This window comes from Panthera leo, chromosome D3 (assembly GCF_018350215.1).
Source record: "Panthera leo isolate Ple1 chromosome D3, P.leo_Ple1_pat1.1, whole genome shotgun sequence".
Lineage (NCBI taxonomy): Eukaryota > Metazoa > Chordata > Mammalia > Carnivora > Felidae > Panthera > Panthera leo.
The window spans coordinates 45,859,663-46,066,332 of NC_056690.1; the positions used below are offsets into that span (position 1 = coordinate 45,859,663).

At 46.5% G+C, this 206,670-nt stretch overlaps 1 protein-coding gene and 2 long non-coding RNA genes across 9 annotated transcripts; 1 reads left to right on the plus strand and 2 right to left on the minus strand.

Moving 5' to 3' along the window:
* Window positions 1-2,485: 2,485 nt before the first annotated feature.
* Window positions 2,486-27,560, minus strand: LOC122203526. Of its 2 annotated transcripts, XR_006195223.1 has the most exons (5): window positions 27,482-27,550; window positions 21,177-21,307; window positions 13,384-13,448; window positions 12,541-12,682; window positions 2,486-2,759 (listed from the first exon to the last, which is right to left on the minus strand). It is a non-coding gene; the product is annotated as an uncharacterized LOC122203526 (long non-coding RNA). The 2 variants fall into 2 exon arrangements; XR_006195222.1 differs by lacking the exon at window positions 21,177-21,307 and having other exon boundaries at window positions 27,482-27,560.
* A 20,678-nt stretch (window positions 27,561-48,238) lies between these two features.
* On the plus strand, window positions 48,239-177,582 carry CABLES1 (Cdk5 and Abl enzyme substrate 1). 6 transcript variants are annotated; one of them, XM_042910327.1, is made up of 11 exons: window positions 48,508-48,798; window positions 56,071-56,219; window positions 111,199-111,270; window positions 116,782-116,874; window positions 135,518-135,590; window positions 154,366-154,462; window positions 155,752-155,908; window positions 157,050-157,153; window positions 171,480-171,586; window positions 172,796-173,003; window positions 176,225-177,582. In XM_042910327.1, exons 3-11 carry the CDS (start codon window positions 111,255-111,257, stop codon window positions 176,363-176,365), a joined length of 996 nt encoding a protein of 331 aa, XP_042766261.1. In that variant the 5' UTR covers window positions 48,508-48,798; window positions 56,071-56,219; window positions 111,199-111,254; the 3' UTR covers window positions 176,366-177,582. The 6 variants fall into 6 exon arrangements, with proteins under 6 accessions (XP_042766262.1, XP_042766261.1, XP_042766259.1 ...); XM_042910328.1 differs by lacking the exons at window positions 48,508-48,798; window positions 56,071-56,219 and adding an exon at window positions 48,239-48,257; XM_042910325.1 differs by lacking the exons at window positions 48,508-48,798; window positions 56,071-56,219 and adding an exon at window positions 62,678-63,570 and having other exon boundaries at window positions 135,513-135,590.
* LOC122203467 lies at window positions 158,557-166,055 on the minus strand. The gene is made up of 3 exons (XR_006195192.1): window positions 165,610-166,055; window positions 163,953-164,076; window positions 158,557-158,593 (listed from the first exon to the last, which is right to left on the minus strand). It is a non-coding gene; the product is annotated as an uncharacterized LOC122203467 (long non-coding RNA).
* Window positions 177,583-206,670: the final 29,088 nt, after the last annotated feature.

Consider the following 206,670-nt stretch of genomic DNA (forward strand, 5'->3'; position numbering starts at 1 on the left):
AGGCTTTATGCCCAGCACAGAGCCCATCGCAGAGCTTGACCTCAGGACCCTGAGATCAAGACTTGGGTTGATGCTCAACCGACTGAGCCACTCAGGTGCCCCTTGATAGTGACTCTTTTAAAGCCTAAACCGGCCCTATCATAACTTTAAATATGGCTGTTCTTTGAGCAAAAGCCACCTAAGGGCACTTGTCCTCCACTGAAATGGTGCTATGGCACCTCTGTCACCTGAGAAAGCTGGTCTGGCACATAAAAGTCAAATCACAGACATCCTTTTGTGCCTACCTCCCCCCTTTGGAAAATAGCCTCTTTCTCTCACATCTCCTGTTAAAATTAATTTAAAGTAGCAGTGAGCCTATCAGGCCAAGTTGTCCAGTTTCACATGAGAAATTTCTCATCGTTCCCCAACACACAGTCTTTCATGGCTTGTCTCCATGTCTGAATTAGACATGGCTCTGAGGTCACTGAACCTCAAATTGATGAAACCCCTTGAATTGGCTTGGACAAAGAGTCATCCTGTGTATTTGTTAAATAAAATTATGTAGTGTCTTTCAGATTCTTTTACAATGAACTAATTCCCTTGTTTCTTGGGAATTCTTTGATATTCCAAAAGCTTCTGGCACATTTTACATGAGACTTTTTTCTAGGTTCTTCTTCCTTAGAAACAGGAAGTTGACAAAAAGCCCCAAACATTTATTTTAGTTCCCAAAATTGGGATGGATGTCCAGAGGGTTCTAAAAATAGTAAACAGCCCTTCAACATTGAATTTTGTCTTTACCAAAATATTCAATCGATCTAAATTTAGTCTGAAATCTATCCAAGACCCACCTGATTAGGTTTGGAGACATCTTGACACTCACTAATATTCTTGGGTCTGAAAATATTACACCTGGAAAATTGCTTTATTTCCATCCCGTGACAAGATAAATGGTTATAATAACAACAAACATTGTTGGCGAGGACAGCTTCTTTTCATTGAACCATTCATTCTATTCTCTCTTTCATAACAGGAATTGGTGTTTATAATCTAGGGACCACATCTACCTTGTTGCCTGTTTCTTTTTAATAATACATTAGGTGAAATCTTTATAAAATTAGTGTTTTAAAGTGAACTGTTTCAAAGTGAACAATTCAGAGGCATTTGTTCTATTCACAGTGTTGTGCAACCAGCATCTCTATCTGGTTCCCAACATTCCCAGCATTCCAGAGGAAAACCCTGTGCACATTAAGCAATCTCTCCCCGTTCCCTCCTCCCCAACCCCCAGCCCCTGGCAACTACCCGCCTGTGTTCTGTCACTATGGATTTATCTATTTGGGATCTTTCATATAAATAAAACCGTACAATATGTAGATTTTTGTCCGGCCTCTTTCACTTAACATACTGGTTTGGAGGTTCATCCACAGTGTAGTGTATGAGAGTGCTTCATTCCTTTTTGTGGCTGGATAATTGTCTATTGTGTGTGCATATAACGATTTATTTATCCATTGATGGATATTTGGGCTATTATTACCTTTTAGCTATTATGAATTGTCCTGCTATAAACATGTTTGTACATGTACTTGGTCAAGTTCCTGTTTCAATTATTTGGAGTATAGACCTAAAAGTAAAAATTGCTGGGTCATATGGTAATTCTATGTTTAACTTTTTGAAGAACTGGTCAAACTGCCTTCCACAGTGGCTGTACCATTTTACATTCCTACTAGAAATGTATGAGGGTCCAATTTCTCCACATCCTTGCCAACACTTTTTTTTTTCCTTTAAAAAAATTATGGTTATATGAGGCACCTGGCTGGCTCAGTAGGTACAGCATGCAACTCCTGATCTCAGTGTTGTGGGTTCAAGCCCCACACTGGGTGTGGAGATTACTTAAAAATAAAATCTTCTAAAAATAATAAATAAAATTATTATTATAGCTATCCTAGTGTCATTGCCTGTTTTTTTTTAATAAAGTTTTATTGGAACATAGCCATGTCCATTCGTTTACATGTCTGTGGTGCTATAATGGCAGAGACTATATAGACCATAAATCTGAGATATTTACCATGTGGCCCTTTAAGAAAAAGTTTGCTGGGGTACCTGCGTGGCTCAGTTGGTTAAGCGTCCGACTTCAGCTCAGGTCATGATCTCAGGTCGTGATCTTCATGAGTGCAAGCCCCACATCAAGATTTCTACTGTCAGCGCAGAGCCCACTTCAGATCATCTGTCCCCACTCTCTCTCTGCCCCTCCCCCTCTCATCATGCCCCCCCTTTTTCCCCTTCCCTTTCTCAAAATAAATAAACTTAAAAAAAAAAATTGGCCCAACGCATTTAAGAAAAAAAAAAAGGAAAAGGTCGCTGTACTCTATTTTGGAAGATTAGCCCTTTTTAATTTGTCATTTTACTTGACAGCTCCCCAAAATAAGACCAAATAATATTGTGAGCTTAAATGAATTATCTTATTTTTAGTCTTAAATTTCTTTATGTGTAAAAAGATACAGTAGGGCTTTGGAACTTTATAATAATCTGAAAAACTATGATATTTCCAAGATGGCCAATTAGTTTGCAGTTTATACTTAATGTAGTCTGTAACTTCTTCAGCTTTCTTCTGGCTTAAATTAATGGATTCCTCCATAATTCTCTTTGATCTATTCATCATACAAGCATAGAACAGTAGCCAATTCCCAGCTCATGCTGTTCTTTCTCTGCACCAAGTTGCAATGATTTGGTAGGATTGTCTAGGAAGGTAAGAACAAACGAGCAAGTGGGAATTCCTGGCTTCCCTAGAGAGGAGAAAAGAAACCCTGTCAAAACCAAATGGCATCATTAATGGTTCTTGAATACACAGCTGTGCCCAGTTTAAGACTAAGCAGACTTTCTGCTGCTCCTTAACCTGGGGTGGGGAACCAGGAAGGAAATGAAGAGAAAGAGATGGAGTGAGGGAGAGAGAGAACAGACTATTTCATGGTACGTCACTAGAGAAATGCTGACATTGGACAGCCTATCAGTAACCTGTTTATCCCCTTAGAAGGCTGCGAGGATGAGCCAGATACTTAGCAGGATCCTCGATCTGAACAGCTCTGCCAAGAGTTGGGTGTGGATGGGCCCCTAAAAATACTGTAGTCCAGCCCCTCACTTTGAGATGAAATGAAGCTGAAATGAAAGCTGAAAGGGGCTTTGAAATGAAGACAAGTGAGGTGCCTGGCCCATATTCACTGGGGGAATTGGCTGCAGATCATGAATAAGCCCGGATGCTCCCATCCGGGGGAAAGGAGATACCAGCTCAGACAGCAAAGCAGATATTTTGTAACTCATCGGATGAAATGTACATGTAGGGCAGTAAGGAAAGAAGGGGGATGTAAGTAAATGTCACCTGCTGTGGTCAGGAAGGACACACCTGGTCCTTAGGGAGCTTGATGACATACCTGGGCATTTCTCACCCATCTGAGATGGTTGGAATGGAGCCAGGCCATGAACAGAGAGCGCTGTGTTAGGCTTCACCCATCAACAAGCGGGGGTGTAATTGGTGAACAGACTATAAACACTGTGGAGAGGGCTCAGAGGGTGTGTGTCTATCCCTCCACACAAGGAACCAGGTGTTCTCCACCAAGTGCAGCCGATGCCCCAGTTTGTCCTGGTCTGACTCAGTTGAACCGACTTCTGTCATCAGCAAGTCCTGTGCATGTATCCCCTGTGGTCCTGCCAGTGCCAGAGTCGAGGTGGCTGCTACTTGATATGAAGTCTTTTTATTATTGTGGAACAGCTTCTAGTTCTGAAATTGCTCAAAGGTCATTTTCTCCCCAGCTCTACTGAAATATGATTGACAAGAATTGTATATACTTAGGTTGTATAACATGATTTTTTTTTAACTGTGTGTGATGTGGTTTAATAGGTGTGTCCATTGTGAAAGGATTATCACAGTGAAGTTACTGAGCACATCCACACCTCAACTAGTTACCCTTTTTTTTTTTTTCCCCAAACTTCATTTTTTAAATCCAGGACCACCTGCTCCCTGAATCTCTTTCTGGTCCCACCCTGCTTCCTCCCCACACTTTTACACAGGCTGTTTCCTCTGCTGGAAGGTACAGGTTCTATATTTCAGTCAACTTCTACAAATCTCTCAAGACTCAACTTGGATACCACCTCCTCCAGGAAGTCTTCCCTGACCCCATCATTTTCCTATCTCATTTTTACCATTGCATGGATCATACCCTAACATGCTTTCCCGTTTATCTGTCCTCCTTCTCAGTGACTCTGCAAGTCTCTGGAGGACAGGCGCTGGCTCTTCTACTTCTGCCTGCCTTGCATCTAGCTCCCTACCGCTTGCAGCAGGCACTCAAAGGCCGAAGGGATGAAGGGATGAATGATTCCAGCGGCCATCTCTCCCTCTGAGCACCCTCCCTGCTTAGGCTCTGAGACGGGACTTCCCTTATGGGTACTTTTTGGAAGAGAGCAGACTTTTGTCCCCATCCCCATTACCCTGTTGGGTTGTGAGCCAAAGCTCACATGTGTCCTAATGTGACCTTTCCTATCTCCATTAAATGGTCACCACCAGCGCAATCTCTCCACTAGAAACCTGAATATGATTCTTGGCCTGAGTTTTCATACTCGCCTCAATAACTTCTCTTCAATTCTCCCTCTGTCACCCACAGCAGAGGAGACCGGGCCCCTAGAGACAACCTGGGGAGACAGCCTCCTGACTGCACCTCTTCCATAAATCTATCACCTACACTGCAGCATCTTGAACACAACTCCAGAGCCAATCCAGCCACACAGCTCCCCTCCTTAAAGTCTCCCTGGCTCCTGGGCCCTCGGGGTTGTCTGGGCCCCTGAGTGGGGCACACAGGCCCTTCCACAGCTGCCATCCTCCCCAGGCGCCCTATGCTATCTGCCCACCAGAAGTTCCCTGCTCCTTCCTGACCCTGGGCCTGGTATCTGTGGTTGTCTCTATTTTGCCCTTCCTTGAGTCCCTCAGACTCCTCCCCAGCTCAAAAATCGCCTTCTCTGCGGAGCTTTCTCTTGGAGACTGAGCCACGCCCCTCTCCCTCCTGCCTCCCACCAGTCTGGCCCCCCTGGGAGCACCTCCACGTGGCTGTATCCCAGTAGGATGGCCTTCTCCCCAGTTACATGTGAACTCCCCAAGGGAGGGCCTGTCTGCGCTTTTCTCACCTCCCTGACAGCTAACACACTGATTAGCAAGAGAATTGCCATTTACATGAATGTCTAAGCCAACTGGGTCTTTTGGTCTTCACTAAGCAGGGAGGTTAAGGAGCAGAGGGGCAGGACGTGCAGAGGGAGGGGCAGTCAGGCATGTGTTCTTCTTGGCTGGGAGCCAAAGACAAACATACCCGATACCTGCCTTATACCAGCTGAGGGTCAGCTATGTATCTGCTAATTATGCATGCAAAACATCCTCATATCAGGCCCATCCAGTCCTGGCATTGGTCATGTTAGCCGAGAGGGCTGAGTGGGGTGAGCAGGGAGGTTTGGATGATAGTAGCAGCTGGAGGGGAGGGGAGGGCAGCAGCTGGTGATGAAGGGGCACCCTGGCAGCACTTGGTGCTGGCCCTGCTCTGGTGCCCTGCAGCTGTCACCAAACAGGAGACAACTGTCATTCTGGTGGATGTGTTAGTATCCCTTTCCTGGCTAACCTCTGGGGAGCATTATGGTGTAAAGGAAGGGACAGGATTCAGGACTGTGGAGACCTGGGCTCCAATCCCAGGTCAGGCACTGCTAGCTGTGTGATCTCAAGCAAGTTACTTTTTTTTTTGTTTAAATATGAAATTTATTGTCAAACTGGTTTCCATACAACACCCAGTTCAAGCAAGTTACTTAACCTCTCTGATCTTCAGACTCCTCTTCTAAAAAATAGAAATTAAAAAAAAAAAAACAAAACCTTACTTCTCAGGATTATTCATTCCTAGAGAAAATATTTTTTTTTAATTTTTTTTAACGTTTATTTATTTTTGAGACAGAGAGAGACAGAGCATGAACGGGGGAGGGTCAGAGAGAGAGGGAGACACAGAATCTGAAACAGGCTTCGGGCTCCGAGCAGTCAGCACAGAGCCCGACGCGGGGCTCGAACTCAGGGCCGCGAGATCGTGACCTGAGCCGAAGTCGGACGCTTAACCAACTGAGCCACCCAGGCGCCCCGAGAAAATATTTTTTGAGTCCTCATGTGTATCATCTCTTATTTAGTGCATAGGAATACATAATTATTTAAATATTAGTTTCTTTCCTTTCTGCTATTTATTCCCTAGTCAAAGCCCACAATCCTTAGAGAAATCGCCTCCATTCTTTCTCTCCAGTGCACACAATATTTCCTCCAAGGTAAGATCATCTAATAGTAATAGTAACATTTAACATTTGTCAGGTACTTACTGCGTGCTGGGCATTATTTGACGTACTTCGATATATTTACTAATTTAATGCTCATAACACAGTGAGATTGGGGTTTTACAAGTAAGGGAAAGGAGGCATGGAGAGCTAAGGAATTTGTCAAGGTCACTCAGCTTTCAGATGATGAAGCTGGGATTTGAACCTGGGCACCCCAGTTCCAGCCCATAGTCTGAGCCAGTGTGTTAGAGATCACACAGTTCAGCCCCTCTGGATGATACCGTGTCTGCATAGCCGTCTGTCTCCCCAGTCCCTCCTCTTCTCTGCTCAGCTGAAGAAAGTGAAGGTCACTTTGAGCTTTGTGCAGGATTTGGTGACATGCTTAAAGTTATACAACTACTTGTGTCATTTGTCCTGAGTCCCATTCCTGTGCCCTTCCCATGACATTAGGCAACACTACACAATCTATGTGAAGGCAAATGGCTGAAATTAATTACTATTTTGAGGAAATCATTTATGACTTTATCCTGCTAGTTGTAACAATCATTCAAAGGTATCAGATCTGATGGTAAAAAAATATATGTATTTCCATTAGATACCATGATGTTTGTTTTCATTAAGACCAATCTGAAATGCATTCTTTGTTTTTGCTGGTGTTTCAGTTTCTATCCCCATAAATATTTGTGCTGTTGTCTTAGTTTCAGTTAGTTTTTGCTGTTTTCCTTGGACTGGGTTTTTCTGAGGGGATGGGGGTGCAGTATTTACAGTCATCTTCAAAACTTTGCATCCCCAAAGCACAGTAGCCATAGCTCAGAGATGACATCGATGTACAGTCAAAACAAGCCTGGGGGGCTTCGTGAGCTCAGCAGTGCTGTGTCTCAGCTGCGGGGTGACCCTGAATCTCAAGACACCCGGAGGCAGCCTCACCAAGGAACACTGAAAACAAGCCCTCCGTGGAATCTTTGTGAACTTTGCTCCTGAGCTGCCTGAGGTCATCATAATCCAAAACCTAAGTCTAGGAGAGAATGCTTTCTTGTGTCAAAGGGGTCCACAACCCAGGAGATAAGAGGCGGTAGGCGGCATGGAGAAATTGGGGCATGTGTTTGCAGAGGGTGGTGTGGGTGATGAGACATTGTAGGAAGAAAACTACCTGCAGATAAAAGAATTTCCCAGCTCACTGTGTGAGTGGACAAATTCCCCTGAGTTTTGATTTCCTCATCTGTAAAATGGGAATAGTACTTGTCTTGCTTATTCCCCAGGGACCAAATGAGGAAATTAAGTAAATAAGATCAATTTGAAACCTGTAAAGTGCTCTAGAAATGTGATGAATTATATTATTGCTATTCTGTAATGTTTAGTTAAGGTTTTTTAAAAATATTTTTATTTATTTTTGAGAGAGAGAGAGAAAGACAGAGCACGAGTGAGGGAGGCGTAGAAACAGACGGAGACACAGAATCCGAAGCAGGCTCCAGGCTCTGAGCTGTCAGCACAGAGCCTGATGGGGCTCGAACCCACAGACCATGAGATCATGACCCGAGCCGAAGTCGGACGCTTAACTGACCTAACCACCCAGGTGCCCCTCTGTAATGTTTATAACAAAAGAAGTGGAATTTCCCCCAGAACAACATATATAATATAAAACAGTGATTTCCACTAAAATGCACCAGAGAAACAATGATACAATTCATTATGACAAAACATCTATTGCATTTTTAAACCCAGCAAAAGAGAGACAGCTTTGCCAACATACTAACAAAACAACAAAACACGGCAAGCTAGTGCTTGTTTTGTTAGTATGTTTGCCATGGAACTTCCCATGGGCACCAGCCCTAAGTGTTGCAGACACATGGAGGAGGGTGAGGCCAGTGAAATGTGCACCCTGGAAGAGCCAAGTTCTCTATGTCACAAGGGGGGACCAGGCATAGTCACTGGGGCTTTCACCCTAGGGTAAGGGGAGCTCAATGCCAAGGCAAATGTTAAAGCCTTCTATGGACTAAATTTTCTCCCCCAGATGTATATGTTGAAGACCCAACCTGCCATGTGGCAGTATTTCGAAATAAGGCCTTTGGGAGGTAATTAAGGTTAAATGAGGACGTAAGGATGGAGTCCTAATCCACTAGGACTGGCGGCTTTATAAAAGGAGAGCGCTTCCTCTCCTTCCCCTCCCCCTCCCTCAGAGGAAAGGCCACTTGAGGACAAAGCAGCCATCTGCAAACAGGGAAGAGAGCTGTCACTAGAAACCGAACCCTGCTGGAACTTTGATCTGGACTTCCAGCCCCCAGAACTGTACGAAAATAAATCTCACACAGTCTGTGATGTTCTGTTATGGCAGCCCCAGAAGACTAAGGCACTGACAGTGTCTTCATTTTTGTTTTATAACTCAAAAGAAAATCAAGTTTTCTTTCAAATATATTAATCTCAGTGTGCCTGGGTGGCTCAGTTGGTTAAGTGTCCGACTCTTGATTCTGGCTTAGGTCACAATCTCACGGTCATGAGATTGAGCCCCGAGTTGGTCTTCACACTGAGCATGGAGCCTGCTTGGGTCTCTCTCTCTCTCTCTCTCTCTCTGTCTCTCCCCCCCCCCCCACCACTCATACTATCTTTCCCTCTCAAAATAAACTTTAAAACATATATATATTAATCTCTGCAACTTCTACCTATACACCCAATAAAAACAAGAAAGTTACAATTCCAATGGAAAAGTCTTGGGGCACCAGGGTGGCTCAGCTGGCGAAGGCTCCAACTTCAGCTCAGGTCATGATCTCACAGTCCATAGGTTTGAGGCCTGCGTTGGGCTCTATGCTCTGGATTCTGTGTCTCCCTCTCTCTCTGCCCCTCCCCCACTCGCACTTTGTCTCTGTCTCTCTCAAAAATAAAGTAAACATTAAAAAAATTTAAAAAAAAAGAAAAGAAAAGAAAAGAAAAGTCTTACTGGGTACCCTTTCGTCTCAGGGAGGTCGCCTAGAGAAAAAGTGGATTTCATTGTAGTCTGTCTGCCCATTCTCCTTGGAATCAATCTGCTCTTTCAAAAGTTCACAAAATCAGGGGGCGCCTGGGTGGCTCACTCAGTTGGTTAAGTGTCTGACTTCTGCTCAGGTCATGATCTCATGGTTCTCAAGTTCAAGCCCCGCGTCAGGCTCTGTGCTGACAGCTCAGAGCCTGGAGCCTGCTTCGGATTCTGTGTCTCCCTGTCTCTCTGCCTCTTCTCTGCTCATGCTGTCTGTCTGTCTGTCTCTATCTCTCAAAAACAAGTAAACATTTAAAAATTTTAAAAATAAAAGTTCACATAATCAGGAAATGCCAAGGTTGCAGAGGATCTTAAGTGTTACTGGTCGAGTCGTGCACGAAAGTTTCCATTTTATTCCCAGAGTGAACAGACTGAAAACTCTCACATTGGATTTCGACCACTTCAGGTCATATCCTGGCTCTCTATCCCAGTCTTCTCATCTATAAATGGGAATAATAGAATAATAGCATCATCTACCTCGGGCCAGCTGTAGGGAAGAAATGAAATAACGTAGCCCAGAGTAGTGTCCGGCACCCCATACGTGCCCAGTTAACGTTAACTACTACGATCAGTCTTAGAACAGTCAGACAGAATACAAAATACTCCGCAACGGAGCTAAGGCTACAGACCTCCCATTGGCGAGTCAGCGTGTCCTCTACGCCTGCCAATTAGTTATCTATGGATCTGTCAAGCCAATTAACTGAGTATCATAGTAAGCGGAGGAAAAGTATTAGAAGAGACGGACAATAGAATTAATTAAATGAAATCCAATTCAGGAAATCCTTTCGCTCAAGACAAGTGAAGCCATTGTCTACATGACACAGAAAGGTACTCTTTGTACAGATGGCTCACTGCTCCACACGATGAGCCTGGCACCCCTGCTCGATTAGCGTGCAAAGGGATGTCAACAGAGAGGCTTACACAGTGCAGACCCCTTCCCAACATGGAGAATGGGTGGCCCTGGAGGACGCATAGGGCACGTTAAGTCACAGGACAAAAATACGACCCAGCTTCCTGCAGCAAACATCTGCATGAATTTTTAAGACAAAATTTAATACCTTGAAGAACTTTCAGGCATGCCATATTCTGTCTCTGGCTGTGCCTCCAGTTCCGCGGGGAATGCGAACTCTGCTCGGCCAGGGAGCTCTGGGGCAGGGGGAAGAGCCCCAGACTTGGACGAAGCTTCGTGCCTGCCACTTGTACCTGGGCTATCCCAGCAGCCTCCCAGCTGCTTTCTTCTTTCCCACAGAGCGATCTTTGTCAAACTGGACAGGCTCAGCCCATCCTCCCTGAGGAAACACCGTCCACACCTCCCTCTGGCCAGTGGAATGAAGTCCGTGTTTGTTTAACTTGGCACAAGGCCTCACAGCCTAACTCCCCACAACTCTTAATTTAATTTAATTTAGTTTAATTTAATTTAATTTTAAGCTTATTTATTTTGAGAGAGAGCAAGAGAGAGAATCCCAAGCAGGTTCCTCAGTGTCAGCACAGAGCCCAACGTGGGGCTCGAACTCACAAACCGTGAAATCCTGACCTGAGCCCGAAATCAAGAGTGGGATGCTCAAGTAACTGAGCCACCCAGGCGCCCCTCCCCACAGCCTTTTAAGCCTTTGCTATCCCTTGCTGATATCCTGTGGCTGCCCTCACACCTCTCTCCCTCCACACCTCAGCCCCCTGTTCTCTATCAGTCTTTCCCTCTCCTTCCCGGGCTGTCCCATCTGCAAAACCTTGGCTGTCTGAGATTGCATTCGAAATCCCTCCAGTGCAAAGCTCTCCAGCCCCTTACCCCCAAAGCCCTGGTGCCCAGAACCCAAAGCTGAATACCATCAGCACTTCACTACCAGTATTCACTGGCTGTTCAAATTAGTATGTAACTGGTTGTCCGTAGGCGCTGACTACAATTTTGTTCCCATTCGCTTTTCTAGTTTGCAGAGAAAGTTTCCGGACGAAGTTCGAACTGCTCTTTTGAAATGAAATCTCAGCAGATTTCATCTCCAAACAGAATTAAAACAGGAAGTGAAATTCTAAAGTGCGCTCCACTGTGACAAAAGTTACATTACGAAACCCAAGTGTCCTCATCTGTTAGGTGGCTCCAGTGTCCTCAGGGGCAGAAGGACTTTCCGGGGCTCCCATAGTTGAGATTCCCCGGAAATTCACTGAAAGAGGTTCTCACTGCGTTTACTTCGCTCCAAAACGTGTGAGGGTTTTGAATGCCAAGAAAGCCCCTGTGACTCTAAGTCAGATCCTGGGAAGAAGGAGCTGCAGGGAGCCAGGCTGGAGGCCAGCAGCAGCTTAGAAGACACAAAAGTGTTTCCTTTATTTAACAAAAAAATAAATAAAAAACCTTTCGTGGAGGAAGTTTTGTGTCCCCAGGCAAGTTCCGACTTCACTAAGCCAGCTGAGCTTAGCTCTGCCAGCCTCTTCCAGAATGAGGGAGAAGAGAGGTGACTGTGCACATCAGGGCCGAGTGAACCAACAGTGAATTCTGCTCCTTTTATAAATAACGAACCAAGCGCTCCTTACTCTTATCCCAAAGAATCCATCAAAACCAACCTTGCTGTGAGGACATCACCAGTTCTCAAATGCCTCTGGTTTTGTCTGATCATGTTCATGTCTTTATTTTCTTGTTGTTTTGTTCTTCCCACAATGGGAAGTAAACAAGCATCAATAAACAAATGAACAAAGAAAAAGAAAGCAACGGCCATGCTGGGAACACAGGCCCCAGCCGGCAAGCATGGAAAGCTGAGACTGACGGAGGATGCTTTCTTCCGAGTATGCTAATATTTTGTGCCGCCCCAATCTCCGCAACAGCCCCTTCATTTTATTGTTATTGTTTGCTTTGTCATCCATCCATTCATCTAACAATTATTGAGCTTTATTGCATTGAGAGTCACCCATTACCACAACATTAGTGGTTCTTAAACTGTAGTCAGTCACCCCGTGACTTACTAAAATGCAGACACGGGACCAGAATCCCTGACTTGTGTAGCAAGGGGTGGGGCGCTGGAAATTGCATTTCTTAAAAATTTCCAGGGGCTGCAAATGTTACTAACCCTAGGAGCACAGTCTGAGAAGACCTGCATGAATACATTCGCCACCAAATCCCTAAAAGGCCCAGAACTTAGTTGATGCTCAATAATTACCCACTAAACTGAATTGAAGCCACTTTGAAACAATCCTGGATTCTCTGAGATAACAGACCGGTTTGTGCAAATACTTACACGTTTTCCCTGCTGAGGCAGACGCAACTGTGCAAGAACAACTTTACAGAGCACGGTGCCCTCATTTGTACACCAAATATTAGGTTGGGAACCGAGTAATTTGCAGCTGACTTAGTAGTGAGTTGACACGGTTGTAGACATCCTGGGAATTATTAAGAAAAACAGGAAAATTACTTTACCATTTTTAGCACCTGCCCCTGCTGGCACTTCCTTCTTTTCCTTCACTCTTCCTCCTCATCCCCCTTCTCCATCCTCCCCACTTCCACCTTCCCCCTCCTCACCTTCCCCTTTTCATCTTTCTCCCTTCTCTACCCTACCCTCTTCTCCGCTCTCCCCCCTTCTGCATCCTGCTCCCTTTTCTCCACCCTCCTCCCCTTCTCCATCTTCCCCCATTCTCCATCCTCTCTCACTTTTCCACCCTGCCGCCTTCTCCGCCCTCCCCCCTGCTCCTCCATCTCTACAAGGCTATCAGTGAATACTTGTACAAATACTTTGAGTTCTTTGGAAGAGAGAAACTGTATTGTTGCCAAATGAAATAAATAATTTCTCTCTGTTCTTCTTTAAGAAGGTACACAGGGCAATATTATCAACCAAAAAAAGAACCCCCAAAACATGTCTTCTTTATACTATCTTGTATCAAACTTTAGGGTAAACAGCCTCATTTTTTTATGACCTTGAAGTCTGTAGTCAAAGGTGATTTGTGGATTGGGTGTACCAGTTGGCTATTTTATATAATACCTTTAAATTTATAATGATGGCTTGTTTTTTATAGTGCCATATCAAATATCCTCCTGGGTTCTTGAGTTTCTCTCACTATTATCAAATTATTTTATTGCTACTCACCAAGTGGCAAACCTGAAGAACCATAAATTGTGTGGGCTTATAATTCAGCTTTTGTCCCCTCTTGGCTATCTTGCAGAAAGAGAAAGTAACTTTATAATTCTTATAATTTAAAAAATACGCATCAGCTAAAAAGCTATTTGTATCTCAGATTACCATTCCAGGTAAAAATTTAATGTGCATTTCAAATGCTGTGTGTCTTTCATACATCAGTGTGGTTCTTTTTTTAGTGTTTTCACAACTTTTTAAAAAATGTTTATTTATTTTTGAGAGAGAGACAGAAAGAGCACATGCACATGAGCAGGAGAAGGATAGGGAGAGGGGGACAGAGGATCCAAAGTGGGCTCTGTGTCGACAGCAGAGAGCCTGATACAAGGCTCAAACCCACAAACTGTGAGATTACAATCTAAGCTGAAGTTGAATGTTTAACCGACTGAGCCACCCAGGCGCCCCTGTTTTGGTAACTTTTGCAAAGCTTTCTTTTTATTAATTTTTAGAAGATGAACACTATATATAAACATGTTGGGGGGTGGGAGGTGTAAAGGCACCTAATGAAATGTCTAATAGCAAATTTTTATACCTCTGTATGAGAGTCACAAATAACATTTTTAACTACAGGAGCTCTAAATTTTAACCTTATCTTTGGCTATGTATATAAGGAGAGGTTGACACTATAAACTGACCCTGTCCTGCCTCTCGTTAAACAGCACAAATAATCTAGGGGATGACCATCAACCCCTGAGAGGCTTAGTGGAAAAGATGCAGGCTTCCTCTGCTTCCCAATACATAACATCTGAACCCAAATCAGAATGGCACATATGAAAGCCACAGATGTTATCAGCTCCAGGGTCCCTACAGACTTGCATGATAGTGGTGAATGAGAGAAGATTCTAGAAAATTATACGATATCCCAAGCATCTCTGTTGTTTTTAAGGATAAATGCTAAAAGGAGATGATAATTGTATAGATGATAGATATGTAGCATCTATCATTTATTCAGCCCTTATTGAATGATAGGTGCTGGGCCAGTTGCTAAATCTTTTTTTTTTAATGGACATATAATTCACATACCATAAAATTGACCCTCTAAAATTGTACAATTCAGTGGGCTTTAGTATATTCACAAGGTTGTGTGACCATCACCATTATCTAATTCCAGACTATTTTCATCACCCCACTAGATAAAAGTATTATAAAGTAAATTTTCTGTGCAACAAGATAAAGATAATTTTGGTTTCTTAGCAGTGGTTTAAGAATCCCTTACAGGAAGAAGCTTGCTTTTGCTGAGAAGATGCTTTGATAAGGCCAAGCCCAGAGCAAGGGGAATATGACTGCATGGCAGAAGAAGGACTCACTTTGGCCTCCTGAGAGGAGGTTGCTGCAAGGGACCATACTGGAGGAGAGGTTTCATTTTATTCACTGATGTATCCCAAGTGTCTGGAACAGTGCCTGTCACATAGCATGTGCTCATTACATGTAGGTTGACTGGTTTAATTCTGCTTTTATTAGATATCAGGCTCTATTTATATCCATATGTATAAAATCACATGTTATTTTATTTTATCTTGTTTTATTTTTAATATATATTTTTTAAGTAATCTCTACACCCAACGTGGGGCTTGAACGCACAACTCTGAGATCAAGAGTCGCATCCTCCACCAACTGGGGCAGCCAGGTACCCCTAGATCACGTTTTCAAATCACCTTGTTCAAACCTTCGGAATCTTTGTTGATGTTTTGTCACCCGGATCTATCAGTTTCTGAAAGAATGACTTTTACATCTTCCATTCTGATCAAGGCATTTGTCAGTTTCCCCATGTGATTCTGATCCTTTTTCCTTCATCAATTTAAAGGCTGTGTTGCTAGGTACATCTGTCAGGATTCTACACTGCAAACAAAATTGACTTTGGCCCATTTAAGCAGAAAAAGTACCTCCCAGAATTATTGGAAGACCTAAAACAACTGGGCTCAGTGCTACCCAGCCAGGAGCTGCACAGCAAGCCACGGAAGAAGCCACATGAGGAAGTTGCAGATATCACGCTATCTCTGCAAAGCTACACATGCTGTTCCCCAATGCCTTGAGCAGCTCCCAGCAACTGGAATGTGAGCAGCAGAGCCAAAATGCTGCCACAGGAACTCAGTCTTGCTGGAGACCCCAGCCTGCTGGACAAATTCTGTAGTTTCTGCTCTCTTGTGTCACTAGCTCCTAAATGGAGGGAGGCAAATGTTTGTCCATCGCCAGAGCCTTGGTCTCATGACTTGCCTTGGAAGACAAGACACTGGCAAAATGACAGTAGGGTATTTTGAGCTTCTATAGGGGAGGTAGAGAATCCTTCAAAATGAGAAGTGGGTGAGGATGCTTGGCAGGATAAATGTCTATTCCACATACATATACATTCCTGGTTATTATATCTTCTTGATGTGTTTGGTCCTTGACTTACACATTTTGCTGTGGGATCCTGAGCTGTGTTTTCTCATGTGCCCTGCAGGGCTAATATTGTTCAGGGGAAAGATTAGAGCTGGCCTTCACAGAATTGGACAGGAATTCCTATCCTGAAGTCTCTCTCTCCCCCACCTGGATCCCCACTACATCTTGCTTTGTTTCAAGCCCGGTATGGCAGGAGGAAAGACTTTCCTTTAGGGAAGAAGGAAACGTGCTTTTTTCTCTTCCTTCTAGACTTCCCACACCTGGCTGCTGGCAGGCAAATCCAGTCCACCTCCTAGAGGACAGACGCTCCTGACAAAGATTGTGCCAGCTCTTGCTAGAGTCAGTGTTCCTAAAAGGGAAGGAATCTACCTACAGTTCACTCCCTGGGTTCCTTAGGAGCCAAAACTTGGCCTGGGGGGAGCAGGAAGTCCATTTCTGAGAGAAATGAACAGAAAAGGGGAAAGGGGACTTTGGTTTAGCTTTGGGGCTGAAATCTACTTATACCAAGTATAATCCAGGTACATAGACAAAAAACTATCACCTACTTAAGACATATAACAATTTAGAGGAAAATGCAGCAAACACTGTATATCCAGTTTCTAAAGCCTGAGAAATAAAGCAGTCACAACACAGACCCTTTGTAGCCCTCCTGGATTCCACCCGCATCCTACCCCAGAAGTTACTACTATATTACACACACATTTTTTTTTTTATCATTTCCATATGTGTTTTGGTATGGACAATAACATACATATGCATTGTTCTGCAACATGTTCTTCCACCCAATATTGTTTGGGGGACTTATCCATGTTCACACATGTAGCTCTGATTCTTTCATTTTAATGGCTATATAGCACTCCTTTGTATAGACATATCACAATTTTTTAAATTCTATTGATGGCCACTTCAATGGTTTCTAATATTTTGCTATTATAGGCCATGCTGTCAAAATAGTCTTGTGTTTTTTTTTTAATTTATTTATTTGTTTTGAGAGAGAGAGAAAAAGAGAGAGAGTACGAACAAGTAGGAGAGGGGCAGAGAGAGAGAATCCCAATCAGGCTCTGCGTTGTCAGCACAGAGCCTGATGTGGGGCTCGAACTGTGAGATCATGACCAGAGCTGAAATCAAGAGTCAGACGCTTAACCGACTGAGCCACCCAGGTGCCCCAAAATGTTTCTATTTCCTTGCGCACATGTAGAAGAAAATCCCAGGAAATAAATTACTTGGTTTGAGAACATACACATCTTTAATTTTACTAGCAATAACCCCATTGCGTTAGTGGTTGTACCAATTCACACTTTCACGGTATTTTTTTCCCATGGCACTGTGTGGTCCCCAACATTTGTAATTGTCAGTCTGCTTTATTTTGTTCCAATCTAGCAAATGTGAAATGTTATGTCACTGTGGTTTAATTTGCATTTTTCTCACTACTGGTGAGGTTGAGCATATTTGTCACTCTGTTTCTCTTTGTTTCTCTTTCCTGAATTGCCTGTTCATAACATTTGCCCATTTTCTACTGGTATTTTTATGTTTTTTTATTGATTTGTAGAAATTCTTTATATATTTTGGAGAATCTTTTGTTAATTATACGCATCACAAAAAGTTTCTCTTACTCTGGCTTATGTTTTCACTTAATTTATAATGTCTTTTGATAGACCAAAGGTTGTTTTTTGTTTTTTTTTTTTTTTTAAATATAGTCAAATATTTAGGACATTTGGAATAAACATGAAGGATTGCTGGGTGTTCTCCAGGGAAAATTATGCATTGTTTAGAGCTCATTTTTCCAGGTTATTGGATTTTAGCTGCTCATTGTTTTGAGCTATTTTACAAATTTTATATTGCAAATACTGATAGCTATGTAAAATAATTCTTGTCTCTGGACATTAAAATAAAATTCTGTCTGGTGGCAGTTTGACTCAGTCTGCCCATACTCCTTAATCCCCTTCCCCAAGCCTGCCTGTGGAAATTTATTTCAACATGCCTTTATTCCCTATAAATTTGTGGTTCTCTGCTTTCTCATTTTACCAGTTGTAATGTCTGCCTGGTTCCCTCATTAATAATGAAGTGAATAAAATCTTTTTTTTAAGGTTTTATTCTTTTCAAACAACCTCTCCACCCAACATGGGGCTCAAACTCACAACCTGGAGATCAAGAGTTACACGCTCCACCGACTGAGCCAGCCAGGCTCACTGTAAATAAAATCTTTAATATGTGTTAATTTTATGTCTGTATGATTTTACCTTTTCTGAAAATTTCCTTTAACAAACATATTAATCTTTTCCTTTGCTTTATGTTTTTGAGTCTTAAGAAATTACTCCCTCACCCAGGCTTATAAAGATATTCTCACCTATACTCTTTAGGCTATTAAAGTTTTACTCTTGTGGCACCAGGGTGGCTCAGTCAGTTAAACTCTGACCTTGGCTCAGGTCATGATCCCACAGTTGGTGGGTTTGAGCCCCACGTCGGACTCTATGCTGACAGCTTGGAGGCTGGAGCCTGCTTCAGATTCTGTGTCTCCCTCTCTCTACCCCTCCCCTGCTCATGCTGTCTCTCAAAAATAAATAAACGTTAAAGTTTTATTCTTCTTGTTTAAGATCTCTGCAAAAGTTTTTTGCTTATGATGTAGGATGGTGATGTGATTAATTCTTTTTCCCTATGGAGACCCAATTTTCCCAGCACCATTTACTAAACTGTCCACCTTTCCCCCACTAATTGGTAATTCTATCTCGTTTGTGTATAAAGACTCCTTTATGCATAAGTCTGTTTTGGGGTCCCTGTTCTGTTCTTGTAGTGTGCTTTTTCCATTTCTGCACCAGTGTCACACTTCCATAATTCCTGCAATATTGTAAGAAGTCCTAATATCTCCTGCCATTTTCTTTGTGTTTAAAATTACCATGGTTGGGGTACCTGGGTGGATCAGTCAGTTGAGCGTTGACTCTTGATTTTGACTCAGTTCATGATCTCACCATTTGTGAGTTAAAGTCCACGTTGGGCTCTATGTTGACAGCATGGAGACTGCTTGGGATTCTTTCTCTCTCTCCTCTCTGTCTCTCCCCCATGCTCTCTCTCCCTCTCTAGATAGATAGATAGATAGATAGATCTAAATAAAATAAAATGAAATAAAATTACTGTGGTTGCTACTAGCTCTTTACTTATCTGTATTAATTTTAGAATCAGCTTATAGAGATCCACAAAATATCAATCGGGATTTTTCATCTAAATTCTATTGGATTGGGGCACCTGGGTGGCTCAGTTGGTTAAGTGTCCCCTTCTTGATTTCAGCTCAGGTCATGATCTCATGGCTCATGAGTTCGAGCCCCAAGCTGGGCTCCATGCTGGTAATGCAGAACCTGCTTGGGATTCTCTCTGCCCCAACTCCATTCACACTTGCACATGCATGCACTCTCTCTCTCAAAATAAATAAACAAATAACTTTTAAAAATTTTAAATTCTATTGGATTCACAGATTACTTTAGAGAGAATTGACTCTTTAGGATTTTATGTCTTCCCAACCACAAATACAATATATGTTTTCCATTTGCTTAGATTTCTTAAAATATTTTTTTCATAGAGTTTTATAGTTTTCTCCATGCCAAGGCATTTTTTTTTCCTTCTCACTAAGTCTTATACATCATTTGTTAGTTTAACTCCTAGATAAGTTGTGGTTTTGTTGCTGTTATAAATGGTATTTTTCAGGATGTTTATTACCGGCATATAGTAATGCAATTGATTTTTGATATTATGTCCAGCAACCCACATATGTTCCTAAAGTTAGAATGTTAATGTGTGATGTCTCCACCAATTCTTAGTCCTCCTTGGACACAAGGAATTCATTTCAGTTTTCAAACCTTCCTATGGAAGATTTTTCAACTGAGTACTTTGCAGAGTGTCAAGCACATTGCAGACACATTCAATAAATTTTTGTTAAATAAATAATGGCCAAAAGAAGCAATTTCATTTGAAGAATTGTGCATTTCTCTATGATCTGAAAATTCCATATTCAGCTATGTCAGCAGTAAGAACATGATAAATGCATCCCCTCCCTTCCGATTTTATATAGGTAAAATCTGCCTGAAATAAACACTGAGAGCAAGCCTGAAAGAAGGAGGGAGGAATGGAATATCACAAATTGATATCTAGGGGGAGGTGAGGAGAGGGTACTGGTGCTAAACAACCGACTTCATTCCTAGCAGGTGCTGACCCAGTTCTATGAGGGTCTCTTTCCCTCCCTCCTCTTCCTCATCCCCTCCTCTTCTCACCTGATAGAGTCAAGAACATTGCAGATTGAGATTTATTTTCCCTTTTGGAGGAGGCGTGTTGGCATTAAGTTCAGGTTGTGACGTAGTGTTTGTTCTGTGATCGCAGAGTTGGATCGTTGAGATCTGAAAGGAAGCCTAGAGATACAGTGGCCCTGTCTCTGAAACAAATTGTCCCCTGATGAGAAACTCCTAACAGAATGCTGAATCAGATGGAGACTTCAGGGTAGGAATGATGGGCTCTGCTATGGTATTTGAAATGATTGTGGAATAGCCACATGCATACTAAGGAATATGGGACTGGAGGCAGCTGAACTGTCTGAAGCAGAGACCTACACTGACAGATCATCAGTCCAGTGTTAGGGGAGGTTGAAATCAGGGCAGTAGACAGATCATCACAGAGGGTTTGTAGTGTGAGAAGAGAAGAGGCTGGGCACGGAGCTCCCAGTATACCACCTCTCAGAAGAAGGAAGGCATTGCCAGAGGAAGAGATGCCTGTCAAAAATGCCTACAAGGAGGAGCTGGAGGGTTAGGAGGTGAAGGGGGGGAAGTGGGGACAGAAACCATGCAATGTTTTTAAGAGGAAGTGGGAAAGGAGCAGATGCCAAGGAGAAGTCAAGGAAGATCAGCAGAGAGTGGACTTAGTCCAAGGTGGCCACAAGTGACCATGGTGGGTGGATGAGTTTTTTGCTTGTGCTCCTTGCCCTTGAAATGATAAGACCCTGGTCTGGCTAGGTTGGTCAAGCCCCTTACCTTCTACAGCTCTCTGTTTGCTCATCTATCAATTTGACATCATAACAACTTCCTTGAGGACTGTTCTAAGGATTACCAAAAAGATACTCAGTGTCTTGGTGATGTCTCTGCCCTTCACTCCTTCTATCTTTATCCTGTCTCACCCAAATCTCACCCTTGGAGCCCATCTGACAGCTTCATGCCTCCCATTTCATCTGAGCCTCTCTCTGCAAATTCCTTTGTGCTTAAGTTTTCTGTGCAAACCTTATTCTGATGCATGGTGGAGAAGGCTGCACCCTTCCCCCACCCTGTACTCCCCAACCTTCCTGCAGAAACATGATCCCACCCCACCCCAAACCTCAGTTATCCCTTCCAACCCACCTGTATTCTCTGGAAGTTGAGGGAACAAATGAGGCAAGTGTCTCCTTGGAGATACACTGTCCCTTGAGTGATTCTAAATGGAGATGTTCAACTGACCCTTCTGTTTTCTCCACCAAAAAGATGTATGGTTGCTAGGAAACCAACAATAGGTATTAACCACACCTGGCAGGAAAATGTTCCTAACCTGAAGAGGAATTATATTCAGAAGAATTTTTAGCTGCTGTTTCATTATCATCTTTCAGAAACTTAATTTGACAAATCTATATTGAACTTGTACATGCAAGGAACTTGCAAAGCAGAGATGTGATCATGTCATTCCTCAACTCAAAAGAATTCCATGCCCTTCTGTTCATAAAAGGAAGTCAAAACTGCTTATCTGACCTACAAAGCCAGCCTTGCCTACCACACTCCCTACCCCAGCCTCACTTGGCCACTGCTCACTTTCTTCATTCTACTTTTTGGATCTTCCTGAAATCTCATCCTCCTCTTGCCTCCACAATGACTCACCATTCTTCAAAACCTTGCTTAAAAGATACTACTAAGTCTAGACAGAATGAATTCCCTGTTCCTGTTCACTGATAATTTCAGGCATGCATGCATTCATTCAAGTAAGATTTTTCTGGGGCGCCTGCGTGGCTTAGTCGGTTAAGCATCTGACTCTTGATTTGGGCTCAGGTCATGATCTCATGGTTCGTGGGTTCAAGCCCCACATCGGGCTCTGTGCTGACTATGCAAGCCTGCTTGGGATTCTCTGTCTCTCTCTCTCTCTCTCTCTCTCTGCACCTCCCCCACTCATGCTCTCTCTCTCTCTCTCTCTCTCTCTCTCAAAATAAATAAATAAGCCTTTAAAAAAAAAGATTTTTCTCTACTATGTACTGAGCACACCTTATTTGCCTTCTTTCTTTATAGGGCTCAGTTGGTAACTGTTCTATTCTTGCCTCTATCATAAGGATTCCCCATTGGTGACAAAACTATAGCAACTGGTAATTCTTTGATTTCACAAATTATGGTCCTGACTTAATAAATACAGAGTTGAGAATTTTAAAATTTAAAAAGCAGCTAGTAATTATCTCAAAGTGGCTTTTTAAAAATTAAATACGCTCTGTTGCCCAATCATGCTTAGCACAGCCATGGGAGACATTGTCGTGTATTGAGGCTTTGTTCAGTTTTTATTAAATTTGGATGTTCTCAGAAGGCTTCTACTCAAGAGAACAGGTATTGTTTGAAGCTCCATAGCTCATTCCTAAAGAAATAAATGGACTCTCCCTATGATACATAAACAATTCACCAGTTATCAGCCATCAAACCCAGATTGTTAAGATAGCCAACTTTTGTTTTTCTTTCAACACATGCTTAAAATTCTCTCTAAATCTCTTTGCGTAAAGAAACCCCACTTCATGCAGCCCCTGCATTTCGCCTGATACCATTGTGACAAAATATCTGATGGTGCAGTGGGTCTCTGAAATTGTCTTTACTTTGCTTCCCTTATGTATGTTCCCTTGAACTGGGTGCCTTTCCCAACACGATCCTAAATTACAACCAGTTGTATTGCCAGAGTCTAGTGTGAAAAGCAGAAGCCAGTTTGAGTATTTTGGAGGGAATTTAATAGAAGGAATTCAATATATAATTGATGAAAGAGTGGAGAAGCCAAAAAGAGATTAGCAACAGCTGGAAGCTACCAAGGCTGAGAGGGCAGAGAGTTCATGGAAGCCAGGATTCGGCATCACCTGGCAGAAGCTGATACCAAAGAGGAGAAAAAGCTAGAACCAAAGACACCACCCAAGGAAGAGAGAGAGGGAGGAAAGCATCATGGCTTCTCCCTTTCTCCCCACTCCAGTCTTCCAGGAGCTTCCAATGGCTAAATAGAAGCTACATCAAGGCCAGAGGGCAAGGACCTGAGAAATGTTGTTCCCTGAAATAGCAGATAGAGGCAGAACAGAAGCAGGGGGGAGGCAGGGAAGGGGTCCGACAGCAAACAGCAACACAATCACCAATGCTTAACTGACTGAGCCACCCAGGCACCCATAAAAATCCTCTTCTAAGGGAGAAAATAATACCTCTGCATTATAATCATGTCCCATATTTACATTTTAAGTGATTTTCAGGAGTTTATCTCCAATTAATAAATGTCTTTCTTTTCCACACTTAACATTCAAATACCTACTTGTAAAAATGCATCTTACTCCTATTTTTGCCAAATGTATTCGCTAGAGGTTTTTCTCGGTTTGGTTCTATGTTTAGCAGAACTTTCAAGTAGCACATTGAGAGCTTTAGGCAAATTTAAATAATCTCCTTTAAATTAGAAGGAAAGTCTTAGTGCACTGCAGGATCCCTTGAGCTGGGCTGAGCCCCACTCATCTGAAAGCCATTTGCCCAAAACATTCAGCAAGTACTCCTGGGAAATTCTGTACATGCTGGCAAGATCAGAACCATGTAGTGCAAGTAGGAATCTGATAAAAAAGCACCTAGAATAAGGGGAAACAACATAGGAAGATAATATTTCTATTCACAAGTAAATAGGACTATTAAAGCCGCATATTTACTATTGGAAACTATAGTCTTCAGAAACTCTTGTCCACATTTAAACCACAATATTTAACCCTTCTATTATTTTCCTCCATCTTTTTTTATTATTAAAATAATAAATATTCATTATAGAATGTTTAGAAAATAAGAGAAAGTATAATAGCTAAAATTTTTGAAACTTCATAACTTCAAAATCCAAAGTTAACCTCTGTTAACATTTGAATCATGTTGTGTGTGTGTGTGTGTGTGTGTGTGTGTGTGTGTGTAAAACAACCTATGGACATACCACACAAACAGTTACGTATCCTGATTTTATCATTTACCATTTTATTTTGAGGATTTCCTCTGTAATTTTTCTCATTGAAAAATCATTTTAATTGGCTCATAATATTCCATTTTATGACTGTACTATAATTTAAGGTATTTCCCTTTTGTTAGACATTTAGGAACCACATTACCACTTATGCCTTGACAAGCCACTATGAAAAGACTGGTTTTTAGTCTATAAAAAGGAAGTAACATCATCTTAAAAGAAGCTGGCATTTCCTCTTCTCAGGCTCTGATTATCAGTCTCAGCTTTGGTTTCACATTAACTGCTTTCAAAGGCTTCTCTTTCTGTTATATTGAAGAGTAGGAGTGAGAAAAGAGGCCACCGCCTAGAGGAACTTGGACCCAAGGGGTAGCCAGGGATAATTATTCAAGTGACAATTTTGAAGAAGATAAGCCTTGCTCTTGTTTATAAATTGCAAGTCACGGGGCACCTGGGTGGGTCAGTTGGTTGAGTGTCCAACTCTTGATTTCCAAGTTATGATCCCAAGGTCATGGGATCAAGTTCCATGTCGGATTCTTGGGATTCTCTCTCCCTCTCTGTCTTCCTCTCTCTCCACCCCTACCCTGCTCATGCTCTCTCTCTCAAAATAAATAACTTAAAAAACAGATTGTTTCTCTCTCTCTGCCCCTCTCTGGGGCTTGCACTCCCTCTCTCTCAAATAATAAATACATACATACATACATACATACATACATACATACATTGCTGTAGGAGTGTATATACATATTTATTGGCACCTGAGTGGCTCATTCGGTTAAGTGTTGGACTCTTGATTTTAGCCTAAGTCATGATCTCACAGTTTGTGAAATCAAGCCCTGCATCAGGCTCAGTGTGTTAACAGCACAGAGCCTGCTTGGGATTCTCTCTGTCTCTCTCTGCCTCTTCCCTGTTCATATTGCATTCTTTCTCTCTCTCTCTCAAAATAAATAAAAAAATTTTTAAATAATATGTGTATTTAGATTCTTAGAACCTCTGTTAAGTGAGTGATAAATTATGAATGTAAGAGAAAGTTATGGTGAAGCGTTTGATTTGACTTATTTGGGGTGTACATTGGGTTTTCTTGTCCCTTTTGTATTTTTTTTTTAGCAAACAATAATGATTTGGGGTGGGATTGGTCTGAGTAGACTTTATAGCACTTAAAGGAGGAGTAAATGAGATGATGCATAAAGAATTCAGCTTGGGGTGCCTGGGTGGCTCAGTCGGTTAAGCGTCCGACTTCGGCTCAGGTCCTGATCTCACGGCTCGTGACTTCGAGCCCCGCGTCAGGCTCTGTGCTGACAGCTCAGAGCCTGGAGCCTGTTTCAGATTCTGTGTCTCCCTCTCTCTCTCTGACCCTCCCCCGTTCATGCTCTGTCTCTCTCTGTCTCAAAAGTAAATAAACGTTAAAAAAAATTAAAAAAAAAAAAAGAATTCAGCTCAATGACTGACTCACTGAAAATACTTCCCAGATGTCAAATGCCATTAGTATCATCATCAGTATTTTCATTTGAATAGAAGTTCATAGCTTACAAGAACTTTCACATACATGTATACTTTTAGTTGTCACAGCAACTTGGGAAAATAGGCAAGGATGAGGAACCTTCTGGTCTCCAGGTGCTTCCACACTGTAGCTCATGATGATGGCTTACTCATTTGCTGATGGCATTTTTCTGGACTGAATAATGAGAAACTGTGATTTTGGCAAAAGCAGACAGACTGAGTGGACAAGGTTGGCAAAATACTGTCTATTCTAGCAGAGACAGAGACTCCCGACTCCTTGCTAATGAACTGTTTGATTTTAGGCAAGTTACTTAAATCCCTCTCAGTGTTTAGCCAATGCCAATAAAAATGATAGTAATAATACCACTGTACCCTTTGACCTAGGGTTAATGTTAAGCACAAAGGAAGATAAAGCAGTCAAAATTATGTCTTTTTAGGAGTGGAACTTAGAGAAGTATTTTGACAAGACTATTCTAAACAATAGTGCACTCACAAATTCAATATAATAATCTAAGTGTTCTTATAGAGTGTTCGATATGAGCATTTAACATCCCTTTCCTTCTTTTATTTTTTTAAAAGTAGACTCACACCCAGTGCCCATTGCGGGGGCTTGAACTCACGACCCTGAGATCAAGACTGAGCTGAGATCAAGATTCGGATGCTTAACCAACTGAGCCAATCAGGTAACCCAACATCCCCTTCCTTCTGCTCGATCTGCTTGCAGTCCCAGTATACAGTAATCCTTTAAACTGTTAACACAGATCTTTTTAGCACCCAGCTAGAGGCAAGAAGTTGGAGGGGAGCTACATCTGTGGGAAAAAATCCAAGGGGATAGCCACGATTCAGTGAGAGACTGTCTGAAAAGTCGCATTCTAGGTCAAGATAATGACTCCCCACATAAACTGAAGAGTCCAGGGGCTTCAGTGTTAATGGTTTGACACTTAAGATTGCTACAGATTAAGGTTCATCAATTTGTGTTCAAAGAGCTGCCCCCAAAGTCAGCAAGGTTAATCAATTCTAACCACTAAGGAATCAAATAGCCAGCAAATGCATCCCACAAGGGTGTAAAGGAAGAAAGCTGCACACACTAATTGTCCTAATTATTTAAGAACCAGTCATGACAAAGAACCAATCATCCCTATATTCTGTTGAATATCAGCACTCAACCATTAATGGACTCGACTTATATTCTCTTCAATTTTAAACTATTTTATAAACACAACTGAAAAGCAACCTTTTTGCTTTCATTAAATGCTTGTATGAGAATTGAAATGTGAGTACATCAGAAGGACACACATTTTCCAAATTAGCAGGACAGGTAAGGAAAAAAACAGGAGGGCTGGTTAAATCATGGACTCAGAGTTCCCAGCCTGGTCGAGAGCTTTCCAGGAAATACAAAGAGAGGCAGAAATAGAAGTGATATTTGGATGGTGTTAAACTACATTTTGCTTTACCCAAGAGAACATGTGGATGTCAGTTGGCTAATACAGATCACCACGCTAGCACAGATAAAACATACAGCAGTAAGACTTGTCATGATCTCACAGTTCATGGGTTTGAGCCCCACGTTGGGCTCTATGCTGACAGCTCAGAGCCTGGAGCCTGCTTCAGATTCTGTGTCTCCCTCTCTCCCTGCCCCTCCCCTGCTCGCAGTCTGTCTCTCTCTCTCTCTCTCTCTCTCAAAAATAAACATAAAGAAAAAAAAAAAGACTTGTATGATACAAACAGCTGCTAAAAACAGAGCATGTGACAAAGTCTTGACTTGTCCTGGCATTGTCTCAGGAAATAGAGGAAGCAAGCAAGTAGGAATAGTTACAACACAAGATTTATGTTTGGTGAAGCAGAAGGAATGTGGAGGTGATATAGAAGGGTGGGGTCCTGGAGAATTAAGCAAATGTTTCCACCTTAATCCTTGTTGGCTTAAAAAAAAAAATAAAGATACCATAAAGTTTATCAAATAGTTACATACCATGAATGATGTCTGTGATTTGCTTCAAAATTACCTAATCGCAGCGGGGGGGAAGTAGGTGGAGAATCGTAGGTGGCTGTATAGAAAAAAACAGGAATGTCTATGAGGTCCTAATTGTTAAAACGAGGTGATGGATCCATGGGGGTTCCTTATACTACGCTATTTGTGTGTGTTCCACATTTCCCATGATAATAAGTAAAACAAAAGAAAACAAAATAAAATAATGTATGACTCATTCCAAGGCTAAAAAAAAAAAAACTTTAAAAGGAAGAATGACTTTAAAATATGACAAGCCTTCAAAAAAGAAACAGTGTATTGACAGAGGCACAAACAATCCCATTTAGGGAGAAAATGTGTGTTTCTGAAAGATCTAAAGGCAGCTCTCAAGCAGTGTGACTCAACAAGGAGCCACTTGGAAATTTGGGGGGACATTTTTGCTTATTGTAAATCCCTGGCAGTGCTGGTTCTCGGCGATGGAAGGCCAGGATGCTCAAACTCTTTCAGTCCAAGGACCACAGATCTGCTCTCTCAATGCCAGCAGTGCCCCCATTGAACAGCAGTGATGCGAGGAGACCAAAGTGCCAAAGTGGCCACTGAGGCACTCTTCTATTAATCTGATGTTAAAGTCACATGGTCCATGAATAGGAAGGGTAAATGGTAAAGGCTGAATAATAAAGACCCACATGGAATTGCGAGAAGTGGGTCAGGAAAGCCAAAGGTTAAATGGTTAGAGGCTTGATGAGATTCAAGAGTCAACACCATATTCAGGTATAATAAGAATATAACAGGGGAGCCTGGGTGGCTCAGTTGGTGGAGCATCTGACTTCGGCTCAGGTCATGATCTCACAGCTCACAAGTTCGAGCCCCCCGTCAGGCTCATGGCTAACAGCGCAGAGCCTGCTTTGGCTCCTCTGTCCCCCTTTCTCTGCTCCTGCCCTGCTTGCACTCTCTCTCAAAAATAAATAAATGTTAAAACAAATTTTTTTAAAGAATCTAACATTTGCAGGTTTTAGAAAGAGGGGAGATTTCCTCTAATCTAGAAAAGTTAGCACAAACATGGTTAAAGAGAGTTGGAGAGCAAAATGATAAGAGGATAAATAGTGAGAAAGCACTGCCAGGAACTTACGCTCATCCCCAACACGCCTGCAGGAGGGTCACTTACCCTGCGACTCAACACTCGCCTCAGGCTCTGGAATCATCCTGTCCTCATTAAGGAAAAGTCTAATAAACCATAGGCCAGTGGCTCCATCCATCAGTGGTCGAGCAACACTGACTGCTGGAAAAAGCATGACTGGTCTGGCCGTGCACACTATTGATCAGGTCCTAACTTCAAGGAGTTCCTAGTCTGGCTTAGCGAAACAAGACACATTGAAAGAATAATTCTGAACATCAAAAGATACCCTAAGATTAAGTCCTAAATGAGCTGCACAAACGGTTAATAGCATAAGTGAAAGAAAGTCAAAGAATGTGGCTCAGATCAGCAGAGGGTGCTTCATGAAACCAAGGGATGGAATCCTGATGTTAAAAGAGGGCCAGGTTTTGGGGTGTCTGGGTGGCTCAGTCAGTTAAGCAGCCGGCTCTTGATTTCGGCTCAGATCACTATCTCACAGTTCCTGAGTTCAAGCCCCGAATCAGGCTCTGTACTGCTGGCATGGAGCCTGCCTGGGATTCTCTGTCTCCCTCTCTCTCTGCCCCTCCTGCATTCTTGCATGCTCTTTCTCTCTCTCTCTCTCAAAAATAAATAAAAATTAAAAAAAGAGGGGCAGATTTTGAATAACTGTAGAAAGAAAAGAGAGGATGCATTTGTGGAAAGTACAGTATTTGGGGGGAGAAAAGAAAAAGAACTAAGGCCTCATCCATTGGCCATGTCTTGGTTTAGGATGTCAACTCAAACACCTCTCCTGGCTGGCAGGTGGCCTTCCTATTGAGGTAGTCCTGGGCCCTCACCTTCCATGGCACACCTGTCACCAACTCACTGCTGCTGGGGCCCTCAGGCCTCTTTGCTCTCTGGCCTCCCATCTCTCACCTCTCTTGGCCAAACGCCCCAACGCCTTGGCCTCATACAGGGAAGTGTCACTGGCCACCCTTGGACAAACAGCCCAGATACATTCCCAAGAAAGGGAATGAGCACAGTGTCTCACTATGAACCAAATTCATGGCCTCTGGGTGCTTTCATGTAATCAAATCCAAGGGAGAAGTTTGCGTGCAAATGTTCTCTTTTTCTCTCTAAGGATAGATTCCTTTTTATTTACTCACTTTTTGATTTTCTGGAAATGGGTACCAAACCTGACAGAGAGATTCACTTAAATGTATTGTGGGGGCGCCTGGGTGGCTCAGTCGGTTAAGCGTCCGACTTCAGCTCAGGTCACGATCTCGCGGTCTGTGAGTTCAAGCCCTGCGTCGGGCTCTGGGCTAATGGCTCAGAGCCTGGAGCCTGCTTCCGATTCTGTGTCTCCCTCTCTCTCTGCCCCTCCCCCGTTCATGCTCTGTCTCTCTCTGTCTCAAAAATAAATAAACGTTAAAAAAAAATTAAAAAAAAATAAATGTATTGTGAATGATGGGCTGGGATGCTTTCAAATAATATTTACTGAAATGCTGGTAACTGAATCAGTAGCAGTATGGTATCTGGAACCAGCTTGAAAAGCTTTGATCCATCAAACTCTCCACCAAGAGTTGATAAATCTATAAAGAGCTATGAGACAAACTGTGGCCAAAATAAACCTGCTGTGTAATTCACGTATATGTTGGGGTGCTACTACTCATGGTAGCCTAGAATAAATCATCGGGGGGTACTGAGTGGCTCAGTCAGTTAAGCGTTCGACTCTTGATTTTGGTTCAGGTCATGATCTCGTGGTTCAGAAGTTCGAGTCCCACATTGGGCTCTGCGCTAACAGTGCAGAACCTGTTTGGGATTCCGTCTCCCTGTCTCTGCACACACTACCCACCCCTGCCCCACCGCCCCGCCACTGCTCTCTATGTCTCTCTCGAAATACATAAAAATAAACTTAAAATAAAACATAGCAAATCATGTTCCTTCTCGATATGATTGCTTTTTAAGTTTATTTATGTGAAGAGAGAGTGGGCGAGCAAGGGAGGGGCAGAGAGAGAGGGAGACAGAGAATCCCCAGCAGGCTTGCGCTGATGGCGGATCCCCAACACAGGGATGGAACCCACTAACTACGAGATCATGACTTGAGCCGAAATCAAGGGCTGGCCACTTAACCACTGACTGAGCCCCCCAGGGGTGCCCCTTCTCAATGTGATTTTCAAAAACTATCATACATCTTTTGTAACTTGATTAAGTTTCTGACATCCACAGCCTTGTAATTAAGGAAAGATATTTTTTCTTCTAAAAATTAGAAACAGTACTTCCTAGTAAAATGCCCAAATAGACACAAATAGGATGGGGTTGGCTATATAATAAAACGTATCAAGGGGCACCTGGCTGGCTTAGTCCGAAGAGCATGTGACTCTTGATCTTAGGATCATGGGTTTGAGTCCCAAGTTGGGTGTAGAGATTACTTAATAAATAAAACTTTAAAAAAATGCTTTAAAATATAGTCCCCTTGGAGGCAGATGAGGTGAGGGCCAGCAGAACACTGTGTTTCTCTTTATTTGCTAGCTTTGCCAACACCGTGTTTGGGTTCTTGGTTGGTGCTTATCTGAAATCATGTTGACACAGGCATGAATGTTCTGAATTTTTGAAGTGTGTGTGTGTGTGTGTGTGTGTGAGAGAGAGAGAGAGAGAGAGAGAGAGAGAGAGAATGTGGCTGTTGTTGCTTTTGGTATACTTGCTGGAGCACATTTCTCTTAATGAAGAGCTTTTGAGAAGCTGTAAACATTTCACAACATACAGACATTTGATAACAACAGCCTGTGCTCCGTGGGAAACACTGGAGCCTCAAAGCAGTTGATATTGTTCACATACTACTGTTTGGCATAAAACACTCGGGCACGAGGGACTACTACAGAGTTTCTGTGAAGACAGTTTTCTAGACAATTTCTAGGAAGACCATAGGTTGGACACATCACTTTAGTGTATTGGTAACTGAGTTTTTAGAAAGACTGTACTCAGCTCTCTATTCTGAACTTTCAATCTTATTCTGTTCCACATTTTAATAGATTCAAAATTGCTAATACTAATATAAATTGGTGAAGGGATTTCTTCTGAACACTAAACTGAAAGGAGTACTGTTATCTTCCACAGAGCCTGAATAGGGCGTGAGATAATGCCTCTAGCACAGTGCATTGTGCATGAAGTGTTTTCCAAGGAGTCGCTCAAATTTGTCTTGATAGATCGTTAGCAAAAAGCTGATCAAAGACAAATATTAAAATGAACTATGAAGTTCAAGCTTATTCAAACCCCAAGCATGTGGCATGTTACTCATTGAAAGCAAGGGTGTTTCTGCCTAAAAATCTTATTTTGGTCTCTTAAAATTCTTGGGCTATGTTTAGAGAATGTGTTACAGATTCATCTTTGTAAAGTGGACACACTTAGATTCTAAGAAACAAATTGTAAGCACAACGTTAATTTTACATAGCATGAAGTATGTGAAGCGCTTTGAACGTTATGCACATATCATTAATTTATGGCATCGCCTCTTCTGGCCCCGTCTCCCGTGTTGGCTGCAGAAAGCAGGTCAACAGGCCAGGACAGATGTGCGGCCTCCCTGGGCCAGGCTGAGAAAACATTCCTTAAGTGTGTTGTCTCTGGCCCAGCTGTTTGTCCAGCAGCACTAATATAGCCAACAGGTCACTTCTGGACCTCAGCCTGCTGAGTCCTTCCCACTGCGGATGGGCCAGGCACAATACTGCAAATATCAGCTACCTGATACTCAACACTGTGTCTCAGGTAGCTTTCATTTGTCTTAACCAAACAAAACAATACCCCCAAAAACCAAATGAACAAATAATTTTTTTAATGCTTGTTAATTTTTAAGAGAGAGAGAGAGACAGAGTGCAAATGGGGGAGGGTCACAGAGGGACACACAGAATCCAAAGCAAGCTCCAGGTGCTGAGCTGTCAGCACAGAGCCTGACGCAGGGCTCGAACTCATGAACCGTGAAGTCATGACCTGAGCCAAAGTTGGAGGCTTAACTGGCTGAGCCACCTAGGCACCCGAACAAATAAGTTTTTTAAGTTTCTTTATTTATTTTGAGAGAGAGAGAGGCAGAGAGAGAGAGAGAATCCCAAGCAGGCTCCGACCGTGAGATCATGACCTGAGCTGAAATCAAGAGTCAGATGTTTAACCGACTGAGCCACCCAGGCACCCCTAAACAAATAGTTTTATCAAAAAGGCTGCTTAAAACTGTTTTTTAAACAGCTTGTCCAAGAGCGAAAGAAGAACAGAAACACAGCCAAAAGTGTATTAAATGTCCCTCTTCCGTTCCATTCTCACCCTTAGTGCTAATTTTTTCGGTGTTGTGGAATTCTCAGTCCTTAAAAAAGGACACTTGTAACACGTTTTCACTCACACCACTTCTTACACCAGGTGAAGGTTTTTTTTCCCTCCACATCAACCGATTCTCCAACTCTCTGGACACTGACTGGGTGTCATACAGTTCAATTCAGTTCTGACACTCACCACCCAGAATTGGTACAGAGCCTACCGCTTTAAGGGCTCAAACCCACAAGACTGTCACCCATTCAGATGCCAGCCACAAGTCCCAGTTTACTGCTGATACTTCTGACCAGTTGGTTATAAACTCAAGGTTTTCACAATCCCCTCCTCAGGTTTGAAAATTTGCCAGAACTGTTCACAGAACCCAGGAAAACACTTTACCTGCTATTTCTGATTTATTATAAAGGATTCAACTCAGGAACAGCTAAATGGAAGAGACACACAGGGAAAGGCATAGGGGAGGGACTGGGCCTTCAGTGCTCTCTCTGATGTCACTCTCCCAGCTCCCCACATTCACCAGCCCAGCAGCTCTCCAAACCCAGTGTTTAGGGGGGTTTATGGAGCTGTCATTGCACAGGCAGGCATGATCAATTAAGCCATTGGTCGCTGGTGGTTGGACTCAATCTCTAGTCCCTCTCCCTCCCAAGAGGTCCAACTCTCTAATCATGGCTTGATCTATCTGGAGATTAGCCCCCATCTTGCAGTTACCTAGGGGCCAGCCACGAGTAGCCTAATTAGAACAAAAGAAGCTCCTATTATCCAGGATATTACAATGGATTTAGGAGATCTGTGTCAGAAACAGGTGACAAAGACCAAGTATATATTTTTATTGTAATCACACGAGGTTTGTTACTTTTGTTGATTCGGTATGGAAGGGAACAAACCCCATAACTCCCTTCTTTTTGCTTCAATGCCTCTAATTTCACCTGAGAAGCTTGCCAGCAGATGACAGCATTCACAGCCATGAGAAATGGCTTTGTTTTAGGTAGTATTGCTTTCTAGAAGCCTCCTTCAGCTTACCTTCCCTTCTGGCTCTTGTGAGTCAATTATCTATTGATTGGTCAGTGTGCTAAAAATAGATCAGGGGGACCTGGGTGGCTCAGTCAGTTAAGTGCTTGACTCTTGATCTCAGCTCAGGTCATGACTTATGTTTCCTGTTGAGCTCTGTGTTGGCAGCCCAGAACCTGCTTGGGATCCTGTCTCTCCCTCTCTCTGCCCCTCCCTCTCTTACTCTCTCTCTTTCTCTCTTTCAAAAGAAAGTGGAGTTCTGACTCCGATGGGTCCAGCAAAATCAGAAAGGCCTACCCAAGAGGGAGCAAGGGGGAGAAGACCCCATTACCCTTGAACTCTTTCTTTCTTTCTTTCTTTCTTTCTTTCTTTCTTTCTTTCTTTTAAGATTTTAATGTTTATTTATTTTTGAGGGGGAGAGGAGGGGCAGAGAGAGAGGGAGACACCGAATCTGAACCAATCTCCAGGCTCTGAGCTGTCAGCACAGAGCCTGATGTGGGGCTCAAACCCACGACCCATGAGATCATGACCTAAGCTGAAGTCACACACTCAGCTGACTGAGCCACCCAGACACCCCTCCCTCAAACTGTTTCTATAGAAACCCCAAAGTCTCCTTCCTTCCTGCTCTTGCTGTCCTCCACTCCACACTCCCAAATATGTCTCACAGATTCTCATCTAAAGTGGTTGTCATTGAATTTCTTAAAACAGTCACTTTGAGAAGACTATGATCGTATATTTACAAATACATTTTGGGATACCCTTTTCTCAGAGCCTTTGAAATACTTCCATCTGCCAGAGCTTTTGACTCTTCCAGATGTATAACAACTTGAGGTTGTTTTTTTTTTAATGTTTATTAATTTATTTGAAAGAGAGAGAGAGAGCACACGTGTGCATGAGTTGGGGAGGGGCAGAGAGAGAGAGGGAGATAGAGAATCCTAAGCAGCCTCAGAGCTGTCAACACAGAGTTAAATGTGGGGCTTGAACTCAGGAACTGTGACAGCATGATCTGAGCCAAAATCAAGACTCAGATGCTTAACCGACTGAGCCACCCAGGGGCCACTCAGCAACCTGAGTTTTAAGCTTTGGTTATAGGTCCCCCCTGAAGCATCTGTGAGAAGTGGTAGGAGGAACCAGAAGCTAAAGTCCCTGGAACAGATGAGGGCTTTGAACCCCAGCAGGCCTGGGAAACACTCCAAGAGCAGATGTCACAGTTATTCCCCTCAAGACCTCCAAGCAAGCACCATGAGAAATACAGGAACTGTGCAGCCAGTGCGGGCCTCACACTGCTAAAGGGGAGCCACTCACAGGAAAGAGTGAACGACCCCCGTCCCTCCACCCTCCCCAGCTCTGTGCAGAGCAGGCCTCTGAGGACAAGAATGGTGACATTCTCCTGAGACACACACCACAGGGAGCTTCCTGGGAGAAAGGCTATTTCCTGTCCGAGGCCTGGACACCACCCTGAGAGGATGTGGCTATCCATACATATGACGTAATTCTGTTCCTCATCCACCCAAAGCCGTCCCTGAGGGCCTCCCTTTGTACTTTGGGAATGGCCCAAACTTTGGGATGAGGAATTTTGAAGATTGGTTCCACTACGCGGGTGAGTGATGTACTCTAAGTCCTATCTGTTGAGGGAGTAAACTGTGCCTAAATCTTAGCTTTCACACCCAACGGGGAGAATTCTGCCTTTCCTGGTAGATTCTGGGCCTTTTGCTGCAGGGTTAGGGTAAGGGAGGAAAAGAAGAAGGGCCAAGGTAGGCTGATTTGACTTCTACAGAGAAGAACAGAGAGCAAGTATAGGATGAAGGAAAAATCCATTGGGAAAGAATGAGAAAAAGGAGGGAGAGAAACACCAGAGTAGGCTGAGATGGGGGAAATCTGGGGCATGTGTGGAGGAAAAGAAGGACAGAGATTCAGGGGACAGCTGAGGACAGGCAGGACATGTGAACTATGTTTAGAGAGAGAAAGAGAGCTGGGAGGCTTTGTATGGTTATTAGATTGTCCTTTAGCATTTCTAGAGATAATTCCGTTAAACGTACAAATAGTAGGATCAGATAGGTTGTTGAAAACCATTGCCTTCACCAGCTTGTCCGAGAGTAAAATAAGAACAGAAACACACAGAAGCCTATTAAATAAATGTCCCCTCCTTGGCTCTGTGCTCACCGCCAGCTATAAACTCCAGCAGGTCAAGGGCTTGAACATGCCACAATAGCCCTGGTCCCTAGCAAGCATGGTTGCTGGCACAGGGAAGCTGCCAATCAGATGTGTCACTGAATTCATTGTTTTCTGTGGCCCTTCCAAGTTCCAAATCTGGAGAAGGTTGAGAGAGAATTACAGCCTCCTTTACCTTTGCTGTCCTGGGCCAGGGGTCCCATGAGGTGTGATGTGGAGACAGCCGTTCTCTGGGAACCTCTGGGATGAGCCATAAACTTTCTAGAAGCATCTGTGCAAAGCTCATTTATGTCATTCAAAACTTGTTGAATCAAAAAGAAACCTCATAAAGGGGTGCCTGGGTGTTTCAGTCAGTTAAGCGTCCAACTTCGGCTCAGGTCATGATCTCGTGGTTCATAGGTTTGAGCCCCCATCAGGCTCCATGCTGACAGCTCAGAGCCTGAAGCCTGCTTCTGATTCTGTGTCTCCCTTTCTCCCTGCCCTGTGCTCTGACTCTCCTGCTTGTGCTCTGACTCTCTCTTTCAAAAATAAATAAACATTAAAAAAAATTTTTTAAAGAAATCTCATAAAAAGCTAAACCACCAGTGTGTTTTAAGCCATTTCCTATACTTCTGATAGCAATAATAAAATGGGGTGCCTGGGTGGCTCAGTTGGATAAGGGTGCCACTCTTGGTTTCAGCTCAGGTCATGATCTCATGCGATTGTGAGATTGAGCCCCGAGTCAGGTTCCAAGTTGACAGCAGTTGGGATTCTCTCTCTCCCTCTCTCTCTGCCCCTCCCTCAATCACTCACATGCTTTCTCTCTCTCTTTTTCAAGATAGATGGATAAACATTTTTTAAAAATACTAAAAATTAAAAAGCAATAAAATGGAAAAAAATACTTCTCAGGCAAAGGAAATGTTTTTGCTTATATCTATGGGCAGGTGAGTATTCTCCGTTGTGAACTGACAGGTTTTTAATATTTGATGCAGGCATCTGAACAAACGTATTTTTAAAAACTTTCTCCCTTTTTTTGTTCCATAATATTCACTGGTTTTAGTGGTCCCCAAAGTGGCATGGAATAGTTTTATGTAGAATTAAATTTGGAAATAGAGTCAGAGGAATTTATGAAGGCTAAACCATTGGTTTATGTTACTTTTTAGTTTTAGGGACTATTCCCATCAGATTTCTTTGTGTGATTTTTGTGTACCCTCATAAAACTGGGAGCTAAATAAAGGGGAAAATAAGGCAACTTTGTTTCCCTCTTCTGCTCCAATGCTCACACCCATCTCATTTTTACTTTGCTGCAGAAATGTAATTTGCTTAACCTCCACCCCCACGCTCAGTGCAAGAACTAATTCTATCATCCCCTTATTTCTGCGGGGGGAAATAAAGCAAATAAAGCGAATCACTTTTGGGTGAAACCAAAAAGCTCCCGTGGAGTGGCGTTTCAATTCCGAAACCCCTCACTCACAGATCTTTCTGCATGATGGAGACTGAAGGACAGAGAACCTCAACCACATTCTCCAACCCTGGGGAATGCTAAGCACCTATTCCCACAGTCTTCAAGATTTACTGCAGAACCAGCAGCAAGTGCAAACATTCACCCAAATTCCTCCCACCCCAACTCGACCCTCGGGAGAGAACAGGCTGTTGTTGATGTGTGCCCGTGGGGCCTAGAGATGTTTTCAAGGGAAACAGCTAGAACTCGCATTCCCATCTAGATTTCAGGGGCACTTCCACACCACTTACAAGAAATAATGGTATTTTTTTCCCCTGAATAGAAAAGAATGTTTGTGTAGAAAGTTTAAAAACACAAAAAAGAGATCTGAAAAAAGAAAATCTCAGAATCCTAAAATTTTTGGTGGTGAATCCTTCTAGGCTGCTTTTATGCATGTTTATGTTTATGGAATATATATGTAATGAAAAATAAAATGACTCTACATTTGCTAGATAATTTTTTTTTTTTTTTTTTAGTTTATATATTTATTTTGAGAGAGAATGAGAGAGAGAGGGAAAGCAGGGGAGAAGCAGAGAGAGCTGGAGACAGAGGATCCAAAGCAGGACAGAGGATCTCTGACAGCAATGAGCCCAATGTAGGGCCTGAACCCACGAGCCAGAGATCATGACCTGAGCCGAAGTCAGACGCTGAACTGACTGAGCCACACAGGCGCCCCTAAACTGATTTTTTAAATTAACTATAGAACATGGATATGTTCCCTCTTTATTCAATACTATCTCATATCAGCATTTGAAATGGCGATTTGAAATGGTTACATGAAAGGAGTACTATGATTTATTTAACCAATTTAAATTAATCCCCATTGCTGGACATGAATCCCAATTTTCTGCTATTAAAATTAATTCTTCTGAGGCATTTTTGTATAAACCTCAGCAATATGTCCTTTGGCGTAAGTTAGGGGATGTTGAAATTCCAGGTCGCAGAACACGCCCATTTTAAAGGTTTTGGACATACAACTTTATTTATTTAAAAAAATTTTTTTTTACTGTTTGTTTATTTTTGAGAGAGAGAGAGTGGGGGAGGGGCAGAGAGCAAGGGAAACAGAATCCAAAGCAGGCTCCAGGCTCTGAGCTGTCGGCACAGAGCCTGATGCGGAGCTCAAACTCACAGACCATGAGATCATGACCTGAGCCAAAGTCGGATGTATAACCGACTGAGCCACCCAGGCACCCCACTGACATGCAGTTTAAACATCAATTTTCAGTCTTCCTAGTCTTGCCAACATTGCAAGTTATTTTAATAAAAATACTTTGCCAATTTGATAAAAGAAAAACGTGACTTCACTGTGTTTTTACTATGAATTTACATGATTATTAATGACATTGAAGGGCTTTTTTCACTGTGTTTATTAACCATTTATATTTTTATTTTTGTTTTGACTATTTATATGCTTTCTTTAGGGTTTTTTTTTTGTTGCAATACTTGTCTTTTTATTACTGATATAGAAGACCTTTTCAAATATTAAGGATAGTAACCCCCCCCTTTTTTCTATTTTAGAGAGAGAGGGCACAAGAGGTGGGGAGAGGGGCAGAGGGAGAGGGGGAGAGAGAGAGAGAGAGAGAGAGAGAGAGAGAGAGAGAATCTTAACCAGGCTCCAAGCTCAGCCAGGAGCCTGATGCAGGGCTCAATCCCACAACCCTGGGATCATGACCTGAGCCAATATCAAGACTTGGATGCTCAATTAACTGAGTCACCCAGGTGCCCCAGTAACCCTTTGTTAACATATTGGCAAGTTTTCCCTGGCTTGCTGTTTGCCTTAATTGTATTTGTGATTTTTTTTTTTAATGTACAGAAGTGTTTTGTTTTCATGTTTTATGCAGTAGAAACTATATTAATCTTCCCTTTTGTTTTCTGACTTTGGTTGTATAGGCTTAAAAAGCTTTCTCTAAGTCCCACAGACTTTTGTCAATAAATCATAGCCATGTGCTACTGTCTTAATAGCTCCTCCATTATTGTGAAGGCCAGGACCAGCTCTTTTTCTTACTTCCCCCTTAAGTGTCCTGCGTTTAGTCGATTACAGTCCATTCACTAAAAACATGTTTTAGGGGCGCCTGGGTGGCTCAGTTTGTTGAGCGTCCGACTTCAGCTCAGGTCACGATCTCATGGTTCATGAGTTCAAGCCCCGCGTCAGGCTCTGGGCTGATGGCTCAGAGCCTGGAGCCTGCTTCCGATTCTGTGTCTCCCTCTCTCTCTGCCCCTCCCCCATTCATGCTCTGTCTCTGTCTCAAAAATAAACATTAAAAAAATTAAAAAAAAAAATAATAAAAATAAAAACATGTTTTAACTGAGCACCCACTGCATTCCAAATGTAAATGAATCAGACACCTGTATGCAACTGCTTCTTTGTGAATTTTCCCAGCAAATAACTGAATAATTAGCACATGTGACAAGTACAGAGACCAGGGCAGGAAGGGAACTGGAGGAATTTTTAAAACTCCCTGACCCTTGAAAAAAATTTTGTTTAATTTTTTTTTTTTTACGTTTATTTATTTTTGAGACAGAGAGAGACAGAGCATGAATGGGGGAGGGTCAGAGAGAGGGAGACACAGAATCTGAAACAGGCTCCAGGCTCTGAGCGGTCAGCACAGAGCCCGATGCGGGGCTCGAACTCACGGACCACGACATCATGACCTGAGTCAAAGTCAGCCGCTTAACCAACTGAGCCACCCAGGAACACTGAAAATTTAAAGTTCAATACACTCTTGAGGGGATTAAAGAGGCAAGGTTTCAACTTTTTTTTAATTTTTTTTAACACTTATTTATCATTGACAGATAGAGACACAGAGCGTGAGCAGGGAAGGGGTAGAGAGAGAGGAGACACAGAATCTGAAGTAGGCTCCAGGCTCTGAGCTGTCAGCACAGAGCCCAACACAGGGCTCGAACTCACAAACTGTGAGATCATGACCTGAGCTGAAGTCAATCACCTAACCAACTGAGCCACCCAGGCACCCCTCAACTTTTTTTTTAATGTTTATTTATTTTTGAGAGAGAGAAAGTGGGAGAGAAGCAGAGAGAGAGAGGGAGATACAGAATCCGAAGCAGGCTCCAGGCTCTGAGCTGTCAGCACAGAGCCAAACACAGGGCTTGAACCCACGAGTGAGTGGTGAGATCATGACCTGAACCCAAGTCAGATGCTTAACTGACTGAGCCACCCAGGCACCCTTGGAGAGGCAAGATTTATAAGAGACAAGTGAGTAACTGCAGTACAAGGGAGAAAGTAGAAGTAGCCCGTGAGATGGGTAAAAACTCTCATTGCTCACATGATGGGGATCAGGGAGGGCTTGTAGAGAAAATGGCATCTGAAGTGAGCTTTACAGGTAGAAATGAAGGAGAGAACACTCTTCCTCCTGCCCTTAAAGAGAAGAAGAAACAGGCGCGGTTGACCCAATCTCTCCCTGTAGTACTATAAAAAAAGGCTTCCAACCCACAATGCCCAGAGGAGGGGCTCAGTGAAGAGAGTTGGCATGTCTTTATACTGCCTTTTGTATTTACAATTTGCTTCTGGTATTTGGGGGGGGGGGGGTGTAGACAATTTTCTTTGTTACATAGTTAAATCTTTTCAAATGGTGTGGCAGACTGTACTTTCCAAAGATGGCTGCACTAATATATATCCCATCTCACATGCTCTTCTTAGAAGGTGACTGTAACAGGCTTCAATGAGAGGTGGAGTCTCTTTTCCCTGCCATTGAACCTGGGTGGATCTCCATAATTGCCTCAACCAGTAGAATGTGGCAGAAGTGCTGTGGCATGACATCCAAGGCTGAGGCCTAAAAAGCACTCCTGGCTGGCTCTCCTTCTCTTTTTTGGGACACTTGCACTCTGAACACAACCACCATATTGTGAGAAATTCCAGGCCACACAAAGGCCACACAGATTCCTGGTCAATAGCGCCAACCAGATTCCTGGTCAACAGCCAGACAAGTGAACAAGGAAGAGTTGGAGCTTATGATGTCATTTACATCTGAGATGATTATTGTGGCTTCTGGAGACTTGACTGGGGGGAAAGGGACAACAGATCAGGTGTGGAGGTAGGAAGAACAATAGGTTAAAGGCTTTAGCCATAACCCAGGACAGAGATGATGTGGTTTGGGTTAGGGTTATAGCAGTGAAATAGTTAAGAAGTAGTCCTGTTTGGGAAATGCTTTGAATGTAGAGCTTATGGGATTTGCTGATGGACTGGATGGGAGTTGGAAGGGAAAGAGAGGAGTCACTGATAATATCTAGATTGTTAGCCTGAGAAGTTAGGTATTGGGTCAGTGATGGTGTGTCATTTATTGAGATGAAAACACCTAAGGAAAGAGTAGCTTTTCAAGGCAAGATAAGTCATTAATTTGATCCTGGGAATGTTCTATGAGAAGCCTGTTAGATATCCAAGTGGAAAAGTGAAATAAATAGTGGGAAATGTGAGTCTAGAGCCTTGAGAGGCCTTAGCTGGAGATACAAACATGGGAGTCATGGCATATAGATGGTGTTCTAGATACAATAGCTGTGTAATAAATGACCCCAAAACTTAGCTTAAAACAGCTATTTCATTTGCCCACCAATCTATGGGTTAAGAATTTAGGCCAGGGCTGGGGTGCCTGGGTGGCTCAGCCAGTTAAGTGACTGACCATCAGTTTCAGCTCAGGTCGTGATCTCACAGTTCATGAGATCAAGTCCCACATAGGGGTCCATGCTGACTGCACAGAGCCTACTTGGGATTTGCTCTCTCTCTCTCTCTCTCTTTCTGCCTCTCCCTCCTCTCAAAATAAATAAAGAAACTTAAAAAAAATTTTAGGCAGGGCACAACAGGAATGTTTAGTCTCTATGCCACAATGAGGTCTCAGCTTGGAAGACTTTAAGGCTGGAGGCAACACGTAAGGTGGGTTTGGAATCACATGGAAGCATCTTTATTCACAAATCTGCCAATTCAGGCTGGCTAGTTACTGGGACCTGAGCAGAGGTGGTCAACTGGACTACTCATAATGGCTTCTCTATGTGGTTTGGGCTTCCTTACAGCATGGAAGCCTTGGGATGGCTGGACTATGTACATGGCAGCTCAGGGCTCCATAAGTGAGTGTACCAATGAACAAGGCAGAAGCTGCATCACCTTACCTAACTTAGCCTTGAAAGCTATGCAGCACCCTTTCCACTCCATTCTAAGGGCTACAAGACAGTCAGTCACAGCCTGTCTAGATTCAAAGTAGGTGGCGAGGTGAGTAGATATAGATCCTTTCTCTTGATGGAGGAATGTGAAGATTACATTATAGAAGAGCACGTAGGATGGAAATGTTTTTGTGGACAATCCTGGGAAATACAACTTACTACAGATGGTAATTGTTTAGGGCTTTGCAATTTGATGAGATCACTTAAGAAGCAAATGTAGACCAAAGAGGTCCGGGACTGAGCCCTGGGCACCCAACATTTAGAGAATGGGAGGAAGAGGAGCCAGTGGGTAGAAGGAAGCTTAGAGCAAAAGTCATTTTTTGCAGCAACTGCTCCTCCTTCCTTATGAAATTCCTTAGGAAGTGGGGTCAGGGCAGGTTCTTGCATTGGCCAGCAGTTGCTACATGGGGCCACAAACAGCCCTTCCCAGTGGGCACTACCTAGGGGCTCAGCTGAGCCCAACTCCTCAGCCCCACCAAGGTGATCAGTCAGTACCGCTGGTTCCTGCAAGTTCTCAGTCTTCCAAAACACACGCAAGGAGGGGAGGGTAGTGTCCATAGACCCTTCCTGTGGAGATGCGGTTGCCCAAGTCCAGAGAAACCCTTCTTTTAGAAAACCATTTTTGACCCTTCTTCAAGAGCTAAAGAAGCCTCCATTTCGCTCAACTTCAAAGAAAACTTAACATCCAAACAGTAGCATCTGGATTTAGATTTAACTTGACTTCAGTTTCCTTTAAAAGTATTTGGCGAATGTTGTCTCAAGTCTTGGAGAATTTCCTCAACCAAGAGAGTCCAAAGGTAATGATGCTTTCACCTCCAGGAAACTCAACCGCCAGAAGTTCCCTAAATGGCAGGTCCCAGGGAACAACACAAAATAATTAAGTCCCTCTTCTCAAAGACCCTGCTATAATAGTTAAAATAAACAGTCTGTGTGTTAGAGTTGGAAGTTCTGTTATTATATAGCTGTCTTGCTGAAATGGATTCAAACCTCTACAGAGTTATAAAGAATGAGGCGCGTGCTGCTCCTTTAATGTTGTTCTTGCTCATGCAAATGACGCCCTATTACACCCAGCAATGCTTAACTACTAGGTTAAAAACAACCACATAGCAATTTGGACCACTCCAGGGGGTGGAGTAGGTACCCTCACTGCTTTGTGGTTTTATGCAATTCGTATACTGTATACAAGAAGACTTGACCTGGGGCAGGCAGTAAGAAATGTGTAATTAGAAACACTTCCCAAGGAAATTACGATGACAAGTCAAGGCTTGAGGATTTCCGCAGGAGCCTGGAGCCGCAGATATTCATTATAGGTACTTGGAAGGCACAGCCGCCAGGCTGAAAACCGTGTCTAATTGCTGTGCGGCTGGATGCAGGCACCGAGGACCGCCCAGAGCCGCCCAGAGCCAGAAGTGGTGTCTATGGCAACACAACGCTCCATTTTTAAACTTTTCACTGCATAAAAAGAAATTGCTTACATTTTCCTTATTCTCTTTTTCTTCCTACCAATTTCAGAGTTTGTACCAGCGGTGAATCCCCTCTAGGTCTAGCATTTCCTGGTAACTAATGACTTTCTGGGTGAAACGCTTTTGGCTTTACCTCCAACCAGCCATTAATTACTGCCCCAGGAAGCATTTTCCAATCAAATTATTGTTTAACCAAAAATAAAAGAAAATGGACTTTTACTGCTGTGAACAACAATGATCAACTCTCCCTCTGAGTCTAAATGGGAATTGTGGCAGTTTTAAATTTAGGAAGTGTCCCTCTGGGGGCCAGTTAAGAAAGGCTTTCTCTAGATACAGCAAAGTTGCTCTGGGTGCCCTTGAGGACCTTTGGCTGTGGCCCCAGAGGATGCTGACCCACAGGCAGGAAGGCTCAGGAAAGTTACACATGCACACCACCCCACCACCCCTGCTCCTGGGTCCCCAGTCATTCTTTGTCAGTGTCCTTCTAACCTTGCTGTTAAGGCAAATGCCCTAAATGCTTCTTTGGGAGTGTCTGAGGGGGAGGATTGCTTCCATGAGCAGCGGATATGTAAAATCTGCACGCAGAGGGCATCTGGATGGCTCAGTCAGTTAAGTGTCTGACTCTTGATTTCGGTTCAGCTCAGGATGTCATGATTTGTGAGTTCAAGCCCCACATCGCACTCTGTGCTGATAGTGCAGAGACTGCTTGGGGTTCTCTCTCTCCTCCCTCTGTCTCTGCCTCTCTCCCACTGGCTCTCTCTGTCTCTCTCAAAATAAATAAACTTAAAAAAAATCTGCACACATGATAATAATCACACCTCTTGAGTACCGACAACATGCCAGGCAGGTGCTGTGCCCCATGGTTTACACACACCATCTGGAGTGAGCTCCATCAGGCCCCAAAGGGAGAGTACAGTCATTATTCCTGTTTCACAGATAGGGAAACTGAGATTTAGAGAGGGTAACTTGGCCAAGATCCACCATATCCTCCTGAGTAGCAGAGCCAGAACTTGATTCCCAGTCTTTCCATCATAGCCTTAGCTTTTTACTTGTTTTCTTAATTTTGTTATCTATGTTTCCTCTAATTTATTATTATCTACATTATATGTGTGGCAAAATACACATCGCATAAAATTTACCATCTTAAGATTTTTATTTAAAATTTTTGTTTAATGTTTACTTATTTTTGAGAGAGACAGTGCAAGTGGGAGAGGGGCAGAGAGAGAGGGAGACAGAGGATCCGAAGTGGGCTCTCTGCTGTCAGCATGGAGCCTGATGCGGGGCTCAAACCCATGAACCATGAGATCATGCCCTGAGACAAAGTCAGTCGCTTAACCGACTGAGCCACCCAGGGCCACCCATCTTAAGCATTTTAAAGTGTGCATGAAGTACACTCGGTGGCATGAAGTACATTCGCTTTGTTGTGTGGCCATCACCGCCGTCCATCTCCTGAGCTCTTTTCCATCATGCAGAGCTGAAACCTCTGTCCCCATGAAACAACAGCTCCCCATTCCCTCTTCCCCCACATCAGCCCCTGGCAACCACCATTCCAATTTCTGTCTCTCTGAATTTCACTACTCTATGTAGTGGGTTTTTGCGGTATTTTCTAAACTACTTCTTTCGCTTAGCATACTGTCCTTAAGGTCCATCCACATTGTAGCGTGCATCAGAATTTCCTTTTCTAAGGCTGAATAATATTCCATTATCTATATACAACGTGTTTGTTTGCCATTCACCCACGGGGGGACCCCTAGGTTGCTTCTTTTGGCTATTGTGGCTGTTGTGAATAATGCTGCTGTGGTTAACTCTTAACCACTAAGACACATTGAGACTTTGAGTGACTCTTAAAGGGGGGCACACGACCCACGGACTGCCTGACACCACTAACCTGCAGACCAGCCAAGTACCATGCAGTCGGCCCATCAGCCCATTCCAGAAGGTGCCACCTTGCTGGCAGGGGAAAAAGGTGGCTGAGGACAGAACGTCCTCCGGGTTAGCCAACTGGAGCTCCACAGGGCCACGCTGGCACACCCGATGAGGAACTTCGGTGTTCACTTCCAGTCTGGATCCCTGAGACTTACATTCTGGGGAAGACAAGGGCTTTCGAATCCTAACTTCTCAGTCCAGACTTGACTGCAGGATTCTCCAACTGGACCAGAGCCTGTTCTGGGACACCACGGGCTCATCTGCCAGCCCCTTGCTGGCTTCTTCCACCTGGTGGCTCCCAGCGGGGTTGAGTGGTGGGCAGTGTTCCCCTCCCAGGGGGCACTGCCACAGGGGCTTTGTGGGAATGTGAGGGGCATTCCTGGTGGTCATATGGTCTGGTTTGGGTTCACTACTGATATTTAATCTGTGGGGCCAGGGACACAAGCCTCCCTGCCATGTGTGAGGCAGTGGCCCACAACAAAGAACTGTTTTGCATCCTGAATCACTTTCAAACGTCTCATTAAAATGTATCTTGTAAGTGAAAACCTCATTATAATTATCTGAGCCTAAAACCTAATTATGTTTTACAAATGAACACACAGACATTTTGCCTGGTTTTTACATGCACCAGATTTTCCAGGAATGCAACTATTGAGTACATTGAGGGAGACTGTGTTTATTATACTTGGAACTTTACTTAGAGTTGTTCACCATTTTGTAAAATCATGGCAATGCCATTCCTAGTATTTGAGTTAAAAAAAAAGCATGTACGACCTTATCAGTTACATTAAAATTTTTTTTTTAACATTTATTTATTTTTGAGAGACAGAGGCAGAGCATGAATGGGGAGGCACGCGCACACACACACACACACACACCCACACACACACACACACACACAGAATCTGAAACAGGCTCCAGGCTCCAAACTGTCAGCACAGAGCCCGATGCGAGGCTGGAACCCATGGACGAGGAGATCATGACCCGAGCTAAAGTTGGAAGCTTAACCAACTGAGCCACCCAGGCACCCCTGTTGGGTTTTGTTTGTTTGCTTGTTTGTTTGTTTGTTTGTTTTAAGAGACACAGGGAGAGAGAGGGAGAAGAGAGAGAATCCTAAGCAGAGTCCGCACTATCAGCACAGAGCCCGACGCGGGGCTCACACTCACAAACCATGAGATCATGACCTGAGCCCAAATCAAGAGTCAGACGCTTAACCAGCTGAGCCACCCAGGCGCCCCCATCACATACAATTGAATTGCCACATTCAGGAGAGTCCACCTTTAGGGGCAAGCATCCAACTCAGTTTTTAGGTCTTCCAGTGTAGTCCTGCTCTAGCATTTACATATTGAAATAAACATTGTGTTATTAACATTTTCTAGTCTTTTATTTCTTCTTTATTTTACATTCAAGGTACATCACTTTTACTTTTAAACATTATATGAGTCGGTCGATTATATTAGACCACAACTCTTTGTCCAAAACTCCTGGGGCCAGATATGTTTCAGAATTTTCCAGATTTTAGAAAAGTAGTGTGGTGCACATACGATGTATTATATAACCCCTCAGTGAGGTCTGGAACAGCATCCTCTAATCAAGCACACTAATATTTCTCCAGCAAAACATATAAATAGACATTTAGCGTGGGATGAATAAAGTCTATACGAAGCTTCAGATGAGCCGAGGGCAGGTTTTGCTGACAAAATTAAAAAAAAAAACACTGCTTTGGATTTTCAACACTTTTTGCATTCTGGATAAGAGATTACAGGCTTCTATTACAAGTGGCTCTCACTCTGGCCATAAGGAAGGGGAATCATGAGGCGGAGGTGCTGATAAGGCAGCTCTGATAGGCTGAGACCACAGCTCCACCCACCACTCAAAGTCCGTTTCCTGGGGTTGGGGGTCTCCACCTTACCCCTGAGCTTCTCCCCTTCCCAAACCTCCTCTACATTCAAGTGAATGTGGCCTGATTATTTTCTTTCCTGTCTGTCAGTTCCCGGACCTTTGTAAAATAACTTTGTCAGGTAACCGCCACCCCAGGTGATGCCCGAGGTGCCTGGCCACATCTGATTACTGCTCCCAGCGGGGCAGGTGGGAGTCCTGTGTGTTCAGCTCTGCTGGCCTTCCCAGCTAGCCTCCCCCACTTCCACTGTCATCCCAAAGGTAAGCTGTCCTCCGTGCCCGAAATGCCTGCTTTATCCCCCTTGCCTGCTGGGTGAGGATTCCTTTTTAAGCCGATTCATGGGACTTCCCCAAAGCCTCCCAAGGGCGTCTGTCCCTCCCTCAGGTGAGATCCTGTAACTCTTGGTACGTTCATTCATTACATCAACAGTGTCGACTATGTGCCGGGCACTGGGCTGGGCTGAAGAATGTGGGCCCTGTAGAACCTTAGATTTCACAGGATAACGTGTCCCAGGGCCCTGCTTAGGGCGTAAGACACTCATCGGCCTTCTGTTCTTGCCAAGGGAGCGGAGGTCCCGTTCGGTGCTGCCCCAGCAGGAGCAGTTCCGTTCCCACAGAGATAGGAACTCACACTTGTGGCACAGCTACTTTTGTGCCAGACGCTCCACAAAGTTCTCTTCTCTTCAGAAAGGGGACGCTTGCTGGTGTGTGCCCAGGGGACAGAGTCCCAGGGTAAATGTGCTGTCTTTCTAGAATGCTAATTTCACTCAAAGATTTGAGAGGGAAAGTTAATTAGTGTAAGGTAAGTAATTTAAGACATTTTTACATTAAATCAGTCGTGGAGAGATTATGGAGCAGGATACTAAATTAACACATTTTTTCCCCTCAATGTATTATTTGAAGAGGTAATACATGCATGAAACACAATCTGAAAAGTATAAAAAAGAGTTTAGAATGAAAATGTAGCCCTCTGTTCTCCAACCACCTGGCTTTATTCCCAGGAGGCAACCAGTATTCCCAGATTCCTGGGAATCCTCCAAGAGATAATCTAAACATAGTACAAGTAAATACCTATGTATATGGTTGTTTTTTTTTGTTTTGTTTCGTTTTGTAAAAAATGATAGCATAAAATACACACTGCTCTGCAGTGTGCTTTTTTTCAGATAACACTACATCTTGGAGAGCTTCTCGTAACATGTTCATCAAGAATTATGTCATTATTGTAACAGCTGCACAATATCTCATTGTATGGATGTGCCAGAATTTGTAAACCAGCCCTATGATGGTTATTTCCAATATTTTCCTATTATAAACAACACTACAACAAATATGACCGTGAATATTCTTCATTTGTACCTGTGTTAGTGTATCTGTAGGAAGAATTCCTAGACGTGGATCACAGGGTATTCTGTAGGGTCCAGTAGCCCTCGGAAGAGCTCTTCCTGGGGCGCGTGAGTGGCTCAGTCAGTTAAGTGTCTGACTTTGGCTCAGGTCATGATCTCATGGTCCACGAGCCTGAGCTCCGTGTTGGTCTTTGTGCTGACAGCTCAGAGCCTGGAGCCTGCTTCAGATTCTGTGTCTCCTTTTTTCTACTCCTCCCCCGCTCACACCTCTGTCTGTCTCTCTTTCTCTCTCTCTCTCAATCAAAAGTAAATAAACATTAAAAGAAAAAGAAGAGTCTTCCAATCTACACTATATCAGAGCATCTGTTTCCTCCTCCCTTAGCCAATACAATAGACAATGATGTGTTCTCAAGCTTTCTGACCTTGGCCAATCTGATATGTAAAAACATGTATCTTGGTAGAATTTTTTTTTAAGTTTATTTATTTTAAGAGAGCGAGACAGAGAAAGCACTTGAGTGTGCTTGCTAGTCTGAACAGGGTAGGGGCAGAGAGAGAGGGAAAGAGAGGATCCCAAGCAGGGTATGTGCTCTCAGTGTAGAGCCCACCAAGAGGCTCAATCTCATGAACCACGAGATTGTGACTTGAATAGAACCAAGAGTCAGACGCCTAACTGACTGAGCCACCCAGACACCCCTCTCGTTAGAATTTTTACTTGCTTTTCTAAAATTATGGAGACGTTTGAGTATCTATCTTTTTAAGTAATCTCTGTGCCCAGTGTGACACTCGAACTCACAACCCTGAGATCAAGAGTTGCATACTCCACCATCTGAGCCCGCCAGGCACTCCTCTTTTTTTTCTTAATAGTTGAGACTCATTTGTATTTCTCTTTTTAAAAAGATTTTATTTCAGGGTCACCTGGGTGGCTTGATCAGTTAAATGTCTGACTTGATCTCGCTGTTTGTGAGTTTGAGCCCTGCATCGGGCTCTGTGCTGACAGCTCAGAGCCTGGAGCCTGCTTCAGAATCTGTGTCTCCCTCTCTCTCTGCTCCTCCCCTGCTCTCCCTCTCTCTCTCTCTCTCAAAAATAAACACAAAAAAATTTAATGAAAGATTTTATTTCATTTATTTCATTTTTTTTAGTTTTTTAGTAATCTTTACACCCAGTGTGGGACTCAAACTCATGATCCTGAGATTAAGAGTTACACATTCCACCGAAAGAACCAACCAGGTACCCCAAGACCCATTTGTATTTCTTATTCTGGGAACTGTTTTTGTTGTTGTTGTTGTTGTTTCATATCATTTGCCCATTTTTCCATTGGATTGTTGGCTTTTTTCTTATCAATATTTAGGAAAGGTAACTTGTGATTTGAATAACAAATATTTCCCTCCAGTATGTCTGTCTTTTGATTTAGTTTGTCTTTTGGTCCCCTCTTCCCATATAGTCAGTTATAATTTTATTTTTTGGTAGAATTTACCTTTGCATTTACAGCTTCTTGTTGTTGTTTTTAATGTTTATTTATTTTTGAAGGAGAGAGAGAGAGAGACAGAGCATGAGTGGGGGAGGGGCAGAGAGAGAGGGAGACACAGAATCCGAAGCAGGCTCCAGGCTCTGAGCTGTCAGAACAGAGCCTGATGCGGGGCTTGAACCCATGAACTGTGAGATCATGACCTGAGCCGAAGTTGGACCCTTATCCAACTGAGTCACCCAGGCGCCCATATAACTTCTGGGTTTTATTCCATTCTTAAAGAGGCTTCTCCCCTAACTGAGGTGATTAAAAAAAAACTCTCTCATTAATTCATGCCGCCAAAAATGTACTGAGGTCTGACTCTGCCGAGCACTGCTCTAGGTACTAGAGTCACAATGCTCAACTAAACAAACCGTCAGTACATGTTCTGAGTTCTTTTGCTAAGGCGTTTAGTACTTTCTCTAAGTACTTTCATGGTTTCACATTTGCAATGAAATCTTTCTTCTGTTGGGAATTTAATTTGGTATAAACTGTGAGGGGTCTTTTTTTTCCTTCCCAACTAGCAACTGTGTTGTCTCAACATCATTGCCTAAATAATTTCTTTCCTTTACTGATTTGAGATGTCAGTTCTATCATATGCTAAATTACCATAGCTCATGCATTTTTAAACCAAAAAGAGGACCTCAAAGAAATGTCCTGCTTCAAGCTTCACCAACGGGCCCCTCTTTTTTTATTTTTCTTAATGTTTGAGACTCATTTAGGAGCTCTCTCTTCTGTCTGTAGGAGCACTTGGTGGGAAGTTTGAGTATCACTGACATTTTTTAAAGTCTTCTTTGATATTCAAATAAGAACCTCCAAGATAGATAGTGTATCTCCATTTTCCAAGCAAGAAAATTAAGCCTAGAGAAATTAAGAAAGTGCCCCAATAGGCTAGACCCCTACTGTTTTATCTTCCCCTTGCTTCCCTTCTGGGAATTGGCTGCCCACCCCCCCACCCCCCCACCATCCATCGCCTCCAACAGCCGACACCTGTTGGCCAAGCTCAGGGGGCCAGGGCCTGCTCCCACAAGCTTTGCCGATCAGTCTTTCTTCATATGCTTGAAATGGAAACCTAGAGGGGCCAGGCTCTGTGAGTTATACAGGGGGGTATCTACGAGAGGCCGCATTTCTTGCCCATGGAGAGAAGCAGAGGACCCTAATCTGTAGAAGGAGATGGAGCCTGAATCAGGCTCCCAAGAAGGTTGGGCAAGAAAGGGCAAGTGCCCAAGCATTCATGCCCACGGTTCTCTGTGCACCTGGCTGGGCTTTAGCTGCTTCCCTGTTGTGTTCCTCCAGACTCTTCCCAAGATTTTTAGAATACATTCTCCTTAAGCTGCTTTGACAAGGGATCCCAGGAAATGGCTGAACCTGGTCTGATCCCAGAAGGGTTTCTTTCTCAAGCATCAACCAGAGCATATCCCAAACAGGGGCCAGAATGCTGTTTCGGCTTCGAGTTGTGTCTCAGAGGACAAATGGAGTGTGTGATTATGGCCAGCGCAGGGGCTCCAGCGGCCAGCGTTCTCAGCCAGGCACCCTGTGAGCCCATCTGTAACCACTTTGAAGACTGTGCCAGTGCAAACCTAAAGCCTACTTCTTTTTCAGTGTGATAAAGACCAATAAAGTTGTGATTTAGAAAAATATCTTCTTAGCTTTTCCATTAGGCCACTGTGTGGTGTAGGACAGGAACTCATGCCGAAATTTAGCCAGCATTTTACGCTCTCATGTATTCTCTTCTCCCTAGAGTAGTCTTGGTTCTTTCAGGAATTACAGCTGCCCCCCCTCCCCCACCCGGCCGTTGGAAATCTGGAAGCCAGTTTCTCCTTAATGTGTCTTGCATTTGACCCTTCTTTTCCATTCCCTCTGCCAATTCCAAGTTTTACCGCCTGTTGTAACAGTCCTAACGTTATTGCCACTGTGCCTTTGCATGACCCCAAATGTCCCATCTCACTTGTATACTGCAGTCCAAGTTCAAATATCACCTTCTCTGTGGGGCCTCTTTGACCCCTGGGATTCTTCTGTCCCCTGCTGACGCAGGCCTCCACCCTAAGATGTTACAGAAGGAACTATCCAGGGATCAGCTGTGTGACCAGAGGCACGTCACCATGCTTAACTTTTTTGAGCCTATTTCTTCATCCAACAGACAGGATAAATAGCAGGGGTGTGGTGAGAATTTGATAAGCTAGTATGTAGAAATGACCATTTCAGGGCTTGCACATAAAAGGGAACCCACCTTTGTTCCCTTTGCTCTGCTTCCCAATTTTTTCAGCAGGTTGTCAACTCTTTGAGGCCTCTGCTCTTAGTACCTAGCAGAGAGCAGGACATAGAGCAGGAGCCCAATGCATGCTGAATGGACAAACATATAAATGGAAGAATGAATAGAAAACCCTCTCTGTTGCTTCACACTCTCTGTTCAACCCCATATGCACATTTGCCAAATTAATCCTCCATCAATTTGGCTTTCAACATACAATGTTACTTCTTGTTTACAAATCCTCTATGGTTCTCTACTACCTATGGATTAAAATTCCTTATTTCATGTATTTATTTATTTAAAGATTTTATTTTTTATTTTTATTACTTTTTGAGGGGGAGGGGAGAGGAAGAGAGAGAATCTCAAGCGGGCTCCACACCCAGCACGGAGTCCAACGAGGGGCTCAATCTCATGACCCTGGGATCACCACTGAGCCAAAATCAAGAGTCAGATGCTCAACCAACTGAGCCACCCAGATGCCCCTAAGATTTTATTCATAAGTAACCTCTACACCCAACATGGGGTTCAAATTCACAACCCCAAAGTCAAGAGTCACATGCTCTACCCACCGAACCAGCCAGGCGCCTTCAGATTTCTTATTTCAGATGTGGGGGTTCTCATGACCTGGCCTTGTATACTGGTTTCAACCTCATATCCCATTTTTCACCACCACAGCTCTTTTAAAGTAGCTGTTCTGGCAGGTCCACTCATTGCCAGCTGCTTCCAAAAAGCCCTTTCCTCTCTGATCCTTCATTCACACTTGGTCCCCTCACCAAAAGGCATTTCCTTCTCTCTGACTAACCACGTCCTACCCTAGCTTTAGAGAAAGCTAGATGTCACCAAATATCCCTAAAGAAACTGAAAAAAGTCCCCAATAATTCCACCATTTGTTTGGGTACATTTTATTCCAGAACTTATTTCCATGCACTGAAAAATATTTTTTTTGTTAATTGAGAATAAGCAGTTCCTATAATGACCACATGCTTATTTATACTTAGATAAGCAAAAAGAAGCAAATAAAAATCATCATAATCCTGGTAGCCAGTGATTTAACTTCTGGTCACAATGTAGCCTTTAGACACGTCTTAGTATTTAAAACAACAATCCCATTCATTGAGGTTCAATTGAGATATTGTGATCTATCTGGTTTCTATTCTGCTTTATTTGGTTAGCATTGTTTCAAAAAAAATTTTTCATGTCATTAAGAAAGCTTAGTAAAGATAATTTTTTCAAAAATAGAAGCACAATATCCCATTGTTTGAGTAAACCATAATTTACTTAGTATTTCCAATGTTCACATTGAGGGTTTCTTTTTTCAAGTTTTCTTCACTTAAAATAATGCTGCAATGAATATTTTTGTGCATAAATCTTTGACCTTGTTTCTCAATAGCTTCTTAGGATTATTACAATAACTACATTTCTGGGACGCCTGGCTGGCTTAGTCAGTAGGGCATGCAACTCTTCATCTCAGGGTCTTGAGCTAAAGCCCCATGTTGGGCGTGGAGCCTACTTAAAAATATATATATATATGGGTGCCTGGGTAGCTTAGTCAGTTAAGCATCCAACTCTTGATCTCGGCTTAGGTCATGATCTCACAGTTTGTGAGTTCCAGCCCTGCATCAGGCTCTGTGCTGACAGCGTGGATCCTGCTTGGGATTCTCTGTCTCCCTCTCTCTCTGCCCCTCTCTCTGTCAAATAAATAATTTAAAAAAATAAAAAACAACAGCTACATTTCTGGAGTTTACTATGTACCAAGCATTTACTGCATTGTTAGCATATTGAATATTGTAGATATTCCCATTTCACAGATGACAATGTTGAAGCACAAATCAATTACATGCTCTCTATGCTCAAAGCCATGATAGTAGGGCGAAAATTTAACCTAGGCAGTATGACTCCAAAGATCATGCTTTCAATCATGAACTTTTTAAAACTCTTCATACATATTGTTGCCAGACTTTTCAGAAAGGTTGTTCCAATTGATGCGACCAGCAGTATGGGTACCCATCATTCTCAATCATCCCTCTTCCAAGTGATTGCCAGGTATTTGCATCGTGTGCATCATGTGCTGTTGCTTCATGATGTTTGCCCATTTAACAGTCAAGGTTACTGTGCCAGTTCGTCCAGCTGAACTTCCCAGTGGCAGGCAAAGTGACGCCCTGTCCCCCAGAATCTGGCCACATCCATCCCACTCTGATGTGACAATGGCCTGAACAAATGCGAACACTAAAAAATAATGCTTTTATGCCTGGAGACGTAGAGCCCTATAGGCCCACCTGTTTGTTCGGAGTGGACAGGAGCCTTCCTCTGGAGGCCCGTGCATGCAGACCATATGTCAGTTGCATGTTCTGCCCCTGTGATTGCATGAGAAGTGCTTTCTTCTTTGTCCATGGGCTGGCTATACATGCATACTAGTATAATAAAAAATTTATTCTTTTCAGACAATAAAGCTAAGTGTTTGCTATGATTTAAGTATAAAGGTAATACTACAAAGAAAATTCAGTGTGTTTCTTTGAAATGCTAATACTATAAAAACTCCACAGTTGGATGATGGGTGGCATTATGGGCAAGAACAATACCCTTTTGGAAGACTGAGGACATCTCACGGAAGCATCTGAAATGTATTTTCCTAACACAGTCCGATGCCTGGTTTCTACCATGTCCTCCTCTGCCCACTAGCTCAACAGTGTGCTTCTCTGGGGTTCCTTGTATCATGACAACAGCCAGCACTCAACAATCACCCACTATGGGCTGGACACTTGGGAAGTGTTTTACACACGCTCTGATTCCAATCTGCACAATAACCATGCAAGGCAGACAGGATGTGCTTCAGCCTTGAGACGGAGAAGTTGAGGCTCAGGCGTCACAGAGTTAGTGAGAGAGTTGGGATCTGCAAACTCAAGCCTATGTCCTTCCCATGGTGGGCTGGCGGGATAGGCCACTTCACCCTAGACGGTTATCCCTTCTTGTTCACAGTTTGCTGGGCTGTATCCAGTGGAGATTTCTGATGGATCAGAGGAATTTGAAGAGAAAATGCATTTGCACTCTTGTCTTTGGATATCTACTCTAAACATATAGTGGAGATGAGGAAGAGTTACTGAAACACATCTCCCCAGATTAACGAGGTATTTGAATCCATTCTTGGCTTGAACTATTGTCCTTAACAAATTAGTAACACAGGCTTACCTGACTGTCCTTACAGTCCATGGACATGCCCCATCACCTATTTTTCTCAACTTCTCATGCAAATTGTAAGAGCCTGGAGGCCCTACATCATCTTAGGCAGGGACTGCAGTAAAATATTCTCCTTCTTTCTTCCACATAGTGCGAGGGGTCTGGAAGCAAAATGGTCTTATATGGACCTAGGCCTAGGTGTGGACAATGTCAGGGGCTGCCGGTACCAAGCACTGAGGGAAGGGCAGGACCTCAGGCAGGACAAGGAGACTTGGAAGTTGGCCCTATGTCAAGAAGTGGCAGGAACACAGTCTCCCCTGGGCATCTCTTGCATAGGGAGAGGAGGAAGTCTTAGGTGGGTGGTGGTAGGGGCAAAGGTTGAAACAGCCTCAGTTCCAGGAGGTTTGCTGGGGGTTAGTTGAACCCTGTGCATACAGCCCTTTCTTTTAAGTAATCTGATGTATTTTTGGTGACAATATGGATGTGGCTTTCTCTGCCATTAGCTTGAGGGCTCCAGGACAGGATTGTAGCCTGTTCTCCTTGGCACTCACAGAACCTAACCCAGAACCTAGCAGGGGATTGCCATTTAGGAAATACTGGAAGGAGGACTATGAGCAAGTCACAATTTGTAAGCTGCTATCTATGGCTCTATGTTACTCACTGACTTCAATTCTTCATTAAATATCCCTGAGCTTCTAGTCAAGTCTCTCTCTCTCCCTCTTTTACGTATGCTTCACGCCCAGCACAGAGCCCCACGTGGGGCTTGAACACCCTGATATCAAGACCCGAGCTGAGCTCAAGAGTCAGACACCCAACTGACTGAACCACCCAGGTGCCCCTAGTCAAGTCTTATTTAAGTGTTGCATCTGGTCTCAGATGTCTTGGAGAAATTAAGGAAGGAAATTAAAGTATCTATGTCAAATTGTCAAGAGGAAAACAATGATACCCCCATCTCCCTGCCTTTCTCTTTGGCCAACAGAAATGATCAGAAGTCCCCATGGGGAAGGTAAATTTCAGGGAGAAGAGCTGGGGCGCTGAGAACGACCTCTTGGGCATTCTCCATTTCTAGTCTTGATGGTCTAACTTTGATTTGATGGAGGCCAGCAGCAGGTTTCTCACTGGCACCATGCCTGTATTTTAGATCTACTAGTCTGGGTGGGAGTTCTAGCAGTGGGCAGCAGCAGCACTTTTATGGAACATGCAATAAAATAATCTGATCTGAATTGGAGCCCGCATCTGATGTTTCTCATGGTCCTGCAGGCCTGGCAGGATTAGTGAAAACTGCAAAAACCTAGAGGCTAAAATATCCCAGCCTTTGTTGTGTGTACCTTCTATATTTTGCATTTTTCTAATAATAGCTACCTACTTAAGATACTCTGTTAGTTGCATAATTTATATTATCACTAATCCTCACAGCTCTGCAAGGTAAAATATTACTAAACCTACCTTTACAGATGAAGCAACCAATGCAAAAGGTTTGTAATTTTCCTAAGCTGGAGCCCCCAGAGATCACACGTTTGTAAGAACCTAAGCTGGCATCAGACCCCCTTGTTATTTCCACAGCGTCAGATGGTTTTTGTTACGAGTGATATCCACTGTCATCTCTAAGCTAATTTTCAGACTTCTTGTCTGCAAAATTATTTTAAAAAATATTTTTCTAATGTTTATTTAAAAAAAAAATTTTTTTAAACATTTATTCATTTTTTAAGAGACAGAGCACAAGCAGGGGAGGGGCAGAGAGAGGGGGAGACACAGAACCCGAAGCAGGCTCCAGGCTCTGGAGCTGCGATGCGGGGCTCGAATCCTTGAAACGCGAGATCATGACCTGAGCCAGTCAGACGCTTAACCCACTGAGCCACCCAGGCACCCCAATGTTTATTTCCTTTTGAGAGAGAGACAGAGCGTGACCAGGGGAGGAGCAGAGAGGGAGGGAGACAGACTCTGAAGCAGGCTCCAGGCTCTGAGCTGTCAGCACAGGGCCCCACGTGGGGCTCGAACCTATGAACCGTGAGATCATGACCTGAGCCCAAGTTGGTTGCTTGACCACCTGAGCCACCCAGGTGCCCTCTGTGAAAATTATTTTTTTTAAGGGTTAGTGATTACCTGTAGGTTCTTTTTCTTTCCTTCAAAAATTGACTCTTGTGTGTGTCAATCAAAACTGTTGGGTGCAGACAAAAAAAAAAAAAGTTTTTAGAATGGGCACTGTAAAGGGGCAATATTAAAGTAAATGGGAGGGGACCCCAAAACAAAAACCTTTAGCAGACCAATAATTACATTTCAAGTTCTGGTCCTCTGTGCCCACATTCTGCGAGGAATTTGTATGCAGAACTTCCTCTTCCTAAAGTGTTCCCCTCCTTCCCTCCTTAGCATCCAGGTCAGTTGAAATCCAGGATCTTCCCTGAGGCCACCCCCACAGACCTCACCTCAAATAAAAAGGTTCTTTTTCATATTTTGATAACATTCACAGTACCAGTCTGATTGCTCATTTGATCCATCACTTAATTGGAGCCTGCCTTGCATTTTTGTTTAAATGTGTTCTGAGCTTTTTGCTTTCCCATATTTTTGCTATAGACTGCACAAGGGCAAAGAGCCACCGCTTCTTTTTTTGCTTTTGTAGCAAGGAGCTTCCAGGTACATAGAAGTTGCTCAGTAATATTTAAATAGTGATTAAATAGGTGAAAAATAAGTGAATTTGGAATAATTCAGGGAGTAGGTTGATTGGATTGGTACAAATAACAACTGACATTTTAAAAATTTTTTAATTTAAATTTTACTTTTTTAAAGTTTATTTACTTATTTTGAGAGAGAGAGAGAGAGAGAGAGAGAGCGCGCGTGCACACAAGTAGGGGAGGGGCAGAGAGAGAGGGAGAGAGAGAGAATCCTAAGCAGGCTCCACGCTGTCAGCGCAGAGCCCGACCAGGGCTCCATCTCACAAACCAAACCTCAAGATCATGACCTCAGCTGAAACCAAGAGTTGGGGGGCTCAGTCAACTGAGCCACTCAGGAACCCCAACAACAGACATTTTAAAGGGTACTTTAAGATTCATCAAAATGTTTCATGAGCAGTCTCATTTATGAGTATCTCAAAATAAACTGCCGAGAATATTGGGTTGGAGAGGTTAAGAGACTTGCTCTTGAAACTCAGATCCTCTTCCTCCAAATTTTGTACTATTTCAGTACAGTTGACTTTTAAGTACAAATATAAGATTATAAATCTGGAGATGTACTCCCCCATCATACATCCTCACCAGCAGAGGGCGCAGGACCATGTATGGGTCTTATTCTAAGACCGGTTTGTATACTGGCCCAGTATAAGAGCTGGGGGTCATTGGGCAAATTGTTTAATTTTACTGAGCCTCATCTGTAAATATTGGTAATAACACACCACCACCCCAACTTGCAGAGTGCAAAAGATTAGAAATATTCTGTGGCTGGCACACAGTAGGTGAACAGTAAACCATACCTCTCATGATCCCTACAAGAGGATTGAGCACAGGAACAGTGTGTAGGTTAAATAAAATATTGATTCTTGTTTGATGCTTAAATAAGTATTTGAAATTATTTTGCATGTTTGACACTTAAAACAGGCAGAGTTATAGCAAATGGACAAAGAAATGAATATTGATGAAAAAATTGATATTGCTGGCACGAGTGTGAGGAAGCAGACTGGGACAAACTTTCTGGATGGGAAACCTTAAAAACATGATATGCCATTTGCCCCCATATCTATTTAGCCTAAGAAAATATTGGACAGTAAGAAGATTTAGAAAAACACAGGAAGTCATCACCATACTCTTCCTAAAAGCAACACTGGAAACAACCTAAATGTTCAATGTAGGGTACAGTTTCTTTTTATTATTGTTAGTTTTTGAACATCTTATTTATTTAAGTAATCTCTACATTCAACATGGGGCTGGCTTGAACTCACAACCCCAAGATCAATAGACGCTCTTCTGACTGAGCCAGCCAGGTGCCCCTAGGGTACAGATTTAATAACTATAATCTCTCCATCAAATTAAACACTATTAATCATTAAAATGATTCTATAGAAGAATATTCTAAATGAAAAGATGATCTTAACACAGCAAGCAAAAATCACAAGACACAAACTGTGTGCTTTCACTTGGTTAAAAATACAGGATAGAAATAAAAAGTTCAAGTTATTTCTGTAGCAGATGAAACCATTAGTGGTTTTTTTTTATTAAAACTTCTCTTCACTGGAGCACCTGGGTGGCTCAGTTGGTTAAGCCCCTGACTCTTAATTTCAGCTCATGCCCAGAGTGGGGCTCTGTGCCAACAGCTTGGAGCCTGCTTGGGAGTCTCTCTCTCTCTCTCTCTCTCTCTCTCTCTCTCTCTCTGCCCCTCCCACACATGTGCTGTCTCTCTCTCAAAATAAATAAATAAACTTAAAAAAAAACCCAAGCTTCTTTACTTACCTTATTCTCTAAATGTTGTGCAATTAAGATTTATCACGTTTGTAATAAAAAATAGTTCATGGGGTGTCTTTCATTTAACGCTACCTACCAGCACAACCAGGCCAGTGGTCATGCAAATTAAGTTAATGGTAATAAAGCCTCTTGGAAGTTTCAAGGTAGTTAGTTAAACAAAATAATTAAACTAATGAAATTTCACAGAGCTGGTCACCAAGCTTTGACTTAGCTGCTATAAGGCTGCTATAAATGGATCTCACTCTCCACTGTTTCAAAAGGCCTAAAAATGGCATAAAATAAAATATGAGCAATTTTTCATGCGAAGGGCCATGTGCCTGTTTGTCCTAAGCAAATGTAACCTGAAACTCACCCATATCTCATATACTCCAGGTTGGCTGCCCATCTCTGGACAGGCTGTATTTGCTCTCCATTACTCAATTTACTTTCCTGAACTTGAAGTGGAGTGGAATTTCAATGTAGAGTTACCCATTAGTTCCAGGGCTAAATTTAAACCTTTAATTAAATTAATCCCTTGATCTTAAATGCATTGCTTCTCCCTCAGAAAAGTGTATAGAGGTGTCTTAGACATCACAGAGCTTAATAAAGTGTGACAATTGTTCCTTACCGCATAGGGAAACCGGTACACGTTTGTAGAGAGCTCCTGGTGCCCTCTGGCCTCCCACCCCCCTCAGCCAGCACAGGCATTTGTTGGGGCTGGGGCCAAGGTACAGCATTCTGTGTCTCCTCCCAGGTCCAGACTTGCTGTCCAGTCATTGAATCCTTGGGCAGGAACCCATCTTAAAAGAAGACATGGTAGATGCCAAACGAATGTTTATGAACTAAATGACAGAAAGTAACTGTGCATATTGTTCCAGTTTATATGGGATAAAAAGAGATCATAATCCACAACATTTGCAGGGTGACTAGAGGAAAAGGGCGTGAGGCCTTTTTAGCTTATTTTGGTCTTCATAGAGTAAAAATTGATGTTGGCTTTTGCTAAGAAAGAGATGAAAAGTGACAGCACCATCAAGTGGGGATGTATAAATTAGCCCGTACAGAAGATGTTCACCTGTGCCTGGGCTCTGTATGCACCCAGAGGTGCGCAATTATCTCAGGGGCCTGCGAATGAATGAGACATAACCTTAGTCGTTAAGCAACAGCTTTAAGGTGGGACTGACTACGTAAGGGGTTGTGAACCTACTCGTATAACTATTAATAAGGACCTACTTCTCAGGGCCCAACGGCAGCGCGGGGTCCAGTTAACAAGCTCGTGGGCCAGATCTCAGCTTCCCTCCGAGTAACCCTCCTGTAGACCCATAACTCTCCCGGGACCACATCCTCAAGCCGGGACTCCAGGGTTCTGCTTGCACCCCCGCCCGCGATTCCCGATTCCTTGTGCGGGCGCGGCGGCAAAACGTGCTCGCTTCCCTTAACTGGCGCCCGCGCACCCCGGGAGCCAAGAACTCCCCGCAGGAAGCTCGGAGTACCTGGACCCGCCGCAGATAACCCCCGCCCCGTCACCCGCTCGGCTTTCTCTTCCTCCTCCTCCTCTGGCCCTTCGCCTCCCGCCGCCTGCCTCCGCGGCCGCCGCCTGCGGCTTTGTTTTCCTCCCAGGTTTCATTCCCCACACGTGATACTGTGTTATTGCAAAGAGCGCTTCGGAGCGCGAGCGCAGGGCGCGCGCACCTATAAATACGGACACCGGGTCTGGGAAGCCGAAGACCGTAAGGGTGGGGAGGGCCTGGGACTTGGCGATCAGCGACCAGCCAGCCAGCAAGGAAGCAAGCGACCGAGCGAGCTACACAGCCGCGCGCGTGGGCCCGGGCGGCGGCGTCCCCGGCCGCAGCACCAAGGGGCGAGCATGGCCCGCCCGCGGGGGGGCCGGGCCGCCGCGCACGCCGCCTGCGCCCCGCGCCCTGCCCAGCCCGGGTCACCGGCGCTCGCGCTCGCTGCTTAGCACTCGGGCGCCGCTCGCTTCTCCGGGCATCGCGGAAATACCGCCGCAGACGGACACAATGGCGGCGACTGCCGCCACCACGGCCGCCACCGCCGGCACGGCCGCCTGCAGCAGCAACAGCAGCAGCACCGGCACCGACGCCGCGGGCACCAGCAGATTGCAGCAGCCGCCGCAGCAGCCCCAGCCCGCGACCGCCCCGCCGGCCCAGCCACCGCCGCCCGAGCCCCCCAGGAAGCCGCGCATGGACCCGCGGCGCCGCCAGGCTGCCCTCTCCTTCCTCACCAACATCTCGCTAGACGGACGGCCGCCGCTGCAAGACGAGGAGTGGGGCGGCGGCGAGGAGAGTGGCGCGGCCAAGCCCGGCGCCGGCAGCGCCTGCGGCGCGAGGACTCGGCTCAGCCTGCTCGCCGCCGCCGAGCGGGGCGGCTGCAACGCGCTCGCTGCAGCGGGCACGGCGGCGGCGGTAGCAGCTGGATGGGGCCCCTGCCTCCCGCAGCCTTCGCCGCTGCCGCCGCTGGCCCCCGGCGGCCACGCTCCGGGGTCCGGTCCCGGGGCGGCACGGGGCTTCGTGAGCCCTCTGGGCGCTGGCCGGGCGTCGGGGGAGCAGCTACAGCCGCCCCGGTCTGCGCCTTTCGCCTCCTGTGCTTCGCCGCAGCTGCCCGACGGGCCCCGGGACGGCGGGCAGGAGGAGTTGGAGGAGGACGATGCCTTTTCCAGCGTGCAGGTGCCGACGGCCGCCTTCTTGGCCTCCGGGACCCCCGGGAGTGGGAGCGGCAGTCGAGGTCGCCTCAACTCGTTCACTCAGGGAATCCTGCCCATCGCCTTCTCCAGGCAGACCTCGCAGAACTACTGCTCCCTGGAGCAGCCGGGCCAGGGGGCCAGCACCAGCGCCTTGGAACAGCTGCAGAGGTCCCGGTGAGTATCCAGGATGCGACGCGCGCCTCGCCCCCGCGTCCCTCCCAGCCGGCTCTTGGCCGCGGAACACGGATCGCTCCCACCTTCTCGCGCCCTGCCGGAACCCTGAGCTTCTGGCCCAAACTCCAAACCACGAGGGCCCGTAAAGAGAGAGAGGGGCCCCAGGGACTTGTGTTCACAGGTGTGTGCATGAGCCCGGCACTCAAAGAGCAGAAGCATCACGCTCACGCTGAGTCCGGAGTTGGGAGTTGCGGGAGTCCATTAAAAAGCCGCACCCAAACCTCCCATTGTAAGGAGATCACCAACTTTCAGAAACCGGGTTCAGACCCAGAGGCGCTCTCTCCCCACGCCAGGCAAGACTTGGCGGGGCGCAAAGGTTCAGCTGGTGGCTGAGTGGCGCGTGTAAGCCTGAACTTCTTGCAGACTCGCGGTGAATCCCTCCTGAGAAAAGTTCCTGCTTGTGCTCATAGTAGTCCGGTGTCCCGGGAAACCTTGGGGTTTTTCTTTTGCTTTCCTAAGAAACGGAAAATCCTTGCGTTTCCTTGCAATGGGCCTTGGAGGTTGGACACAGAGAGGAAATAGGGCTTGATGATTTTTTTTTTCCATTCCAAGATGAATTTGCTAAAGTTAGTTAGAAGCTTGTTATATTTGCCAGCTTATGTCATCTGCTGGTTTTAGGCATCTTAGCAAAAATATGAAATGTTGGACATTTGCTTATTGTGAAGGAAATAGCTGGAGTTTGTCACCATATGTTCAAAGGACAGGTGGGAGTTAGGTCTGTGTCAGCAGTAAGGCCGGAGTTTGGAAAAGAATCTGAGTGGGGAGCAGTGGAGAAATGCAGGCCTGTTTCCTTCCTGGGAGGGAGTATTCTCCCTTGTTAGTGTAATAAGGCCTCCTGTGAAGTCAGTTATAGCTTGGGCTCTATCTTGGGTCAGTTATTTTAACCTCCTGGGGCCTCAGTTTTCCCCTTCCTAAATGGAAACATTTTGCAGGCCTCAAGATGAGAAGGGAGAACCTTTTCTGTTACAGTCTCTCTCCTGTACTGCTCTTGGGAAAGCTCAGGCTTTTGCTGGCCTAAGTTAAGAAGGTGGCCTACTGGAAAACTTAACTTCCTCCCCCAACAGGCAAATGGGGAAAAACAAGCCAGTCTCATCCAGAAATTTGCCTGAGTCTCCTTCTTCCCAAATGGGTGAAATCATGACCCTGTCTGGTGTGTAGCCTCACGTTGTGAGTGCACAGGGGCTGCGGGGAGGGGTGTGGAACAGAAAAGCAGCCTTGTGATTGCATGGGTGAATTAGCGATGCTGGGCACAGGTGACAGTCTGGCTCTGGCATTTCTTGTCAGAGCATGCATCTCTCCATTAGCGGGCCAGTGCACAGGAGGGGAATCCCTTCCTTTCTGGGTGAGTGGTGCATACTCAGCAGTTTCTGGGCAGCTTGGTGTTACCGCTTGACATCACACTCTGGCTCATAATGACTCTATAGTTTGAGCGTAAGCCCAGCCAGGCCTGAGGGTCATGACAGGAATTGTAATAAACATACATGTTATTCTAAGCCAGTATGCAAGGCTGGCCTGTGTCTCATGTTAGACAGATGTGTTCCTGTGCTAAAAGCAGCTGGAGATCAGATTACCTCACACTTTGTCTCCAAGAATCTCATTTCAGGGGATATGGAGGACCTTCTGTGTTAGCATTTCTTTTTTGTTTAAGATTTTATTTGTAAGTACTCCTTACACCCAACATGGGGGCTCGGACTTAGAACCCCAAGATTGAGAGTCGCACGCTCCACCAGCTGAGCCAGCCAGGCGCCCCTGTGTTAGTATTTCTGATCCAAAGAATAGCCAGAATTTAATTTCCAGTCCCATAAATATGAACCCCTTGGTTGTTTTATTGATCCCCCTACTCCCCAGCACATGCTTTAAGTAAGATGAGTCAGTCAGTATAAGATGCTTCCTGATAGTCCCATTCATCTTCCTACTTAGGAATTATCCATATCTGGCAACCTGATAGATGCATTTTTTTTTTTTTTATTACAGCTGTCAACAGTAACAGCCTGAAATATCATGTACAGAGAGGAGGTAAATGGGTGAAACAGGGATTTAAGAAAGGCCTTAAAAAGCCTAGCTTGGCTATAGCTGTTGCAGTGGTCATGAACTTCAAATATTCTAGGATGCTTTGTTTCTTACACCATCCTGCTTTTGAGAATTTTGTCAGAAGCATGCTGTTTTTATGACCACTAAAGAGTACTTTTCACCTGCCTAGACAGTGTGATGTAGAGTACAAACTCATTTGAATTGGGCCCAAGGCCAACTTAGAAGAATGCTATTGGCTTTCCCTGCTATGCCTCCCTTTAAGAAACCATGCTAGCCAGGGTAGTTCTAGATCCTACTTCATGGATGTTCTCTTGGGATATCCTTTTCAAATCAAATTATACTTGCCTCGGATGTGTCTCTTACTATTTAAGGAATTCCATAGAGCCTTGCTACTCAAAAGTTGGGCTCTGGGACCTGCAGATTTACCAGAGCTCTTAGAAATGCAAACTCTCAGGGGGGGCCTGGGTGGGCTCAGTCGGTTGAGCCTCATGATTTCACAGCTCAGGTCATGATCTCACGGTTCCTGAGTTCAAGCCCTGCATTGGGCTCGCTGCTGTCATTGCAGAGCCCCACTTCGTATCTTCTGTCCGTCGCCTGCCACCCCCCACCCCCCTTCTGTGCTCTCTCAAAAATCTTTAAAAAAATAGGGGCGCCTGGGTGGCTCAGTCGGTTGAGCGTCCGACTTCAGCTCAGGTCACGATCTCGCGGTCCGTTAGTTCGAGCCCTGTGTCAGGCTCTGGGCTGATGGCTCAGAGCCGGGAGCCTGCTTCCGATTCTGTGTCTCCCTCTCTCTCTGCCCCTCCCCCGTTCATGCTCTGTCTCTCTCTATCTCAAAAATGTTAAAAAAAAAAAAAAAAAAAAAAAACTTTAAAAAAGAAATGCAAACTCTCAGGTCCCACTCCAGATTACAGGATCCCCGGATGATTCATGTACATGTGAAAGTTTGGAAAGCATTGCCGTAGTTAATCTGAAATCATCTGCCTTTTATAATCAACTTGAGATATATTGGGTTTGTTATGAATATATAAAAATCAGAATTTCTCAGTCTGAAATCGTGAAATGCTTTCATTTTTGTTATTTCCGTCTGGACACTTGTATAACCAATCACAGTAATTGCTTGGACTTCCAAACTTTGAAATACGACTCGGGGAAAATTCCTCAGCCCAGGCCTAGGCACCATTTCTGGTTGCCTAGGTTGAAGCTTCACAGCCACCCCACGTGTAGATTGACAGACCCAGTTTAGTCCAGATACAAGCCCAGATCTTTGACATCTAAGCCTGGCGTCTTTTCCTCTGCCACTCAACTGTATCATTATGCTTTGCATGTGGTAGGCCCAAGAAGAATTTTGGAGCTATTGAGTGCAAATGTTTGGGATACAGCAGGCTAGTCATACTGATGTGATTCTGTACTTTTTAGTCTCCCCTCCCCTGCCATTTGACCTTTGAGCCCCCAGCTTCTGCTCACATCTCCATTAGAGCACCTAGGAAACCCAGTCCTGTAGGCCTGGGCATCTTCCCAGCCTGGTGGGCAGGGCTCCTCCCCTGGGAAGCCAACACACTGGGGGTTGCTCTCTGGTTAGGTGTCAGAGGTGGGAAGCCAAAAAGATGCCTTCTAGCTTGACACCCTGTCGTGCGCTCTGCTTAGGCAGTGCCAGCCGCACAGGGAAAGTGTTAGTAGGTGGAAAGGAGTGTAAATTTATAAGGTGTGTTTTAAGGCTTACTTCCACTTTAAAAATTTCATCTCTGGCAGCAGCTGGCGGCAGTCCTGGGTTACTCCACTTCCTTGAGCTTCTGAATGGCAGACAGCCGCCCAGAAGCAAAGTCAAGCCCAGGTGAACCAGTGTGTGCCATCAGGCCTGATTGAGGACCCTGCAAGTTGACCAGGGAATTAATTTTTTTTTTTCAGTATATGAAATTTATTGTCAAATTGGTTTCCATACAACACCCAGTGCTCATCATCCCAAAAGGTGCCCTCCTCAATACCCATCACCCACCCTCCCCTCCCTCCCACCCCCCATCAACCCTCAGTTTGTTCTCAGTTTTTAACAGTCTCCTATGCTTTGGCTCTCTCCCACTCTAACCTCTTTTTTTTTTTTTTTTTTTTTTCCCTTCCCCTCCCCCATGGGTTTCTGTTACGTTTCTCAGGATCCACATAAGAGTGAAACCATATGGTATCTGTCTTTCTCTGTATGGCTTATTTCACTTAGCATCACACTCTCCAGTTCCATCCACGTTGCTACAAAAGGCCATATTTCGTTCTTTCTCATTGCCACGTAGTATTCCATTGTGTATATAAACCACAATTTCTTTATCCATTCATCAGTTGATGGACATTTAGGCTCTTTCCATAATTTGGCTATTGTTGAGAGTGCTGCTATAAACCTTGGGGTACAAGTGCCCCTATGCATCAGTACTCCTGTATCCCTTGGGTAAATTCCTAGCAGTGCTATTGCTGGGTCATAGGGTAGGTCTATTTTTAATTTTCTGAGGAACCTCCACACTGCTTTCCAGAGTGGCTGCACCAATTTGCAGGGAATTAATTTTAAAAAGCATGAGGGTTTTGCTTCTTAGAGCACCTGCGTTAGCATTATGCCTTATGGATGGGAGTTAGTTCGTACATGGAAAGAGGACGTATGGTGCAAAAGAATTCCCAAGTCTTGGGTTCAAATCATCATGCCACTGCATGACCCTGGGCAAGTTAATCAGCCTTTCTGGTTCTGTTTCCTCTAGAGAGCCTTGGCCTGTGTCTTGGGCTTTGTCAAGTGTGAATTGGGCTTATATAATTGAGGGCTGACTCTGCGTGGGCATGCCCCAAATGCTAATTTATATCCGGGCTTCTCAAATGTAAATGTCTTTAGAATTCCCTAGGACCTTGGAAAAAGCAAGGATTTTGATCCTGCAGTTCTGGGAGGGCCTCAATTCTGCACAGCTGTGTGGGATGCTAATGGGTAGCCTTTTAAGAAGGAAGGCTTGGCTGGGTACTAGGATTGTTCCAATTGTAAGATTGAGGAAGCGAGGTCTCAGAGATGTTAAGTAACAGTGCTCAAGGTCACTCAGCTTGTTGGGGCAGAGCTCACACTGCTTTGGAACTTCTAAGTACTCCTCCCTCTGTATTGCCCCTATTGGGGTGAATGTCCGGGTTCTGTATCTGTGGCCCCTGTCTTCACTGAAAAGAAAGATGTGGGCTAACTAGGTGATCGACCGCCAGAGTAAGAGAAAGGAGATGGACGTTTTCCCCCAGGTTTTGTCGCTTCCTTGCTTTGTGATTTCAGGCAAGTTCTCACTCCATTTTCCTGTTGTAAGCCACCTGACTTGACTGGATTTTAGAAACCTGTGAAGGACTTTGATCTCCTCCAGCAGTAGGCAAACCCAGGTTACTGTTAAGCCATCTTTCTGGCACCATGAATGACAGAGGCCAAAGCTGCAGTCCCAGGCCGGCCAGGCCCTGGTCAGGACGCTTCCCCAAGACGCGGCGGAGGCCATGCCCTGCCGCGGACTGAGGTCAGTGGCCCGAGGCGCACCTGCTGCCCTCCCCTTTGCACTCACAAAGCCTGTAATATGGGTGAACGCAGAAGGGGAAATAAATCGGAAGCCTGCTCCCCACTGGCGTGTGCCCAGAAAGGGCAGCTAGTTCAAGTGTGACCGTTTGCCCTTTGGAAAGGGGGTGGGGAAGCCTCAGCATGGCTCTGTACCATGTCCCCACACCTGTCCTGGGGAGCCTCGCCTGCATGGACTTTTTCCCATGGGAAGGAGAGCTGTTAAGGGGGGGAGAGGGGTGTAGGGCAGGTGGCCTTTAAAGCACACTGGGAGGGAAAGATAGGTGAGGCCAGGTGAGGTGACATGTTGTGGATCAGGAATGCCAATCGGCACTTGGCAAACCTGGATGCTGGGCCAGCCCCTGCCATGCCCGGTGACCCTGGACAAGTCACTTTACACCCTTGGCCTCAGTTTCCTTATGGATTTAAAGGGCTGGGTTAGGTGAGCTGCCGTTCTTCCTGGTCTAGGGCTCTGGGCAGCTCAGTCCTGGGCCTGCTGCCAAGGCTGGGGCGTGTTTAGCTTGGGATGTGTAGATAACCTAACCTTAGCATCGGATGTAGAAGTGGCATTGAGTTGGTTTCACGTGGCTCCGGTTGGCAGAACACGTAGTGAGGAACGACAGAATGAATGGGTTTCCCCTGGTGTAAGGGAGAACTTTACGAAACACCTTCAGCTATGTTCCCTCTGGCAGTGAAGGTGTCATAACTGGAATGGCCATTTTAGGAAGCCATCCAAGCTGGAAACCACTCCCTCATGAGTTGGTCAGTCCCCAACCAACACCACCCCATTGAGGAAGCGAACTGGAGTTACCACCTCCCTTGCTCACGGGCCTACGGGTTTACAAAGCACTTTGTGGACATCGATTCCAGGCCCCTGACACCATGGAGGGGCAGGAATCCAAGGTCACAGAGTGGGCAAAGGGTGACCTTAGGTGCTTTGTCATCTGTCAGGTATGTAGTAGAGGGAATACTGCCTTGTGTCATTCATTCAACAAACAGTGAACATGATGACTATCGATTATGAGCTGTTGGTATGCTAGTCAGACAAAAAAGGTGGTCCCTGTCTGTCGGGAGACCTGAATCACAGAAACAGGCCAATTTTTCCAGTGATGAGGGCTTGGTTAGAGGTGCACTTGTTTGAGCCCCTACCAAGGCAGGAGCATTAAATGCCCTCCCCTGTGGGACCTGGCTCAGGGCCCTGACACAGTATTTTTATTTACCAAACATGTCCCAGGCACTACATGAGGATTAAGCAAGTTCATATTTATAACTGCCCTGAGATGACAGCACTACTGGATCACACTCATTCTTTTTTTTTTTTTTTTTTAAGTTTATTTATTTATTTATTTTGAGAGAGACAGTGTGAGTGGGGGAGGGGCAGAGAAAGAGGGAGAATCTCAAGCAGGCTCCACACTGTCAGCACAGAGCCCATACTGGGCCCGAACTCACAAAACCGTGAGATGGTGACCTGAGCCGAAAATCAACAGTTGGATGCTTAACCGACAGAGCCACCCAGGTGCCCCTGCGTCACCCCCGTTCTGAAGCAGAGGTTGAATTACTTGCCCACGGTCCCGGAGCCCGTACACGGGGGTCAGGTTCAAACGCAGGCAGTCTGGCTCCGGAGTCCGTGCCCTCACCCGCTCGCTCCACTCTGTGCTGCGGTTTGAGTCAGGCTTGTAAATGCTTGTTCAGTTGGCTCCAGCTGAACTGGGCAGAAGGTGGCCTAAGTGACCCAAGGGCATTTGCTAACCCTGTGGTTTCCTTATTTAGGTGTCTGCCTTTCTGTCATTCAGGGAGGACCTCTGTGGGTGAGGGCCCAGAGGACGGTCCAAGGTGGACAAGGATTCCTGGGACTCCAGTAATCCAGCCTTGCCCAGTGCCTGCCCTGCTTCCAGAACTCTCTTCAGCCACATCTAGATCCTTCTCACTTCTCTTGCTGCTTTTTTTTTTTTTTTTTTTTTTCCTCGCTGCTTTTTATACATCTCGTGCTTTACGAAGTGCCTTCTGTAGTTTACAGAATAGGAGCGGCACAGGAGCGTGAGCCTGGCACTCCTAGAATTGTTTGTGGCCCTGGCCCTGCCCCTTACCTTGTCATGAGGCTCTCATCCATGAAATGGGAGTAATCCTACCTCCTTTCTGGGTGTGTTTCCTTTGTTTGGACCCTCTGAATCTTCTCCCTCCGTACCCTTTCCCCTAACTCAGGGGTCGGTTGACTGTGGCCCACGGGCTGTTTATAAATAACGTTTTCTGGGAAACAGCCACACCCGTTCATTTCTGTATTGTCTTTGGCTGCCCTTGTGCTCCGCGAACAGAATTGAGTAGTTGTGGCGGAGACCACATGGTCCACAAAGCCTAAACTATTTATTCTGAGTCCTCACAGAAGTGTGCAACCCCCCGCCCCAGCCGCACTCTGTACCGCCGAGGTGTGCACTGGCCCCCTGTCCCTCCCTGCCTGCCCTCACTGTCTCTGCCTTTGGAGCCTCCTGGCTTCTGTTTGGGCCTATTCCTTCTCCCCCTGGCTGATAGAGGGAACTTTCAGTTCTTGTCAGTTTTGAATTCTGTATATTTTACGTGTGGCCACCTCTCACAACCACCGCACCGCCCCCCCACCCCCCCCGCCCTGAATGCCACCCCCACCACCCCACCCCATGCTACCCTCCATTTCCATGCTGTGCTGGCTTTCCACGGGGCCGCAGGGTCAGGTACTCACACTCTTCTCCATGGGAAGGGTCCTGGCTCTACTCCCATCAGATGCCCCTTTCCTTTCTGACCCGTCACCCTGCAGAGCCCTCACGTTTGGCACTGAGCACACTCTCCTGGAAGCATAGACTTTCTCCCTTCCCTGTGGGTTTCTGCATACCTGCCAGGCCCCTCCTTCTTTGCCGGCCCCTTAGGGGCTTGCTGGTGATGACCTAGGGCTGGCTCTCAGCAAAATGGAGCAGCTGCCTCTATAGAGCGACCACAGAACCAAACAAAACCCACATTCCGAGCCTGTTAGTAGGGAAATTTGGCAAAACCTCTTAAAACGTTGCCCTCAAAGTCCCCCTGATAATCCTGGTAACCCCCTCCAACCTTTTAGGTCTTGTATTTTCATGCACTGGTCACAGTCTCCCTACCACCTCCTCCTTCCTCAATCTTACAATAAGGAACCTCCCCACTTGAGTGTTTCTGTCCCCGTCGTGGGGGTGAGACAGGTGATCTAAGTTGTAGCCCCATCCCACCCACTGCATCCATGTCTGCCTCTCCCCTTCCCCGGGGAGGGGAGGAACACTTACGGAGTTCTGAGTGCCTCTCAATGACCTGTGTGCTTTACATGCATTGTTTTGTTTCATTTATTCATCAATCCTGAGGAACAGGGATTCTATCCATTTTAGAGCTATGGAGGCTGAGGTTTGGAGGGGTTAAGGACACTTGCCTAAGGCCTAACTGGGATCTAGAGCTGGGATTTGAACTCCGGTTTCTCTGGATTCTAAGCTGGTTTCTGCTAGACCTGGTGTGTGATAGTTGGCTCCTACGGACGTGGCAGAAACAACCAACTGGGGAATCTGAGGTGGTTGATAGTCTGAAATCAGTCCTAATAGGAGTATTTACACTGTGGGAATCAGTCAGCCTTATGATTCAGGGAATCAGGGATTCTTTTTTTTCCCTTTCTTCCAGAGAGCTGGTTTATCCGCACATGTACCAAGGCCACACTACATATCTTCTGGTTCCATTCTCCCTTTGGGAGTGCTGTACAAAATGTCACCATCAGGGGAAAGAGTGTTGAAAACCAGAGGTTTTTATAAGAATCAGTTACTTGACATAATTTTGTGAATTTCCCAAGGGTCACCACCAATTACTTTTCATCTCAAAAAAAAAAAGTTTCAGCCTACGTGCAATTTAAAAAGCAAGCTTTTCACAGACAACCATGGGGCTCAAACACACTGTTTAATATTATGTGTGGGAATCACAAAAGTATTAGCTATTATTCTCTTTTACAAACTATGTGATATTATATTTTTATTTTTGTTTGATTATATGTTCTTGGAGGCTTTTAAAAAACCAGTCGGAGTTTCCTTGTGTTTTTTTCCCCCTTTTTTGTTTGTGTTAGCATTTTGGATAATTGCACGCTAGTTTATATTTAACAGGGTTATCATTAACGTAGTTTGGAGTTTATTGCTGCACGCTTAGTTACAAAGACAAAAGCTTGTAAAGCGGAACATGCAAGTGCTAGAAGTTCAGGACTTGGAATATCGTGATAAAATGTGTATGCATGAAAGAAAGGGCCGGTCTTGTGCTTGATTTAAAGGCCAGGGTGTACTTATGCCTAAGTTCAATTCCATGGTAGATAACAAACCGTTCAAGAAGAAAATACTAAAATCCTGAGAATACCAAAGATTTATATATGCATAGCACATTGATTTTTTTTTTTTTTAATTTTAAAGCATTTTACTCATTAACCCAATGATTTATGAGAACAAAATGTCTACTTTGTCTTAGGAAGAGAAGAATGTCAGTAGCTGGAGGACAAGTAAAGTCTATAGTTCTGCTTAAGGACAAACATTGGCGTGTTAGGGGACAAATGGTTGATCTGCTGTTGAAAGGTAGTTCTCAGTAAGTATTACGTTTAATGAGTTGAATCAGGTTTGCTTTTGGAGGGGGAATAGTGAAGAAGGAAGATAAGATTACAGATGTCCAAAGTAATGTGTGGGTACTTGAGGGACTCGATTTCTCCATCACAAGACAAAACATCTGATGATGGAAGCTCTACATGCTTGTTTGGGGCTTTACATGGTACAGAATATTTTCATATAATTTCATGAAGTCATTTCAAAAAGGCAGTGTGGTAGCCATTTTATAGATTAGCAAATCAAGACCATGAAGAACATGAACTGTGTATATGGCAGAGCAGGAATTTTGTATTTAGTGTGTTAAAGTACGAAAAAATTCTGTGCCACGGTTTTGGCTAGCCAGCGCCTCTCAGCAGGCGTGGATGCTGATTTTCACGTGATAACCTCTGGGGCGGGCCAAAGAAGCCTGGTTGTGGAAAATTTCCCCAGTAACAACATCTTGCTCCAAATAAGTTTGTTGCCTGTTCCTGCTTCTCACTGCTCACTGCTTGGCTTACTTCTCAGCAAATTGGGTGAACAGATTCAAGACTGGAAAGACCAGCTTTGGAGTTAGACAGCTCTCTCATTTAATCCTTCTGAACCTCAGTGTCCTCCTCTGTAGAAGAGGGATAAGAATTCCTGCCTTTTTGGGGTATTGCAAGCACTGAAATGAGAATGTACCGCGAACCACCTTGCAGAGTTTTGACCCTTGGTGGTTTGATCAGTAAAATAGTAGCTGTTAATCCCACTCACAATTGCCTAGTGCCTTATGTGGTCTGTCGAGAAGCAGTTGAGAAACCTGACAAGGTCTGCTAAGATCATCTGGAGTGGAGGTGTTTGCTTTGGTGGAGCTTATGCTGTGGTACACTGAACAGATAATTTGCTGCAGTTTTAACTTCGTAAATAGTAGTAAAGTAAAATCAGAGCAGTGAAGGAAAATAATACCCCTTCCATTAGGCACTGCATTTCGCCTCTATTTACACTGGAGTCTTGACAATTTCCGTTGCCAAAATAAAGGTCTCAGGGACAGAGAATCAAGGAGGGCTGAATTCACATGTTCAGCATTGTCCGCTTGGAACAGCAAAGTGGTGAGGTTAAGGGCAACAGCTGGTCTGGCCCACACGCAGGCATGTGGAAGATGCTGCCCCAGGGCACACGTGGAGGACTGCTACCTCCACAGACAATTCTAGAAGGTGTACCTTTGCTCTCTTCCCTTGAAGATGCTATAGCCCTCACGATCTCTCATTTTTAGAGAGTTCATTTACTTTTTTACACATGCAGAATTTTAGGAAGAGTATTAGGGGGTTCATGGAGGCTTAGAAATTTCTCCCTGTGGGGAGGGAATCTCAGTGATGAAGCTGGTTTAGGGGTCCCAGAGGAAGATGGGGGTCTGAATGCGGAAGCAGTGCCAGGGCCTCTGACCATCACAGACATGGGACCCTAGCTTGTCATCGTAGTGACATGGATTCAGGGCATGGCCCCGGTCTCAGCTTTACCTATAATCTCTGAAGTCCCTTGGGTCACCCACCTGTGCAGCTCTTGAGGTGTGGAGTGGGTTGAATAGTGTCCCCTAACATTCATGTCCTCTTGGAGCCTCAGAAGGTGACCTTATTTGGAAATAGGATCTTTGCAGCTGTAATGAGTTAAGATAAGGCCCTCCTGGAGTAGGGTAGGTCCTAAAGCCAGTGACCGGTGTCCTCAAAAGGCCAAGTGAACGCATGAGAGACAGAGAGACCCAGGGAAGATGGAGACAGAGATAGAAGCCAGAGAATTGCCAGCAAGCATCGGAAGCGGGGGAAAAAGCAAGGAAGGGCTATTCCTTAGAGCTTCCAGGGGAACCCAACCTGGGAACACCAGATTTTGGACATCTAGTCTCCAGAACTGTGAGAGATTAAATTTCTGTGTATTGAAGGTGCCTAGTTTGTGCTAATTTGTTATGGCAGCCCTAGGAAATGGGCATGGTGGGGTCTCAGAGTTAGACTTGGATTTGGCTCTCTGTCCGTATGGACCAGCCTTCTCTCCCTGGCTGTGGGAAAGGACCCAAGTCCCAAAGCACAGCCTGAAGGCATGTCTGTGGGTGGCTGGGGCTCTGTGGGATTTATTTGGCGGTGGGGGGAAACCTTAACTCTGTGGTGAGCAGTTGTGTTTTTGTTCAGTTCTTTGGCTGTAAACCATTTGTTCTCAAATGTGGTCTCTGGACCAGGAGCCCGAGCATCACCTAGGAACTTAGAAATACAGTTTCCCAGGCCACACCTCAGCCGTCCTGAATCAGAAATTCTGGAGGTGGGGCCCAGCAGTCTGTCTCTGAAGGCCGCTGAAGTGCATCTGGGGCCTATGCAAGGTCTGGGAACAGCACTATAGACAAAGTTCTGTGTGTCTCGCGCTCTGTTGTACCTCCTGGAAGATGTAAACAGTGTCTGGTGTTAGGTGAAGCATTTTTATTTTGCTTCACCGCATTTATCCTGGTGCAAATCAGTGGAAGCTCTCTCCTGATGCGGGGCTCTGCCGAAAGTCCAGATAATTCGGGTTTGAGGCTCCACACAACTGCCATAGGCTCATCCCTCCTTTTCTGTACCTTCCCTTCCATCCATCTGGTGAACTTCTAGACGCAGCTCTGAGGGGTCCCTTTCACACTAACTTTCCCTGCCTCTTCTCTCTGGTGATAGTATCTCTTCTCTTTTTTATGTGTCCTAAAGCATTTCCTATTTACCTCTGTTTGAAGGTCTTAGCTGTTTGTCCAAGTATTCCAACAGGTTTGTTGAAAGCATTCTGCCCTGTGCCAAGGCCTGGGGATACTGTGGGGCACCAGCGAGCTGGGGGTCCCTGCCATCAGAGATAGGTCTTAGTCTCTAGTGTGGGAGGTGGGCAAAAAAGGAGCAACCATAAAAAACTACATAAAGCAAATTCTGAAGAATGCTGTGGAGGGAATCATTGAGGTCTGTAAGCATCTCTTAAACATAGTGGCCAAGAAAGATTTTTCTAAGATGAGAAAGCAGTTAGCCACTTAGGGTGGGACATGGGTTTCAGGCACTGGGGTCAATGTGTCCTAGGGCCCTGAGATGGAAACATGGTATGTTTAAGGAAGAAAAAGAAGGCCAGGGTAGTTGGACCTTGGTGAATGGGGGCCCAGAGGGAGCTGAGGCCCCACAACTGGGCAGGGCCACAGCCAGCAAAGCCTCATAGAACATGGTGGGGCGTTCCCACTGTCTTACAACTGCAGTTAGAAGCGGTTGGAGAGTTACAAAGGGGAGCCGTGCTCCCTGGCTTACGCTTTAAGGGCCCACTGATGGCTGTGTGGCAAACAGCTCGAAGGAGGACAGGCATGCATGTGGGCAGAAATCTGTGAGCCTCCTGCTTCCAGGTGAGTATCCTGCCAAGAGACATGGTGGCCTGGCCTAGGGTGGAGATGGTGAGGGGGTGATGGACTGCAAATCGAATAGAATTGACAGAAATTGTAGGTGACTTGGTGGTCCCCATCGTCACGGGGCTTACATCCAGTTGGAGACAGACTTGGATAATCACCCAGCAAGTGTAAGATGGCTGCTTTGGTGTGTTTTGCAGTGGGGAGGTCCTTGGGTCTGTTGGAGGTGGGCATAAGTGCCATGGTGGGTCCGACCCAGGTGTGGTGGGGAAGGCTGGCTTCCAGGGGTTTCCACTGAACTAAGGTCCGAAGGGTGAGCAGGTGTCGGGTGCGTAGTTAGTGGGGCCGGGAGGACTGGGGCAGTCCACAGGACCAGCCTCAGAGCCCTGGAGAAAGCAGACAAAGGGCCGTGACTAGAGCACAGAGAGTGAGGAAAGCAGGTGAAGTCAGGGCTGCACCGAGGATGTTGATTGTCATCATAAGATTGGTTGGGAAGCCATCAGAGGATTTCCATCCGGGTGGAATCAGAATGAGACCTCTGTTTGGAAATGATTGTTCCGTTGCAACATGGAAGAGGATGAGATGCGGGGAGCCGTAGGTGGGAGGGAGGAAACCAGGGTCCACCACCGTGGTCCAGGAAGGAAATGGCTTGGATGAGCCTGGTGGTGATGGGAGTGGGGGGAAGTGGGTGGGTTCCACAGGGATTTAGGGCTCGCAATGTGGTGGAATGGTCTTGGAGATGGATTGGCCGTGGAGGGTGGGAGAGACCAGAGACCGGGGCATCCAGGACACCCCCAGGTTTCTAGTGTGTGGACCGACAGGATGGTAGTGCTAGCCCTGGTATAGGGAGGGGGGCACAGGCATGATCCAATGCCAAGGGGTTAAAGAAACACTAGCTTGAAGACAAATTACAGACCTGAAAACCCGCTTCTCACTGTCTCCATCGCCCACCCCACCCCACCCCACCCCACCAAGCTTATGCTTTTACCCTCCAAATAGCTTGAAGTGCATACATTTTCCTTTTTCTCTCAAAGGGGAGAATGATATTTCTGCATAGACACGATCTCAAGTTAATGCTCATTTCCAAGTTTTTTGGCCTAAAAATTCTAATAATTACCTTTTAAGGTGAATGTTGAGCATCTCGATTTGCAAAAAACCCCATAAATCAGTTTTTATTCATTTAATTTCAGTTAAAGACATACAATTTCTTTTTTAAAGAAAACAAAACCTCCTTGAGATCGTAAGATTTTTCAAACAGTTCCTAATTCTGCTTGCACATAGTTGCAGTTAATTACCAAGTGCTGAAGTCTGGGTGATCTGGAACATGGAGGGTAAAGATACGATCTCCACGAGAAAAAGATGTGCTTGCGAATCTGCACAATGGTCGGCTGCAGGAACTAGACAAGGACGCAGTGTCGGGGTGATTTCATACTTGCTCGGTGATTCTCAGTACGGCCGGGATGCCAGCCACAGTCGCATCTTTTTCTGGTTTTATCGGTGATTTCTCATAATCGCGGCATGCTTACTGAACACTGGCATTCTGAGCGATGGAGCCATACGGAAACCGCTTCACATCCCAGATCTGCCACTTCCCGGGTGTGACCTTAAGCAGATTCCGTAATCCCTGTGGAACCCAGCTCTCCTCTCTAAAGAGGAGGAAATAGCACTTAATAATCAGATACCTCATGCCATGGCTGCCGAGATGAAACCAGATGATTTCTGTAGAGCACTTCGCACAGTGCCTGGCACATAGTGAGTTCTCAGTAAAAATCTGACGTGATTATCGCAGCCCATGTACCCTGCTGGTTCTCTGCAGATTTTGTAGGGACTGACGTCACCCTGTAAGTGAGGGAACTGAACTCTAGGGAGTTTACTTTTCCCGCCAAGTCACGTAGAGCTGGGCAGAGCAGGGATCCCGTCTAACCCGTAAGACCATACTTCTGCCACTGTGCTTTATTGCCTTTGACACGTGCATCGTTTTATCCAAACAAGTTTTGTGACCTTCCCGAGCAAAAGGGGTTTTGTCTGAGGATCCAGGTGGTGTTTTTTGGCGCTTGTACTATTCCAACACTTGTCACTGTCTAAGAATATACGCTGGTGTTTGGTGTCGTTTACCTGCTCAGCCCATGTTTGAGTATGGATGTGTCCATGGGGAGCAGCTATGTGTAAAGAGAGGGACTAAATCGGGTTTTTTTATTCGGCCCTGTTTGCTGCAAATGCAATGCTGCAGTTGAGGCCAGGCTGATTGGAAGAGATGGGAAGGATATATTTCAATCCAGTCGCCCAGGCTGGATACACCCTCTCTGCAAGCTGTATTTCTCAGAGCTGGAAAGAATTTAGCCTGAGGAGCTTATTAAGAGGTGTGACATTCGTTATGTGTGACTCTAGTTCTTTTGGAGCCAGGAAAATAAAAGTCAAGGCTGGAATATAAGGAAATGGATAAGATACGTGCAGGCTGGTGAAATCTGGGCTAAAAATATATATATTTACACGGGAGTTTAGCTTTGATTTTATATTGTCACAAATTGTTACCAGATGCCTGCATTTCAGACTACCGAGCTGATCCGAGAGTGTGAGTTGGAAAACAAATCACTTTGCCATTTGGAATGCTGATTGATATTTTAGAAGTTTCTTTTTTGTTTTCAAAGGGAAAATAATGCATATTCCAGGCCTAGCAAACAGAACTTTTATAAATGGCAATTAACAGAAGATCCCCAAGGGAGGAGGTCTCCTGTTTCTTTTTATAACCCTGGCAAAAGCAGTTGAGGTGACATTTTATTAACATTGGCATCTCCCACTTGCACTGGGAGCTGGCTCAGCCCCATGTAACCATGCCCAGAGCTAGTAGTTTCGTTTCCATTTTCCTTCAAGCTCAGGTCAGAAGAGAAGCACAAGGGGCGCCTGGGTGGCGCAGTCGGTTAAGCGTCCGACTTCAGCCAGGTCACGATCTCGCGGTCCGTGAGTTCGAGCCCCGCGTCGGGCTCTGGGCTGATGGCTCAGAGCCTGGAGCCTGTTTCCGATTCTGTGTCTCCCCCTCTCTCTGCCCCTCCCCCGTTCATGCTCTGTCTCTCTCTGTCCCAAAAATAAATAAAAAACGTTGAAAAAAAAAAATTTAAAAAAAAAAAAAAGAAGAGAAGCACAAGAACACTTCTGTCTGGGATAGCCGGCTTCGTGTGGTCTCCCTGTGGCAGGACCCCGGCTCATGGGATGGCTTGTCCATTTCCCCCTATGGTTTCAAAAACGTGGCCTTTGGTCTTGAGTCTTCCTTCGGTTTGGACTCAACAGTGTTCCCTTCCCCTACAGGCCGTTTTTCTTGCTGGCATTTGAATGACTCATAAAATGAGTTTTGAGTGGCCTGACGCCTCTGCTGTGTTCCCCGAATGCTTTCTAAAAGGTGCTGCTGTGTGAGAGTATGTGCTGATTTTCCCGTTGGAGTTGTTGCAAAGTCGCCTGGATGGCTGGGAGAGCGGAGTCTGAATTCTGGCTCTGTACCTTGGATGCTGTCAGACTTTGGTGAGAATCAGTCTGGAAAACAGGAATATCAGATCTGAGCGGTTGGAGAACTGCAGGAGTAGAGTAGAGTGAGGTCACTCCACAGCCCCCGGATGGGCCTTGGTATTTCTTACAGGGGCCAAGCTGCAGATTTTCAGATGGATGAGAAGGGACCTTCAAGAGGCCCAGAGAAGTGAGGCTGCCATGCCCTCCTGAGCTCCCTGTATGTTGGAACAAAAGGATGAGAGCCCTTGCCCTTGCTCACTGGGGCTAATGTTGGTCAAAGTCTTCTCAGCTGTGGCCAGAGACCTGGAGGGTGCCAAGACTGAGTGATGCAAATACTTTTACATTTCCTCTTTAGCCCATCCCAGTTTTGTCCTCCTCTGTTAGCTGCATCTACTCTGAGGGAATGGATTTTTATTATAACATTTTTGGCTTATCCGGTTGACCCTTGAACAACATGGGTTAAGGGCGCTGACCCCCCCATGTAGTCAGAAATCTGCGTATAACTTCTGACTCCCCCAAATCCTAACTAATAGCTTGCCGTTGACCAGAAGCCTTCCTCATAAGCAGTCAAGAAACACAAAGTTGGTATGTTATATGTAATATATACCAAATTCTTGGGGCACTTGGGTGGCTTAGTCAGTTAAGTGTTGATTTTGGCTCAGGTCATGATCTCCCTGCTGTGAGATCGAGCCCTGTGTCGGGCTCTGCTCTGACTGTGTGGAGCCTGCTTGGAATTCTCTCTGCCTCTCCTCCATGCACATGCACATGAGTGCTCTTTCTCTCTCTTAAAACAAATAAACATTTAAAAAAATCTGCATAGAACTTTTGACTCCCCCAAATCTTGACTAATAGTCTGCTGTTGACTGGAAGCCTTCCTAATAACATAAACAGTATGTTATATGTATTATATACCAAATTCTTAAAGTAAGGAAGAGGAAAGAAAATGTTACTAAGGAAATCATAAGAGAAAAGCGAGTTTAAAGCATAGTACTGTAAAAAAAAAAAAAAAAAAAAAAAAAAAATCCTTGTATAAATAGACCCCCAAAATTCAAACCCACGTTTTTCTGGGGTTACATGTATAGTTATTCTTGTTCCGGCAGTCCTGTTCTGAATTAGCTGAACAGTCTGAAAGTTCTGAAAGTTCAGAAAGTTCTGTTCTGAAAGTCTGAATTAGCTGCAGACACTGAGCACTGAGAGCTCCTAAAAGAGGGACGGAGTTGGGATCCTGTGAGCCTCTGGTCACATTTCATCAACCAGTCAATACATAACCTTGTTTTATGTGTGGTCCTGTGTGAAGATACCTTTTTTAATAGCTATTAAGTCCTTCACATTGAACTTCCAGCCAGCAGTGACTCATGCCTGAACAAAGCTTCTCTCAGACACGTGTTTCTCCATTGGGCAGATTGCAGCCGTCTTGCACAGAACAGCAAATAGCACTTCAGGTTTTTTTTGCCTGGGGGCCATTTTAAACAGCAAAGTCACCAACAAAAATGTGAAAAATGTGACACTGAAAGTCCATCAAAAAAGGACACTTGTTTACAATATGGGAGCTGAGACAGGAGGGCAGAGCCTCGTCTTGTCACCTCAGCTTGCAACAATTTCCTCTGCTCTTCCTATGCACCTGTCCACGAATGACTGTGAAAGCATTGTAAGTATCGATTTGGGAGTTACAGATAAATTTGAGCAAGTAGGTGAATTCACAGGTATAGAATCGGCAAATAATGAGAATCGACTAGACTTTATTCAGGTATTAAGTGCTTGCCGTGTGCTGGAGGCTGTCTTGGAAGGAGTGTGTTTTCTGTTTTACAAAGGCCTGCCTCCATGCCTTCTCGTATTTATTCCTGATACCACCCTTGACAGGGGAAGGGCTGGCTTTATTGTCTTCCCTTTATTGATGAGGAAACCAAGAACTGGAGAGCTGACTTGTCACCGGGTCCCAGTATTTTAATCGAATCTGCGTTTCTGGTTCTGAACACTGTTTTCTTCCCACCATGCTGTGCAGAGAGGTGTAGGTGCAACGTAGGACAAGTGCTTTAAACAATAGAATTTGAAGGCTGACATCATATTTTAATACTGTCCAGAAAGTTATTTTCCTAACAGTTTCTCAGTGATCTCATTAGATAAAGGTGGCATAGCGTTGTGACTAAGAGCATAAATTTAGGCGCCAGACTTACCTTGAATCCTGACTTTGCTACTCACTACCTGTATGACTTTGGGTAATTGATGAGTAAAGTAAAACCTTTGTGACTCTTGATTTCATGGTTTGTAAAATAAAAATAGTAATGACACCCAATGTGTGGGGTTCATGTGAGAATTGTGTGAATTCATATTTAGTGCTTTGATCTGTGCCTGGCACATTGTAACCCTCTGTGTTAGCCGTGATTATCATTTAGCAGGATGGGTACTCAGGAGATTCGTGTTGAGTCCATCAATGATGACTCTAAAAATTAGGCAAATGGTAACGTTTGGTTGTAATTTCACAGCCCAGAGCTAAGAGGAGATTTTGCGATTTTCCAGTCCTTTTGATCCGTTTGGATGACATGGTTCAGACCTGGAAAGTCTGTTTTAGGGATTTATTTATCCAGTTTGACTGTCAGTAATCAGCAGATTAAACAGACTTTTGTCAAGTCTGTGTCATTTTTGGTGAGTGGACAGCTAATCAGATGAGCAAATATGAGTGGGCACCTGCTGGGTTTAATAGTCCCTGCCAGTGAACATTCGAGTGATAGAAGGTAAGAATATGAGATGTCACAAGGCAGAGCATGATTAACACCTATAAAGAGCACCTTTTCATGTCACCTCGAGATCTCCATCTTTACAGCTACTAAGTATTTAAAATTGCCAGAGTTTTCCTTTCCTTCCTTCTGCTAGTCAGCATCTGGTAGCCATGTCAGTAAAAAGGAGTTGTGTGCCCCACAGGGATGGGGAAACCATATCGTGTGGAAGGTCCTCAAACAGAAGCTATCCCTGGACCCATCAGACCTGTATCTTTCTAAGCAGACCTGCGGCAGCCAGCCCATTTCCTTGGTAATACCTTTGGTGTCACGAGCAGAAGACAATTGCAAAGAACGTAAAGATATTTCCAGATCTGTACAATTCTGGTACGGTAGTTATTTGGAAAATCGATTCTTTTTCTTTTCTCTCAAAGCCCTGATTTGGGGCAGTCAGGTTAATTTTCTGCATTTCTCTGTCCCCGCCCCCATGAACCCAGGTCTCACAAAACTCTTTAGAGAAGATGCTTCAGTCTGGAGCGAGGACATAGGGCAGTAGACTAGGAGAGCAACACAGGAGATTCCTATTTGCTCCCTGGAAATAGGGTTTGGAACTTGCCAGCCCTGGAGGATGGTGGTGGAGGCTTTCTGTTATTTGCTTACAGAAAAATGCAGACCTGAAGTCATGATTGTCCTATTATCAAATAGTAGATTTTGCTTTGCCTAACCTGCTTGGATTCATGGTCTAAGCCCATAATAAAGTATAAAGTTGTCTTATTTGAAAACTCCTAGCAAGAGAACAGGGCACCTTTCCTATAAGCAAGTGTTTTGTGACACATCTGAAGTAGACCTTTTACACTAGAATAGTTTTTTCTAGTATACGCTTTTTATCAGTGAACAAGTAATTCTTTCTTCAGAGGCTGCGTTTGCTCAGCCCGAGGCAACGGTGTGAGATAACACTGCTAAATAGATTCCAGTCAGATGATCCTGGCTGTGTGAGTTTATAAAAGACCTCTGTTTAAGTTCAAAAATAAATAATTAAAACACATGCACAGACTAAAGGTTGTTGGTCCTAGTGAGATTAAAATTAGTCTGCTATATTATAGAGGTTCTTTATATTTTTCTCAAAAGAATTCATGGTGGTTTGTTTTTTTTTTTCATCGAAAGGTCTAGGTAGAAAAAAATGATAAAGGTTTTTGAGTTTTGTTTTTTTAAACTCGCTGTCAAGTTAAAACATCCTCACATCGTGCCTGGACTCTTGCGAGTCTCTGGAGAATTATAAGGTAATTCTTATCTATGGCTCCTTTGAAATTGCCTGCGTAAGATAAGATTCTTCCAAGCAAGGACTTTTCGAAAAGATGTGTTGATTTTTAAGTAGGTGTTTTGGTGATGGATTACTAAAGTCTTGAATTGAGAAATGGGAAAAGTTACAGGCAGTCCTCTTCCAGTTTTCTTTTGTAAGCCCTGCGCCCAGGTTTGGGGCCAGGCACACGGTGTGCAGAGTGGATGCCACATGGCCGTGCGCTGTCCTTGCCTTGGCGCGTCTGTCCAGCCGGCCCTTCTTGAAGGGACCTCAGCCCATCTGCTGTTCGAAGTCAGTAGAAGGCCCAATGTCAGGGTGGGAGGTGGTGGTCCCGGGCGTTTCTCCAAATGGTTCCCAGACATGCTTTGCAGGGGCCATACGTTCCTGTCTGGTCTTCATCCTGAGACTCCCTTGTCCGTGAAGGTCCCCTTCTTCTTTTAAGATTTAATTTTTTTAATGTTTTTTAATGTTTATTTTTGAGAGCTAGACAGAGCATGAGTGGGGGAGGGGCAGAGAGAAACGGAGACACAGAATCTGAAGCTGACTCCAGGTTCTGAGCTGTCAGCACAGAGCCCGACATGGGGCTTGAACTCATGAACTGTGAGATCATGACCTGAGCCAAAGTTGGACACTCAGTCAACTGAGCCACCCAAGTGCCCCTAAGATTTTATTTTAAAGTAATCTCTACACCCAGCATGGGCCTTGAGCTGAGAGCCCCTACATCAAGAATTGCATGCGTCACCAGTTGAGCCAGCCAGGTGCTCAGGTGAAGGGCCCTTCTAAACACGAGCCGGCCTGTGGACTGGGATAAAAATCTTGCTTTGAAAAATGAAAACAAACAAACAAAACCCAGAAACCAACACTCGCTTTATCTGTTATGTTTCACCTTCATACTTTCTCATAAAACGGTTTGCTGATACTTTTTGGGAATCTGTGTGTCAGAAAAGTTGTATCTAAATTACAGTTGTGTTAAAAACGAATGACAGAATCTAAGTAAAATCAGCGGTAGCCCCATTACTGCTAACACTGGTGTTACTCCTGGGGTGGGGTTCCATCGTTCTTCCACCCTCTGTCCCCTGTTTCTCGGACCCGTGACCACCGGGACTAGACCAGTCACAGGATGTGGGCATGAACTGTGCTTTCAGAGTTCGAAGATGTGCGTGTGCCTGCATATTGTATTTTGTAAGTGGCATCATGCTTTATGTGTTTTGGATTGCTTTTTTCTTTTTCACTAAGGCAAAAAAAGAACCACATTTGTAAAGTAGCAACATGATTTTTTTTTTATTAAAAAATTTTTAATGTTTATTTTTGTGTGTGAGAGAGAGAAAGAGAGGGAGCAAGAGCGTGAGTGGGAGGAGTGTGAGAGGGAGAGAGAGGGAGACACAGAATCCGAAGCAGGCTCCAGGCTCCCCAACACGGGGCTCCAACTCACAAACTGAGATTATGACCTGAGCTGAAGTCGGATGCTCAACCAACTGAGCTACCCAGATGCCCCCATATCATCTAGACTCTTTAAAAAAAAAAAAAAAAAAAAAATTGTGATAGGGGCACCTGGGTGGCTTAGTCAGTAAAGCATCTGACTTTGGTGTAGGTCATGATCTCATGGTTCATGGGTTTGAGCCCTGCAGGGGGTTCCACACAGACCGTGTGGAGCCTGCTTGGGATTCTCTCTCTCTTTCTGCTCCTACCCCACTCATGCTTTCTCTCTCTCAAAAATAAGTAAATAAATAAAATTGTGATAAATCCTTTGGAAGCATGTTTTTATAATCTAGATAATCACCTCTAATGATTTCTGGGTGTGTTATGTTCTTTTTAAGCAAGAGCAAGATATTGTTAGTTTAGATAACCAGCTACTTAATGTCCTAGTACCCTTAATGTCCTGATGTCCTTCCAGAAACTTAGGCAGCATAGGGGGCATGTACCTGATGTTGGTTTCCATTAGGCTCATTTTTTCAGGAAATGTCTATTGATGATAAACACCATTTGCTGGGCCTGGGCAGAGAGGGTTGAACAAAATGTCATTGGTTCTCACCCTCAGGGAACTTAGAGTTCTGGACGGGATGTAGACAATCAGAGAAGTAAACAAGTAAGTACAAATATGGGTATAAGTTCTGCTAAGTGTCCTGGAAGAAGAGAATGTGGGCTGTGGAAGAGATTAGTGGAGGAGGCATAACGGCTTCCACGGGGTGGAGTCAAGGAAGGCTACCTGAAAGAGGTGTCTTCAGCAGCCGGAAGAGAAGCCACCGGTATGTGAGGAGTGTGTGGAAAAGACATACGGACAGTAGAGGAAACGATGACATGTTCCAAGGCCATGTGGCTAGGAAGATCCTATTTGGGGAAAGAAATGAAAGACGGCCAGTGTGGCTGAGAATTATGGGGTCAGCGGGGGAGATACGGACACTTTTCGTGCTGTGTGGGCTTCTTTAAAGGGTTTGTAGTTTCTTCTTCATGCAGTGGGAGACATTCAGTGGGTTTGAAGCCCAGGGCAACAAGGTCCAGTTAGTTCACACCGGCTACCCAGGAGATGAGCCGTGACCAGGCTGGGAAACCAGGGTTCAAGGTTTGTTTCAGAAGTAGTCCGGGCAGTACTTGTTGGCACTGAACGTGGATGTGTTGGGGAGTCAAAGATGAGTCCTGGGTTTGTGACTTGGCTTCCTGGTACCACTAGCTGAGGTAGGGCAGCCCAAGGGGGGATTGGTTTAATGGGAGAGGAGGAGGTTGAATTCGGCACATGAAGTTTGAGCTGCCCTTGAGAATGCCTCGTGGAGGTTTAAGAAAGGCAGTTGGGCACATGGGGGCCTGGAGCTCCAAAACGAGCGGGTTGGTGAAACAGATTTAGGCATCGTCAGCCTGTAGATCGTGTTCAAGGCCAAGGGAGAGGGTGGACTCACCCAGGGAAGAGGTACAGAGAGATGATAGAGTGATTGTTTAGTTCATCCAAGATCCCAGGGCTGAGCAGTTAGGGAGCTGGCGTTTGAACCCAGACAAGTTCTAGAGTCAGGGCTCTCCTCTGGTGTGCCATGCCACCACTGGGGCTCTGCAGCCACCCAGGTGGTCTGTCATTGCTCTTCTTTGAAGGGGGCAACATCATAAGGAAGTTGAATCGTTTCAGAAACTTTCTGTAGTCTAGAACACTGCTTACCCTAGAAGTATCTCATGGCTCTTTCATCTCTGATTACTTGGATTCGGAAATGAATATGAATCTGGATATGAATGGTTAATTTCACCTTGCAAGTTAGGGTGAGGCTGTCTCCCTTTAGCCCATGACTGTGTGTGTTGTTCTCTGCCAGTGCCCCCACCTCCCAGTTGATGCGGGCTAATGTTGTCATGGCGATGGTCTGCCCCAAGTGTGTGCGGCCTGACCTCCCAGGGCCCCCAAATCAGCCAGCAGCGTAGGCAGTGCGTGGGCCACTTGTGGGCTGTGTTTTCCAGTGTATTTTTTAAAGCATCTATACCTGAGTGGCCGATTGCAGACGTGGGAATGAGATTTTTTTTTCCTGCATGAGGTTTAACCACAGGCCAGCCTCTGCTGAAAGACGGGTGTGATGTCGGGAAAAGATGGGTTTCTGTGCATCAGAAATTGCTCCCTGCATCCGTCAACCAAACCGAACAGAGCGTGTAAGCCCGCCATGCTTAAGCTTTACATAACATAGAATTTATCATTTTAGCCATTTGTAAGCATACAGGTCAGTGATGTTAAACACTCACATTGTTTTGCAGTTAATCACCAGAACTCTCTTCATCTTGCAAGTCTCTAACTCTGTACCCATTAAACAGTAACTCCCCATTGCTCCTTCTCCCCCCAGCCCCGAAAAGCCACTATTCTGCTTTCTGTCTTGGAATTTGCCTACTCCACGTGTCCCATATAAGTGGAATCATACAGTATTTGCCTTTTATAATTGGCTTTTTCACTCAGCATAACGTATTTCCATGTTGTGCATGTGTTAGAATCTCCTTCCTTTTTAAGGCTGAATAATATTCCGTGGTGTGGATATTGCACATTTTGTTTATGCATTCATCCATTGATGGACATTCAGGTTGTTTTCACCTTTCAGCTATTGTGAAAATAGTGCTATGAGTGTTGGTAAAAATCACACTAAAGATTTTGCTCTTTTTTCCCCTCACCAACTAGAAACGATCTCTCACTTAGGGGTGATTTACAAAGGTTGGTTGGTTTGAATGCAATGATTTCTCATCAAACTTGGTGCCTGAAAGTTCACATTTCAAGGGAAATGACTGATTTCCTGTCTGCTGGAAAGAAGCAATTCTAGCGAATTTTTTTTCATGTGTGTGCAAGCAACTGGTTAAGAAATTAATCATAATGAGCTATCTTATCAACCTGTTATTTCTTGCCCTTCCCCCTATTTTTTTTGTTCAGTAATGATGTCAATCGATACTTTAATACTACCTAGATATACCATAACAGTATGTATTTATATCTGTATGTAATACGAATACATCATTTTTCAAAACTACGTATTTTTTTTCCTAATAAAAAGGAATACCTGTTTGAGACATTTAGAAGAAACAGAAATTCAAATTACCCATAAACCTATCACCCAGAGATGACCAGTTAATGTTTTGGTATAGGACATGCACACACATGGGTGGGTTATTATCTGTCAGTTATTGTTTGTTATGGTATATGTATGTGTTCTCTGTTTTTATTTTATTAAAATTTTTTTTAATGTTTATTTTGAGAGAGAGAGAGAGAACGTGTATGGGAGGGACATAGAGGGGGGGAGAGAGAGAATCCGAAGCATGCTCCCTGCTGTCAGCACAGAGCCCGACCTGGGCTCAATCCCACAAACTGTGAGATCATGACCGGAGTTGAAATCAAGAGTCAGATGCTTAACCAGCTGAGCCACCCAGGTGCCCCTGTATCCTCTCTTATTAAATACTAGGGGGGCGTCTGAGAGGCTTAGTCAGTTAAGCATCACAATCTTACAGTTCTTGAGTTTAAGCCCTGTGTCGGGCTCTGTGCCGACAGTTGGAGCCTGGAGCCTGCTTTGGGTTCTCTGTCTCTCCCTCTCTCTGCCCCTCCCCCAAACTGCACATACCGATTTGTAAGTTTCTCTTCTTTCACTGAGGAAGCCCTTATGAACACCCTCCCTTGTCATTAAATCATATCCTGATGAGTGTGACTGTTTGTGCCTGGGTAGCAGTGCATTCTCAGAAATGTCTTGAATTCTCTCGGTGGAGGTGACACCGTGGGAGTCAGGTGTCTTGTGAGTTCTGTGTGGAGCGTGATTTCTCTGCTGAAGATCTTAATGGAGGAGAGAGAGTGGCATTTCCCTCATTTTACAGTAGAAAAAACAAGGAGTAGAAGTTAGGTCTGAATGACTTAACCAGGACGGGGGAAGCTGGAAATAGAAACCAGATCGTTCATTCACTGCCTGGTGCTTGATTCACTCTATAAAGCTAATCTCAAGATCACTATCAGCGGAAATTATTATCCCTAATCTCCTGGGAGTATGCTTTAATATTTTTCTGTTTGCTTAATGGTAATTTCAATTCCATGTCTGTTTTTTTTTTTTTTTTTTTTTTTCCCCCACTTAAAAAAATGAAAAACTTTCCAGACTTCTTTGGGAGACTTGGGGATGTTTCCTCTCACGTGGCTGGAAACCTGTATAAGCCTGGGACCATCCCCTCACCGCCCGAACTGAGAATCCTCAGGCCAGCAGCGGGCCAGTTTTTTCAAAAGCTGTTTGGAAATTCAGAGTCTGTTTTACTTACCAGTTGCTTCCTTTTTTTGGCGGTTTTATTAGCTCATTCATTCAAAATACTCCTCTTTAAAAGGCTAGCAAGGTGCCATCCTTATGGAAATCATATTGGTTAGATTCTGGTTGTAATCTGTATAGTGTTAATTTGGTGCTGATTGTTTTGGGGATTTGTGAGGTGCTGATTATTTTGTTCAGTCATTTTTCAGGGGTTTACTGTACACCTAATATGAATTAGTTCTGGACTTAAGGACCTGTGAATCCCTTAGAGAGCTAGTCAAGAAAATTCACTGGGAAGGTGCAGGGCTACGGTGACAGCAATGCTCAGGAGACAATGGGAGCAAGGCGGGGCTCTGTCTGCAAAGAGAGGCAAGAGGGGGCAGGGAAGGGGCCATTCTAAACCTGAGCCCCTGCACCCTAAGTTATGCCCTGGGGGAGCTCAGCAGGTTGTTTGCCCTCATTGGAAGGAAGGGTGTGTCTGGGGGAGTGGAAGGATGTGCAAAGGTACAGGGCGTGCAAGGGCTTGTGCCCTTCTGTCCATTCTCACGCTTAGAAGCAACAGGCAGTTTCTCATCAACACTGTAGAGCTGAGCTGGCAGCTCTCTGGGTGACAGCCATGGCTGTGGGCAGGACAGATGGTGGCAGCTCCTGGGACTACTGCTGCCCCTTTCACACCTGAGGCCCCTCAGGGTCACCCAAGGGCAACCCTTGAGGTATCTGATGGGACTGTTGCCAATTTGCTCTTTAAGAGTTAAAAAAAAAAAGGCGGGGGGGAGGGGCCTAGGTGGCTCAGTTGGTGGAGCATCGGACTTCCTCTCAGGTTATGATCTCAAGGTTCGTGGGTTCAAGCCCTATGTCGGGCTTTGCACTGACAGCATGGAGCCTACTTCAGATATTCTCTCTCTCTCTCTCTCTCTCTCTCTCTCTCTCTCTCTCTCTCTCTCTCTGCCTCTCTCCCACTCATGCGTACTCTCTCAAAAATAAATAAGCATTAAAAAAAAAAACAGACGTGGAACTCAATCAGGTATTTGCCCATTCGTATTCATTGTGGCATTATTCACAAAAATCAAAAAGTGGAAGCAACCCAAGTCTCTATCAATGGGTGCATATCTCAACCAAATAGTTGAAACTGCTAAGGCTGAACCTACTATTTAGCCTTAAGAAGGAAGGAAATTCTGACACATACACGAAGTGGATAAACTTTGAGGACATTGTGCTAAGTGAAATAGGCCAGACACAGAAGGACAAATGCTGAGTGATTCCAGTTACATGGAGTACCTGACCTAGTCAGAAATCAGAGATGGGAAGTAGGGTGGAGGTTGCCAGCAGGGAGGGGGGGCGGGGGTGGGGGTGGGGGGAGGACTAGGGAGTCTATGTTTAATAAGAGCACAGTGTTTCAGTTTGGAATGAAAAATTTCTAGAGATGCTGCTGATGGTGGCATAACAGTGTGAATGTACTTAATGCCACTAAATTGTGCACTTAAAAATGGCTGACATGGCAATTTTATGTTACACAAATTTTATCACAATAAAAAAAAGTTTTTCTTTAAGTTTTGTTTTGTTTTTTTAAGAGAGAACGCCTATGTGCACAAGCAGGGGAGGGGCTGAGAGAACCCCAGGCCGGCTCTGCGCTGTCAGCCTGGAGTCCGACGTGGGGTTTGATCCCATGAACCTTAAGATCATGGCCTGAGCCTAAATCAAAGAGTTGGACTCTTAACTGCCTGAGCCACACAGGCGCCCCAATAAAAAAACGTTTTAATGGCAGAAAAAAGCAAGGCAGAGAGCAAAGCTGCCCTCCAGGCTGGGGCTGCCTGTCGAACCTGGAGGAAGAGTCCCTGGCCCCTCCGCTTGGTTCCTCAGGAGGAACTCCCCCTCCATATCCTTGCCGATGACAACAAGGACCAGGCTGTCCTGCGGCAGAAGAGCAGTCAGACGTTTGCACGAGCCGTCTGTGCTGGAGGGTCCCCTCGACCCCACAACAGGTACCCGTGACACAGGGTCTCCACTAGGCTCCAGCAGCCTAAAACCCTGGTCTGGTGGTTAAATACATTAAACCCGTAACGCCAGACCTTTTACAAAGAAGCTGCCTCTGTCAGGAAAACAGTTATTCTGTTCATGGAGCCTTAGAGTTCCAAGAGCAAAGCTTGCCTTGGCCCAGTCCAAAGTTCCAAAGTTAATTTTTTGAAAACCCATCATTCTTCTCCAGTTGGGTAAAACTTTCTTATTTCTTTGGCAAAATAGCTCTCATTGGAAAGTAAACTTTGAAGTTGTTTGAAGCTAAAAGAGCTTTCAAAGGTAGCAGAGACAGAAAGAGCTTCACTTCTTTTGAAATAAACTTCTGGAGAACTCATCAGAATTTGAAAGGACTGTGGGACAGATGTCCCAGTGCTCACATAAGTAGTGAGGGGGTTTGAAGTGGTGTACGTGACCTGCAGAGATTCTCCCGAGACTCCTTTGAAATTCCGTTGGTTTCCCCTAATTGGAGCCAGCCGACTGTGGGGTCATGGGTGGCCTCAAGGCAGGTGGCTCCTGCCTGGCTTGGCGGTGGCCCTGAGTGGGTCAGCCAGCCCTGAGGGAGGGAGGGATCACCGAGCAGCCTTCCATCCTTCCCGGCTCCCTTCTGGAAGACAGCCCCACTCCTTCTTGTGAGCCGTAGTTCTGGAAGAGGCGAGACACGAGAATGAATCTGCATTTCCAAAGTGCCACCTCAGACTGTGTAGTGTAGACCTTGCCCCGTTCCTTACCTACCACCTCCTGGCTCTGAGGCCTTGGGCAAATTACACACCATGTTGGGACCTCAGTTTCTCCATTTGTAAAATGGAAGTCAGAGTAGTACCTACCTTACAGGGATGTGGTTAGAAGTAACACAAAGAGGGGGGCACCTGGGTGGCTCAGGTCATGATCTCGTGGTTCATGAGTTCAAAGCCCGATAATTGGGCTTGCTGCTGTCAGCACAGAGCCTGCTTCAGATCCCCTACACCTGCCCCTCCCTTGATTGTGCTCTCTCAAAAATAAATAAAACCCTAAAACACACACACAGAGGGGCACCTGGGTGCCTCAGTCAGTTAAGCATCTGACTCTTGATTTCGGCTCAGATCATGATCTCACACACGGTTCCTGAGTTCGAGCCCCACATCGGGCTCTGAGCTGACAGCTGGGACCCTTCTTGGGATTCTCTTTCTCTCTCCCTGCCCTTCCCCTGCTCATGACAGCACACTGTCTCAAAAATAAATAAACATTAATTAAAAAAAGTAAACCAAGATATCTATAAAGCCTTTGGCAGAGTGCTTGGTATGTAAAGATGAAATAGAAGTGTAACCAGGATCTGCCGGCATTTTGATCTGGTGTGATGTTCCTCCTGAGAGCCTTAGTGCTGTTGGAAGGAATGTCTGAGCACCCACAGCATGACTGTCCCCTTTCTTCCACACCTTCACTCTGGCCTCTGGAGGGTTGGGTGGCAGGGATGCTTCCAAGCCTTCCACTCCATGTTTCTGGGTTCCAAGACCACTCAGCCAAGGCTCCTCAGGCAGAATGTTGATGGGCCTTGGTTCCCTTTATGCCCCCCCATGCTTTTTATTAGTCTAAATGCAGAAGCCAACTGCTGGGTTTTTATGAACCTGGGAAAATGGGCTCTTGATGATTATGAGGCATTAAGTCTTAGAGCCAATTTAATAGGCACAGACCAGCATCAGAGTGAGCCTTATTTGTCCTGAATCTTGACAGGCTTCAGGTTTGAAGGACAGGTGTCCGAATCCAGGAACAGAATGTCTCAGACTGAGCAGGGCTGTTTCAGGTTATAGAGCAAAAATGAAAACCTTTTTTCACATGTGTTGGCTGCAAAGAACGTGAGAGTTTGCACTTCCCTTTAGGGATGATCAGATAGTGTTGTACATGATGGCCGTCTCCTGGGCTTTGCTAACATGTGACCTGGGCAGCTGGGCAGTCCCCTCACCTGGATTAGTGATCGCCTAGGTCCCTCTCAGTGCTAACACCCAGCAAGACTTCCCTGGTTTGCTCCTCCTTGGCCCCACCTGGCCTGAGCAAGGGTCTTCCCTCCTTCTTGCTCCCACGACACCTTGAACATACCTGTTGGGGCATTCTCCATTTTTTAAATTCTCTCCTAATGTGTCTCCCCACCAGATTGTTCTTTTAAAAAAAAAAAAAAAAAAAAAACAACTTTTTTAAAAAAAATGTTTATTTGTATTTTAGAGACAGCGTGGGCAGGGGAGGGGCAGAGAGAGGGAGACACAGAAACGGAAGCAGGCTCCAGGCTCTGAGCTGTCAGCACAGAGCCTGTCATGGGGCTCGAACCCACGAGCTGTGAAATCATGACCTGAGCCAAAGTCAGATGCTTAACCAACTGAGCCACCCAGGTGCCCTCTGCCAGGTTGTTCTTGAAGGCAACACTATGCTCTTTTCATCCTTGATTCCCCAGTACCTTGTCTCAGGTGTGTAACAAGTGATGAATGAATGGTTGAATGCATACCCAAGGGATGGTTTATAATTCCGGTGAGCTTTGTCCCAGGTGGTGTGGGAGAAGGTGTGGCATTGAACCTTCCCATGGGATATATGCTTTTCTTGTCAGCCCTGCATGTCTTTTCATTTGTGCCTCTATTTCTTGGTAAAGCTGTACGAAGTTTTTCTGTTTTGTTATTATCTAACTTTTGACAGATCAAGGTGTTATTATTTTTCCTTGTGATTTTTAGGAATCTACCCAGCTTTCAGAGAGGGCTCTCACTTCTTTTTTTTTTTTTTTTTTTTTTTATGTTTATTTATTTTGAGAAAGAGAGCAGGGAGAGAGAAAGAAAATCCCAAGCACGCTCCATGCTGTCAGTGCAGAGCCCGATTCGGGGCTTGATCTCATGAACCGTGAGACGATGACCTGAGCCAAAATCAAGAGTTGGATGCTTAACTGAGCCACCCAGGCCCTCTCACTTCTAGTCTGATGTCATCCCTCAGTTTCTGCCACTCCCTGGAACCCCAGCCACCTGGGGCTGGCCCCCACCAGACCTCCACCCACCACACGTGCCTTCCCTGGACTTCTGGTTCCCCATGATTCCATTGGCCTTGTGTGCCTGCCAAATGGGCACAGCTCAGAGCTCACCTGCATTCCAAGCTCTGGCCTGTGAGAGTAATCTGGAAGTTTTAGAGCTATGTTTCCCCTGTCTCCATACTATGTCAGGAGCCACCCAGAACAGGGACCAAGGTTCTTCACTCTTCTTTGTCCCTGACACCTAGGACTGTGAACACTTGTGTGTATGTGATGGTGACACTAAAAATGCCGACAATGCCATCTTGCTTAGATTCATATAATAGAGACGGCTGGATCTGGAGCCCTGCCTGTTTCCCCTGCCACCCCATTAGTACCAGCCTTTGCTTGAGAACAGTGGTCTCTAATCTTTCTTGGGATCACATAGACTTTCTTTTAGAAAAGAGTGGAAAATGGGCATATGTACATACACACATACACACTTCACCTCTGGTTTTAAAAGTGCACAGAACCCCTAGGAGGTCAGGCACCCAGGTTTAAGGATCTTGTGCTAAAGAATGACACCACTGAACATCCTTAGGGAAATAAAATGGTAGCTGATTGCATTTATTTTAGCCCACTGCTTTCTGAAAACATTGGTTGCAAACAATGTATCCCCCACCTTCCAGGTTGTTACGAATATTTTATTTTCCACAATAACCACGCGGTGCCGATGAGGGGCCATTCAGACCCCTGGGACAGGCTCTTGCAAAGAATGCAATTCCACTGCTGTTGAACCCAGTTACATCTAAGTGAATATTCATGTGGTTTTAGGCACAGCTCTTGTGCCACAAATTCACTTTGGAAACCTTTCCTGAACAGCCTGGTAATTAGAACTGTGGTTGCTAATTACCTATACGATGAGGCAGATGTGCTAATAATATATTTTCAAAGGGCTCCGAAAGAGCTGTTAAAAAATTAAACTACCTCCCCAGATGCTGACAGGAACACAGAGGGACCTTAGAGCGGGTATTGTCTTCCGTCTTGTTTCTTGGATGCCTGAAAGTGCTCTCTAGTTCTCTCCTAGAAAACAGGATCAGCCTTTAATAAAAAGGGAGTCCTTTGCAAGCATGGCTTCCTTTAGAGGCTAGGGAAATGAGAAGTTAGGGAAATTGAAGTCTCAGAGCTCCAAACAAACAACACTTTGATGTGTACATCAGGGAGGTTGCCTGTTTGGCCTGCAGGGAGAAAGAGGGGGGTGGGCAGTCAGCAGGTGGTGGGTGAAGCAGGTCGGCCTGGGCCCACCTTCCCTTCCCACCCGCTGCCTGTTGCTGTGGGCCGGACACAAACCAAAAGGAGCAGTTCAACCCCCATTAAAAAGGAAAGGGACCGGCCCTGTAGTGAGGTGGGTGAGGTAGTCTGCACCCTGGCTCTCCCACCGTCTGGCTCTGGCCTGGGCGGTCCATCAAGCTCTCCGTCTCCGTAGCCCTGGTTGAGAGAAATTGAACCAGATCAATAGTTTTCAACATTGTGTTCCCTAGAGCTTCAAGGATCTCAGCAAGAGCCCTAGCAGCTCCATAAGCAGTTGATTTATTTTCCCACAATCATATTTTTCTACCTAGATAGCTTACATATCTTAACATTTATATATCATATGTAAGTATTTTAACAGCGTGATTAAGTTGCAATTCACACCACCATCCATTTAAAGTTCGGTGGGTTTAGCATATTCACTAAGTTGTGCAACTATCACCATTGTGTAATTAAAAAAATTTTTTAATGTTTATTTTTGACAGAGCATGAGCAGGGGAGGGGCAGAGAGAGAGGGAGACACAGAATCTGAAGCAGGCTCCAGGCTCTGAGCTGTCAGCACAGAGCCCGACGCGGAACTTGAACCCACAAACTGTGAGATCATTAACTGAGCCAAAGTCGGACACTTCGCTGACTGAGCCACCCAGGTGCCCACCATTGTATAATTTTAGAACATTTTCATCACCCCAAAAAAGAAACCCTGTGGCCATTAGCAGCCACTCCCAATTCCCCCCTACTTCCCACACCCAGCCCTAGACAACCACTAATGTACTGTCTGTACAGATTTGCCTGTTCTGGGCAGTTCATATAATTGGAATCCCACAATACGTGGTCTCTTGTGTCTTCTTTCACTTAGCATCATGTTTTCAAGGTCCATCCATTTTGTAGCATGTGTCAGTACTTCATTCCTTTCTATTTTTTTTATTTATTTAAAAAAAATTTTTAATTTATTTTAGAGGGAGGGAGAGAGAGCTGGGGAGAGGGGCAATGGGGGGGAGAGAGAGAGAGAGAGAGAGAGAGAGAGAGAATGAGAATGAGAATGAGAATGAATCTTAAGCAGGCTCCACCCTGAGCATGGAGACAAACGTGGGGCTCGATCCCATGACCCTGGAATCACGACCTGAGCCGAAACCAGGAGTCAGATGCTCAACTGACCGAGCCACCCAGGTGCTCCAGTTCTTCATTCCTTTTTATGGCTGCGTAATATTGCATCTTACTCATCCGTTGTTGGATGTTTGGGTAGTTTTCACATCTTGGCTGTTGTAAATCATGCTGCTTTGAACATTCACGTGCAAATTTTTTGCATGGGTATGCTTTCGTTTCTCTTGGATTACATCTAGGAATGGAATTGCCACTTACATGGGGTAATTCTGTGTTTAACATTTTGAGGTATAATTTACGTTGTATAATATATACATACACAATAAAAGATGTACAAACAGTGCATGTATATATATAGTTGTATATAATGTATATTTAATATATGCATAATGTATAATATAAGTAGTTGTATATAAAATGTTTTTAAAAATTGCAGTAAGAGCACCTGGGTGGCTCAGTTGGTTAAGTGTCTGATTTTGGCTCAGGTCATGATCTCACAGTTCGTGGGTTTGAGCCCTGTATCAGACTCTGTGCTGACAGCTCAGAGCCTGGAGCCTGCTTCTGATTCCGTGTGTTCCTCTCTCTCTGCCCCTTCCCCGCTCGTGCTCGCTCTCTCTCTCTCTCTCTCTCTCTCTCTCTCAAAAATAATAAAACATTAAAAAAATTGCAGTAAAACATAGTGTTCTATAACCCTATCACATGGGTGACCATCTGTACATTAATTATGCATTAATTTCTGCTGCCAGAGTAAGTTGATTTTTTTTGTAACTAAGCTTCACCTGCCACATCTTTTTAATTGAATTGGGTCCTGAGATTTTTTAGAAATGGTTACCATAGGCACATACTTATCTGTGTCAATTGAGATTATCTCTGTACTGTACAACCAAGGCCAAAGAAGCAAATTAGATGCTAAGATTGATCTTAAGAGTAGAAATGTCATCCATAATTCCTGGTTTCATATTGTTTGTACATCAAAATAGCTCTAATAGTGGTTGAGTTATAAGTACATTTTATATGGTCAATTTATAAAATTTATAATTTGTTTTATATTTTGGGATTTGACATAGATCAGTTTGAAAAAAATGTGCTGCTCAAAAGTTTGAACCTCAGTGATCTGACAAAACTCTGAGGTCTCAGCTTTGGTTTTGGACCTCATTCCCATTATGGCTTTGGCTTCTGTTGGCTTGCCAAGGGTCTCGGGAAAGTCCCCCAGAGTGATGTTAATCTGACTCCCAGGAGCAGTTAAGATCCATCGTCGCCAGCGTGGGCCACCTGTAGCTGCAAACAGTTGCCCCTGATGTACTTAAGCATTTATTGAGTACTTACTATGACAAAGTAATGTAGTTATTAAAGGGGTTTCAAAGAAGGGAAGACCTAGTTATGTGTCTTCAGGGTACTGGCAGTCTGGAGATACAGGGTGTAAAATAAGAATGAAATCATTCTACAAGTGTCTAGATAGGAGTATTTCCTAATACGGTAAAGATACCAAATGTAGGAATTCCGAAACAGTCAGGGGCAGCTTCACAGAGCAGGTGGTTCCGCACCTGTAGGATTTGGAAGGATGAAGAGCAGGTGAAGCACATTCTGAGTTTTCTGTTGAACTAAGATTTGGTCACCCTTGAGGCATTCCTTGCCCCATAAACCTGTTATGAGGCCAATTCGGAAGTCCCCGGTTCCTCTCAGCTTCCATAAAGGGAGTTAACGTCGTGGTGAAGGAGGAGCAGGCATTTTTAAAAAGCCTTCCAGAAAGGAATGAGATCACTTGGGCCCCTTGTTAGGAAAAAGGACGTAATTGCTTTGGGGCCGGGTGGACAAGGAAGCATCAATCTTTGTTTCCATAAACTGCTATTGAGCATGGGCCGAGGTTAATCTGAAAAACTAGAAAATAAAGATTGATGAAACCCCATCAATCCTGAATTTGCTATAAATAATTGCATGCTGTTTCTGAGCTGTCAAAATCCATTTCTACTGAAGGCCCTTTGGAACAGGGAAAGGTCAAGCTGGAAACCAAGGGAGAAACTCAGGGGAGCGATTATGCTGGAAGGCAGCCTCCTAAAGGTCTTCTTAAATACTGATGTGGAAGTAACCAGCCTGCCTGACTTCCTGCTGGTTCTAATTAAGTTAGCTCCCGTTGACCTCTCACCTTTCCGGAACTGGGGCGCCTGGGAGAAGAGTGCACCTGTCGGCAGAGTTGGGCTTTCTCCTGGAGTGTGTGCACCCCAGCCTTTGTGCGGCAGGCCCCACAGAGCCGGGCGTAGAGAGCCCTTATTTTGCTTTTGAATGGAAAATATGTATGTATCTGGCTTAGAAAGTCTTTCGCCTGCATAGGCATTCTTGCAAAGGGACCAGTAAGTCCTCCTAGTGATTGGGAAAGAAAGGTGCGGTCACCCATGCCCAGGCCATTGTCAGCGTGGAGTATTTAAGAGAAGGCCCCGTCCTGAGTGCAGAGAAGAGGGTCTGGGATGAAACACGCTTCCTGAAGAGGCTTGAGATGAGTGGAGGCCACGCGTCCATCAGATGCAATTCGGTGCTCGTGGGCCTTCAGAAGGCTCAGGAAACGGTTACAGTCAGCCTCTTTCTGAGGAAACAACCCCAGCCTCTGCATCTGCACCCTCCTCTCCCATCCAAAGCCCTGCAGTGTTCTTGCACCTTGTCTGTTCTTCTGGTGTCAGAAGGAAATGCTGCACGAGTGTGCTTGCACACACACTTATGTGGTGCCAACCCCAGCCCCACCCATCTGGTCCAGCTCCTGCTGGAACCGACCCTGTCCGTCTTATCAGGGGCCTGTTTCCTGGCTCCTTTTATAGGTTCTTCCCTGACTTTGCTTCAGAGGATCCCTCTATGTCTTGTGCTTACTTACCTGGTGGCCCATCCTGTTCAGCCCTGGTAAGGCATGTGTCTGAGAAATCCACTCTGAGTTTACCTTTTGACTCTCCCACAATAGTCTGGTTGCGTCTTCCCAGTTAAATCTCGGTTCTCCTTTGAGCTCACTCATGCCCTCCCTTGTCTCCCCCGTACTCTGTACCTAGTCTGTGCTGGCCTTAAACTCTGGACCGGGTGCTGGATTCCCAGTCACCCTTCCCACCTGGCTCAGGGAATCCCTTCTGCAGAGAACACCTGGATTTGAGGGCTTGAATTCTGAAGGCTATCCAGAACATATGTGAGTTGGCACTGTGCTTCTTGCACTGGTTACATTAGATTGACAGAGCTCTTTTCTTCCAGGCTGAAGCCAACCCTTTTATTTTTGAGTCGTTTTCCATTGCTCGTGTCTCTTTCCCACCCTCAACCTGTCGGGGCTTGGTCCCCACTTGTCTCCCCACCACCCCCTCATTGGTATCCAGCATGTTTCGTAGCAAGGACAGCATCACTTATCTCTCAGCCACACAAACCCCAAACCTCTCTGGATCCTAATTTTTTTTTTCTTTTCAACCTATAAGCCTGCTTTTGGTTTTTGCTTTTGCACATTTGGCCGCCTTGTTCCCTCCAGCTGCAGGGCAAGGCCCCTCCCTTCCCTCCAGGATGGGGCTGGGCCTGGATTAGGATGCAGCACTGTCACTGAGCCTGTGGCCCTGGCCGGCCCTTTTATTTCCTGATACCTGGAGGATGTCCCAGGAGATTGGACCAGTGCCTTCGGTAGCCAGTGTGCTGTGTCAGACTGCTGTCTTCTGACCTCCCTGTCTACTGTCTTTGTCAGGGCAGTTTGAACTTGTCCCCAGAGGGAATCATCGTGGATCTTCATACTGGGGAATGACATGATGGAAAGGGTGTTTTGTAAGATTAGGGTGGTGGTGGGCAGGGTGGACCCAGGCCTCTGAGGAGTGAATACCTGGCCGGTTACTAAATCCTGCCAACAGGTCTGTCTCCGAACAGCCCTAAATACCAAGATGACCTCACACCTTGGTTTTCCAGGATTTGTTGAGTTTGATGAGTGCTTTGAAGCGAAAGTAAACTCAGGCAAGCCCAGTGCCTTTGTATTCTCTGGAAACATTTAAAGTTGCTTTCTTGACCTGCGTATAAAAACGTAGAAACAGATCTTATTTGAACAAGCTGATTGCAACACTTAGTGGATGGATTTTAAAATCTGATTTTTGCCTGATTCATCAGCTCCAAGCTTTAAAACATAGCCACTTTGAAAGTCCGTTTCCATTCTTCCTTTTCTTAAGATAATCTGTTTTCCTTCTTTTGCAAGGAAGACTTCCATGATCTGCCGGGGGGAGGGGGGTTGCATGTTTCTGTCTGTATCCCAGGTATGGGGTATGGATCTGGCTTTAGGCACACAAGCTGTTATGGGCAAAGGAGGTTTTTCCTTGCAGAGGCAAGCCAACTGTGTGCCTTTTGCTCACAGGCATTGCAAGGACTGACTGGCCCAGTAGGGTGTTGGTGGATCACCCCAGCCTGGTGTCCGGGCCCAGCTAGTCTGCCACCGTGATGGCAGATTTCATGGCTCTCCTCTGGGATTTCCTCCACAGTCTGACAGGCAGCCGTTGCCAGGTGAGCACGTAAGGGCCATGCTGAGTCCATCACCACCTTTGCTGCTGGACAATGCTTTAGATCCATGGAAAGCAGAATTAAGCATGGCTCTAAGAAACATGTCTTTGTGCTAAAGCTAAGGCCAATTTTCCTCTAAGACTATGGATGTAGCTTCTTTTAAGAGGTGACAGCTGGGGCGCCTGGGTGGCTCAGTCGGTTAAGTGTCCGACTTCAGCTCAGGTCACGATCTCGCGGTCCGTGAGTTGGAGCCCCACGTCGGGCTCTGGGCTGATGGCTCAGAGCCTGGAGCCTGCTTCCAGTTCTGTGTCTCCCTCTCTCTCTGCCCCTCCCCCGTTCATGCTCTGTCTCTCTCTGTCTCAAAAATAAATAAACGTTAAAAAAAAAAATTAAAAAAGAGGTGACAGCTGACTTTTCTTTCTTCATCTGTGAACACATATGTATTGGTGGAGAAGAAGTTTGCTTCTTCACTGAGCACACTCTAATTTGACTTCTGCTAAAGGAGCATCTGGAATCTTGACTTTGACATTTGCCAAATCATGAACGAAATTATCATAACTTAGTTGCTGAATCTGGAGAGTAAGCTCATGATGTCGTGGTGTTAACAACTCAGAGCTATGTTAGAGAAATGAAGGGAGTGCATGTTAGAGGTGCACTTGGCTTTCAGAGAGCCTACTGTTTGAAAACCAGCATTTTCACAAAAGATATCAATGAAAGTGTAATTCTTAGATATATGGAGGTTCTTCTCCCTAGGGTTCCTTTAAGTAGTAGGCTCCCATAGTAAATAAGTTTACCAATTATAGATTTAGACTCTACTTTCCAAGAACACCTTTTCTGCATGAGCTGAGTGCTATTTTTAGAACAAAAGAATATGTCTGTGATGTGGAGATACAAGAAAACAGGGTAGGATTTCAGGACATTTTACAGAGATTTTGTATCTGCTAAAAAGGTCAGCTAGTTTCTAGGCTAGTGGGCTCCCTGTCTTTTCTTGCTGGGCCCTAATTGGGCCCCTTGGAAGCTTTGAACTCTAAGTCTGAAAAGGAGACTAGGAGATGAAGGCTCCCGTAGTCTCTTGGTTGAAGTGGGACTTCATATCCAGCCCTGTCTCCTTGCCTGCAGCCAGGTACCACCAGCTTTACCTGGGGAAGGGGGTCTGTATCCTGATAGTCTTCAGAGTTTTCTGAGACCCCAGAAATGTCTCAGACCACTGCTCCCACACCCGCAGGTTGACATTGTGAACCTGTGGACATCGGGATCAGGCCTCGAGGTGAGGTTGGAGCCCTGCTTCTTGCTTCCGCTGGTGGTCCTTGATCCCCCTCCTCCCATCTCTGCTGACCGCCTTTCTTGCTTGCTGGTCCATAGCCAGAGAACAGGGTACCCAGCCCTAGGGACGGCTGCCCAGCCTGGGAGAGAATCCTGGATTCCCTACTGGCTCGCATTCTATCCTGCTCAGATGCCGCAAGTGTCCCCAGTGATGGAGACAGATTGCAGCTTTATCCCAAGGCAGAGTGCCGTTCCCACTGCCCTTGCTTTTCCTTTCCACGGTTTCAATCATTGACAAATCTTTATATTTACATTTATAATTAGATGTGGAACTAGCAAAGAGCCTGAGAGGATATACACCAGACTCTTGGGTTTTTTTTGTTTTTGTTTTTTTAATGCTTGTTTATTTTTGAGAGAGAGAGAGTGAGTGAGGGAGAGGCAGAGAGAGAGGGAGGCACAGAATGCGAATCAGGCTCCAGGCTCTGACCTGTCAGCACAGAGCCCGACGCGGGGCTTGAACTCACGAACTGTGAGATCAAGACCTGAGCCAAAGTCGGATGCTTAACTGACTGAGCCACCAGGCGCCCCCACATACACCAGACTTATAAAGAGTGTCCTCTGGCCCTTGGGGTTTGCTTTTCATTTCTTAGTTTCTACTTCATACATTTCCTGATTTGATTTTTTTTTTTTTTTTACAGTGAGATATATTACTTTTATAGTCACAAAAGCAGTACAAGTTCCACTTGGGAAAACGAATGTTTAATAAGCTCAAACAGAAGAAACTCATTTTAAACATCACGTCTTCTACCTGCCAACTGCCCAGCTGTCCCTTCTCCCTTCCCACCGTCCCACTAGATGAGCGTCTGCTGTCTCCCTCTACTTCCTGTTGCAGTGAGGCATTGGGAAGCTTCCTGAGGGTGACTTCTGGCTTCTGTTGACCAGCCTGGGAATTCATATATTGAATAGGAAGAGCCTACCAATAGTTGTGCATAGAAAAGCATTGAGTGGGGGCGCCTGGGTGGCGCAGTCGGTTAAGCGTCCGACTTCAGCCAGGTCACGATCTCACGGTCCATGAGTTCGAGTCCCGCGTCGGGCTCTGGGCTGATGGCTCGGAGCCTGGAGCCTGTTTCCGATTCTGTGTCTCCCTCTCTCTCTGTCCCTCCCCCGTTCATGCTCTGTCTCTCTCTGTCCCAAAAATAAAATAAACGTTGAAAAAAAAAAAAAAAAGAAAAAGAAAAGCATTGAGTGGAAGGTCAGGTGCTTTCTGGGAAAAGTCCATAAGAACCCACCTGCCTGTTGATGGAGTTCATCATTGCATTCAGCCAGCCTGAACTGAGTACCTGCTGTTTGCTGAACATGCTCCATCCCTAGGCCACAAAAATGGTCCCTTCCCTAAGCCAGCCCTTTGTCTAGTGTGGTTCAGTTTTGTCTGAGGGAGAGAGATAGAGACATAGGTAACAAAGCAAATAAATTACAAGTGTGCACATGTCTTGTGACCATGTTAATAGGTTATTTTTATGGTTGTTGTGTTTTTCCTTTTTTGGGTCATAATAACTGTCTGAATGGATTTGAGGTAGCCATGACTTCAGCTTGCCCATTAGCTGTACAGCAAGTATCCGTGATGCCCTCACTTCTTCACACGTGTGAAGACATAACTGTGCCTGCCAGTGGCCCATCTTATAGCCAGGAAGGGGGCTCCTTACATGGGGGAAAACTGGAGCCACAGAGGAAATTGCCTTTTTGTTAGGATAGCATTGGTTGGCCCAGATGGCGTACGTCCCTTCTTGCTCTCAAAACTCATGTTTTGATCTCAGATTTTTAATGGGCCCCAGGGTTCCGGTGGGCAGTCAAGGGAGAGAGCATTGATCCAGCCTTACTTCCTCATTTGACACTGAGCCTAAGGCCAGGGGCCACTTTCCTTGTCAAATGCTGGTCCTGTCAGTGTCACATGCTGTCCCCTGTGGTGCCCTCTGCCTGATGTTGGCTTTTGGGCCAAGCTGCTTCTTCAGGTCACCCCATAGGGGGATTGGCCTTGATCATCTGGCCCAGGATGACCCTGCCTGGCCTCACTGATCAGCAGGGACAGCAGCGAGCCCAGAGTCCAGCTCTGGTGAGGTTCTTTGGGCAGTTGCCCCCCCTGCCCACATCAGCGTTCTCTCTCTCTCTCTCTGAGACACTCTGCTTACTGTGCTAAGAAGAGATGCCCTTTTTCCAGAAGCTCTGATGAAGATGCCCCGGGCACGGCTCCCACCTTGCCCCTTACTCTCCTGGGGTCCCCAGAATCACTGCTGACTGGGCCGGCAATAGGTATGGCCAAGCCTTTGAGGATGGCCAGGCAGCTGGGCCCACTTACCCCACCCATCAGTTTGTGTGGGTAGTCATTGCTCTTGCCCTGAAAGTGGAGCTGCTGACATTTTGGTGCCTAAAAGACACTTTCAGAATCCTGGCCCTGGGTCTTCCCTTGTCCAGTCCCCTGTTAGCCCAGTCACTTGTTTTTCTGTGTGATTTTTTTCTCTTCTCCCAGTGACCTTTCCTTAAGTTTTCAGTGTAAGTGGATTTATTATAACCAGCCCTGGGTCCCAGGAGCTCACAGTGACTTCCTCTGCAGTGAACCATCAGCCCTAATGATAAAGTGGATTAATTTGGTCCAGGTAGGTGTATCCAGATAGGCAGTCTTGTCATGAATTAGCATTTCCTTATCTAGACAGAGTCCAGCGTTCAAAAGATACTGGGGACTTTAGGGAGGCTGGCATGTACAGTTGTTGAATGTGAGCCACGTTGGCCTCAAAAGTGTTAAGGGACAGTGTGGAAGGCCCCAAATCATAACCGTCAGACTGGGCAGGGAACCTTGAGTTCTGACGACTCGCCCTGAGGACCAGTCATGGACTCTTCCCATTCGATCATGTCCACACGTAATGCTTGGGCTCTTACTTAATGTCTACTTGCTTAAGAAGGCCAAGTGTTCTTTTCAGTCATTAAAACCTGCGAAGACCCCTGCTTGTTAACTGTGCCTGATGAGGAGGAGTTTGCATGGTAATGGACTTAGTTTATGAGGCAGATTGCAGGGTGAAAAGTGCCTGGTGAAGCTTGGCCACCTTCCCTAAGCTTTCTCTTCCATTTCAGGCTTTCTGAGATAGAAAGCAAAGGGGGAGGTTATTACATACCTTGAAAGGATCTAACAAGGGGCAGAGATGAGCACTGCTGGGTTAACACCACAGGACATGCCCTCGTGGCAGTGAACAAAGGCTTATTTTATGTGGGAAGGGCAGGCACTGCATTTTTGTTTTCATGGTGCCTTTGACCATAATGTTCTTTGCAGACTGTGTGTCCATCTCAAAGAATACAGTTGATCCTAGGGGCGCCTGGTGGCTCAGTCGGTTGAGTGTCAACTCTTGATTTCTGCTCAGGTCATGATCGCAGGGTCATGGGATTGAGCCCTATGTTCCATGCTCAGCGCAGAGCCTGCTTAAGATTCTCATATTCTCTCTCGCTCTCTCTCTCTCTCTCTCTCTCTCTCTCTCTCCCTCTCTCCCTCTCTCCCTCTCTCCCTCTCTCCCTCTCTCCCTCTCTCTCCTCTCTCTCCCTCTCTCCCTCTCTCCCTCTCTCTCCCTCTCTCCCTCTCTCCCTCTCTCCCTCTCTCCCTCTCCCTCTCTCTCCCTCCCCTTCTCTCTCTTTCTCTTTCTTGCTCTTTCTCTCTTTCTCTGCCCCCCTCTCCTTCTACTCCCTCCTCCCCTGGCCTTCTGCCCTTGTCCTTATCTGTTCTCTCTCTAAAACAAAACAAAACAACCAAACAAACAGTTGACCCTAAACAACGTGGGGGTTTAGGGGCACTACCCCTCCTTCCCCCACCCCTGTGCGCAGTGGAAGATTTGCATGTTATTTTTTACTCCCCCCAAACCACTAATAGCCTATTGGTGACTGAAGCCTTACTGATAACAAATAGTCGACTAACACATATTTTGAATGCTATATGCATTATATACTGTATTATAATAAAGGAAGCTAGAGAAAAGAAAATGTTACAACCATAAGGAAGAGAAAATACACTTACAGTACCGTTTGGTATTTTTCAAAGAAAATTCACATGTAAGTGGACCTGCACAGTCAGTCCTGTGGTGTTCAAGGGTAAAGTGCAGATTGTTTGGTCCCATTCATGAAGAAGAGAGTCACATCCACTGAATTTAGAGGAACAAGTGCATATCTGGGTTTGGGGATTTTTTTTTTCCCCTTTAAGGAATCCAGACCTTAAATTCCTGTGTGTGTGTGTGTGTGTGTGTGTGAGAGAGAGAGAGAGAGAGAGAGAGAGAGAGAGAGAGAGAAACTATACCTGTTCAGCTCATGAAGAGAGTATCAAATGTATTGACTTTTAAAAAACAAATCCTGGGCACCTGGCTGGCTCAGTCAGTAGAGCATGCGACTCTTGATCTTGGGATTGTGAATTCAAGCTCCGTGTTGGGCATACAGATTACTTTTTAAAAATCCTCATAAATGTATGGAAAGATATATTTGAATTTGGTTATTTTTCAAATAAGCACCTTTCTTTTCTGGTATAGGAAGAGCTACAGGCAGCTTTTTGATAGGGAAATTATCAGATTGTGTGCTTTTGTGAACGGACCTATCTTTCCAGGGTGAACACCCTGGTCTCAATGTTGGATGAGAGCCTGTGGGGTCCCCGTTGCCCGCAAGGGCCTCGTGTGTTCACCATGGGATTCACTTGGCATTTGCAGCTGGAGTGCTGGCCTTGCTGTTCTTGGAGAGCATGGGAGGCAGCCCCAAATGCTGGAGGAGATTGAGGGGTTATTAATGAAATTCCTTGGAGGTTGTTCCATGGATTCCCCCTTGAATATGAGCTCCTTGAGGACAGGAGTCCAGCCTGGGTCTGCTCTGTGTTCCCCACAGGTCAGGCTCATAGTTTGTGTGGGTCAGCACAGGGTGTGTTGAGAAAATGCACAAGCCCGGCCTTTGCTGGGGCCTTGGGTTGTATCTTTGCTCCCCAAGGAGCCAACCCCAGAACTTCTCAGTGGACCTCTGTTAGGATAATTGTAGGAGGGGAGGAGGCTTTGAGGTTGCTCTGTCACCCACCCTGGTTGTAGATTGTGCAGAACATGAAAATGTCTATTTACTGGCCGTCTGAAAATATTGTTCCACAAAAGAAGGCTCAGAGTGTAACAGAATTTGTTGAGATTTCCAGGATCTGAAACCTATGCTTTATTTCTGCCTGTGGTTATAAATTAGGTCTAATGACAATTTAGGAGTGCATACTTAAGTTAATATTTGACTTTTGATTTAAAAAGTTAGAACATTATCCAGAGATCAACAGACTAAACATTTCAGTGACTCCCTTCTAGCTGTGGAGGAGAATACTGGTGTTAAGTGAGAAGGTTGGGGGTGCTGATTTCATAGATGACCAATGCATCAGCAAAGGTGCCACGTAGTTATGCTTAGAGGGTATAGGTAGGTGTTGAAGGAGCATGTGCTGCGCGTGGGCTCAGGCACAAGGCATTTTGAGTGCCCTGGCTACTGACTGGGGTTGGAGGAGGGGCCAGAGCTAGGACAGCCAGCCTAATCCTAGCCAGTTTGGCTGGGGTGAGGGAATGGTGGGGGAGGTGCCAGGTCAGAGTGCAGCCTTAGTGGGGGGCACTGGAGTGTCATGAAAAACCCAGTAGCAGAGTGCCTGGGTGGTTCTTTTGGTTGAGTGTCCAACTTTGGCTCAGGTCATGATCTCAGGGTTCACGAGTTCAAGCCCCGTGTCAGGCTCTGTGCTGTCAGCTCGGAGTCTGGAGCCTGTTTCGGTTTCTGTGTCTCCCTGTCTCTCTGCCTCTCCCCCACTCGCACTGTCTCTTTCTCAAAAAAAAAAAAAAAAAAAGGTAGCTACTGATCATTTTTTGTCCTGTGCCAGGGACTCTCTGTTTCTTAGTTATTCTCCTTTTCCTATTTCGTAGATGAGGAAACTGAGGCTCAAAGGTTAAGGACTTTTCTAAATATCCAAAGCCCCTGAACTCCAGGACTGAAATCTGAGTTTGTCTGACTCCGAGTGCATGGTCCTTGTGGAAGTCCACCTGCCTCTGGATGGGGAATGCGGGGGGCCCGATCCCCGAGAACTGTGATGTGGGGGGGGGGTATGACTGACTGGGCATCTGCCCTATACCAGCCTGGGACTCTGCACCAAACAGATTTAGTACCCAGAAGTGCTGTGCTGCAACTGAGGGTCCAGATGGGTCAAAACCACAGCTGCAAGGTGTTGTCACAGGGGCCCTGGGATAGCTGAGTCCCTGCAGTTATAGGGCTGCGCACAACAGTCCCCCTTAGTAATGAATTGGCCACTTATAAACTATAAAATCAGTTCCCATCCCCCTCAGCACCTGTGGACCCTCTCAGGTTAAGACCATTGTCTCCTCACAACCATTGCCTCAGATCTGGGCTGACTGTTAGAAATCTGGGAATATGATGGAAATGGAAATTTACTGTAAGTCAATTGCAGAGTGACACTGCAGATCTTGCAAAAGGTCCAGTGTGTCAGGAAGACACTGAAGGTAGCGTTATAGAACTCTTGGTGCTCCCACATGGACAAATGAAGGTCTGAGAGAATGCCCGTTTACTGTTGAAGAGCAAAGACTGTTCTAGATGACTGCTTTAGAAAGGATTTGATACCGAAAGATTAAGAAAGGTTCTTCAAAAATTGATGAAGCCCTTGAATAGTTGGCAAAAATGACCTTTCTGATTATCTTATTAAAAGTAAAACATAAAGCGAAAGGTAGTTGTTCAGAAAAAGTACACACAAGACAGAAGTTAAAACATGTTTCATTTCTTGTTCTTTAGGACAAATTAGAACATGGTTATAACTGCATGTTCTTAACCTAATTTTATCAAATGTATTATAAAATAGGCTTATCCTTCTCATTTTAGTCCCTTTTTTTCAAAGTAAAGACCCAATCGGATTTTTTCTATCCACCCTCCTCAGCCAAACCATTTATTATGAAATGATGGTCTTTGTTCAAATGGATTGACTGTAAAGTTACCAGCCACCATGCAACCCTGGTCCCTATACCAGATATTCTGTTAACTAGGACCTGTTCTTATTTTAATCTGGCAAAAGAAACTAGATTAAGGAGGTTTTAGCAGATGGTTTGCAATTCTTTAGCAGCCCGGAAGAGTCCATATTTTGCCTAATCGTGCCTTGATATCTATTCTTACTGGTGTGTGAGAAACTCTCCCAAAGGAGTAATGTCTTCCAGAGATCACAACTTTTTTTTTTTTAATCACATCCTAATGATTTTCAGATTTTATTTAACATGATTTTAAAATTTAGTATTTATCAGTTAACCTGGTTCAGACAACTGATATTTGAATACTTAACAGTATTATCTAATGCTTTAGAAAAACTGCACACAGTATCCAAGTTATATACTGTAAGAGGCACCTTGTCTTTTTTGAGGGAATCATAGCATAAAAGAACCACCTTCCCTGATCACCACAAAGCGGCCCTATTAACCAGGGAGAATGCTCAGGACTCAGCAAGGCAAGATGGGCTTGGCATTCAGGGTGCAGGCTGGGAACATGGCAGCCTCTTTAAGATAGCTCGTGTCCAGTCTTTTTTTTTATTTTTTAGAACAGTTTCAGATTTACAGAAATGTGTGATCCATTTTACAATGCAGTTTTAACTCCTAGGTTTTTCCCTCTCTCTGCAGACGTCGCCTCATTTCCCAGAGATCATCCTTGGAAACCCTGGAAGATATTGAGGAGAATGCCCCTCTACGGAGGTAAGTTTTTACTGTTGCATGTAAATGGCCTGCATTACAATACAGCAAAGTTTGATTTTTTTTTTTTTTTTTTTGTCCTTGGTCTACAGAATTAAAATTTTTAAATAATGGCCTCATCTCCAGACTCATAGTTTGGAAATCCCAACCCTGAGGACCATTGGGGAACTATTAAATCTCAGTTATGTATTGGAAAAGCGCAGTTTGCATGTGGATTTGGGTGCTGTTTGCTTTTCAATTTGAAAGCTGCTTCTTGATGAAGACGAGCCCATTATTGTCTCAGCTTTCTTAGGTTCAGTGACACAGTAATCACAGTCCTGGACTTCATTAGCAAGTGCCATCAGTAGTTGCTGGGGAAACTCAATTAGGATCGCCCTGGGGGCTTCTTTGGGGCTGAAAGTGATTTTTCCATTGGGATTAGAAAGGTGCTTGCGAGGCATCTGTGTTTGGGTGACGGCAGTTGCTGAGCTGTGCCAGGCCTCTGGCAGCTTTCCTTCCTCCAATCCTGCACCTTACCACCAACCCCCTTCTGTGCCTTGGTACCCCTGGCCCTCCGTCAGTGAAGGAGACCGTATTCACACAGGACTTCTCCTTTAGTCTTTGCAGCAGGGGAGCTAGGTTGGCCTGCTCCCGAAGGAGGTGAGGCAGCCTAGAACACGGCGGCTTCACAGGGCATGCGCCAAGGTTTCACGGGGCATGCGTGGCTGATGGCGCAGAGGGAGGCCCGCGGGAGAACGTGCGTTCCCATTGGCTCGCACCAGCTTCCGGAATCCTTGTCTGCATACCTTGTCCTTTAGGCCCTGGCTACGGCTGGGGAGTGCGGGCATTTGGGAGGGTGCCGGCATAGGTCTCACCCTGGAGCCGTTCCCTTTCCCGCCGGAGGTTTCACTCCCGGGTTAGTCCTGTCCACAGACCTCCTGGATGGAATGTGGAGCATAGACAGGTGGGGGGATCTGATCGAAAGTATTGGGTGACTGTGAGTCTCGCCGGTGATGTCATCCCAAAGAGAAAGTCCGGGCCACTTTCGAAGTCTTTCTGAAAACGTACGTAACCTCTGGGATCATCGTAGGGTGAGCGTGTGGCTGTGGGATTAATGTGGCTTGGGTGCAAGTGTTCTTCTATCCCTTACTATTAAATGTTGAGAGAAGCTCTTTCCTGAAGTAGCCGTACAAAAAGCTGCATGAAAAGTCCACTTAAGGAGCTGGCTCTGGTCCAGAGTAATCCTCGAGAGTGGAGGAGAGAGGTTCTCAGGTGGCACTGAGCGGCTTTGGCATTTGGGCAGGTAAGGTCACTCCTGCCACAAACGGGAAATCAATGAGTAGCACTAAAAAGCTCCTGGTATTTCTAGAGGCTGTGAGAAGCCTCGGTTAAAGCAGTGTGATAGCTGTGAGTCAAGGAAAACCAGGTAAAAAAAATGTTACTGCATCCTTGGGGATTCCAGGTGGTTACAGCAGGGGTGGGGGAGGGCGAGGAGGAACTACGCGCTGTGTTTCTGGTCACGTGTCACGTTTCTGGTCACATGCCGCTTGGTCACCTCTGTACCCTCCTCTCAGAATCTCTCAGGCTGATCCTCTGCACTCTACCCCTCAGCCCTACCATACCACGTTTGAACATACTGAAAAGGGCTTATCTGCCTTAACTATAACTTTATCCAATGCTTACTTATAGAATACTATACTTAAATTCCAAAAAGTCTCATGTAAATATAAAATTTAAAAAACAAGTCTGAAACCAAAGGAATTTGGGCAGTTTGAGAAGGCTTTATTTTCCCTATTAGACTTTTCTGAACTTAAAAAAAGTTCTAATATTTACTTAGAAATTATGAACACTGGGTGATGTATGGAATTGTTGAGTCAGTATATTGTACACCTGAAACTAATGTAACACTGTTAATTATACTAGAATTAAAAATAATAACTACCTTAGAAATGTACTTATTCCTAGGAAGTAAAATTGACATGGTATAGAAGGGATGTTGGTTTGGGAGTCAGGGGGCCTGAATTCTTGGTCTGATCCTTCTACTAGCTGGTTACGGCCTTGGACATTTTATTTAGCTTCTCTGGGGCCTCAGTTTTCCCATCTGTAAAATGGGAGGGGAAATTGATCTCTAAGGTCCTCTCCAGCTCCCAATTTTGTGAAATGAATGTACCAGTAATGACACTGAACTGTTTTGGGAACTGTGGGGGTGGAAGGCTATTAGCCCAACTTGCTTTTAAACTCAGCACAATGAACAAATGGCTGCAAGGCATCTATTAAAAACCTTTTGCATAATTAAGTGTATCCTGTAATCAGTGCTAACAAGAAAGAGCTAATCTTTCATTAAATTAGTTTTTAATTTAATTCTATCCTAATTTAATTTTGCATCACTTAAAATGTATGTTTTTAAATGGGTACTGAAATTAATTCGTTCTTTGCTTAACCTGCCACAAGCTGAGTGCTTAGTCTTCCAGTTTCCTTGGCAATTGTTGCTAATGCCACAGTTCTCTTTTAAAGCATTTCTTAGATTCTCTGGTGGTTGAGTTGAATGCTTTAAAAAAAAATGCATGACAACAAACAACTTGCTGAAGGAGAGGCTGGATTAATAGCATATTCCCTTATAATCATGTGCTGATGTGTTATCTTTTTCAAAGGCTTGCTTGTCTCTGGCACATCACAGTTTGCTAGTAAGTTAGGGTCCTGCACCTACCTAGAATGAATTAAGCATTCACAGAGTGTTTAGACTGAGGAGTTTTCCGCCTGCCTGGTGGTTACCTTGTATCCTAGTATTAAGGACTTGGGACATTGCTACCAGGTGCCCAGAAAAACCTCAGTTCAGTGGTGGCAAATTTGGCAGCTGTCTCCACCTGCTCCTATTTTCCAGCCTGTCTCAGTTGGCTACTGCACCATAAAGTGTTAACTGATGCCTCCTCCCTTCCCTGTGAGTGGCAAAACCACCTGTGGCCCTTTTGCCGCCTTCCAGTTCTAGCAGAAGATGGGGGGGGGGGGTGTAGTTTGTGCTCCAACCTGAAGGATAACAAACAGCTCTTCTTTTTGCAGGCATGGGAAGCAGAGAGAAGCTCAGGTCTTCTGTCCTCTGGGCTGGGCTGGGCTGGGTACCAGCTTCCTGCTGCTGGGGGCAGGAGTACCTATCCACTACCCCCACAGTCTAGCTCTTGGCTCACTGCCCTCCATCTGGGTGGCTCAGGAGGCTCTCCTTTTTGGGAGGAAGCAGGGTAAGGGTGTGAGGACACTCCTGGATACTTAGGCCCTATCCAGAAACCAAAGGAAGCATAACCTTCTGCTTTCAGAGATTCTCCTCTCTCCAGTGGCTATCTCTAGAATCTTCTGCAGTGTGTGTGAGAGACAATTGGGGACCTTGGGTGGGCTGCAGCCTCAAAGAGTCATTTTGGAGATAGACCTGAGGCAGTTTAGGGTCCTGGGTCTGCCTCCGGGAAGCTGCCCAAAGAAGGCAGAGTGAGGTTCCATGCCCTTGAACCTCAGTAAGACTAAATCTAACTTTGGAACCCTGGATTAGGAAGGGGTTGATGGGTGCCGTCTATTCAAACCCTGCCTGAAGGCCACAGGAAGCATCTACTAAATACAGGTCTTTAAAAGAATATGTCTTAAATCTAAGAATTCAGGACCCTTAGTCACAGCTGCAATTTTAAGAATATAGGAAGCAAATAATAACAAAATATGCATCCTTTGTAGCTAATGGTTGGTTAATCACAACACTGAAATTTGTGTATGAATATTTACATGTGTATACACACATATGAATGTGAATGCTTGTATTTGAATGTGTCAGTGCTTGTATTTGAATGTGTCACTTGACAGTTTATGACTCTCTCCTATGTATTATTAACATTTCATCCTCACAACAACGCCAGGAAGGATCTGAAATCTTACTAGTGATAGGTCAGGGTGTCGGAATTGGTGGTGAGTTTGGGGCTGAAGGAGGGGAAGACTGGTTTCTGAAGTGTCTTGCAGGGCCACACAGGCTCTGAGCATGGTCCACGGACCCTGCCTTGATGTAGTGGACATGACTTGAAGGGAGGCTTTCCTTCCTGTAGACCAAAGGACTGGGAAACCCTGGTTTCCTGATGAAAGCTACCAGATATCTGATCTGATGTCTCTGCTTTAGCCTGTACTGCATCCACTTCAGTATGATTTTTTTTTTTTTCCTTCAAATTAAATGGAAAAAAAAAAATCATTCTCAGCACTCTCAGGGAATGGCTTCTAGGAAGACTGGCCCTTACTAGAGGCTGGCTAAGGGGGCTTGGAGGGATGTACACCTGAGGTCTGGACTGGGGACAACACCCAGTTTCCTTGAGCTGGGCCCTTAGAGTGGGTATGCAAGTCTGCTAGTTTGCCCGCTCCCCAGTCCTGTACCCTAGCCTGTCCCCACATCCCACCTGCGCTCAACTGTACATCCTTGTTGGGTTATCTTGTTAGTCTTACCTGAAGCCTCAAAGTTCGGAACTGACTAAACTTAGCTGGTGGCCCCAGCCCAGACCTCAGTGTAGCTTTGGGAAGCCAGGCACTGCTACTCCAAAACTCATTCTTGAAGCATAAGGTCCCAGGTACCCAGGCCCCATGGCAGGAGCCAGCCCTTAGGACCCATGGTCAGAAAGGCTTGAGTAAGACAAAAATTTTGGTAGCAAAAACCCAAATAGAAATGTCACAGCTCCCTTTTTCAAGACAAGACCAAATTTCAAACTCCTGTTTGTTGATTTTTTTTTTTTATTGCTGTTTTGCTTCTTGCAGTTGCCAGGTGAACTTTGAAAAATAGACAAATAAGCTCTTTTTAGCCTGTGGGTCAGTTCTGTTAGTCCTGTAGTGCAAGCAAATGCCGTATATTCCAGGAAAAAGGTAATTGGAATTCAAGTCATTTTGTTCAACAAATATTCATTTACAATTTATCTTGAAAACAGAAAGAAAGAAAGAAAGAAAGAAAGAAAGAAAGAAAGAAAGAAAGAAAGAAAGAAAGAAAGAAAGGAAACAGCCACTAGCTGGGCCTCTGCTTCCAGGCATAGTCAAGTTAAGCATTGAAGCAGCTGTCCAGGTGGCTCAGGGCAGAGTCCTGCTACAGAAGAAAAATGATTTGGTGTTGTTTTTAAACTGAATTTTCCAATGTTTTTCTTCCCCCTCTAAATTCTTTAAATTTACCATTTTCAGTTCCCATTACTGTTGTTGATACAGGAGAATTCTTTTTAAGATGACAAGAAAGAATAATGACTTTGGAATCCGTGTAGGTTATGTTATTGTAACTGAGGACAATAGTTTTCATTAGCTGGCTTTCCAGAGACCCATATAAATTATCATCAGGATTATCAAGGAAGTTGTCTTTCGTTGTTGTTTTTTTTTTGTTTGTTTGTTTTTTTTAAAGCTTCCTTGCTTCCAGCCGTATTGTCCTCATTATCCTCAGGGATGATTCAAACCATTTGTCTGGTCTTCCTTCCTGTCTTTTTGTGGAGATGTCTCAGCTGTCCTGCAGGCAACTGACCGGGTTTTTGAAATGACTTTATTTTTCAGATGTCGAACTCTCTCAGGTTCGCCCAGACCAAAGAACTTTAAGAAGATTCATTTTATCAAGAACATGCGGCAGCACGATACCAGGAATGGCAGGTACCACTGTGACAGAAGTTGCCCCACCAGCCTCCCTGTTGTGGGAGGGGAGGGAGGGTCTGGTGTGGATGGGAGGAGGGGGGCCATTTAAACGGCCAGAGCTCTGCAAAGAGAAACCCACACTGTTAAGATGAACAGGACTTCATGGAACCTTCCCAGACTCTTTCTAACCCCCTCCCACCAGAAGTCTATAAAAAATAATGCTGCTTGATAGCGCCCAAAAGCTTGGTGAGAGTTTTAGGTTAACCGCAAATGGAATATTAAATAGCACTCGAATATATTTTTATAGAAAACTGAAGAGAGAAAGTTGCTTTTTTTTCTTTTTCTGCTTTGTTGGGCTTTGTTTTCTTTTTTTTTTTTTTTTTTTCATGAGGGCTACATGCTCTGGTCAGTAAATAATCCCATCAGATCTGTGCCTGAACTTGGTTTTGGTGCTAACTTTGCTGACTGTCTTTAGGAAAGCAGAATGACAACTTTGCCAGCAGATTCTTTTTGGGCGCTGATTCGAATGCCTGGGCCTGCTGACATCTGGAGCACATGTTTCTCCAGCTCTTCCGTTGCTCTTTTGGAAAGTACTATTAAATGAAAATTACCGTAATTGAAATTCATATAACCTTGGTATTAAAACTCTCGCAACAAATAGATCAGAATCCTTGTTGCTGGCATGCTTATGACTGAATAGCCACGTCCGTTCATGGGAGCCTGACAACAGCATGGGGACAGAGCCCCATAACTCTCGGGGTCCCTCATGCCCTTTACCTTTTAGGAATGTCTCCCTCCCACTGACCCATGACCTGGAAAGTGGTTTCTCTTGAATGGGAGAGTTAGAGATATCGCCCCAGCAGAGGTCCTGCCACAAAGACCATTTTGTGTTATTGCCTCCTGATATACAGAAAACCGTATGGGCCCTGCTAATCTCTAATCCATACCAAGTGCAAATTGGTAAACAAGTGTGTAGTTAGACTCATGGAATGACTAAGGCCCAGCATACTTGCCTGTTATTTGGTATAAAAAACACTGTATAACCCCCAAAATAACACTGATGATTACAGTTTTTAAAGACTTGTTTTTTTGAAGTTAATATCTGATTTTTTAAACCGACTTAAATAGGGAACATAATTTTACAGCTCTTCCATGATTTCAGAATAGCAGAACTGCGCTCTTTCATCAAATAATGTTTACGTAGTTAGTGTATATTCCTATTTTAAATAGAGCTTTTAGTGAAAATATACCCGGCTGTCCTCTGTTGCAGAGATTGCTCTGAATTTCTCTCACTGCATCTCACCCTCACGCTTACTGGGCTTTATTCCTTTGACCATAGCGTTTTATTCTTCCTTTGAGGCTCTTAACTTAAACCTCACTCATGCCATTTTTAGTATAATTGCTCATTGTTTATTTACATTTGTGTTCTTTTCATAATCTCTTTAACCATAAAATAAACAGATAGCCTTTAATTCCTAAATCCAGTCAAGACCAAGCCAAAGGAGTGTGCCAAACAGATAGGATAGCCTTCCCCACCTCTCAAGGTGGGGATGCTGTCGAGGTCGCAGAGGCAGCCGACCACCTGGCCTGGTGGGGTAGTGACAGGATGTAGTTAATAAAATGTGTGGCCCGATGGGACTGCCAGCGCACATGACAGAGCCGGCCTTCCCGGCACACCCTTGACCCAGGAACAACATAAACAGTCCAGAAAGCATTCAGTTGCTAGCAGTTTTGCTGGGGAATTTTCAGAGGGAGCCAGGAAGGATTATTAGCTTATCTGAAGATCTGAGAACTGGAATTGATGGCAGGAAAGCAAGCTGAGAGCTGTTGTGGGGCCACAGGCTGTGGTCTGTGCCACGGCCGGTTGTATCTGCCCAGGTAAGAGCTGCTTTTCCTGTGCCAGAGGAAGATGAAAGGGCTGCAGGTGCTCTCCCTCCTTCCTCTGTGTTTTTAGCAAGGGTGTATCGACCTTAGATGGATGAAAGAAAGAATTGGAGAGGGCACCAGGAAGATAATACGGTTTCTGAGGTGACAGAAGGAAATTGTGGTCAAGAGCTGATGAATAGGAGGAGGATATGACCAGCCTTTTGAGAAAGGAAAGGAGAGTTGCCCCCCCCCCACCCTTGGGCAGCAGGCATGAGATCGTCCTGGCAGAGGGACATGTGGATGAGCTCTGGTCCAGCAGCGGTGGAGAGGAGGGATCCTGGTCATGCTCTTGGAAGAGAGGACTACTGCATCGGCAGGGGTCTCTGAATCTCCCACCTTCCACGTACTGAGGCACATGCACAACACCACACCAGAGGGTGCATTCCTGCAGCGAGGATCGAACTCAGGTTTCTTGCCTGTGTTGGGAGGAATGAGGCTTTACAGAGAAGGCTGGAGGTGTTCATTAAAGAGCTTGGAGGGCTGTACAGAAAATGGAATGGCCTCAGTACTGGTATCCTGACTCCTCTTTAACTGGGGAAAGAGACTGAGAAGGGGCCTGCAGAGTCCCCAGGCCCAGTCCTTCAGCGGTTCCCACTCATGGTTGTGCCAGCTCCCAAGTCACCTTGTGACCACTGACTAGCACAGACCAGCCTCTCAAGACTGCACCCGCATCTGGGGCCCATTTGCTGCTCTGGAACTGAAGACCTCGGTGTTGAGGCTGCTCTGTCCCCAAGCCCGCTGACCGTGAGACTGAGGCACCAGTATAGATTGGGGGTTTGAGCTCAAAGCTCAGCAAGGACCAGTGCGGCTGACCCCAGGAGAGGAGAGCATCTGTTGTGAGACTCAGTGCCCGACCTGTGAGTGTGAAGCACAACTTAAGATGAGAAGGAGAAAAACTGAGAACCAAGTATGATAAAAGACCATACTTGCATCCAGCCCAAGTGGGTATAAAATGATCAGTAATATCAAAGGTAATCACTTAGAAACAAACTTTGGGGTCTCGGCCAGCCTCGTGTTCTCCCACTTCTCTCTGTGACATTAGAGGAATCTCTACTGATGTGTGAAGCAGAGGTGAGCACCTTCAATGGAAGATGTGGTTCTGATGGAGGATGGAATCTGCTTTAATGAAAAACTACCTTCACCTTCTTCAGAATCAGTGGAGCTTGTGTGACTGGCCTTGGGCACCTGCTGGAAGGCTTTGTGTGCGGATAAAGCACAGAGCACCAAGCTCAGGGTGTTTGGGGGTCATGTTGCAGACCCTTAAGCAAGGTGGGGCTGCGAAGGATGGAGCCTAGGTATAGGTTACAGACCCAGTGATGGAAGCTTCAGCTCTGCCTTTGGGACCACATGCCATCATGAGTTCTTTACCAGCCCTGCATGGTGCTTCAGCTCCTGGCAGCTCGGGGAAGTGGTGAAGGGAGCTGCTGTGCTCTGGTTTCACTTCTGTTCTAACACAAAGACAGGTTGGTGATGGGAAAGTTGTGTCGGACTTGATGTTTGTGAAAAGAAGCAGTGCTTGGCTGGGTTTTAGAAAGATAGATCTCAGAAAATTCAGACTACGAAGTCGATTCTGGTGGCTGCAACCACATGTCCAAAGGGATTATAAAGTATGAGTATCATAAAGTGATAATGGGTAACATTTATGGAGTGTTTACTGGGTACCAGGCTTCTAAGTACTTTATTTCATTAACTCAACTCAGGAGGTGTTTGTGGAGTGAGTGGACAGAGGTTTCAAATGACTTTCAGTCTTCAGAACTATGTATCTTGAGGAATGGAAAGAATTTAGAAACACAGATAATCCTTGAAACAATCTTATGAGGAAGGTATTGCTGTTGCGTTAAGTAGAATGATGCCTGCCAGAGATGTCCATATCGTAACCCTGTAAATATGCTGGTTACATGGGGGGGGGGGGGGGGGCTAGGTCTTTGACCAGCTGCCCTTAAAATAACAGGATTATCCTGGATTATCTGGGTTTGCCCAAAGTAATCACTGGCTTCTTAAAGGCAGTAGAGGGAGTCAGGAGAGTCAGTGTCAGAGTGATGTGAGAAAGACTTAACTGGCCATGGCTGGCTTTGAAGATGGGGAAAGGAGCCATAAGCCAAGGAATATGGTGGCCCCTAGAACCTGGAAAAGGCAAGAAAACAGGTACTTTTTTGAGCCTTCCTTCAGTGGGAACTGGCTCTAACCCCTCTGTGTTGGCACCACGAGACCCGTTTCAGAGTTTTTACCACCAGAGTCATAATAACTCCTTTGTTTTAAGCCACTGACTTTGTGATAATTTGTTACTGCAGCCATAGGAAACGAAAACACTCATCATCCCAGTTAACAAGGGAGGAAGCTGGAGTGCATGGCTGGAAAGTAGGGGGTGGAATCCACATCTAGGCATTGGATTTTAAAACTCATTCTCCTAATAAGGGAAAGGTGGGCAACAAAAATCCAAATATAAGACAGCATGTCATGGTGAAATTTGAGAAAACTATTGAATTCTAATTTTTAAAATCCATTAGCTAAAGACTAAAGACTAATAAAAGAATGGCTTAAGAAAACTTATAAGAATAGTGTGAAGGGCCCTAAAGTCCATAGTGAAGGAAAGACTGATGAAAGAAAAATTGGCACCCTCATACGTAGCTGGTGGGAATGTAAAAGCCACTACGGAAGACAGTTTGGCAGTTCCTCAAGAAGTTAAACATAAAATTACCTTATGACCCAGCAATTCTTCTACCAGGTTAAGGCCTAAAGGAATTCAAAAGAGGAACTCAAACGCATAGTTGTATGCCCACGGTCATAGCATAGCAACATCATTTACAACAGCCCAAAGGTGGAAACAACCTCAGTGTCCATGAGCAGATAAGTGGATAAACAAAATATGGTATGTTCATACAAAGGAATATTATTCAGCCGTAATAAGGAATGAAGTGCTGATACATGCTATGATATGTATAAACCCTGAAAACATTATGCTGACCGAAATAAGACACAAAAGTTAAATAGTGTATGATTCCATTTATACAGAATACCCAGAATAGGTAAATTTATAGACAGTAGCAGATGAACAGTTACCAGGGACTGGGTGAAGGGACACAGAGTTGCTGTTTGGGGCAATGGGAAGGTTTTGGAAATAGTGGAGATGATGGCACAGTATTGTGCACGTACTTAATGATGCTAGATTGTACGCCGAAAAATGGTCAAATGTATATTACATATAAATATAATGTATTTTGTGCCAATAAAAGAAAATGCCAGCGATAGCTATGGTCCTTTTAAAACCATATTCAAAAGAGGGAGGGGAGGGATGGTAAACTTCTTGGGGCTAATGGTACAAGGACAGAGCAAATGTCCGCTGCTGGCTGTTTTAGCTTCAAGTACAGCTGTGAAGTACAGACTCTAAACAGAGCAGTGTTCTCGGAGCAGTGTTCTCAGCATACTGGAGGCACTCAGGAAACAGATATCATTTATTGTGGAAGAAGCAAATGGAGAAGCCTTACATTTTAAGTGAGTTCTAGTCTTTGGGACTAGATCCCAGGAAATGGAAAGAATTCAGAAACACAGATGATCTTTAAGATGCCATGGAGAATAAAAGAAGTTCTAAGTCGAATGGCAGCCAGATGTTGCCTTCAAAAAGTCAAAAAGAGACTAAGGTGGTAGCAGAGGGTGAGTTCTAATAATCACAGGCTAGCAAGCAAGCCCAGAGCAGATTGCGAGCAAAGCTCTGGAAGGGACTGGGAAGCAGATGGTTTTCAGAAGTCAGCATGACTTCACTGAGAAAAAGTCATGCTAAGTTAACTTCATCTCTGTATTGATGGAATAACTAGGGTAGTAAATGAGAAGACTGCCATAGACATGACATTTCTTGATCTCGGAGAAATGTTAGACTGTTCGTCATTATCACACATGCCAGCGTTTGCTGGGTGATTGTGAAGCTGGAGAACCTGCAGGCAGCGGGAAGTTGTTAGCCGGCTCTAGTCAGCCTGAAGGGAGGTTGAAGAAGAATAGCACATGGTATTCCCTCGAGCGTATTGCCTCCTCTGCAGAGGGAAGGCCAGTACGCCTCAAACGGGAGACCAAAGGCAGGAAGAGAAGGAGGATGTGTTACTGATGAGGACCACGCAACTCAGTCCCACAATCGCTGGAAATGCTAGGCCCAGCTCACTGAGATTAAACCCAGCAGGGATAATAAATGCAGTCGAGGTAGATGATCATTTACAGTACAGGATAAAGGCTTTTCACAAGTTTGTTTGAAAGATCTTGTGGAATTTAGATAGACTGTGTTTTCCAGAGAGCCTAGCAGTGTGTTGGAACTACAGAGTGAGCTAATTAACTTGTCCTAATGGAGGGAAATGTATCGCTTTCACACCCAGCCTGGGTCAGTCCCATCTGCCATGTTGCGATCAGCCTGAGTGCCCTGTTTTAGAACACTGGATTTGTATTGGGATGGCCTCACTGCAGCGGACTAGGATTTTCTAAGCCCCTTCTTTACGGAAGGATGGATGATTACGTGTAGCAAATGGGAACAGCCAGGTTGTCCATCTCGTTTCAGTGAACTGCCTTATACATAAACAGCCATTTTGGGGGAAGGAGACATGTGCATCCAGACAGAAGGTGCTGGTAGAGTAGTTCCTTAACTACACAGAATGCAGAGTGATACCCGTAGAGGTACTGGCCTGCCCTGTGCTGGGACTGCTTCAGGTGATGGGATGTATCTGTAAATGAAGCAGACAAAGATCCCGCTTTAAGGACTTACTGGCTAGCTGGGGAGGCAGCCAAGAAAACCTGTCCTGTCAGAGATGGGACAGATGTGCTGTGGAGGAAAGCTGAAGTAGCTGAGGGGTTGGGGGTGTGGAGACAGGGCGTGTGGTGGGCCAAGGCTTCACTGATGAGGAGACTTTTAAGCAGAGGTCTGAAGGAGGCGAGGGAGCCAACCCTGTGCTGTCCCCGCCAGTGGGGAAGGACATGGAAGGTGGGTGGGACGGCAACTGCGGAGTCACTAAGGCTGGATCGTTCACTGACGAGTGTGTCTGAGGAACTTTAGGAAAGTTGGTGTCGGTGGAGTAGAGACAGGGAGAGAGGAGGAGACAAACCCTGAGAAGTCCTGCAGGATAGATTGTGATGATGTCTGCTTTTATTGTCAGCAAGATGAGAGCCATGGAGGGTGCCGAGCAGAGAGGACCAGTGTGGTCTGACTTGCATTTGAACAGGAGCTTAACCAACCATCAAGGGCAAGCATTGCAGGACCTTTTTGGTAACCTTATTCTTACAGAAAATTAAGGGATGTGTATATTGTGTATTGTCTTTTAAAAGAGACAAGTTTTTTCAAAGATTTTTTTAAGATTTTTGATTTAAGATTAAATTAAAATTAAAATTTAGATTTAAAATTAAATTAAATAAATTAAATTAAATTAAATTAAATAATTTAATATTTAATATTATTTAAATTTAAATTTAAATTTTTTTATTTATTTATTATTTATTTATTATTTAAATTTAAATCATTAATATTTAAATAATAAATTAATTAAATTAAATTAAATTAAAATTAAAATTAAAATTAAGATTTAAGATTTTTTTAAGATTTTTGATAGCATGAGCAGGGGAGGGGCAGAGAGGGAGACACAGAACCCAAAGCAGGCTCCAGGCTCTAAGCTGTCAGCAATGAGCCCTATGTGGGGCTCAAACCACAAGATCATGACCTGAGCCGAAGTCAGACGCTTAACCAACCGAGCCACCCAGGTGCCCCTGATAATGAAGTTTAAAAATGACTTGAGTGGTGCCTGGGTGCCTTGGTTGGGCGTCCAACTCTTGATTTTAGCTCAGGTCATGATCTCATGGCTCACGGGATCAAGCCTGCTTGGGATTCTCTCTCTTCCCCTTTCTCTGCTCTTCCCCTACTCATTCTGTCTCTCTCAAAATAAACAAACTTCTAAAAATGACTTGAGGCCTCTAGAAAGTTGTTACAGATACATGAGCAAAACCCTCTGTCACAAAAGAGAGGTGACCAGTGATCAACAGTGATCCCATGCCAGAGTGTCTGGAACAGGCCCCCCGAAAATCCTGTGAAGGAGGGTGGTTGGCAAGCGGGATCTGCTGCTGAGTAGAGAAAAGCCAGGTACCCTTCGATTTCCTCTGCATCTGTGCCAAGAGCCCCACTGTCTGCTGGCGACAAGAGGTTAAACACAAGTGACGACAAACCTCGTCGTCAGGGACAAGATACACCTTTGAAAATGACCAACATTACAAGGCCAGCTAGTACGAGTGGAGAGCTGATTGCTGGGGAGGTAGAACTGGGCCATCGGAATGGAAAGTGGAGCCTCTAAGCCTGAAGATCAAAGACTAGCAGGTGGCCTAGTGACCTTTCAGGAATGTCTTAGTGACCCTCATGGTCCTATTAGGAAAGGACCTTTTCTCCTGGTGCTTCCAGTTCCCGAGCCACAAACATTTGTCTTTGAGAATGATAGGAGACAAGAGCCGTCATTTCAGATGGGTGACCCCCCTCCCTCAGGCGTATAGCCGTTATTTGGCACTGTTTGGAAGTGATCTGGTTTTCAGACGTCTGGCTGCCAAGTACACTGGAAGTGCCCACCTCCTGGGTCTGCTTTGAGAACCATTTCACTCAGAACAGGCAGAGAAATGTTCTTTGCCGTGACTGACTGGGCTGTCTCCTCCTTTGGGAGGAATTTTCAAAGAGGTTTGAAAGGGTTTGAGAATGACAAAGAAGTGAGCTAGACCATTGCGTCTTTAAAGTGTGGACTCAGTAGGAAGGAAAAAATATAAAAGATTTCGGCGCCCTTTATCTGCTTTCCAAAGTCAGTTGGTAAAAGTATGGTAACTGAAGTCAGGTTGCAGCCTTTCCTTTTTATACTGAAAATTTTGGAGGGAGGGCAGGGGACGGGTAATAACTAAATTAAGAGCTTGCCTGTGATCTCATCAGTCCCAATCTGTCAGCCTAGTTTAGTTTGAAAAATGAGTTGGAGGAAATGGCACATCTCAAAAAAAATAAAACCCCTAGTTAAGTTGTGGACTGGCCTTCTTGAAAGTGGAAAAATGGCATTGCCTTTTCTCCCTCAAATGAATGCATCTGACTTGATAGATGGTGAGCCTCTTCTGTGAGGCTCCGTGCAACATCTGCCCTTCCCAAACAGGCTTTTCCCATCAAAGAACTCTTGTTGCTCCTTACAAAACCAGAACCCGCCATTCCCCAGTAGCACTGGCTGGCGCAGAGGCATCCTTATTTGTATTCATCTGTCTGTAACCAGCCGACAGCACAACCTCAGGCCTGGGGGCTACGAGCAGACAGACTGAAGAAGCCTTCGGCAATCCCCAAGCCTCCCTTAGATTCGGCCCGAAATGGCCCCCAGGATCACCCTCCGGTGTGCTGACCCAGTGGCTTTCCTTTGCACCTTCCCTGGTGCTGCGAGTGGCAGGAGCGAGGGAGGAGCTGGGCACGTAGACCACCCGCCAGGGATGCTTGTGCCTTGGGGTGCGCACCGCATGCTAGCTTCTATTATTTGTGTCTAAGAAACAGGGAGGTTATACTGGGACTCTGCACCAAGCTTTGCAGGGATTACTGTCAGTGCTTCGCACGCACAGATGTATTCAAAGTGTACAAGCACTTGTTGCTTTTCAACCGGTTTGATTTACAGGAAGTAAAATGAGCCACAGAGAAAGAGTTTGGGAGTTGGGCAGAACCTTCTCTGGGTGGTTCTGCTTCAATTCTCTGCTTGGTGAGAGGGCTTGGGGACCCCGGGGGAGACCAGATCGTGGTCCCCACCAGTGGTATGCAGCAGTTGGAGGAGAAAACCATAATGCAGATGGCTTCGGGCCAGGGCCTGCGACACAGCTACCAGTGCTATCCTGGAAGTGCAGAAGAGCAGGTAGCAGAGGGCTCCAGGGCTCAAGGGGAGACTTCCTTAAACTCGCGCTCGGCTTGTTTTCCTCCCATCTCCCTGTTAGTGAATTCTTAGGCTGAGTCCCAACCCCAGTACTTCAGAATGTGATCTCATTTGGAAATAGAGTTGTTGCAGATGTAATTAGTTGAGATTGTACCAGAGCAAGGTAGGCCCATAATCTTAATATTGGTGCCCTTGTTAAAAGGGGGAAATTTGGAGACAGACCTGCACACAAGGAGAATGCCGTGTGTTATATTGCTGCCTGCTGAGGCACTACCAGAAGCTGGCAGAGAGGCCTGGAGCAGACCCTTCTTTGGTGCCTTCATCAGAGGGAGTATGGCCTGGTGGACACCTTGGACTGGGACTCTGGGCCTCCCGGAGCAAGAGACCACTGGTTCTGGTGTGTAAGCCATTCAGCACGTGGCCCCTTGTTATGGCAGCCCCTGCAGACACACTCCCTTTCTTGTTCGCGTGGCTGTTAGGCGCTCCACTGCCTGTCCTGTTGTGGGGAGCTCACCTAGCCACAGTTTTGGTCATGGTCACTGTCACCGTCACAGTCACTAGTCACCATCTTAACCACCCCCAGGCTTCTTGTGCCTCAGGACCCACTCCCTCCCCAGTTTGGGAAGCCTTTCAGGAGCTGGCCTGCAACCTTAACCTGTTTCTGCTCCTCCTCTACTGCCAAGCCACCATCCAGCTATGCAGAATTATTTACAGTAGTTGCATGGTTATGAGAAGAGTTTAGTGATCCATGGAAGAAATAGCCACAGAAATTACACATGGAGCTGAAATATTGTGCTTTAACTTAAAGCATATTGGTGGTCATCCGTTCAGCAGGTTTCTTGTTTGTTTGTTTTATTGAGGACATTTTATTTAATTTTTGAAGTTTATTTTTATTTTATTTTGAGAGAAAGTGCAAGAAGGGGGAGGGGCAGAGAGAGGGGGAAAAATCCCAACCGACGTGGGGCTCGAACTCCTAAAACTGTGAGATCGTGACCTAAGCTGAGATCAAGAGTTGGATACTTAACTGACTGTGCCACTCTGGTGCCCCATTCAGCCGGTTTTTTGATGCCAAAAAAAGGTTTTTCTTTGCTTTTGGGCCCATGGATCAGACTCTGTCTCTGGCATCAAAGCCACATATCGTTATTCCCACCTATTGCTGCCATGTCCAGATTGGATTTATTTTATTATTTAAAAGATTTTACTGGGGCGCCTGGGTGGCTCAGTCGGTTAAGCGTCCAACTTCAGCTTAGGTCATGATCTCGCGGTCCGTGAGTTTGAGCCCCGCGTCGGGCTCTGGGCTGATGGCTCAGAGCCTGGAGCCTGCTTCCGATTCTGTTTCCCTCTCTCTCTGCCCCTCCCCCATTCATGCTCTGTCTCTCTCTGTCTCAAAAATAAATAAACATTAAAAAAAAATTTTTTTTAAGATTTTACTTATTTTTAAGATTATTATGTTTTTAAGCAATCTCTGCACCCAACGTGGGGCTTGAACTCCTGACCCCAAGATCAGGAGTCACATACTCTTCCGACAAAACCAGCCAGGCACCCCCAGATTAGACTTCTTTAAAGTGACCCAAGAGGGGCGCCTGGGTGGCTCAGTCGGTTGAGCGTCCGACTTCGGCTCAGGTCACGATCTTGCGGTCCGTGAGTTCAAGCCCCGCATCGGGCTCTGTGCTGATGGCTCAGAGCCTGGAGCCTGCTTCGGATTCTGTGTCTCCCTCTCTCTCTGCCCCTCCCCTGCTCATGCTCTGTCTCTCTCTGTCTCAAAAATAAATAAAAACATTAAGAAAAAAAAATTAAAAAAAAAATAAAGTGACCCAAGAATCTAAGTGCAAAATCCAATTGGATATTCAGTGTTTTCCTAATCTTTCTAGTAACCACCCCCACCCCCCACCCAGTTTTTTCAGTGACTTGCCTTGCTTGAATATGTTTTAAAGCACTTGGTGTTTTTATAGCATTATCTCCTTTTCCCCTTCACATTTGATCAGTTTGTGTAGCTTTTGTTGAACAAATACAAGTAGCAAGCACAACTGGAGTAAACAGGTTGGGGATGTGCATAATTAACTCTTCGTAAGTAAACAACTCAGAGTGTATATTCTAGAGAACAAGCCTCCCCACCCCACCTGAGCTTTGAGTGTGTGGTGAGTGTTGGTCAGAGTGACTCACCCTGGTGGTTCAGGCACGTGGAGGTCAGCAGAGAGTTTTCTTGCACACTGCGTTCCTCAAGAGGCCTTCTGCTCTTTCTCCTGCCAGCATTGACTTAGGCAGTCCCTCCGCCAGCTTATCTTCTCCTTGCCCCTTATCCCTTAGGTCTTAACTTTGGTGTCACTTCTTCCAGGAAGCCCACTTTGCCTCCTTCAGGCCAGGTTACCGGTCCCTCAGATAACAACCTCTACTTCTCAGTCAGGGCACTCCCACCCCTATGTAAATGTACCTCCTACCCAACTGGAAGCTTTGTGAGCAGGGAGCTCTTGGCTTTGTCAGTTCCGATCCCCAAGGTCTGGCAGAGTAAGTGCTCAGAAAGTATCTGTGGAAGGGAGAGAGGAGCGGAAGAGCACACACAGCTATTTCCCGGGAGCCCTCCACCACTCCTGCTCTGTGGGATAAAGTGTGCCCCCTGAGCCGGCAGTGAAGGGCTGTGCTCGGGTACTAGCAGTGTTGGCAGTCCGGAGGGCTGTGAAGATTGGGGCGGTGTGAGCAGTCGTGAGAAGGAGATGCACACGTCCGTTGATGAGAATCTCACCAGCTTGTATTTGCAGGCTACTGAGCGCAGACCTTCAGGTGCTTTCTGCTGTCTAATCCATGCCAGCCCTGGGGCCTCCAGTTCCTTCACCCCGACCAGCTGGGGGCCTGACACGTCATTGTGACCACCATGTTTCCCTTCATCTGGTGCTCTGTATTCCCTCTTCTCACCTCTTGGAACCCCACTGCTCTTCCATGGCCTGCCCTGCCCCTGGCCTCAGCCCTGCCTCGTGCTCAGGCTTCTAGGTCCTTCCTCTCCTCAGGCTCCTTCCTTCCTTCCTTCCTCCCTTCCTCCCTCCCTCCCTCCCTCCCTCCCTCCCTCTGACTCCCAGAATTGGGAGATTGCTTTTCTTACATTTCAGGATGGAAGAGTCAGATCTCTTTGTGAAGAAAGGGCTTGGAATTCTGCAGGTTGTCTGCTCTTTGCCCTCCTCCCAAGCTCAGCACATGCCACGGTTAGGGGCCTGTTCCTAAGGAGGAAAAGCATCGCCCCCACCCATGGCTAATGAGAGCTTAAATAGAGGAAACAGAACGTTTTGGTTTTGTTTTAATTTTCATTCAAGTATGTAATCAGCCCTTCAGAAAGAGAGAGAGGGGTGTCAAGCCCCCCCCCCCCCCAGCTTGTAACATACACTGTAGGAGGAGGAAGCAGCTGGGGGTGGGGGGAGCGGGGGCTGGGAAGAGAAAGTGCCTGGCAGGCTCTAGTTCTCTGATTTCACAAAAGTCATTTGTTTTCTGGCATCAGTCTTCACAGCTTTACCTTCTCTGTGCACCAGCAACCGTGCACGAGTGCAGGGAAGACGGCCGAGCGGGAGATGGGTGGCACTGCGCAGCCATGGGAATAAAGTGACTGCACGCCAGCTGTGTTCACTTTCCAGGGCTGCCAGACTGGGTGGCTTAAAACAAAAATGTGTGCTCTCGCAGCTCCGGAGGCCACGAGTCCACAATTAAGGTGTCAGTAGGGCCGTGTGCCCCCTGAAGGCTCTTAGGGAAGTGTCACCTCTCGCCCATTCTGGCTCCTGAGGGTGGCCGGCAATCCCAGGCGGGGCATCTTTGGCTTTTGGCTGCGCCACTCCAGTCCCTGCCTCCATTGTCACGTGGCCTTCTTTCCTCTGTGTGTACGGGAGGGTCCCCCAATGTCTGTCCTGATGAAATCCAGCCATTGGTTCTAACGCCCACCCTAGTTCAGGATGACCTCATCCCAACTTGATGACATCTGCAAAGTTCAAGGTGCCACGGACTTCAACATGTTAGGATTTCAGCGTGTCTTTTTGGGGAACACAGTTCAACCACTGACCCCAGCATTTAAAAGTGTGTTCTTTCTCTTTCTGGTCATGTAGGGCATGAGCTACAGAACTAGGGAATGCGGTATTCACTTGTCCCCAGTACCTAATGTGTCACCCTGGGCTGTGTTCATGCTCATCCACCATTGTTGCGAGTGTGATTTTCTTTAACTTTAGAGTAAATGTTAGTTGCTTGTTTTATGTCCTTAAGAGCATATTTCTGCTATAATGGAATATTCCACCTGGGAGAGAGTGAACTTTCTTACAGCCAACAGAGATGCCCCAGGATTCTGGAAATAGAACAAAAAGCCAGTTTTTGGCATAAGAGGGGATATTTGAGGGTCCAGGATGTCATGAAATATTCCCTGGTCAGACATTGCTGGCTCCGGTCTAAAGGGTCGAGAGTGGATGTAATGACCGTGGTCTGTGGTGCTCTGTTAGCCATGGGGCCCGTTGTGTATCTCCTGGCTATTTGGAACACTCCAGTATCTCAGAGGCAATGTGTGCCTTTGGAAGCTTTGTGGCCTGAAGCCCTGGTTTCCTCATACCAGAAACACTTTCCTAAGCAAGGAAATGAAGTTTTATGAAGAAGAAAGACGGTGCTCTTCATGCTTCCTGGAAGGGTTTGGAAAATGTTGTCTATCCAGAAGCAGCTCTCCCCATGTGGGCTGCAGCCCTAGGAGATTTTCCCTTTGTTGTTTTATTTTGTTTTTTTGTCTTTTTTTTTTTTTTCCTTTGGCAGATGTTTGTATGGAAATGTGATCTTTAATTCCTTAAAGACCTATCCTTCTGGAGTTAATTCCTCTTTTGAAGTTACAATCTTTTGTGTAATGCTTTCTGGTCATTTTGACTCCAAGTAAAGTGTTAAATGTTACAGAAAGGAAAATTATGTGGACTTTCTGCATGCAATTTGGGCATCCAAGAAAATAACTGTATCGGTTGGAGGCCAAGACATGGAGGTGGCCAATTTCCAAAGCCCACTGGAAATGGAGTTTGGCTGTCTTCTGTCATTCTTGACAACTGCCATCTGATTGAATTCTTCCACAAATACAGAAGCACTTTAAGAAGGCAAATAAATCTGATTTTCTTCTTGGACATCACCATGATGATGGAGATTTCCCCAGTACTCACAGAGAGGAAAGCTGCAAATTCACAGGAACACTGAAGCTTTGGGGCATAGCACTTGGTTACGAGGGGCCTGCCTTTAGGTTTACACTGCTCAGAGTTGCTCTTGGAGGAGACAGAAGGCGAGAGCTTGCCACTTGTTGTTATTTGCCTGCTCTGGCTAAGGCCGAAGCCCCGCCTGGATTCAGAGCTACTTCAGGAAACACGTTGGATGCGTACCTGGGAACTCTGTCAGCTCTTTCGAACTCCCCAGGAACAGCCACAAACTTGTGCAGAGCTGCTGTGTAGGTCTCTGCTCTGTATTCCTCCTCTGAAGCCCGCATAAAGTGGAAGTCAACAGAATGGTTCAACCCCAAAAAGGGAGGGAAGTGCCCAAAGATTCAGTGGTCCTTATTTTTCTCCTCCCCACTCCAGCTGCTTGAGAATGGTCATCTGTGAAAGGACCAACCCTACTGGATTGCTGGAAAACGTTCCATATTCATAGTTGCTAAACCTGACCTATGTGTTAGAATAACATGTTTTTCTGAATGAGACTCAGGCTGTCAGCCTCTCCTAGACCTAAATGGTGAAGACCACACAGATGAGCACTCATTTAGCAGAACTCTAATGCTGCCTGTTTGCTAATAGACACATCGTGGTTGGGACTTTGGAAAGAATATTTAATTTCACATGCATTTATGTTCTCTCATTTTCTCGTTCTATTAAAAATGTCCAAACAAATTCAGTGTGTGGGAAGGAACCGTACGTTAACACAAAGTAATGAAGAAAATGAACTAACACTAAGCCAGTTGAGTTTGCTCAACACATTCCTTCCTCTGTGTTGCAGAAGACACGGATGTTGAGCACCACCAGGAATGGGCAGTTCCAGGCTTTTCTCTTGGGTGGATGGCCAGGGATGGTGGGGGTTGTGTGAAGAACCTCTTTCTGTCTGGAAAAGGGCCCAGGCTGAGCAGAGCAGGAGAGTGAGGCATCGGTGGTGCTGGCAACTCATATCTGGGCTGTTGTGATGGGTCACCCTCTGGCCCCACCCATTCCTAGCCTGGTGACCTGCAGGCCAGGCTGGAAAGCCACCCTAGAAAATGTGGATGAAGGCAGACTTCTTGGGTCTAGGAAGTCCATGAATACCCCGTCAAACCTACAGGAGCAGACTCTTCTAGTAAGTCTTAGAGAAGGGCAAAGCATCAAGGCACATAGTGGCAAAGAGCATGGCTTCAGATCCCCAATGGGTCTCACCTGCTAGTGTGTCCCTGTTGGCATGTCATTTACTTGCTGTCTTCATTTAAAGCATTTAGAATGGGGCATCTAATGGATACTTAGTAAGTTTTAACTATTATTATTATGTCTGCTTAAATAAATGGACACAGGCATTACAGCGTCAGGATCTGTCTCTGGTCTCCCCGAGTAAGAGCCCAAGGAGCCTGGTTGCTGTTTTGCAAGGTGGTGTGCTCACAATTTATTTACCTCTTGGCCCTTGACGCCTTGGTGGTCCACTCTGTCTGTGACACTTCTGTTCTGGCAGCAGTGACAGGGTTTGGGTCCGTGGTATCTGACAAGAAACCTCTCCCTTGAGAGGAGAGAGACCCCCCCCCCCCCCCCCCGTGTGAGTGTTACGTGTAGGTTGTTAGACGGGCCACGTGTGTCATCCCTCAGCTGTCCTGGGAGTACACCTTTCACATCTTGCAGGCCTGTGTTTTTGTTTTTTTTTTAATGTTTATTTTTGGGAGACAGAGACAGAGCATGAGTGGGGTAGGGGCAGAGAGAGAGGGAGACACAGAATCCAAAGCCCGCCCCAGGCTCTGAGCCGTCAGCACAGAGCCCGACGTGGGGTTCGAACCCACGAACCGTGAGATCACGACCTGAGCCAAAGTCGGATGCTCAACCGACTGAGCCACCCAGGTGCCCCGCGGGCCTGTGTGTTTTAGCAGAGAGCTCTGAAGAGATTCAGAATCCAGGGTGAAACCTCCCTCAACCCAAGAAGGTGGTCCCCAGTAAAATCAGTTAATATTTATCTAGTGTGCATTATTTGCCAGGCACTGTTCTGAGGGCTTTCCCAGGGTAGACTCATTTACTCTTTACAGCATTCCAATAGGCTAGTTAGCAGTTTTATCCTGTCGTTTTAGTTGAGGAAACTGAGGCTCAGAAGAGTTTGTCAGTGGTCCGAAGTCACGCAAAGGTGACACAGCTGTTTGCAGCTGGGACTGTTGCTTCCACCCCCTTAACTATGTCAGATGAATCCCCATGGGATGAACAGACAGCCGTGGTCCTGCCTTCCCGGGGACGGACACTCAGGTGCTGCTCTGAAGCACAGCACTGCCCACACTGTTGATGGAGGGGCTGCCATGTATTCAGCCTCTGGACGCCCCTTCTAGAAGAAGAGGGAGGCAGTGGTGAGCAGCCCTCTGTGATCGGTGCACTCCTGACATTGGAAATCCGGAGCCAGCAACGGCACCAAAAAGGGAAGGAGTAACTCAGTGAAGGGAGAGAAAATGCTTCCTGGGCCGGTGACTTCTGAGCTAGGTTTGAAGACTACGTAGGAGTTCACTAAGCCTACCAAGTTGGGCATAGCGGGCAGAAGAAATAGCATGCAAAGGACAGGCGTATGAAACAGCAGCGGTCTTTTAAAGGTGGGGGACAGCAAGTCCTTTAGGATGGGTGGATGATGAAGTGCCAAAGGGATGTCATGTTTGTTGAGACCGGAGAGGCAGAAAGAGCCAGAAGACAGAGGGCCTGCTCTGCCATGCTGGGGAACCCGACTTTATGCTAGGCAGGTCGACAGTTTAATATCACAGTTTTAAAACAAGGGCAGAATCTCCAAACCTTGATACAGTTAGGGCAGAATCTCCAAACCTTGATACAGTTAGTAGTAGTCGTTTCTCTGGTTGTTATCATCATGATTATTGAAGGAAAAGATTACAAAAGTCAGTAAGTTCCGTATCTGATGTTTGTTGCTATTGTGTTAAAGAACGTTAGTTTTTTTAACATCCTCCACTTGTTTCTCATTTTTTTAATCAGCAGTTGTCTTTGGCAAAAGTTATTTTCATATGCTAGGATAAGTACTTTTTTGAGGTTTTTTTTCCTAATATTTTCCTAAGTGGCCTTTGATTGCATAAGAGCATCATGCAGAACTGTTTCCAGTAGTTTCTTTATAGCAGGAATGGAAGATAAGACTGATTATGTAATTGTTCCCTTAATTTATTCTCAGAACCTAACATGCTGCCAGCACATAAAAAACCTGACGATCGTAATGGCATCTGAATGTCTCTCTTGCTCACGGTTTCTGGCACTAGTGCTCTTGCATTGTTCACTGCAGAGTAGACAAGGGTGGTTTAAATGCGGCATGACTGTTGGCAGCACTGGGCCCCCAGACTCATGGCTCTGTCTGCTGTGTCTTGCCGTGCAGCCCCCAGCCAGGAGCTCTCAGCAGAGAAATGATGCGTGTGTGTGCCTTAGAGACTCTCGCCAGTGTCACACACGCTAACCTTCGGATGAGGAGAAAGCCATGTACTTGTGCTGTGCTGAGGTTGCATTTTGCAAGGAGCACAGAACACCATCTGCCAGAGGAGGCGGCAGGAGTGTGCAAATATTGCTGTGAATTCCATGAATGCTTAATTGCTATGGTTTTTTTTTTTTTTTTAAGAGTGTTCGCATTTAGTTTGTTTGTTTGTTGTTTGTTCTTTTTTTTATTTTTATTTTTTAGAATAGTCCTTATCAGTGGCAGAAGATCCTTCTGTAGTATATTTTCAGTGCTGCCCTATCGTGACAGTGCCCAAGCAGGGTATGTATATGCATGCTTGCTTTATAGTTCTCTGGGTGAAAAGTTGTGACACCTTGTGCATAATGTGGCTACCCTTTCCATTCAAAGAACTTGCCTTGCCTTTGACACTGCAAATTCAGGACTTGTAAACTTGAAAGAAAAAAAACTCCACTTTCTTTTCAGCCAGAAAGCTTCCTTGTTATTTGTGTGCGCGCGTGCGTGTGTGTGTGTGCGCGCGCGCGCGCCTGTGCCAGTCCTCGCCATATTGCCTGCTGTTTCTAAATGTGCATTTTGTCACCTCTTCCAATACTGTAAAACGATCAACATGGGGACCCACCCCATTCCTCAGGGCCATGTCAACTTTCGGAGAAAGGTAGGTGAGGTAAGGAATCATACAAACCATGTGGACATCCTGCCTCTTTGCATTTCGGGCTTGGGGCTGGGAACTGACCAGGAAGCCGGAGCAAATACCAAAGCAAAATGGTACCGGGAACAGCCCTATGCGATTCACCGCAGGCCAAAGGAACGCTTACTTCTCTAGGTCAACCAGCTCCTCCTTTCGCTCTGAAGAAAAGTAGGTAAGTGAGGCTTTGTCCTTGCAGAGCCTCTCCTCCTCATTCCCCATGCCGAACTCTGTGCTCATTTCCTCTGAGTCTTGACTGCTTTGTCCCTCACCTGTCACTGCATATTGTGTTTGAGGTCAGGGAGATGCTGATATGTAGGGTAGGACAGTTTACTGCATAGGATGCGGGAGCCTTGTGGGATGTTGGCCTCTATAAACTAAATGCTGGAAGTGCCCTCTAGACACTGTGACAACCACACCCTACCTGCTCATGACCACCACCCTGTGGGAGGGCAGTGTGGCCTTGGGGCGGATTCACCTTGTCTGTCTTCCATGAGCTCTGTGGGTTGCTCCTGCTCATCATGGCTTTCCCTTTCCTACATAGACTTGTCAGACTTCTATCTGTTCAGTTCACTTCTATCCGTACTCTACACCATAAGCTTCGTGGGACAGAAAGTGGCACATTTTGTTCGTGGAATTGTGACTCAGTCATTTATTAGATGTGTCTGAAAGAGCAATGGTAATCTTACTGTTGATTGAGGACTTTATGCCAGTCCTTTTCACTCCCTGCATCCTTACAACAACCTTGCAAAAGTAGGTGTTCATGGAAAAGTAACAGCAAATCCTTCGGCTCAGAGGTTCAGGGGCCACCTGGGTGTGGCCAGCAGGGCTGCCCACAGGAGACCTTGTGAGGAGGCCTGCTTTACCTTACCAACCTACTGTGGTCCCAGGTTCAGCTGCACCTGAGAGCAGGCTTATTCCTCACGGAGACTAGATTGTACCAGCTCACGAACCTATGTGTGACCCAGAAGGCAAGTTCGTTAAACTTATTATACAAGTAATGGCCCCAGGGCTCAGATTGTTGCAGTGTGACCAGCTTGTGAGCACATTTCCACGGAGATCTGAATCAGCAGTGGAAGGCTAAGTATTTCCCCTCATGGCCAGCTTAGATGGTCGCTGTGGAGTTAGCCTTATGTCTCTGGGCTGCCCTTGCTAGCCTTTCTGATTGATGTATTCTTCCCTCAGCTATGTTGCATTCGTTCATTTATTGAGTGCTTACTATGTGACTAGGTACTGGGATAAACGTAGTGAAACTTGTGCCTGGTTCCTGCCCCCTGGAACTTAAACCAAGGCACGCTGCAATTTCACACATAATTACTACTTCTAATTAAGGCTAAAGATACTCAGTCAGATGATTGCCAAGTCTTCCTGGCTGAGAACTCATTCAGTGTCTTTAACATAATCTGGCTTCTCTGTGCTTTCATCTTGGAACTGTTCATGTCTGTTTTCATTCTGGAATGGTGATCTTATTTCCAAGTTTTGGGGCCCCCTCACTATGGTACCGAAATACTTACCCCGTTTTATAGATAGGACCACTGATCTTTAAGAGTTACAGTCTCAAACATCGACTTTGGGCCAGAATGGGAATTTGAACCCAACTCTGACCAGCTCTAGGACTTTCCCTGACTCACTCTGGCCAATGGGCAAAACAGGCTTCATAATCACAGAAACCCATCTCTGAAATGGAGCTTTTATGGTAACTGCCTCGCAGGGGTTAACTGAGGCTCCTGGGGCAACTGAGTACACAAGGTCCAGCACAGCACCTCACACAAAGAGGTAGGTGGGGCCCGCTTGTCAGGGTCTCCAAATTCTTAAACAGAATGTGGGGGGTCAGCATGGAGAACTTGGGAGACTTGTAGTTTTTTGCTTGGGCAAATTACTTGCCTCTGAGCCTCTGCTTGTTCTTCTGTAGAATGGGGATATCAGGTTACTACCTGTGTCGTTACTTTGAAGATCATTGCATTTTATGCAGAACTCGTGGGACCACATTTAAATTTAAATTACCCAGGAAGAGATCACCCAAACTGTTTGACGTCCTTGTTGGAAATATGTGCCCTCCCCCCCATTTTAACACCTGGAGGAAATCCCAGCTAGTGTGCTGGGAAACAGGTGTCTGTCAGTGCCGCAGTCTCCTTGGCTGCTGCTGACAAGGCCCTGGATGTTTCAGGAAGATCTGTCATAGGGTTACTGGCAGATTCTGCTGTTCTGCCGGTTGGCCCAGATGAAGAAGCAGAGTGAGTTTGTGGGGTCACAGGACATAACCTTTTACATTTTAGATATGAATAAACTCTTTCAAACTTTATAGATGAGGAAACCAAAGTGCAGTAAGGTTAATTTTCTATAACAAAAAACATAATCAGATCAATTGCAATACCTAACAGAAAAGAGCATGCCTGTTTCTTTCTGCAGCACATTCTACTTAAATACTCACATGAGAAACTCTGCACACCATTCAGAATACTGTAATTTAGTGGTAAGGTGAAGAAGCGATTCTGCTTTTTAAATTTTTCGATGAGCAGACATCTTATTAGTGAATGCCACTTAAACTTAGGATTATTTTTCCCTAATTATTGGGAAACCACTGTGCTCAAATAATAAAAGTATTTATGCTAGTAAATTATATACATATATATTTTCCAGTGCTTTAGTTCATGCCTGTAGTAACTAATACCTTTCTGCTGTGGAAAATTCCTTTTATGCTAAGAGTTAACTCTGTGTGACTGGGACACAAATCCTAGAATTTCAGGGCTGGAAAGGACTTCAGAGATGACCTGGCCTGGCCTCGCTGCTTCAGAGCTGGGACCCCTCGGGCATGGGGGTGGATGCCCAGCAGAACCAGCAGCACCAGAACCCTGTACTCCAGCCATCTTAACCTGCTGACTTTGTGGTTTCCAGCCGCCACATTTCTTTTGTGCTTCTGCACGTGGACTGAGCCACAGGCGCCTGATTATGCCAGACACGCGTAAACCCCCACTGCTAAAAGGGATGATGTACAGCTCCAACTTCATCACAAGGAAGTTTTAAAAACAGGAAACTCAGAAGTTCATCCAGTGTGTACTTGAACCTCTTTTACAAGGGAAGCATCTATCAGGATGGCCTTACCTCTTTCTGGTTTTGCTTTCTGGCTTCTCATGCTGCACTGGAGCTTCCCAAGTCTGGCTCTCCTATCTTGGCTCGCCCTGCCTCCCACCCTGACCCCAAAGCTTTGTTCTTGGTTTTCAGCTGAACTGAGCACTTAACTTTGGGCCTTGACATCAGTTGATCAAAGCAGACAGGCCAGTCTTAGGAGAGGTTTTACCATTTATTCATTTACTTATTTGTCCACTCATGCATTTTTTCTACCCCTTGCGGGTGCAAGGCCTTGATCGAGGCTGGGAGGGTGTAGGATGAGGAAGACCCACTCTCTAGGAGCTTATTATTGAGCCAGGAAGCCAGACATGTAAACAACCAATCCAGGACAGCTGGGGAGCCCCAAAGAGGTGCTACAGAGTGCTTTAACTTCCCCCAAATCTTTATCAAGATCCACATTTATATTGAGTCTACTATCAACAGTAAAAAGCCAAGAGTTTGTTATGTGAGTTTCCTTCCCCTTCCCAATACATTGCCATCCCTGCCTGACTCCTGGGTAGAGATTCAGGCAATCCTGCTGCATAGCAGAATTCACTCCTTCACAGAACATGCTGTTCGCCAGGCACACTGTTCAAACAGTAGGGATACAGTGGTGCACAGGAAAATGTGTCTTTCCTCGTTACCCTCTAATGGTAGGAGACACAAGGTAGTAAAGACACTGACCATCAGACACAAGAGCAAACAACGAAATGAGTCCTAAGCAGTGTGCAGCTGGAGCATAGAGGAGGGAGTTCAGTGAATTCAGACAGAGGGATCACGGAATGCTCCCCAGAGTTGGCAGCTCTTCATCAAGACATAGAAGCGTGAGGTCTTAGAGAAGTGGGGAAGGACATTCCAGCCTCGCCATTGACTTCCGAGGATGTTAGAAGATGGTCTGGCCCCTTAGGAACTTTGGGGGATGTGGTGGGGAGTCTCTGTGATGCTTGGCTTGTTGAAAGAATTTGGTAAAGCCCCAACCAAGTGGGAATCCTGTTGCTGACCAACAGCTAAGTGGTTAGACCTAGGTAGTAAGGGGAAGGGGGTAGGGACAGAAGCGAGCTGTCCTGGGATGTCACTGCCACAGGCCCATCACTCAGCCGCTCCAGGTCTCAGTACAACATGGACGTTTGACCAGACTTTCCAAGGTCCTGCACACGTTGTCATCCTTGTCAATTTTGCTAATGTGGAAGCTGGAAGTCTGGTTGAACGAGGAGTTTATGAATGAGGTGTGCCATTCACACTTCCCATCCACTAGTGATCAGGTGCTTCTGGAGTTCCCCTCTGAATAATTCTCCATTCAATATTTTTAAATTTGAGATTTTTAAAAAAAGTGCAGGTCTGGTGACCTTGCGGTTTTATTTGGTACGTGGTTTCCTGGTGTAGGCTACAAGGACAGGGGCTTAATCAGCTCAGGGTTGAGAACGGTGTGAAATGTTTAGGATCACTTTGCGTGCCACCAGATTTATACTTCCAAGCTGACAATAGGACCACTCACTGTGATTTTTAGAGCTTCTGCTTAACGCGGACTGCCCTGGTTATTTAGCAGCTGCCGCACTCTTCAAGCTGTTTTCCCTGCCTCGATGTATAGCTAAAGGTATTTGAGAAAAGAGCCTATTTTCTTAGGAAGAGCTGATGAGGTCAAGCATTTGTGTGAACAAGATGGAGAAAGTAATGCGAGCTGAAGCAGAAGTCATGCTTCCAGTATCCCAGGCACTGTGCTGAGTGCCATCACGCATCTGCTCGTTGAATCTTCGCGACAGCCTCATCAGGTGGGTTCTGGGGTTATCAGTTTGCAGTTACAAGGTTGGGGCAGAGATTGCCCTAGCAGCAGTGCCAAGAGGTAAGAGGGAGGGCAGACAGGCTGCAGGCTCTGTGAGGTGCTGTGTTCTCTGCTTTGGGGCAGACAGACCCCATAGGTGCGGGTCCCAAAGCACTGACACACAGCTGAGAGCCAAGTGTGTTTTTCTTCACCGTTGTGGCTTGGGGCCGCACTTGCTGGCCCGGAACTAGTGACAAGTGGGCGACACTGGATGTCTAGTGTGTATCTGGGTGATGGTGGAGGTCTGTGTATGTGCCACAGGAGAGCCACCTCCTGGGGACGCAGTGGTCTTCGTGCTGGTGGGTGGTGACCTTCCGAAGGCTTTAGAGGTTGCCAGTTTACGCTGCAGCCTGGCTCCTCCAAGGCCAAGCCCCCAGCATCTTTGGGTGGAGCCTTGGGTGAAAAGAATCTGTATAATTCCCCTCATCTGAGTGTTCGTCCACTGTAGAGTAGGAATGCCCGTGGAGAGTGGGGGGTCACGTAATGCAGGTGTTGACATGGTGCGGACACCCTGGCTGTCTGTGGGGATCACTAGGTCATGACCCTGAGTGCTACTTGCTTACATCTCCCCGGTAGCTACCCAGCCACGGCCAGGTCACCCCACAAACACCACCACTGAAGCGATTTAGGGGCTGGTGAGGGTCTTCTCCTGTCTATATCCTGTGTGGAAAATGCCTCTCTTTGAGAAAGTATGCTAAGTAGTTACAGTCGAGGACTGTATCACAGCACCAAACACGTCCTTGCAAAAGGGTTGGTGACAAGGCTTTTTAAAAATGAAAAGCTTGTTTGCTTTCTTAATAATAAGCTCTCTTATTGCTTAAAATACCATTTGATTTACAGAGTTTGTTCACGTACAACACTTGAGGAAATCCTCTGTTAGATAAACAAAGCGCTCCTAATAACTGTCCTTTGTTCCTGCTCTTCTAGTTTAAGAATTCAGAGTCTTGCCTGTCTCATGAACTCACAGTGGCTCTGATGGGCACGGAGGGGTGGAGTGCAGGGTGGGGTACACTCTGACAACAGGATCCTCACTGACTGTTGTGGGAAGGCCGTGGATTGGGGGGAGGGGGCATTCAGAGAATGTTCCCGGAAGACAGAGAAACCAGTAACAACACCCAAGAGCAGCCCAGTAGGAGGCAGTGCGGCTGGGACAGACATGCAGCCACACTCTGGGCTTCTTTCTGTAAAAACCCTGCTGTTTATGCCTCCACCTACACTTGCCAGAAGTTCTGATCCCCACCCCCACTCAATGTTATTTCCGCCTCCAGCCTCCACATGAGGGCTTCTGCTCCGTGGAGCCTCTGCTGCCTTCGAGAGTCTGGGAAATGGAGTGTTTGGCCTTCCTGGGTACTGCGGGCCAGTCGGTGATCTCTGCCGTAGTGGCTCACTGAAGAACCACCTGTGGCCAAACTGAACCTGTGGAGGCCACCAAAGGACTCCAGCCCTAACCCGGTCTCAGCCCCAGGAGGGAACCCTCAGGGAAGTAAGGGGTCCCTCCCCCTCACCCAAACATGCTTCACTGAAAGAAGACGCTCTCAGTGTTTTCAAACAGGCATGTAATTTGTAAAGAGATAGAGGAAAATGGCAAAAGGACCAAAAAGACTTTTGCATTTACCCAGATACTTAACCCATTCCAGCGTTCCTTCTTTCCCAAAGTTCTAAACTTTCCATTGGATATCTTTTCATTTCATCTTGAAGAAATTGCTCTTCCTGTACTATTTCTTGTAGTACAGATCCATTGCTTCTAGTTTTCTTTTATCTGAAGATGTCTGTTTCACCTTCATTTTGTTTTTTGGTTTTTTTTTTTTTTTTTTTTTCAATTTAATGAGAAGACCATGTCTAATCAGACTCCATACATGTCCACCCCGCAGGTGGAAGCAGCCTCCCAGCCCTGGGCCCCAGCCTCCCATTCCCTTCCCCACCCCTTCAGTTCTCGCCATCACCGCTGCTGTCTCCTGACCCCAGCCTTCATCTGTGATTATCATTCAGCTGAGAAAAACCCAACCATAGTCAGATATGTGGGAGCCCTTGCACCCTGGACGGTTCTACTCTTGTCTACTTGTCATTTTTCTGACTCAAAGCTTCTCACCCCTGCTTAAAAGTCTCTCAGGATTTTCTAGACTAGTCGGCATATAGAGGGCCTTGGGCTGGCCTCAGTTCTCCTGTCTAACCCTTCTTCCCATGGCCTCTCTTGGCCTTAACAAGATGCCTGGCTGCGTGTCAGGTTCTTCTTGCCTTTGGGGCTTTTATATATTTGGTGCAAAGGTTGAAAGACTTCCTGCCCCTCACCCCATTTAAGCTTCTTACTGAGATGGAACTCAGATCTCGCCTCCGGGCAGCTTTCTCAGGCCACCCTCACGGTCTTCCTAATGCCCCATCTCAAAGCCCTGCTAAGAGCCCACTTGTGTTCCATGGTACCTATAGGCCTGTCATAGCACTTAACAAATATATTTTAACTCCTTTGTAATTTGTCCTCATCCTGCTTGAAGGTGTGGGTTGTGTCTTAGTTCTCAAGGCCTCTCTAGCACTTCAATGTGCATAGTAGACACTCTGTAATTGTTGAATGAATGAGTAAAAACAGTATGTCTGAGGACTGTGTCTCTGGGCTTTTGAGAATGGCTAATTTTATGAATGTATCGTTGTGCCAAAAAACGATGGCCAGATTGGCTGCTTCAACAGGAGCAAGTACTCCCTGGAGTCCTCACCTGGCACCCCATCCCTGTTGGCAACTTGATAGAAATGGTGGTGCTGGATGGGCAAGGAGAAGGAGGGGCCTGGAAGGTGCCAACAAGGATGATCTGTCATGGATCTCTGGGCCCTGCTTTTCTGCAGGTGATGACCACATCCACAATGAAAGTTGCTAAGCCTACAGTGACAAAAGAGGTGTCAGGATACAGGTGCTAAGCCCCAACTAGGTTCCCTCACCTGACCTACCCGGCCAGGTGACTCCTCCACATGGTAGCCTCGCAGTCTGGGCAGTTCTTATTGGCTTCACCAACACCATGGATCACTCCTGCTGTGCTGCTTGAGTTGCTCACAGATACTCAACACTCTGAATATTAAACCCAAGAATGCCAAGGGCCTTTTGCTGATGTCCCACTTGGTCTGCCCAAGCCCCATCAGAGTTCCCTGGCTTTTAGCTGGCTTGCTTATCTAGCCCGTGATCAACATGTGATTTTCCTTTTGTGTTTACTGCTCTTGCTTAAAGCTTAAACCAAGGACATCTTTGGTTTGACTTTTGCATAGAGTTAGAAGGAGGTGGTTTTCCCTGGCCCAGTACTCCCAGGCAGTGGGGAGCTTCCTCTTGTCTCTGGAGCCCCTTTCCATGTCAGGTAAAGTGAAGCTCTTGCCTTGGTCCTTCTCCCCACCACCCACACTTTCGCGCGTGCGCGCGTGCACACACTCTGGTCCTCACTGTCCGGCCTTTTCTGGGGACCAGCATGGCCATGTCTAATCAAGTGCACCTGTTAGGAAGATGTCAGGATTTGCTGGCATGCTTAGATTGAAGACTGGTTACAGGCTGCACTAACTCCTTTCAGGTAAACTGCATTTGAGTTCCATTAATCATGAATAGGGGTGGATTTTTACTCATAACAGCAGGCCTGCGGGCTGAGTTTAGTGAGCAAAAACCACTTGTAAGGGTGTAGAAGCCCTTTCTGGTCATAAGGGCGTTGCCTCTTCTCTGGGTGTCCCCAGGCTAACTCACCAAAGGATACCTGACACCAGGTAATGCCTTTTCTCAGAATTCAATGGCAAGGAGCACCCTTAAACTCCAAAGATGTACCTTCAGAGCTAGAAGGAACTTGGAGACTGTTCAGTCCTGTGGTTTTCAGACATTTTGCTGAAGAAACCGCTCCTCCAATACAAGTTTACACAAAATGCCAATAAATAGCTAACCACAGAGTTACTCCAGAAGAGTGGGTGAGAATGAGGATCCCACTCACTTTTACTCTGTGCTTCATGGTCCCATTAGGAAAACCACAGTCCTTATCTAACATCCCTGCCTTTGGTGCCGGTGGGCATCTGAAGCCAGGGAGCATAGGTTGTGTTTGATGGAGATGCGGTCAGGCAGAATCCTCGGTCCCTGCAAATTAACTTGCTTTGCTGATCCCAGGCTTCCTCATCTGTAAAAGTGGCTATGATGTCAGCTTTAGAGTTTTGAGAGTATTAAATGAAGTATTACATATGAAAGCTCTGAGCACCCTGCCAGGCTGTAGTAGATACTCGTTAAATGTTCACTTTGGTTCTGTTCTGTCCAGTCACAGAGCTATTTCATTGTTCTTCCTAAATCTGCCCCAACACAGCAAATCTCAGTCCGATTCGTGATGAGTTCATCAGCGCTTTGTTTCTACGAACGTAAGGGATTCATCTTCAGATCTGCTTTCATTTGGTCTTTAAATTGTTTTCCTCGGTGGTTAACTGCTTATTTTTAAAAAATCTAGAATGTATGTAAAAATAAAAGGAAGGTAAAAATTATTGAGCCTTAGCTCCTAAACAAAACCTTCATTAACATTTTGGTTTATTTCCTTCCAGTCTTTTTTTTCTTTCTTTCTTATCCCCTAGTGCATGTGCTTGTATGGAATATGAAGAGCTGATTGTTTTGTTTTGATCTTCCCGGTGGGAAGAAGCTTTGCCACATCCCACCTTTCAGAACAAGCTATCAGAAGCTGGTCACTGAGAAGAGGAACAGATGTTGCGCGTCTTTTTCACTATAACTGTAACATCAAACCTTCCCATAGCTGTAAACACCCTTCTCAGATTAAGCTTGTAAATTATACTATTTTCTGGGAAGAGTCCCAGCCTTAAACCAGCTCTTCTTCTTTCAATCAACAGTTTGCCAAGGCCCGACTGAGTCTTTTTGCCTTTTATCCACATGAGTCACTGCCTTCTCTTTTCGTGTGGATCTGTGGTTTGGCTTGGCAACCTTTTGCTTACAAAATGAATTGCAAGCAAGTTTCCCGACTCTCTTAAGTAGGCAGACCCCACTTGATAAACCACTCGTCCACATCTCTACCTAAGACCACTGCCCCTCCATTTGTGCCACCAGCCCTGTCCCCTTGGACTGCTTTGCCATCACCATGGGGCCAGGAGCTGCAAAGGAATTTATGGGTTCAGAAGTAGAAAGCAGGAGGGGTGCCTGGGCGGCTCAGTAGGTTAAGCTTCCAACTTCGGCTCAGGTCATGATCTTGCGGTTGGTGAGTTCGAGCCCCGCATCGGGCTCTGTGCTGACAGCTCAGAGCTTGGAGCCTGCTTTGGATTCTGTGTTTCCCTCTTTCCCTCTCTCTCTCTCTCTCTCTCTCTGCCCCTGCTCTCACACAAAATAAACATTAAAAAAAAATTTTTTTAAATGAAGTAGAAAGCGGGAGAGACTGTGAAAGACTGGAACAGCTTAGGAGTAAGGATCCTGGGGTCCTGAGAAGGAAAAGGAGGTTCAGAGAGAGAGGTAGAAAGAATGCAAACTTGACCCCCTTTACAATGTCACTGAAGGTTAGTCCCAAATGAGGAAACCAAGAGGGAGACAGCTTTTTCCTATTTCTTCACCCTCTTTCACCCTCTGACCTGTTGCTCCTACAACCAGAGTTCTTGCTCTTACTATGGGGCTAGTTTGGTGACATTAGAGGCTAAAAGAGCATTGTGTGGGCCATCTCCATTTGTAACATCACGTCCGTGGGAAAATACATTCCAAGTTCCAGACGGCCAACTCAAAGGCTTTGGAACACAATCCATTGGTGAGTGAGAGACTACAGGCATTGTATTGGGGGCCAGTCCCAGGACTATCTCTGTATATGGGGACTGACACAAATGCCCAGATGTACTTTATTTCCTGAAACATACAGACATCATTAGGTATTTCTGTATGTACAGATCTGATCAGGAGGTAGCAGTGAATCCAGTTAACTTGTGACTCAGGGTTATGTAAAATAATCAAAATAGATGATTCCAGCTTGATGATGATGTGTGTAGGAACAGACCCATTCATATAACCAGACCTGATTGAATGATAATCTCTGGATTCTCCTACAGATGTATCTGAGACCATGTGATAAAGCAAATGGCTTCCCAGTGGAGCACAAGGTATCTCTGGGAGCATGTTTTAAAATAGCAGTGCCCACGTGATATTTGCTTATGTCTTTAGCTTTTGTCATGGGGACATTTCAGATGAGGTCATCTTCTTGGGTCTGTTTCCTGAGCGTTGATTGTTTTGTGACATACAAAACCACTTCTTCTGAGAGAGGGCCTCCAAGCCTAAAAGCCTCCTCCCTGGCTCTGGCCTATCCCCCCCCTCCTTCCTCCCTACCCAGTTTCCCCCAGAACGTCTCTTTTCATTGTGGAAAATTACACACTCACAAATTGTGTTTCTTTGCTCACACCAACCATATTCCCACACACAGACATATTCTGGAATGAGCTCATGGATGAATCATGCCGTTATCCGGCTGTTTATAGGAGCTGCCATTAGACAAAGATTTTGGTGTAAGCTACATTAAGGCCCCTTCATTGTCTGCCAGTTACCCTTGGGGGATGGCTTATCGGTGAAGTGCTGAGTGTCAGGGGCAGGACTTGTAGACTAAAAGCTGCTTTGATTTCACTTTTTCCTGTCAGCCCTGGGCTTTGTTCCATTGACTCTGAACTATGGTGGTGTAACGTTCAGCTCTGCTACAAGTAAGCAGACTCAATCCAAGATGGCAGCTGTATTTTATCTGAAGAGGTGAGAAATAGGATTTCTTAAAAGATGATAAATGTTTTTATATCACAGGGTTCCAGCGGATGCGTAATCTCTTAATTAAAATTAGCTCACAAGTGGTATTTCTTAATCCAGCTTTCAAGCTTTACTCTCTGCAGCAAATCTCTCTCTTTTTTAAAAGGATCTGGAAATCCTATTAATATTTAATTGGTTTTTAAATTATTTATGCATCAAAGCGTTCAACCTGTTGTTGTTCCTTAAAGAGCGAGTGCCCAGTGGTGTTTTTGTCTGGCATTACAAGGTCTCGAGTTTAGAGCGCCATTAGAGAAATGATCACAAGTGGAGGTTGGGCCATCTTGGAAGCTGGAAGCCCTGGAAGCTAGTTAATTGGATTACGCACACATTTCCACTTCCCAGGTGTTAAGTATTTAAATCATATCTTTTTTTATTAGGAGTAATATTGGTTTGCTAATCACATGCTCCTTTAGGAAAGGGCCTTAACCTTGAACTTCTTGTCATCTAACAAGGAATCTTGTTTGATCAGTTGCATGCATTACTGCTTCGTGAGCATCGGTAATGGGAGATCATTTTACCTGTTACACGGGATGAAATCAGGACTTGGGACATTGTGAGGTTAATAACAACCTAGGTAATCCCCTTTGGGCACCAGGATATCTAGATTGGCCATCTGCTCTGACCAGATGATTCCACAACTGCAAAATCACACTCATCCACTCTTTGCTGTGGGAGCCAAAACAGAGACAGGTCCAGGGGGTTTCCAACCACAAAGTCATAGGCTTTCGAGGAGAGCTACATTAAAAGAATTGTGGGGCCATCCTGTGAAGAATAGGGCTCCATTCCACAAAGAACCAACCTATATTTCTGCCCCTTGCTGAAGGGTAGAACTGTTGCCTGGCTGTCTCCCCAGATGCATTTTCATCTTCTGTTTTCATCCCCTCCCCCATCTTCTGTGAGCCCCTGCCCTGTCCCCCCTTAAACCATCTCCCATCCACTCCCAGTGGCCAGACTTTGTAAGAAAACCTTTGTGCTGGGTTTTCAAAGTGTTGTCTGTTGCCTACAGCCTCTGCAAAAGAAACTTGAATGGATGAGAAATGAGCTCTTACAGCTAAGTAGGTCTGAGCTGTAGCGTCACTCAGGCCTGTGGAAGAGAAGAAAACAGACCCTTGCATTGTCCGTGGTTCCTCACCACTGGCTCTGTTAGTGCATCTGCCCACATGAGATCCTTTCCTATGACCTGACTAACTAACCATGTTCATCTCTGAATGCAAGCTATAGCATTTAAACCTTAATGCACACAATTTTGGATAGTATCCATATAGGGTATTTGAACTTGTCTCTATTCCATTTTTAGAAGGAGGTGGAACATAAGTAAATTAATATTTGGACTCTGGATGTATCTGGGAAAAATAATCTTCCAGGCTTTTCAGAGAAACTGGAAAGTCCAACTTCAGTTTGCTTTTAATTACTTACAGCTGCAGCTCCATGTTAATTCAGTTCTGTCTCCTGGTACTGGAGGGTTCATGCTGGCTTTTGAGCCAGACTGTTTTCATACACCATTTTAATGAGAATTCAGAACAATGATCTTAGAAAACATCAAGATTTTATCACTACTCCCCTAGGACTTTTGCCTAATTCTTTTTCACTGGAGTTTTTTACAGATTCTTTTTGGATGAACCAGCAACACTGTTCAGAGTTCCTTTTACAGAAAGGCAACTCTTCCTGGCTCCCCAAACAGTGGGGCTTCTTGGGTCATAGGTCTCTCATTTGCTTCACACTCACATGTGAGTCCTGAGCAGTTACTTTGTCTGTAAATTAGGTGGCACGATGTGAAATCGCTATGTACGTAGGTCAAAACGGGCAAGCAACAGCATTTTTGTATGGCTCATGTTAATACAAGATTTCAGCAACTCTTACGAGAGCACTTAGCTAAGGAACCTAGAGAAGTTTGTCAGCCTCTTTGTGAAAGCCGTCTTTTGTCAGTTGCCACGAGTCTTACTATCTAGAAATTCAAAAGCCAGTAAAAGAAACCAACATATTGAAATCGCTTACATGAGATGTGGATGTCATGTTCCATGGACATGCCACTATGCAAGCAGATGTGTGCACGAGTGTGCTTCTAATTCAGTTCCACCAAAGTGGCAGTCCTGAAGTTAGCAACAACCTCATCTTGAACCTGAGCCAGAAAAAATGGGAAAGCATGCCCTCAACCGCTGCCGTGAAGCTATCAATTTTCTGGAGCGGTTGTGATATTTATTACCATGTGGGTGAAGTTTTGAAGTTCAAATGGAGCAGATAGGAGTGTACCAGATGTGGTGTGCAGGAAATGCCTCATTTCTTCTTTAAAAAAAAAAAAAAAAATCTACTTAATATGAACAGCTGGCCCATCCCCCACACCCCAAGGCTGAAAGGAAATTAAAAGATAATTATCACTGGGCATCCTCCTTTCTCCCCACCAGGATGTGCAAAGGACCTAGAGTCTTTTGTAATGCCTCGGATTTGGGGAGCACCACTGCTCATTGTTCGCGAATGTGCTTGGTGTTGCTGAAACCCTAATCACCCCGTCCCCATGGCCTTCGAGGCAAAAGGATGTGCTGCTGTGTGCCCCACATATGATGTGCATCTGATCACAGCCAGGAGCCCAGTTCCCAAGGTGCTGGAGTGCAGGGTGTGGGTCCCCTTTGAACTTGGGTCCCATAATCCTTTCCCTCCCCACTGAGGGTAATCCTGTGCTGGCTCCCATCTGCAGGGTCCTGCCTCTTTCCCACCCCTTCTGGGACACCTGACACCATCTCTCCTCAGTGAGCTGGGGCCTGGGAAGTAAATATCCTGAGGCAGTGGCCAGGCCACTTGTGGGAAGTCTTACTTGGTCCAGTACTGGAGCTGCTAGCCATGTTCCCTTGCTAGCTAGCTATTTGAATTTAAATGAACTAAAATAAACAGTTCAGTTCCTCAGTCAACTCATCACACTTCAAGCACCCAGTTGCCACAGAGAGCTAGTGGCTACCGCATCAGACCACGCAGACAGGATGTTTCCCTCACTGTAGGAAGTGCTATTGGACAGAGCTGGTCTACAGTGAGTAATGTGTGTTTTTTCTAAGAACAGTTGAGGTTGGATCTACTACTCTCCTGACTTGTTTTCCGACTCTGCTTGGCTTTGGTTATTGACAAAGGAGAATGGTAACAAGCGAAGGGTGGTGGGCAGGGATGGCTATGGTGAGCAGACTCACACACTCTCTAGAGATGGGTTCCTGTGGTTAGGTGTGGTGGGGCTTTTGCCTGTTGCCCTCTCTCTCCCATGTTGTCCAGAGTGTCCTGAGGTATTGGAATAATCACCGGGTCTAAGAATCCCTGTTTAAATCTTTAAATGGGTTTTGGGATTTATCTCCTAAGAGGGATCTTGGATTTTATGTGAGCACATAAAATTTAATGTGTGTTGTAGCTCCATTTCCCTTGGGGGTGGCATCGGCAAGGGGAGTGTGGTTTGAGCGTGGTTTGAGCGTGGCTGGTTTGATTCTGTGAACTGGGATGTGTACGTACAGCAAGGAGGGGGCCCGCTGGCAAAGGCAAGGCTGTCCAGGGAATCAGGAGCCTGTGAGCAAATTGAGACTGATGTTAAGGGACATGATAGACAGCCATGTCCCATGCCATCTGTATAAATGAGCACTGGTAAGACAGCAAAGAGCCAGACTGCCTGGCTTCTTAAGTCAATACTACACATCAGACATGGTGTAGACAGGATACAATCGTGGAATGAGCCTCTGTCCCTGCCTGCAGCCAGAGCACTCTTAAAATGGGCATGTTTTGTCATCCTCATTTCTTTCTGTTTTCTCACCCCATAAAGATAGGCCCTGCTTTTAAATTAGTTTCAGCCCTAAATAACATTCTCTGTCTGGCAAAATAGAAACAAGGAAACAGTTGTTTGGGAGTTGGGAATTTGAGGCACGTGCTTGCTGGGTTGTGCTCTAGGCAAGAAGGAAGTCCCGGAAGCGAGCTGTAGATCCTTTAATAAGACACAAGGCGCTGCTGTCTTTGTACCCACTTGCCTCCTGGGCTGCCGCAGCCATCCCTTCTCCTTGCCCACCATGGCTACTTTTGCCTTGGTTGCCTGGTTCAGGTTCTTGCTCTGTAGGCGTTTCCCTTTGTTAGTGCAGGCATCATCTCTGTCCATCGTTTGAGGAAGCCTGAGAGACAGCCTGGATGGCTCACATAGGAGGCAGGGCGGAAGGGCAGGTGGTCTCTGGCGTGTGCCATCCCAAGGTCCTGGTGGCCTCGCTGAGCCCCACTCTGTTTCCACCTGCTTGCTTGGTCCTTCCAGCTGCCGATTTGAGGTCAGAGACTAGAATGCAGGTCACTGTTCGCTTAGCATGTTTATAAACTGATGTGACCTAAATCATCCTGGACGCCTTGGCCCTCAGTGAGCATGTTCCCCCCCGCAGAGAAGGTGCCCCTGGGAAAAGGCAGGCACATCCCGAAAGGACTCCCATTGCTCAGAATATTTTTGGAGCTCAGGACAGGATAATGTGCACCTTCTGACAAAGTGTTTACAGTTCTGTATGTTAATGTCCTAATTCTGCACCATCCCTAAGGGGTGAGTTTGAGGTCTGAAATTACCCGAAGTCATTTACAGTCAAATCTGGCTAGTAGGGTATGAGGGTGGGAGGGGGCATTCTGATTCAAGCAACAGTGTTCAGAGCAAAAATATATATAAATATAAAGCTTGAAGATTGGGAAGGTTGGTTATTTGCCTTTTTTTTTTTTTTTTTTTTTGTAAGACTTTATCAATTTCCAAAGGGGCTCCAGAGAGTTTTGAACATGGCAATACCATGGCATCCCAAGGAGAGTACCTTTATTCCCCTATGTATATATATGTATATTTTTTAAATTTTTCCCCTAATGTTTATTTCTGAGAGAGTGAGAGAGACAGAACACGAGCAGGGGAGGGTCAGAGAGAATCCAAAGCAGGCTCCAGGCTCTGAGCTATCAGCACAGAGACCGATGTGGGGCTTGAATGCACGAACTGTGAGATCACGACCTGAGCCGAAGTCAGACACCCAACTGACTGAGCCACCCAAGTACCCTGCAATATTTAAAAAATGCAATATTTGATGCAAATTTGGGCTATTTCTTTTACAGCTGTTAATCAAGCTTTCGTTACAAGGTAGGGTTTTAGAGCTAGTGATTGCTCAGCTAAATCAGAAAATGCCTGTTTTCCTTCACAGAAGGGGACGTCTCTTGTCTCTCTTCCCCTCACTCACCCGGCTCCCTCTCTTTTTCTTTGATTTCTTGATCTTTGGCCTGGAGAGTCTTGCCTTTAACATTTTTCTCTTGCTTAGTTTGTGGAAGACAGCCCCTGAATATGGTGCTTCTCTCCAGGCCACACAGCAAGAACACTACCAGCCTGAGGTGGCTGTGTATAACAAGCACCATAGACACAGAAACTGGAAGTCCTTCCCAAATGTGGCTGTGTTTTAGAATCCCGTGGGAAGTGTTTAAAACTGATACCCAGGTTGCACCCCATTCCAACTGAAACAGAATGTCTGTGGACAGGAGCCAGGCAGTGGTAGTTGGTCAGAGAACTCCAGGTGATTCTTTTTTTTTTTTTTTTTTTTTTTTTTTTTTTTTTTTTAATTTTTTTTTTTTCAACGTTTTTTATTTATTTTTGGGACAGAGAGAGACAGAGCATGAACAGGGGAGGGGCAGAGAGAGAGGGAGACACAGAATCGGAAACAGGCTCCAGGCTCCGAGCCATCAGCCCAGAGCCTGACGCGGGGCTCGAACTCACAGACCGCGAGATCGTGACCTGGCTGAAGTCGGACGCTTAACCGACTGCGCCACCCAGGCGCCCCACTCCAGGTGATTCTAATCTGCAGCCAAGTCTGAGGACTACTGTAAGGAGGGGGACTGACCTTGACAATGTGAGCAGTTAACGCCTGAGCATAACCGCAGCCAGCTTGTCTCGCATCTTTTAGGCAATGTGATGTACTGGAAGCAACACTGGATGCAAAACCAGTCTCTACAACATACTATCTTGTGTCTTGGCAAGCTACTTAACCTACTGGGGGCTTCGTCTTTCTCATCTGTAAAATAAGATCGTAGCAATACCTTATAATAAGATCATTTTAAAGAATGAAAGATGGTGTGTGGAAGTCTTGGTAAATTGGGAAGTGCTGTATAAATGCTTGTTGTTAATACTGGAGATTATTCTTTTACAGAAAAATACTCACTTCTTAGGTCCCTTGGTGAGATAGCTAGGGTGACTATGGTGGCATTAATTCCTTCATTAATGCAGTAATAATGAGAACTGTTTAGACACGAATTTATTAACTCCCATCTAAAAAAGGGGGCGGCAAGGAGAGGAGGTCTCCCCCAGCTTTAAAATGAATCCAGCAGCGGGAGCCCAAGAGAACCATTGTCCCACCATACCCAGAGATTGCTGTCTAGCTTCCGGTAGGATGACTCTCAGCAAAGGGGCCTTGTGCAGCAGAGAGGGACATCAGTGGTCCATCGGCTTCTGAAACTGACTTTCATCTTCAGGCTTTCTGTTTGATTGGATTTCATTTATGTCAAAGTGGATGAACCAAGGTAGAACTGCCCTCAGTATTGCTAATGGGCCTCAGAGGCAGGACAAAGGGACATGCTGTTGGCCAGGGCCTGCTTGGTCATTTTTGTCAGTGTGACTGTGGTGTCGTGTATAGTAAACATCATCATGGCTCTTTTGGGTACACACCAAAGCATTTTTTCTTGGGCTTGTCCTTCCCAGGGATTTGAAGTTGGATGGAGGGAAACAGTCAACAGGTGCCGTGAGCTTGAAAGAGATCATTGGCCTTGAAGGTGTGGAGCTGGGAGCTGACGGGAAGGTAAGGCTTTCTGGCTTCCACCCAGCAGGTTTGTGCCGACACCTCCAGGGTTGGGAAGCAGAGGCAGCGTGACAGACCGGGACCCTTGCTCATGGTGGAGGAGCCGAGTCTGGGGCCCCTTCCTGGTGGGTGATGCCAGCCCATCCCTGTTCCCCTAGCGTGCATGTGGAACCCTGCCTCCCCCCACCCCCGAGCCAGTGATGAAATAGCAGCACGTGTATTTCTCCTCCAGCACAGTTTATGATGGAATCCATGATACTGACCACTGTCTCAGACAAGCACACCTGTGCCTCTTCTGGAATGGAGTGACGGGTGGTTTGAACATGCATTAACTGATGCTGTCAGCCAGCAGCATTCTTGCTACTAGAAAGTTTGCAGGGGCGGGGAAGGGGGCTTCCTGTGGTCCTGAGCAGCTGAGTCTGTCAGCCATAGTGAGCACCTAGCAGGAGGGCTGTCACGTTCCTCCCTGTCCACGACCCAGTGAGTGAGCTGCTGGGTGGAAGCCTGAGGAGTGAAGGTTGAAAGATGAAGTTGACCTTTTGGTGCTCGATCCAGGTGGTCTTTGTAAGCGCTTCAAAAGCCTGTTTGTGGAGACAGTGCAAGTATTTGGGGAAGCTGTCTCAGGGTAGCTGAAGCTGCTGGGGCAGCACATGACCTCCCACAGCCCCTCTCCCGGAACAACCGGTCCCCACTGTACCCAGACGACATCAGCCCCGAGCCACAAGTAGGCGTGCATGAGGTGCACTTTTCCAAGCAGGTGAAACAAAAAAACACTTGTTCCATCTCCATTCCTGAAGTTTGAGTGCTCACCTGGGAATGAGAGAGGTGAGCTAGAGACAAGCATCAGAGATCGCATCTGCCAAAAGAACGTACAGGAGGCCACAGCCCTTTTATCAGAGACTCTTGGAGCCTGACGTGTTTTGGAATTCCGTACTTGGTGGGTTATTAAAACTCGTGTGCTGTTCAGAAAAAAACAGCCATGTGTGGTATGTGCCTCCTGTATTACACAACATCCCAACAGCTTCTGGGATGGTTACCAAACACTAATATTTCTGTTATAGGACATGAGCATTCACCCAAAGTACAATAAATTTAAACTTTTACCTAGCCTTAAGTCAGTTGAGTTTAGGTTTTGGCACCAATAAATGCCAAAAACAAATTTCAGGTCTCCTTGGGCAGAGCTAAGAATATGGATGTGAACTTGGTGTGATAACTTAGCTTGGTCAGGATGCAAACCTAACATTGTCTGGAAATAATCCATTTTGTCCATTTTCATCTTCACCTTTTAGACTGTTTCTTACACCCAGTTTCTGTTACCCACAAATGCCTTCGGAGCCCGGAGAAATACCATAGACTCCACCTCCTCCTTCTCCCAGTTCCGTAACCTGAGCCACCGCAGCCTCTCCATAGGACGCGCAAGCAGCACCCAGGGGAGCCTCGACACAGGTAACCTTGGGCCGGGCTGGCCCCGGGCAGCGCGTGGTGGAAGGTGCCTCGGTGCGCAGTGTGCGTGGGTCTCTCTGTGTGCAGGCTGGAGGAAGCATGCCTCTGGAGCGTGAGCTCATCCCACGGGTGACATGACTTTTGGGCAAGCCCGATTTCAGGCCATGCGTGTGGCCATGCAGCCAGGCCATAGGGGGACCCCACCATTGAGATATTTCAGCCACTGACTCTCAAGCTCCCACAAGGAGAAATGCCATATGCTGTATCGTGCAGATATGGCTGGACCCACCCCGCTCCCTTCAGCCTCTCTCTACCACTCAGAGATAATCTACCAACTTATCTCAACCTGGTTCTTGCCTGTATTTTCACAGTGTTCAGATTTGGCTTTTTCAATTAATGGGCCAGAAACACAGGATCAGGTGTGAGAACTTTGTGAGTCTCGTGGTGGGTGAACTAACATGGCCTGTGAAGGAAGGCTTGCTTGCTTCCAGCTTGGCCTCCACACCTCCGTAAGAAGTGAACAAGGGAGAAAACTGTATGAGGCAGTATTATTTCCACTCTTGGAGAAACTCCAGGTGAGCCACAAGTTCCTCAGGCCTGCCCAGGTGCTGAGCTTGGCCATACTGTCCTGGTGTATCCACCGACTCTGGCCACGTACGGCTGTTTGCACTGGCACCTGCTCTTGTCTGTGTTTGTACAGACATGGTGGCCTGCCTGGAGGCGCTCACACCACAAATGTGCTGCTCACATGGCACCACTGGAGGTACCAATTCGATCTGCAGGTTTAGCAAATGCATTTTTTTAGTGCCACATTTTGTGATCTCATTGCTTGCTGTATCTTTCACGCCCATTGAGGTTTTGTGCTCTCCCAGTCAGGGAGATTCATACATAATTTTCTAAGGTGGAAAACCTGTCACAATGGAATGTTAAGTATTTGGTGAACCCTTTTGCAGGGGATACAGTTCATTGGCATGTAGAGACGTCTCCTGCGGGTCAGAGTGTGCGATGTGACTCTGGGCTAAATGGCCTGAGGCCAGCCTTGCATCGGTGTAACTTTGTACTGGGCGTTTGCACTCCCCCTGTACCCCGCCTCTGCTTCTGAGAGTCTGGGGCCCCTATTGATCATTTTGTGTGTGATCCTTAGGTAGTGACCTGGGAGACTTCACGGACTATGACCCAAATCTCCTGGATGACCCCCAGTGGCCTTGTGGCAAGCACAAGCGAGTTCTGATCTTTCCTTCATACATGGTGAGTAGCGGGGGAGAAACAGTCCGTTTTGCTCACCCCCTCTGCCTCTGAGGAGTAGCTTGGAGGTGATATTCTCACCCTAACAGATGGCTGCTCTCTGGGGTAGGGGGGCTTGTTCAAACGCTGGTTGGCCAGGGAAGCTTCTTGAGGTCTCCCCAGTGTGAGCTGCTTACGGAAGGACCAGCACGGGCTGGTCACCTGGCCTGTGTACACCACTTTGGCCCCCAGCTCGGTGCTGGGGACCTCACCTCTGAGGGGACACAACTGAGCTTATACATTCGTAGGCCCCACTAGGGGAGGACCAGGCCCATCAGGCTCAGCTTTGTCTGGAGATCCATGGTGACTGGAGGCCTCCATGTGCACTCTGAGCAAACGTTTGGCACTGGGCTCCCGATGACAGAATTATCTCCTGGGAGAGTGAAGGTAGGACAATGTGGGCGTTAAATGCAAAATCTTCCCTTGCCATTTTTACTTCATGGACTCTTCCTGTTTTTCCCTTTGTGTAATTTCGGTTTCTGCTTTTGGCTGACCACCATTTCCCACCACTTGGGCTGCCGTTTCTCCAGACACCAGTGGGGCCTGATGGGGTCGTGTGTCCTTTCTTGGGGCGGACTTGCCCCAGCTCAGCGGCCGGCAGATCCTGGGCAGCTGTGGGAGGAGGAGAGAGCTGGGCTTGTGGGAAACCTGCCACGCCAGGCCTGCCACACACATCGGGTGGGAGAGCACTGACCCGGAATGCCCCTGCTGCCTCCCTGATGGGCCCAGATGGGGCGGGCACAGTTCACAACACCCGGCTCTGGTTCCCTTGTTCCTCCACCACCCTTGTTGCTCTCCACTGCCTTAACTTCGGGAGCGAGCAGAGGGTCCTTCTTCTGTTTTGGGCTCATGGTTCTGTAAAAGCAAGGGCCGGGAGCCCATTTACTGAACGAGCCCCTGCACACGCGCTCTGAGCTGAGAGTTCTCAGCAGTAGCATTCCACGCTCCAGCCTCTCCTTCTCCCCTGAACGTTTGGCAAGTGGCTGACATCAGAGGAACAGCAGGCAGAACTCGGGACCTTCCCGGGGGCTTTCCAGCATATATCCTATTCTAATACGCTGTGCTGAGTCTGAATGAATTACCAGAGGTACTTAGTTTAAAATTGCCCGTTTCTTACTCTCCCATCCTCTTTCCCCACCTCCTAAACACAGAAAGCAAGACCAGAGCCATGTGTAATTTTTATTCCACTCTATGACCTGTTAAGATTATATACTTCTTGGGGCACCTGGATGGTTCAGTTGGTTGAGCCTCTGACTCTTGATTTCGGCTCAGATCACGATCTCACGGTTCATGGGACAGAGCCCCATGTTGGCTCTGTGCTTAGAGCGCAGAGCCTCCTTGGGATTCTCTCTTCTCTATTTCTGCTCCTCCCCCGTGCTCACACTCTTTCTTTCTAAAAATAAACTTAAAAAAAAAAAAAAAAGATGATTTCTTTTACAAAGCCAGAGTTTATTCATGTAAGCTAGCCCACAAGTGTGTAATAAATTATCAGAATCACCGCCCTAATGTTAAGGAGGGAGCAACTGAAACGTCATGGCTTGTGTAAGACTAAGATTCTTTGTTCACTGCTTTTTATTCACTAAGTGACGGGGCTGGAAACTGTGGTTCGGGGAGTTTGAGTGAGGCTGTCATAGTTGCCAGACAGGAAGTGGGGGCCGAGGCTAGAACTCCTGGCTTGGTCCTCTTCTCACTTGGCCCGTGACCCCCATGTCCCTCAGCAGTCAGTGGCAGAACTGCTGACCTTGGAGTAGGGCATGAAAATGGTTCTTTGGGCCAACAGGTTACCAGATTTCTAGGTAACCAAGAGAATAAGAGGGGGGCACTATTTTTGATTGACCTTGGGGTTTGGTAGGAAGCTCTTTTCTAGATCATGTTCTGTCTGGTGATAACATTGACCTTTCCTTCTACAGGCCTGGTGTCAGGCTGGTACTACATCTTCTTTTCTTTAAATGATTTCACTGTGAGCTTTAAGGTTCTGGGCCACAGTCTACATTTGCGTGCCTGTGCACACAGATGATTTTTTGTCCTTGGACGGTGTGCCAGATGATTCGCCAAGTCAGCATATACGTTCTATCCTCCTTGTTTTATGTTCCCAACTGGCTCATTTTTCATTTCACCACGTTGAATCTACAGCCTGTGCTTCCTGTAACAGTACACGTTTTAGAGAACGAAATTGCTTGTGAGCCGCATTTCCTGGTCAGCTCCATAAGATGTACGTCTCCTACTCTGGCCACAGATATTGGTACTTTGATAAAATGTGGGGCATTTGCTTTCCAGCATAGTCCTCTGTCACTGATGTGCATGTCATGTGTTACAAAGAGCCTCAGACTGGCTCCCAGGAAACTTCCTGTTTAGAAGCAGGCATGGAATAGAGCTGTTTCACATGCAGCGAACTTGCACGAGTTAAGTGCGAGGGTTTTGTTTTTGATTCGTGTTGGTTTGCTTGAACTCATAGAATTTGTCCATTCAGCCAATACTGACTGAGGCCCTACTATGTGTCAGGCCAGGTGCTCCCTTACATAGTGTTTTCGTCAACCTTCTAGTGGGTGGGGAAGTCAGACAGTGAACAAGTAGACAAGTCACTGCAGTCAGGAGGAGGGTGAAGAAAAGTGGTTAGGAGATGATGGGGGCAGGGTTGGGGGGTGGAGGTTGGAGGCCGGCCTGCAGGAAGGCTCCCCTGAGGACATAGCATTGAAGGGGAGTGTGAGGGGTAAGAAGGAGCAGCCTTGCCAGGCCTTGATGGGAGGGGCCCATGCACAAGACTGTCATGTGAAGGGGTAGAAGAGAGCGAGTGTATAAAATCAAGATTTTTAACAGTAAAAGTCACTGTCCTTCCCTCTACGCACATGCACATACATGTACACTCCCACACACGCACAGGTGGAGAAGGCAGGCCCATAGATGATGATCCTGACAGACGTTCCATACCTACTCGACCCCAGGCACAGGGAACTGTGCTTGTAATGGGCTCTGGCTACCAGGGTAGACAGAGGTATAGGGTTACTTGACCCAGGCTGTTGAAAACCTTCTTTGAGGGTCTGAGGCACATCTTGGCCTGTAGGTGGGTGTGAGGCCCTCTGTGTAGACAAACCCAGCCTTGGAGCTTTCCTCTTGGTATGTGAACCCTCATCATTGGCAGGGCACCCCCAGCGGGTGGACGTCAGACCTGTACAAAGTCTGTGCACCCCGGCTCCTCTCTCCCCTCTCTGGGGCTTCCTGTAGTGGCCTTTGCTGGAAGATGCCCATCTCCCTTAATACTCCCAAGGCCTGTGGGGTCCTGCTGCCTATGCTTATCTCCCTGAGGTCCCCAGGGCAGCTCAGGTGAGACCAGCCCAACAGAGGCCTCAGGAGAGCCAGGGACTGTTGTCCAGTGTTTTGGAGTGTTCTGTTTCTGTGGAAATTCAGGGTCTGAGATGTTCGTGTGGCCTCTGCAGAATCAGGCAGCCTTGAAAGTGATGAGCTAAACCTTTCACCCCATCACATCCAGTGGCAGCCATTAACTTTTTTTCTCTTTTCATATGAAGGTGTAATTTACATGTGATCAAATGTACACATTTGAGGTGTACAGTTCCATGATCTTTGTAACCTCTACTTTAATGGAGATAGAACATTTCTTTCCCCTTAGTTCCCTCCTGTCCATCCTGTTCTCCCTCCCACCTGTTCCTGGCAAGGCAGCTACTTTTTTTTTTTTTTTTTTTAAGTTTATTTACTTTTGAGAGACACAGAGAGGCAGAGCATGAGCGGGGGGGGGGGGGGGGGGGGGGGGGGGGGGGGAGAGAGAGAGAGAGAGAGATACATAAACCAAAGCAGGCTCTAGGCTCTGAGCTGTTGATTAGCACAGAGCCTGACACGGGGCTCAAACTCACAAACTGCGAGACCATGACCTGAGCTGAAGTCGGAAGCTCAACCGACTGAGCCACCCAAGTGCCCCTAGGCAACTGCTCTTTTGACTTCTGTCACCATAAACTAGTTTGCCTACTCTGGCACTTTAAATAAGTGGAATCATATACTATGTGCTTTTTTTTTTTTTGGCCCATCTTCTTTCATACGATTTAATAGGTGAGATTCACTCATGTTGCAGGTGTCAGTAGTTTGTTTTTTTTAATTGCTGAGTAGGATTCTATTGTATGGGTATACCATAGTTTCCAGTTTAGAGGCACTATGAATATTGCAGCTATGAGCATTCTTCTACAGGTCTTTGGTGGACATATATTTTCATTTCTCTTGGACAGATAAATACCTAGGAGTAGGCTTTCTGAGTCATTATGTAGGTGATGTTAACGAGCCGGGATGTAGTTGGACATATATTTTCATTCCTGTGTGTTCTAAGTGTGATATAAAAAGGCTGCTTGTGTTGCCACAGTTGGGACATGTCTTAAAATGGAAGCGTTCCAGAGGCAAACAATTCCCTGAGGCCTAGAAAGAAGCCTGTTACATATAAAGTTTAAGTGGCACCTCTTTAAAACTGGCCTCACACATAGACTTAGGTTGGTTTTTAACCTTGATGTACGCAAGTCACTTCCACTATTAGCCACCATGAAAGGGCAAAGGGAAAATTTTGAAGTAAAGAAAAAAAGATTCCTGGGGCAGGTCTGGAAACCAAGTCTCAGCTACAAGTAGGGCCTGTGGTTTTGGCCCTAAAGTTTCTAGACGGTGACCACAGAATAGGAAAGTATGTTGAGCCTCCTGGCTGCATGTGGGTTCTCACAGGGCCTTAGCTTAATGATGGTGTTTCTCAGTGTGGTGAGGGCAGCCGTGAGGCCTCGAGTCAGAAGCGGGGGCTTCCTGCCTTATGCGCCGCCTGGCCTGTCATTAAAATTTCACCAGAGAGTGGTTGTTTATCATTAGAACCTGGCAGCTGAAGTCAGTAGTGGTTTTGTTTTTTCTTCCCTTTATGGGTGTGGAGAGCAATTAAGAGGAGAAAGTAGGCAAAAGAGCTGACTGAGCTAGTGCCAACAGAGTTAAGGTTATTTGAATGGATTTCTGGATCCTTTTCCTTTCTCAGGAAGAAGTCCCTCTCGACCTGTTCTGACAGCAGAAAAAAAACTGACTAATAACCTTTACGATATCTATATCAATCTTGAGAGGACATCTCTTGGATTGATCTTCTTGATAAAGTGCCTATGCTTGTATTTACTTAATATTACAGTCTAAATACTCCCAGAAAAACCCCTCCTTCCTACCCCCAGACCTCCCCAGTGTTGTGGGAATGTGTCTTAGAACTTTTTCCGCACAGTAGGAAATGCTGAGCAGTGGATAATAAAGAGTCAATCAAAGGAAGACGAATTCAGCCTTCTGTGTGGCAGGCAGTTGGCCCAGCTTTCCTTCACTGTATGTCTTTTTCACTGCAAGCTGTCTTGATTTCCTACTTACCTGTCTGCAGTGTGGGTTTATAGAGAAGATGAAGTAGCTTGAGCCCCAGGGGCTCCTCCCTGTAAGGCCCTCAGGTTTCAAGGTGCTTTAAAAGCTCCTTGAATTCAGGAGACCCTCATTAGGAAAAGTAATGTGTCATTACAATAACCAAAGTGCTAGGCCTTTCTGGAGACTTGGAAGGGCTTTAGAGCTTCCCCAGCTCCAGGGAAAATCTGTCAGGCACCTGCACAGAAGCTGAGCAGTGGGATCTTTGTCCCACAGCTTTTGATGCAAGTGTTAAAATACAATTATTTTTTTTTATTTTGAGAGAGCCCACACATGAGGTGGGAAGAGGGGCGCAGAATGGGGGGTTGGAGAGAATCTTAAGCAGGCTCCACCCGACTGAGTCACCCAGGTGCCCCAAAATAAAATGCCTTTTTAAATGCCCTATTGCATTATGTGGTGCATTTTGTGTTTTGGTTTTAGGGTTTTTTTGGGGGGAAGGGGTTGTGTGTGACAGCTTTATTGGATGTAATTCACATATCCTACGATTCACTTTTTTTTAAGTGTTCAGGGGTGTCTGGCTCAGTCTGTGGAACATGCTACTCTTGACCTTGGGATTGTAAATTCAAGCCCCATGTTGGGGCGTAGAGCCTACTAAAATATAAAAATTAAATAAAGTGTACAATTAAGTGGTTTTTAGAATACTCACAATGTTGTGTAGCCATCACCATAATCAGTTTCAGGACATTTTCATCATCCTCAAAAGATGCCCCTGTACCCTTAACCCTCCACCCCCCTGAGCCCTGGGCAACCACTAATCTACTTTCTGTCTCTGGACACTTGTCTATTCTGGACGTTTCATAAAAATGGAATCGTACACCATGTGGCCTTTTATGTCTGGCTTTTACTTGGATAATGTTTTCAGCATGTATCCATGCTGTAGCATGCATCAGTATTGTGGTTTTCTTTTAATCTTTTTTTTTTTTTCTTATAAAAATAATGCAAAATGAAATACTAGCTTTACATTTTACCAAGATGTTGTAGCATCTGCTTCCTCTCCACGTGTTTATTTCAGGTTTAGTGCCCATTTTGCGATCTTTTTTTTCCTAAGGTTTGTTTATTTTGAGAGAGTGAGTATGAGCAGGGAAGGGGGAGAGAGAGAATCCTAATCTCCAGCATGGAGCCTGCTGGGAATTCTCTCTCCCTATGTTTCTGCCCCGCAGACGCTCTCGCTTACTCTCAAAATAAATAAAACATTTTAAAAAATAGTAAAAGTGCATCCAAATACATTATGTATGTGTGTGAACTTAAAGCCACACCTACCCAGTGTCCTCTCAAGTGAGTGGACTCTAGAAGTTTCTATAGTACCATATAAGTATTTGACAAATACCTGAAGCTCAATACCTACCTTGCCCTTCCTGGTAAATCCATGTAGGAGTGTAACCCTGAAGCAAAAGCAGTTTTTCCTGTGGTTTCTCTCCTTGATTTGCAAACGGTTTCGTTTTGGTGAGGGAAATTGAAGAGCTGCTCCCCTAAAGGGAAGGGAGGGAGAGTAAATCCGGGATTATATATTTGGAATCCGATGGGTAGAAATAGCAACAAATGCTGCCCGGGGCTGCGAAGGCCCTCTGCTCATTCCCATAGTTTTCCTTGTGATTTACTGTCCTCTTAGGGAAAAGGAAAAATGTGTAGAAGAGCTGAAATGCACAGCTGTTCGTGGTTAGATTGATCTAGGTGAGGGCCACCACTCTGCTTAATTACCTTAGCGAGCACAGAACATCTGCTTCCCAGTGCCCTGCTGAGCTCGGAGCGCCGATGGACGGGGGACAAGTGCAGTCAGGCAGGATAGCCCCAGCCGGCCGTGCAGTGGCTGTTGGTGTTGGAAGGAGCTTGCAGAGATCACTGCCCGATACCCATCCTTCCTTTGGAATGTTCTGCCCCCAGGGGATCCTGTGACCCAGAGGGGAACCTTAGCAGAGTCTACAGCAAGCCCACATCTGTTCAGAGCTGCTTGTAAGAATGCTTGGAGAGATGTGCACGGCAGGAGGATAGAGAAGGAAGGAGAAAGTTCTCAGGTTCAAAATGGAAGCACCTTTTATATTGTTTCTGTTGAAACCAGACCAGCTCTGAGCCCCTCTTTGTTCTCCGGCATTGTCATTGGGGTACATGTACCCCCCACACACACCTGCCTGCCTTGCCTGCCTCCACTGTCTCCCGTTGCATCCAACCCCACTGTGAGGCCCCCACTGCACAGCGCTGTGACTGGTGCTATGGGCCAGGTGCGGGTCAAGGTCATTTCCCTCTCTCCTAACATAAGTCAATCTCTGTTTTTTTTAAAAAGCAAAAGGTGTCTCAGTATGCCCACAATAGATACGGTAGACTTTTCCAGCTAGATGACTAAGTTCTGGTCTTACCATCTTTTCTTGTCATCTCAGAAGGGAGCCATGGTGTCAGCCCCCCACTGAGCCTTCCTGACTGTGCCTCCTATCTCAAGCAGGCCAGGCCCCTTCCGAACTGCGTCTCTGGACATTCTGCGTCTGGGATAGTCTCCTCCCAGCTGACCTTCCTCTCTTCCCTTTTATGTGGCTGTGCACACACAGCTTTCTTGCAGCCAGGCAGCTGCATGAAAGTGCACTGAAGCTACCTCTTATCCCAAGAGTGGAATGGCCCTCTCTGCAAAATTGCAAGCACCACAGGGCTGGAGCTGTCTGCCTGCCATGCGGCCTGTCCCAGCTGTCAGCCTCTGCAGTGGGCCACAAGGAGCCCTACGTCTGGCAAATCCTATGGCCTAGAATTAGGTGGCATGGAAAACAGTGGTCACTTGGTCTGTCCCAGACCAGGAAGGAACCACAGCCTGGTTATTAGCACTTTGATTTGTAGTGATGTGTGCTGGCAAAACCTGGGCATTGGGAGTCTTTACACAGTTAGACTCATAGGAGAGCTGGTACGTAGCACTGGCCTCACTTTTAATTCATTGTCTCTCAAGCCAGAAGGAATGAGTAACTGGGGTCCCGTTGTAACCCCATGCCCATATCTCAGCCTCCAGTACTGCCATCTTCACTCACCTCTGTCACTGGAAGGAGGAGAGGTGCCTTCCAGGTGGTCAGGAGGTCCAGCCTATCAAAATCTCTTATGGCCCCCCAAGACAGACAGGACCACGCAGTGGAACTGTGGCTGCTGTATTCCAGAGAGTGGTTCTCAGTGGGAACTGGAGCTGAAGACAGCAAGGACCGTCATCTCCTCTGGAAACTGCCTGACATAGCGGCCCTGGGCTCAGGGTGATTTGCCCAATACACAGAGTCTGGTCCATGAGGGGCCAGTATGGGGCAGTGGGCTCAAGGGTGCAGCATGTAAGGGTCTGGAAGCAGATGGTCGCTTTGGGGGCTTCCCACTCAGCTGCCCTGATTGTGTACCCCAAGCAGTTGAATTTGAGCCCTACAGATGGCCAGTTGCCTTGCAGCTGTTGACATAAAGCAGATGGTGGAGAAGCCAGAAGAAGAAACTGAAGCAGAGAACACTTAGCAGTTTCACGGAATCCTGGGGTTCTGGCTCCAGAGTTTGTGATCTTCTCCCACAGAGCCACAGCTCAGAAAAACAGACAAAAGTAAGACCGAAGAGAGAGCCATGGAAAGTACTCCCTCAGACTGAGGCCAAGGCCAACAAACACCTGCTGCCTGGGTCAGAGCTAAGGCCAGTGGGGGCAGCTCCGTCCAGCCTGGGAAGAACAGAGAGGCTGTGTAGCAGCACCATTATGAGGAAGCGCCACTGCGCTGGCTTGAATGGTGTCCCCAAAAAACAGGTTGAGGCCCTAACCCCTAGTACCTCAAAATGTGACCTCATTTAGAAATAGAGTGTTTGCAGATATAAACTAGTTAAGATGAAGTTGTACTGGAGTAAGGTGGGCCCTAATCCAACACAACTTGGTGTCTTTATAAACAGAGATAGAGGACAGCCATGTGAACACCGACACATGGGGAGGACCCCATGTGATGATCGGCAGAGACTACAGTGATGCATGTACAAGCCAGGGGATGCCTGGGACTACCAGAAGCTAGGAAAGGAGCAAGGAAGGATTCTAGCCATAGTCTTAGAAGGAACAGAACTCCTCTGACACCTTAATGTCAGACTTCTAGCCTCCAGAACTGAGACCATAAATTTCTGTTATTTAAGCCTCGCAGTTGATGGTGCTTGGTTACAGCAGCCACAGGAAACTAATGCAACCACTTTTGCATTCTCAGTCTGCCTAGGTGTTCAGATACGTCCACAATTTACCACCACCGTCCTACCGGTCTTGAGTCTTGGAGGCATTTCAGCGCCCCTGAAGCCAGCCTGCCTCACCGCCATCCATGTAAGCAAGTGAACTGAAATGGCGGTGTCATTGGGCACCTGCTTCAGGTGTGGCAGCAGGAAGCCTCCAGGAGTCTGTATGCCCATCCCCTTCCCCAGATGCCCTTGGACTTGTCAGAGCAGCCACCCTGGAAATGCTGGGCCCAGCTCTCTCATGTCTATCCCGTATCTTCCCTCTCCACACTATCCTGGAGGCTGCCAACCACTTGGAGGTCAGGAAATGACACACGTGGAGGTTTGCAGAGATCCCCCACCCCAAAATGCACCATATCTACTTTAGAAAAGACCCAAAGAGTAGCCCAGTGACGGCCAAATAATAAGCGGAGGACCAGGCTGCCAGTAGGCTTTCCACTCCATGCTGGGGGAACAGTGGCAAGGGCACAGCCATATGGCTGGAAACTCCACCAGGGTGACGGAGTGCCGCTTCTACAGCTCTAGGAGATGAACTCGAGGGCTTGGCCATCCCTGTGGCTGCCGTGTGCTGCCCTCACTAGGGGCCAGGCACTGGTCGGGGGATTCACAGCATCAGCTCACTGGCCCTCCCCCTGCCCCCCCCCCCCCATCTCCAGGGCCAGCCTTGAAATAAATGCACATGTCTATTTCTCCTGCTCTCAGGAAAAGTAGGTCCCTGCTCTGTACCCTAAGAGCTAGGACAGGGCTGCTCGTGAAAACAAGAGTGTCCCCTGAAAGGACTGGGCCCAGGGCTGCAGGCTGAGTGGGGTTCTTGGTCTTCATGGGGTCCTTCTAAAGTTAGGACTGGTCAGAAAGTGGTGTGTGAGGGCCTGGGGCAAGACTCAGTGCCCCAGGGAACTGAGGACATTGGGGCCTTTAGAGGACTCAGCAGCTCTGCCCTTACCCCATGTAGTGTGTGCATCAGTTATGGTTCAACTACGAAGAAAAGCATCCTTGTGAGCAAGTTTACAAAGAAAAGGATTTATCACAGGACACTAAACAGCTTCTAGAATCACTGTGGAGGCTGACAAGACAGCCTAAGCTGGGATTTCAGGAATGATCCTGAGCCCACTCTGCAGAGCCAGGCCAGCAGGGGAGCTGTGCCCTGCCTCATCCTTGATCAGCACCCCCACACACACCCTGCAGTTGCTGGTTGGGAAGCTACACCAGCTGCTGGTTTCAGGCATGGTGGTGTTTCCACCTCTCGGAAGTTGCCACTGCCCCTGGCTTCAGATCCGTGCTGCCCTGCTGTGGTCTACACCGGTAGAGTGGGAAACCAGGACTCCCGCCATGACTTTTCTTGGCAGCAGAATCAACAGAAGCATGGCCTCAGCTTCAGTGCTGCCTCCTCGTGCCGGAGCACCGGACAGGAAGCACCAGAATTATATTTGGAATCCTAGCTGTAAAGGAGTAGAAAGTATGGCAAAAGGCAAGTCCCAGGAGAGGGCTGGGTATCTAGGCCACAGCGTATGTGAAGATGAATCACTGGGACAGCGGCCTGGATGCTAGCCAGGGGAGGAGACTGTGATGCGTAGGAAAGTCACCTGGGTGACATCGTGATGCGGATCCAGGGCCCCACCCTCACACCCTGACTCTGTGTGCCTGGACCAGAACCCTGTTTTGTGCCATCTCCCATTTCCGTGTTCTCAATAAAATTCTCCAGGGTCCTTTAGGTACGTTCTGTTCTCTTTGTTTGATCTTCAGTGTAAACAAACCTATGAAGCAGCCACAGGAGGTATTCTTCCCTCATTTCAGAGAAGGGGAAGGTGAGGCCCAAGGAGGTCAAACGTCTTTCTCAGAGTTGCCCAGCTTGCTGGAGGCAGAGCCACTGACCAGCACCCAGACGTTTCCACCTGCTGGCAGTCTCAGGCTGTCCACTGCTCTCATTTTGGCCCGATAGAGAAGGGAAACAGGAAGTCAGTGTGTGTGGCGAGCTGGGAGACCCGGCTCCCAGTGCTGGCCCTGCCCCTTCACCCCTCTGAGCGTCTGCTTCCACATCTGTGAGATGAGGTGGCTGAAACGCACCTACAAGCTGCTTTTCTGCTGGTGAGAGAGCAAGCAGTGCTGTGTGATCTATATAGAAGACCGAGGAAAGCAGGGCTGCTGTGGTTGCCACAGAGAAGGATCCAGACCACCCCTTCCCAGTCTAGGATATCCTTGCTTGGGGCTCACAGGGCTTCAGTACCCAACAAGGGCCCATGAGTCTTTGCTTGAGCCTGCTTACGTCACAGCAAACCTTGAGCTTTCATCCGCCGAGGAAGAGTAGGAGAGGCTGTCGCAGAGTTCAGGATGCTTGGGGAGGGGTAGAAGAGAGGGGTGGGGGGCTGGGTATTTAGGAAACAGAAGGATTGGCTGATTGGCCGGTGGGTCCAGCTTGAGATAAGAATGTCAGACGTAGTTCCCCATTCTGCCTGTTTCCTAAGTGAGAACTCTTACATCCTGTTCGGCCCAGAGGAGATGTTTGTTCGGGATGACAAAGCCATCTTGGAGGGCTGCCACAGGGGAAGCGTTCTCTGTCAGACCTTGGCAGTAAGTGGCCTCCATGAAGTCCCGTGCACTCTGCCTCGCTGCTTAGCAGAACGTCGCTGCACGCAAGTGTGTGTGCATGTGTATGTTTGCACACTGCTGCCACATCACCACTCCCCTGCCCCTTGCTGGCACATCGCAGGTGCACACGGTGGCTACCAGGACAGGCATGTCCCAGGCCAGCTGAGGGAGAGCCTTCTTGATAGGGCCAGAAAGACATGGCTCCAAGGAAGGACTCTGGGCATTGCCCCAAGTCTACTTCCACCCAGAATTTGAGAAAGTTCCGAACAAGTTCAGTGCAACTGTTTGAGTTACTGTTGCTCTGGTTTGCTTTTAGTCCCCAAAGCTGCTGTTCAGAAGGTGCCGTTCAGATCAGTGTGAATTTGGACATGCTTGCTCTTTGTTTCCTCTTGCCTATTGACTGACACCAGAGGCATTTCATGTGCCCGTGCTAAAATCCTGTCCATCCAGGGGTGCTTGGCTGGCCCCTCTCAGTCATAGAGTGTGCAGCTCTTGATCTTAGAGTTGAGGGTTTGAGCCCCACGCTGAGTGTAGAGATTGCTTAAAAATTAAAATCCTGAAGAAAATAAAAATGAACATCCTGCCCAACCAAGCATCTCCTGAATAGAGGTGTTTACAGATAGTTGCCAACTTTTGTTAGAACCATTGAGGAAACCTTTGACACATCTTCTGGAAAAGGCCAGGCTGTTGCCCGTGAAGAGGCTGGCAGCAGCCATCCATGGGAACAGGCCTTCTTGTCAGAATCTGTTTCTTCTTTTTCTGGCTTTGCCTGGCGAAGGCTATTGCCTCTGGCTATGGCCAACCAGAAGAGGCATCGTGCGTTGTTGCTGCCCTTTGAAAGCACGCTCCTGAGAGGGGATGAGGTGATGCTGGTGAGACCCAGCCAGAGACTGTGTCTGATTCAGAGTTAACAGTGTAGAGCACAGATGAGCAGGGAAGACCTGGCTACTCAGAAGAGGCTTGGAGGAACCTGTCTTAAGGACGGATAGGATGAGGAAGGGGGAGGGGAGGGGCACCTGGCTGGCTCAGTCGGTAGAGCATGCCACTCTTGATCTAGGGGTTGTAAGTTCAATCCCCACGTTGGGCATGGAGCCTGCTAAAAGGGTGGGGGGGGGGGGAGGAGGAAACCCAAGGTTTAAAGGACTATTAACCATAGCTGACATCAAGTATGCACAATGGAATGTGATTCGGCCTTAAAAAGGAAGGGGATTGTGACCCCTGCACTGCAGTTGAACCTGGAGGACACGATAGTGAGTGAAACAAGCCAGGCACAAAAGGACAAATGCTGTGTGATCGCACTTGAATGAGGTGCCTGGAGAAGTCCAGTCCAAAGCAGAATGGTGGTTGCCAGTAGGAGCTGGGGTGGGGGGTTGGGGGGCAGGGCATTGTTTAATGGGTGCACAGTTTTGGTTTTGCAAGAAGATGAAATTTCTAGAGACGGATGGCAGTGATGACTGCAAAACAATGTGAGCGTCCTTCATGCCACTGAACTGCATGCTTTTAAATGCTTAAGATGGTACCTTTTACGTGACGTATGTTTTGCCACAGTTAAAAAAATAACAGCTAACATTTATCGAGTGCTTGCTGTATGCCATGCCCCGCACAGAGCACTTTACTTCTCCTGTAGTCATATGAAGTAGGCACTGCTAACCGTTTTCATTTTACAGATGTGAAACCTGATGTTTGGGGTTGTGGAAGTGTCCCACAGCCAGACGACTAGTTAAGTGTGGATTGAACCCACGTGTGTGGGTCCACACTCGATGCTGTAAACACTGTGCTGTATGACTAACAGGCTGAACTACAGGAACTGAAGGAGGGGCTCCACTCCTTCCAGACACTGACTCCTGATTGGCTCGAGGCCGGTGTTTTCAGATGTCACCAGGTCCTGTTGTCACAGGGATTCCATCTACCTCCAGAGACCACGTCCCATTCAGGCTCTCGGGTTCAACAGGGCCCATGCTGTGGCTCTCCTCTTGGCTTCCCCATTGCTTGGTGGTGTCAAAAGTTGTGAGGTGGCTGTAACGTATACGTAACTGCCACCCAGAACCCTTATTTTAATGAGTGACCCAGGTTGTCTGATGTGTTACAGACCACCGTCATTGACTACGTGAAGCCCTCAGATCTCAAGAAGGACATGAATGAGACCTTCAAGGAGAAATTTCCTCACATTAAATTAACACTCAGCAAAATAAGGAGGTATGTGAGGATCGACATCCACTTGAACTTTCCTTTCCATTCCGACTCTCACTTGGCACGCGTTAAGCTCACGCTTTGTATGATGGTTCTTCCTGTAGTTCTGGGGAAATAAAACACAGGCATGTTCAGCAAAAAGAAGCTCATCTGATGCTGGCTGACCCTTGCTTCCATGAGTGAGAGCCAAGGGAAGCAGGACCGATGGCAGAGCTCTTGACATGAGCTCTGACATGCATCTGAGGGTGGTTTCCTTAAGTGAGAGAATAATCAGTTCAGTAAGAGTTATGTTACAGAAAACTCAGAATAGGAAACCTACCACTCCCTGTTTTCTCCAATGTAGACAAAACAGAAAAGAGTAGGTAGGCATCACAGCATTTGAGGTAATGCTTCACCCACAGTCGTCCACTCAAGAGTTGACAGCCAAGCCCTACCTTTAAGCTTTAAGCAGTTAGTAAAACAGCCAAAGTAAAATCAGGCCTGTATTTCCCCTACAGCTGATTGGATTGACTTTGTGGTGACCCACATCTGCCAGGCTGGAGAGGAGCTGACTGATGTTGTATCTGCGTGCCAGGACAGATTTTCAGTGCGCGTAGTGATGAGGGCTAGACTATACGCCAACACAGTGTTGGAGTATGTGCCAATATTTACATGCTGTGTCTCCCAATACTGATTTGATTCTGGCATGTTCCAAGCCAGAGACGTAAGAAAAAAAAGTTTTCACACTTTGTCCGTTAGCTGGGCAGCGTTCCTAAGCACACTGGCTGTTGTGCTGTTAGCCTAAACTCCTCTTCTGTCATGGTTCTTGAACGTGACTGATACTCAGCAGAGTTGATACCAAGCACCTAATTTATTTCTGAAAGTGCCTCTCTGGAATGATCATAGTTCCCCATCATAGTTTTCCTCTTTCCCTTTGGGTAGCTCTACTCCTAGTTCCCAGAGACTCTCAGACACCACCTGGGTTCAGTGGGGTCCTCTGTGTCTCTTACTGACATCGTCTATACAATTCCACCAGCAGAGAAGAGCCCCAGCAGCCTAAGTCTGTTGCCCACATGTAATGGAATTTTCTTACTCCTAGGGATTTAGTCCGATTCCACGTCACCATTCTGGGAATGAGAAAAAGGAAATGCTTTCAGGATGGATTAATGTTTTTCTTTGGGGTCCTCTGAAACTCCCAAGTTCTAATAATCTTCCTTTCTTCCTGTCTTTCTCTAGTCTAAAGCGAGAGATGCGGAAGCTTGCCCAGGAGGACTGCGGCTTTGAGGAGCCCACGGTGGCCATGGCCTTTGTCTATTTTGAGAAGCTCGCCCTCAAGGGAAAGCTAAACAAACAGAACCGGAAGCTTTGTGCTGGAGCATGTGTACTATTAGCAGCCAAAATCGGAAGTGACCTCAAAAAACACGAAGTCAAGCATTTAATTGACGTAAGTTACCTGAGTCCTGTTGGCTGAGGGAGCACCTGGGAAGAGCCTGGTAATGATCCTGCCCAGAATTCCGATTGTTAGTAGCCACTGCGAGACCAGGGCCGTGAGGTCATCCTGCAGCAGATGTCTGGCCCCACATCTAAGGCTGTCCTAGAACAGGGGGATGATCCACTTTGACAAGATCCCCCCCCCCATATTGGGTCTGGCCATAAAAATCAATTTTTGGACACCATGAGGGGTGAAATTATTCTCAAAGCCACAGAAGCCACTGTAATGGAAAGGGGACTTATGAGCAATGTGACCCACAGCGTGTCCATCAGACCTTGGCTTCCTGTGGCCTTAGTTGCCTCATCTTTGGGGAAGGGTGTGGGTTTGATTCAGTAGTATCTTCTTTTAAAGGAGAGCCCCATCAAAGCAAAGCAACCTTGATCTTAGATGGATATGTGAATGCCTGTTTTAAAATACAGTGTATTCATAGAAAATTTGAGATATAGTAAAGCCAACAGATCAGGAGACAGTTGCCATTGAAAAGTTAGCTTACACAGTTCCCAAAAGAAGTCTCTTAGCTCTATCTGCCATAACAAAATACCATGGACAGGGCAGCTTAAATATTGGTTTTTCCCAGTTCTGGAGACTGGGAAGTTCAAAACCAAGGTGCCAGCTGCTTCATCTCCTGATGAGAGTCGTCTCCTTGGCTTGTGGATGGCTTCCTCCTCGCAGTGTCCTCCCCTTGCACAGAAAGAGCAAGCAGGCTCCCTGGTCTCTTCTTACAGGGGCACTAATTACATTGTGAGGACTCCACGTATCAGCTCCTCAACCTGACCATGTCCTAAAGCCTCCCGATTAATATCATGCTAGAGGATAGGGTGTCAACATGCATTTGGCGGGGTAGGCAGCGTACCTTGGGGGGGCCATGTGGGGAAGTACCAGGGTTGGTTAGGAGGCGGAGGGAGAAGGGGATAATGTGGGCAGGAGTCTTCACTCTGGCTTCCACAGGAAGGAACAGGCAAGGCAGCCTAAGCAGGCTTAGGACTGGATAGCTAGACTAATTTCAGTGGACTTTAGGGCATGGGGGCCGCCCTACTTACCTCCTGGCCCTGCGTCATTAGGGCAGGTGGATAGAGGCCCAGAGAAGGTTGGGGTGCAGGCCTTGGATCGGTTGTTTTGGGTATGAAAGGTGTGCCCCCAGGCAGGTTGTTCACCCTCTCTAGGAATTGGCTGACCCTGAAAGTGGCCGTGCCTCCAGGATCAGCAAGGCCCCAGATGTCAAACCTCAGAATACAGAAAACACAAGACATGCCTAACATGATGCCCTTTATGTCTAGTTGTGCAGCTGTCTCCGTGGCAAAGGAGAGCAGAAAGGAAGCTAATGTAGGTATTCCCCACATAAGAAAGAGCATTCTTTTTGCTTTAATTTACCATTTTAATTATTCGTAAGTTTACAGTTGAGTTGTATTAAGTACACTCATATTGTTGTGGCCATCACCACCGTCCAGCTCCAGAACCTTTTCAGCTTGCAAAACTGAAACTCTTTTCCCATTAAGCAATAACTCTCCACTCCCTCTGCCTCCCAGGCCCTGGCAACCAGCATTCTGCTTTCTGCCTCTCTGAGCTAGTCTGTTCTAGGGACCTCACGGAAGTGGAACCACACACCGTTTGTCTTTTGTGACTGGCTTTATCTCCTTGCATTAGGTCTTCAAGATTCATCCATTTTGTAACGTGTGTTACAATTTCCTTCCTTTTTAAGACTAAATAATATTCCACTGTATGTGTATTGCCCATTTTGTTTATCCGTTCATCCATCCGTGGAAGAAAGAATGTTCTTTAGGTCAGTGCTTTGCTGCTTCTAAGAAATGGTGCATAATCCTCTAGCTTGTATAGTATATACTTTTAGGAACATGGAGGGGAACTTTGGTTACTAAATCTGAGAATCAACAGGTTTACATAGATACTAACTGAACTAATAATCTTGACAAGTGTGAGGTTGTGTACATTTACTTGTAGCCGAGTAATAGACCAGACAGTGTGTCCATGCAGGATATACAGGCAGTGGTTTTGACATTTGCAGTAGCAGTTAATTTGACACAGGGTCCCAGCCCTGTTATAATCAGTGGCCACCAATGGCTCTGCGGGGGAGTTTTGTTTTGTTTTGTTTTTTAAGCCCAAACCGGTTAAGCCAGAGCAGAATGTGTCCTGGCAAAAACAAGGCCTTCCCTGCCCACCCTCCCCTGGTCGTTCTCCTTCATCTCTCCTCCAGCAGCGCCCACAGCTGGGTGGATTGAGCTCCGCCCCACACCAGATTGTCTGGCATCCTCTGCCCTTAGAAGATGACATAGTTTGTTTCTACCCCTACTGCCAATGGGACAAAGATGACCAATTCTCAGTGTTGGGTTGTGTGGAAAGGCATGGAGCGTGGTGCTTTCTGCTGCCAAACCATGTGTGTTTGACCTTTGCACTCCCCTTCCCCCCCCCCCCCAGCCATGGAGATGGCTGAGGTGCTTCATGGTGTGTATTCTGGTGGCAGCGGGGAGCCCCTGGGTGCAAGCTAAACACAGCCGCGTGCTCCGGCCGTTCACATGCACACACTCAGGCTGTGTGACACCCTAGAAGGGAGCTGATCTCAACAGGTCTTGGGTCTTCGTGTGTGAAAGGACCAAACTACATAGAGCCCGCCCACCCAATCCTGAACTTCCCAGGTGGTCATTGCTGTTGTAGATGATGTGTGATCTTTTTAGTCTTCCCTCTAAGCCTGAATAAGCTACTTGTAACAGGTGGAGTTGAAATCTCAATTGAGTTGGTATCTCAGCGTTGCCTTTACTGTCCCATTTCACCTTAGGCTCAACTATTTACCCTCTTGACCCTGTTTTCTCTCCTCTGTAAAGTGGGCATAAATGTCACATTGAACTTATAAGATTATTGAGAGAGTAAATGAAGTCGTGGGATGTACTTGATCTAAGTACTTGATCTTGTACTAAGATTACTGAGAGAGTAAATGAAGTCGTGGGACCGTGGGTCCTCGGGCACGTTCGATTCTTTCACCAGGACTGAGAGAGGGAAGTACAGCTGAAGCCTGCCTCCCTTTCTTCCTCCACAGTCTTGCCTGTAATGGGTTTCTCTGTAAACACTCATTGGCTGGTGGGTAGAGAGCTTACATGTGGAGAAAGGCAAGGACTTTGATTGCAAAGCTGATATGCTCTTGGTTTCCTTTCATTCCATTGCAGAAACTGGAAGAGAAGTTCCGGCTGAATAGACGAGAACTGATTGCCTTTGAATTCCCAGTGTTAGTGGCCTTGGAGTTTGCTCTTCATCTGCCGGAGCACGAGGTCATGCCCCATTACAGACGCCTGGTGCAGAGCTCCTAGCACAGGCCCTAAGAAGGGCCAGGGACCACTTCCTCTGAGCTTGCAGAACAGCACTTACTACTGGAAATGCAAAAATAGAACTCGACATACCAGCCTTTTTTCCTCTCCACATGTTTTCGTGTAGGGCAGTACCGGAAACTTTTCAGGGAGTCTTGGTCTGGCTAGCTAGGATGACCCACGAGCAGTTTATTACTCAGCGGGGGAAGGGGAGAACCGTGCGTAAGATGGTACAGGGCCTTTCCCCTGGCGACATTCTGCAGCTGTCCCCTCCTTGCTGTTCTTCCCGGGCATGCACAGACCTCGCCAGTGCAGTACAGGGCCTTCTCTCCAGACCTGGTCCAACTCAGTGCAAAGTTCTAGAGCAGAGTGGGGAGAGAATTTGCAGCAGCTGGGGGAACGCTTTGAAAACATACCCTCACTGTGTCAAAAGAGTGTGCCAATCTATTTTCGTATCAGCTCTTGGAAATGCACTTTCCCCCGGAGCGTGTGAGTGTGAGAATGTGTGTGTCTGACCGATATCACGTCAGCCCTCGGCCCCCAAAGCCGGTCCCGCCCACCAGAGAGCAGACCTCCACCTGGGGTCGTGAGCCAGGCTGACCTTCAGCAGTTAGTTCTAGATCAGCTCTGGATCGTAATCACTCTCTGCTCCACACCAGATTGTCTGGCATCCCCTGCCCTTAGAAGGTGACGTAGTTTCTGTTACTGCTCCTACCACCAACGGGACAAAGATGACAAGTTCGCGGTGTCGGGTCGTGTGGAAAGGCATGGAGCGTGGTGCTCTATACCTTTCTGCTGCCACACCTTGTGTATGCGTTTGACTTTCGCACTTTTCCCACCGTGGAGACGGCTGGGGTTGTGCTCCGTGGTGTGTGTTCCTGTACTCTATGTTAGAGTGCATAATAAGCACGTTTATTGTGCTATATATATATAAATGTTTTATAAGATTCCAGAATAGGGGTAAGACGCATGATGGGTGTTTCGAGGCTTCTGACCGCTGGGATAAACTGCTCTTGAGCTGTGGTTCGGTCACCTGAGGAGGCAGCGACGTATCTGCCACATAAGGCTGGCTGTGCCGAATGGGGACTGTAGCTTATACGGACTGGCTGGGATGACGTCACCACACCATCCCCTCGCAGCCACGAGAGGTGCCTGCTGGAGTTCACCTGACAAGAAAGCCTGTGGCCATGTAAAAAGAATTAAAATATTTTGTTTCTATATACATGTGTGTATGTGTAGGTGCATATGTCACCAGTCACCTCATGCCCTGCCCCTGTCCCCATCTGTGCACAGAGTGGGAGCTTCTCCGGTCACCCCAGAGAACGGGTGACGGGAGCTGAGCGGGCACAGCTTTGGTTAGCGGAGCCAAAAAAAAATCGCCACACGGGACAGGAATTCAAGGAACAGCTGGTGAGAGAACAGGTTGAATACTCCCCTGCTCCAGAGTCCTAGATTTAACTGAACTTAGTACTAAATACTTTGCCACAGCATTTCCTTGGCTGGATTCAGTTGTAAGACAGGGCTAGACGAACGTGATCTCTAAGTCAACGTGTAAGGGGCGCCCGCTGTTCGTGAAGCAAATTGGGAACGAGGCATAGTGTTCGGAGCGTCTCTGTCACCTGAAGTAAACATGCTCTTGACCTTCCCCTCCTGGTGTCTGTCACTTGCTCTCTGATAAGCCACCCCAGACTCTCCACCTGCTCGGCTCCCTGGTGAGTGCCTGGCAGATGGAAAGCCTTTCTGAGGAGCAAGGCCACTAGGATCTAAAATTGCCCACGGAGCTCCCCACCGTCCATCTGCCTTGAATCTCCTGCCAGGTTCAGAGGGACATCTGATAGGGTAACACATGCCACTGAGGTCCTTCCTGTGTCTTAAGTCAGGCTAGTATTTTTGAATGGGGGGCCATTTAGTTTTTAGCAAAGTTAGCAAGCTGAACTTGGTCCATTTTTTTTAAAACCGTTTTAAACTATTTTGGCCTGTGGATTTGTTGAGTGGGGAGTTTTAATTTAGTTGGGAGGGGTGCTAAGAAGGAAAGATTTTTGTCAAAAGGCTTCTTTTTGCTTGTCCTTAACCTGAGCTTTTTGGAGGTAAAGGAGGATGAGACCGAGGTAAGGGATGGTCATTGCCAGAGCAGCCCCCATAATCTGGTACATCCCAGGGCTTTGACTAGGAGTCAGGGAGCCTGAGTCTGTGTGGAGAGGAGGCCACTCCACAGACTGTTCTAGAAGACCGTGAGTTTCTGCCCTTTCATCCTCCACCACAAGGGGCGGGTTTAGCCCTTGCCAGCCCAGCTTCCTCAGACTTGCTTCGATGCCTCTCCAGCTCTCCGCATGCACAAATGTCTGTGGGGAAGCTACGCCCGGCCACATGCCCCACAGGCTAGCACTAGCTGCCCTGCCTCACGTGGTTCCCCAGACCGGCCTCTCCTCGGACTGGACTATTAGGTAAGAGATGGAACCCAACCGAGCCGACAGGCTAGGGCAGCCACTGGGGAGGAGGGGCCCCCACCTCCCAGAGCAGCTGCCCCCGGGGGGGGCCTGAGCCAGCCCAGTGACGGCAGAGGTCATTCCTTTCCCTCCATTTCCCCCAGTCAAACCTAGATGGACACAGGAAACATGCCAAATGCAAAGCTGATCGTTCTGTGGGTTTTTCCTTGTTTTTAACTTAAACCTCCCCCCTACTACAGTTTCTATGGTCTTCACCCAGCAGGCCCGTTTCAGGGTGGTCCCTTACTGCACATAAACCACTCCATACCACAGCCCCTACCTACCCTTCTGATGTGGGAGCAGGTGACATTGGATATCCCTTCCCATCTCCTTGTTACTCTGTCCTGTCCCCTTCATGCCCCAACAGCAAACAATAAAACTTACAGCCCCTGCTGCTGACTTGTTTCAGACGTCTCTGGTTCAGGGCGGCAGGCCTCTCCCTCTGGCCACCTCTACGACTCAGAGCCTGAAGCTGCCGTGCCCCCCACCCTCACCTTGCAATCTGCTGGAGAACATTTGAGCCAGGTAGTTTTGTTACCTGTTAGTCATGTCCAGTGATGGGGTGGAGGGGGGAGTCCTTCAAAGAATGGGGTGTATGAGGGGAGCATCCTAGGGGTAGTCTTGAGTTTCTCTTCTGAAGGCTGTCAGGGCTGTTAAGGACCACGCCGGCCATGTCACGGCAGGGCCAGGTAGGAGAGTGCTGGCAGCCGGGGAAGAGAGGAAACATCAAGGCTATAAATCCGGAGTCACGTGTCGTTAACACCAAGGATCGGTGAAAGAAATGATCTTACTGCCAAAGGACCTCCCTGTGGAATGCTAGAGTGCTAGCTCAGAGCCCCCACCCCATAAAGGGACAGACTCCAGAAAGTCTGCAACACAGGGCTGAAGCATGCAAACTCCCCTGGCAAGTAAGGTGCTTGCCTACACACCATCGCCACTACCGTCCGGCTACTCAAAGTGTGGTCCAAGGACCACAGCATCGGCATCACCTGGGGGCTTGTTCCAAAGGCAGAATCTGCAGCTTCCCGAGATTCCATGAAGATCCACAGACATTAATGTCTTAGAGTCACTGTTCCAAATAAGCACAGAAAACCTTTTTGTCTAAAAAAAAATAACCACCTATCATACAGAGTTATCTAAGATAGAAAAAGAGGCAGACACTGGAGATGGTTAATTCAACAACAGTAACATACCACCAGTCTCTCGCTGAAAGGTACTTTTGACCTTGGATTCCCTAAGCCACTGCCTCTAACATTCTCTGGATGCACATGGCCAGAAAGATCTCAACTGGACAGAGCGACAGCTCATTTACTGTAAATCGGAGCTGGCTCACAGGAGATCGCCTCCTCTAATGTTGATTGGTGTTGCTGCTCAGACAAGGTCTGTGCCCCGGGCTCTTGGGCCTATGGCTGAAGAGTTTGGTACTAAAGGCAACTCCCCAGGGCTGCTGCGGGGGCTGGATAGTCATGACCTTGGGGACATCACGGGTGAGCACACCTCCATTTTGCTTTTTCATTGGGGTCCACCTACCATTTTTTAATACATTGGGCTCTGTGGGTGACAAGAGGACCCCAAGAGCCTGCCCCCGAGGGGCTTCCAGAGGTTAAGGAAGGACTACTGGGGGTGGGTAGAAGGCACCTCTACCAGGAGCCATGATACTAATCTCCAGAGGGACCCCTGAATGCAGACGCTCAAAAGCCAAGCTCCAGGGCAGGCCTGGAGTGGAGGAGTCCAAGGCAGCAGGTACCTGGATGACAAGGCAGGCCAAGTTAGAGCCATTGTTTGGTCCTAGGAGTGGAGCCCACAAAGACAGGCAGGATGAAACTGGGGACTCCTTACCAGGGCGCCTGGGCGGGCTGATGAGAAGCCAGAGTCACGAACTGTGATAAGCGGTTGGACGTTGGGCACTGATGGCCGGTGGGGCAGAGCCGGGGAGGACTTCATACTCACCAAGCAGATTCCACACGCCAGACCTGTGCTAGGCACTTAGACCACATGTTCTTAGTCAACCCTTAAACAAACTATAAAATTAGGGGTCATGCTCCCGTTTCACAGATGGGAGAGACAGGCTCTGAAAGTCACTTTCCCAAGAGCACACGGTTATGAAATGGTAAAGGCAGGATTCAAATCCAGGTCTGTCTCATTCCAAAGCCCAACCAGCCGTCCTGCCTCAAGCTGGGTCAAAACAGAGAAGCTAAGAAAGCGGGAGGCCGTTGCTCAGCTGCCCTCAGATGTCCCCCTTGAACTGCTGCCCTGATGGCCCCTCAGGGGAGGGGGGGCCTTCCCCCCACCCACACAGCAGCCACCAGCCCTTTCTGGGCAGAAAGAAGAAGGGATCTGGAGCTGCTAAGTCCAGAGCACTGTCCTCTGGGATACGAGCAGGCTTCGACGCTGATGTGGGACACATTTCTGGGCCCTGGGAGAACTGGGGCTTTGTAGAAAACTCGCTTCTGCAACAGGTGAGCCAAGGGGCTTTTGCATCTAAGTGGAAGATCACAGTGTAACGTGCCAGCGTCGGTGGCCACCAACATCCGACCAGTTTCCCATTGTTTATGTATGGGTTTTCCACTGTGTGTTATAATTATCACAAATTCTCTTTGCCTCTTGACTCTGCATGTTCCCTGGCTGCTATCCCTCCTATCCGTAGATGACTAGGAAATGCATATTTGTTTTTCTCTAAGATGAGGCCAAGTACAACCTGGGCAGGCAGTCAGCTGGCAGGAAAGGCCACACTGCAGTGGAGTCCAGAGAACGGCTTAGGGGTTATGAGCTGCTTGAGACTTCACCCCTCCACCCTCAAATGTTACTTGCAGAACACAGGCCTCGTCAGATGTGCACAGAGACCATTTCACGGTCATTAACTGTTACTCTAGACCACAGGGTTCAGGAGGACAGGAACAGTACTCGCTGCCACATCCCCAAGCACTCAGCGCAGTGCGTGGTGCGCAGAATTCACCAAATAAATGTTGGTCAAGTCTAATGAGCCATCATCACAAAACAATCCCTTCTTCGGGCGAATTATCAGTCGGTTCTCTGCTCGGGTCTTGCTCAGCTCTGACCCCACAGACCACAGCACCCAAGCGCCCTCGCCCTCTGGCTGCTGATTTGGCTCTGCCGAGGATAAAAAAGAGAAGAAGGAGGTCCAGCTCTCTGGCTCCACAGCCCAACCCCCACCTCACCCAAAGGGCCCTGCTAGTCCTGGGGTCTCTTGGCCTTCATGGTCCCTTAACCCATCCACACCTCCATAAACAGTTTGCTCACTGAACTCACTTTAATTGCCTCCCTACTGCAAGTGCCAACCCCACCTGGCACACCCAGTTGACAGGCTAGTGACACCGTGTTTCATCAAGCAGGAGCAATTGGGAAAACAAGCATTCTATACTTCCAAATCATTCTGGAAAGAAACAGTGAAAACTGACCCACTGAACCATTAAGAAGAAGTGAGAACAGTCAAAAAAATCATGTGCCTTAAAAAGGCGGGGGGGGGGGGGGGGGGCGCTTGGGTGGCTCAGTTAAGCGTCTGACTCGGTTTTGGCTCAGGTCATGATCTCAGGGTTGGTGGGTTCAAGCCCCACATCAGGCTCTGTGCTGACAGCACTGAGCCTACTTGGGACATTCTCTCTCTTTCTCTGCCCCTCCCCTGCTTGCACATGTTCTCTCAAAATAAACATTAAAAAAAAAAAAAGACAGTTTGGCTACAATGAACCTGATTCTGAAAACGGCCCTCCTCAGGGTGGTATCCAGACCCCCTCTCCACCAAATGGACCTTCCTTTGAAACCTCAGGGTTCTTGGTCATTCCTTCATGAGGGGCTTTGAACAGGAGCTGATCATCAAGATGACAAAACAAAACAAAACAAAACAATCAGTGGGTCCATAGGAGGGAGGCTGATGGCATCTTCTGGCAGAACTACTATCAATTATTTTTTAAAAGCTCTTGAGTTCCAGACCTCACCCACCAGCTCAGTCCTAGTCCTACTGGGGTGCAGGTGAGGTGGGGGTCACTGTGTCACTCCTCCCAAAATGTACCCCTCAGGCCTGATGGGACATTGATGCATTCAGGCTGCTAGGGATTTCAGCCTTAATTTTTTTTTTTTTTTAGTATTTATTTTTGAGAGAGCACACACGCGCATGAGCAACGGAGCAGGAGAGGAGCAGAGAGAAGGAGACACAGAATCCAAAGCAGGCTCCAGGCTCTGAGCTGCCAGCACAGAGCCCGATGCAGGGCTCAAACCCATAAACCTTCAGGTCGTGACCTGGGCCGAAGTCAGACACTTAACCAACTGAGCCACCCAGGGACCCCTCTAGCCTAAGTTTTTAGAGGAGAAGTCCCGCAGGCCAAAGAGGCAGGCAGGTGTGTAAAGGTATAAAGACAGTGGTGGTGAGCAGCCCGAGGGCCCCGAGCACTAGGACGGCTGGGATGGCGAGCACTGTGCAGCTGCCTGGCTGGCGCTGAAGAGCACCCAGCTCTCTCACAGCCCAGCGGGAGGCTCAGCGACCTCCCTCACTTTGGGGGAGAGACACGGAGGACGGCCTGTGGGCGTGGCCTGCGCTGCAGGGCCCAGCCTGAACCACCTGCGCGCCCACCCAAGGCCACAGCTGAGCCCACTCATCCTGTGAACCAGGCGCGACGGGTCCTCCTGCCTCCACACACTCAGACACACACACGGACACACTCACAGACAAGCTTACACCCGCCCCCCTGCCCCCCACGGCATTGGATGTCATTTTCTCACGACCCAGGAACAAGCCCCTCCCGCACGGTCACCAGCGGCAGAGGGCGGAGGCGTGGAGCAGGGCCGGGATGCAGAGTCGGAGACGGTGTATGCCCCGCCCCGTTCACAGCACGGTTATGCCAGCCGTCAGCCAGAGCTGGCCCTGAGGACTCGGATGTCCCCATCCCACATCCCACGTTTCTAGTCGGAGGGCCGTGGTGCCGGGCAGCGCACAGCGGTATTTCGCTCATGTTCTCACACCCCCGAGAGGCGCGTCTCCATTCTTGTCCCCACTGCTGGGGGGGGACAGGGGTGCTGGCTGCGTCTCAGGGACCCACGAGCTGGGCGAGGCGCAGTGACTGCCTCCACAAGGTGGCTGCTCCCACACCTGTCGGCCAGCAAATGGGCCCTGGATGCCTCGCTGCTGTCTTTAGCTCCAATTACCCGCCCCGTGCTGACGGCAGCAACCCCAAGTCCTTGTGTCACCAGAGCTCCCTCCCTCCACAGCCCCAGGTGTCACCCTGCCAGGTGGAGCCGCCTGGTGGCTTCTCTCCCCCTAATCTCCTCCCTTCCAAAGGTTTCCCGTGCCCAGAACCAGGAAGCCTGGGCAGAGTGGGCCTGGCGGCCGGGCCTGGTAGCCTGGGTCCCCCACTCAGGGGAGGGAGTGGTGACAAACAGCCTAGAGAGCGGGGGGGCCCCCCTGACCCTTGGCCCTGCAACCGCGTCTGCACTGGGCCTGACACCAGAGTCTCAGAAGCCAAAGGCGCTGGCACCGCGTCTCCATCAGAGCCCACGTGGAAATGCCACCCGTTTCACAGCTCACCCCGAAGAACCAGGGCAGTCGAGCAGGGAGATGGACCCCGCCTAGCCAGCTGCTGTGCAGCCAGCCGTCACAACAACACCCCGGGCTGGGACGAGGCTGCCTCCTCACCCTCACCACCCAGCAGACGCCCCAGGCCACACCGCATATCACAGGTGCATTCCCGCATAGCCACAGCCCCGCAGTCCGGGCAGCAACAGAAAGTCAGTTTCTCACAGTTTTGGAGGCTCGCAGTCTGAGACGGAGGTGCTGGCAGGGTTGGTTGGCTTCCTCTGGGGTCTCTCCTGCGGCCTCTTCTTCCTTTTCTCTGTGCCTACACATCCCTGGTGTCTCTTCGGGGGCCCAGCTTTTTCCTTTTCTTCTAAAGGCAACAGACTGGATGAGATCTCACCCATGCCGGCCTCGTTTAACCTTAACTACCTCTTAAAGGCCCAGTCTCCAGACAGGGTCACGTTCTGAGCTCTGGGGGTTAGGGCTTCAACACATGACTTTAGGGGGCACACAGTTCAGCCCATAATACTCAGAGTGTCCATTACCCACCGAGTCAAGGCCATTCACATGTCCACTCAGTCTCTACAGACATGTCAGATCAGAATCCAAACAGGCTGCTCTGGATGGGATGCTTCCTGTCCTCTACCCAGCCCCGAGGACCTAGATGGTTGTGTTCTTTCTACCCCCATCCCCACCTCCAGCCCCCAATCTTCTGCTCTCAGAAAAAGGGTTGTGGGGTGCCTTGGTGGCTCAGTCGGTTAAGCTTCTGACTTCGGCTCAGGTCATAATCTCACCGTTCGTGAGTTCGAGCCCCGCATCAGGCTCTGCGCTGACAGCTCAGGGCCTGGAGCCTACTTCAGATACTGTGTCTCCCTCTCTCTCTCTGCCCTTCCCCACTCCCCCTCTGTCTATCTCTCGTTCAAAAATAAATAAACATTAAAAAAAAAGAGAGAAAGCGTTGCTCTCTGGGCAGCACATATACTAACAGGAGGGGAGGGGACAGGACGGGAGGGGAAGGAAGGGAAGAAGGATGGAAATTGCTTTCCTCTTCTCTACCAGGACACTCCTTTGCTTCTCCATCTGTGCAATGCAATCACTTTCCTCACTGGCTCATCTCCCAACTGCCTTCGTCACAAGCTTTCCTGGCTGTCCCACCCCCTGCAGTCAACCCATAGCCTGCATTTCCTCCTTCCTGTCCATCTGAAATCCCTCTCTCTGCACCTCTGCTTCACGTCTGGGGTCTCCTGCCCCATCCAAACCTCAAAGCTCCCTCTGGTCCTTGGCCACCACCTGTCCTCCGGGCCCAGCAAAGGGCCTCCTGCTTCTCGACTTGTCACACAGTCCCCTTGTCCTTTCCAGGCTTCCCCACATCTTAGCACACATTTCCACCAGTCACTGAACGTGGATACCCTCTCTAAGCACACAGAACAGCCCACAGTGTCAATTTTGCTGAAAGCTCTTGGGCCATTCCAAGTTTGGGAAGTCCCTTTAATTCCCAATCACCTTTTGGGGATGGGTATTTTCTGTAGCTGTCTGGTCATTGAAACCCCCGAGTTTTCACTTTTGAGAGACCTTAGTTTGCTCTGTGGGGTTCCCAGAGCTCACATGCCCCAAGTGGTCCAAAAAGGTGTGCTAACTCAACTATCTCAAAAAAGACAGTGCAAGCTTTTCATTTTTTGCAGAATGATTAAAATGATTCTCAGGAAGTCTCTACCACCGTTCTAAATCAAAGCATGAGTCCCAGCTGCTGAGAAGTGAATAGAAATCAGATGCGAAGGGAGAGGCAGAGAAGGAGGAGAATTAGAGGTTTATTATATAGACTTTCCCAAACTAAAACAGTTCTCTTGATTCCAATGAAGACAAGATCTGGACTTCTGTTGTTGCCAAAAGCAGTTTCCAGAGCTTTTACTATTAAGTTACTATTAAGGACGTATTTTCTGCTGGAAAACTAAAGAAATATTTGATGAGCGCTTGTCAAAGTACGGAGTCCTAGTAGGATCAGATGCATCAGAATCACCTGCCATGTCTTTTAGACATAAAAAGGCCTGGGAATTCTAGAATCTCCGAGAGTGAGACCCAGGAATCCATATTTGCAACAAGTTCCCCAGTGATTTTTCCACCTCCAGAAGTTTGCAGGTCATAGCTGTTAGTGTGGGGTCATAGGTGGAAGGCAAAGATTCTGATCCTGAAAGGGCTTCTCAAACTTTACCAAGCATGTGGGTTTGTTGAAGAGCAGATATGGAGTCGGCGCATCTAGGAGGGCACTCGAGATTCTGGGGAACCAATGTTTCCGGGCACAAGCCACATTTTTAGTACTTTTAGTAGCAAGGATCTGGAAAGCATGTCTCCCTTCCATTATCTCCATGCATGTGTGTGTGTGTGTGTGTGTGTGTGTGTGTGTGTGTGGGCACGTGTACGTATTACAGTAGTAATTAATAGCATAGCACTTTCACGTGCTTTATCTCCCCTAGTGAAATATAATGAGGCTATTGCTGTAATGAGTGTAAACCTTATTTAAACAATCACTGCTCTCTCAGGCAGTCACTCGGGAGGCAGCACACACGAGTGGTTCAAAGAATGGCTCTGACGTCCAAGGTGCACGTTCTCGTAACAGGTGCATTCTGCCCCTCATGAGCCGACGCAGCTGGGGGCAGTTATGAAACCTTCCCAAGCTTCAGACCTTAGCTCTAAAATGGGATTGACTCTGGCTTTTTCTCTCAGGAGGTGGTGAGGGGCCCACAAGATAATGAACGTGAAGTACGCAGGTAGCCCTGACACACAGCATGCACTTACACATCAGCTATTAGTATTAGTCTGTGGTATAAAGCATGCGGGGGATTCCCCTTCTGGGTCTGGCACGAGAAGAGGATCAGTGGGATAAGAGATCAGTCTCGTTAAGACATATCTTCACCTCCCGTTTTGACCTGAAACACTGTCATTCTGAGCCATCACCTACTCCAGTCACTTTTCGCACCAAATGGCATCCGGTGTTTTCAAAAAATAAAATCCAGCTTTGTCTTAGCTTGAGCTGCTATAACAAAAATACCATAGACTGGGGTAGCTTGAACAACAAACATTTATTTCTCAGTTCTGGAGGCTGGGAAGTCCAAGAGCAAGGCACCGGCATATCTGGTGACTGGTGAGGGCAATCTTTTCTGGTTTGCAGAAAGCCATCTTCTCACTGTATTCTCGTGTGGCAGAGAGCAAAGAGAAGGGCAAACTCTCTTGTATTTCTTTTTCTTCTTCTTCTCATTATTTTTGAGAGAGAGAGAGAGAGAAAGAGGTGGGATCAGAAGAGAGAATCATAAGTAGGCTCTATGCCCAGCACAGAGCCCGACACAGGGCTTGATCTCAAAACCATGAGATCACGATCTGAGCCGAAATCAAGAGTTGGATGTTTAGCCTACTGAGTCACCCAGGTGCTCCTTGTGTTTCTTCTTATAAGGGCATTAATCCCCTCATGGGGGCTCCACCCTCATGATGAAATTACTCTCAAAGGATCCATCTTCAAATACCATTGCATTAGGGATTAGGGTTTCAATATATGAATTTTGAGGGGACACAACAATCCAGTCCATAGCAAGCCTTAAAGAGAGAAAATAGGGGTGGGGGGCGTCTGGGTGGCTCAGTTAGGCGTCCGACTTAGGCTCAGGTCATGATCTTGTGGTCTATGAGTTCGAGCCCCGCATCGGGCTCTGGGCTGAGAGCTCAGAGCCCGGAGCCTGTTTCAGATTCTGCGTCTCCCTCTCTCTCTGACCCTCCCCGTTCATGCTCTGTCTCTGTCTCAAAAATAAATAAACATTAAAAAAATATTTTTTTTAAAAGAGAAAATAGGTAATTTCAGATGGCCTGTTCCAGTGATGCTTTGAGTGATGTCAGTGTCCTTGGAGCAACTGAGTGGCATCTGTCCTGACTTCCCTCCAGCCACCCTTCTGCCTCCATTCTGACTGGTGCCCTTGCTGTGGTGATGACAGGTCCCCATAGAACAACCCCTGGATGTAAGCCACCTATTCTTTGTCTCTTCCCTCTTCCCCAACCCAGAACAAGGATAACTGTCTATCACAGCCCTGATCATTCCTGGCGTGTATTCCAAGTAGATATCCCCTGCAAATGGCGGCAAAACTCAATCCACACATTCTTTTGGCTGGGCACTGAGCTAGGTGCTGGGGCATGGTAGTGAGTAGTAGTTACTACCAACATGGTAACTATCTTCCTGAGGCTCACAGGCTGTAGGGAAGACACACAGTGAAATGGCCACATAACTTTGACAAGCCCTTCAGTGGAGGCATTCATGGTGTGTTAATGAATATCTAGTTGAGAGAGTGGACCTGGGCAAGGAAATTAGGGAAGAAGTGATGTTTGACCTGAGATAGGAAAAATGAGTAGCAGTAAATTGGGCAAGATGAGAAGGAACAGATTTTCTAGGGGGAGAGCATATGCAAAGCCCTAACATCAGGTGGGAGTGTGCTGTGTAGAGAGATAGATAGGGTCAATATATTAGTCAGGGTTCTCCAGAGTAACAGAACCAAGAACCAAGAAGAAGGATGGAAGGATGAAAGGATGGAAGGATGGAAGGATGGATGGATGGATCGATGGAGAGAGAGAGAGAGAGAGAGAATAGATAATAGATAGATGATAGATAGATAGATAGATAGATAGACTTACATGACTGGAGGCTGAAAAGTCCCCAGATCTGTAGTCAGCAAGCTGGAGACCCAAGACAGCTGATGATGTATTTCCAGCCTAAGCCCAAAACACTGAAAGCCAGGAGAACCAAAGGTATAAACTCTAATCTAAAAGCCAACAGTCTCAAGACCCAAGAAGAGTGGGTTTTTCCATTTGAGTCTGAAGGCAGAAAAGACCAGGGTCCCAGCTCAGACAATTAGGCAGGAGGATTTCCCTCTTAGTCTTTTTGTTCTATTCAGGTCTTCAGGTTGATTGGATGAGACCCAGCAACATCAGAAAGGGCAACCAGCCTCAGTTACCCATTCAAATGTTGATCTCATCCAGAAACACCCTCACAGACACACCTAGAATAATGTCTGGCCAAATGTCTGGGCACCTATGGCTCTGTCAAGTTGACACATCAAATGAACCATCAGTCAGACTATGAAGGCCCCTGTTGACCACAAGGAATTTACCTTTATCCTCTAGACAATGGAACATCTTTAACATATTTAAATAGGATGATAACATAAGCAGATTGGAGATTTAGAAACTGAATAGTGGCAGGAGTCTGGAAGCTCAATGAGGAACTAGCGCGGGCAAAGGCAGACCAGTCAGGAGACTTCTGCAGTGATCAGGACATGGGGTGTCAGTGTGGGGAGTGGGTTGTGATGGAGACTGAGAGAAATGATATACTCTAGAGATATTTAGGACTTAGTATTGGATATGGGAGGGGAGGAAGAAGGAGAGGTCACGGCTGATCCCAAGTTTCTAGCCTTGACAACTACAACGAGGGCAGTGCCCATACTAGGGTATAAAGGATTGGAAGGGAAGAGGGTGAGTTCAGGCTTCCATATTGTGACAGAAGCCCTTCAGTAGGATGGAGTTCTCACCAAAATGTGGGACTACGTTTCCTCTTGTATCCGGGTGTGGCCAGGTGTACTGGTTTTCTGTGGTTGCAGTAACAAAGTGCCACAAACTGAGTGACTTAATATACACTTATTCTCTCATAGTTCTGGAGGCTGGGAGTCCAAAATGGAGGTGGCGGCTGGGTCAGTTCTTTCCAGAGGCTCTGAAAGAGAATCTATCTGTTCATAGCTTCTGATGGTTGCTGGCAATTCCTGGTGTCCCTTAGTTTATAAACGGATCACTTCAATCTCTGCCTCTGTCTTCACAGAGCATTCTCCCCTGTGTCTCAGCGTCTTCACCTGGTCAACTTCTCTCTGGGTATATCTGCATGCTCAACTTTCTAACATCTTGTAAGGACACCAGTCATGTGATTGGCCAATATGACCTCATCTTAACCTGATTACATCTGCAGAGGATTCTATTTCCAAATAAGGTCACATTCACAGGTACCTGTAGTTAGGACTTTGAACACATCTTTTTTGGGGTGATGGTAGGCAACAATCTAACCCATAATACCACGTGACTTTTTGTTTGATTTGTTTTGTTTTTTGTTTTTTGTTTTGGGGGCGTTCTTTTGGTCAACAGAACATGAGTAGAAGTGATACCATTTCCCAGGCCAAAGCTTTTAAAACTCAGATGTGGCTTTGACACTCCCTTTTTCCCTGTTGAAGGAGTTCAGGATGTGCCAACCCAAAATGTGCCACTTTGGCAAATTAGTTATTTTGAACTGAAGGCACTTGAAAACCAGCAAATGCAGTTTGCTTTCTCTGCAGTCCCCTTACCTGCCTAAAGTCAGATCCTCCAAAACGAACTCCATTGTCATAGATTCCCCGCCTGGGGAGTTTCATCAGCCCGGGAAGATTGACTCTTCTCACAGGAGAGGACTGGAAGCCAGCACCACAGCCAAACTTTGTCGTACCCTGTCATACCTCCCATCTGGTCTCTCATCCTTCCTAAAAATAATTTCCTCTTTCCTGCGTTGTCTTTATCTCCCCTCCCCTTCCCCTATAAGACAGTATTTAAGCTTTCAATTCTCACCATTTTGGGGGTATTCACTTAGTTTTATCCTGTGATATCCCCAGTAGTGTAATAGTAAAAATGAATGCATCTGTATACTTTTCTCCTATTAATCTGCCTGTTGTCAGTTTATTTCATAGACCTGGCTATTAAATCTAGGAGGGTAGAGGGAATGTGCTTTGTTCCTCTCCTGTACTGCCCACTGGATAAATGCAGAGGACTCTGAAGATACAGCAGGTGGCACAGAACCTGGACCTTTGAGTCACCATGTGGGAGAGATGACCAGCAGACCAGAAACTCCTGCTCTGGACCGGCATATCAGAGAGGAGTAAGCTTTTACTATGTCAAACCCCTGAAATTTTGTTTTGTTTTGTTTTGTTTTGTTTTGTTTATTTGTTTGTTTTGTCACAGTGTTAACTTCCACAGAGATCTTGGAGTGTAAAGGCTTGGAGACATTGAGAGGAGATGTCATGTAGACTGTTGTGTATGTGGGTCCAGAGCTCCAAAGACAGGTCAAGCTGGAGACATACGTTTACAAATGTGCCTGGAGTGCGTGAACACATGGCTTTGCCAGGGGGGCAAGCATAGAGGGAGGAGGGCAGCCCCAGGACCAGGCCTGGTGGGACGATAATGTTTAACACCTGGACAGACGGGGATGTGTCTACAAAGCAGAGAAAGAGTGGTGTGAGAGAGATAGCGGGGCCCCTGGGGGCATGTTGGGTCGTAGGGCACCGAGGAGCAGGAGACCGAGGCCCTAGAGGCCCTGTGTGATGAGGCCTGCAAAGTATCAACCAGATTGAAAGACAGGATCGCGGCTGAGGACGAGTGCTGTTTTAGAAGGTACCTGAGGGGGGGCACCTGGGTGGCTCAGTCGACTGAGCCTCCGACTTCAGCTCAGGTCATGATCTCGTGGTCCGTGAGTTCAAGCCCCACATCAGGCTCCGAGTGAGGAGGAGGCGAGAAATTGGCGTCAGCAAGCAGAGAAATTGTTTTGATGAGTTTAATTGTGAATGTGAGGAAGGAGCCAGGGCTGAAGCTCAAAGCTGAGAACCAAAACCTTCCACCCCACACTCAGCCTGGACGCAGAGAAGTGAAACCACGCCTTACTGCCCAGTTGGCGTGAGGTCGCTCGTCCCGTCTTCGCTGGCATTCCTCTACTCTTTGCGACCGTCCTCCCAAACAAACAGGGTGATTGCTCACTACAGTAACTTCCCCCAGATACCCATCAACTCTTCAATGAGAAGCACGTACAGTCTGTGCCTGGAGATGCTTTGAATCCCTCCCGTTGCCGTCCCCACCAATCCTGGGCTGTGGTATCAAGCTCGTTACCCAAGTCCTAGATCCCCCACCTTGAAAGACTAACCTCAAACCCAGCTTCCGAGTCCTGATGCATTCTGGGCTTGTCTCCCCTCCTCTGAAAACCAAGCTTCACTGCACTTCCCTCCTGCCCACCACACCAAGCGGTGGTCGCTTTGTCTCCTCAGTGGGGGTGTTGGCAGTACTGGGGGAGCCAGCTCCTGACGATGGGGATGAAGAAAGAGGTCAAGTTCGTTGTTTTTTATTTCTGTTTTCTTGTTGCTAAAAAAAGACTTGAGAGTGTCTACAGCCAGGTGAGAGAGAGGGGTCAAATTACCAAAAGAGAGATGTGGTCAGCTTCCTGAGATGGCAGGAGGAGCTAGAATCAGAAGGAGCAGAGAAGAGGGATTAACCCTAAGTGGGAGGGGAGGTAAAGAGAAGGGAAGCTAAGTGCCCAGGCGAGCAGGTTTGCATGGATGAGATGGGAAGGTGAAGTTCCCATCTGACAGCTTCTGTTTTCCCTTTCGGTAAGAGGCAAGGCCCACCTAAATGGGAGACAGAAGGGCAAGTAAGGGGAAAGGGGCTTGAAGAGAACGAAAGTATTTGGAACAGCCGTGGAGATCAGGAAAGTGAACCAGTCTGAGAAACTACCGTTCTCTTAAGTACAGACTTCACAGACGTCTGGAGAATGTAATGCATCCTGTTCTGTGACATCCCAAATGAAGGAATGAGGACTTCCGGGGTGACTCCATGCTCACTTGGATGATGTAAGTGCTAATAGACTTAAATGTCACTTTATTTCCTGGTCACATTCCATTTATTCCAAATCTCCTGCCACCTAAAGCCAACCGCTGTGGAAAGCCATCATAGATGAGGATAAAGATAGCAATAGTGATATTTACTGCTTACCATGTGCTGGGGACTATGCATAGTACATATATATGGTATGCATACACAGACCTATGTACATAGACATATGGTGAATATATACATATATACACATACATATGTATATTCATATATATATATATATGACTTTTTCCTATCTAATTATTTCAACGAACCTATGAAGGGATGATTGTCCATCTTAAAGACAGGAGGATAGTGGTCCGGCAGGGTTCCTTACTTCCTGCCCAGACTCCACAGATCTCAACACCGGCGGCAGTGGACTTGCCTGACCAAGGGAACTGGGAAAGACCACGGAGGAAAGGGAGGTAGGGAATTCTTGACAATGAAGAATCAGCTTTGCTGGTTTTTATCCTGTGAGATAAAAATAAATTCTACACTTAGGACGAGGTAGAATTTTCTGTTTGGTGCCCCTACTGTGGGCAAAGTTGATCAAAGACCCCCTGCGAGCTCCTGGGGGGGAATCATACACATGATAACAAGCTGACAGTCCTTCTGCTTCCCTGCCACTTCCCCTTCTCCCTACCCACTTCCCCTGCCCCCCCTGGGTACCCACAGTCTCTCAAGGCAGCTTCCCCACCTCGGGCGCCACCACTGCCAGCCCACTGGCCCCCAGGTGCTGTCCCCAGCTTGCCAAAGGGCCAGAGCAGTGCTAAATTCTCAAAGATAAGGGAGAGAAAAAGACCCTGCTCTCCCTCTCAGTTTCACCTTTGATCCCACTGCTCATGGGCCCCAGGGTCTTCTGGAAAATAGTTCCTTTGACTTCTGTCCAGCCTTCTCATCTCAGCCTTGGAAAACATGAGTCCCTGAGGCAGGTGTGTGTGAGGTGGGGGCGGGGAGAGAGTATGTCAGCGTGTGAAAGAGTGCGTGTGAACAAGCGCGCGTGTGTGCACGTGAGTGAGCCTGTGTACGGTGGGGGAAGGGGCAGCGGTGGGTGGAAACTTAGCAGTATTCTGCATTTCTTTCCTCATCTGCTTACTTTACCTCATCAACTTGTGCGAACAGGCAGCCTGCAGACTTGAGGCCCCACCAGATTGCTCTGGCCCCATAGGACTGGTCTGCTTCCAACTTACCTCAAGCCAGGGCCTCTGCTATTAAAGCAGTACTTATTTGTTAAGCTTTTGACCTAAAATTTTGTGGGGCACCTTGGGGCCACTCCAGGAGCATGGACCTTGTCCTCTGGGGGTTGGTGAGACAGAGCTGAGGCCCACAGCTCCCTCGGCATACCATGGCTTCCCTATCCGACTGGAAGGAGAGCAAACTGGTAGCTCAGAGTGTGCAGGGAGAATGAAGGGCTGGACTCACAAAGCAGAAAGTAAAATGCAGGCTGGGGTGTCCTCACGGCCCCTCCTCAGGAGCCTGGTCGGGAGGAGAGATTTGTTTTTTGAGGAGATTTGATGAGGACAGGGACACCCGTACCCCATACACCTTATACCCCAAGGTCACGGTCATGCAGCCCAACTCTTGCAGGGGGTCAAAAGAGGGGGGATGGGTATTGAAGAAAGTGCATATCCCTGGTGAGCTGCTTTTCAGATGTCTAAAAACAAAACTTTTGGTTTGGATGGGGTGCCTGGCTGGCTCAGTTGGAAGAGTGTGCAACTCTTGATCTTGGGGCTGTGAGTTCGAGCCCCACGTTGGGTGTAGAGATTACTTAAATGAATGCATAAATTAAAACTTAAAAAAAAAGAAAGAAAGTCCTTATCCCTAGTGGGCTGCTTTTCAGGTATCTAAACACAAAACTTTTGGTTTTGGGAATAAAGGGCTGAGAGAACAAAAGAACCAATATATGATTCTATTTATATGAGGTACCTAGCATGGGCAAATTCATAGACACAGAAAGTCGAATAGAGGTTAGCAATGGCCGGGTGACAGAGGAATAGGGAGTTACTGTTTAATGGGTACTGAATTTCCATCTGGGGTGATGAAAAAGTTCCAGAAATAGTGGTGATGGTTGTACAACATTGTGAACATATTTAATGCCACTGAAATATACACTGAAAATGGTTAAAATTGTAAATTTTAAGTTAGATGTATTTTACCACAGTTTTTATTTATTATTATTATTATTATTATTATTATTATTATTTTGAGAGAGAGAGAGGGAGACACAGAATATAAAGCAGGCTCCGGGCTGTCAGCACAGAGCCCAAGCAGGGCTTGAACTCATAAACCATGAGACCATGACCTGAGCCGAAGTTGCAAACCTAACCGACTGAGCCACCCGGGCACCCCTGCTTTACCACAATTTTTAAAAATAGGAAAACAGGGGTGCCTGGGTGGCCCAAATGGTTGAATGTCTAACTCTCGGTTTTTGGCTCAGGCCATGATCTCACTGTTTGTGGGTTTAAGCCCCACGTCAGGCTCTCTGCTGCCAGCGCAGAGCCCGCTTGGGATTCTCTCTCTCCTCTTCTCTCTATACCCCTCCCCTGCTCTCTCTCTCTCTCTCAAAATAAATAAGTAAACTTAAAACAAAATGTTTAAAAAACACAAGAATAAAAATATGGCTGAGGAGACAAGAGAAGCTGTGTGAGAGAACAACAGGCCCAGGGTTGGGTAGGGCACAGACTGGGGAAGAGAATATTCAAGAAGGGGACCCAGAGTGCAGTATGTTCTGGCTGCTGGTCTTTCAGAGTTCTTCGGCCTGCTATTAACAGCTTGGTCCCAATGTGTTCACTTCAAGTGATGGGCAGTGTAGGACTTAGTTGTTCCCCAGCGGGCGCAGACTGCTAAGGTGACCCCAGCTCCAGCCAGTCCCTTCCTGCCCCGAGGCTCCATCCTCCCTGGCCTCTTTGGTGTTGCCTGGCAACCGAAGGACACACACGGTCAGCTCCCACTCCATTCCCCCATGCCTCCTCCTTCTGGCTGTGGTAGCCAAAGAGATAGGGCTGTCCCTCCTAATGCTGTGGGAGCCAGAGTATGAACTCTGCAGGACCCAAGGAGCTCAGGGCAGGGGCTTTTTCCCAAAGAACTTCTGCTCTGCTTCTCTCAGCTTTTCCTTCTCTGCTGTATCTGTCATCACCTATATTGACCACAATGTTGCTGCAGATCGAACCACCCCTGATTGTAGTGGTATCAACCAACAGACATTGATTATTTCTCAGGCACCTCGGGGGCGGTTGGACAGTTCTGCTTACCTAAGCGGAGCTCAGCTGATCTCATCCAGGCTCATTTATGCGTCTGCAGTCACTACGGGCAGGCTGGTCTAGGGTGGCCTTGGCAGGAAGGACTTAGCCTTGTTCCACATGGTCTCTTATCTTCTGGCAGCCACGTCTGGGCTTGTTCCCATGGTGGAAGCTGTCAAAGAGAACATGGAACACTGGACAGAGTTAAACAAGTGAGGAAAACTACTCAAGATTATTGAAATAGAGATCAAGACTACTGTAATAGGGGACCGAGATTGAACTCAACTCTGAATATGACAGAGAGCTGGGGACTTACAGACAATGGGCAGGGTGAGGGAGTCAGTGGATGGAAAAATACCAAGAGGAACTTGGTTAGGTATGGAGGGTAGGGAGGGATGCTTGCTAAACTGGCTTGGCAGGAATCTGGCTGCACTGAACTCAGCAGGCCAAGGAAACAGCCTCGTAGACAGGGCTCAGAGAAGAAGCCAAGGGAGTCGGTAGAATATAAGGCTTCCTAAGGCCTTAGCTCAAAATTGGTAATGTCACTTCCATGGTGTCTAAGTGGGGCATCTGTCTGGTTGGATGGAGGGCCCCCAAATGTGGAGCGAGGATAGGGTAGAAGCTGGTGGAACAGGAAGCAAAGAATTCCCCTGGGGCAGAACAAAGGGGATCAAAGTTTAATGCGTATACCACAAGGAGCCGTGGGCTGGACAGCACAGAGAGGCTGTCTGTACCTTTGCACCGAGGCAGTGGCAGTGGCTGGGGCTGTTTTTAAAGGGGGAAGATGAGGAGGTATGGGAGACATATGGAATGTTCCCTTTTTTGGTAACTGTGCCCAGTTGTAAGTAGCCCATTGGTTAGTTAGGGCCTATGGAGATTCTGAGATGGGTCTCCTGATGGGCCTGTCTATTTAGCCAGGTGGTCGCTGTGGACCCTCTCTACCTTCCATCGTTCAAGTCTGTTTGCCTAAAAGAGGCCTCTACAACTTTCACTGCCTTTGTAGCCAAAACCAGTCATAAGGGTGGCCCATATCCAAGCAGAGGGGAAATGGCTCCATCACGTGACAAGTGGCTGGGGTACCAGGAACAGTGGGACAATAGGGACATCTTTGCAACTTCATGGGAAGACCGTCTTTACTCACCAAGACCCTTGGGCAGAATGTACAGCCCCCAGTGCTTCCCATATCCTGACTTAGCTAATAACCTGGCTCAGCATGGAAGGCTTACTTGAACCAGAAGGCACAGACTGGAAGGTGCCAAAATTGGAATGTAGGGACTCATGTGCTAATGAGGTTCTCAAGACCAAAAGAAGGCAAAGAGAGTAAGATGGGACCCTAATGAACACAACGTAAGTCAGAGACTTGGTCTTAGGAAAAAGTAAACTCTGGTTTCAGAAATCAGTGGAGCCTCACATGGGGACTAGAACAAGATTTCTTATAGAAAATCATAATGCAATACTGGCCACCATTCCTCGGGTATCCAACACCGTTAGGTGTTTTGATAAATGCTATACATTTAATTGTGCTTCACTTTTCAAAAACCTTTCTAAATGTTTATTTTTGAGAGAGGCAGAGAGTGAGAGGCGGAGGGACAGAGAGAGAGAAGGAGACATAGAATCTGAAGCAGGCTCTAGGCTCTGAGCTGTCAGCACAGCGCCCGATGCAGGGCTCAAATCCACGAACCCTGAGATCGTGACCTGAGGGCAAGTCGGATGCCCAATCAACTGAGTCATCCAGGCACCCCAATTGTGCTTCGTTTTTAAAACAGCCCTGGTATGATAGCCTCCATTTTTATTGGTAAGCAAATTAAGACTCAGAATCCAAGACCACAGAGTTGGTAAATGTAGAGGATTTAGGATCCATTCAGGTCAACACGTTCTGAGCACCTTCTGCGGGCCGGCTCTGTGTGAGGCACTGAGGAAACAGTGATAGACATAGATCCTGTCTTCAAGGAGCTTACAGTGTAGGGGGTAAGGACAAGTAGAGCGGTCATTTTTATGCTGTGAGGCAACTGTGTGTATAAACAGATCCGAGGAGAAGTATTCACTCAGGAATGTCTTATGCCCAAATATTACTACACAGCTTTCCCAGTGTGCCATACGGGCTCCTTGGAGGCCGTCTCCATTAGGGTCGCCTTAGGCTGTTAGTAACAGAGATGCGAAATAACAAAGGAGAATTTAATTATTCTCTCCCACTTAAAATAGTTGGAGGTGGGCAGCCCACGGCCGGCGTGGTGATTCCACCGTCTCATCAGAAACCCGGGCTCCTTCTAGCTTCTGCCCCACTGTTCTTAGAACACAGCTTCCAACTCGAAGGTCATCTCAGGGCCCAAGACAGATGCTAGAACTCCAGCTATCATGCCCTCGATCTAGAAAAGAAGCAGGAAGAAGGCAGGAGACCTACCTATCTGAAGTCTCCGAAGGAGCTGTCCCCAAGTCTCACCCACCAAGTTCTGCTTACATCTCCTTGGCCTGAACCCAGTCAGATAAGCTTCACGGGCCACGCAGGAGGTGGGAGCTGCATCTGTTAGCTGTATACACAGCCTCTCAAGTAAAACTGATGGCCATTCATTAGTAATGAATTGGGTTGAATCATGTCCCCCACATAAAGGTATGTTGGAGTCCTCACCCCCAGGACCTCAGAAGTACTGCCTGACCCGATAGTGGTGCCCATTCCTCCTCTCCCCTGTCCAACTTCACCACACACAGGAGACCCACACCCTTTATTCCCCAAGGCACAGCCAACACCAGGATGTCTTGCAATAACAGACTTGGCTGAAGGCCTGAGGATCAAATGGGGGCATCGCTGAAAGATAAACTGAGACCAGATCCCCCCAGGGTTCTGGAAGAGCGTTGACCACACTCCCTCCCACTACCTCCCTCAAGGTGCCTGGGTCCCCTTGTTCCTACCCACCCCCTCCGTTTTTCCATGCCCCACGTTCAGGACTCCCACCCCAGGCAGAGATGTGGCTCCTACAGGAAGCAGCCTTTGGTGGAAGTATATGAACTACTTAAAAACCAGAGTCTAACACAAAAGACCAGGTACTGCATGATCCCCGTTCACATGAAATCTCCAGAACAGACAGACCTGTAGACGTAGAAGGTGAACTGCCTGTGTCAGCAGGAGCAGGGGAGGGAGGAAAGACAATGATTATGGGGTTTCTTGTTGGGATGATGAAAATATTCTAAAATGAGTGATGATGGTTGCAGACTTCTGCAAACGTACTAAAACCCGCTGAATTGTATACTTTGGGTGAATTTTAGGGCATATGAATTATATCTCAGTAAAGCTGTTTTTTTTTTTTTAAGATTTTATTTTTTAAGTAATCTCTTACGCTCAACATGGGGCTCAAGCTCACAACCCCGAGATCAAGAGTCATTCATGTGTTCTACCAGCTAAGCCAACCAGGCACCCCCAAGGTGCTTTATTTATTTATATATATATATTTTTTAAGTTTATTTTATTTATTTTGAGAGAGAGAGAGAAAGAGAGAGAGGGAGAGAGGGAGAGAGGGAGAGAGGGAGAGAGGGAGGGAGGGACAGGGGCAGACAGAGAGGGAAAGAGTCCCAAGCAGGTTCCACACTGTCAGTGCAGAGCCGGACATGGGGCTTGAACCCATGAACCATGAGATCATGACCTGAGCCAAAGTCAGAAGCTCAACCAACTGGGCCCCCCAAGTGCCCCAAAGCTGTTGTGAGTGGTTTTGTTTTGTTTTGTTTTTTAAACAAACCTCTGTCTGCAGGCCTTCTTGTAGGCCCAGGACCTCTGTGAGAACAGGGAATGTGCATAGCGATCCTTGAACAACATGGGTTTGAACGCATCAGGTTCACGTATACATGGATTTTTTTTTTTTCAAAAAATATACCTAAAGTACTACAAATGCATTTTCTCTTCCTTATGATCTTAATAGCATTTTCTTTTCTCTCACTTCCACTATTGTAAGAATACAGTATATAATACAGATGACATGCAAAATATGCATAATCAACTGTTTATGTTATTGGTAAGGCTTCAGGTCAACAGTAGGCCGGCTATTAAGTTTCTGGGGAGTCAAAACTTATATGTGGATTTTTGACTCTGCAGGAGGTCAGCACCCCTATCCCCCACATTGCTCAAGGGTCAACTGTATTTGCTTTACGTCTAGAAGCACACAGAAAGTCGCCCAGAGCTGTTCCCGCCAGAACACGGGAGATTCTGCCTCGGGGATGACCACAAGCTTCCCTCGGGGGCCGGGGGCTGGGGGCAGAATGGGCCCATGGCCTCGCTGGTAAGATTAGCCAGGCCTCACTTTCAGCAGTGGAGAGGCTGACTTCTTCAGGAAGGCAGGTTAGCTCTCCTGGGGAAAATGGAAGCATCGGTAACCAAGACTAGCACCCCCACGGGCACGTGATATGGGTGTGATGAATGAGGGAGTGAGGAGATAATGAAGGAATGACTGACATCACCTGCCAGGGCACAGAGAGAGCCTGGACAGACCCTAAGATTCCACCTCTGCCCTACTGCCCTTTTCACCAAGCACGCAGATCCGCCGGGCCTGGGAATGGTGCCTGGATTAAGTCTCCACATTCCCAAGGCTCCACTGCTCTCGCTGAGGCTCCCTCAGAGGGACACTGTGAAGACAAATGGGCACAAAGGCCTTGCCTTGCCAGCCCTGTGGGCCTTTTCACACCGCAGGCAGGAAGTAAATGACTCAAAAGTTCCTTTTGGCTCAGGCAGTTGTCGAAATGGGATTCTACTCTCAGCTGCCAAAGGAGGGGAGCTGAGGGGGTGAGGGGGCTTGGTTCATTCAGACCCCTCCCCAGTGAATCCTGGATGGAACCACACAAAGCTTTATACGCCACTGTTCGTTTTACTAAGGCCAGGCCGCTGCTTGTCACGCCCCCGAAAATCAGCTCGGGGGCAAAGAATGAGGAGCAAAGAATCCCTCATTTCACCAGGAGCTCAGGGTGTCTGCTGCCTCAGAAAGGTTCCAGAACAGAGGGAGCCTTGTTCAGGCTCCAGAATGGGCTCGGCCTTCCTTGGTGGTTTGCTGCCTGGTTCAGAGGACCCAGGAGCTGCCCTGCAGGTGGCTTGCCTAGGGCCTGGCCTGGTGGTGAGCAGCACTGCCCTGGGCCCTGCGGGAGGGCCGCCACTGGGGGGCTTGGCTCGTCTGGGTGGCTCAGAACGCGGTGATCTGGGGAGGGGGGTGAGGTGGGTGGGCAATGCCCTGGACAGCCCATACCATGGGGAGGGGCCAGGGAGACAGGTAGTGAAAACAAGTCTGGAGTCTTGGCTGAGGAGCGGGGAGACTGGGGAGGTTTCCTGTCCTGTCAGGGTCTCCGAGGCCTCATCTCGAAGTTGGACCTTCAGGGTTGTAAACAGTCTATGACCTCACACCTTGGGAGCCCCCGTATGGAACATCATGGGCACTCCTAAGCGTAGGCTTTCTCGTCCCAGCATTCAAATCCCACCCGGGGGCGGCCTGACCTCCCTCCGGGCCTCCCCGCCTCTCACAGGCTTCTGCCTCTCCGCTGGGCTGCCACTTCCACGCCTCTGCTCACTTAGGTCCCCTGTCCCCTCACACAGGGAGTGCTCACTGCTCACGGCAAGCAAGCTTCAGGAGGGCTTGTCTTGTTCATGGTTATATCCACAGAGCCCAAACAGAGCCTGACATGTAGCAGACTCTCGATGTGTTTTGAATGAACGAATGAGTAAAGGAGGTACTTACCGCAAAGTACAGATCTGCTCTGTAATGGGGCTCTAGGCAGCCTGGGGCAGTCAGCTGCCCCCACCCCCACCCCCCGCTCCGCTCCGCAGGGCAGCTCTGGGGCCAGAGGTCAGCAGAAGCAGGGATGACTTCTGGAGCAAGACTTTGTTCCGGGGAGGGGCTCAGGGAGCTCAGAGTGGATCCACCTAAGAGGCCCAGAATCCCAGGACCTCTGCTCTGGCATCTATTGCTGTGGGACAGATTTCCCTAAAACTCGGTGGCTTAAAACAATTTTACCGTATCTCATAATTTTGTGGTCAGGAATTCATGCAGGTGCGGCTGGGCTGGGTGATTCTTCTGCCCCACGTGGCATCAACTAAGGTCACTTGATGGCAGTCAGCTGGCAGATGGGCTGGTCCAGAGGGTCCAAGACAGCTTCCCTCACAGTCTGGTGGCCTAGTGGGAGGTCTAGAAGGACATGCTCAGCAGGGTCTGTCTATTGGAGCGCCTGCACCTGGTGTCTGCAGCACAGAAGCCTCAGGGTGCTCAGACTTCCGCATGTCAGCTCAGGGCTCCCAGAGGCTATTCTAGAAGACTAAGGCTGCAAGGCTGCTTTCGATCTGACCTTGGAAGTCACATAGCATCACTTCCACCATGTCCTACTGGCAGCAAGCAAGTCACAGAGCTAGCCCAGCTTTAAGAGAAAGGGCCAGAAACTACACAGGGGAGTGAATACCCTTGGGGTGGGGGTGCGGGCATCTTGCGAACAAGCCAGCACAGCCTCCTTCCAGACAGGGTAGAGGGACAGAGCCTGAAGCTAGGGGAGGGCCAGGAGAAGCTCAGTGGCCTCACTCGTTTCACTGGCTTTCCCAGGAACAAGAATCAAAGGACCACTGACTCCCAAAGAGTCCCAAGCACTTGACCTTCCAGATGATTCCATATTCTATTTCAGTACTTTGCCCAAACCAACTGCTCAAGAAAGATTATCACGTTCTAAGCATTACTAATCACCTACTGTATTTTTTTTAATGTTTATTTATTTTTGAGAGAGAGCACACACAGGAGCAGGGGAGGGGCAGAGAGAGAAGGAGACACAAAACCTGAAGCAGGCTCAGCACTGTCAGTGCAAAGCTCGACGTGGGGCTCAAACTCACAAACCGTGAGATCATGACCGGAGCCAAAGTCAGACACTCAAGCAACTGAGCCACCCGGATGCCCCACCTGTTGCATTCTTGCACGTTTATGTTTTCAGCCAGATCTGTAACTGTCCCCCCCTCTGGTGGGCCTGCAGACCTGGTGCAGAGAAGGGTATCCTCTTCTGACACAGTCACCCAGGATCCTTCAACCTTCAAACCTCTCAGCCACCAAAACCTGCCGGTCCCCAAGGAACGGAGCCTGTGAATCCAACAGTGGCTGGTTGTTCTGGAGACGTTAAGAGCTATAGTCCAGGTGGGGGCAGTGCCGTTCCCAAAGTGCTCCTGGTTGCTCCAACCCGTGCAGGGCGGATCCCAGACACAAGCCGAGGGAGGAGGCTGGTGGCACGGACTGAAACACTGGGAAGGCAGCTGGAACGCAGGCCACGGACCCCACCTTTTGGCAAAGACGTGGCCTCCAGGGAGAAAGCCACAAGTGACCTCACCGATGTCAGGAATCCACATGGAAACACTTAAGAGCAGAACCAACAACTCCCTGTAAAATGTAAGGGGTTTCATTTCTCCTTCACAACAGAACTCTCTCAGGTACAGATGAGAAGAACAGGCTTAATCAGAAAGATCTGGGTTCGAACCCTTGCTGGGTGACCCGGGGTTACTGAATCTCTCTGAGTCTCCTTGATAAACTGGGGGAGAATGTTGCCCACCCACCCTTGGTAAAATGAAATGACACGACACCTAGAAAATACCTAGCACAGTGTGCGGCATTTAATGAACATTCAATAACTTAATGTCTTAGATATTGTTACTGGGTTGGTAACCCCAGCAGCTGCTGCCAACACCTGTCTCCTCTGCCGCTTCCCGGGCCCAGTGTCGAAGAACCACTCCAGATCAGCACTGACCAACAGAAACATCATGTGAGCCAAATATACACATTGCAATTTTCTAGTAGTCCCGTTAAAAAAGGTAAAAAGAGGGGCACCTGGGTGGCTCATTTGGTTGGGCGTCAGATTTTGGCTCAGGTCGTGATCTCATGGGTCGTGGGTTCGAGTCTCACGTCGGGCTCTGTGCTGACAGCCGGGAGCCTGGAGCCTGTTTCGGATTCTGTGTCTCCCTCTCTCTCTGCCCCTCCTCCATTCACTTTCTTTCTCAAAAATAAACAAACATTAAAAAAAAGGTAAAAAGAAATGGGAGATTCATTCTGATGTTTTATTTAATCTATCAAAATATTATTTCAACCTGTAATCAGTATAAAAATGATTACAAAATATTTTACATCCTGTGTCTTGTACTAAATCTTTGAAATCACTGTGTATTTACCCTTATGTACAGCACATGTGAATCTGGACACACGTCATTTCAGTGACGGCCACACATGGCTTGCTCACCCTCTTGGACAGCAAGGGTCCAGCAGAAGGAGCTGGGTCATCCTCCCTGTTCGGAGCTAAGTGGCCTGGATGTTGGAAGAAGTCAGAGTCTGTATTTAAGATGCAAGAACCCTCCCCCTGCTCCCTTCCCCCAGGGATAACAACTGTTTTTGCAATCCTCTCCAGCTGAGTTTGAAGAGAAGAGAAAGAAAGGCAAATTATCATGAAAACAAACGGTTTATTTTTCTTTATATCCACAGGAGATTCGTAACAATATACAATCATACAGAATCTGGCCTCCTTTGGCGGAAAGCATACTTTATTTGTACAAATGAAAAAACCAAGCACTTTGGCTTTGACTTGGGGCCAGCAAGGTCGGGATCATCAGACCCAGACAAGACATGGCCAAATGGATCATTTTTGAAAAAAGGGAGTGCTGGGTGAGGGAAGCAGAGAGCCACGGACAATGAGAGCTAAGGGGACTGCAGTAATCTGGGCCAGCCCCTGGGTCTATAGACCTCTCGCTCACCCTGCATTTAGAGCTGAGCATGTGAACTTGGCATAAAATGTAGAAATTAAGGCTTGGGGGGCGGAGGGAAAGCCCTAGGAGAGATGGAAGCTAAAGGAAACAGGATGGTATATTGAAGAAACACCTCATCCTCTGCCTCCTGCTGGTGTCAAAGTAAGATAATACCTGAGGTTTTAAAAACAATGAAACTGGACCACTTTCTTACATTGTACATAAAAATAAACTCAAAATAGATTAAAGACCTCAATGTGAGACCTGAAACCACAAACGTCCTAGGAGAGAGCATAGGCAGTAATCATTCTGACATCAGTGGTAAGAACATTTTTCTAGATGCCTCCTGAGGCAAGGGAATCAAAAACAAAAACAAACTATGGGGATCACATCAAAATAAGAAGCTTTTGCACAACAAAGGAAACAATCAACCAAACAAAAAGACAACCTACCGAATGGGAGAAGATATTTGCAAATGATACATCCAAAAAGGAGTTACTATCCAAAATACGTAAAGAGCTTATACAACTCAACATCAAAAAAAACAAACAACCTGTTTTAAAAATGGGCAGGAGGGGCGCCTGGGTGGCGCAGTCGGTTAAGCGTCCGACTTCAGCCAGGTCACGATCTCGCGGTCCGTGAGTTCGAGCCCCGCATCAGGCTCTGGGCTGATGGCTCGGAGCCTGTTTCCGATTCTGTGTCTCCCTCTCTCTCTGCCCCTCCCCCGTTCATGCTCTGTCTCTCTCTGTCCCAAAAATAAATAAAAAACGTTGAAAAAAAAAATTTTTAAAATGGGCAGGGGACCTGAACAGACATTTCTCCAAAGATCTAAAGGTGGCCAACAGACACATGAAAAGATGCTCAACATCACTCGTCATCAGGGAAATGCAAATCAAAACCACAATGAGATACCACCTCACACCTGTCAGAATGGCTAAAATCAAGAAGAAACAACAAGTGTGGGTGAAGACGTGGAGAAAAAGGAACCCTTGTGCACTGTTGGTAGAAGCAAACTGGTGCAGCCTCTGTGGAAAACGGTATGGAGGTGCCTCAAAAAATTAAAGACAGAAATACCATATGATCCAGTAATTTCACTATCGGGTATTTACCCAGGGAAAATGAAAACACTAACTTGAAAAGATCTATGTACCCTATGTTTATTGCAGCATTGTTTACAATAGCCAAGATATGGAAGCAACCTAAATGTCCACTGATAGACTTATGTGGCATATTATGTGGTATATATACACAGTGGAGTATTACACGGCCATAAAAAAGGACGAGATCAAGCCACATGAAACAACATGGATGGACCTAGAAGGTATTGGGCTAAGTGGCACAAATCAGACTGAGAAAGACAAATACCATATGACTTCACTTAGAATTTTAAAAAATGAATAAAAAAACAAAAAGGAGAATCGGAACTATAAAAACAGAGAAGGAACAGATGAGTTGCCAAAGGGATTGGGGGGTCAGGGGGAGCATAACAGTTGAAGGGGAGAGGGAGGTACAGGCTTTGGATTATGGAATGAGTAAGGCCTGGGAATAAAAAGCACAGTATAAGGAACATAGTCAATAATATCCTAATAGAGATGTAATAGGACAGATGGTACACTCGTGGTGAGCATAGTATAATGTGTAAACTTGTCAAATCACTAAGT

Excerpts from the sequence above, each read along its gene's own strand:
- CABLES1 (XM_042910325.1), top strand. The coding sequence starts at position 62,714 with ATGGCGGCGACTGCCGCCACCACGGCCGCCACCGCCGGCACGGCCGCC. Across the intron at positions 154,463-155,751 it reads AGCTGGGAGCTGACGGGAAG|ACTGTTTCTTACACCCAGTT; the intron begins GTAAGGCTTTCT and ends TTCACCTTTTAG. Across the intron at positions 173,004-176,224 it reads AAGTCAAGCATTTAATTGAC|AAACTGGAAGAGAAGTTCCG; the intron begins GTAAGTTACCTG and ends ATTCCATTGCAG.